This window comes from Bos taurus, chromosome 23 (assembly GCF_002263795.3).
Source record: "Bos taurus isolate L1 Dominette 01449 registration number 42190680 breed Hereford chromosome 23, ARS-UCD2.0, whole genome shotgun sequence".
In the NCBI taxonomy this organism is placed as follows: domain Eukaryota; kingdom Metazoa; phylum Chordata; class Mammalia; order Artiodactyla; family Bovidae; genus Bos; species Bos taurus.
The window spans coordinates 39,860,702-40,113,353 of record NC_037350.1 but is presented as its reverse complement, the minus strand read 5'-3'; the positions used below and the strand labels follow the sequence as shown (position 1 = coordinate 40,113,353).

At 41.4% G+C, this 252,652-nt stretch overlaps 2 protein-coding genes and 3 non-coding genes across 7 annotated transcripts; 3 read left to right on the top strand and 2 right to left on the bottom strand.

Annotated features, from left to right (window-relative positions):
• Positions 1 to 4,471: 4,471 nt before the first annotated feature.
• TRNAE-CUC (transfer RNA glutamic acid (anticodon CUC)) lies at positions 4,472 to 4,544 on the top strand. Its single transcript has one exon. It is a non-coding gene; the product is annotated as a tRNA-Glu (tRNA).
• A 3,341-nt stretch (positions 4,545 to 7,885) lies between these two features.
• On the bottom strand, positions 7,886 to 7,951 carry MIR2325B (microRNA mir-2325b). The gene has a single exon (NR_030805.1). It is a non-coding gene; the product is annotated as a microRNA mir-2325b (primary transcript).
• A 37,990-nt stretch (positions 7,952 to 45,941) lies between these two features.
• On the top strand, positions 45,942 to 57,856 carry RBM24 (RNA binding motif protein 24). Of its 3 annotated transcripts, none has more exons than NM_001104985.2 (4): positions 45,942 to 46,130; positions 47,302 to 47,425; positions 48,859 to 48,913; positions 55,698 to 56,171. In NM_001104985.2, exons 1-4 carry the CDS (start codon positions 45,963 to 45,965, stop codon positions 56,059 to 56,061), a joined length of 711 nt encoding a protein of 236 aa, NP_001098455.1. In that variant the 5' UTR covers positions 45,942 to 45,962; the 3' UTR covers positions 56,062 to 56,171. The 3 variants fall into 3 exon arrangements, with proteins under 3 accessions (NP_001098455.1, XP_059736336.1, XP_059736337.1); XM_059880353.1 differs by lacking the exon at positions 45,942 to 46,130 and adding an exon at positions 46,181 to 46,417 and having other exon boundaries at positions 55,698 to 57,856; XM_059880354.1 differs by lacking the exon at positions 45,942 to 46,130 and adding an exon at positions 46,464 to 46,655 and having other exon boundaries at positions 55,698 to 57,856.
• Positions 57,857 to 85,132: 27,276 nt separating this feature from the next.
• Positions 85,133 to 85,205, bottom strand: TRNAE-UUC (transfer RNA glutamic acid (anticodon UUC)). Its single transcript has one exon. It is a non-coding gene; the product is annotated as a tRNA-Glu (tRNA).
• A 25,639-nt stretch (positions 85,206 to 110,844) lies between these two features.
• CAP2 (cyclase associated actin cytoskeleton regulatory protein 2) lies at positions 110,845 to 245,840 on the top strand. The gene is given in 13 exon segments (NM_001098979.2): positions 110,845 to 110,897; positions 134,078 to 134,199; positions 138,151 to 138,251; positions 164,984 to 165,061; positions 202,336 to 202,479; positions 202,805 to 202,890; positions 209,062 to 209,167; positions 232,109 to 232,298; positions 234,313 to 234,488; positions 236,045 to 236,168; positions 236,264 to 236,346; positions 241,192 to 241,332; positions 245,369 to 245,840. Coding segments are annotated over 12 exon segments (1,461 nt in total). The 5' UTR covers positions 110,845 to 110,897; position 134,078; the 3' UTR covers positions 245,480 to 245,840.
• Positions 245,841 to 252,652: the final 6,812 nt, after the last annotated feature.

Here is a 252,652-nt window from a genome sequence, read left to right as displayed (position 1 = left end):
CAGCCTCCCCCAAGAACCTGATGAAAAATCCAAATTTTCATCCCCAACCCCAGCCTTCAGAATCAGAAATTCCAGTCATGGGATCTGGGAATCTGTGTGTTGTGTCACAGCACCCAGCCTATCCTGACGCACGCTTAAGTTTAGGAACCACTGTTCCGGTACCAGCATGGGAGATGCAGTGGGTAAATACAGATTGAAGCTCAATAGATTGTTGCAAATAGCTCAGCCCTGAAAAAAAAAAAAAAGCCAGAGGCATGAGTGTGGGCAGAGCAGGATGTATGAGAGAGGACTTTGTGAAACCTTACACTTGGCAGGAGATAAGCAAAGGACATCTGGAGCACCAGTTGTCAAATTTCATTGGTTCCCAACATTTTCTGGGTGCTTTTCAAAACCTGTACCTTCTAGGTCCCACTCCTGACTCATCAAACAGAATTGGCATCCCGTTCAGGGATCCTCTTTCTCTGCTGCTCCTGTGTCTTCTTGGCATTTTGCGGTGGTTTTTTTCCCTGGAATTGTCCATCTGGCTGAGGTTGGTCAACTCCTTGCACTTTGGGGGAGTTTTTGTTAAGTAACACCTGCTTTCTTTAGGGAGGAAGAGCACTTTACAGAATCAGAGCTTGGAGGTGCCTGCAGAGCCCCAGGACTCTCCATTCCTGCCCCTCATTCATCCCCTGTGCTGTGTGCTAAGCCACTTCAGTCCTGTCTGACTCTTCTCGACCCTGTGGACTGTAGCCCACCAGGCTCCTCTGTCCGTGGGGGTTCTCCAGGCAAGAATACTGGAGTGGGTTGCCATGCCCTCCTCCAGGGGATCTACCCAACCCAGGGATTGAACCTGAGTCTCAGGTCTCCTGCATTGGCAGGCGGATTCTTTACCACTAGTGCCATCTGGGAAGCCCTTACTTAGCATTAGAGCATAAAGATTTTGATACGAAACATTTTCATTTCTAACAATGTTTATAATGGCTGCATAATGTTCTACCCAATGGATATGTGATTTATCTTTTTAACCTTTCTCTTACTGTTTATACTTTGACTATTTCTCATATTGTACTATTAAGAATAATTATGATGAACCTTTTCATCCATGTAGATTTTCCCATATTATAAAATGTTTCCTCAGATTTTCAGGGGAATTAGGTGGTTAAACAGGAAACTTTTTTTTTTTTTTTCCATATTGGGATATAGCTGATTAACCCGTGTTGTGATAGTTTCAGATGAACAGTGAAGGGACTCAACCGTACATGGACATGTATCCATTTTCCCCCAAACTCCCCTCCCATCCAGGCTGCCACATAATATGGAGCAGAGTTCTATGTGCTGTATAGTAGGTCCTTGTTGGTTATCCATTTTAAATCCAGCAATGTCTACATATCCATCCCAAACTCTCTAACTATCCCTTCTCCTCATTCTTCTCCTGGCAACTGTAGATTCATTCTCTAAGTCTGTGAGTCTCTTTCTGTTTTGTAAGCTCATTTGTATCATCTCTTCGGATAAACAGGAAACATTTTTATCAGCCCTGACCCATGCTGCTCAATTATTTTCCAAAGCGGATACAGTCAATGGAAGATGAGTTTCACTCTTGCCCTGTTAACACTGAATATCATTAAAATAATTTTTATGGTAATTAGGAGGGAAGATATGTTTATTTGTACACATATAATTACTACTGAAATTAAACATATACTCTTTATTAATTTATTTCCCTTTTGTGAACACTTTTCAGTGCTAGCTTGTAAACCAATGAGAGGTTCGTTTCTGGAGCTTTCTGATGTCCTCATGCTCTTCCTTTCGTTCAACCACCTGTGACTGGCAGGCTAGAAGAATACCCGTAACACTGTTCTCACACTGGGTGGTGAGTAGCACCAGGTAACCAGTTAATTGCCAGTTAACAGCACTAGGTAACCAGTTAATAACCAGGTACTTGTGTATGTGTTGGTCGCTCAGTTATGTCCAGGAATTGAACCTGTGTCTCCTGTGTTGCTGGTGGATTCTTTACCTTCTGAGCCACCAGGGCCATGAGGTTGCAGGCAAGTTCCCAGCCTCCTTTTCATTACCCTCTTCCTTCTTGCTGGCTTCTGCTCTCTCAGAGGAGTGATACTGCCATTTCTGCACTTGGGAGAAGTTATTGAGGGCACATTAGAATCATCTGGGGAGTGTTTAAAATTCCCAGTACTCACCACCTTCTATACACCAATTAAATCAGAGTCTCTGGGGGTGCGACCTGGCATCACTGTTTTTTGAAAGCTCTCCTGAGGATTCCAAAATACAGTCAAGGTTGAGAACCACAGCTTTAAATCTGCAGCCACAGGCTACAAACCCCCATATGCAGTGGCCCCTGCCCTCCCGGGGGCTCACAGCGGGGCAGTTTTGGTGGCAAGTTCGGTTCAGTTCAGTTGCTCAGTCATCTCTGACTCTTTGCAAACCCAAGGACCGAAGCACAGCAGGCCTCCCTGCCCATCACCAATTCCCAGAGTTTACTCAAACTCATGTCCATCAAGTCGGTGATACCTTCCAATCATCTCATCCTCTGTCATCCCATTTTCCTCCTGCCTTCAATCTTTCCCAGTGTCAGGGTCATTTCGAATGAGTGGCAAACTTTCCAATGGGTGGCAGAGCACATTCTGCATGCTTTTATAAGGAAGTGACTATATACCCTACACACATGTGTGTATACATGCCTATGCACGCACACACACACATATACCTGAATGTGCCACTTAAATAATTATAACCTATAATTTAATCAACCAGTGACCTCATTTCAAAAAGCACGATCGGATTCTGACTTACCTAAGAAATGGTTACATTCAGTATGATGTATTTACTGAGGTAAAACATTTATACTCATTGGAAAAAAAATCCTGATGCTGGGAAAGACTGAGGGCAAGAGGAGAAGGGAGCAACAGAGGATGAGATGGTTGGATGGCTTCACTGACTCAATGGACACGAGTTTGAGCAAACTCAGGAAGATGGTGAAGGACAGGGAAGTCGCACAAAGAATGACGGAACAACAAAAACAGATTGGAAAAATCATTTACAGACTACAGGTTAGAGAAAACTGAGATTTACGTTTACAAACTAGAGATTTAAAAAAGGGTTTCACATTGTTTCTATTAACAAGAAATTCTGATTTCTCTTGAGAAGAAATTTAAACACCATTACCCGCGGAGGTTTCTGCAGCAATACTTCTCTCCACTAGGTGGCGCTCCGGACAAATTCATAAGTTGCTGCCTTTGCCACAATGCAAAGGTCTCTAGAGAAATTCAATTTTCCTGTGGCAGGAATGGCTATTCATTCATGGCCTGGATCGACAGCAATCAGAAACGGTTTTCTTACCTTTTTCTAAGTGAGAAATAAAGTTAGGCCTGTTTGAACTGTATTTAAATGATCGATCCAAATATTGTCTTTAGAATTTTTAAAAATCTACATTATGTTATTGAATTCTATTGCATCTCCCATTCTATTGCATTATCAAGATAATTATAGGTTTTAAAATGGCTTCAATGGCTTCATTTTACAGACACGCAGGGCCTGCTTTTTCTATTAAAGCCAATATTGAAATATAGTCCCCACCGTCTATATATAAAGACCCAAACACACATTAGACCTCCAAGAATTGAATTTATTTTTATGGGCTAAAGCATCTGAATGTTATCTGAGACAGGATTAAATGGAAAGCATTCCTGACCCTTCTCAACAGAAATAGGACCATCCTTGGCCCCGGGCCTGGGCGGTTGAGCCCTGGGCTAGACGAATATACAGTTTCAGCAGCAGACAGGTCTGGGTGGAGCTGCTGACAGCGCCTGTGGACATTCTCAGGAACCTCCATAGAATTTCCCGAGGCAGCCGGTCACTGTCATCCCTTCAGTTGTACTGGAAAGGGCAGGATTCTTGACCATCCAAGAGGTCCAAATGCCACAGCGTATCCCGTGTTCATCCACGTCTAAGTGTAGGTCCTGCCCTAAAGATTCTTTCTGCCATTTTTGTTGACATGGATAAGTCATTGGAATGAGCCTGGGCTCATCTGTCGTAAAGCTAAGCTTGACATGAAGAGCCAGAGAAGGACAAAGACACGTTTGCTTTCTTCACGCACTAGGAGCCGTGTCACCTCAGGAAACTGGACGTTAATGAGCAGAGAAAACGACAGCAGCGTTTCATCCTTCCACTGGCACAGCCCAGAGCTTGGCTGGCCTCTGAGCCTGCCTCAGCAACGACGACGCGCTTGACATTCGTAGCAGCTTCTTGGATGAGGATGCTGGTGCCTGAGTGTTTACATGGTGCTCTTTCTGATGGCTGGTTTCTTCTCTTTCCTGCCACTCCCGGGGCCCAGGTCAGCCAACCTCTCACGTCACAGAGCAGAGTCCCTCCAATCATGCTTATGCTTTTACACCAACGCCATTACTTCCTTCTAAGAAATGTTCTCCAAGGACATGGGTTCTTGGAATGAACACAAAAGTTGACTTGGGGGAATTCCCTGGTGGTCCAGTGGTTAGGACTCTGTGCTCTCACTGCCGCGGGCCTGGGTTCAATCCCTGGTCGGGGAGCTAAAATCCCATAACACCCTCCCTACCCACTCCCAACCTCCTCCTTAAAATAGAAAAGAGAGAGAGAGAGAAAAAGTAAACAAGGAAGGTGAGAGGACACAGGACTGAAACGCCTAAGTCATGCGGTTTATTGATTTCTTTTTTGGCCTCACCCTGCAGCCTGTGCAATCTCAGTTCCCCAAACAGGGACTGAACCCTTGACCACTGCACTGGAAGTTCTAACCATTGGACCACCAGGGGAGTCCCAAGTCATAGGTTTTAAAAGGGCAGTCTTGTGCTCAAGGCCGGCTTCTCACCTCATTAGGGAGCTGGACTCGCAGGACAGGTGGACACTCCATTTTAGAGCGGTGCTCGCACTGTGACAGGCCAGCCGACTGACAGTGACCTGCAGTTCATGTGAAAGCAACAGAGAGGAAAGGGATCCCTGGGGTTAACGGTGCCCCTGGAAGTCAGGCTAACGTGGGTGTGGTCAGCCTCTCCCTCAATGCCCTCTGCCCACCCCGTGCTGGGGGAGCAGAGGGGACCAAGAGGGAGTCAGATGACCCAGCAAAGGGAAGGAAGTCAGCATGGCTGGGACGAAATACAACTCTACCAAGTCATCATGTGCCGTCCTTTAAAACCTCAGTTCAGGGCTCTGCGATGACCCAGCGGGGTGGGATGGGGAGGTGGGGGGGTAGGTTCAAGAGTGAGGGGTATACATTAATCATACAGCTGATTGACTCACTGTACAGCAGAAACTAACACAATATAGTAAAACAATTATATTCCAATAAAAACATTTTTAAGGTTAAAAAAAAATACCCCAAACAACTCTGGGTAATAGCATCATCCCAGTTTTACAAATGAGAACATACTAACTTTATAATGTCGAGTATCCTATTCAGTCCCACATAGGAAGTGGCCGTGTGTAAAACTTGAATCCAGGCCTGTCTGCCTCTACGTCTCACCCTCCGTGAGATCAAGGTTGGTCTTTCAGAGTCAGTCCGCATCCCTCAAAGGAGGCAAAGGAGTAGATGCAAATGAAGTGCTCGTCATCCTCAACGAAACGGAAGTGGGGAGTGGACAAGACAATTACGATCTGTGAAGGACGGTTGAATGCAACAAGGCTGAACCTAATGGTAGAATCCGGCCTGCTTTTCTGTTGCAATCGATACTTGGCTTTTTCAAAGATGGTGACATATACTACCAGCACTCATTCCCATTTTAAAATATGGGGACTTAGCCCAGAGCTGCTGTAATCAACTTCCCCCGCTAAAAACCTCAGCTTTAATTCCTCAATAAATAAAAAGTATATTAAAACAGCTTTTTTCTTGCTAGAAACGATAATGTAGTCTTATTAAACCTATAAATTATTTGCAGTACTAAATATTCTTTAAATAATAGCATTTAACACAGGATTTTAAGCAGAATATCCCACCCACTTTAAAAAAATGGCAGATGTCTTTGCTGAAATGGATATTTCCACTCGTGCCAGAAAGGTTCTGTTGAGGGAAGCAAACACCGTAATCAAAGCACCCGTTTTTCCAAAGGCAACATGTGCACTGGGAAATCATCAAGAGTTGCATTGCACAAAAGAGATGATTTAAAGTCAACCGCTCAATACAATTTGATAAAACTTTTCCAGATATCTGAGGGCTTTTGCCTCCAGGAGTGACGTGCTTGCGCCAGTTGAACCAATCACAGCCCTTCCCTGGCTGTGATTATTTAACCTTGGGACCAAGAGAGAGTCAGTCCCGGTCCCGTTCTAGTTGTGGGAACAGCAAGATGTGAAATGTGGGCCAGCGTGTAGTGATAAAGAAGTCGACAGGAGAGAGAAGCAGAGACAAAACACAGATCCTTGAGACATTTTGGTCTCTCATTATAGTTTCTCAAGTGGGTTTGGCTGTCAGTTTCCTTTGATGATATAAGCAATTCCCATATCCTATCAAACTCCTCTTTGTACAGAAGCTCATTTGAGCTGATCTTTTATCACATTCAGAGAAAACAACGATTCATGACTAATGTGCCATCAAACTGAAAATATATGAACTATTTGTCTCTAGAAATTTCAGGGCTATTGTCAGGCTTTTAACTTCTTGATAGAAGGAGGCCAACTTATCTGTGACAGAGCTGCCACATGGTCCCTACCTTAAAAGGGCTCTGTGAGAGCCGAGCAAGATGAAAGCGGGCAGGGGGTAGTCCTGTTGTGGATCAGACATTTACAGAAAAGGAAAGCACTCAACGAATCTGCATAAAAGCACACAGCCTGGCGGGTGGGAAATGCTATTAGGGACGCTACTCCACCCAGGGCTGGTGCTCTGTCCCCAAAAGAAGCCACATTCAGGAATCTGTGCAGCATAAGCCTTTGAATGTGGAGATGAAACTATCCAAATAGAGCTCAATAGAGAGGTGGAGAGGATCCAGTCACATCCAAACCACCTGTCAATAATTAACAGTTAGGGACTTTCCTGGCGGTCCAGTGGTTGAGACTCCGAGTTTCCATGGCAAAATAGGGTGGGGGAGGAGGCAAGCCTGGTCAGAGAAGTAGGATTCCAAGGATCTGGGGACACGTGGCCAAAAAATAAAAAGTCAACAATTACTCTTGGACAATTGGAGAATGCCATTTATATGAGTGAATGCCACTCGTCATTTCTTTCCTGGGCAGAAACCTCCAACACCAGGCTATCACGTTTAGAACACTTCAGCTCTATCCCTGTGAAGCTTTACCAGGCATCTTGGGATCAGGTTCTCTGTAGGAGGAGTGAGCAGGCAGGGGAGAAAGGGCTGGGAAAAAAGTTCCACGTATACAGCAGGTCTAAGGAATGGAAGAGAGCTTGACACCTCAGGTGGGCATCTGCAGGTACCATCTCCTACTCCCTTGGGTCTGATTTTCCCAAAGGAAAAGCCAGGTCTCACCTGGCAAGAGGAGAAAAGACCAGTTCTAGAGGAAACATTTAACTCTGCAGCTTGTTCGCATCCTATCCAGCACCACCTATAAGGCCTCTCCCCTCTCTTCTGCTCTTGCAATAGTGGTTGAAGACGGTCCCACCCCCCTCCTTCCAGATTTGCCCTGGGCCTTCTCTTTATTTCTTTTGTCTTTCTTCCTCCTCCCAGCCTGTCAACTGCTCCTAATATTGAAGTCTTCCTGGTAGAATCTGTTGTTACGTTAGATTTGTTTCATGTTCTTTATCCAATATTCTTGCTGGGAGAACCCATGGACAGAGAAGCCTGGTGGGCTACCATCTATGGGGTTCCTCACACGCGTGCGCACACACACACACACACACACATCCTTACGTTAAAAAACAGGTGAGTTAAATGTTTGGGCATGATCCCTATAGAAAAATTCTCACAAAATTAAAATGAACACAAAACCAAACAACCTTCCCCACTTCTCTCATGATTGAGTATATTCAGTGTTTGTTCACATGAGAGAAAGAACTAGCAAAAAGCAATATCCCGCAGGGCTTTCCTCTTTGGTTTGATCTAATTCACTCAGCCCTGGCAAACAGCGCAAAACCATATGGGCTATGATGAAGCCCAGCGAATATTCATGTAGCTGGATCCTTCTAGGTACTTGGCTACCGATACAGAGACCTGGTTTGGACCCAGCACTGAGCCGAAGAGTCCTGCAAAGTCCATCAAAGTCCATGATATGGACATGAAGACACATCAAGAAGGTGGCTGTCCACAAGCCGAACCAGCCAGTAGCACCTTGATCTTGTACTTCCCAGTGACAAAGTGAATTTTCATTTGTAAGACCACCTGACCTGCCTCCTGAGAAATCTGTATGCAGGTCAAGAAGCAACAGTTAGAACCAGACATGGAACAACAGACTGGATCCAAATTTCGAAAGGGGTATGTCAAGGCTGTATATTGTCACCCTGCTTATTTAACTTATATGCAGAGTACATCTTGTGAAATGCTGGGCTGGATGAAGCACAAGCTGGAATCAAGACTGCTGGGAGAAATATCAATAACCTCTGCCACCCTTATGGCAGAAATTGAAGAGGAACTAAAGAGCCTCTTGATGAAAGTGAAAGAGGAGAGTGAAAAAGCTGGCTTAAAACTCAACATTCAAAAAAAATGAAGATCATGGCATCCAGTCTCATCACTTCATGGCAAATTGATGGGAAAACAATAGAAACAGTGACAGACTTTATTTCTTTGGGCTCCAAAGTCATTGCATATGGTGGCTGCATCCATGAAATTAAAAGACATTTGCTCCTTGGAAGAAAAGCTATGACCAACCTAGACAGCATATTCAAAAGCAGAGACATTACTTTGCCAACAAAGGTCCGTCTAGTCAAAGCTATGGTTTTTCGGGTAGTCATGTATGGATGTGAGAGTTGGACTATAAAGAAATCTGAGCACCAAAGAATGGTGCTTTTGAACTGTGGTGTTGGAGAAAACTCTTGAGAGTCCCTTGGACAACAAGGAGATCCAACCAGTCCATCCTAAAGGAAATCAGTCCTGAATATTCATTGGAAGGACTAATGCTGAAACTGAAACTCCAGTACTTTGGCCACCTGATGCAAAGAACTGACTCACTGGAAAAGACCCTGATGCTGGGAAAGATTGAAAGCAGGAGGAGAAGGGGATGACAGAGGATGAGATGGTTGGATGGCATCACCGACTCGATGGACATGAGTTTGAGCAAGCTCAAGAGTTGGTGATGGACAGGGAAGCCTGGAATGCTGCAGTCCATGGGGTCACAAAGAGTCTGACATGACTGAGCAACTGAACTGAACTGAACTGAAGCCATCCAGGCTATGGTATTTTGTTATGGTAACCTGAGCTGACTGATATAGGGGGCATAGTGTCAGAGCCAAGATTAGGTCAATGTGGGACCATTTCCTCATCCACTAAAGATCCACCTCCCAAGGAGGCTCTGCTTGTTCACTGATGAATCAACAGAATAAACTCTGACTTCTTGGGGGTGGGGTAGGAGGGTATGAAACATTCCTGAAGTTCATTTTGCCTCTTTCACATCTGTGATGAGTTCTCTACTATTTCTGGGATGATTTCTTTCTTTTTAAAATTTTGTCCAAGATTTCCCTAGCAGTCCAGTGGTTGGGACTCCATGTACCTACTGCAGGGGGCTTAGGTTCCATTCCTGGTTAGCGAACTAAGATCTTGCATGCTGCCCAATGCAGCCAACAACAACAACAAAAATCTACTTTAAAATTTTGTCTGTAAAATTTTCAGTATACATTTCCAAAAGATAAGGAGTCTTTAAAAATAACCATAATGATCACATCCCAATAAATTTCCAGAAATTCCTCAATAGCTCAGACAGTAAAGAATCTGCCTGTAATGAGACATCTACCTGCATAGAGACCCATACTCAACTGTCCTGGGTTGGGAAGATCCCCTGGAGAAGGAAACGGCAACCCACTTCGATATTCTTGCCAGGAGTATCCCATGGACAGAGAAGCCTGGCGGGCTGCAGTCCATGGGGTCACAAAGAGTCAGACACGACAGAGCAACAAGCACTTTCCTCAATACCATCAACTATCTAGTACCTATTCACATTTCCAATTGTTTCACAAATGCATTAACGTGTGCCTTTTTGTTTTACAATTTTTTTTAATCGAGATCCAATTAAGGGCTACCAATGGCAGTGGTTACGATGCCACTTGAGTCCTTTATAATCTCTTGGTCCTCTTTCATTGTTTTATTGACTTGAATTTGTTACTGTTGTTGTGGGGAAAGACAGATGACGTCTCATATGAAGTTTCCCTGTTTGGATTTACTCGTTACATCTTCATGGTATTTTAAAATGTTTCTCTCTCTTTTGTGATTTCTTATAAATGGCTAGTTGGATACATAACTTGACAAGATTCAGGATGACTTTTTTAAAGACTGCTTTATAAGAGTGGTGCAATCTTCCATCAATAAATACAATATTTAGTTGTTTCTCTTTGTGTGATGTTTGCTGCCACTGATGATTAATACATAGATCCATTAATTCATTAAGGGATGTAAAATGATAATATTCTGTTGATCCTTCATTTACTCAGTTCAGTTCAGTTCAGTCGCTCAGTTGTGTCCAACTCTTTGCAATCCCATGGATTGCAGCACACCAGGCCTCCCCTGTCCATCACCAACTCCCGGAGTTTACTCAAACTCATGCTAATTGAGTCAATGATGCCATTCAACCGTCTCATCCTCTGTCATCCCCTTCTCCTCCCGCCTTCAATCTTTCCCAGCTTCAGGGTCTTTTCAAATGAGTCAGTTCTTCACACCAGGTGGCCAAAGGATTGGAATTGCAGCTTCAACATCAGTCCTTCCATAGAATATTCAGGACTGATTTCGTTTAGGATGGACTGGTTGGATCTCCTTGCAGTCCAAGGGACTCTCAAGAGTCTTTTCCAACACCACAGTTTAAAAGCATCATTCTTCAGTGCTCAGCTTTCTTTATAGTCCATCCATCCATGACTACTGGAAAAACCATAGCTTTGACTAGACAGACCTTTGTTGGCAATGTAATGTCTCTGCTTTGAATATGCTGTCTAGGTCAGTCATAACTTTTCTTCCAAGGAGCAGGTGTCTCTGAATTTTATGGCTGCAGTCACCATCTGCAGTGATTTATTAGTTGAAAAAATTCTATAAAATTGTCCTTTTCTATTATTTAATTATCCAATATAGTGCATAGAGTAACATCAGGATAAATGCCTGATATTTCCCTTTGTTTATTGGCTTTAAATTAATGTGTTGGATCACCAGCATTCTCCAAAGGGGACCAACTGGTAATTAGTCCGAGTTGTTTTTTTTTTTTTTTTTTAACTTGTGTTTTATATCTTTATGAACTCATGGATTTTAACATATATGTTTCAATCCACTGCAATTATTATCCTTATTAATGTTAAAATATCTCAGTCGTTAGTCAAGGAGAGCCTCTTAGTTTGGCTCCTAAGTCCTTTTGACATGCCTTAGTAAGATGTCTTTACTGTTGTCCTTTCTGCCTTGATTTCTGATTCAAAAAGATATTCCAGATTTTCCCTATGCCTTTTCTGACCCAGACCTAGAAGTCATCTCTCCAAGGAGTTCCTTCCTAGTATTGGGAAATGAAATTGTACAATCACAATCTGGCCACTCGGGTTTACATTGTTATGAAGTTGGTCATTATTTTCTTGGCTATTTCTATGCATGCATGAGCACTAAATCATTTCAATCGTGTCCAACTCTTTGCTACCTGACAGACTGTAGCCCACCAGGCTCCTCTGTTCATGGAATTCTCCAGGCAAGAATACTGGAGTGGGTTGCCATGCCTTCCTTCAGGGCATCTTCCCAACCCAGGGGTCAAACCCGCGTCTCTTACATCTCCTGTGCTAGCAGGTGGGTTCTTTACCACTAGCACCGCATGGGAAGCCCAGTTATTTCTTACAGATAGAACTAAGAAATATTTTAGAAAAATTTTTTTTTAATTTTCAAAAGTTAAAATACATCATGAAAGCATATCAATATGTCTTCCAATTCAAATTCAAGAGGTAAAGTTTTTATTTACTTTTTTGAACTTAAATATATCCTTTCTCAATCTTAAATATATCCTTTCTCCTATACCAATAAAATTTGTTGTCAATGACACTGGAAATGATCAAATTATAATATCATGCTTCATTTTTTCATTTCTTTTATCTTGCAATATACTCACAACACTCTCAGAGAAATAAGGCTTCCCTGTCCCAGGGACGGGGAGCCTGGTGGGCTGCCGTCTATGGGGTCACACAGAGTCGGACACGACTGAAGTGACTTAGCAGCAGCAGTCCTTCACTATCTCCAAGTTTGTTCAAACTCATGTCCATTGTGTCAGTGATGCCATCCAACCATCTCATCTTCTGTTGTCCCCTTCTCCTCCTGCCTTCAGTCTTTCCCAGCATCAGGGTCTTTTCCAAAGAGTCAGCTCTTCGCATCAGGTGGCCACAGTATTGGAGCTGCAGCTTCAGCATCAGTCCTTCCAATGAATATTCAGGGTTAATTTCCTTTAGGTTTGACTGGTTTGATCCTTTCAGTCAAAGGGATTCTCAAGAGTCTTCTCCAGCACCACAATTCAAAAGCATCAGTTCTTTGGTGCTCAATCTTCTTTATGGTCCAACTCTCACACCCTCACATGACTACTGGAAAAACCATAGATTTGACTATACGGACCTTTGTTGGCAAAATGATGTCTCTATTTTTTAATGTGCTGCCTAGGTTTGTCATACCTTTCCTTTCAAGGAGCAACCATCTTTTAATTTTAGGGCTGCAGTCACCATTCACAGTGATTTTGGAGCCCAGGAAAATAAAATCTGTCATTGTTTCCATTTTTTCCCCCTTGTATTTGCCATGAAGTGATGAGTCCAGATACCATGATCTTAGTTTTTTGAATGTTGAATTTAAGCCAGATTTTTCACTCTCCTCTTTCACTTTCATCAAGAGGCTCTTTAGTTCCTCTTCACTTTCTGTCCCATTAGCATCAGGAAACTGTCAAAATGTAAGCCAACATTTTCCTGGCTGAGCAAATACCCTCACGACACAGGACTTTTAAGAGCTCAGGTTCCCATTTAGTCCTCTTCGGCCCCATTTCCATTTAGATTTTTAACCTGTCAATTTCTTCTTATTATCTTCTCAATGTTTTAATAACCTCTTCTGAAGTAGTAAGGGCTTCCCTGATAGCTGAGTTGGTAAAGAATCTGCCTGCAATGCGGGAGACCTGGGTTCAGTCCCTGGGTTTGGAAGATCCCCTGGAGAAGGGAAAGGCTACCCATTTAAGTATTCTGGTCTGCAGAATTCCACGGACTGTATAGTCCATGGGGTCGCAAAGAGTTCAGACACGAATTTCACTTTCACTTTTCACTTAACTTCAGTAAAAAGAAGAGCAATTCATCAATTTCATGGGAATATTTTCCTACTACATTTGTGTTGTGTTTTTATTTTATTTTTCAACGTGCAGAGATGGAATTACTAAGCCTAGCAAGGCCTCAAGCCCTGAGCACAAAGCTAGTCACAAAATGAGAGTTCATTAAATATTTGTTGAATAAATTAATAAATAAATGTTCTTTATGTGGCCAAATACACTACTCTTTTCCATTGTGAATTTTCCTGTTTGCTGGCTCCAAAGTTTAAAAAGCTATTTCTATTATTCATACATTAAATGTAAGATATATTCTGAAACAAGAAAAATTAATCAGTATTTCTAAAATATATGGGAGTTACAGGAACTTCCCTGGCAGTCCAGTGGTTAAGGCTTCATGCTTCCAATGCAGGGGGTGTGGGTTCAATCCCTGGTCAGGGAACTAAGATCCCACATGCTATGTGGCCAAAAGATAAAAGTAAAATAAAATAGATGGCAGTTACAAACACAGGTGAAATTAATACAGACCTTAACTTTAGCCAACCTGACCACATGCCAGGCCTCTGAAGACATTCTGTGATTAAAGACTTCATCCCGGGTGATTAGCACCTTGGTTTATGTTTTTCTTTTCTCCTAAAGTCAGTTAATCATATTAGGAGATGGGCCTGAAAACCACCAAGGGCATTTCACCAGTTTACTCACTGGGAACTTTTTTCCAAGCCGTTTTCAAGCACCTGAACCTCGGAAACACCAAGTCCGACACAACTTGGCAAAGGAATTCACTTCTCACAGTTCTCTCCCCACTTCCCCTCAATTCATAATCCCTTTCACCTTTCCCATCTGCAGTGACTATGGAGCAAGAGGAACAGTAAATCTGCATCTTAGTGATGGTGACTAGTACTCACTGCAGGAGATCCCTCACTTCCAAAAGTCCTGGGAGCATGTGGTGAGGTGTCCTATTTATACCAATGACCTTCCGCACGTCCAGAACTTGAACAGCTGCACAATATATATAACGGAATGGAAAGTAACATGACACACATTTCAAAGAGAAAACTGGAAAGGCATATACATCCAACCTTCCTTTTGGCTCTATGTTTCTTTGCGTCCATGTCATAAAAATAACAAAGGGGCCAGCATGGGGCATGAAGGCAGAGACTGTTTTAGGGGAAATTATTTGACTCCCCAAAATGAAAGCCTGAAATGAAGAAGAAAACGTTTGAGAAAAAAATGGATTACTGATAAAGACTCTTATGGAATGATATCATCACTTTCTGAATTGGAACGGTACATTATAAAAGGTACCAATCATTCCACTTAATAGATTTTAAAATGACTACAGATTTTTTTTTTTATTGGAATCCTTGAGCTCCAGGATCCTGTGTGCATGACTCTGTTATCTTCAGGGGGTATCTACAATAGTCCTACACATAAAATAGTCACTCAATCCAGGTGTTGTAATTAATACATTGTGAAAATCTCAAGAGTGATGAAGGATATGTGTGTGTTGTGTACACACAACTGTAGCCATAGGAAATTATAAGCTTTTATGGAGTACCTACTGTATACATCATACTGCTCAAGGGGAGGAGATAACCCAGGGCTCAAGTAGCATGCAAACACTAAGCTTTATAAAAAGGAATGGAATTGGGTCATTTATAGAGATGTGGATGGATCTAGAGTCTGTCATATACACTAAAGTAATTCAGAAAGAGAGAAACAAATATCGTATCCTAACACATATAAATGGAATCCATCAAAATGGTACAGATGAACCTATCTGCTGGGCAAGAATAGAGACGCAGATGTAGAGAACAGAGATGTGGACGTGGGGTGGGCGGAAGGGGAGGGTGAGACGAATTGGGAGAGTAACATTGACATATATACACTTTCATGGGTAAAATAGCTAGCTAGTGGGAAGCCGCTGTATAGCACAGGGAGCTCAGCTCGGTCCTCTGTGATGACCTAGATGGGTGGGATGGGGAGGTGGGAGGGAGGTCCAAGAGGGAGGGGATATATATACATATAGCTGATTCACTTCGTTGTGCAGCAGAAAGTAATGCAACCTTGTAAAGCAATTATATTCCACTTAAAAAAAAAGAAAAGACATTGGGCTTTGTGGCAAGATGATGACAAAGTGTAAAACCATTTAAAATCATCATTTTAAAAGTCAAATAAACTCTTTTCTCCATCAACAAAACAACTCCCCTGTCTGTCCATTTACAAAAATCAATGAACCCACCTCTGGCATCCTGAGCTAGAAAATCAAGGTTAAAGGCAAGGACCCCTTGTCCCCCTGGCACTCACCTCCTTCCTCACCCCCATGACCCATCCTCTGGTTTACACACTTCCATTAGTCTGGAAGCAAGTGTGCTGCTTGCTCAGATTGCTGTGATTGCTAGAAGAGGCTCTGGAAGATGCACTCCCACACTTGTATCATCCTTGGCTCTGAAACACGCTCCTTCTAATAGTGTTGCGGGAAAACAGTTAATGTTGTTTTGCCATCATTAAACTGTCAGTGCTGCTCAGTTGAAAGCACAAATAGCATACACACACATAAAAATGCTCAAAAAGCTTGGAAATAGGTTTATTTTTCTCTGAACACAGGAAGAACATAGGGACTTATTTCTGTTACACCTCACCCCATTTTACCCCCTAACCAATTTCTGGGCTATAAATGTAATTGTTGCTGTTAGTCTTCTCAGAGAAAATATATATTGAATAAAAGCATGGGAATGTCATTTGACCGATATGAAGGGAAATCTTGTTTCCAGAATTCACGTGAGTACCAAGGTGGAAATATGGCAAAAATACAGAGATGGGCTGGTCAATACAGTTTGAGGACGGGGGTGGTTCTAGACAGACTCTATCTCCCCTTTCTGCTCTAGAACTCTAAATCTGTGATCTGAAAGAAGAAACATGGTAAGGAGGGAAGACAGGTGAGCAAATCGCTTGGAGCTACATCAAGAGATGACTTCCTGGGACTTTCCTGGTGGTCCAGTGGCTATGATTCCTTGATCCCAATGCATGGGGCCTGGGGTTCAACCCCTGATCTGGGAACTAGATTCCATACGCCGCCATGCTGCAACTGAATACTCTGCATGCTACCACGAAGGTCAAAAATCTCGGATACCGCAATGAAGACCTGGTGCAGCCAAATAATTAAAATATTAAAAAAGAGAGGGAGAGAGGACTTTCATTCTCTGTCTTAGCTACACAGCAGGACAAGGCTGATCAAGAGGAACCAAGACCTAAAAGTAGAGCTGCTGCTGCTGCTAAGTCGCTTCAGTCGTGTCCGACTCTGTCTGACCCCATAGACGGAAGCCCACCAGGCTCCCCCGTCCCTGGGAATCTCCAGGCAAGAACACTGGAGTGGGTTGCCATTTCCTTCTCCAATGCGTGAAAGTGAAAAGTGAAAGGGAAGTCGCTCAGTCGTGTCCGACTCTTAGCGACCCCATGGACTGCAGCCTACCAGGCTCCTCAGTCCATGGGATTTTCCAGGCAAGAGTACTGGAGTGGGGTGCCATCGCCTTCTCTGAAAAGTAGAGCTAGCTTCTGCCTATTTGTTGGAAAGGCCTTCAGAGAACGTGCCTAGTTTTGGAAGCTAGGAGGAGGTCGAGACTGGAATCACACTGGTCAGACAATACAAAGTGGATCTCAAAGGGGTCAACACCAGAATTAGTGAGTCTCAGATAGCACAGGAAGAACAGAGACTTTCTGCTCCCCTTGTACACAGGATGCAAGGTCCTGGGGCCAGCACTCCACTTTTCCAGCTTTCTATTAGTAAAGCTGTTACCATGACTAGTTGATTTTTCAGCATCAGGAGAGAAAGGCAAAGCAAGAACATAGTCTTGTGTTTTACACTTGTTGTATTGCATTTTTTACAAACGGAAATCTCATGGCAACCCCGCGTTGAACAAGTCTATTGGTGCCACGTTTTTCCAAAAGCCTTTGCTCGCATCCTGCCTTTGTGTTGCAGTTTGGTAATATTGAAATAATCAAATGCTTTCGTTAGTGGTCTCTGTTGTCACCACTACAACTAGCTCAAGGCTCAGGTGATGCTTAACATTTTTAGCAATAATTTTTTTTAAATTAAGGTGGGTACATTGTTTTTTAGACAGCATGCTCTTGTATATTTTATAGCCTACAGTATAATGTAAACACTACTTCTATATGCACGGGGAAACCAAACAATCTCTGAGGCTCATTTTATTGTGATTTTATCTTTATTGTGATGGTCTGGAATCAAACCACAATATTTCCAAGGTCATGCCTGTGCTCTATTAGAGATGTAATCTAGAATTTAAAATATCTTGTAGATAGTCATAATAGAGAAGCAAGGAAAACGTTCTCTCAGTAGTAATGCGGACCACCATCTACCTTGTATAAACCTGATTGCTCAACTGGAAAAGCTTCTTTTCATTTGGTTCACAGTAAGTGGACAAGGGCATTGGTGGGAAATGATGCTGAATAGAATCCTCGGGGACAGAGCGAGTTAACATCCCCCAAGTAGGGGTGGGCATCCCTACATTTCCCTAACTCCTTACAGCTGGGTTAGGTATCTAATGACTAGATCAGTACCATGAACTTCAAGTGGAAGTGACGTTTGTCACTTCCAAGCCTGGATATATCAACGCCAAGTGCTTCCTCCCTTCCCCTCTCCACGGTGATTTGGAAGTATGATGCAGATGGCACAGCAATAAGATGGAAGCCTAGCCTCCAAAGTCTCTGCTTGAATGAGAGCTGCCAAGGAAAGCCTGCGTCAACCTGTTACAAGCACAAATACATTTTTGTTACTGAAGCATAACCTAACATTATCCTGACTCACATGGTCCCTGGGGAAAAGGGGGAAGCGATTCTGCTCTCCTTCTTACTGGAAAACTATGGACCGAAGAAAGACTGACTACTTCAGAAAGACTACCTTCCCCCTCAATGAGATCTGCAAAGACAGATGACATAGAAACACGGTGAAGCAAGATAATTTTGTATCTATTTGCCCAGTTCTCTGAGGTCCCCACCGATCTTCTGACCAATGCCATTTGTGACCAACTTTTCAGTAAACCTTACTACGTTTACCTGGAATTGAGCCTGGACAGAATTCTGTGCTGACTTGGAAGAAGATGCAGCAATACCTTTGATGAAGCCATGAGTCTTAATCTGCTTAATGATTTCAAGACTGCGTTCTCATTTATTCTATTGATGTTGAAGACGTTCTATAGCAGTAGAGTGCCTCCAGGTTTCCAGGATCTTTTCGTCCAGTCCAGGTGCTTCAAAGAAATACCGACCTCTTGGCTCTAGGCCCCCAGGCTTTCAAAGTAGCGCTAGAGAATTTAGCATTTAGTCAAAAGGACACTTCATTGTTACACAAATGAAAGCCAGTGGTAAACTAAAACAAATGAGATCTCAAAATCAATCCTTTTTATTTAAAACTAAGAACTTTAAGGACCTGATGATCAAGATGATGTTTTTGAACATCCGATTGGGCAATGTACTTGAAAGCGCTTTTTGGGGAAAAAAAAAAAATTATTTTTTTGCTACAGTGCACAGAAATGCTCTCTTCCTTGGCTTTAGACAAATGGAGAATACTCACCTTATTTTTTTGAGACTACTTAACCCCAATAACAATTTAGAATTACTATCATGCAGCCGGCTGTCTCATAGTCTCCTTTGTCTTTATCTGCTAGAGCTGTGGTGCCTCCTCACTGCCTGCCTCTGTTTCAATAGTGTACAATCTGGTTATTATGTGAGTTTTATTTTTTTAAGCACCAAAACCCTGCTTTTAGCCCATGGGTTTCTTTATTACCATCTAAGGAGCCCTGGCAGACTGGAGCCATTTTTCCCTTCGACAGACCTTTAAATGATTCTTCATGCTTTTGTCACATAATTAAAATTAGATTACTTTAACTCCCTGCTGGCTGGCCTGAGTGGGGGCCCTTGTAAAGCCTCCAGCTGGCGGAGGGGCCATTGAAAGGTGGAATATGGTCCAAACACACTCAGCCGCTGCCTTCCCCCACCCCCAGCCAGGAGCCATTGTGTGCCTTGCCAGTTAGACAAGATTTACCCCGAGTTTATCAATGGCTGCTTATTTTCTAAGGGCTGGATTTTCTTTTCAAAAGACTTGGAGTCAGGGATTGGTATGTTTGTTTCTAAGGAGCTGGAGCTCTTCTAGTCCCCATTTTCCAGCCCCCAGAGAGCTCACCTCTTAGTGCTTTGCCTGGTGGCTCAGCCAAAATGGACTAGAAAGAACAAGCACCTGAGCACATATACTGTCATGCAAGTTGGTATCCAAACATTTGCTTGGTTTCCCCGCCAAGGCCAAATGCAAAAATCCCTTCTCTCTTCTCTGGGCTGTTCTCCTTTAAACCTCCCCCTTCCCCTCTGTGATCAGGACTCTCCTTGGCTGCATTTCTAAGCACAGCCTCAATTGGGTTTCCACTTGGAACAGCAGTGAGAGCTCCCATCACGGTAGATCTACAAAACAGCTCTTCATAACACACCTACTCCTGCTGAATTTTTAACACCTGCGGCTTCTCGCTTCTCCTCCATTTCCTCCCCAAAACAGAGAGGCAGGACAAGTGAAGTCCAGTGTTACTATCCATCAAGGAATCTCAGCTCTGTCTGCTAAAAGAACAGCTCTGGGTCACTCTTGGCATTTTCTGTAGCCAAAGACCTCCTCCCAGGCTTTCCCCGGATCATTTCATCCATCCGTCTCTCTGCCTGCCTTTCACTCGTCCACTTTCTATTATACAGCCCAGCCAAGAGAGACGGTTTGAACTTGATCAGATGTGGACTAGAGTCCTGTGTTAAACACTTATTAGGGCTGTGACCTAGAGTGAGTGACTTAATGTCTCTGAATTTTATTTTCTTATGATAAAATTAGGGATAATAATACCGCCACCTTATTACTGAAGTTAACAGAATTTCTTCTTCCAAACTAAGCTCTGATTAAAATGTGTGGTGCCCTTAAGAAAGAATCTTCAATTCCCAGAATTTCATTTCTTAGTGGAAAACTACCAATACTTCACATAAAGTCATCTGCTAACATTCACACAAGTGTGCTTGTAGGAATGTCTTGAGATCACAAGGAACCAGCTTTGTTCTGGTCATTGTGTCCTCATTTTATATCATCCAAGAAAATAACTCTCATAATCAGAGGGAATATGACAAAAACATCCAGCAAAAACCAATATTCCTATTTTTAAGTGGTACGTTTGTGGTCCAATTCCTGTTTCGAGTTGTTATCAGGGTTGCTACAGAAATTTCTTTAAAGACAGACATGCTGAGAAGAATGTCAAGAAACTTATTTTTAAGTACTTTAAGGTTTTGATGTAAGAAAAAAGAATACATCAAAGGCAAGAAGGTGATAAAAACAATGACAGCAATAGAAAGAGTTCTAAATCATCAGTGAACAGCTCTGAAACTGGAAAATCGAAGGGGGAGAATTAAGTCAAATTTATAAGTTTCCTAATTTGTAACTACTGAGAAAGCACAGTAATGCACTGGTTCTGTGATATAAAACAATACATTCTAAAAATCCAACCTGTTCTAGAATTTCGTATCCCTTTCAATTACTTCTTTGTTTTGAGGCCTTATTTAAAACACAACGGAATTCCCTGACAGCCCAGTGGTTGGGACTCATGGCCGAGGCCCGGGGTTCAATCCCTGGTCAGGAAACTAAAGTCCCAAAAGCTTTGCAGCCTGGACAAAAACACAAAGAAAGAAAGGGGAAAACATGAAACAAAATATTCACCTGTAAAGGCTGGGAAGCCTTTATCCTGCATTTCCCTATCAGATGGGTTGTCACCTACAGGAATTCTGATGGAATGGGATACAAGAATAAGTTTTGATCATTTTATTTATCATTTGGAAGCAAGAAGCACAGCCATGGGTGAACATATTCAGCCATTCAGTAGAGAATCTTGGTTAATCAAAAAGTGGCATGATACAATAAGTAATTGATGGAAAGTTCACAAAGGATAGTTTAGTGTATGCTAAAGGTGATATTTCAAATAAATGGGGAAATTTCAAGCTATTCAATAAATGGTATAGGACAAGAAGGTAGTCACCTGGAAAAAAATTAAATAAACCCACATCACATTTCTTGAACCAAAATAAATTCCAGATAGAAAACATATTTAAATAAAACCATAGAGTATTAAAGAAAACAAAAATGTTTTAAATAATTATGCAGTGGCAAAAGCTTTTCTGACTCAGAACACAGAAATTATAAAAAGATATATTTAACCATGTAAAAATTTTAAATTCTGCACATCAAAGAAAAAACAAAAAATGCAAGACAACCACCACACAGAAAAGTAACCACAACCCATATCACAGATGTGGAGATAACATCTTTCTAACAGAAAGACTTTAAAAATGGCTCTTAAGTACATAAAAATAGTCTTAACCTTACTCATATTAAACAAAATGCAAAATAAAACCATAATTAGACACCGAATGACATGTCCGTGAAAAGTCAACAGTACTTCTTAATTCTTACACTCAGAGGAACCACCTGGAGATGGGCTTAACCTGCAGAATCTGATAGATCAAGTCTGCAGTGAGGTCTGAGAGTTTGCATTCCTAACAGGCTCCCTCCTGCCAGCGACCCACTGGCCACACCCTGAGCAGCATGCATTGCTGGGGGGGCCTGTATATTTATATTAGCAGGCTGGAAGCAATTTGGTAACAGCTTTCAAAATAAAAAGTGCACAGGCTGTCAGCAATTACACTTTAGTCATTCACAGGGGAGCCTGGGATGCAACTGAATATGCAGATGAGAGAAAACCATATAATCCAGATACAATCCATGCAACTGATTATGCAAATGGAAAAAAGAATAAGGCTGATACTGATGCAGAGAAATCTCCAAGATACTTTAACTTGATAAAGAAGTTTCAGAAAAGAAAAACCACCTACATGTGTCTGTGTGTGTGTGTTATTGAATGGGCTGAAGACATCTCTGAGTGTTTTTTCCCTCCTCACCACCTGTCCAAAAGCAGTCTGTGATCTAGTTCTTCTGTCTCAGATAGTTTCCATAACTTTTTCAAACTTGCTTGGTAACACACAAGCATGCAGAGTGCTATTTGCTTTCCATGGAATTCTCTGTTCCACCACTGTCACAACTTCCTGCTTTTTGATTGTCCAAATACGAATCACCAGACATGCATTATTTTCCCTCCAGCTCCACGAGACACACTTCAAGCTGTCCAAGTAGACTCCTTGAAGTCCCTCTCAGGTTTAAGGGGTGGTAAGGCAGGATCTTGTATCTTGTTTAAACTGCTATTTCTGGAGCCTCTGCCACTTGCTTCACTGAAATAGAATGTAGCTAGAGATCGTATTGTTGCTGCTGTTATTTAGTTGCTAAATCCAGTCCTACTCTTTGGTAACTCCATGGATTGTAGCCTGCCAGGCTCCTCTTTTCATGGGGACTCTCCAGGCAAGAATACTGGAGTGGGTTGCCATTTCTTTCTCCAGGGATCTTCCTGACCCAGGGACTAAACCCAGGTCTTCTGCACTGGCAGGCAGATTGTTTACCATCTGAGCCACCAGGGAAGCCCCTGCTGCTGTTGCTGCTGCTGCTAAATCACATCAGTCATGTCTGACTCTGTGCGACCCCATAGACGGTAGCCCACCAGGCTCCGCCATCCCTGGGATTCTCCAGGCAAGAGTACTGGAGTGGGTTGCCATTGCCTTCTCTGAGGGAAGCCCCTAAGAGATCCTATTACAAAGACTCTAATCATGTTAAAGACTACAAATCTGTAGCCTAGGCCATGTCTGGCAGTGGAGATATTTGGATTCTGTTTTTATTTTGTTTTGTTAAAAAAATTTCCCAACCTCATTGAGAGAAATTGACACATAATACTGTGTAAATTTAAGGTATACAACATGCTGAGTTGATACTGTTATAAATTGCAAATGATGGCCACAGCAGTACTGGCTACCACCTCCAACCCATCATACCATTACACTTCTTTTTCATGCTAAGCATATTTAATATGTACTCTCTGTGACATGCAAGTACAGGATACAGAATTATTACCTACAATCACCACGCTGTCCGTTAGATCCCCGAATTGTTAATCTTCTAACTCCAAGTTCACACCATTTGAGCAATGTATCCCCATTCTCCCACCCCCTCACCTCCTAGTGACCACCACCTCTACTCTGTTTCTCTAAATTTGCCTTTTTTGAGATTTCACAAGAGATGTGAAATTTTGTTTGACTCTCAGAGTCTTGGCCATTATTCTCTAACCAGAAGATTTTACAGGAACTTCCAGATTTCCGAAAATCTGAAAGATCTGCCAATAAATGGCCTGCATTCCTCCTTTGCAAGATTTAGCTGGAGCTAAGCTATGGCTGGGGCTTCCCTGGTGGCTCAGATGGTAAAGAATCTGCCTGCAATGCAGACTCAGGTTTGACTCCTGGGTCAAGAAGATCCCTGGGAAAGGGAAAGGCTATCCCCTCCTCAGTTCAGTTCAGTTCAGTCGCTCAGTCGTGTCCGACTCTTTGTGACCCCATGAATCGCAGCACGCCAGGCCTCCCTGTCCATCACCAACTCCCAGAGTTCACTCAAACTCATGTCCATTGAGTCGATGATGCCATCCAGCCATCTCATCCTCTGTCGTCCCCTTCTCCTCCTGCCCCCAATCCCTCCCAGCATCAGGGTCTTTTCCAATGAGTCAGTTCTTCCCATGAGGTGGCCAAAGTACTGGAGTTTCAGCTTTAGCATCATTCCTTCCAAAGAACACCCAGGGCTGATCTCCTTTAGAATGGACTGGTTGGATCTCCTTGCTGTTCAAGGGACTCTCAAGAGTCTTCTCCAACACCACAGTTCAAAAGCATCAATTCTTCGGCGCTCAGCTTTCTTCACAGTCCAACTCTCACATCCATACATGACCACAGGAAAAACCACAGCCTTGACTAGACAGACCTTTGTTGGCAAAGTGATGTCTCTGCTTTTCAATATGTTATCTAGGCCTACCCACTCCATTATTCTTGCCTGGAGAATTCCATGGACAAAGGAGCCTGGTGGGCTACAGTCCATGAGGTCACAAAGAGTCGGACACAACTGAGCAAGCTTCACTTCACTTCACTCTGTGGCCATTCCTTTAGTGGGACCCACAGGGTGCCATGTTCCAACCATTTCCTTGTCTTGGGTTCACCCATTATTATACTGGCAGTGTAGTCTTTCTTCTACCCTCCTGTTTCTTTCCCAGGTGTACATTTTGGTGTGTGACACCCCCACCCCATGCCACAGAGCACATTCCCACTGGAGCAGGGCTGGCCCAAAGCAAACCTGCAAAGCTCTGGAGCATCTTATCACTTCTTTCTAAAACACTTCCCCACACTGAATGCCTTTTCCCTCCCTCCACATCCACCAAGTTGGTGCTTTCTTATTGCCTCAAATTCTCTTTTCTGAAAGAAATAGATCATCTCATTCATTCACACTAAATTGTTAGTGATTTAATACATCTTTGCGGGGGGGTGGGATGTCCCAAAATGTTCAGCATTTCCAAATGGTGACATTCCAGCCAACCAGACACTTTGGATGAATTGAGGCATTTGGGGGCAGGAGACTAAGATCCTCCAAACCACACCTAGTGGACAGTTACCTCTCCACTTTACATCAGCCAGCTAAATATTTGCCAGCACCATCAGAAGGGCTGTTCCTTTTTGTTTCACTGCCTAGGGGTTTGCCAAGGAATCCCTACCCTAGTTGGTTCTTCCTGGGAGAAATATTTATATAATTCATTCCTATTCTGAGATGGGGCGCCCTGTGTGTTTTAGCCTACCAGAAGCTTAATATATGCCAACAGTGCAGTATGGCTCTAGACAGGCACACATACATGCATGCATGTGCACACACATAGACACACACACACTCGAACATAAACTTAGCCATGTCATCCACAGATAAAACATAAGCAGTAGCTTCACTGAAACTTTAACCCACCTCCAGGGATTTGTACAGCTCATTCTGAGAGTCCACATTTTGAGAAGGACGCTGATAGGTTATGAGCTTTCTGATGAAAGAAACCAGGAGAGGGATGATATTGGAACCACACCAGTAATAAGAGAAGGTTTAAAGAAAGACTCAGTGGCTGTCTTCAAAGGTTTGAAGGGCTGTCACCGACAGGGAACCAGATGGATTCGGTTGTTGTTGTGCCAAGGAACAAACTAAGACCAGTGGAGAGATGCTAAGGATGAGAGTGGGAGGCGATTTTGGCTCTGGAAAGAAATTTTAACAGCTACTAGATAGAGATTACAGGAAAATGACTTTCCCTTTCACTAAAAATATCCCAGGAGAGGCTGTCTGACCATCTGTTTGGAATGCTATAGAAAGAAACCTTACAATAGTTGGTGGCCTGACTTGAGTTTGCTGGGACTTTTGATACCAAATCCCACTTTTTGTATGATTCTGCTTGCATTTCACAGAGAACATATCATCCACAAATGCAGGAAAATGCCTCTACCTATTCCTTTGGAATTTCAGTGTAGTCATTCAGGTCCAATTACATCAATGTTCTCTTTCAGACCCAGCATCTGGGATTTCTATAATTTCACCTTCATGACCCTTGGATGTGCAGCCTTTGTATTCCTGTTGTCAGTAAGCATGTGAAATGGATTTGTGCTCAGTGGGTCTTTCCTAAGCATGCTTGCAAAGCAGATGATGTGGCCAATTGTTTATTTTATGGACAACCTTTTTTCTGTCCCCAGAACATGGCTAACATATCTATGACTCACATTCACAGGACAGAAGGATTGTTCTGGCTTGTGTTTTTACTTCTTTTGGCCAATTGGAGAGATATTTATAAACATTTATTGATTTGGATTCATAAGCCAAAGCAGGGGGGCAAAATCTTGCTGGGCTGGTTGCTATGGTAACTAGCATTTCACACGTGTACTCACCAGCCAGCAGTGAGGGCTCAGAACAAAACCCAAAGCCTACCTGTAGCTTCAAACTGCGTATTTGCTCCTTTTACATTTCTAACACTATTGATAGGATGTGTAAAATAGATAACTACTAAAGAGAACATGCCGTATAGCACAGGGAACTCTACTTAGCGTTGTGTGGTGACCTAAACGGGAAGAAAATTCAAAACATGTGTAAGCTGATTCATTTCACTGTACAGAAGAAACTAGAACAACATTGTAGACCAACTATACATCAATAAGAATTAAGAAAAGTGTTATGTAGTAAGGCTACATTTTTAATTCTGTCTACTAAAATAGGGGACGACAGAGGATGAGATGGCTGGATGGCATCACTGACTCAATGGACGTGAGTCTGGGTGAACTCCGGGAGTTGGTGATGGGCAGGGAGGCCTGGCGTGCTGCGACTCATGGGGTCACAGAGAGTCGGACACGACTGAGCAACTGAACTGAACTAAAATATTCACCTCTCTTCATAGATGTACAGGGACACTTCTGTCATATATAAAGTGTCCTCATATGTGTGTTGTTCCCAGGCTGTCTTTGTTGGTTCCCACACAAACACGATGGGGCTTCCCAGGTGGCTCAGTGGTCAAGAACCCGCCTGCCAATGCAGGAGACTCAGGAGACGGGGATTTGATCCCTGGGTCAGGAAGATCCCCTGAAAGAGGACATGGCAACCCACTTTAGTATTCTTGCCTGGAAAACTCCATGGACGGAGCAGCCTGGCAGATTGCAGTCTGTGGGGTCGCAAAGAGTTGGACACAACTGAACAACTGAGCTCACTTGCTTGCACACAGATACCATTCTTTAAAAATCATTGATAGAAATGTTCTCTTAAATCAAATGCTTTTTAAGCAAAAAAGAAAGAAAATCAGTTTTTCTCTTCCACAGTGCCATGTGATAGCATATTGCACTGAAATAGAAAAAAAAAATTGTTTTTATTCATCCTTGAGAAGAATAATTGATTCTGTACCTCTCTTGGGGACATTTTCCAGATTTGTGACTTCTAATCAACTTGATTGTCGAGAATTTAAAAGCTTCTACCTCAGTTCTCTGCCCTGTGTTGCAGTTGATTTGTAAGTTTGGGTGGTATTTTTTATTAAAGAATTTACAGCTGGAATCAAGGACCACAAATATAAAGCAGCAGACAGACAACTCAAGAAAAACACAATTAAACGAGATATTAGGGAACACAGAGGGTGACAGAAGCAAAGCATGCTGGGTGGAGCGCAAGAGCTGCAGAATCAGACAGAACCAATTTGACCCAAGTGTCGCCTTGAGTAAACAACTTCATTTTGCTGGAACCCTCTGAAATGAGAATCGTATCTTCCCATAGGGTTGTCTTAAGGATCAAATGTCAGATTTACACAAAGTGCCTAAAATAATGTCAGACCCAAAGCAAGCACCCAAGTAATAAGAATTATTATTTTTGTGTTGGGCTAATTTATTAAGATAATAAATTATGTTTTGTTTCTGCCAGAAAATATCCAGGTTTTATGATGCGGTGGAGCTTCTATAATTTTTAAGTCCTGTTTTTAAAAACATGACGAAAACTTATGAATATAGAATCAGGTGTAAGGAAGAACTATAAATGCAAATTCAAGCAGACAAAAGCCCCCAAAGTGACACATTTTATTATTTAATCACCTGACACATGTCTGTAATATTTCTTTCTACACTTTCTGACTATACACTCTTTGATTGCCTCTTCATACAACATTGGTTTTGTAACACATTCTCTGAAGCAAATACGGAGATAACTCAGTCATTCTTCCAACAGGGTTAATTGAAATTTGCTTTTTGTTATTGATAGCTGGGATGCATAAAACATATGACTTCACATTGGTTATACTTGCTGTTTATACTACTGCCACAGGCTTATGTCTTACAAATACAGGATTATGATCAATTTTATTTTATGTGATTGCCATAAAATAGGAAGAAAATAAAGAAAAATAGAAAGAAAATACCATGCATGTATAACTATGTATAGCATCGCAGGGTATATTCTAGAAAGCTCCGGTTTTGATTAGGCATCCATGAGAATGAAATAGTTGGTGTATATTTTTCTCCTTAACATTCAGTTCCAATATCTGTGTTGTCAGCACCAAGAAGAGGTAACCTATCATAGCTTCTCAGGTCGGGGTAGGAACGCATGAGCTAAGTTGCTTCAGTTGTGTCCGACTCTTTGCAACCCTATGGACTGTAGCCCATCAGGCTCCTCTGTCCATGGGATTCTCCAGGCAAGAATACTGGAGTGGGATGCCACGACTTCTTGGTAAAGAGCAGATGGGGAGACTAGTCTTTCCTCTGTGGGATTTTCTTCTATCAGTCCTAAAACCTGACCATTTCCTCCTACTGACAAGAAAAGGAGAAAATGGCTCTATGGCAGAACTGATTTTATACCATGACAAAATGCGTGTATGTCCATATAAATGCTTTCCATACGGGGTGTGCCCATGTACAGCCACACTGTTTAAGTAGATGAGACAATAACAAGACAGGTTTTGTATGCATATATGCAGGTATGTAAAAATCCTATTAAAGATTCATTAGAGATGGTGAAATACAACTGTTCTATGAGATCACGTCAGAGTCAAGGTGATCTTTGTTTAAAAGATGCTAATCAAGGTTGCAGGAGAACTACTGTAGGCTTTTTAGGGGATAATAGGAGAAATCAGAGATAGACGAGACCGTTTAGGTGATTCAGCACTTCAAGCTCTTGACGGAGAAGATTTGCCTGGTGCCCTACGTTCACTTATTCTTCTCCCAGGTAAGTTATAACAGATTCAAGAAACCAGGCTGCCATCAGCTCCTCAGGAGTTTCTCCTTTGTGGAATTAAGACCTCTGGCCTTGTTCCACTCTGGTTTAATTCTGTTGTTGCCTCCTGGATATACAGTGAAATTCCTGAGCCTTTAAAAGTCCCTTCAGAATATCTTCAAGGAAAGAAGGAGGGGGACTTCCCTGGTGGTCCAGTGGCTAAGACTCCACAGTCCCAATGCAGAGGACCTGAGTTCAATCCCTGGTCAGGGAACTAGATCCCACAGGCTGCAACTAAGACCTGGTACAGCTATATATATATATATACATATGCTACGCTAAGTCACTTCAGTCGTGTCCGACTCTGTGCGGCCCCATAGACGGCAGCCCACCGGGCTCCCCCGTCCCTGGGATTCTCCAGGCAAGAACACTGGAGTGGGTTGCCATTTCCTTCTCCAATGCATGAAAGGGAAAAGTGAAAGTGAAGTCGCTCAGTCGTGTCTGACTCTTAGCGACCCCATGGATTGCAGCCTAACAGGCTCCTCCGTCCATGGGATTTTCCAAGCAAGAGTACTGGAGTGGGGTGCCATTGCCTTCTCCGATATATATATATATATATATATATTTTTTTTTTTAAAGGAAAGAACAGAGGGAGAGAGTGTGAGTTTCTTTATAAGAAACTTTGGACCAAATGACACTCCCACGTACACAACCAGCTCACTATTGCCCTAAACCATAGACTATTACAGAGCCCTTCCCACTTGCCGTAAGGACCAATAAAGAGAGCATGCCAGGTCTCATAAGAGGATCGTTAGCTTGACAGGAGAGGCCATAAATAAGTAATTCACTCCCAGGTCCGATTTCTTTTGTTTAAGTGTCCCAACGCTACCTTGCTGTTTTATTAATGCAAGTGTCTCATTTCCATTCTCAGTTTCAAAGCCGATGGAATTGAAAATAAAAAAACAAACCCCAAACCAGACCCCTATATCTGTCAGTAGGCCAGTCCATCAGTCTCCCCATAAAAAGTATGTCCGTTTGGTATACTAAAGACAAAAACTCTAGCGGCATTGTCTCTAGTTTGATTGTTCGGAACTCGTATTTCCTATCCTATCTTGGTTTGCCGTATCAGTGCTGCCGTACAATGAGAAACCATGCCTGGCTGACTGTAAAGCAGACTCTACCAATCTGTGCGATCAGCTGGTTAAGGAAAACTGGCTCTCATTCTCTAGGATGGATCACGAAAATGAACTCCAGACGTGACTGAGTGATGCTGGAGGAACTCAGGAGAATATTGCCCACAGGCAAATGCCAACATTGAACTGAGTAAGCTGAGGACCTGGAAGAGGTCCACAGAGGCTCAAAACTGGAAGGAGCTCTAGAGATGGTCTAGTCCTGTCTCCTATAGGCAAGAAAACAGAGGTCTAGGCAATTCAAGTAAGTTCTCTGACACTAGCATGAACTGGGAGCAGAGACAAGAATAAAATCTAGTCCTTCTGACCCCCAAGCTAACAGTATAACCTGAGGTTCTTAAACAGAATGACCTAACCCTGGGAATATAAATTCACCTTCTGGGGACTTCTCTGGTGGTTCAGTGGTTAGGACTTTGCCTTCCAATGCAGGGGGTACAGGTCCGATTCCTGGTCGGGAAGCTAGGACCCCACATGCCCCATGGCCAAGAAAAAACCCAAAACATAAATATGGTAGCAAATTCAATAAAAACTTTAAAAATGGTCCACATCAAAAAATAAATTCACATGCTAGGAAATACCCAAAGCTGTAGCATAACTATGCCACTTCTTTTAAATCTTAAATACTGCCTTAATATGGGCTTCCCTGGTAGCTCAGATGGTACAAAATCTGTCTGCAGTGCAGGAAACCTGGGTTCAATTCCTGGGTAGGGAAGATCCCCTGGAGAAGGGAATGAATATCCACTCCAGCATTCTTGCCTGGAGAATTCCATGCACAGGGGAGCCTAGTTGGCTACAGTCCATGGGGTTGCAAAGAGTCAGACATGGCTGAGTGACCAACACACTTAAGATAGGTAACTTAATATTAATTTTAAAATGGGCATGTATTTATTTTGCAGAAAGACAGGGAGGAGAAAGCAAAATTTCCATGAATTTTTAAAAAGAACCCAAATATCACAGGATGTTTACGCTTGGGGGAGATTCTCAGAAGGAATGTGTTGCCACTGCTCAGGGCACATAGTGGGCTGTTAATAAGCATTGCTTTATCTCTCACTGGCTCAAACACCCAGGAAGTCCCTTCAAGAACCATTTTTGGCTAATTTCTTTCGTTCTGGCCATTTTCCCCTTCTCTGCCCCTACATAAGCAAGTACAAGTGACTCAAGCCCATATATACTAGATTTTGGTTGGTTTCTTTCTTCTTGGATCGGGGGGGTGGGGTGGCATCAATGTCTTATGTTGAAACTTCAATCATTTCTGTACTTCTCTGCCATATTCTTTTTGAACTATAAGTTCAATTTAGCATGGCTAAGTTTGGGAAGGAATAAGTTTATATATTTTTAATCTTCTCAATTTTGCATAGTGCTTTTTCTTAGTTAGATAACAAAGATATTACTCAAATTCATATCTACTTGTTTTCCTTTATTCCAATTTACTATCAGTCCTATGTTTCAAAGAGTAAACACAAATTTTCCCCTTCACTGAGTTTACCTCCTGTCCTGCTGAAATTGCTGTTATATTAATAGTTAAATCATCTGTGGTATGAAGCATCTATTTTCTGAAAGTATAAACTGAAAGAGTGAACACTCTTTACACCTCTTATCAAACCTCTTGAGATTTGTTCAGAAGAATGGCTAGGTTTAGTTAGGTAGATATTCCTGATTTGTTTCTGTCCAGAGAAACAGACGACAAGCCTTATCGTCTACATAGCTCTTCACACTGATGTCTCCAGTTCGTTACCACTTATCTTATCCATGTATTATACTTTCCCACATGCCTTTAGACCCCTTCCTGTGCAGCAGCAGAACATATTTCCCTGTTATTTGATTAGAAGTTTAGTCAGGTGAATTGCTTTGGCCAGTGGTATCTAACAGATGTGACACTGGCAGAAACTTAAAATGTGCTTTCATATATCTGCTTGCTCTCTTATGCCTCTGCCATAACATAAGACCATTCTCAAAGCCTGCTATACCCAGGAGGAGGATGAGAGACAGATGGAGCAGAGTCACCTCCGGTTAGCTCCAGATGTCTGGGTGGGTCCAGCCAAAACCAGTATTTGGTTATTACATTCGAGAACCTCAAAGATATCATTCTACTGGCTTCCATTCTTCTGTTGAAAAATCAACTGTTACTTTTATTGTTTCCCACCTGGCTATGGCAAGATTTTTTTTCTCTCTCTTATTTTTCACATTTAATTGTGATGTGCTTAGACATGGTTTTCTTTATATTTATTTTTCCTGAGGGTTTCTTAAATCTGTGGCTTGATGTCTTTCAGGGTTCTTGATTTCTTGTTGTTCGTTTTTATTCTCAGCCACTGTCTTTTCATGTATTGCTTCTGCCCCATTACCTCTTTCCTCTTCTTGTAGAACTGCAATAATACATGGACTAATGTTTTCACCATATGTCCTGTCTCTTATATTCTTATGGGTATTTTCCACTTTTTGTTATTATGCTGTTGCTCTGGGATTCAGCATGGATATTTTCTTGTGATTTATCTTCCACTTATTAAGTCTCTTTTCATTTGACTCTAATCTGCTAATAAACTCATCCATTGAGTTCTTAATTTCAACCATTGTATTTTTTTACTTCTAAAGTTATCATTTGATTCTTTTTATGTTTTCCGTTCATCTGTCAAAATTCTTATCTGATTTTTAAAAATGTTCTGAACTTTCTAAACCCTCATTTGATACTCCATTTTCTACAGATTTATTTCTATTTTAAATGATTTCTCTTGCGTTTTTTCCATATCATGTTGGATCCTCATGTGACTGGTCAGTCTTTATTGAGTGTGGACATCAGTTGATCTCAGATGATATTATTTTCCTCTAGAGACATATTTGCTTCTAACAGGCTAAGGCACTTGCAATCCCAGGTCACCTGAATCCAACCAAAGATTGAGATTATTCAAAACTGGTCCCCCCCCCCCCAAAAAAAAAAAAAACCTGGTCCATTTCTGGTTTACCCTACTCTAAAGATATAGTTCTTCTGGGTTCCAAAGCTTAGATGAGGGTTCCCGAGGTATTGCTCATCCTTAGCAGACCAGGATCTTCATTTTTTGTCCTCCTAGATTTGTGAGTCAGTGGAGAGCTTTTCTTTTTTCTTTATTTTGGTTTTGGGTCTTGTTGCATACACGGGCTTTCTCTATTTGTGGCGAGCAGGGTCCACGCTCTAGCTGTGGCGCACGGGCTTCTCGCTGCAGCAGTGCTTCTTTGTTGACGAGCACGGACTCGAGGCACGCAGGCTTCAGTAGCTGCCTCATGGGAGCTCCAGAGCATGGGCTCAGTAGTTGTGGTGCATGGGCTTAGTTGCTCCCCAGCATGTGAGATCCTGGACCAGGGTTGAACCCGGTGTCCCCTGCATTGCAAGGCAGATTCTTAACCACTGGACCACCAGGGAAGCCCTGGAGAGATTTTCTTAAACTCTCAGCTGCCTTTTCTGAAATTAACAGCTGCCTCCAAGAGAGAGTTGTTACAAATACTGAGCTTAGTTTTCTGAGTTTCCTTTTTTTCCCTTCCTTTTTTGTCATGGCTCTGAGTTTCTTGTCTATGACACCTAGGCATTTATTTCCCTTTCTATCAAGCAATGTGATGTATTATATTTTATTGTTGGTATTTTCTTATGATTTAACATGGATGGAGGAGCCTGGTAGGCTGCAGTCTATGGGGTTGCTAAGAGTCAGACACAACTGAGCGACTTCACTTTCACTTTTCACTTTCATGCACTGGAGAAGGAAATGGCAACCCACTCCAGTGTTCTTGCCTGGAGAATCCCAGGGACAGGGGAGCCTGGTGGGCTGCCGTCTATGTGGTCACACCGAGTCGGACACGACTGAAGCGACTTAGCAGCAGCAGCAGCAGCAGTCATTAAAAGCGTGAAATCAAACCATCTGGATTCTAATCCCAGCTCTGCCACATATTGGCTATGTGACCAGGAGCAAGCTACCTATGTTCTTTGAACATCAGTTCCTTCATTTGTAAAATATGAGTAATAATAATATAGACCTCATATGAGGATTAAGAGGATTAATAGAAGTGGAGTGTCTACAGCAGTATGTGGCACATATTAAAAGTTCAATAAGTTATTAGCTGTTATTGTTCTATTATTCTCATGATCATCACCACCATTATCATCCCATGCATTCCCATGTGTTTATACCAAAAATAAAGCCCCTTTTTAATGGAAATGCAATATATTTTCTTTCTAATCCCCAAACAGTATCACCCTGCCATCTGCCATACAAAATAAGATTCCCTCCTCTCTAAGCTCAAGTAGGCTCAGAAGATGCAAATCAACTTTAAATTTAGACTGTATAAACTATAATCAGCAAGTGCAAAGTGTTTCAAGGGCGATTTATATATTTTCAAACTAATTATAAATAATTTTTATTATCTTCTCTCCCTTTTTTTGAATCGTCTGAATCATGGCTTCTCTACATCAGGGCGAATAATTGAAAGGAGGGACTTGCAGATTAGTGATACCACCAATGGCTCAACTATCAAAACATGCTTTGAATTGAATACACGATTGTGAATCCCCTGGAGACAGATGTCCCCAGACCTGTGAAGGCACAGCAAGAATGAATCAAGTGGAGGATAATGAGGGAGGCTTTGTAGCAAAGTCTACTGAATGACTCCTTGACATTCTCCGATCTCTGACATGACAGACATATGGTGTTTATCAATAAATAAAAAGGATATAATTATGTTGAGGCTGAAGCATTCAGGGCTTGGTAACATTTGGTAAGCTGGAAGGCTGTCTGACCTGCTCTTTATCCTGACAGGTAGAATAAAATAAAGTATCTCCATAAAAATCTATTCATAGTACACAACAATCTTTGGTTGTCTTTTGCTTCCTCAAAGAAGCAGTGGGTCATGTTCTAATTTGTGCCCATGAATGTATGTTAATATATATTTAAATGACACTCCAAGATAGTCACAATGAGTCGTTACAACTTTCAACGCACAGCTCCTTATATCCCCAGTCTGAAGGTCAGGGTTTTTTGTGGCGTGTGCTTAGGGTAAGATCTTTGCTATCATCCATAATTTCCTTTTATGGTCACATCTCCTATTCAGTCTTTAGGAAGTCTCATTGGTTCAACCGTCAATCTGTCTCGGGAATCTTGCCCTTTTCCCTCCTTCTTTATTTTTTTATTTGGCTGCATCCGGTCTTAGTTGCAGCACACAGGATCTACTTCCCTGACCAGGGCTCAAACCCTGGTCTCTTGCACTGGGAGCATGGAGTCTTAACCACTGGACCACCAAGGAAGTCCTCCATTCCCCCCAGTTTTGCCACCACCATAGTCTGTGCCCCTTCACCTCTCACCTTGATGATTATGGAAAAAGAAAAAAATGTGAAAGTGAAGTCGCTCAGTCGTGTCCAACTCTTTGTGACCCCCGTGGACTGTGGCCTGCCAGGTTCCTCCATCCATGGGATTTTCCAGGCAAGAATATTGGAGTGGGTTGCCATTTCCTTCTCCAGGGGATCTTCCCGCCCCAGGGATTGAACCTGGGTCTCCCTCATTGCAGGCAGACTCTTTACCATCCGAGCCACCAGGGAATCCCTTGAATGATTATGATCACCTCTTAACAGTCTTCAGCTAACATCTAGAGTGATGTCACATCACACCCCCACACAAAATCCTGCAATGACTCCAAAGTCCTTACAATGGCTTCCTAGGCCCTGTGATCCAGACCCCCATATTTTTCTTCTGCCACTCCCTTTACTCCAGCTGATTGGTCCCTTGCTGTTCCTCAATATTTTAGACACTGTCCCTCAGCCTGGAATACTCTTACCCTAAATTCTAGAAAAATGCTTCAAGTCCTCGTTCAAATCTTGCCTCTCAATGAGGCTTAACTCAACAACCCTACTGAAAATGAGAACACGCCCTCATACAAGTATAGCCTAAGTAATATTAGTAAAAGAGTGGCAGAGAAATCAGGATACTGACAAACATCATACACACCAAACACTTTTCAGAAAAGTGCTTCTCTGCCTTATGCCAGTAAGAAATAACATAGAGGGGGACATATATATACCTATGACTGATTCATGTTGGTTGATGTATGGCAGAAATCAACACAATACTGATTTAATTGAAGCAATTATCCTTCAATTAAAAATAAATACATTCTAAAAAAAGAAATAACATAGAGCAATCCATCTTCTTAACTCATCTTGTCTGTGGATTTGTATGATCTGGGGAGAATTCTGGAAATCCCTAACCAATGTATTTTGCCATTTAGACTTTTGTGATAGAAGTATCCAAAATGGTTCCAGGAAAACAGAGGGAGATTTGGATTTTCAACTTCAAATGTGGCTCAGATGGTAGAGTCCACCTGCAACACAGGAGACCTGGGTTGGATCCCTGGATCAGGAAGATCACTTGGAGAAGGAAATGGCTACCCACTCCAGTATTCTTGCCTAGACAGAGGAGCCTGGTGGGCTACAGTCCGTGGGTTGCAAAGAGTCAGACATGACTGAGCAACTGACATTTCCACTTTACTTCACTTTTCAACATTTAAAAAACCTCCAAACCTACAATATTTATCAGTCATAATTGTTTTATTCTTCCCAAGCTTACCGATATGACTGAAATAATCAATATGAGTAGGAGGGAAATAGGTAGATATTATATTCATGTATATAAATATATATATATATTCAATAAGGAACATATTTTTAAGAAAAGTTAAATAATTAAAGGCCATATATGTATACAATAGTTGGACCTAAGCTAATTTATTTTGATACACAGTACTATGATATTTATTATAAAGTACAAAGCAGCCTAAGAAAATGTTTGTTTTTTTCATGTAAAATTGCTTATTGGTCTTTTCCTAAGAAAAAAATAATGATGGGTTTTCACCCATAAAAGTGCAAGAAAAAGAAAAGGTAAGTTGAAATTGGAAGAAAAATACAATTAGGAAAAAAAATCTGTTTTTAAAGCTGTGAGGGAAAATATTTTATAAACATCTTTCTAGGATTAGAAAAATTACCAACTGTGCAGTTTGTTACTTAAGTTAAATAACTTGTGTATCAGTGATTCACTCTTGAATTATCCTTTTAAATTAAAAGACAAAGGATTTAATTGTGATAGCCTATATTGACGCGGAATCTCAGTGCACATTGAAAACGACATTGTTCCATATCCAAATAGGGGCTGAGTGCTTTCATGCAGTGTAACATAAATAGAAACAGAACAGATAAGCCAAAATAAATTATTTTCATAAAATGTTTGGGTTGTTTCACTGTGTTTTTATGGGTATAATTAGATGAATTGCTTTGCTTTGTTAATAGAAAGAAACAGATATCGTAACCATAATTATGCATATATTCATGCATATTAATCCTTATATATTTATTTTCACTGTTTATGTGATTAAAACACAGTACAGAAAGTTTTCTTTATTTGTACAAGATCGCCTCAGAATCATTGCCAGAATCTGACAGAAACTCTGATTGTGTTTGACTCTTCAGTGTGTTTTTTGGCTCATTTATTGGTACTTGTCTCTTTGGCAGAGCCTAATATAAGAATAAGCTTCCCAGGTGGCTCGGTGGTAAAGAATCCACCTGCCAATGCAGGAGACCTGGGTTCGATGCCTAGGTTGAAAATCCCACGTGCCAAAGAGCCCACACACCTGCAACTAAAAAAAAAGAAAGATCCCTCATACTGCAATGAAGACCCAGTGCCACCAAAAAAATTTTTTAAAAAATTTTTTTAATTTAAAAAGACAGTCCTCAAAAACCAATAGTGTATAGAAAAACAAGCAATGAGAAAAATTTTCACCCCAGAAAATAAATATATTTTTTAAAATAAATGCTAATACTTACTGTAATTTTTTATTGCTTCCAAAACATTCATTCCAGTATATCTTCTTCCCAAAAGAACCCAGAAGATTATAACCATTCTGTTGTAGGATTCAGTTCAGTAGGCTTCCTCAGTTCTGGGCCATTCTGTGTGCTGTGCTAGTAGCTCAGTTGTGTCTGATTCTTTGAGACACCATGGACTATAGCATGCCAGGCTCTTCTATCCATGGAATTCTCCAGGCAAGGATACTGAAGTAGGTAGTCATTTCCTTTTCCAGGGGGATATTCCCGACCCAGGGATCGAACCCAGGTCTCCCACATTGCCAGATTCTTTAACGTCTGAACCACCAGGGAAGGCCATCCTGAGTCTGAGCAAATCAATGTCATCCATCTTGCTGCCTGAGGCATGTCAATGTCATCCATCTTGCTGCCTGAGGCATGCATCGTCCCATGACGGGAAAACAGAATGGAAGCCAGGCCTAAGAAAAGCAGCAAATCAGAGTCCTCGGCTTAAGTTTGGTTCAAAGGTGAAATTGCAACCTAAGATGGTACAATCAAAAGGAAGATCAGATTTTGGTTTGAAAATTGGGCAAAAAGAAGCTCAGTTCCCCCTGCCTATGACCAAGGAGGCTCCTGGCTCTGAGAGCTGCCAGCACTCAACTTTCCGTCTTGAGGGAATGGGCTCAGGATCAAAGCCAAACAGCAGAGGATGGATGATGAAGCAGGAGGATCTCATCGTCTCGGTGACAACATGACCCTTGGGGCTGAGTCACACCTGAAGCCTGCCCTGCCTCTGGACTTTCCAATTACAGGAGACAAAAAGCTCCTTTTGATTACTTGCGTCAATGTGAGTTAGGATTTTTCTCACTTACAAACAAAATTATTCTATTTTATACAGCAATGTCAATGAGGATTCTAGAAACTGACATTAATAGGCTCCTGCTAGAAGTAAAATCTGCCTTACCTTTTGAAGGGCGATTTGGCAATGCATATCAAAATACCTAAATTTAGGGTTCCCTAGTAGCTCAGATGGTAAAGCATCCATCTGTAATGCAGAAGACCCAGGTACAATCCCTGGGTGGGGAAAATCCGCTGGAGAAGGAAATGGCAACCCATTCTGGTATTCTTGCCTGGAGAATTTCATGGACAGAGGAGACTGGCGGGCTAGAATCCTTGGGGTCGCAAAGAGTTGGACACGACTGAGCAACCAACACACACTTCAATCTAATATATAAACTTGAAAGAATTTATTCATTCATTCCACAAGTATTTAAGCACTTCTTAAGTGCCAAGCACTATTCTAGGAGTTGTGGGTTCAGCCATGGAGAAAATAAATTCCCTTATGGAACCAGCCTTATGAAATAATAAAAAATGTGTAAAAATATTTATCAACAAGGATGTTCATTTCAGAGCTCTTTATAATAGGGAATAGTTGGAAACAATAAAAATGTCCAACAAAAGGAGATTGCTTAAATAAATTGGGGGCATTGACATGATAAAATGCTGTTTAGGAATTTTAAATAAACTGTTGAAACTAATAGACAAAATTATTTACCATGTACTATTAGGTGAAAAAGACCCTGGTGCTGGAAAAGATTGAAGGCAGGAGAACGGGACGACAGAGAATGAGATGGTTGGATGGCATCACAGACTCAATGGACATGCGTTTGAGTGAACTCTGGGAGTTGGTAATGGACAGGGAAGCCTGGCATGCTGCAGTCCATGGGGTTGCAAAGAGTCGGACAAGACTGAGCAACTAAACTGAACTGATTAGATGACAAAAGCTGACAGTAAAACAGAATGTAAGGGTAACTTATGTTAGCACATTTATAAGTGTGTATTTATGTACAAGACAAACCTGATATTAGGCATTCTAAAATATTATGTTATTTTGAGTAGAATTGTGAGTGATTTGGATTTTCTGTGTATATCTTTATGCTTTTTCATAATTTTCTGCCATAAATATGCCTTTCCTTCATTAGCAGGGAAAATAGCAATCTTACCGAATAACCTCAAGTAGTTTACATTAAAAAGTAAATAAATGACACTTGAGTGCCAACATGGGGCTGTCTCATAAATCTGAGGTGACCCTCTAAACATCTATAAGTAAAGGGTCAGGCTAGTGTTCTCCGTTCTAGGGCATATTTGCTCAGGAGGCACTGTCTACCATTTTTCCAATGACATTCGTACTTTTTACATATATATATATTATAATTAATTTATTTATTTTAATTTTTTGCTGTACTGTGTCTTTGTTGCTGCATTCGCTTTTCTCTAGTTGCGGCAAGTGGGAGCTACTCTTCGTTGCCATGTGCGGGCTTCTCTTATTGCAGAGCACAGGCATTAGGGCACGTGGACTTCAGAGCTGCAGCACGTGGGCTCAGTAGCTGCGGCTCCCAGGCTCCAGAACACAGGCTCAGTAGTTGCGGTGCACAAGCTTAGTTGGTCGGAAGCATGTGGGATCTTCCCGGATTAGGGATCGAACCTGTGTCTCCTGCACTGGATTCTTTACCACTGAGCCGCCAGGGAAGCCCCCGCATTTGTACTTGGTAAACGGAGTAAACCAAACCAGGTCTTAGAGTTGGTTAATGACTGCTTGGACTAGGCCCTAGGTCTCCTGCTCTTGGGCCCAAGGCTATTTCCACCACACCGTCCTCTGCTTCTCAGCAACATCATTAGAATGAATCTGTCATCAAGAGAAAGTCATTCAATCCTTTTGGAGTGTTCATCAGCTCCTTAAAATAACTTGGCAGCTCCAAGGCTCACTGTTTAAAGACTTAAAACCAAAGCAGCACCCTGAATTTAAAATGTGAAGAAACACAGAGTGGATTTCAAATGTTTGCACTCTCATCCTTCCCTTTCAGATTTATGTAACAGAATTCAAAGTGTGCGAACACTTAAAGCCACTTCTACACCTAAGGCAGAGTGAAACTATCCCAAAGGCGAGGTTGGCAGTGAACACTCCCTCCACTTTCAATTTTGCCCTATTCTCATCCTCCAAAGTGACCTTTTCTTTCTATTTTCCGGATGCTTGATGTAAAAGCGGCATTATGACTTTCATGATTGAATAACAGTTACGAATTTCCATTTCACTTTTCTTACCAGCTTAGATGTGGTTTAATGCAGCATGCTAGAATTCTCCCAGAGGTGGATCTGAGCTGAACCGACTAGGTTTCTGACTGCCAACTCTTCTGCACACAAAAATAGCAGCATAACCTATTACACACATTTGTTATCTGTTACTAAGAGAAAATTACCAACCCACCCAGAGAAACAGAAATACATCTGATCATGGGACTTCTCCAAAGGGCAGAAAACCTGTTAGTTTTATATCAGAGGTCTCACACAGACTCTCAGAAAAAGGTAAACGTTTCCAAACAATCAAAACAAAAGACTTCAAGGAGGCCATATTTTTGTTTTCCAAATTAAAAAAAAAAAAAAGTGCCTGGCCTAAATACTTTACAAGTGGTTGGTGCTAATAAAGAATGCATTTTCTTTCACTAAGCTTGCAAGTAGATGTCTTTAAGACAGCAATTCTATTCGGTAGATATTTCTTCGGTGTTTATGTATGTCAAACCCTGGGAATGGATGTGATTGTGGATGTACTCAGTCCTGTCTAGACTCTCTGTGACCCCATGGACGGTAGCCCGTCAGGCTCCTCTGTCCATGGGATTCTCCAGGCAGGAAATCTGGAGTGGGTTGCCATTTCCTTCTCCAGGGGATATTCCCGACCCAGGGATCACACTGGCAGGTGGATTCTTTACCATTGCAATACCTGGGAAGCCCCATGTAGAACCCTGCAGAGGACTTAACTGACCTACAGGAGATCCAGTAACATCTAAGCCACCAATCCTGCCTGGAAAAGACCTACTGTCCAGAGCAATACTACTTCTAAAGTAGGCATCTCCTTAAACCACAATAGTATAATGCTTCTCTCCCTTCGTGAAATATTATTACTCTCTTTTCTCAACATTCTTCATAGGAGTTGACTTCCATGATTAATTTAAGAGGAAGAGGGAGCGGAGTGGGGCGGGGGCTGAAATAGATAAATGAATGTGAAACTTGTAATTTTGATTTTGGCCTTTAATAGTCAAATAAAGATTTTTAACAAAGTGGACAATAATTCACTGTAAGTAATAAAATCATACCAGTCTTGCCATGGAGTGGGAACCAAGAATACAGGGCTATACACATGTAGTCGCTGGGATATGACAAGCTTGGAACCTATTTATAACTTTTAAAGTATTTTATGACTCTTTCTTTCCAAAGAAGCACACATCACATTGCATGAGGTCTGTGAATATACAAGTGTTCTTCTCTGCCAAAGGCAGCTGAGAAAGCAAAAGGATTATCCAAGTATTGTTTTTCAAACCTGAATCTATGAAGGGTAATTATACAGAAATATTTGGTACTTAATAACCTTGAAACTTTGAATTCAGAAAGATTTTATGTCCCCAGGGCTACATGGTCTGATGGCTCAGGTTCATAAATCCAACGAGAATGGATCTGGCTATTGTAACTCTACCCACCTTTGTGCAGTTGTCAAACAAACTCAGTGTCCGTAAAGCCTCACCCTAGCCCAGTGCCGGCCTTTGGGGGGCGCTTGATGTTTTGTCAAGCAGAGCCCAGTATGAGTTACGGCTTCTTTTTAAATTGGTTTGGATACATGTATATGTACGGCTGAGTCCCTTTGCTGTTCACCTGAAACTATCACAACATTCTTAATCGGCTATACCCCAGTAAAAAATAAAACAAATTTTTAAAAAATAAATTGGTTTGGAAAATAAGGAATCTCCATTCTGCTTAATCTTTGTTTTCAGTGAATCACATAACACTAGATTATTAGTAATGCTTTCATTATCTCTGGAGTTCAAAATCAGGGATATCCAGGTAATATTTAATACAAAATGAAGGAAGTTTCAAACCAAACTATCAAATATTGTTGGACTGAAAAAATAAAAGCAACACCAGGCAGGGGTTACATGGGATAGGAAGAGGGTGGCTGAATTATTTTCTTTGGGACAACTGCATGGGAAGCATCTTGTTTCCAGAAGCTGAGTTCTGTGACACAGTTATCCCAGTGTAGGATCGGAATTTCCTTGTAGACTTCACCACTTTACCTAGTGAACATCAGAGCTGCTGGCTACCCTCCCAGACACACTTCTTCCCTTATCACAGTCCCTCTGGGGTAAGTTCCCTGTCTGCGTAGGAAGAAAAGTGAGACAGCCAAAGTCAGTCTGTTCTGTAAGTAACTTCCCTTCACAAAAGATGTCTTGCCTGAGCCTCTGGGCTTCTCTGGTGGCTCAGACCATAAAGAATCTGGGTGCAACGTAGGGAGACCCAGATTTGATGCCTGGATGGGGACGATCCCCTGGATAGGGGAATGGCTACTCACTCCAGTATTCTTGCCTGGCGAATTCCACGGACAGAGGAGCCTGGTGGGCTACAGTTCATGGGGTTGCAAAGAGTCAGACTTGACTGAGCGGCCAACACTTGGAAGTATAGTAATTCTTAAGTGGCACCACAAGATAGATGTCCTATATTAAAAAACATGCCTCCTCTGTTTCACAGCCTGCTTTGTTTTTCTAATTTTTAAAAATCATCTTTATCGTACCAGTACACACAGTTCCTTTTAAACCTGTATTTTACTTCAGCGATGAGGAGAGGATGTTGTTTACAATTTCACTTTCTGGCTCTTATGCGCCTGTAAAATATTTTTCTTCAATTGGTTTTAAAAGCATTTTTTTTTTCCCCAAGAAATTTTGGATTTCTTTCTGTCTATCTTTCACTGGGGGTTCAAACTTGAAGAAACTGATGACCTTCAAAAGCCAACCTCATGCAGATGTCAGCAAGATAAAAAACAGAACTTAACATTTTTCACAACAATATTTGCATTCCTATTAGCTTTTGCAAATGCAGTACATCTCATCCTCTTGGGCAGACTGCAAAGGTGCCCTGGCAAGAGGAACAGGACTATGTGACTCTAATAGGTTAACATTCTGAACTGAGCTGCTTTGAAAGGAATAAATGCTGTGGTCCAGGTGCAATTACTGGGTGGACTTCAGTGAACACTCTTAGAAATGACTTAACAGCAAACTATGTGTCAAGAGGGGGCAGGGAGACACATTCTGCTCCCGTTAAATATCTTCATCAAAACCTCAAATAGGATCATGATTTTACAGCCTAATTGAATGTAATCTTGATTTTTAAAACAAGCTGCAAAAAGTCGATATAAAAAAATAAATACATATGAGCTGCACTCAAGTCTGTATTTCCACAAATGCTTTAAAGGTTTGCTGTGTAGAAACCAGTGATTATGTAACAAGTCGATTTCAAAGATTACATCTCTTACAATTACATCCCCGATAAAACAGTTGAGATCAAGTCACTAAACATTCTTGCAATTCAAATAGAAGAAAATAGATTAACTCTTTGCTTGGCGGGGGGTGGGGGTGGGGGTAACATATGATGAGAAATCTGTACCAATCATCCCGAAAGGCTAGGGAGGAATAAGTTAAGGAGGAAGCACAAATTTGGTGACTGTGAGGTGAAACACTAATTTGTGGTCCTTTGAAAGAGAAGGCGGTGTCTGACAGACAGGTGTCTACCGTTGCTTAGCTTGGCTGGGCGGTGAGCAATGAAAGCTAGTGGCTCCCCCGGCACACCCGAGGGCCAGAGCTTTTTTTCCTCCTGGCTCTATCTCGCTGATTGTCCCCAGCATCGGCTCTTTGGGGTCAAGGGAAGTTGGGGGCCCTCCTTGTCGCCCTGCAGACCTCAGAGCATCCAATTCCGGGTATCGTCGGCGGAGCTCGCGGGCCCCAGCACCCAGGTTGGGGAACTGGCCTTCCAGCGAAACCGCCCCAGGGCTCCGGCCCCCCAGCTCGTCTGTCTGGGTGTCCGGCCCTGTCGCCGAGGCCGAGCGCACAGAGCTCGCGTCGCTGTTTTGGAAAGCGACGCAGCTCCCTGCTCCCGCGCGCTCCCCGCGCCCCGGATCCCGGCTGAGGCCGCGCCGAGTCCCCGGGACTTTGACGGGTTAGGACTGGCGACGCCGAGGGCCAGGCGGCCTCCAGCCGTCCCCAGCCCTGCCCCAGCGCCGGTTCCAGCGCCGCACCGCGCCGCGCCGGCAGAGAAGCAGCTGTTCCCAACAGCTGGGGGGCGGCGGCGCCGGGCGCCCCAGGTGCGGCCGCGGCCAATCGCAGGCGTCCGGCCCGCCCCCTCCCCAGCCGGGCGCCGACCCCCGGCCCGCGGGGGGAAGGGAGCAGAGAGGTGGAGAGCCGTCCTCGCCACTTGTCTTCCAGCTTCCGCGGCGGGAGAGACAGGATCCGGAGCCGAAGCCGCGCGGAGTCTCCCCCACACCGACCCCCGCCCCGCACCCCAATACCCGGGGCCCCGCCACCGCCGCCGCGCCCCTCGCTCGCCCACCTCCGCGCCTGGACGCTCTCACTGCCGACCCTCCCCAGGCCCCACCCGAGACACCTACCTAATTTCTGCGAAAGAAAAAAAATCTACCTCTAAACGCACCCTGATCTTCGCTTGAGGACCACCCCTCTCATTTCACATTTTGGCCTCCCAGCCGGGTGAGTGGAAAGCGTTTGCACATCCTACAGAACCGGAGCCTCAGCCAGACGATTCGGAGGATTTGTACCGTGACCGGCAGGGGGGGCGGGAGGAGAGAGCGAAGTCAGGTCTCCCCGGGCGGCCGCTGGCGACTTCGGCAGCCGCGCGCCCCGCGCCCTCGGTCGCCCCCGGGCCGCTCGCCCCCGCCGCCGCGCCGCCACCCTCGCCCCCAGGCTCGCCCGTAGCCCCCGGCGGCCGCGAGAGGGTGTGGGAGACGCGGAGCCGGAGGAGGACGCGCAGCCGCTGCCCGAGCCGCAGCCGCAGCCGGAGCCCCAGCCGCGGGGCGGGCGCGAAGATGCACACCACCCAGAAGGACACGACGTACACCAAAATCTTCGTCGGGGGGCTGCCCTACCACACCACGGACGCCAGCCTGCGCAAGTACTTCGAGGTCTTCGGCGAGATCGAGGAGGCGGTGGTCATCACCGACCGGCAGACGGGCAAGTCCCGGGGCTATGGATTTGTAAGTTGCGCGGATGGGGGGGGGGTGTTGGGGGGAGCGGGGGTAGCGTGTATGGAGGGGGCAACCGAGAGCCTGGCGGGGAAACTGAGGACCGCGGGGGCGGGGAGAGAACAGAGTGGCGCTGGGCAGGAGGGGTTGGAGTTTGGAGTGAGGGGCTCGGCGCGCCCGTGCGAGGACCCCAGCGAACTGGAGCGGTGCTGCCCCTTCGCTCCCGCGGCTGAACTGAAAGTTTGCGCGCCGTGGCGCTGGGGACGGAGGGCCGGCGCCTGCCTCGAAGGGTTCCGGGGGTACCGAGAGCGCGGTGGCGGGATCGGGGGACAGGCGGAGCAGGGGTGGAGGGGAGGGAGAGAACTGTGATGTCTGCGGGATTTGGGGGGGTGCGGAGATCTGAGAGGGAGGGGCCGCAGCCCCTGGGAATAATTACACTCCAGGGTTGGAGGCTGGTGGTTAAGCGCGCTGTTTGCTTTGTAAAAATGAGTGTCTTCCTGGCGTTCCGGCTGGGGCCGGGAAGGGACACTCCAGGAGGTCTGGGACTCTTCTTCTTAGGCCACCCCCCTCACCACCACTACCTCCCCCCTTTTTTTTCGTAATTGCAAAGATGACTTCTTTTAAAAGATGAGGCTCTGCCTTTTTGCCGAACTGAAAGAGAGCATAGTTAAGCTTCCCGGAGATTTCAGCGTGCAAATTCAGCTGCCGAGGAGCAGGGAGCTCCCTCGCAGGACAATAGCTATTGTGGTTGAGGAGTATTTGCGGGGTTGGGAACGCCGGGCGGGCGCGAGGCTAGTCTTTCTTGAAAGCAAACCTTGGCTCTCCGGGCCGGGTAGGGACACGGGAATGGTCGGGGGAGGGGGAATCTGGAGGAGTTCTGAGACGGAATTCTGGCTTCCGAGTCTCTGCTAGGCCCTACCAGCACCCTTAGAACTTTAGAGGTGGGGGAGGCGGTGGTTCTTTTTTTCCGCCTCTCTGTATTCTTATTTTTGTGTGTTTTGGAAGGAGGGTCAAGGATTATTCTAGTTTCCTCTCCCCCCACAACCCCCACTGCCAGAAAAAAAGAAAAAGTTAAAGAACCAGCGCAGTTTTACCAATAAGAATAACTTCTCCAGTGCGACTCTTGCTTTCTTCAGGGGTTGACTTAGAGCTCTGTGTGTATGTCTGTGTGTATGTTGCTAAGGTCACCATGGCTGACCGGGCTGCTGCTGAAAGAGCCTGCAAGGATCCCAACCCCATCATTGATGGCAGGAAGGCCAACGTGAACCTGGCATACTTGGGAGCAAAACCAAGGATCATGCAACCAGGTGAGAAAGATCCCTGGACCCATCTCCACCTCCCCCTCCCCCCCCATAGAGACCCCCACTTCTGAATAGGGTGAATCCCTGATTGAGAAGACCCTAGTTCCCTGAGCATCTGAAGATGTGTTGAGTAAAGTTGATCTGTGGCTGGTTATTCTACCAAGACATGAAAGATAGATGAGAGTTGAAAAGACTCCTTTCTTGACTTGAAATGTACCTGTGGGCAAAAAATAGATCTTGGGGTTGGGTTCCGTTTGTACACACCCAGACTGGGGCTTGACTCCTCTGTTTTCTGTATACATAGTTAAGTCTCCATTTTCCTCTTCTTGGCCACTTGTTGCCCATTCCCGTGTGGATGATATGGGCCAGATCTGTCAACTCCAGCTGGTTATACGTCTCTGCTTGGTGGTGTTTCTTCTTTTGCCACCAGTTGCCCTGTGCTCAGAGTGGGCAGTTCAACCAGAACACTGACCCAAAAGAAACAAAGGGGCAGTGGTGGTGCCTAGATGGTAAATGTTCAAAATAAAATCACAGCATATTTATAATGACAGAAAATAAAGAGATTCCATGCACTTCAGGACCCTTACGTTACAGATGAAGAAACTGATGCAGAGATGAGAAATGGTTTACTCTAAAGTCATACAGCTGTTAGTCACCAAAAGGGAGAGAATTTCGTCTGTGTGAAAACATGATCTTTTGGATTACTTACCACACTGTCTTTTGCATTCGCACAAGTAATTGTGAATCGACTACTGAACAAACGTAATCTTTTTCTTGGGCATGCAAATTTAAATCGTATACTCTTCATTCTTAAGTCTGTCCATCTGAAATTTTGGAAAGAGGTAGACATTTCAATCCAAACAGATTTGCTGGGAAAGTAGATTGTCAAGAAAGGGTGTGCATGTGCAAATATTCATGAGCATTAAAAAACATTTATCTGTCTAATACAGTGTGTGTTGTTTTGCTGTCCAGAAAAGAGTTTGTTTGGTAAATGTTTAATACTATAATCTGTAAAAGCCATAATCTTCCAAAGCATTGTCCAAAACATTCGAGAATGTTCCAAATTAAAAAGGCTTTTTTATAGATCATGATTCAGAATTGTTGGAAGATTTGCCACGTGTAATTTCATTATCAAGTCCTGTTGTTCTTGGTTTCATTCCACAAGAACTTTATGTCTGGTTTTCTGAGGTCTTACTCTATGTCTGTCAACTGAACTTTGGGGATCATTTCTAGTTTCCACTTGAAGACTATTGAAAATTTTATTTAAATTAACAATAACATTAGTAAAGTGAATTTTAAAAACCTATTTATAATATTTTCTCTAAAGTATTAAAAGAGTGATTACCTTTACTAAGTGAAAGGTGTGATTGCATTTTATTTGTAGAAGTAATAAATGCCTAACATGCACAAATAGAGAATGTGGTATGTTTTATTGTTAGGTTTTGCCTTTGGTGTTCAACAGCTTCATCCAGCCCTTATACAAAGACCTTTTGGGTAAGTCAATGAATCAGGCCTAAATTTCAATATGACTATCATTTGTTAACCTTCATTTTCATTATATCCAGACCAGACCATTATGTTATAGCCTGTTCCCAGTTTACATATTTATATATGTTTGTGTATTTTGAATGCTGATAATGTAAATATTTTTAGATGAGTCAAGTTATCTGACCAAGTATGCAGCCTCCCAACCAGACCCATTTTGAGCTTATGATTAACAAAACAAAACAAAAATACCAGGTATGACTTGTGTACAGACGATTGTGTCCCAACACCATTACTGCTGTTCAACTTGACTCAATTGTATTTATCTCTTTCTAACCTGACAGGGCTCGTATACTGTTAAGCTAACTGATCAGAAGGATACCATGATAAGAGGTGGAATAGTTCTGTTTGGAATTAAACTCTGTAACCAGTAGACTCAGACACACAAGCTCAGATGGTGATTAACGATGCATGGATGTTGGTGTTGTTTTATTTTTTCACCATAGTCAATAGACCTCCGTGTGCTTTATTTTATTACAGTCATGAAGTGGTGTTGATAGCTAAACTGTGTGCTTTTTTTACTTAATTGAAAAGAGCTGTAGTGAAAGTGTTTTCTTTTCCTCGGGGAAGGGGCTCTTTGTGTTTTTGGTTTTGGTGGTGGTGTTGACGGGTGTTGACTTTTGACTTTGCCATGGGAAGCAAAGGGCCTTTTTTTATTTCCTTGCTTTTCAGCTGTAGCCTGTAACTTCCACTTAACCATATTTTTGTAGTGAGTGCTAAATGGTGTGATTTCCCTCTGTAAGAACACAGATTCATCGCTTGCATGTCCTAAGTTTCTGTATTACTGGGGCGTTTTTCTGGGGATGGGGTTCTTTCTTTGGCAGTGTGTATCTACTTTTAGGCCTTCTAATTTAAAGGTTCAACAACTCTCATCAGATTTCATTAACACTGGCCAGTTTTTTTGAGCAGAGTAGCACTAACCTTCGCCTTTCAGATCTGACTCGGGTGAACAGCTGGCTTATATTTGTGTTCTCTGGGTTCTGTGATTACGATCCTTCCCTGTCCAAGCTCCCCAACTTCCCTTCCATTCAGACACTATATGGGGGGGAAAATCCCCAAGCACCTCAATTTATTCTGAACACCTAGGGTCTGTTTTGGCTGTTTTCTACCTGATCCACTTGGCTGTAACTAATGCCAGAAATTTACGCTCTCCTTTTGAATATTCTAACTGTTTAGAAGTGTTTCATCCTCAACAATATTAATAGTTTCTTCTGCATCTTAGCACCTGAACATCTACATGTGTAACCTGAAAGGTTAGATTCTATCTGCAAAGATAGATATCTACCAGGAGTAGATCCAAAGAAGCAATAATAATTTGACTTGGAAGATTCAAGTTATATTTTCCATGAATACCTTCTTTATAACCTTCTCTTAACCATATCAAGATTCTCACTCTTACTACCAACCCTTACTTTTTTTTTAAACCATAGGAGAATTTTTTGTCCAATAAGATTAGAAAGGGCCTTCGTGTATCCATAATGATGCCCCATCTAAATCATTCTGGATATCGACAACAAATAGTAGTTGATGGGTCCAACTACTTCTGTGGATACCACTTCTCATTGGTCTAGACTATGTTCAAGGTAGAACTGGGGAGAACAGACATCTTAAGAAGTGACGGTGAACTTAACCATGGTCTCACGTTACTAATCCCGAGACAGCTGCTATACAGCTAAATTGATCAACCGGTATTAGCATGTGTGTATTTTTCTCGATGTTAGTGGATGGTACAAAATAAGGAGACTGCATTTTGGTTTGGGAAATGAAACTAACACAAACCCATCAGGAACTATTCGTTGCTAAATTACTTGGTATTATTTGAAGTACAAGAGGAATTCTGAATAGCAAGAAAATAGATGAGTCGGAGGAGTTGGACAAAGCTTTTGGGGACTGGAACAAGACTTGGACCAGTGGTATGTCTGGACAGGTGAAAGGAAAACAGGGACCTGTCTAAAGGGTATAGGATAGGGGAACATCAGCAAAGAGGAGAAAAGACTCAGTACTTGGAGAAATGAGACTTCTATGGAGGGTCTTGAGAGGCAGACATAGAAATTTGAACTGGCTGTGATAGTCCTTATGGATCCATGAGAAAGAAAGTAGTATAAGGGAAATAAGAACAAACAATGTGTCATGTGGAAGTTTTAAATCAAGTGTATTTGGATAGTAACCTTTAGCTGTTCATCCCTTCTAATAGCAGCTGTCTTTATAAAGGATGGTGATTATTACTGTTTGGATAAATTGAACTTGAGGTTCTTATTAGAAATAGATAGCATTCCAGATAGACCAAGCAAGGCTTCTCTTTTTTTTTAGGGGTTCTTAACACTGCTCTAATTCCCAGAGTCTGTACCTAACAAATCACACCTGGTCATCCTCAATTCTATTTGAATGCCACATGTTCTTATTTTTAGGCCTGGAAAGAAGTTTGAGAATTTTTAACAGTGAATTGTTTGAAATTCTAGAACTATTTTTTATATGGTCTTTAAATGGCCCCTACATTACTCTAGGCTTTTAAAGAAAAAATCTTGGCCTGAAGGAATTTCCGATGTAACACAGTGGGCAGATGTATAGAAATTGGTGAATTTGCCAAACTACATCTTATAAATATTTTATATTTGAAAGAATCATTTTCATACTGAAATCTTGGAGAGGAGAGATTATGGATCTGTGAGTAGAAAATTCCAGGCTAGTTTAGACCAAGTTGAAACACACTTAAATATTTACTCAGTCCTCCTTTAAGTGCTAAGTTTTATTCTAGTTGCGTTAATGCATAATAAGTATTATACTGTCCACTAAGTGGGGCAGGAGGGACAGTTAACCAAACATCTGCTACTTGCCTGGTACTGATAAAGGATTTACATAAATTATGTAATTTAATTATCACAGTAATTATCTGATAAAGACACTGTTAATGTCCTTTCCACAGGTGAAAAACTGAGATGCAGAGAGGTTAATTAACTTCCCACAATGGCTACTAAGTGCTAGAGTCTGATTCTAGGTTCAGAATCACGGTTTGCATGACTTCCAAAGCCATACTCTTTCCTCTGTGTCAGTCTGTAGCCCCAAAGACACAACTGTGCTCTCTCTTATAATCTAGTAAGAAAACTGAGAAGCATGCAGAAGGGCTGTCCATATGGTTTCAGATAAGGCAGAGCAACGTCACGTCGGTGGGATCTAGGAAGTCTTCATGAAAGAGGTAGAATCTGAAATAGATTTTAAAACATGATGGAGGCTAGGGAACTCTTGCAGTGAGTATATTTTTCATTGTAGGCTCTTCACACTGATAATTTTATTTAATGCACAGCAGTTCAGGGTTGGAACTATTAGGTTCATTTCACTTATCAGAAATATGTGAGGCTAAAAAGGTGAAGCAAATTCTTGAAGGCTTTAGACATGGTGAGTGATACAGCTAGGGTGAGTAGGATTGGGATTGCAACAGGTAGAGATGGAATGAGGGCTGGCGTCCCTGGCCAAGGGATGTCATGAGCCAAGGTGAAGCTCTGGGTATCTGTGATGTGTCCATGAAACCTTGAGGAGCCCAGCTGACCTGGATTCAAGGAAAGGTGGGAAGAAATACTGGAAGGAGTATTTTGGAGCCAGAGTATAAAAGGCCTGTCATGCCAAAGTTTAATTAAGAAGTTTGCAGTTAGCTTGGTAGGATGTTAGGGACCTAGGTTACTTTAAACAGACGTATGAGGTGCAGACTGGGTCAGCAGTGTATGCGATAGGCTGGAAGAAGAAACCCTTTAGGATGTCCAAAGTCACAGAGAGACACCAGAGGGACATGAAGAGACAGGAAGAAAAGGAAAACATAGTAAATTTTCTGTGAAAATTGTCCAAGATGTTAGCTTCGCTCTTCGCTTTTATTACTACTGTGCTGTGCTGAGTCGCTCAGTTGTGTCCAACTCTTTTCGACGCCATGGAGCTCGCCAGGCTCCTCTGTCCACAGGGATTCTCCAGCAAGAATACTGGAGTGGGTTGCCATGCCCTACTCCAGTGGATCTTCCCAACCCAGGGATCAAACCCAGGTCTCCTGCACTGCAGCAGATTGTTTACCATCTGAGCCACCAGGGAAACCCCTTATTGCTACTAGACATGTACATTCTATGATTCATTGAGGGAAAGGATGTTGGTAGATCTCTAGTGGGAAGGAGATTTCCAAACTGCCTTAATGGGTTCCGCAGACTATTAATACAAACAGGAACTGCTTGAGAAGCCCCACCTCTCGCTTTGGTCGGATTCTGCTTCCCTTCCTGAATTGAGATATTTCAGTCTCTCCATGGTCTTCTGGATTCTCCCTTCCCTAAAGCCTTAAAAAAAAAAAAAAAACAACTCCATGGTTTCATTTGCCTTCCAGATGGCTTCCTAACCCTTGCCAGACTTTGTGTAGGTTTCTGATATTCCTGGGAACTTTATACTTATTGGTTGGCAGCATCAAATGAAAGCTATTAATGTAAAATCAAATGCAGACAAGAGTCCTGTAAGAAACCCTGTCTATCTTACCAGTTAAAACATTCTACACACACACACACACACACTGATCCTACCTTTTTGTAGGCTAAACTTATTTTTAGTTACCACCTTTATTCAGAGATAGAAGCCTAGCAACCCTCCTGTTGTCTCTGGAACTTTGGGAGCACATGGGTTAATGTTCCAGTATCAGTGAGATTCATACTGGCTGGCCTTTGCAGCTGATAGATGTTTTACTTTGGCCTTATAAAGACATTTTACCCGCTGGAAACCCTTGTCGCATGACAGGATCAAAAATAGCCCGGCTGCAGCCCCTGCTGTCCATCACCACATGTAAACTGGCGTGAGTGAGGCTCTCTTATCCGTGTCTGCACATCGTGGACACAGCAGCCTCCAGGGACAGTGTTTCATAAAGCCACACCTGTCGCTGTGAGCCAGTCAGTCACCTGACCTGCAGAGAAGTTCTGGGTGTGTGCATGACCATGCATCTGGTTTCTGACAAGCAATTAAGAACATCTCTAAGTGTCCTCAGAAACACTTGATGACGTCGTTTCTTCTGGCACTGGGAAAGATCTCCAAGTCTAGTAAAATCGAGTGTATTTTTATCATTGGGGTCAAAGTTCATTACCCTCTGTGATAAATTCATCTTTTCCATGGATGTTCCTTAATGAGTGCTTTCAGTAAAACTCTGAAAAGGCAAAGCAAAGTTTATGTTTTAAACATCCTAATATGCAGTTTTCTGTTTTGGGTTCTTTAAAATTCAAAAATTTTCACTCGTGCTGTACTTCTTATATGTTGCTTTTGGCAACAAGCAGATGGCATTATGGTGTCGTATTTTTGGAAATACAGGGGTTTTGATGGAGATTATTCTAAAGAAAGATGAAAATAAATCAGGTATTCATGGTAGCGTTTTAACTGAGCCATTATGAATGGCAAGAGTGAGAATTGAGATGCATGGGTTTCAAAAATACCTCTTGTGAATTTTTTTTTAACAACATTAACTTTTAAGTAAGGCCACTGGAGTGTGTTTTGTATGTGACCTCTGAATGTGTAATTTTAAAAGGTACTTAATTTTGTTTCACGTTAACTTTTTATAGGATAATACACCAAAATAGAATTGATTTTGTATAAAATATCTACCAGTAGGGAAGATTTAAAACAGATATGCTAATAAATCTGTTTCTGTTGAGTTTGAAGGTGAAACAAGAGTTATTAGATGCAAAAAAAAAGTTAGTCTTACTATTGTAACCCTATTAAGTTGATATTGAGAAATATTTAGTTTGTGTTTCCCTGTCCCTACCTTTTCCTTCAACCTCATCATTTCCCCCAAAACCCCTTCTGTCTGTCATAGAGATAAACAAGCTGGCTGACCTACAGTTGCCTGATAGTCAAACAGGTTTGACTGACCCTTGTGTCTTTATGAATTTTATGGAGAAAAAGAAAGAAAGAAAGACCAAAAGCGTGCTGCACATTCTTTTTGGGAATCACTGCCATGAATGTTAATAGCATTTCTGTAGCTTCCCACAACAGCCTCTTGTGATAGTGAGCTGCACTACAGTTCGTTTGAAAAAGTGTGATTCTGCTGTGTTTACCACACTTGTGAACTTTTAAATTCCTTTTTTATTTTGTCGCCTGCTTCTTTTTTTTATTATTATCTTTAATAAGGGTGACTGAGGTTGCAGAGAGATTAATGTGTGCTGAGTCTGCATAGCAATTTCCAGTAGGGTTGCCATGATAATAAACACAGATTTTGTGGAAATTGATTGTCGTTTTGAGAAACCGGCCATCACCCTTACAGAACTGAACAATCACGGATTCCCTTTGGAGTCCTCTGTTCACACTTAAGAAACTTTCCATTGGCTGAACCGCTTTTGTTGTACAAAGTCATCACAAAATGTTCTGAAGTCGTAATTCAGCACTTAGGAAATAACCTCCTCTGTGCGAGGCCCTCCTGAACCGTGAATTTTTTTTTTTTTTCCCTAAAACTTTGGTTCCATGGTTATTTCTTGGTTCCAAAATGATCCTGAATAAAAAGTTCCAGCAGGGAGGGTATCCTATTTTCCTTGTTGAATTCCTTCTGGGGCACTCCATGATCTTGGCTCCGGCCAGACTCCTTTCGCCGATGAATGGCAAGTCGATATTGTGGCAACCCTATGCTCATAATAACCACTAAATTGGAGTTTGTCTGATCTCGGAAGAAGCCAGGCTCAACCCAGGAGGCCATTCCTGCCTGACTTTTTTTCTTTTTTTTCCCATTTCTCAATAGGATACCTGCACACTATGTCTATCCGCAGGCTTTTGTGCAGCCTGGAGTGGTCATCCCCCACGTCCAGCCCACCGCCGCGGCCGCCTCCACCGCACCTTACATCGACTACACGGGAGCCGCGTACGCACAGTACTCGGCGGCCGCCGCCGCCGCCGCCGCCGCCGCCGCCTACGATCAGTACCCGTACGCAGCCTCCCCGGCCGCCGCGGGCTACGTCACGGCCGGGGGCTACGGCTACGCGGTGCAGCAGCCAATCACCGCCGCCGCACCTGGGACCGCGGCCGCTGCCGCCGCCGCCGCTGCGGCCGCCGCCGCCTTCGGCCAGTACCAGCCTCAGCAGCTGCAAACAGACCGGATGCAATAGGCCCGCAGCCCCTGATCAAAGTCGAGTTGCTTTCTCTTTCCAAATTGTCCCAGTTTTCAGTAGCTAATGAGAGTTAACATTGACTTAACAGCTTTAAAAAAAAAAAAAAAGCTATGCTATTGTGAAGCAGAATTATGATTTTTTTTTTTATATACTCCAGTAGTCATTCTAGACGTGCAAGAGATAAGAAGGAAGGGGAGTGGGCGCAGTTTTTGGAAATCAATCCCAAAGAGCCTGAGTAAATACAAGGCCGCGACGAAATGGTGGCAGGAGGAAACCATGGAACTTCACTTTTATAACGGGATTTTTACTTTTGCTCTTTTTATAGTATCAGGGAAGCAAACTGCCTTTTACCAGTTAGAAAATGCTATTTGAATCTAGTTGAACCAGGGAATACAGAGTGAGCAATATGTAGCTTGAATTACATTTAAAAGCAGATTTAAAAAAAAAATGGTGAAAGCACTGATTGTCATTTTTAGCCGTCACTATGGCCTAGAGAACTTTTCTCAAGTAAGAAGGTGATGTTCTTACTCTCTCAAAAAAAAAAAAAAAAAAATGGGCATCGAACAATCTAGGAGCGTGGCAGTGGGTGAAGTGGTGGACAGGCACCAAAGCTATTTTCTCATCCACCCAGTGGATGAGTGGGACTGTGAAACAGGTGATGTGGAATGAATGGGTGCAACAGCTGTACAGACAATCAATAACACACACAGTTCTGGAAAGAACACATCACTTGTGCTTGTTTGATGAGCTTGTCACATTCTAATCCCTCTCCCCATCCTGTTTCAATTTTGGGAAACTTGTATCTGCTGGTGTCAGCAATTCTGATTCTGAAATAGGATCAGGCTTTTACTACATACAACCGCCTTCTCTTTCTATTTATTGTGTCGACTCGTGGCTTATGATTAAAGGCAGGCAAAGTTTGCAGACTCTAAACCCTTAAGAGCTGTCTTAAGGACATTTATTTTTTTCCCTTTTTAAGTAATTTTACACTTTTTAGTATCTATTTCAGAGTCATATTTAAAACTATTTATTAGTGAATACCGTACATGAGACACCAAGGTTACTGAGATGACAATTCTTCAACGTTAATGATAATGTGGTTTATACTGTGCCTTAATAGTAATGCTATTTAAGATATTTATTTTTAAGTTTTACTATGCTGCACTCTAAAGAAAGGAACTTTAGATGTGACACTGTAAAATTATGTATTCATCTCATGGCATAAATTATTTAGTAGGTCTAGATGTAGCATATTAAATATTAACCTATTCAACTAAAGATGTTGACTTGGATTTATTTAAATTCATATGTGCACTGTATAAGAGAATACTCTTACATTAACACATTTTAGTTTATTTTAGTTTTTAGGGTTTTTTTTTTTTTAACAGGATCTATTGCTAGTTTCATGCTTCCTTCTCTGATTTTTGCTCATGCAGTCTCATTTACTGGTACTTCATTAGTTTAACACTTATGTAGTTTTTAAATGCTGCTTTACGTTTTTCTTCTGAAACTGCAATACTTGCAATTTTTATTAAACTAAATTGAATACTATTTTACACTGTATTGGATTTTTATACTTGAACAATTTCATACAAGGGAAGACAGGTTAGCATTTTTATGGACTTTCTCCATTATCACTGGATTTACTTTAAGTATTCCCATACTAGACAGTGTTATGTAATGTAGACATGACTCTCCTGTGCAAATTATTTATTCATTGTGTATATTGCTTTATAACATTTCAGATCTTCTAATCTATTCACTTGTATTAAATATAATTTTTAACAACTTCTGTTGCGTTGATTGTTTCTCCTTTTGTGGTAAAAATGGAATGATATTGCCCTTTAATTAGAACTAATGATGTGATTTACAGGTAGCATTTTCAGTGAGCAGAAAGCTTCCCAGATGCCTTCTTTTTATACTTTTTAAGTAAATTTCAGTAACTCAGTATCTGCCTTACATTTAGCACATGATACAGGTCTTTCCCCAGTAGTGAACCCTAAAGGACGATTCATGGCACTGGAACTTGGTTAGGTGAAGGTTGTTTGGAAGGAGAGGGCTATAGGGGGAATGGTCAGCTCAAAGCTGGAGTGATGCTGGGCTCAGGTAAACTGAGGTTTGGTACTAACCTCTAACCGTGTACTAGCAATGTGACCAAAACACGTTGCTTTTTGTACTCCACTTTTAGGCTGAGGTTTTTATTGATTTCTCATCTATAATTTTAGGACAGAAATACCCATCTTACATGGTTATTTTAAGTATTAAAGTATATCAACTATCAGGTAGAAAGTTCGTTTGGGTTTTTCTACAAGATGTTATGGAAAAACCCAAACAAACTTTTTGGCAAACTCTATACTTAGAACAGAGTCAAATGTATTACTATTTATCTAGATAAACGATTACTGGCAGTAGTTTCTGTAATGTTCTATAGCAAAAGCTAACCAAAGAGGAAATCACCTCTTGGAATGTTTATATTTTTAAACTTTTGTCCACAGTGATGTGGCCTTGACTGTCATATTGATTGTCTTAAAGTGTACATGTTACGTTAATTATGGAATGGACTGTCTGCTGGTCCCTAGGTCTTAATGTTTTCCAAATCCATGACATAATATCTTTTATTGAGTTCCATTAGTTTTTGAAAATTACAAAGTTATAACAGATTCCAGCATGCTTTCTACTTGATGATAACTATCATCCTATTTAGAGCCACCATAATCTTCAACCTTAATAGCCTTTAATTTTCCAAAGAAAATTAGACACCACCAAATACTTTGGGAGAGATTGTATTGCACCTCAAGGTATTATCTGGGGTCAGTAAAATAATTTCTAAACTACTTAGTTCAGTCTGTGCATCAGTGATCATTTTACTCCAAAAGACAAGCTCTACATTTAATGTTTCAGATGTATGAAAAGTCACTTGTGCCCTCTGTAAGTCATGTGTTGATTGCTGAGCTTTAAAATGAAACATTTGATTTATCAATTAAAAATAGGTCAGATGATTCTGGGAAAAGGTTGTCAGAAATAGCCATACTCAGGGAAGCCAGAAGTTCATGTACACCTGACTACACCTTGGAGGTATTTACTGATCTATATGAATATCAATATTAGCAGTTACAGAGAGGACAAGATTTTTACTTAATAATGCTAGAGCACATATTTCTAAAAGTAAGTAAAAGTTCTTAATTTCTAATAAAGAGGGGGGCATACCCATGACACAAGGTCTCCATTGGTCAGGAAGCTAGTTATATTTATAGAGTTGGAGAACACGATGGTCTGAGATTCAAAGAGCTGGATGAGTCCTCTACTTACCAGCAGGGTGATCTTGTACCCCTCTATGGTGGTAACCTGTAAGCTGATAAGACCTAACATGTTGCTTTGTTAATCTCTCAGATTGTACTGATCAAATGAGTTAACTGATATGAGAGCATTTTAGAAATTTTGAATATTAGACAAATGGAAGTTATACTGTGGCAATATACACAATATTAATTTGGAAATAGACCTCTGTTGTCTTCTATGAAATGACTCTTCCAAAAGAGGGCAAAATCGTTATTTCACGGTGTTATCTTTCCTCTTCCTGACCAAGTCACAGCTAAACTTGCTGTGCAGTGTGAGTGGCACAAAAATCACATTGAAAGATGGAGGGATTGCTTAAGGGAAGGAAGGGGAGATGAAAAGATTATGGAATATATTTCTCTCACAGGGAACTATATTTTTAGCTTCTTCCTCACTCCTGTCAAATATTGCTCTTAATTCCCTCTGAGGCTTGAAAGCGTTTATTAAGAGGACAGTCTGAAGTTTACAGGGGCAGAGGTGAAGAAGAACCAAAAAAATAAGTAAATGCATTTTTATGCTTTTGTGCTCTTTTTTTCCTTCAAGAGTTCCAGGTTGTTTCCATGGAAATTCTAACTTCCCTTTGCTTAAGCACTTCATACAGAAGAGGTTTCATTTTGGATATCTGGTCCAAGTTGAATTTTGTAAGTTCAATAATGACTTTAGCTAAATTATTTACATTCCAGACTTTGAAATCCCAATCGCAAATCAAAATGAGAAAGAAATTAGATAATACATATATAAGCACTTTAGAAATTTTAAATACAAAGGACTTTAAGCTTTGATATCATGTATTAATTCTGTCTCAAAATTGCACAGTATCTGCTAATTGTTGACCAACTCTTTCAGAAAGAAAGTCTATAAAGTACCCTTCTTGGACTTCTCTGGTGGTCCATTGGTTAATGGACCAGTGCAGGAATCCAGCTGCCAAAGCAAGGGACACAGGTTTGATTCCTGGCCTAGGAAGACTCCAAATGCCACAGGATAACTAAGCCCAAGCACCACAACCACTGAAGCCGGCAGACCTCAGAGCCTGTGCTCTGCAATAAGAGAAGCTACTGCGATGAGAAGACCAGGCATTGCAACTAGAGAGCAGCTCAGTCTCTCTCTAACTAGAGAAAGCCTGCAGGCAGCAACGAAGACCCAGCACAGCCAAAAATTAAATACAGTACCCTGCTTTCCAGTTACTTGTCTCTTGGGAGATGAATGTCATAGCTTTTTAAAATCCAAGATACTACCTCTAAGCCATCGATATGCTATCAATATACTTTAAGTGAGTTGGAGTGTGTGCATTGTTTTTCCTGTTTCCACTCTCAGAGGTCATTCTGATTACATCATAGGAGGGATTGAGTAGCAATCGTAATTTCTTTTCATTTAATAGCTCAGATAATATGTTCATAAAAGGGCAAATATTTCAAACTGACTTCCAGAGTGAGCGTGAAACACAAAAACCTTTTGCCAAGTATGTGCGTTTGTGCTCAGTCCCTCAGTCAGGTCCTACTCTTTGTGACCCCGTGGACTGTCCTCCACCAGGCTCCTCTGTCCATGGGATTTTCCAGGCAAGAATACTGGAATGGGTTGCCATTTACTCCTCCAAGGGGAATCTTCCCAACCCAGGAATCGAACCCATGTCTCCTGAATTGCAGGCAGGTTCTTTACCCGCTGAGCCACCAGGGAAGCCCAGAAATAACGAGGCTTATCTCTTATCTCTAAACTAGGTTCACCTGACAGTCGCAACCAGGTATGAACATGTTTAACTTTCTGAAACTCTCTAAGCTGCACCACTTGTGCTCAAGGTGCCTCAGGTGAGGTGAAGAAGATAGAAAAGATTCTTCGGAGCATCTTAAGGAGCACGCACTTCCATTCTGCATTGTCTTGTGTCCATTTTGAAATTTGAGAAAGAAGGGGTGTGAAAAGGAAGTAGAAGAAAATAATGAAGAAAAGAAAAAAAGCGTGCCCTAAAGCAAGGTGGCGGAGAAGGCAATGGCACCCCACTCCAGCACTCTTGCCTGGAAAATCCCATGGATGGAGGAGCCTGGTGGGCTGCAGTCCATGGGGTCGCTAAGGGTCAGACACGACTGAGCGACTTCACTTTCACTTTTCCCTTTCATGCATTGGAGAAGGAAATGGCGACCCACTCCAGTGTTCTTGCCTGGAGAATCCCAGGGACGGGGGAGCCTGGTGGGCTGCCGTCTATGGGGTCGCACAGAGTCGGACATGACTGAAGAGACTTAGCAGCAGCAGCAAAGCAAGGTGGAAGGGGATGAGATGGAGTGGGAGTCAGGTGGGCAGATCACGTGTGGCGAGGACCTGCCTGTGGGTGGCTCACACGTGGCGAGGACCTGCCTATAAGCGGGTCATGTGTGGTGAGGACCTAAGCGGGTCCCGTGTGGCAAGGACCTGCCTGTGGGCGGGTCACGTGTGGCAAGGACCTGCCTGTGGGCGGGTCACGTGTGGTGAGGACCTAAGCGGGTCACGTGTGGCAAGGACCTGCCTGTGGGCGGGTCACGTGTGGTGAGGACCTAAGCGGGTCACGTGTGGCAAGGACCTGCCTGTGGGCAAGGGCTTGCATGTGGCGAGGACCTGCCTATAAGCGGGTCACGTGTGGCGAGGACCTGCCTGTGGGCAGCTAGCGTGTGGCGGGGACCTGTCTGTAAGCGGGCCATGAGAGCAGGAGCCGGGGAGGCGAGGGGGCTCGGCGGCAGGAGACTTCGTCTGGGGGTGAGGAGAAGCAGCTTATTTATTTACACTGATCAGCTATCTAGTTTTCTAATTCAATACAGAACAACAGCTGAATTTTTGACTATGCTCCGAAAAGTTTAGACATTTTTTAAAAAAGGTGTATTCTTGGTAACTGAAAGTTTAGAAGCAGACACGAGTGCCTGCAGTAGTCCCAGACGGAGCTTCGTCATGGCCCTTGGCCCTCCAAGGATAGGACAGCATCCTTTCATCCCTTGTCACTTTCAATTTTAAGCAAACAAGTTGGCGGCGGTGGGGGTGGGGGGTTGGGGTGGGGGGTGGGGGTGGCACAGGACTTCCCTGGCTGTCTTAGCTGTTAAGCCGCCTCACTTCTGTTGCGAAGGGCACCAGTTTGATCCCTGGTGGGGGGCGGGTGGGGGGGCAGTACTATAAGATCTCACATGCCAAGGGGCTTTAAAAAAAGAGAGAGAGCGAAAGGTGGGGGAGATTAAAGGGAAATGTACTTACCTTGCTAACCAGTATAGTTTCCTTCAACGCAGGAACAGATTGCGTGTGGTGAAGAAAGGTGAGCTCTGCATGTCTCTATTTGCACAGGTTTCTGCCTCAATGCGGGTCACTCCTACTGATGGGTCTTTGGGAGAAGTAACCAAGTTGAAGAAGGGATGCGGCCTGCACCGCTAACCACACGTCGGGTACCAGGTACTTAAATGTGAAGTAACTAATGGTATCCCCGGTTCGATTCCTGGGTTGGGAAGATCCGCTGGAGAAGGGATAGGCTACCCACCCCAATATGCTTGGGCTTCCCTTGTGGCTCAGCTGGTAAAGAATCCGCCTGCAATGTGGGAGACTTGAGTTCGATCCCTGGGTTGGGAAGATCCCCTGGAGAAGGGAAAGGCAGCCCACTCCAGTATTCTGGCCTGGAGAATTCCATGGACTATAGGTGGCAAAGGGTCGGACAGGACTTAGCGACCTTCACTTTCACTTTCAATGGTATCCCCAACTGCCCGGTGAGCAGCCTGCCCCAAGCCACAGCTTCAGCATGGCACAGAACCGGATTTCAAGGTGGGGTGGCCTGAAACCATCTCCTCTGTGCCGGCCACCTCACCACCTGCTTCTGGACCTGTTCTTTCTCATGAACCCTAGGTGCTTCCCCTGGGTTCCTCAGACAGAGCCACTGGTCCTCAATCTCCTGTGACATATGAGCAAGTGACCACTGAATTAGTGGAGGCAAAATTCCTGCACATAGATATGATTGCCTGAAAAGAATGGGAGTAGCAGATTCCAGGGGGCTGAGGAAGCTTTCAGTGTTGCTGTGAACAAGTCCGATTCATTCCCAGTTACAAGTAAATCCACTCTTTCATCCTTTCACTTGACATCTAACTGTAGTTTGTGTACCTGCTAATCAGTGGGGACCAGTATTACAAAATCTAATGCCAAATTTTCTGTACTCTGCCTACTTCATCAATCGATAATTTAAAAACATTCCATGTGGGGCTTCCCTGTGGTCTAGTGGCCAAGACTCCTACAGGCTCCCAACCCATTGGATCCCTGGGTTAGATCCCTGGTCAAGGAACTAGATCCCACATGCCGCAGCTAAAGATCCTATCTGCTTGCAGTAACCAAGACCAGGAGCATCCAAATAAATAAATATTAAAACAGAAAACAAAAAAGAAACAAGCACTCTGAGAACAGTCTAGTGGCTACCAGTGGGGAGAAAGGAAGGGGGAGGGGCAACATAGGAGTAAGGGATTTAAGAGGTACAAACCACTATGTGCAAAATAAATAAGCTACAAGGATATATTGTACAGCACAGAAAATATAGCCAATACTTTATAACTGGAAATGGAACATGATCTTTAAAAATTGTAAATCACTGTTCTATACCTGAAAATACGAAATATGAAAGTGTTAGTCACTCAGTTGTGTCCTACTCTTTGCGATCCCATGGACATATGTTACAGGTATACAGTATGATTCACAATTTTTAAAGGTTTTACTCTATTCATAATTCCCTGGTGACTCAGTGGCTAAGACTCTTCACTCCAAATGCAGGGGCATGGGTTCGATCCCTTGATAAAGAATCTGCCTGCAATACAGGAGACCCAGGTTTGATCCCTGGGTTGGGAAGATCTTCTGGAGAAGGGAATGGCAATCCACTCCAGTATTCTTGCCTGGAGAACCCCATGAACAGAGGAGCTTGGTGGGCTATAGTCCATGGGGTTGCAAGGAGTCGGACATGACTGAGTGACTAACACTACTACTCTATTTATAGTTATCATATATAAAATATTGAATATATTCCCTGTGTTATACAATATATCCTTGTAGCCTATATTATGCCTAATACTTTGTACCTCTCACTCTCCTTACTCTTCGCTGTCTTGCCTCTCCTTTCTTCCATCTCCCCATTGGTAAACACTAGTTTGTTCTCTTAAGTCTGCTTCTTTTTTGTCTTATTCATTAGTTTGTTGTATTTTTTGGAGCCCAGGTGTAAGTGATACCACACAACATTTGTCTTATTTTACTTGGCACGATGCCCTCCAAGTCCATCCATGTTGCTACGAATGGCATTATTGCGTTCTTTTTTATGACTGAGTAGTATTTCAGTGCGTATATATACACCACATCTTCTTTGTCCATTTCTCTATTGATGGACACTTAGGTTGCTTCCCTATCTTGGCTACTATAAATAACTGCTTACATTATCTTAAATCCTCACAGTCTCACTATAGACTTGGCGTTATTATCTTCACTTGTTTTGGAGGCTGATATAATTTCCTTAAAGTCGTAACTGAAGGTGATAGAACTGTGAGTTGAAACCCAGGTCTGAGTCATGCCAAAGATTAACTGCCACAGGATTATTTTAGCAGTCTCTTTCTGTGTCACTAGGAATTGTCTCAGAAATTCTAAGGCAAGTTTAACAAACATGCTTTCAATCTATAGACCCTTCAAAACCAAATCTAAGGACCCTGAGGCAAGTTATTTACATGATTAGAATCCTTTAAAATATATAAAGATACATATAAAGATAGCATAGCACAAATGCCTTTGTGCTCATTCTCTGAATTTAATTTCTGTGGTCAACCTTTATGTAGTCACTATACTAAGGGTTACGTAGAAGGCGATGGCACCCCACTCCAGTATTCTTGCCTGGAAAACCCCATGGATGGAGGAGCCTGGTAGGTTGCATTCCATGGGGTCGCGAAGAGTCGGACATGACTGAGCGACTTCACTTTCACTTTTCACTTTCATGCATTAGAGAAGGAAATGGCAACCCACTCCAGTGTTCTTGCCTGGAGAATCCCAGGGACGGGGGAGACTGGTGGGCTGCCATCTATGGGGTCGCACAGAGTTGGACACGAGTGAGGCGACTTAGCAGCAGCAGCAGCATACTAAGGGTTATAATGACTGTTAGTCATCTTGACCTCCATCCATTTGTGATTTTGGGGAAAATGTATTATACTGTGATTTATTATTAGGAATGATCATAAAATCGAATGAGTATATGTCAAAGAATGTCAAATAGTTATATACTTGTAATAAATATAGCCAACTTTAATAATAACAACATGGAGTTTAAATGGAGAATATGGATATTAAAGGTATATGGTTCAAGTCATCTGCCATGCATGAGCTAGAGTAGTGAGCTTAACTGTCTCCATGCCAGTTAAGAAAAGACAAAGGAGGAAAGGAGAACTTGATGAAGAAATAGTGCCCAAACCAGGAGCCATAGCAGCTTGGGAATGGCTGAGTGGGAGGTACGTATTTGCAGAGTTTGAGGACTGAGACTGACCGGTGAAAGAAGTCTCTGTGCTCACCCCTCAAGCACACATGGGGAATGGCTTTCCATCCAGGGCATACCGGGAATCTTGATAATTCACACTTTCCTAACAGCTGCATTTCTTATCATCTTTGGCATATTTCTCCAGATTGCACAAAGCCTCTTATCTTGCAAACATTCTCTCTCTGGACTCCTGTCTCTTTCAGCTGCTTAGAAGCCACGTCTCTTAAATCTCCCAGCTGTCTTTCTTACCTTTCAGCCCTTGTTTCCTTTATCTGTACTTTTTTTTTTTTTTTAATCTTCCCCAGCTGCCACTTTTGGCACAGTAGTTGTCTCTCTGTTCTCTCAGAGTGAGACATTTCAGCACGCTGATGTGGGGAGGGAACATAACCATTATAACAATGCATTTGCAAAACTAGCCCTGAAATCTAGCAAGAAAAAAATTCATCTCTGCATTCCTCCAACCTGGTGCACTGCATGAATCAACTCACGCAATTCTGAAAAGATGAGACATCTAAGAGACTTGCACAGAGAAATGCCAAAGAGAACCACAGGGCACTTAATTGTCCAAAACAAGAGATTTCTCCCCTTAGAAATGCAGAATCTCTGCAGCAACAGCCTCACCAAGTTTATGTAACACCTTCTCAGTGGCATAAAATGTTAACTGGCATCCCAACTGTGTACAGAAAGGTGAATGCCAGAAGCTGGTGACAAATTTCAGTTCATATTGGAAACTCCTTGGTTTTACTTGCCTATCACCAATACCTATAGCTGATTCTAAGTTTTTGTAGTCAATGTGATTGTCACACCTCATGGTAATTCTCTTGAGAGAATATTAGTGGTTCTGTGAGGTTATCAGATTTTCTTACCATGATGGATTCTGAGAGATTGAGAGAAATAATATAATTTTAGTTTGAGGGAATTTTTTTTTTAAATACATAATAAAGGCTTGAGGACCTCTGAAAAAGAGGGAAAACTTTTGGGATGCTACACTGCTAGGCAGCTAGGAGTTTCTGGTTTGGCAGCAATCATTCATTTATTCCCACTCAAGAAATGCTCCAGGACTTCCCTTGAGGTCCAGTGGTTTAGACTCCCAAGTTTCCAATGCACAGGTGGCATATTCAATTCCTGGTCAGAGAACTAAGATCCCACACGCTGCACAGTATGGCCAAACAAATGTTAAAAACAAAACAACAACTGAAAAAAATAAAAAACCTAAAGAAATACTCCAAAAGTAAAATGTCTTGGGTAATCCCTAGGTTCTCTTTGGAGCTGGCCAATAACCTCAGAAATTTGAGCAAATCTGTTAAACTATCTTTGTGTTGCTAGTATGCTAACAAGAGTGTCATTCCCAAAATGATATCAACCAATATTGAAAGTAAATCTCTTGATTGTCCTAAATACATACCCACTATGCTTTGAAGTAAATGGGAACTTTTTATATACTTAATTAAGTCCAGGTTCTTGAGGGGAAAATCAACAAGCAAGGTCCGTTTGAACTGGATTTACTCACTTTGACTGTCATCTCAATCAGGTCAATTGCCATATCTGAATATATTCTATAAAAGCCTGCATTGATTATGATATGCCAGAATGAATAGTTGAACACACACACACATATCTCCAAGTTACAAAGGGCAAACTCTTTCTGGCTATTGCTAATTAGATAACAATATGGATCCTGGTAAAAAATAGTCTGTGTTAGAAGGATAGAAGCTCATAGCTTTGTACTCTGTGATGATCCAGAGGGGTAGGATGGAAAGAATGGGAGGGAGGTTCAAAAGGGAAGGGTTAGATGTATGCATATGGCCAGTTTACTTTGTTGTACAGCAGAAACTGACACAACATTGTAAAGTGATTGTACTAAACTGAAAACAAATATTTTTTAAAAAGGATAGAAGCTCTATAACTCTAAATGATGAATTGATATCATATTTGAGATCCTAAAGTTCCAAATATTATCAACTCAGTACTTCATAACTCCAGGGAAGACAGGTCAAACAGCCAGTGGATTCTATAAATTACAATTGAAACACTAAAGTCATAATTATTTTTCAGAATCATTCGTATTCTTTTTTGTCTTGACAGTGTTCCACTTTCCTTTTCTGTTACAATGATAGAAACACTGAAATCTCATCTTCCTTGGGTATTACTGGGCATTTCCTGTGTATGCATGCATGTGTGCTAAGTCACTTCAGTCATGCCCAACTAGTTGTGACCCCATGGACTGTAACCCTCCAGGCTCCTCTGGCCATGGGATTCTCCAAGCAAGAATACTGGAGTGGGTTACTGTGCCTTCCTCGAAGGGAATCTTCTGGACCCAGGGATCGAAACGCTTCTCTTATATCTCTTGCATTGGCAGGCAGGTTCTTTACTACTAACACCACCTGGAAGCTTCTTCCCTGTGTGTAAGGCATGTTAAATATACTATTAATGCATCTTTCTGCGATTTGGCTTCTGTGGAATAGCCAATGTATGACAGCTAACATTCCCTTGACATTATTCATTTTTAAGAGATCTTTGAATAAATAACTTTTAAAAATCTCTGATAGAATAAGGTAGGAGTTATAACTAAAGTGGTGGGAACTGGTTATTAAAACTAAAATATTCACTATTTTATAGATCAGTTATCTTTCTTATAATTATTTCAGAGGCATTATTTGCAGTGGTAACCATAAAATTGTAATCACTTTTGTGATTTCGGTTATGTTGAGTTAGATAGCTAGTATGTGTTTACAGATTCTAAAGACACAGAGGAGATGTCAGTGTGGACATGAATGCAAGCGTAAAGGCTATAAAAAGACTATGGGAACGTGCAAGTGGATTGAAGAATGATGCAAACTGTTCTCTAAGGGTGGGAAAATAAAACTAATGTGCACCATAGTGTGAAGAATCGGAAATCTGAACAAAGAAACACTGAGCTGTTGAACTGTTCCAGTGTCTATTGCAGTGTTACACACCACCCCAAAACCGAGGCGTACAAAATAAAAAACATCCATTTGTTCATTTTTGCTGTCCTGTGGGTCAGAAATTCAGAGGGGGACAGCCCTTCTCTGCTATACAGTGTCTGCCCTAGACCAGCAGTCATGGTTAGAATGGCCAAGGTGTCTGGAATGCACAGTGACCCAAATAGCTGGGCCTTGGAGGATCACTTCCAGGATGAGCTTGAGCATGGCAGTCTCAGAGCTGTCTGACTTCCTGCACAACACTTCAGACTTCACTGACCAAGGAGTTTGAGTTACCTCTCTTGGCCCAGCCTGAGAAGTTACGTAGCACTGCTTATGCTGTGTTCTGTGGATTCCAAGTAAGTCACGAAGACCATGCTGCACTTAGTAGACAGAAGACTTAGACCCTACCTCTTGATGGGAGGAATAAAAAGTATTTGGTGCCATCTTTAAAACTACCATCTTAGGGACTTCCCTGGCAGTCAAATAGTTAAGACTTCACCTTCCAATGCAGGGGGATGTGGGTTTGATCCCTGGTTGGGGAGCTAAGATCCTCCCATGCCTCAGGATCCCCCCCCAAAATTATATATATATATATATATATATATATATATATATATATATATATATCAGAATCAATATTATAACAAATTATAACTTTTAAAATAGTCCACATTAAAAAAATTTTTTTAAAAACCCTGCCATATTAATAAAGATTTTTTCAGTGTAGATTCACTTACCTTGAATGCCTTTTTCATTCTAATACCTAATCTGAAGTAATAAGTTCTCTTCCCCTTTCTGTGGCTATGTTTGCTCATTTTTGAAATGTAGAATTGGTGTGCTGAGTTATGAGTAGTAGAGCCCTGGGATATAGCTGTATAAAAGGTTACTTCTGATATAAACTAGTCTTAATAATAATCAAATGCTTTAATAACCAATACTTTGGCCACCTGATGCAAAGAACTGACTTATTGGAAAAGACCCTGATCCTGGGGAAGATTGAAGGCAGGAGGAAAAGGGGACAACAGAGGAAGAGATGGTTAGATGGCATGACCAACTCAATGGACATGAGTTTGAGCAAGCTCTGGAAGTTGATGACGGACAGGGAAGCTGTGAGGTCTCAAAGTGTCGGACACGACTGAGCAACTGAACTGAATAATCAAATAGAAATTCAGATGTCAGCAGGGTATAGTAGTTGTTAGATATAATTTATCACAACTGTTTAGGAGACTGACAGTTTTTCTAAATCTGATAACCAGCTAGCCAGATGTTAGATTATGAGTCCAAATTCCTAGGGCTGGGATATGCACTGGAGGAAAATTAGCCAGGTCCATGGAGCACAGAGTGACCGTGACACTAACAGCAGGAACCAACATCCTGAGGAAGCCAGCAGCCTATACAATTAGAAGGACACTGTAGGGAGAGGTCAAAGGCTACAAGTTCAATTCCTGCCCCACCAGTAATTGCCATTCTGCGTCTGGGCAAAGACAGAAGAGTCTATCTTTCTCCTCTGTTTCCTCATCTGTAAGAGGTTTGACTAGGGAACCTCAGGATTTCCCTTCTTCTAGTTACAGTGACAGTGACTTTCATGCAGGTCCGTCCTACTGTGCTCCTAACAGGGCAGCTCTTAAAGCATGTATGAAAAGAAGCTAGGAAAAAAACTAAAAAGCGTTTTTTTGGTGACTGTCTTACAGTAGAGCTTCCAGCCCTTTGCATGTTTCAGTGCATTCTTGCCTGTATTAAGATACTTACGTGAGGAAAAGAAAGACATGAGAAAGAGCTTGAAGAGAAGGTATTTGATGCCAATAGGCCATAATTAAGACAATGGGTCCCTATGACTCAGGCAGTAAAGAATCTGCCAGCAATGCAGGAGACCGAGGTTCAATCTCTGAGTGGGAAAGATCCCCTGGAGAAGGAAATGGCAACCCACACCAGTAATCTTGCCTGGAGAGTTCCATGGATAGAGTAGTGTATGGGGTCACAAAAAGTCAGACACAACTGAGCAACTAACACTATGTCAATTTAAAAATTAAAATAAAATGGCTGGTTAAATATATTAAAATTGAAAAAAAAAGATTTGAGTCTAAAGAGAGCTTCCTGGTCAACCTGAGAGGTACCCGAGAGTGATGTCTCTCCAGAGCAATGAGGACAATGGCCAGGTCCCTTCCCACCCACTCTACACACTCAGCCAGGGAAAAGCTGCTCTTCCTCTAAGAGGTAGCATAAACAACAGCCACCCTCACATTGCCTGGGGTAAGTACACAAGTAGGCTACTGGAGGAGACATCTGGGCCTGCTGAAGTGAGGCTGAAAAGCTGTGTCATATTTGTCTAAGGCAACAGGGGCCTCGCTTAACAGTGAGATCCATCAATAATCCATGGCCCTGTGGAGAAAGAACCCTATTAATAAGATATGTCGCTGTTTGTGGGAGACAGAGCCAATGAGGCCCTCGTTCCAGGGAAACTGAATATGCTCAGAGTGACGCAGCACTCTCTGAACTTTCCAGTGACACCACCAGATAGCTTAGATCAGAAGCAATTTTAGAAGATACATTCAACACACAGCAGTCCTTTCTGCCAGCCTCATTTGTTGGGGTCAAAGGCTGGTCAGAAACACACTTGACCCGTGCGCCATTTATACCTCAATAGAAAGAGAAAAGGGAACTTCCCTGTAGCTCACAGGGTAAAGAATCTGCTTGCAATGCAGGAGACCCGGGTTTGATCCCTGGATCAGGAAGATCCTCTGAAGAAGGGAACGGCAACCCACTCTAGTATTCTTGTCTGGAGACTCCCATGGACACAGGAGCCTGGCAGGCTACAGTCCATGGACTCCCAAGGAGTCAGACATGACTGAGAGACTAAGCACACACAAGGGGTGGGGGGACGGAGAGGGAGAGAAAAAGAAAGAAAAGGAAAGGGGGAGGGGACAGGGGAGGAAGGAAAGAAACTTGACCAGAGGTTTTCTTGTTTGTCTTTAAGAACGGTCAAGGGCACTGAGTTATTTGGGGGCCTTAGGCTTTATATTAGGTCACTGTTTAAGCATAAAAATGTTATCTGCCTGGTTTTAGACCCAATATGGAAGATTGAAAATCAACAGAATTCCCAAATCTATTTTTCATTCCATTTAGAGCTCATCATCTTCTAGATCTATCTAGTTCTTCTTTATGGTAACATTTAATTATTAATTCTTCCTTACTTTTAGCTTCTAATTTAAGAATACATTAATAGATTGCTCACTAGGGAGTTAGCCAGAATCATGGCAGGACAAGGTCATCAGTGTATGATGGCTAGGCGCTCGGACTTGGAGGCAGATGGATGTGGGACTGAGACTGGCCTCCACCACGTACCAGCGAGTGACCTTGGGCAAGTTCCATATCCTCCCTAAGTCTCTGTTTCCTCCTCTGTAAGAGGGGGATGATGCTTTCCTCATAAAGTATGATAATGTAAAGCATTAATAAAGGCAAGGAGTAAGCACTCAATAAAGATTTTATATTTTGTTTTTCTTAATTATTCATCTGACAAATATTAAGTGTTTAATAAGTGCTGGATATTGTCTTAGGCAGTGGGGACATAGGAGTAGAAAAAAAGTACAACTTTGGTGCTCATGGAACTTATATTCTTGGAGGAGAGGAGACCAAAAATAAACAAACAAGTAAATATAAGAGGTGAAAAAGTAATGATAGAGAATAAAAAAGGAAAAGGAACTGAGGGTGAGAGAGGTAGGAAGGAGGGTAGTGGCATCTTATTAGTTTCTCTGATAAGATAACATCTAAACCAGGAATAAGAACATATAAGGAGTAAGCCATGTGGGCATTTGTAGGAAGATCATTTGAGGTACAGGGCATTGCATGTTCAAAGGCCCTGCGGCAGGAGTGTGCTTGATGTGTTCAAGGAAGGGCAAGGAAGACGGTGTAGCTAGAGCAGAGAAAGTAAGGGGGAGAAGTGGTAGAAGATGAGGTCAGGGAGATGGAAGGGAGCAGCCAGAACACCATACAACTTTATAGAAGATGGCGACTTAGGGTTTTACTGCGGGTAGGGTAGGAAGCCACCCACAGGTAGAACAGTGTTGATGTCACGACATGCGGAGGGGGTGAGCTAGCATTCAAGAGCTGAGGCGGGAGTGTGGGCAGTCTTCCATGGTCAGAGGAGAGAAGACAAATTGTAAGGGCACAGATACAGATAGGGTAGTAGGTGGGGTGGTGAGGGACAAGTTCTCTTGTGACTGGTTCCGTTTTTTTCAATGCAGTACGTAAATAGTAATGTCATTATCTAAGAGCAAGGGCAGTAAATGCATGTTCTGCAAGGTTCTGTGTGTTCTGGCTGCTCCCTGCCACCTCCCTGACCTCATCTCCTGCCACTCCTGCCCATTACTTTCTCCACTGTAGCTGCACTGTCTTCCTTGAACACACCAGGCACACTCCTGCCTCAGGGCCTTTGCACGTGCAGTTCCCGTGCCTGGAATGATCCTCCTGCAAGTGCCCACGTGGCTTACCTCTCTTATTCTTGTTCTGTGTTTAAATGGCATCTTATCAGAAAAGCTTCCCAGACTTGCCCGCTTCCTATCTCTGTCTCTCCTTTTCTACCCCCTTTCCTTCTTTATTCCTTGTTATTATCTTTATCACCTATCTGAAAAGTATATTTGCATGGTGATTTATTTTGGGTCTTCATGCCCCCAGAATTTAAGCAGCACAAGTACCAAAATTTTGTGTTTTGAGAAGGGAGGTGAAAAAGTCTAGGAGAACGGGCTTGTGGTGAGACACAGAATAGGATCAACAAGCAGTTGTTCTAGTAAGGTTAATGGCCATGAATTTAAAGCACTGTATCTTTTTTAAAAAATATGCCAATATTTAGAAGTATGGAAAATTATGAAAGAGATGGGAATACCAGACCACCTGATCTGCCTCTTGAGAAATTTGTATGCAGGTCAGGAAGCAACAGTTAGAACTGGACATGGAACAACAGACTGGTTCCAAATAGGAAAAGGAGTACGTCAAGGCTGTGTATTGTCACCTTGCTTATTTAACTTATATGCAGAGTACATCATGAGAAACGCTGGATTGGAAGAAGCACAAGCTGGAATCAAGATTGCCAGGAGAAATATCAATAACCTCAGATATGCAGATGACACCACCCTTATGGCAGAAAGTGAAGAGGAACTAAACAGCCTCTTGATGAAAGTGAAAGAGGAGAGTGAAAAAGTTGGCTTAAAGCTCAACATTCAGAAAACGAAGATCATGGCATCTGGTCCCATCACTTCATGGGAAATAGATGGGGAAACAGTGGAAACAGTGTCAGACGTTATTTTTCTGGGCTCCAAAATCACTGCAGATGGTGACTGCAGCCATGAAATTAAAAGACGCTTAGTCCTTGGAAGGAAAGTTATGACCAACCTAGATAGCATATTCAAAAGCAGAGACATTACTTTGCCAACAAAGGTTCATCTAGTCAAGGCTATGGTTTTTCCTGTGGTCATGTATGGATGTGAGAGTTGGACTGTGAAGAAGGCTGAGTGCTGAAGAATTGATGCTTTTGAACTGTGGTGTTGGAGAAGACTCTTGAGAGTCCCTTGGACTGCAAGGAGATCCAACCAGTCCATTCTGAAGGAGATCAGCCCTGGGATTTCTTTGGAAGGAATGATGCTAAAGCTGAAACTCCAGTACTTTGGCCACCTCATGTGAAGAGTTGACTCATTGGAAAAGACTCTGATGCTGGGAGGGATTGGGGGCAGGAGGAGAAGGGGACAACAGGGGATGAGATGGCTGGATGGCATCACAGACTCGATGGACGTGAGTCTGAGTGAACTCCGGGAGTTGGTGATGGAGAGGGAGGCCTGGCGTGCTGCGATTCATGGGGTCGCAAAGAGTCGGACACGACTGAGCAACTGAACTGAACTGAACTGAACTGAAACACTATAACAAGTGTTTAGAAGTATCTAAACACTAAACATTATAACTCCCTTGTTTTCTATCTGAAAAAATATTTGTACAGTTTCATGAACAAACAGGAGAAGTTAAGAAAAAAAAAAGTCATGAGATTCCTAATGAAACGTTTCGATTGTCATTCAAATGATGCTGCCAAAAAATATTCCAAGAGTATTCCAAAGTATTCCAAGAACCTGATATCTTAGTTTAGGTCTTTGCTCCCAGGATGCTTTTCCACTCCACTTCATCTACCTCCCATTAGACACTATCTTTCTAGGAGACTCAGAAAAGCCATCTGGACCAAGGAACAGACTCCAACTCTCACTACAGAAGCCTGAACAATAGAAAGGAACTGCCTTTACTTAGAGCTTTTCAGGTCTGTATGTATAACGTTGAGTGTTTGATTTGCCCCTAAAGGGCAGGGGCTCTATCCTAAAGGATAGAGCAAGGGACAGTCTTTGTTTATAATATGGCTAATTTATACATAAGTGTAGATTTGCAATTGTGTCAACTTTTCCCTGGTGGCTCAGACGGTAAAGAGTCTGCCCGCAATGTGGGAGACTCGAGTTCAATTCTTGGGTCAGGAAGATCCCCTGGAGAAGGAAATGGCAACCCACTCCAATATTCTTGCCTGAAAAATCCCATGGACGGAGGAGCCTGGCGGGCCACAGCCCATAGGGTCACAAAGAGTCAGACATGACTGAATGACTTCACTTTCACTTTCAACTAAACTAAAAGGATAATATGACAGAAATTGTTTCCTCATCACTCGCTGAGAGAGAAATGTGTTTCTCTCTGGAACAAAGGTGAACTACATCAAGATTATGTGCTCTCCTTCCCAGGACCTATCTTGGATTGCCTTGTTCATGAATGGTATGGTTTGGGTGCTGCTGATCCCTGATATTTTAGTAAATTATGGCCTTGAATTTCTTTCAAGGGAAGAAATGGAAAAAAAATGATGGGAAGACTCAGCCCATCGTTGATCAGCCCCCAAAGGTGTGCAGTGTGAATAGATCCCCAAATCTCAGTGGCTTATGATAACAAAGTTGAATCTCACTCAAGCTACAAGGCCATTGTGTTTGGCTGCCATGTTGTTTCATTCATCTTCACACCACAGCCAAGGATACCCTGGCAGAGACTATCTGGTATGTGGCTGGTGACGGGAAAAAGATGAAGCAAAGCACAAACTCCTCAGGAATTCCCTGGTGGTCCAGTGATTAAGACATGGACTTTCAGTGTCATGGGCCCAGGTTTGATCCCCAGTCAGGGAACTAAGATCCCCACAAACCATGCAGTGTGGCCAAAAATAAATTAAAAAGCACAAACTCCTCTTAAACTTTTGAATGAATGTGATACATATCACTTCTCATACTCCATTGGCCAAGCATGATTTCAGAGGGTTGAGAACATAGAATCTTCTCCCAGGAAGAACAAACAGATGCTGGTAAACTGTAGTACAATCTACAATAGATGCTTTATTGAATGAAGTAGTACTGGATAGATTGATTAAGATTGGATGAATTGAGTAGATTTGGATCGGATCAGACTGATGTAAAGCAGAGTATTTGAATCAATGTGTTGGCGTGTAGTGTCAATAATTAAGCCTGAATTGAATATAGCATAAGCCAAAATTGACTTAGATGGGACTTTGAATGCAGAGAACTGTTTACTTAATGATGATGCTTTACTGATGAGAAAAGTAAAGCCTACATAGAAGAGTTGACTGGTCCCACATCACACAGAGTCAGTGAAGAAACCAGATTTTGACTTTTCCTAGTTTGGTTCTTGTCCTGTCATAACTGGAAGCCCCTCGGGAAAAACAACAATACCACCACAGTCCCCACCTATGTATTTACCTGATATTTATTTATAAAATGCACATTTGAGGTAAAGTTTGAAATAATAAAAAAATAAGCAAAATCCACCCTCCCCACATCGTACCTCAGCTTTACCTCCAGACAAGTAACCACCATTGACACCTGTTTATATACAGAAACCTTCTGTCCATGCACAAGCATGCATATGTGATCTATTTTTACAAATTATATGATATATGTATCATTTGCTTTTAAAATTTAACAATATGGACAGCAGAAATGAACATAATATTGTAAAATCAGCTATATTTCAATAAATAGATAATTAATTTAACAATTATCCTGAACATATTTAGTCTCTGTCTCTGTGAATCTAACCCTTGTTTAATGGCTATGTGATATTCTCCTATGAATACCACTATCTATATAACCAGCTAGCTGTTATACACATTTAAACATTTCATGTATTTTCATATTACAAATGATGAAATCCATCACCTATATGCTCAGACTTTGCAACTTATGTCTCAAGCCTTGACCTTCCTCTGGATTATTACACTACTTATCCACTGTGTATACTGCTTATACTACTTTGTACTGTCACCTTTTTTTTTTTTTTAGTTTTTTTAAAAGTATGGATCATGTTTAAAATCTTTGTTGAATTTTTAAATTCACTGGACTTTATTGAATTTTTAAAGTCTTTTAATGAATCCCCATCCAGGGTTGATCCCACATGCTTTGTGGCCAAAAAGTCAAAACATTAAAAAAAAAAAAAGGAAGCAGTACTGTAACAAATTCAATAAAGACTTTAAACATGATCCACATTTGAAAAGAAAAAAAAGTGAAGCTACAAAGTAGGTAAGTAGTATAATAATCCAGAGGAAAGGTCAAACGGGAGTTTAGCTCCCCAACCAGGGATTGAGGACTTCCCTGGTGGCTCAGCTGGTAAATAATCTATCTGCCTGCAATGCAGCAGACCTGGGTTCAGTCCCTGGGTTGGGACGATCCCCCGGAGAAGGGAATGGCTACCCACTCTAGTATTCTGGCCTGGAGAATTCCGTGGACTATATAGTCCATGAGGTTGCAAAGAGTTGGACACGACTGAACGACTTTCACTTTTACTTTCAACTAGGGATTGAACTCACATGCCCTGCATTGGAAGGTGAAGTCTTAACCACTGGACTGCCAGCGAAGTCCTTGTATCTTCACTTTGAATATCTAATAGCTATCAAAACTGAGATGGTCAGAAAAGAGAATTTTTGTGCATCCCAATCAAATTTTCACTTTCCTAATCTTCTTCGCAGTTAATGACATTTCTGTCCACCTAATAATATAGGCTAAAATATTAACAGTCATTCTTATTTCCTGTCTTTCTTCAGTTCTTATATCCAATTTCTTGTTGGCTCCCGCTCCAAATTAAATCATGACCTCAGCCACTTCCCCTGACCTCCACTGCTGTTACTCCAGGCTAAGCTCTCATCACGCTTCACGTAGTTCACTGCAGTCGCCTGCTTGCTGGATTCCCTTCACCCTTTTGGTCCATTCACATTCACTGCAAAGTAGCCGGAGTGATCTGTTATTTTTATTATCAAACAGCAATGTATTGGGTTGGCCAAATGTTCATTTGGATTTTTCCAACCCAAACATTTTGTGCTACATGTCTGTGTACATTCTGTCTAGCACACACAAGGCTAGACAGACAACAAGCAAATAAATACTATAATTTCTTATGGTGATAAGAGCTAAGAGAAAATAAAAGACTGTTGGGATAAAGAGTGATTGGGAGGGAAGAAAGTTACTTCGGATGCCCAAGTCAGGAAAAGATATTAAAGATAAGAAAGAGGCAGCCAGGTGGAAGAATCAGCAATATCCTAAGATGGAAAAAGTTGGCTGTGTCTCAGGACCAGAAAGAAAGCCCACCGTAGCAGAAGTGGGCTGCATGACAATGTACACAATGCTACATTTTGGTCAACCCAATATATAAATATGTATATATGGATATCAGTTCACTTCAGTTCAGTCGCTCAGTCGTGTCCGACTCTTTGCTACCCCATGAATTGCAGCACGCCAGGCCTCACTGTCTATCACCAACTCCTGGAGTTCACTCAAACTCATGTCCATCAAGTCGCTGATGCCATCCAGACATCTCATATACATGGATATATACATCCATAAAATTTAAGTGAAATGAAACATTCAAATTTTTATTCTTCTGTTTTATAAGCTTTAATCCTATCACAATATATCGATAGAACACTAACATAACATCAGAACATTTTCTCACATCTCTTTATAGTCAGTCCGTGTCCCCTATCTCCAGCCATAGCGATATAAAAAAGTTTGTTCAGATTTTTTCTTCCTTACATAAATTTAGCTTGTTGTAGAATTTTATATACATAGAATCAATTGTGTTCTTTTGTGTGAATCTTCTTTCACTTAGCATAGTGTTTTTGAGATTTATTCGTGTTGTTAGATATATCAATAGTTTGTTCCTTTTTAGTGCTAGCTAGTACTCTACTGTATACATATACCACAATTTTCTTATCCATTTTTGGGTTAATGAACACTTGGGCTGTTTCCAGTTTAGGGTTATTAGAAATAAAGCTTCTGGAACATTTCCATACAAATCAGTTTTTGGACATATATTTTCATTTCTGTTGGGTAAAGACCTCAGGAGTAGAATTGCTGGGTTATAGGGTAAGATTATGCTAGGTTTTATAAGGAACAGTCAGATCATCTTTCAAAGCTGTTATACTATTTTATACTCCCAGCAACAAAGTATGGGAGTGCCTGCTTTCTCTTTCTGCACTGTGGTTTTATTTCTTGTTCACTTTTTAACATCCAGTATTCGGGGATGTGAGCTTTATATAGGCATTCCCTACAATACTCCCAGGGCTTCCCTGGTGGCTCAGGGGTAAGGAATCTGCCTGCCTGCCAAGCAGGAGATGTGGGTTCGATCCCTGGGTGGGGAAAAATCCCTTGGAGAAGGAAATGGCAACCCACTCCAGTATTCTTGCCTGAAAAGTCCCATGGACAGAGAAGCCCGGTAGGCTACAGTCCATGGGATCACGAAAGAGTTGGACATGACTTAGTGCCTAAATGACAATACTCCTGCCTTGACTGGACAGTAGACTTTATCTCCTTCTCTGTGCCCTGAGCATCAATCGAATTAGAGATTAAATTCAACAAAGTTAAGCATATACCCTTAGGATAAAAGCCAGTTTCAGGGATGTACCAACTAGGATTCTGGTGTTATTTCATTTTGGCATCTGCAAACCCCTTACTTATTTGCTAGATCTTGAAAGCATTAAACATATAAAATTATCCAGAATTTTTAGTTGTTTTTAATGAGAGAGATTCATTTCACATTTTAATTGGATTAGATTTCATTTGGGACATCTAGTCTGCCTTGCTGTCATAATTGGAAGTCTCCAGAATGTACTTTAAAAACTGTAAACACGGGTTACATCACATCTCTGATTAAAATTTTCCAACGGTTTCCTATGGCCCTTAGAACAAAACTGCAACTTCCTATTTGACCTTCATGGCCCTGTGTTGTATGACCTGTGCTTACTCCTGTGATTTCATTTTAAAACACTACACTTCTGCTACGTGGGCTTTCTTTCTGGTCCTGAGACACAGCCAACTTTCTCCATCTTAGGATATTGCTGATTCTTCCACCTGGCTGCCTCTTTCTTATCTTCAATATCTTTTCCTGACTTGGGCATCCAAAGTAACCCTCCTCCCTCCCAATCACTCTTTATCCCAACAGTCTTTTATTTTTTCCTAGCTCTTATCACCATAAGAAATTATAGTATTTATTTGCTTGCCTTGTGTGTGCATGCTAAGTCGCTTCAGTCATGTCCAACTCTGTGCAACCCCATGGACTGTAGCCCGCCAGGCTCCTCTGTTCATGGGATCCTTCAGGCAAGACTACTGGAGTGGAGTACTCTCGCTATGCCCTCCTCCAGGTGATCTTCCCGGCCCAGGGATCAATCCCATGTCTCTTATGTCTAACCTGCATTGGCAGACGGGTTCTTTCTCACTAGCACCGCCTGGGAAGCCCTAGCCCTGTAAGAGAATGTAGATTCCATGAGCACAGAGACTGTCTCTCTTGTTTTCCTGCAGTTTTCCCAGTGCCTAAAATTGTACTGATAACCTGGAAGCACTCAGTGAGGACTTGTTAAATGGAAGCACGAATAAACACATTGTGAAGGGACTAACCTCTGTTTACAATAAATGTAGCCATGCTGGAACATGTAAATATTAAATCTCCATTTAAAAATGAAGCTGATTTTTTTAATTTCTCCTTTACCTAGTGTTATTTGGATTCTTAAGAAACTTACTAGGGACTTCCTGGTGGCCCAGTAATTAAGTATCTGCCTTCCAAGGCAGGGGACACAGCTTTGATCCCTGGTTCAGGGAACTAAGATCCCACATGCTGTGGAGCAACTGAGCCAGCGCACTGCAACTGCTGAACACTCGAGTTCATTGGCCACAACTAGAGAGAAGCCCATGTGCTGCAACTAAGCCCCAATGCAGCCAAATAAATAAATTTTAAAAAATATTTACTATATGTGTGTATTATCTGATTTACAGGGGCATTATTATTTGTTGTATAAAGAAGATGTTAAAAAAAAAAAAGGAATTTCCTGGCAGTCTGGTGGTTAGAACTCTAAGCTTCCACTGCTGGAGGCCTGGGTTCAATCTCTAGTTGGGGAACTAAGATCCCACAAGCCTTGTGGTGTGGAGGAAAAACAAACAAACAAACTGGTTTTCAAAGGGTTGAGAACCATTGTGTTAAGGCCTCATGTGCTGTTCTTAGTTGCTCAGTCATGTCTCTTTGCAACTGCCACACTCCTCTGTCCATGGGGATTCTCCAGGCAATAATACTGGAGCCGGTTGCCATGCCCTCCTCCAGGGGATCTTCCCAACCCAGGGATTGAACCCAGATCTCTTGCATTTCGGGTGGATTCTTTACCGTCTGAGCCACCAGAGAAGCCCTAAGTGCTCGTGACTGCCTATAACCTAAGCACCTATGTTCTATTGAACAGCTTGCCCTCAGACACTGAATGGCATTCTAGACGTGTCCAAAGCAAATTTCATCATCTGGCTTCACAAAACTTTCTCTTTGTGCTTGGTTCCTGCGTGTTTCACTCTTGGTCACCATGTCCCTCAGTTCAGTTCAGTCGCTCAGTCGTGTCCGATTCTTTGCGACCCCATAAATCGCAGCACGCCAGGCCTCCCTGTCCATCACCAACTCCCGGAGTTCACTCAGACTCACGTCCATCGAGTCAGTGATGCCATCCAGCCGTCTCATCCTCTGGCGTCCCCTTCTCCTCCTGCCCCCAATCCCTCCCAACATCAGAGTCTTTTCCAATGAGTCAACTCTTCGCATGAGGTGGCCAAAGTACTGGAGTTTCAGCTTTAGCATCATTCCTTCCAAAGAAATCCCAGGGCTGATCTCCTTCAGAATGGACTGGTTGGATCTCCTTGCAGTCCAAGGGACTCTCAAGAGTCTTCTCCAACACCACAGTTCAAAAGCATCAATTCTTCAGCACTCAGCCTTCTTCACAGTCCAACTCTCACATCCATACATGACTACTGGAAAAACCATAGCCTTGACTAGACGGACCTTTTTGGCAAAGTAATGTCTCTGCTTTTGAATATGCTATCTAGGTTGGTCATAACTTGCCTTCCAAGGAGTAAGCGTCTTTTAATTTCATGGCTGCAGTCACCATCTGCAGTGATTTTGGAGCCCCAAAAAATAAAGTCTGACACTGTTTCCACTGTTTCCCCATCTATTTCCCATGAAGTGATGGGACCGGATGCCATGATCTTCGTTTTCTGAATGTTGAGCTTTAAGCCAACTTTGTCACTCTCCACTTTCACTTTCATCAAGAGGCTTTTTAGTTCCTCTTCACTTTCTGCCATAAGGGTGGTGTCATCTGCATATCTCAGGTTATTGATATTTCTCCTGGCAATCTTGATTCCAGCTTGTGTTTCTTCCAGTCCAGCATTTCTTATGATGTACTCTGCATATAAGTTAAATAAGCAGGGTGACAATGTATAGCCTTGACGTACTCCTTTTCCTATTTGGAACCAGTCTGTTGTTCCATGTCCAGTTCTAACTGTTGCTTCCTGACCTGCATACAAATTTCTCAAGAGGCAGATCAGGTGGTCTGGTATTCCCATCTCTTGAAGAATTTTCCACAGTTTATTGTGATCCACACAGTCAAAGGCTTTGGCATAGTCAGTAAAGCAGAAATAGATGTTTTTCTGGAACTCTCTTGCCTTTTCAATGATCCAGCGGATGTTGGCAATTTGATCTCTGGCTCCTCTGCCTTTTCTAAAACTAGCTTGAACATCTGGAAGTTCATGGTTCACATATTGCTGAAGCCTGGCTTGGAGAATTTTGAGCATTACTTTACTAGCGTGTGAGACGAGTGCAATTGTGCAGTAGTTTGAGCATTCTTTGGCATTGCTTTTCTTTGGGATTGGAATGAAAACTGACCTTTTCCAGTCCTGTGGCCACTGCTGAGTTTTCCAAATTTGCTGGCTTATTGAGTGCAGCACTTTCACAGCATCATCTTTCAGGATTTGAAATAGCTCAACTGGAATTCCATCACCTCCACTAGCTTTGTTTGTAGTGATGCTTTCTAAGGCCCACTTGACTTCACATTCCAGGATGTCTGGCTCTAGGTCAGTGATCACACCATTGTGATTATCTGGGTCGTGAAGATCTTTTTTGTACAGTTCTTCTGTGTATTCTTGCCATCTCAGTATCTTCTGCTTCTGTTAGGTCCATACCATTTCTGTCCTTTATCGAGCCCATCTTTGCATGAAATGTTCCCTTGGTATCTCTAATTTTCTTGAAGAGATCTCTAGTCTTTCCCATTCTGTTGTTTTCCTCTATTTCTTTGCATTGATCACTAGCCCCACCATCATTTAATCAGTCATCTAGTGTTATCTTTGTACCTCTTCAAATTACTTGTGACTATTCTTTTCCATCCCCATTTCCATGACTTAGTTCAAATGCTCATCATCTTACCTGTAGAACCTTGAAACATTCTTCTTTTGCATCTTCTCACCACCCTCTATCTCTGTTATTCATAGACTATATAAATATCAGTCATATTATGGGCATGGAATAACAAAGAGGCTACTGTGTATGACATTGACCATATTACAAAATTCACATTACACAGCACCCTTTCTAAAGTTTCAAATCTGATGATATTCCTGGCACCACATTGCCTGCCAAAGTAAATCCGTTCCCCTCAGTGTGGTTATTACCACCCAGGCTCCATCTTAGTTCTTTAGCTTCTTCCCCAACTCCATTCATGCCCTATATACTCCAGCCATACAGACCAGATCTGCAGTTCTCAAGACAAGTTCTTATGTTGCCTGAACGGACTTGGACATATTTTCTCAGCAAGAGTCATTCCCACCCCATCTCCTCTGTCTTGCTGCCAGAATCTATAACCATCCTCCAAAACTTAGCTCAGCCTTCACTTCCACTGTGGAGTTTTTCATCTCACCAGACTGGGATTGCCTGGGTCTGAAAAAGCCTGAAATCTCCCATAAGTCCTTGAAGTATTACACTTCTGTGCTGTCCTGTAACTCCTCATATATATCCCCCAACTGTAATGCCAGCTCCTCATAAAATCACGACCAGCCCCGTGTTTATAAGAGACTAGACCATAAGAGATATATAACAAGTATTTCTTGAGTAGATTAATGAATCTTGCACTTGTATGGTATATATTTCTTCTAAGGAACATAATTTTCAATATCTAGTTTGTGAGCTTGAATTAATATTTCCCCATGGTACTTGAGATTTCTTTTATACGTCCTCAGAGTGGAATTTAATTAAACCATACTTAACATAATTACTGCATATCTGCCACAGGCAAAGCAATCTGGGCTTGAAAACAAACAAAAGACAGAATCTATAGTGTTGTGAACTCACAGTTGTGAGGTCATGGTGGCATCGTAGACTTCTGAACTTTAATCGAAGTTCATTTTAAGGAGTGGAAAGTGAGGTGAAATCTCAAAGACAGCCTGTAGCAGAATTAGACTAGAGCCAAAATTTCCAAGTAGGAAAAACACAACACAACACACACACACACAGAAACAGAGAGTAGAAGAGTGCCGTGTAAGTGCAGGAAACATATTTAGCCAGTAAATGACACCTGTTTATTTTTTTGTTTTCAAAGAGTTATTTATTGTTGTTAATGTTTGGCTATGCTGGGTCTTCGTTGCTGCACACAGGCTCTCTCTAGTTGCCATGATTGAGGGCTACTCTCCAGTTGCAGTGCACAGGCTTCTCTTGTTGTGGGGCATAGGCTCTAGAGTGCTCGAAGCTTCAGAAATTGCAGCACCTGGGCTCTAGAGCACAGGCTCAATAGTTGTGGTGCGTGGGCTCAGCTGCTCCCCGGGGATCAAACCCATGTCTCCTGCTTTGGCTGGCGGACTCCCAAACGGCTGAACCAGGGAAGTCCTGTTTTTATTTTTTTAATTAATTATTATTATTATTATTTTGCCACACTGTGTGGCATGTGGGATCTTAGTTCCCTGGTCAGGGATTGAACCTGCGCCCCCTGCATTGAAAGTGCAGAGTCTTAACCATTTGACTGCCAGGGAAGCCCCATGACACCTTTTTAAAAATTGGAAACACTAGTAAAGTGATGAGATCGTTCGTAGCCTCAGACAATTCAGTTAGGCTCTGTGCCTCACTTTCTCTCAGTTATAAAGCAGGGGTAATAATGGCTGCCATCTGGAGTGTTGAGGGAATTATAAATGTTACAGGTGAAACACTCCATCAGCTAGGAATGCTTTGGCTGTGAGCAGCATAAAACCCAGTTATACCTGAAGAAGGAAATGGCAACCCACTCCAGTATTCCTGCATGGGAAATTCCATGGACAGAGAAGCCTGGTGGGCTACAGTCCATGGGGTCGCAAAGAGTCAGACGTGACTGAGCGACTGAACACATTGAGGGCTAAGAAATACAAGATATATCACTAATATAACACTAATTTGTACATATTATCACTTATTAGAACATCTGTAGGATATGCCAGCTATCACTTTGGAGAATCACATTATCATACTGAAATTATACTCAAAGAAGACTAGGAAAAACAGTGGAAATGTTTAAAGTATATTTTCCCTATGAAAGAGTATTCATAAACCTTACAGATTTCAAAGAATATAAAACATGAACTGGAAAACCCATGAAAAATATATAAAGTCTTTGGGTATAATAATTATATCTCTCAACTAAGTGATGTATTATATGTTGTATCACATGCTTTTCACAAAATAAAACACGAGATTTAACAAATGTTTTTATTGTGGAAAAAAAAAAACAATTGTAGGATCTTAAGCAAATAAGCTTTTTTTGTAATATATATTAAAAGTCTGAATGGAGGAAGTTGCTGGCCTTAATCCAGCAGCATGAGTCTTTGAAAGTTTCTTGGCCTTTTCTTTACGTTGGTGGCCTCCTGCTGGTCACATGGGGGTTAAAGGGCCTGCCATCATGCCTGCATTCCAGACTGAAATGATGGGGGAAGGAGAAAGGTCCTGCTGGAACACCTGTCCCTTGTTATGGGGACAGCAAGTTCATCTAGAAATGCCCAGCAGAATTCTGCTTATAACAGTGCTATCCTGTCACCATCCGTAGCTAAACAAAAAGCTACAAAAGCCGCGGTTTGACTTTTAAGCGTCTGGAGTAGAAATGTCAGGGGAAAGGGAATGGGGAGTAGCTTTAATTTTTTTTTTTTTTTTGGCTGTGCTGGGTCTTAGTTGTGGCATGCAGAATCTTTTAGTTGTGGCTTCTTGTAGGATCTAGGTTCCTCACCAGGGATAGAACTCAGGCCCCTGCATTGGAAGAATATAGTGTTAGCCACCGGACCACTAGGCAAGTCCTGGGAATAGCTTTTCAGTAGTCAATGAACAAGACCTTTCACAGGAACCTACCATAGGAGGCTTAATTTTGTTCTTGTTGTTTAGTTGCTAAGTTGTATCTGACTCTTTGTGACCCCATGGACTGTAGCCTGCCAGGCCTCTTCGTCCATGGGATTTCCCAGGCAAGAACACTGGAGTGGGTTGCCATTTCCTTCTCCAGGGTATCTTCCCCACCCAGATATCAAAGCCGCATCTTCTTCAATGGCAGGTGGATTCTTTACCATTGAGCCACCTGGAAAGCCCCAAGAGGGTTAATGATGAGCAGTAGTTGAAATTTTAAATTAATCTTTGAGGTTTGCTATGAATTTTGCAGTAGTCTTGATCTCTGCACTCTTAAACAATGAACTTCTCATTACAAAGAGTAAACAAAGAATTGGCTGGTTTTGGTGTGTGGTCTGTGGCTTCACCACATATCTTACACATTTCTTGAGGCTGCCTGGGATGGTGGGGATTTGGTGACTTGGGTCATGAACGCCATTATTTTGTCATTAGCCTTCATGGTAAAGATCCAGTATTAAGCTGGTCTTTTTATCTATTTTTAATACCTTGGATTTGGAGGTAGAGGAAATTAGATGAAACCCCCAAACACACCGAAGATCATGAAATAATGAAAATGTAAGTGGAAACATGCAGAATCAATGCATCCTTTATCATTCTTAACGGCTTAAATAAAATGACTGACTATTCCCAAAGTCAAAAATAATTCAGAATTTAATTGGCAAGGGTATTTTAAGATTCTGTCTTTTTCTATTTTTCTCCTGCTTTGGTGAAGCTATGAATTATGTTGCAGGCACTGAGCATCTTGAAATAGTAGTTACTAAGACAACGTCTTGAATTAGGAATTAATTGAATCTTTAAAAATTCTCCTATGTGCACATACAAACATACTGGTATTGTGCTTCTCATCTTACCTTGGCACAACATCTTCCTAAGAGGAGATTATATTCTTTAAATTTTGAAAGTTAACATTTTCACACCTCCATAAGTAAGTAGAATCCTTTCCACATGATAGAGAATCTTGTTCCAAAAGGAAAGCTACTTGCTACACATAACGGAGTCATATTATATGACTCAACTTCCACCAAATTATGGTAAATAGCTGCTGTTATCTGAAAGTTGATTCCAGAGTTCCCATGATTATTTGTCAACGATACCTGGGCCTGTTAACTGTTTGCTTTTCTTAATTTCTTGTTGTGAGCATGAGGTTCCTCCAACATGGTAAATTATGGACACTGAATTTGAGCTATGTAAGAGCTGGAAGACACTCCTGATGATATGAACTAAGTATTCCAGCAGAATATTTCTGTTCTTTAGGGAAGCATAAGTCTTCCTATAGTCACAGAAGTTTAGAGGTGAAAGATACTGTCAAGGACACACGACTCAACCTACTTGATGTTATTCATAGAGAATCAAAGCACCGATTGGCTAAGTCACTTTCCCAGCACTGCCAACTAGTGGCAGAGGGAAAGCAAAACCCCAGGGCTTCATACACTTGAACTCCTTCACACTGTTTTACAGAAATAATAACGGGCCTCCACCATCTGCTTCGTTCTCTACCTCCAGGTTGTGTGTCAACCACTGTAGTAGGTGCCATGGATACAAAAGGGGTTGAGACGTGATCTTGCCCTTACAGAGCTCATAATCTTTAGAATCTTTGAGAGGAATGAGAAAAATGGGAAGGCCCTGGTCTAAGTAAAGTCATCTCTGCCCATATAAGACAGGCAACAGTCACATGGTAGTGATTTAAATTAAACAAAGACTTTTCTCTTACTAATTCTCTCTGCTCTACAAAATCTGTCTTAAAAGGTTGTGTTATGGCTTTGTGTCCAGCAGAATGAGAAAACGAATCTCGGCTCAGCCTTTTGTCTTTCTGCTTCTCCATGTCTTTGCCAATAAATAAGGATGATGACAGGGCTTAACCCCTAGACTTGTGGCAGTTACAACACAGAATCTCTAATATGTGCATTACAGAAAGAACTTACTATAGGCCAGGTGGTCTTCAGAGACTCTGATTTTCTTCTTATATTTATGCAGTCCAGTTTTCGTCTCTCAAACAATTTGACCTTCAAGACTACAGGGTAAAGTTTTCTCAATACCCTTCCTTTTATGCCTTCAGGATCTGGTGACTCCCGAAGCTGTTGGCAATGCAGAGCTCTTAGAAATTTACAGGAGTGACTGTGGATTAGGGGTGGGAGTGGGAAGAGTTGAGTAGGATGTGTGGAGTGGGAAAATGGGAAGAAAGTTGTAGCCAGCAGCCACTGCAGGCTCCCCCACCATGATAGAAGTGTGGCTGCCAGTCCTCCAATCCAGGCCAACTCTAGAGCAGCCAACTGAACTAAGAGCCTTTAGCCTCAATGTTCAGGATTTCCATTCTATTCTCATTTCTCACCCACTGCCATATGAGTATCAGCAGGGGCTAGTTTAGCATGATTTAGACAAATGTCATTCTCTACGCTGGAAATAGTTAGAAATTTCTGAGGGTTTTTTTTATTATTATAAAACAATGATGGCTTTATTCATTGTAAAAAGAATATGTCATTTTTAAAAATTGGAAAGAAAAATGTTGAAATATAAATACAATATTTTGAAATGTCACCATCTTCTAAACACAAGCATGGCAGTGAATTGTTGAGAAAAGATTTGGTATATGAATAATCAGTATTTCACCAGGGCTTCCCTGGTGGCTCAGTGGTAAAGAACCTGCCTGCCAATGCAGAAGACATGAGTTCGATCCCTGGGTAGGGAAGATCCCCCGGAGAAGGCAACCCACTCCAGTATTCTTGCCTGGGAAATCCCACGGACAGAGGAGACTGGTGGGCTACTGGACATGATTTCATGACTAAACAACAACATTTCACCACTGTTTCAGGAAAAAATGTTTTTCTTAGCTTAAGCTTTAAAGTGTCACAATCAGTCAGTCAGTTCAGTCGCTCAGTCATGTCCAAGTCTTTGCAACCCCATGGACTGCAGCACACCAGGTTGCCCTGTCCATCACCAACTCCTGGAGCTTGCTCAAACAATAATAAATATATTCAGAGAAATCATTTGCTTCATTTCAGTTATCTTTATTGGTATGTATATTAGTATAGTATGTATATTTTGTTCCCATAAATTTGGGAAACGTAAGTGAATATGTGTATGTCAAGGACAACTTTGATCTGTAATCATAATGAATTAATATCTAGTACTCTATGCTTTGTGGACATTATGAAATACAAAAATAAATGCCCTCAAAATGCTCAGAGTCTAGTTGGGGAAACAACCATTTCATTGCTGCCAGAAACTGACCTCATTGTCTTGCTAGCAGCTACTGACTGTGGTCCAAGATTCTAAAAAAAGACATCCCAACTCACAAGTCAGCTCCAAATTGCAGAAGAAATACAGTTGCACATTCACCACCAGTTCTCTTGTCTTCCTTTTCTATCTCCCGGTGCTACCTCATCTACTGTCTGTTCAAGGAGAAATGTGTTGCTGAGCCTTTGTTCTACTTACACATTAAAATGTAGGATTGAGGACATCCATTCACATGGGTCAGGACATTGGGCTTTAAAATTTTTAGATTATTCATAGAAATTTTTGTTCTGAGTTACCTAAATATCTGCCTTAGTTCTTTAAAAGTATACTCGTAGGATAAGATTGAGTCATAGTCAAAAGAATGTTTGTTTATCCACTTAGCTGGTACACCAGAAAAGGGAGCCATATTTATCCAAATCTGAGTTGCTTGGCAACTGCATCAGCCTTCCATTCTAGTTAACCAGCTGTGGATGGAGCTGTTAGAGTCCAAGGACTGAGCTAACACTCACATATTCACAGAAGGCCTAGATCTACAGCCAACCTGGCCTATGATCTCAATAGAATCAATGCTTCTGGCATTTATAAGATAATAAGCTCCCAGATTTGAAAGGGGCCCACAATGTTATTTAATCTAAGTGCCAGCCTGTCTATAACTTCACTGCTGAGCTCTGGACCAACCGCTGCATAAACATCTGCCAAATTCAGTGAACTAGTAAATGCAAAACTTTTTTCAACAGTGCATTAGCATGCTTGAGATTAAACAGATGGTGAGATTTCCAAATAATAACAGTGTTTATGTTTCAACATTTTTTGTTCTCTGATTTTCTTAAAAGGACACATATTCTTTTTACCATGAAGAAAACCATTATTGTTTATCCCATCTTTGGACAGTTTTTACCCTTAAAAATTCTTCCTTAGACTGAGACAAAAATCTCTCTTTTAATTCTCCCCATTAAAGATAGTTTACCTCTTGGTGTCTTATAGATCAAATCTAATTTCTTTCCCATATAACAACCTAGCAATATTTTATCTTCATCTAAGTTTTTCTTCGAGGCTAAATTCTCCTTTCCTTTAATCAAACCTTGCATACATAGTGCTGAGTCCTTCATGATTTTGATTACTTGTCTCTAAATTTAAACTAGTTTCCGTATATTGTTTTGAAAGTGCTACTCTTAAGAGTAGATCATAGCCTTCCAGGGGTCACAGAATAAGTTGGAACTATGAATTTATGCCTTAACTTGAATTTATGCCTCGTTTCTAGTAAGGCAACTCAAAACTGCATGACCTTATTAATACACATCATGCAAAGAGTTGACTCATTGGAAAAGACTCTGATACTGAGAGGGATTGGGGGCAGGAGGAGAAGGGGACGACAGAGGATGAGGTGGCTGGATGGCATCACTGACTCGATGGACGTAAGTCTGAGTGAACTCCAGGAGTTGGTGATGGACAGGGAGGCCTGGCGTGCTGCAATTCATGGGGTCGCAAAGAGTCAGACATGACTGAGCGACTGAACTGAACTGAACTGATTAATACACATAATATTTGAACTTGATACATTTTGAGTTATTGAAGACAAAAACTTCTGTGGCTTGTCCACATACAAGCTATTAAACAAAGTCTCCATCACATTCATATGTTTTAGAGTTTGGGGACCCAAATGTAAGACCTTAAATTTACCCTGCTAAATCTCATCTTATTTAATTCTGTCTCTTGGGTTAATCAGTCAAAGTCTCCTGATTCTTCTCTCCAGTATATCCTTTCTTTCAGCTTAGGTTCTTATAAATATGTGATGGACCTCACTGTTTATACTCTTCCCCAAGTAGATGACAAAAATGTTTAATGGATGCAAAGGACAGAATCCCATTGTAAATCTTGAAACCTATCACCAGACTGACAGTGATCCATTAATCCACCTTTGATTACAGTCACTGAAGCAGTTACTCATGTTTGCCTCTAGCCCATAATCCACTCTTCATAAGGGATATATGTATCAGGAAGAACCTTGTCAAATGCCTTCCTGGAGCCAGAAGAAGAGAACTAAGATATACTGGCCACCTCTTGCCTTCAAGTAATTTATATTACCTCATTTAATTCATTTGGTTAATTAACAAATGTTTATTGATCATGTATTATATTCCAGGTGCTATTCTAGGCTCTGGGGCTATATAACAATACAAGATTTTTAAAAATTACCATACATACAAGTATTATCCTCATTTTGCAGAGTAGGAAATTGAGGCCTAGAGATGTGAACCAATTCCCAAAGTGAACATATAATTCACAAACACACACACACACACACACACACACACAAACACAATGAGCTGTGGAAGAACACAGAGATAATTACAATCAGCAGTTGTTTCTGAGTGGCACAGAGACTTGGGGATTTGGGAGGCTTATTCTTTTTATTACTATAATAATATACCCTTTTTTCTGCTAAAAAAAATCCAGTTTCAGTTATTACTTTTTCAATAAAAGTCTGGTTCCTTATGGTTTTATTAGTGGCAGGGTGGGGGAAGGGGGAAGGGTAATGGTGAAAGATTAAGGACGTGAACTTAAATTCGTTACCTAGAAGAATAAAGACAAATATAAGATATTCTAAATTACTTTGCTGGTATCTTCTGAATTAAATATAGTATCAGTGTTCTTTTTGGGAACTGAGAGCACTAAACATCCTCAATCCTCATCTTCTTCTAAGCCATGACTTGGGGCCATGGTACAGTATATATCAGGCTTCCCTGATAGCTCAGTTGGTAAAGAATTCACCTGTAATGCAGGAGACCTGGGTTTGATCCCTGGGTTGGGAAGATCCCCTGGAGAAGGGAAAGGCTACCTACTCCAGTATTCTGGCCTGGAGAATTCCATGGACTATACAGTTGCAAAGAGTGTCAGACAAAACGGAGCAACTTTCACTTTCACAGTATATATAAAAGCACATGTGTATCTTTTTTCTTGAAGCTCTTCCCATGTAAGATAGGAGAACTTACCACATTCTTTTTAATACTTACATTGTATAATCCTGCAGAAATGTACTATATCTGATTTAATACCAGCCTCCTATTGATGGACAGTTGCCTTGTTTCTAGCCTTCACAATTGAGAGCAATTATTTTAATTTAGTTACTTCAAAATATATAACATACACCAAGTGCCAAGCAGTATTCCAAGCAGTTTACAAAGCGAGCTCATTTAATCTCTAAAATAACCCTTTGCGGTAGGCACTGCTACTATCATGACTGCTCTGCAGATGAGGAAACTGAGAGTAGAGCAATGAAGTGATTTGTCCCTGGCCACACAGCTTAAAAGCAAGAGCTGGCATTCAAACCCAGGCTGTTCTAGCTGAGAATTTGTCTTAACCTTTGATGGGATTTGATTCCTCTTCATTGCTGCAACATAATTGTCTGTTCCTGAAGTAGATCGGTTGCTAGGCATAAGGAATGAAGCATGCTTTTAGTAGCCAGCATTAGCATGTGGGAAAAAACTGAGAAGAGAAAAAATAGATGGCAAAATGCATCTAGAGCCACTTTCATTCCACTCTGCCGTGCTTACTCCCAACAACCTCTGCAGAGCATTTTGAAAGGCAGGCAGACCAAAGCCTCCCAAGTGCTACATTTCCCTACAAGTAGAAGTCTCTTCAACCAGGCACACTGAAGTAGAAATGACAGCCCAACAAAGACCATCAGCTTTGAAATTTTGCAGAAAAATAGTACAGACACTAATGTAATTTTGTATAAAGTTTCATTAGGGTGCATAATTTTAAGTTAAGGGTAAACAATCTAAGTTCTCTAAAAGAAGAATTTGTTTCAAGAAAAAAAAAAATTTTTTTCCCAGAACTACAATTGTAGTTTCTCAGTCAGAAGAGAAGTAATTTTGTTGTGATGAAAAACTCAAAAGCCAAAATGCACTCAATTCTTTCCCCCAGATGTAGTGCCATTGGTTTTCTGGTGCCAGTTTTTATATTTCTTAAAGATGACATTGCATGCTGCCAGTTAGTAATACTATTTGAATCTCATAAGTCTTCAGGGGAACCTTGTCAACGCTTTTAAACTTTTAAACTTGGGTTTTAAACTTGACAAGTTCCACTCTCCCATGCTCAAGTGGTAAATACAAAAAATAACTTCCAGTTTCTTTTAGTACATATAACGCTAATTAGTTCATTGCTCTAATTTTACATCTGGCCTTTGGTACAGCTGAAGCTTTGCCTGTATATTAGTAATGACATAAACGTTTGCACATCTTTGAAAGTCTGAGAATATGAATCAACTTAAGAGAAACAGATTTGATTGGAACAGAAGAGCTACATCTGAACAATTTCTTTACTGTTGTTAATGGTGGTAGAAATGCAATTTGAACTTCAAGATGAAAAAAAATTATGGAGAATAAATGAAGAGAGGGAGTGACTGCAAAGTATATGCAACTCTTGGCAGTCAAAAGAGAAAAATTCAGAAAATTAATGGCTCATGTGGGAGACATGAATTAATTTGGTGTTCTAAGCAAAAAGATAACATTTCCCAAGTATAGAAGAATTTATAAATTCTGCCATTTTGAATCAAGAGGTGGTATCTGCACACAGCTGAGAGAGCTGTGCTGCCAGATATAGCCATTTCCCACTAGGAACTCTGGCCTGAAGTGATGGGTGCAAGGCCTCCTGCACACAGCACCCTGTGAGTAAGCAGAATGACTAAGCACAAAGGAAAGAGAAGGGGGAAAAAGATTTTATTTTATTACCCAGATTCTGTTTTTATTTACCAGGAATTGTTAGAGGGCTTTGCTGGTGACATTCTCCCAAGTAAACAATGAATCTTCACCCTCCAAAACATAGATGTAATTCATTGCTCTGTGTATTTGGAATGAAATCAAATCTGATAAGGCTTTATATACATCAGAAATGTGAAGAACTTTAGATAGTCATGGGAATAATTCTGCCTGATCTCATATCACCTGTGTAGGAAAAAATTCTGATGGCCTTTGAAATGTACTGAAAGGTTCAGTTTAGTTCAGTCCAGTTGCTCAGTTGTGTCTGACTCTGCGATCCCATGAACTGCAGTACACCAGGCTTCCCTGTCCCTCACCAACTCCTGGAGCTTGCTCAAACTCATGTTACTAGTGGTTTTCACGGAAAACTATGTTCAGTTTAGAGCACATTCTTTTGGACTATCTGGTTCTAGAGGGCTTGTGTCCTTCATTGCCTTTGAGCTATTTTACAGCTCTGTAATTTGTAGATAATGAATGCAATGCAAATATTTTTTGTCAATAGTCCCACAAATAAATTTTGGAGCATCAGGAGACAATTGCTGTCTCTCTCTTACCCTGCAGACATAGACAATTTTTGCATCTATTTGCATATTTATTTCATAATTTTCCTGTACCTCCACCTTTGAAATTCTCCTTGAAACCAGCTGTAACATCTTATTGGTTCCTTTATTAATTAATGAGTTAAATGTCTTGGTACTTATTGATTTTAGATGTACTATATAAAATTCACAGTTTCTCTTTTTTGAAAATTATTTTTAATGATTTAACCAATTCCTATACATTCCAATTTAATTAACATTTAAAATTATTCAAGACATCACTTCATTTTTCAAGAGAACCTCCAGGTTCCATTTCCAAAGAACAGAATATGGAAATATGGCTATTCCCCCCAGCTCTGCTCATCATCCCTATCTTGCAAGTAAATTTTTTCTCATAATTTAATAAGATCTTTTGTTTCCCTTATAAATGTTTCATTCATCAACTTCCTTGGAGCCAAGAAAACTCGTCAAAGAGACAGCCATTCTGTGAGTGGAGTAGGTTTTCTTATTTCCCCCCCTTTCCTTGTTTTTGGTACTTTTAAATATATACTTTTAATATCAGTACTATCTTTCTTTTTTTTCTTTTTATTTTACAGTGTGTAAGCCGACTGATATTATGTATGAGTGAGTGAGTGAGTGAAGTCGCTCAGTCGTGTCCGACTCTTTTCGACCCCATGGATTGTAGCCTACCAGGCTCCTCCCTCCATGGGATTCTCCAGGCAAGAGTACTGGAGTGGGTTGCCATTTCCTTCTCCTGGGGATCTTCCCAACCCAGGGCTTGGACCCAGGTCTCTGGACCCGGGTCCCCCACATTCCAGGCAGACTCTTTAACCTCTGAGCCACCAGGGAAGCCCTGATATTATATATAGTCTAATATTTATGTATATATATATAGTCTAATATTTATGTAGAAAGTATACTTGTGGTGGGGGTCAAATTCAAGAAATGCCCCCCAAGGAGGTCTTTCAATTATATAAGCCTTGCATAATCTGTTCAGATTCTCCTGGTGCATAAATTAATACTGAGTACTGAATATTTGAGAAAATAGAATCTCTAGCTTCCAGGAAATCTTTTAATAAATGAGTATCACAAATCTTTCAGCAATTATTACTAAGGTCTTATGTATTAGATAACCACACACACATATGCCCTCACCCCAAAATATTGAAAAGAAAACATATGTTTTTCATTGAACTTGATTTCAGTTTTAGACTTCCTTTAAATCTGCAATCAGTATACCTTTGAAATAATGGGCTTCCCTGGTGGCTCAGACAGTGAAGAATCTGCCTGCAATGCAAAATCCCAGGTTCGATCCCTGGGTTGGGAAGATCCCCTGGAGAAGAAAGTGGCAAGCCACTCCAGTATTCTTGCCTGGAGAATTCTATGGACAGAGGAGCCTGGTGGGCTGTAGTCCATGGGGTTGCAAAGAGTTGGACACGATTGAGTGACTAGCATACACACACACACACACACACACCTTTGAAATAAGTGGAAACATTTGAGGTGTTCCTATAGTATTCTGATTATCAGGAGCAAACAGGAACCAGCAGTTTGTAGTGACAGAATTTTATTAACAGCTTAAAACTATTCTTATGGAATCTACAGCTCAAGGGTCATAGAAGACTCAAGAAGTACTAGGAAGGTTCGGTTAGTTAACCCTCATAGTGACCCATGGTACTTCTTGCATCCACAGCAATCTTTTCAAGAATTGAGAGTCCTGTTTAGTTTTTTTTTTTTTTTTTTTTTCTTTAACTTACTCTTTTAAAAAATCTAGAAATAGGAACTGTTGTCAACTCTGTTCCCTAAGCTCCCCAGGAAACAGCATATTCATAAGAATAAATAGACCCAAGAATGCTACTTACATTTATAGCTAAATCAATTTTGTTTTAGTTTTATATTTCCTAATGCTATAAATGATAACACTTTCTATAATACTGTTTACTTAACAGCAGAGTTATCCTTCACATTAAAAATCCTCAGTCCTGCTGAGTCCCTTTCTGATCCTCCCAGTAGTTCTACTGGTCACCTGGGGGAAGTATAGGGTGGTATCTGAGAGTCAAGCCAGATCCCATCATTTACTTAATCACTTATTTCAATCGCCATTCTGGAAAATGACTAATAATGGTGTCTGTCTTAGAGAGCTGGTTTGAGGATTAAGAAAATCAATGTGGGGACTTCCCAGGGGTCCAGTGGCTGGGACTCCGAGCTCCCAATGCAGGAGGCCCAGGTTCTATCCCTGGTTGGGGAACTGGATCCCATACGTAACTGGGAGTTTGTATGTTGCAACTAAAGAAAGAAAAAGAAAAAAGATCCTGCCTGCCACAACTAAAGATCTTGTGTCCCACTACCATGATCTAAGATCCCATGTGTCACAGTAAGACCCAGCATAGCCAAATAAATAAATACAAATAAATATTTTAAAAGGAAAATTGCTGTGTGTAAAGCATGGTATCTGGGCTGTAGTAGGCACTCAATAAACATTAACGTGTGCAGGTCAAAGATTGGCTCAAAAACTGTTGTGTACCAAGGCAAATAACCCAGGAACAACCCACTCCATTTAACAATCCACTCCACTTAGACTCTGCTTTCCTCCCCGAGACAGGTAGCAGAAATGAGCTCTCTTTGCCTTGAGACCTGGTAGAAGTAGAAGACAGAGGAGGCAATCCCTCCCAATCCTCTCACCCCTGGCATTTGTTAAAGTGTCCTCTGAGGCAGTGGTTCTCAAGGGTGGTACAACTATTTCTCTAGTGGCTCTTCAATATCCTCCCGGTTGGTTTGTGAACATCCTCCTAGATTCAAGCACAAGCAAGAAGACTTAAAGAAAAAAATCTCACTACTCTAAATAAATTCAGGTCTCCCAACCCAGATAAATTATTTGAAATTTTTTAAACAAGTTAATTTTTAAAAATTTCTCTGTATATAAAATCATCTCTGTGCTTTACTCATCCTGTAATGGCACTTCACGTGGAAAATATAAAGATATTTTTCTTCTATATCCTACAGGACAGCCAAACACTATACTGTCCAAAACAGTAGCCACTAACTCATGTGGCTATTGAGCCCTTGTAATGTGTCCAGTGAGGAGCTGAATTTTTCACTTAAGTCAATAAAAGTTATAATAGCCACCTGTGACCAGAAGCTACCATATTGGGCAGAACAACTCTAGAACCCTTGTCACCAGAAATCTGTTTCTTCATTCTTTCCCTGTCTGGTTGCTATTTTAACTTTTCAGCCCTCACCAAAGGGGGCCTGATAAAGATGATTCCTGGCAGCAGTGGTAGACATTTCTGCTCTGGGAGGTGAAGTGCGTGGGATGGGGTAGGGAAGCACACCCGAGCTCTTCAGATCACACTTAGATGAACACATCCATCATTACAGAAAGTTCTTTTGGACAGCACTGCTCTCTAGAGGGTGGCTGAAGGTGTTTGAACATGACAGGTTTGAACTAATGGACAAAATGAAATCTGCTGTCTGCACACTTCCAAAGCCAGGACCAGGAAGAGTTATTGAATTATACTGGCTGTCTATCTTAAAATACACAGAGCAAATGCTAGAGTGAATCAGCCATCCTCAAGCAGGCTCAAAACACAACCTGGTCATCATTGCTCTGGACACCAGGGAAAGATGAGCTCTGGGACCTTGGCACATAGGCTGGATTTTATGTGGATAGTTGAAAAACTATCTACAGAATGTACTCTTACATAATGAATAAGCTTCCCTCACTGATAAATGCCAACTTTCCAGTGGACCATGGAAAATTGGCTATTTTTGGCCACTCAGTGGGAGGCCATGGAGCTCTTACTTGTGCTTTGAAGAACCCTGGAAAATGCAAATCTGTGTCAGCATTTGCTCCAATTTGCAACCAGTTCCGTGTTTTTGGGTGGATATGTTGGTTGCTCAGTCATGCCTGACTCTTTGAGACCCCATGGACTGGGGGTCACCAGGCTCCTCTGTCCATAGAATTCTCCAGGCAAGGATAATGGAGTAGGTTGCCATTTGGGTGGGTGGGAGGGCAAAAATCTCTCAATGGACATTTGAAATCAGACTGAAATAGTTGAAAAGCTTATGTCACTGCTGTTCTTTGTAAGTTTTATTCAAGTTCTTGCTAGACATGATCAAGGAGGCAATGACTAAATATTTCAGCCACACAGTACTTCCTGACATGAGTTGTTTTTAGATTACAATAGGGTTATGATTATAGTTACTTTTCTTTGCAATCTTTTTTAATGACCACATCAGTATTTAAGCAGTATTCCCAAATTCAGGAAAAATCAGGCACTAGAATCTTTTTTGAGGTATAGAAGTTGAAATAAAGAAAAATACAGTTAATTTGATTTTAAAATATGAGTTTTCATGACACTAAAAGAGTTTGTGTAGTTGAGTGCTTCAGTCATGTCTGACTCTGCAACACTATGGATTGTAGCCCACCAGGCTCCTCTGTCCGGGGGATCCTCTAGGCAAGAATACTAGAGTGGGTTGCCATTTCCTTCTCCAGGGGATCTTCCTGACCCAGGGATCGAGCTCACGTCTCCTGGATTGCCAGGTGGGTTCTTTACCACTAGCACCACTGGGAAGCATCTAAATACAAGAAAATACATAAGACAAGAAAAGTCCAAGTGCATACTTATGATTGTAGAAGGCTTGTCAAACGTGTTTGAACAGTACCACACAATTATTCAGACTTTTCTATAGTTACTTTTTTAAAGAATGTAGGCAAACTGGTCTTGTTTTACAGATCTCTTTGACACTTTTTATGAGGTTGTAGTAAATCATTCAAGACTTGTCTGAAGATTGAGTTTCATTTGAGTGAGGAATGGATTTTCATTGCTGCATCTGTGAGAGGTAAGAAATTAATCACTTTTTTCTCCCCAAAGTCAACTTAGAATTAAACCCCACATCTTCTCCTTCCTCATCATGTTAGAAACTGGAATTATAAACTATACTCCATTCTGGGCTGTAGAATCCTTCCCTTCCCTGGGTCTTTCCTGGTGGCCCAGTGTCTAAGACTCAGCACTCCCAATGCAGGGGGCCCAGGTTCCATCCCTGCTCAGAGAACTAGATCCCATGTGCCACAACTAAAGATCCCAAATGACACCCCTAAAAAAAAATGATCCTTCATGACACAACAAAGATTGAAGACCCCCAAGTGCCACCACTACAACCTGACACAGCCAAAGAAAGAATCCTTTTTCTCGCCCATCAACCTTTCCCACAGGTATTTGCAGAGGTTGCTACTGCTGCTAAGTCACTTCAGTCGTGTCCGACTCTGTGTGACCCCATGGACTGCAGCCTACCAGGCTCTTCCGTCCATGGGATTTTCCAGGCAAGAGTACTGGAGTGGGGTGCCATTGCCTTCTCCTTTGCAGAGGTTACATTGATTTTATTTCATCTACTATTATTTCATCAACACTGGGAGAAATTCGCAAAAGTATAGATACTTATTAAAGCTTCAGAAATGCACAATTTCACCCATTCATGCTTTCATTATCCTTAAAACAGGAAATAGAAAATGGAGCTCTTCTAAATTCCTTCCAATTAGATTTAGGACTGCATAGGGAGACCTGCCACAGGGTCACAGGTGGTGAACTTGGAGGTTTTTATCCCAGGCCTTGGTTTGCCCCCACCAAGACACCCACACCCATGCCAGCCAACGCTGGCACCACAGGCTGGTCCTGGCTCTGGCTCCATCCATCCTGTCTACCCTGTAGAGAGTCCCAAGCCCTTTCTGCTGCCTGCTCCAGGCCTCCCTCCATGCATGCACTGCCAGATGGATCTAAAGTATTTTCACCTTTTCCCTCACTGTCGCATACCTCCCATTTCTCCAGTCTGCAGCCCTATTGATCCTTGAGAAGTAGAAGCGTGGTCCATCCTAGAAGCATGGTCCAAGGGCCAACACTGAGCCAGATCCCAGCTCCTCAGTCAGAGCCTCCTCCCTTCCACCTACCACTGGTCCACTAACTATTAACAGGTCCAACAGGACCCAGAGAATTTCTGAAATGGCATAAAGTGAACAGTATGTTCTCTCTGTTTCATATAAAATCTAGCTGCCAGTGGTCCATGGGGATATTCAAAAGGACAGTTATGCAAAAACTAAAAGAATAATAACAACAACAAAAAGCTGAGTATTTACGGTAAGTTCAGACATGCTTCAGGGAGCACTGGTGGATGTAGGCAGAGGTACCCACCATGACCACCAGCAGAAGCCCACGTGGTATAAGCAGAAATGTGCATGTTGACTCTCTGTCCTTAATTCCTCTGTATGCTCAGGTTCTTGTGTTGGCAGCTGAGAAAGCCACTGACAGCTGGGGAGTTATTTTCTCCTTTGGTCACAAGATGATGGAGATGATCTAGGGTGGGAAGTGAGGGGGAGAGAAAGAGGAGACAAATGCTCACTGCTCTGACCAGAACTGGTAAGAAGGCTCATAGGTCTTCCTTTCATGTAGGTCAGACACCTAAATAACTCGAGTCTATCCCTTGCATTTGACTAGAAACAGCAGGAACACACCAACAAAACTCTTGAGGTGTCATAACAAAGTATCAGGTTTAAATCTGCCTTTCTTTTCTTTTCTTTTTTTCCCTTGGATCATTACAAAATACTTAATCCAGATTGTATTATTTCCAAAAAACCTGAGGAATCCACAGAACTCAATAGAATACTATTTTCCAAGTATGAGAGCTAGCCAGGAAAATTATTAAAAGTTAATCTTTCCTGTTTTGTTGATGACTGTTGAACTAAAACAGGCAGAAACTTGGATATCTAGAGTCGTCCATTGTAAAATGTTTTCAGGCACCCTGACTAGGAATATACCTGATGAGAGAGAGCTATTGTTTTGGAATTTTCCACTTGCTGCTTAGTGAGTCCATGAATTTGCAGATCAATCCACTCTTTAGTTTACATGTGTTAAACATACTCTGTATTTAATACATGCTGCATCTATAATATATCTGTACAATGTTAAATTCATAATGGACCACTGATTATTATATTTACTGCTTAGAATTATCTTGAACAATGAAAGTTTTTTCCAGACAATGCATATTTTTTAGATTGTTCCCTAACTGAATGTTGTTGTTGTGGATAGATATTTTGGCATTTCCATCACTTAAAAGAGGGTTGTTAATTCTGGCCACATTCTAGGTAGAATTCTTTACATTCTTCAGTCTTTCTTCCCCATCATGAGCTATTCCTCTTACAGCAGTTCTGTGTAAGCATTACTTCTTTTATGATCAAATTAGGCAAGTGTGTTCTACTTAATAAACTAATTTTATTTTTTAAAGTAAAATTCTCTATTTTAGCTATACATTTTGACTTCACCTTTAAACTTACAGCAACAAAGTATATCATGTAAAAAATATGAAAAGTGGAAGAACATAAAAATACCAGTGTGTCGTGTTAGGATGATATGATTATTTTTGCTGTGTATTTTCATTATTTTTTGTTTGGTTGGTTGGTTTTTTGTTTGTTTTTGGCTGCACCATGCAGCTTGTGGGATTTTAGTTCCCCCACCAGGGATTGAACCTGGGCCCATGGCACTGAAAGCACCAAGTCTTAACAACTGGACTGCCAGGGAATTTCCTGTTTTCTTTAGTTTTAAGATATTCCATTAAAATGAAAGATAAACTTGCCTTGTTTAACCATCAGTCTCAGGCAATTCAATTTCTCAAGCCTTCTTTATACTCAGAATTAAATACTGTGTTGGCATCTTTCTCTATCCTCTTTCTGAATTCATATTGAGATGGAGAAGGCAATGGCACCCCACTCTAGTACTCTTGCCTGGAAAATCCCATGGACGGAGGAGCCTGGTAGGCTGCAGTCCATGGGGTCACTAAGAGTTGGACACGACTGAGTGACTTCACTTTCACTTTTCACTTTCATGCATTGGAGAAGGAAATGGCAACCCACTCCAGTGTTCTTGCCTGGAGAATCCCAGGGACGGGGGACCCTGGTGGGCTTCATCTATGGGGTCACACAGAGTCGGACACGACTGAAGTGACTTAGCAGCAGCAGCAGCAGGTCTGTTAAATTCTCTTGGATAATCTCTCCCTTAGGCTGCCTCTAAACTTTTGAATCTTGTTTTATTATGTTTTATTACTGTGATTTATTTTTATAATTACTGATTGAGTGTTAGTCACTCAGTCATGTCCAACTTTTTTTGACCCCATGGACTGTAGCCCACCAGGCTCTTCTGTCCATGGGATTCTTCAGGCAAGGATACTGGAGTAGGTTGTCATTCCTTCTCCAGTAATTATAACAAATTATAATTAAATCTGTTACTTCTCACATTCATCATATTTTCAAATTCATTATCTTATTTCTTCTCAATAGTTAGAATTTTAAAAAATATATTAAACATCATGGACAACAGTTATATTTTCTGTACTATCTCAAATGCACTGGTCTATTTCTCTGAGCTCTGACTAAATCTGGATTTGTTTCAGTAAGCAAATCAATAAAAACTGCTTACTGACCATGGATTGCATGTCATGTTCTCCTTGGTTAGGACCACTGTGTACAGCTATGCAGGTGTGCCCTGCACAAGGGCACCTGGCCAACAGATGAATGGAGGCTATTTGTTAACATCTGCCAAGAGGAGGAGGCTATGGGCAGCCCTTTCTTTAGCATTCAGTTCAGTCGCTCAGTCGTGTCTGACTCTTTGCGACCCCATGAGTCGCAGCACGCCAGGCCCCCCTATCCATCACCAACTCCCAGAGTTCACCCAGACTCACGTCCATCGAGTCAGTGATGCCATCCAGCCATCTCATCCTCTGTCGTCCCCTTCTCCTCCTGCCCCTTATCCCTCCCAGCATCAGAGTCTTTTCCAATGAGTCAACTCTTCGCATGAGGTGGCCAAAGTACTGGAGTTTCAGCTTCAGCATCATTCCTTCCAAAGAAATCCCAGGGCTGATCTCCTTCAGAATAGACTGGTTGGATCTCCTTGCAGTCCAAGGGACTCTCAAAAGTCTTCTCCAACACCACAGTTCAAAAGCATCAATTCTTCAGCACTCAGCCTTCTTCACAGTCCAACTCTCACATCCATACATGACCACAGGAAAAACCATAGCCTTGACTAGATGGACCTTTGTTGGAAAATAATGTCTCTGCTTTTCAATATGTTATCTAGGTTCTTTAGCATTACATTAAGTGTGCCTTAGAAAGCATCACTATGAACAAAGCTAGTGGAAGTGATGGAATTCCAGTTGAGCTATTTCAAATCCTGAAAGATGATGCTGTGAAAGTGCTGCACTCAATATGCCAGCAAATTTGGAAAACTCAGCAGTGACCACAGGACTGGAAAAGGTCAGTTTTCTTTTCAATCCCAAAGAAAGGCAATGCCAAAGAATGCTCAAACTACCGCACAATTGCACTCATCTCACACGCTAGTAAAGTAATGCTCAAAATTCTCCAAGCCAGGCTTCAACAATATGTGAACCATGAACTTCCTGATGTTCAAGCTGGTTTTAGAAAAGGCAGAGGAACCAGAGATCAAATAGCCAACATCCGCTGGATCATGGAAAAAGCAAGAGAGTTCCAGAAAAAAAATCTATTTCTGCTTTATTGACTATGCCAAAGCCTTTGACTGTGTGGATCACAATAAACTGTGGAAAATTCTTCAAGAGATGGGAATACCAGACCACCTGAGCTGCCTCTTGAGAAATTTGTATGCAGGTCAGGAAGCAACAGTTAGAACTGGATATGGAACAACAAACTGGTTCCAAATAGGAAAAGGAGTAGGTCAAGGCTGTATATTGTCACCCTGCTTATTTAACTTCTCTGCAGAGTACATCATGAGAAACGCTGGGCTGGAAGAAGCACAAGCTGGAATCAAGATTGCCAGGAGAAATATCAATAACCTGAGATATGCAGATGACACCACCCTTATGGCAGAAAGTGAAGAGGAACTAAAAAGCCTCTTGATGAAAGTGAAAGTGGAGAGTGACAAAGTTGGCTTAAAGCTCAACATTCAGAAAACGAAGATCATGGCATCCGGTCCCATCACTTCATGGGAAATAGATGGGGAAACAGTGGAAACAGTGTCAGACTTTATTTTTCTGGGCTCCAAAATCACTGCAGATGGTGACTGCAGCCATGAAATTAAAAGACACTTACTCCTTGGAAGGAAAGTTATGACCAACCTAGATAGCATATTAAAAAGCAGAGACATTACTTTGCCAACAAAGGTTCGTCTAGTCAAGGCTATGGTTTTTCCTGTGGTCATGTATGGATGTGAGGGTTGGACTGTGAAGAAGGCTGAGTGCTGAAGAATTGATGCTTTTGAACTGTGGTGTTGGAGAAGACTCTTGAGAGTCCCTTGGACTGCAAGGAGATCCAACCAGTCCATTCTGAAGGAGATCAGCCCTGGGATTTCTTTGGAAGGAATGATGCTAAAGCTGAAACTCCAGTACTTTGGCCACCTCATGTGAAGAGTTGACTCATTGGAAAAGACTCTGATGCTGGGAGGGATAAGGGGCAGGAGGAGAAGGGGACAACAGAGGATGAGATGGCTGGATGGCATCACTGACTCGATGGACATGAGTCTGGGTGAACTCTGGGAGTTGGTGATGGACAGGGAGGCCTGGTGTGCTGGGATTCATGGGGTCACAAAGAATCAGACACGACTGAGCAACTGAACTGAATGATTAACAGTAAATTTGAACTGTGTATGGTTCTGCTTTGAGGCACTTAAATATAGATAGATGAGACCTGGAAAAAATTTTAAGAGAGTGATTTCTATATATTATAATGAATAAACTGTAAATGTACTCAATTTCAAAGGTATTTAATGACAGATGAGATGAATGTGGACTGGAGTATTTAGGTATAACTCCAACAAATCAGCGGAATATAAAAAGAATCCTTAGGTTTAAGCCCAGCAGTCTTATCTATTTCTAACTACATAAAATTTTCATGCAGGGACAGTCTTATCAGCAAAATGGGTTAATAGAGACATGCCCGGTGGTCTGAGCAGGCTGGTGTCCACCAGCCCTCTTCATCATCTCAAACACCGCTGAACCGTTCCCCATGCTCTCCTTGATGCCTGCAATTAGTGAGTTAGCCCTTTGAGTTAAGGTATGGCCATCACAAGATGCCGTTTAAATAAAGAAGATATTCCCCAAAGACTGAACATACCAAACATGGTTGGCCAGGATGATTCTGATCAGCAAGGCTGATCACACCTTTGTTCTGGAGAGCTAGAGACTCTGTTCACCTAAGCCTGAGATGCTGGCTTTGTGGAGGGACTTGGAAAGAAAAAGCAGGAAGGAACCTCTTCTCTGCACTTCTGTAAAATCACTGATACCTTGATCAATTTTTAGACATAGATGACTCTGAAAAACATGATGAAAGCTGTAGAGTAGCTTCCCAGATAAATGCATAAAACCTAAAACATTGCACATGCCTTATGGAGCTCACAGACTCCTGAAGCCTGTCTAGGGATCTCGGGTTAAGAATCTCTCTTCACTGAACGAATAAAAAGTGCTATTTTTATTGTCTGTAGTGCTGTGGAAACTGGCATTGCTCCCCTTCATTTTCTTCCATTTATAGTTCATCCACTCACCTTTCATGCTCGTCTTTTCCACCCCCTACCCCCATCCCCACCCTCATTGGTGGGTGGACAGAATCATCAAAATAATGACTAAGAATCCTTACCTTAGGAAGAAGAGGTATGCTGCTACCTCCAATTTATTTCCATGTGCTAGAACTATGTGACCAAGAACAAGGTGTAGCCAGAGGAGGCTGGGGCTGTGTGTGGTGGTGGAGGGGCAGGTGGGCGATGGAGGTGATGATGCAAAGGTTATATAGTGTGGCCAGCTCTGGCACAGTTGTAACTGCTCCATCCAATGAAAGCTTAGTTTAACTCCTGCACACCAGGGAACAATCAGACCACAAGTCGTAGACATTAAGGAGTCTTACAGATGCTGGGTCAGGACAGATGGAAGTAAATTAGATAGAATTCTTTACTAAGGACCTTCACATGGCAAAAGTTTGGACTATTTTAAATTTGTTTTTAGTGTCTTTGACTTCTGGAACACACACTTCCAATGGAGAGGAGAGGGTCAGGATGCAAGAGCTGAGCTCTCCCCATTCCCTATTTGAGAAGAAACAATGTAAAGAACTCATTCACATGGTAAGTGTAACTTTTATCTACTATTCTCAGGCTCTGTTTGCTTAGAGTGTGGTTATTCTTAGTACCTACTATGTGTGGATCAGCTGCTGATAAATTACCATTGATAACTTTCCACCTGGGAGTCATTAAAATGAAATGCAATGTCTCATTGGACATTGGTAATGTTTTTTCTTCAAAACTCCTGAAGAGTGTTTGTGGAGACCTGTTGTTATTATTCTTTCTTCCTCATGGGCTTGGAAAAGCTCCAAAAAAAGCTGTGAAGACTTCCCTGGTGGTCCAGTGGCTAAGACTCCATGCTCCCAGTGCAGGGATTCAGAGTTCGATCCCTGCTCAGGAAACTAGATCCCATGAGCCACAACTAAGAGTTTGCATGCTGCATCTGAAAGAGCTCAGCTGCTGCCACTAAGACATGATGGGTGCAGCCAAAGAAATATTTTTTTAAAAACGCAACCTTGGCCATTCACTCATTAAAAATCTGCATTAAAAACTAAACATTAAAAAAAAAAAGAACCCTGTGTTCATTAGCTGTTTTCCACTTACTGGTATGATCTCTTACTGGAAAACAGAAAAGGGGATTCAGGTAAAATAGCAAAGGGACTATAATCTGGTCTCAGTATGTCAGCAGCCGTGAGGGTAGGAGATCCTAGCAAAGCCCCTTCATATAAAATTGTCAGTTTAAATGTTTTATACTATATAAAGAAATGTAGAACAGTGGAACCATTCCAGTGATGGGTCCCCCTGTTCCCCACGTGTCTGTCACGTTATCAGCTTTCTAGTATAGCCTGGCCGGTAGCAACAAGAATGTTATCCAGAGACAAAATCAGTGGGGAGGAGGAGTCTCAGATGCAATGCAGAGGTGGAATAAAACAAGAATATTGTTAGCTTAGGCAATGAAGGGGACCTTAATTCAAATGCAATGTAACGAAAGGGTGTAGAGGTTGACATGGCACCAGCATCGTTGTAAAGCAGATAATAAGATCATCTCGTAAGGAGAAAGGCAAGGTTTTGGGCTGGAATCTCAAGATCCAAAAAGATTTAGAAGAACCCCGTGTCTGCCCTGTTCTTTCCAACTCTACCACCTTCAGAACTAATTCTGTAAAAGAAAAATGTACCAATAAATATGCACTCAATGATTTCTTAAGTGTCAGTCTTGAGAAGATAGCCTTGAACCTTTAAATAGACATGATCCTTGCTTTCTTGGAACTTTTGAATCTAGTTCGAAAATATGGACAGTAAGTGTTAGAGAGCTGTGAGGAAGAAGAGTTGACTGGAGGTGGGGGGATGTCCCCCCCCACCCCATGCAGGCATCTGTCACATAGCAGACAGATGCTATGCCAGGTGCAATTCGTGAAGGGAAGAATTCAGGCACCAGGTTAAGACTCATTACTTTCCCAATCAAACTAGTGAATTATTTCTTAGAAAACTTCTCTGTCTCCTATCTCTTTCCAGTCCTGGATGGCACCACCAAATCAACTGTGTCATGATTCTCATCCAAAACTGTCAGTAATACCCCAGTGCCTGCCCCTTAGGGTTCAGAGAATTTAGGCTAAGACTGAAGGTCTCCATCTGCTGGGGCCTAACCTTTTTTTCCCCAGATCTGGGTCCCACAACTCTGCTCTCATATAAGTTCACGGATTCTCCTTCATACATGTCCCATCCTTCATCACCTCTCCACTTTTGTCCCTGTTGTCCTTTCATCTTGAGTGCCCTTCCCCCCACTGCCCTTTCTTACTGTCCTATTTCTGCTTGAAAGATCAACTCTTACTTCCACCAGAATGCATTCTCTGGTTCCCGGAACTAGGAAAAACCTCCCTCCCCTGCATATCCACAAACTTTGTTCATACTTCTCTTGGACCATGTTTTAAAGTCTTCCTTACACTGTGTTTATTTTTATACTCTCTTTATCTTCTTACTAGCTTATAAATCCAAGGGGAGGATTTGTGCCTCATTCATTCACCTTTATACTCCATAATACTTTATACTCCAGTGTAAAATACACTTAGCCAAAAGAAATGCTCTATTAATGCTTGCTGAAGTTAATGCTAGAGAAAAAAAAAGTCATGTTAAACTGGAAACTTGGAAGTTTCCTGTGAACCTGTAAAAATTGGTTCTTAAGGATATATTAATTTTTGTATTCCTGGAACATATATATATGTATATATATTTTTAAAGATTCGTCTGTTCATTCATTCTTCAGTAAAAATGTATTGAGTACCTATCAAATGCAAGGCATGTGCACAGCAGGGACAGCACTGATCCTGGATATGTGTAATGTATCCATTCACATAGCGATGTGATCAATGACATAAACAATGTCATTCTGTTTCCCTTCTTTCCAGACAAAGGGGAGCAAGAAGGCACCCCTCATCACCAGTGTTGGACAAAGAACAGTGTGTGATAGGAAAAAACCTTAAGTTGTGACCTCTGGGGTCAGAATAGCCTTGTCATGCACAGAACCAAATTACATGCAATTTTAACACCGAGAGAAAATACTGGCTTTTTAGACACTCATCCTAGTATTTGCTTAGAAATTTTGCTTTAAGAAATATCAATGCAACCCCGCCCCCCTTTCTTCTCTGTAATTATTTTCCTAGCATTCATTCAATGAAGAGCTTCAAGTCTACTTTTTCAGATTGAAATAAACTAATGAAAATTGAAAATCAATGTTTTCTTTCTAACAGCGTTAACAAAAAAAAGTAAAAATCTCCAGTTTTGTAATTGTAGTCAACATACCAAGGGGAATGGCCACAAATACAATAAAAGTAAATTGGTTTAGGGTACCAGGAAGTGGGCTTCCCTGGTGGCTCAGACGGTGAAGAATCTGCCTGCAATGTGGCAGACCTGGGTTCGATCCCTTGGTAGGAAAGGTTCCCCTGGCGGAGGGCTTGGCAACCCACTCCAGTATTTTTGCCTGGAGAAACCCCATGAACAGAGGAGCCTGGCGGACTACAGTTTAGGAGGTCACTAAGCACAGCACTTTTATCCTTAACCAATCAGGCAATTTTTACAAAAAGATGTATGTAAAGTACATTTTAAAATACATTGTTAAAATGTTGTTGCAAAATATGAATGCATCTGAACTTTGTGTCTAGCTGAAGTGTTGCTTCTCCACCTCCCTCTCCAGCCAGGAACTTTATCCCTCTACTGGGGTTGGGGAGAACACTGGCCGGTCTGTAGCTCCCCAAGGACCCATCCTTTCTCTGCACAAGCCTTTGAGGATCCAATCTTCGGCTTCTTCAGCCAGGAGCCTCCCGGATCTTTCCAGACTTCTTTGCAAGGCTGCCTGATGCAGCGAATTCATTCCTGTCTGAGCCTGCCGCCCTCTGCCTTCTTCCTCTCGCTCTTTTCTCCCACGGCCCATCTGCCCCTCCTCTCCTCCATCCCCTCTCTCCCCTCCGCTCCCCTTTATTTCCACTCCCCCCCGGCGGAGCTTGGCTCCCCTCCCTACCCCCCTCTCCCTCTCCCTCCCTCTCGGCGAGTCAGTATTTGGAGCTCCCGGAAGCCGCCGGCCACTCTCCCCGGGAGCAGCGTGACCGACACCGACTCCTGCTAGGGGGGGTGAGGAGGAGGAGGAGGGGGGGAGGAGGGCGCGCGAGTGGCCGAGCGCGGATTGGCATCGCCCAGCACCGGACCGCAGAACCCGAGGGCAGGTAATCCAGAGCTGCCGGGCCGGGCCGGGCCGGGCCGGGAGGGGCGCGGGGTGGAGTGGGGGGAGCACCCCGCGGCCGCGCTCGGAAGTTGCGCTCCATGGGTGGGGTACAGAGGAGCCCGGGCCGAGGCGCGCGGGGAATAAAGGCGCTTGCTGGCCCGCATGCGGGAGAAGCGGGCGGCCGCGGGGCCTGGGTGCAAGGCCCGGACGCGGGGGTGCGGGCGTGAGGGGGGCACCCCATCTGGGTCAGCGCAGCGGCGCTCCCCGCCCCCGCCGCCTGCCCGGTGCGCGCCGCGCAGGCCGGGCTGGAAGGCGGGTGCGGGCGTGCAGCGGTCTCGGGGCTGGACCCGTGGCTGAGGCCTCGCAGCCGCACTCCAGGCGGGTCTAACTTTGGGGGTGCTCGCCCCCTCTGCTCTGAGCCTCAGGGGGTGCGGAGTATTGGGGAAGGGGGGTTGTCATTGGACTGAATTTGATCCTAGCCAGGAAGTGCTGGAAAGAAATGGACCTGGCTTCTCTGCAGAACCTGACCTGAGGTCTTGAGTCACTTTAAAAAAATGTACTGGCCACTGAGGCATTGAGGGACAGCTCCGAAGAGGTCACCTCGCCACCACTGGGTCTTTCCTTGGGTAGAGGGGTTTGGTGGAAGCAGCTTCGTTATCTTCGCTTTGGAGACTAATAATCACATATGCATATAGCCTTGCCTTTATTGCCATCAGAGTGGTATCAGACATCACAAATAGGCTGCAGGGTTTAGCGATATTTGAATGATTGCATTCTCTAAAAGGAATGAATATGGATATTGAACTAGAATTAGGTCCAAACAGCCAAAGCGGAGATGAACACAGCAGAGAAGATCAAGAACCTCTGGTTATATAGTCAGAGGAATGCAGAAGTCTATGGGACTTAAACCACAGAAGTTAACCAGAATTGTTTGCAGAGTACTATTTCTTTACTGCTTATATAAGACTTTTTTAATTTAAGGAACATGGCTTAGAATTCTTGGCAAAATATCTAAGCCCATGTAATGTAAGGTTACGGCTGTGGAGTGATCCTTGGGGGAATTGTTCTTATAGTTATTAAAGTCCAGTTAGACTGTAAGCCTCCTGAGGGCAAGGGTGGGTTTTTTTTTTTTAAAGATTTTACTGCACCAAGCAGTATTTGACTCCAACCCTTTAATGAACAGGCAGTAAAAGTTTGTTAAAATGATTAACCCAACGGTTTGAGTGTGGTTGTGACTTTTTGAAGATACTACATTATTTTTTAAGGAAACACTACTCTTTGATCTCCAAATCTAAAAGTCCTTAATAAATTAGAACTGAGGTATCATAAATATTTATTAAAATTAAAGAGGAAAAAATTGAGAAATCATGAAGGTAAATGTCAAGGCAGTATTGGCTAGTAGGAAATAGGTTTTTGCTGCTCATTGTAGAAGTGAAAAATATTTTAACTTGTTGATATAAGGTAAGGTTTAGAGTAAAGGGCTGGATAGTAAACTTGTAGACTTTCTTGGCTCTGTGGTCTCTTTAGTAACTACTCATCTGTGCTGTTGTAGCTTAAAACCAGCCACAGAAAATGACTAAATAAATGATGTGACTGTATTTCACTTTATTCGTGGACACTGAAATTTGAAGTTCATATAATTTTCATCAGTATTGAAATTTGTTATCCAGCTCTGTGACCCCGTGGACTGTAGCATCTGCCAAGCTCCCCTGTCCTTGAAATAGTCTTTTTTTTTTCCAGGCAGTAAAAACTGTAAAATTCATTTTTAGCTTGGGAGAGGATGGGAGACACAAAAGCAGCTGGAGAAAGGGGGCAGGTTTGTCACATTGGTAGTAGTTTACTCTTCCCTCCTACCATGTGTAGAGTTTGGAGGGGAACCTGTTTGTTTGTTTGTTTGTTTTTAAGATTTTTTTCTTTTTTTGATGTGGACCATTTTTAAAGTCTTTATTGAGTTTGTTACAATATTGCTTCTGTTTTATAGTTTGGTTTTTTGGCCACAAGGCATGTAGGATCTTAGCTCCCTAACTAGGGATTGAACCCTCACCCCCTGCATTGGAAGGCAAAATGTTAACCACTGACCTCCAGGGAAGTGCCTGGAGAGGCACCTCTCGAAAGGGTCAATGGGCCAGATTAACTGGGGGCTTAAGTCATACCAGGAGCTTCTCTGGTGGCTCAGAGGTTAAAGCGTCTGCCTGCAATGTGGGAGACCAGGGTTCAATCCCTGGGTCGGGAAGATTCCCCTGGAGAAGGAAATGGCAACCCACTCCAGTACTCTTGCCTGGAGAATCCCATGGACGGAGGAGCCTGGTGGGCTACAGTCCACGGGATCACAAAGAGTCAGACACGACTGAGCAACTTCACTTTCACTTTTTCACTTAAGTCATACCCAGGAGTTAAGTTAATACCTTCAAGAGTAGCATTAACTTATTTTGGGCATTGCAGTATTTTGTGTCGAATATTTCCTAACAGACATCTTTATGTATGACATTTCCTTTTTAATTCAATTATGTGATATACATAAAATAATTTGGTAAGTTTATGTAAACTGTAAACATAATATTCAAATAACTGCCTGTAGCCCTGTCCCGGGCTTCCCGGGTGGTGCTAGTGGTAAAGAACCTGCCTGTCAATGCAGGAGACATAAGAAACTCAGGTTCGATCCCTGGGTCAGGAAGATCCCCTGGTGGACAGCATGGCAACCTACTCCAGTATTCTTGTCTGGAGAATCCCATGAACAGAGGAACGTGCCAGGCTCCAGTCTATGGGGTCTCAAAGAGTCAGACATGACTGAAGCAACTTAACATGGCAGCCCTTTCACTAGGGCTTTCAACCCTTAAAAACTAGGGCTTATGAACTAGATAATTGTGAAAATATAACCCACAGAATGGGAGAAAATATTTTAAAATCCTATATTTGATAAGGAACTTGTATCCAAATATATAGAGTTCTTACAACTCAATAATAAAAAGTAACCCAATATAGAAATTGTCAAGATATCTGAATGAATATTTCTCCTAAGAACATATACAAATGGCCATAAGCACATGAAAAAATAGCTCAACATCATTATTCGTCAGAAAATGCATATCAAAACCACAGTGGGGTACCACTTCACACCCACTAGGATGGCTAGAATTGAAAAGTCAGATAAGTGTTGGTGAGCATGTGAAGGAGTTAGAACCCTTGACACCCTTATATGTTGCTGGTAGAAATATTTCTTGTACAGTTGCTTTGGAAAACAATTGGGCAGTTCCTCAAAAATTAAACAGAGTTACCATGTGAAACAACAATTTCACTCTTAAGTATATACATCCAAGAGAAATGAAAGCACATGTTGGCACAAAAACCTGTACATAAATGTTTATACCAGCACCATTCGTAACAACCAAATTAAAAATAACTGAGATGTCCATAGGCTGAGGAATGGATAAATAAAATGTGATATATCCATACAATGGGATTTTATTTAGCCATAAAAAAGAATGAAATACTGATTACATGTACCTTGAAACCATTATTCTAAGTGAAAGGATTTAATCAAGAAAGAGCACACATTGTATCGTTCTATTCATATGGAAATGTTCAGAACAGGGCAATGTATGGAGACAAAGTAGGTTAGTGGTTTCTTAGGTGTGGAGGTTGATGGTGGGGGTGGGGGTGATAGCGAAGGGTGCAGGGTTTGTTTTTGAGCTGGCAAAATGTTCTAAAACTAGTGATGGTTGTGAACATCATCAGATGGTATACTTCAGATGGATGAATTGTACAGTAAGTCCCCTACATACAAACCTTCAAGTTGCAACCTTTCCAAGATGCATATGTATTATAAACCTATTATAGTACTATAATCATATGCGAGCCATATCTCAATAAAGTTGTTAAACAGAAGGCTAGAAAAAGAGGACTAGATTGCTACCCATACTGTTGTATATTTCTTTATGCCCTTCTCCTATGACATTCACTGTACCCATCCTTACACTGGATTTTGTGTTAACCATTCCTGATTTTATTGTAAAATGCTTTTGTGACATGTATATGTTCCTAATCAAGTTTGTCTACATTTGCTTGTTTTTCTAAAACCATATCTTTTATTTTACATTTCCTTAGGAGGGACCTTTTATTTTGTTTCTGTCACTGAAGGGGTTTTTTGGCTGTGCTGGGTCTTTATTGCTGTACTCAGTCTTTCTCTAGTTGCAGCACACAGGCTCTGGAGCGTGGGCTCAGTGGCTGTGGCAAGTGGGCTTAGCTTCCCCTTGGCGTGCAGGATCGTAGTTGTCAGACCGCAGACCAAACCTGTGTCCTCCACGTTGGAAGGATTCTGATCCACTGGACCACCCGGGAAGTCCCTTCGTTTTTGTGTCTGTGTTTTTTTTAATTTATAAAAAGGGTATATGTATATTATAACCTCACTTTTAAAAAGCTCAAAACTAAGTTTTCAAGGATTATCCATGTTGTTGCATGTAACTATGTTATTATTGTTGGCAAATATTCCACAGTTTATCCTTTCTCTTATTGATGGACACTAGGGTTGGTGCCCATGTTTTGTTGCTTTGGACACTTTTTTTCCATGTGTCTTGGCACACATGTGTCTTCTGTGTGAATGTGCCATGTATTTTAATTACCAAAAAGAGAGTTGATTGACATACACAGTAGTGGTATAATCCCAGCTTATTCATTCCCCTAAACCAAGTGCTTTAATCTGATACCCTATTATAAATCTCATCCTACTTAAATTCTAGTTGTAATATCTGGTTTCTCATCACCTAAGAAGCATGGAAAAACACTATTTTAAAATGCTAAAATGAATTTGCTTGACAGATATAAGCAAGCTTCTTCCACGGTGAAAGAGGGAAGTCCAGTGAAGTTCCACAGGATAAATGTTACTTGTGTGAAAAAAGTCTTGGTTGTTCAGTCATATCTGACTCTTGGCAACCCATGGGCTTTAGCTCTCCAAGCTCCCCTGTCCATGGAATTCTTCAGGCAGGAATACTGGAGTGGGTAGCCATTTCCTTCTCTAGGGAATCTTCTCGATATTTGCATGCCAATACACAATTATTACTTGCTTTATTATCAATTTTCTACATGTTAACTTTTAATTACAACAGCAGAGTCATGGACCAGAAATGACTGAAATAACCCAGAAGGATGAGCAATTATGCTACTCAACTAAATTTCAGTCTCCCTAAATTTTTCCTTACATTGATGATTTAAATAATTTTAATATTTCATCACCATATGATGTTAAGTATATAACTCAAGGAGTTCAAAAAATTTGAGTGACATTTCTATTACAAAATTTCATCCATTTGCATCTCATTATATGAATAGTTTGCCAGGATTTACATTGATAAAAACAAAAATTGAGAATCAAATTGATTTTCAACCTTGACTCTTTCTAGCAATAAGTATACTGATCCCATATGCATGAGACAATTGAAAAATAAGAGCTCTAAAGAGAGAGGTTTTCAATGAAAAAAATACCTTTTATCTACATTTACTAATATTTGTCAATATTTGTAGTATTTGTTTTGTTTTTGGTAAGTTCCTTCTAGTAAGAGTTACAGTGGTAACAACTAGGAGAGCACTCTTTACCATTGAATTTAAATACATATATATATCAGATGACACCACCTTTATGGCAGAAAGTGAAGAACTAAAGAGCCTCTTGATGAAAGTCAAAGAGGAGAGTGAAAAAATTGGCTTAAAGCTCAACATTCAGAAAACGAAGATCATGGCATCCAGTCCCATCACTTCAAGGCAAACAGATGGGGAAACAATGGAAACAATGGCTGACTTTATTTTTCTGGGCTCTAAAATCACTGTAGGTGGTGATTGCAGTCATGAAATTAAAAGACGCATACTCTTTGGAAGGAAAGTTGTAACCAACCTAGACAGCATATTCAAAAGCAGAGACATTACTTTGCCAACAAAGGTCCGTCTAGTCAAGGCTATGGTTTTTCCAGTGATCATGTATAGATGTGAGAGTTGGACTATGGAGAAAGCTGAGCGCCAAAGAATTGATGCTTTTGAACTGTGGTGTTGGAGAAGACTCTTGAGAGTCCCTTGGATTGCAAGGAGATCCAACCAGTCCATCGTAAAGGAGATCAGTCCTGGGTGTTCATTGGAAGGACTGATGTTGAAGCTGAAACTCCAATACTTTGGCCACCTGATGGGAAGAACTGACTCACTGGAAAAGACCCTGATGCTGGGAGGGATTGGGGGCAGGAGGAGAAGGGGATGACAGAGGATGAGATGGCTGGATGGCATCACCACTCAGTGGACATGGGTTTGGGTAGACTCCAGGAGTTGATGATGGACAGGGACACCTGGTGTGCTGTGATTCATGGGGTCACAAAGAGTCAGACATGACTGAGTGACTGAACTGAACTGAGATATATATATATATATATATATATATATATATATATATACATACTTTTGATACAGAAAAGTATGATAGGGTAATGAATAAAAGACATTAAAGCATAAAATATGTAAATCTAGGATAAACTCTTATAGAGTGAGAAGAATGGAAATGTAAATTAACGGAGAAATATGACTGTCAAAGAACAACCTCTTTATGTATTCTTTTAAAGTAAATGATGATGAGTTTCAATGGATGTATTTCAGCAAGTGATAAAATAGTTTTAGTTTTACATGTCAATATTTACAGAATACTGGCAGCTACATTCTTCACAACAGTTCACATTTTGGTGGAAATTTTTACATGTCAACCTAAAAATGTGAAAGAGGGATTTACAAAGTTCTTTTAGGTTGTATACACGTAAGAATTTGAAAATCCCTTTGAAACTCATCCTGCTTCCATTTTCTGACCAAAAATAAGAGTCTCAATTCAGTTCAGTTCAGTTCAGTCGCTCAGTCGTGTCTGACTCTTTGCAACCCCATGAACTGCAGCACTCCAGGCGTCCCTGTCCATCACCAACTCCCGGAGTCTACTCAAACTCATGTCCATCGAATTGGTGATGCCATCCAACCATCTCATCCTCTGTCATCCCCTTCTCCTCCTGCCCTCAATCTTTCCCAGCATCAGGGTCCTTTCAAATGAGTCAGCTCTTTGCATCAGGTGGCCAAAGTATTGGAGTTTCAGCTTCAGCATCAGTCCTTCCAATGAACACCCAGGACTGATCTCCTTTAGGATGGACTGGTTGGATCTCCTTGCAATCCAAGGGACTCTCAAGAGTCTTCTCCAACACCACAGTTCAAAAGCATCAATTCTTTGGCGCTCAGCTTTCTCCATAGTCCAACTCTCACATCTATACATGATCACTGGAAAAACCATAGCCTTGACTAGACGGACCTTTGTCGGCAAAGTAATGTCTCTGCTTTTTAATATGCTGTCTAGGTTGGTCATAACTTTCCTTCCAAGGAGTAAGCGTCTTTTAATTTCATGACTGCAATCACCACCTACAGTGATTTTGGAGCCCAGAAAAATAAAGTCAGCCACTGTTTCCCCTGTTTCCACTTCTATTTGCCATGAAGTGATGGGACCGGATGCCATGATCTTCGTTTTCTGAATGTTGAGCTTTAAGCCCACTTTTTCACTCTCCACTTTCACTTTCATCAAGAGGCTCTTTAGTTCTTCACTTTCTGCCATAAGGGTGGTGTCATCTGCATATCTGAGGTTATTGATATTTCTTCTGGCAGTCTTGATTCCAGCTTATGCTTCCTCCAGCCCAGCATTTCTCATGATGTACTCTGCAGAGAAGTTAAATAAGCAGGGTGACAATATACAGCCTTGACATACTCCTTTTCCTATTTGGAACCAGTTTGTTGTTCCATGTCCAGTTCTAACTGTTGCTTCCTGACCTGCATACAAATTTCTCAAGAGGCAGCTCAGGTGGTCTGGTATTCCCATCTCTTGAAGAATTTTCCACAGTTTATTGTGATCTACCCAGTCAAAGGCTTTGGCATAGTCAATAAAGCAGAAATAGATGTTTTTCTGGAACTCTCTTGCTTTTTCGATGATCCAGTGGATGTTGGGAGTTTGATCTCTGGTTCCTCTGCCTTTTCTAAAACCAGCTTGAACATCTGGAAGTTTATGGTTCACATACTGCTGAAGATTGAAAATAAGAGTCTGTGATGTGGCGAACCATTTCTGCAGGTTTAGTGTTGATAAATTAACTGATTCATTGCTTGATAGTGACTCCTTATTTTACTAGATTCAGAGATTTTTGAAAGGTCAAGTTCTTGATACTTGTGACACCTCTCCAAAGAGGATGATAGCCCAGTACATTTTATTTATTTATTTTCAGGCAGTTATGTTAATATCTTTATTCATTTTTCTTGTTCTTCACTTGGAGGCATTCTCTGTAATGCATTGCATTTGTGTATATGTATGTGTATAATAACCAGACAGATAGCACTCTGGATCTGTAAATGTATAGCTTTCTCCAAGTTTGGGAAGTTTTTGGCTGTTATTTTTTCAAGTATGTTTCCTACCTCAGTCTCTTTGTCCTCTCCAGAAATTCCAGTGACACTAATATCAAACCTTTTTGTATTATCCCACAGGCTTTTTAGGCTCAGTTCACTTTTTTGTCCCGAGAAGGCAGTGGCACCCCACTCCAGTACTCTTGCCTGGAAAATCCCGTGGACGGAGGAGCCTGGTAGGCTTCAGTCCATGGGGTCACTAGGAGTCGGACACGACTGAGCAGCTTCACTTTCACTTTTCACTTTCATGCATTGGAGAAGGAAATGGCAACCCACTCCAGTGTTCTTGCCTGGAGAATCCCAGGCACGGGGGAGCCTGGTGGGCTGCCGTCTATGGGGTCACACAGAGTCGGACACAACTGAAGCGACTTAGCAGCAGCAGCGGCGGCGGCACTTTTTTCTTCAACTTTTTTCTCTTCTTTAGATGGGATAATATCTACATCAAGTTTATTGACATTTTCTTTGTCATCTCTGTGCTGCTTTTGATCCCATCCCATACATTTTGTACTTGTTATTGTATATTTCAGTTCTAAAATTTTCACTTGTTTCTTTCTTGTAGGTTTTGTGTCTCTGTTGAGAACTCTGATCTTTCAATTTATGTTGAGAGTGTTTACCTTCATTTCTTAGAACATAGTTAAAAACAGCTTCTGTAATCTATCTGATAATTTCAACATCTGTATCATCTTGGAGTTGGCATGTGATAATTGTCTTTTCTTTTAAGGGTTGACCATGTTCTCCTGGTCTCCTGCATGTTACTGATAATTTTTTTTTAACTGAATTCTGAACATTTTGAGTATTATGTTGTGAGACCTCTGGGTCCTTTTGAAATGCTCAGTGTTTTCTTTTACCAAGCAATCAACACAGTTCTATCTTGCATCCTGTGGGAATGGTTCCAATATCAGTTCAGTTTTCAAAGCCTTTGCTCTGTTGCGTTGGATCCCATGGAAGCACTGTTTAGGGGTTAGTCTGGGACTTGAGCAGTGAGATTTGAGCAGAACTTAAATCGTAGTTCAGTTCTCAAAGCCTTTGGATCTGTCCTACACATACATAGCTCAGGGGTGAGACTGGGGGGTGTCCACTGGTTCATGTACAACGTCAGGGGACCCCCTTCTTCAGCTGTCTCCATTCTGAGATTCCTCCCACACTCCCCTTCCCCTGGGATCCTTTTGCTGCTCTTCTGGCCAGAAGGACTAGGTTTCTGTTGAGGTGTTAGCTACTTCTGCTGCTGCCGTTCAGTTTCCCCAAACAGGGGCCATCCTTAGGACAAAGAAGTAACAGAAAATAAGAGGGGAGAATGACAGGGATTCTGACTACACTCTTTGGATCACAAAGGGCCCTTTCCCTGCTCCTCAGGCAATACGATTAGGATTTTGGGGAGGTATTTTAGCTGTCTGTGCTGCTGCTTGCTCTTCTACCATACAGTTCTCTGATGGGCAGCCACTCTTGGAAAAGAAAAAAGGGAAAAAACCCAAGCAATCCAGACTTTCCCTGACATCCTTCCATTTATATGGGCCTCCTTTTCAAGGCTTCTGATTGAAAAGAGGAGGGTTCTCTCAGAGATTTTTTTGTTTGTTTTTTCATTGGCCGCACCATGCAGCGTGGATGACTACCCCGACCAGGGATCGAACCCACACTCCCTGCATTGGTGACGCAGAGCCTTAATCACTGGACCACCAGGGAAGCCCTCTCTCAGAGTTTTTGTTGCTTGTATCCTGTGTGCAGTTCCAACTGCAAGTCACCTCTGAAGAGAAAAGAGGAACAAGCCCAGAAATGCACTCCCAAATGGATTCCTTTTCCCAGTGTTGATTGCCCTTCTCAATACTCCTGCTGCTGTTTATCCTTCAGGGTCAGGAGTTGCCTCTTGCATTTGAACACAGTTTAGAGACAGGCTGTGGTGAGCATATTCCCTCTGAATGGTCTCTGGGAGCCCCTCCTCCTTTCTTACTCCCTTTTTCCACTTTTCCCCCATCCCTCACCATTCTTTCCTTTCTGCTTCTCTTTCTCTCTTTCCCCTTTACTCTAAGCTCCCAGGTCCAAAGAGCGAAAAAGAACTTTGCATCTTCTGGTGGTCCACAGCTCTATTTAAAAACTGATCTTGTCATAAGTAGTAAATCGAAGTCAAGTATGGAAGTGGTCAAGTATTTTGAACGTCAAGTATTTTGGCCCCTACAACTAGTTCCAGGAGTGAGGGGTGTGGCCATTCAGAGCAACCTCTGGTCAAGTTTAATTACTACCTGTGACTTTGTAGGGAGATGAGAGTGCCAGAATCCCTCAGATTTAACCAGTTTTCAACCACCTCTTTAGAAAAAGAAGTACTTATTTTTGTTTTGTTTTTTGTAGCTTTGGTGGCAGTGGTGGTTTAGTTGCTAAGTTGTATATGACTCTTGCGACCCCATGACTGTAGCCTGCCAGGCTCCTCCATCCATGAGATACTCCAGGCAAGAATACTGGAGTCAGTTGCCATTTCCTTCTCCATTTTGTAGCTTTATTGAGGTATAATTTTGCATACCGTAAAATTACCCACTTAAAGTGCACAATTCAATGATTATTAGTGCATTATACAACAGCCACCACAATCCTGGCTTAGATCGTTTCTATCTCTTCAAATAGAAATTTTGTACCCATTTGCAGTCACTCCCCATTTCTCTCCCCAGCCCCAAAGTGAAAGTGAAAGTCACTCAGTCGTGTCCAACTCTGCAACCTCATGGACTGTAGCCTGTCAGGCTCCCCGTCCATGGAATTCTCCAGGCCAGAGTACTGGAGTGGGTAGCTGTTCTCTTCTCTAGGGGTCTTCCCAACCCAGGATTTGAACCCAGGTATCCTACATTGCAGGTGGATTCTTTACCTTCTGAGCAACCAGGGAAGCCCCTCCCTAACCCAAGGCACCCACTAAACTACTTTCTGTCTCTACAGATTTGCTTTTTCTGGAAAGTCATATAAATGGAATTATACAATACACGGTCTTCTGTGTCTGCTTCTTTCACCAAGCATAGTGTTCTTGAGGTTTGTTTATGTTGTAGTATGTGTCCATACTTCACTCCTTTTTATTGTTGAATAATACTCCATTGTACGGATGGACCACATTTTGTTCATTCATCTTTCAGTTGATGGACATTTGGGTTGTTTCCATCTTGTGTGTGTGTGTGGCCATTGTGAATGATGTTGTCATAAACATTTGTGTACAAGTCTTTGTGTGTGTGCACACATTTTTCTTTTTTTAATGTTTATTTATTTGACTGGGTCTTAGTTATGGCATGTGAGATCTAGTTCCCTGCTACTGCTAAGCCCCTTCAGTCATGCCCGACTGTGCGACCCCATAGACTGCAGCCTACCAGACTCTTCTGCCCATGGGATTCTCCAGGCAAGAGTACTGGAGTGGGGTGCCATTGCCTTCTCCACTAGTTCCCTGAGCAGGGATCAAACCCAGGCCCCCTGCATTAGGAGCAGGGAGTGTTTGCCTCTAGACCACTAAGGCCATCTCTGGATATATGTTTTCATCCCTCTTAAGTAGGTAAATATGAATAGAATGGCTGAACAGTATGGTAAAAATGTGCTTAACTTTTTAGGAAACTTCCAACCTTTTTCCACAGCAGCTGCACTATTTTACATTCCCACCGGCAATGTAGGAAGGTTCCAATTTCTTCACAACCTTACCAGCACTTGATGTTGTTTGTCTCTTTGATTGTAGCCATCCTAGTGGGTATTTTCAGTTCCCCTAGTGAAGGTATAACCCGGTGGTTACAGATAGAAAAGATAACCTGGTGTCGTCGTGGTTTTGATTAGGATTTTCCTGGTGACTTGATGTTGAGTGTTTTTATAGGCAGTGTTGGCTATTTGCATATCTTCTTTGGAAAAACGTCTCTTCAAATATTTTGCCCGCTTTTAAGTTGGTGTACTTGTCTCCTTCTCATTGAGTTTCAGGTGTTCTTTGTGTATTCTGGGTACAAGGCGAACAATACGCTTACTTTAAGGAGGAACAAAAGGTCCATGGAAGCCCTGCCTGGGCCCTGGCAGCCTGGCCAGGGGACTCCACCGTTCTTTACCCAGTGCCAGAATGTGGCCCTGGGGGGAAGTCCTAGAAGCCTCTCTTTGACCTCTCCCTCCTCCATGGCCTCAGCAGAGCAAAACAACAGCAAATAGAAAAGCTCAGGAATAGAAAGAGTCCTCAATACCATAGGAGTGCAGAAAGTGGGTGGGAAGGGAGAGCAATAGGTCTCCAGCAAAAGGTCCTTACTTCATGCTTAGCTAAGAGAGCACCTGCTTCAGGAATGGAATGTGTTAGGGATCTGTTCTGGTCCCAGTTAGCATTCAGAGTCTGTGATTTTATGTCTCTGTCCTTACACAGCCCCATCACCCCAAGTCAGGGCACAGCACCAGCCTTTAAGATATAGTTAGACGTCCCACACGGTTTCTGATTCCGCTGGACTCTCTTCTGCTGAAATAGCCCAGTGCCCTGTGTCCTGGTGTTCTTCAGGGCCAGCTGTCCTTAACAGCCAAACCATCTGCTCCCTAGGGAAATCATGGTGCCTTGAAAATAGAATCTGTGTCTCATCCATATATGTAGCCCCGGGAACTCTGCTCAAGACACATACAATTATCGTAAGTCCGAATGAAGAGGAAGGGATGAGTTCGTGTATTGGAAGTGAGAAAACTGAGACTCAGGTTAAGCAGTCTACCCAGAGTCACACAGGTTGTCAATAAAGGGATTGGGTCTCAAATTAAGATTCTCTGATACCAAAAATACTTTTTCCACTAAGTCAAGTTATGAGTCCTAGCCTCTCATCTTTAGAGATTCCAACTTAGAGAAGAAGTATTTGTACTAATAGACTGAACAGGGATGGTTCTGGGGAGTGATGCCACAGTGTGGAGAGGGCAAATGGGCTGAGGAGGTCATTTCTCTATGTGGTTTGTTTATGACGTCCTTCTGCACCCAACTCTGGATTTGGTGGACACGACAGGAAGTACTTCCAGGAAGGTTATCTCTGATGGGTAGGATGAGGGATGACCTCTTAGAGGGTTGGGATTCAAAGCCTGTGTGCATCAGGGCCTGAAGGGGTCCTTCGAGAAGTGGAAATGGCAGGACTGTAGTATAGAACGGTTGTGGGGTTGTATTTGGGAAGGGGTGAGTTGTCTCACTGATGGACTCTTAGGAACCTGGTGAGTTGTAGTGGTAGGGTGAGGGCCTTTTGAAAATCAAGCTGAAGTTTGCTTGTTTGCTTTTTTCTCTGCAGTGGAACATTGTTAGAGGCTTTATAGGAATCAGTTGGCTAACCAGGATCATACGCATTTTCTCCAGTTCTGTGAAAAATTTAAAGTGCTCTTTTATTCATGTAACTCTCTGATCTCTCCTCTTCTGATTCCACTGTTTCAGAGCTTAAAGACTCTTGAAACTTCTTTGCAGTAAAAAGAAAACAGTGGCTTTGAGACCTCCCTGGTGGTCCAGTGGCTAAGACTCCCACTCCCAATGCAGGGTACCTGGGTTCAAACCCTGGTTGGGAAACTAGATCCCACATGCCTCAGCTGAAAGATCCCACGTGCTGCAACCAAGGCCCGGCGCAGCCAAATAAAAAATATAAATACATATTTAAAAAATAATAAAAATGGTGACTTTTTTGCTGTTTGGTGAGAAACTGGCTCCAGACGGTCCCTTTGGAGACTAAGGGAAAGATGAAGGCAGGTACCTTGACAATGTGAATGTGTGTCTTATGGAACAACTCTCTGACTTGACTGAGCAGTGTCTGCTTGCAGCCTCCTACCACTACAGCTGGAAGGATGTGTATTTTAATTGCTCTTGATTTTCTATGTACGAGTATTTTCATAGCAGATAGTGGGGACTATCTTGATGAATGATACAGCGTATTTAGTGAGCCAGTCAATGAACGGATGAATAATGCCATGATTTGTTTCTTCTATACATACCATTACCCTAATTAGTAATAGTGAACCACAGGATCACTTCCCCCAGTGACTGGTAGGTTACAGAGGAAAGAACAGATAATTGTCTCAATAGTCTCAATAAAGAGAAACCACAATCTAGGAAAGTCTGGTGTGAAGATAGTTAACCAAATATTTTTGAATTTGGGTGAACTTATAGAGAAAGTCGGAGAAGGTGATGGCACCCCACTCCAGTACTCTTGCCTGGAAAATCCCATGGACGGAGGAGCCTGGTCGGCTGCAGTCCACGGGGTTGCTAAGAGTGGGACACGACTGAGAGACTTGAGTTTCACTTTTCACTTTCCTGCATTGGAGAAGGAAATGGCAACCCACTCCAGTGCTCTTGCCTGGAGAATCCCAGGGACGGGGGAGCCTGGTGGGCTGCCGTCTGTGGGGTCGCACAGAGTCGGACACGACTGAAGCGACTTAGCAGCAGCAGCAGCATAGAGAAAGTAGTCCATTGTGACTTTTTATTGTTTGCAGAGAGCTCACATAAAAGCCAACTGCCCAGCCTTACCCTAAGAAAAAGCTTGACAGTCTTCAATTTCCTGTCACTTCAAGTCTATTTTCTATTTAATGTTAGGCTCGTGATCTTTGAAATCCCTTGGATCTGGGTTTCTCTTATAGAGGAGAAACTCCCCATGAGTATTTCTGCATCTTTGGTCTAGTTAGAAGTTTAAACCAGCAACCCAGAAGACTTGGCTCTTTTATTAACCTGAAAATATTCCCAAAGTAGTATTTATTTGTTTTATGAATTTGCTGTGGGAAATTTATAAAACTGTATAGACAATATGGAGTTTTTTAAAAATTCTGAAAACCTAAAGAAAAAGAGCCATAGAGAGACTTCCCCAGTGGTCCAGTGGTTAAGACTCTCCCTTCCAATGCAGGGGGCATGGATTTGACCCCTGGTCAGGGAATTAAGGTCCCACATCCTACAGGGTGCAACTAAAAATTAAAAAGCAAACAAAACAACAACAGCAAAATGAACTATGGAAAACCGAAGGTTCACATTGGAGGGAGCAGGCATGCTCTTTCCTATCACGGGAGGAAGACACTGTAGGTCTCCGTAGGAAAAACTAATCTTGTGTCTCCTTTTAAATGGAAATTTCTTCTGCAAAAATCTGGCTTTCCACCTGATCTAGGATTATACCAGTGAGTGGGCAGGCGAGGGAAAGGCAGTGAGGGGTAGCCAATTAATTAGTCAATCAAAAAATATGTATAGAGTTCTCCATGCACCCAGCAGCATGCAGACTCAGTGGGAGATACAAAGAAAGTGAGATACAACCTCAGCCCATGGGAAGCTTGTACTGGTTTCCTTTTGAGGCAAGGTATACATGTGCTAGCAGAAAAAATGGCACGAGGAGGCATTTGCATTCAGCAGTCTGTCTCGTAGATACCAAGGGTGTAGTACAGACAAATAGGCTGCTATTCGGAGAAGGCAATGGCAAGCCACTCCAGTACTCTTGCCTAGAAAATCCCATGGACGGAGGAGCCTGGTAGGCTGCAGTCCATGGGGTCCCTACGAGTCGGATGCAACTGAGCAACTTCACTTTCACACAATGGAGAAGGCAATGGCAACCCACTGCAGTGTTCCTGCCTGGAGAATCCCAGGGATGGCAGAGCCTAGTGGGCTGCCGTCTATGGGGTCGCACAGAGTCGGACACGACTGAAGCGACTTAGCAGCAGCAGCAGCAGCAGCAGGCTGCTATTCTGGGCTTATCACTACTTCCTCTGTGCCATGGGGGTGTCAGTATTCAAGGTAGCTACGGAAGCTGCTTTTCATAACTGGTTAGACTGAGTAGCTAGGAACTTAGCAGACCTCTTGCCACCGAACATAAGATGGTTTGATAGAGAAAACAGGAGGGATGAAGGAGGGTGTTGTTTTTTTTTTTCCCAAAAAAATAGTTCCACAGAGATGTCCTCAGAGGACTAACTAAAAGCAAAAGTCATATAAAAATGTTTGGGGTGGGGGGAAACTGTGACTATAAAATTACTAATTACACAGGAAAATTTTTGTTTTTGTAATAACCATTACACATAGACTTGAGAAAATCTCTTTTAGAAATGTTGAAGGAATAAGTACATTGACAGAAGAAAGTGAAATGTTGAAAAAAATAATGATAAAGGTGTATTGACCTGAAGTTTTCAGCTAGTCATTTCCGTTGTTTAGATCTTCTAGATGATTGCTCAGTGTTTCAAGTTCATGACAGCTTGATGTAGCAGTGTGTAGGCTAACTATTCCCATGAGAGCAAGGTGGAGATGGGAGATTTTCATGACAGTAGCTGACATGTCTGTCACTGACCTCGTGCCAGACTTTTTATGTTTTGGTATGCATGTTTATAGCAATCCTATGTACAGGTGGTAACTAAAGTAAAACCAAATTAAACTCTTTTTCCAAAGTCCTCCAGCTAATAATTCCAAAGCCAGGCCACCTCTATGCTACCCCAGTTAAAGATGAGCAAAACAATTGAGACTTTATAAAAAGGTTAAAAAGTGTAGGGAACTCTCCCATTCTGGAAACCACTATGAAAAAAAGGATAGGAATACTGTTTCTCCTATGTTTTAAGTGTAGTCATTGTACTATTGGCATAACATTGGACACTGGACATAAAATTGGACAGTGTGTGTGTGTGTGTGTGTGTGAGAAGTCCCTTCAGTCATGTTGGACTCTTTTCGACCCTATGGACCGTAGCCCCCCAGGCTCCTCTGTCCGTGGGATTCTCCAGGCATAAATACTGGAGTGGGTTGCCGTGCCCTCCTCCAGGGGATCTTCCCAACCCAGGAATCAAAACTATGTCTCTTGTATCTCCCTGCATTGGCAGGTGGGTTCTTTACCACTAGCACCACCTGAGAAGCCCTAAAGGTAAATAATATTAGGAACTAAATATCTGCAATTTAACAATGGGTTTTATAAGATGACCAATGAGGGAAAAAAAAATAGTATTTTTAAACACTAACAGCTGGATTTCCCTGGGGGCTCAGTGGTAAAGAATCCACCTGTCACTGCAGGACACACAAATTTGATTCCTGGTCTGGGAAGATCCCACATGCCTCAAAGCGACTAAGCCTATGCACCACGACTACTGAGCCTGTGCTCCAGCGCAGGAGCCACAGCTAGTGAGCCCACGTGCCCTACAGCCAGTGCTCTGCAACGAGAGGAGCCGCCACAACGGGAAGCTCGCAAACGGCAACTGTTGAGTAGCCCTCGCTTGCCGCAACTAGACAAAAGCCCACACAGCAGCGAAGACCCAGCACATCCAAAAACAAATAAATAAGTAAATAAAAACAATGACAGCTACCTCTCCTCCTAGGAAACTGTCTCCAGAACACCTTATTATTCCAAGAACAGTATATGAGAAAATACTGATCAGCTGTATGAAGTTTTTGTAAATGTATGCAGTTGATGTAAGAGAAGTTTGAATTGTTTAAATATTTAGAATGCTAACTTCTTTGTTTGAAAACAAATAGACTTGTTTTATTAACTCACCCAGAGACAAACTATATGCACTGTTCATTCTCCAATCTTTTCTACACTCCTGAAAATCATTGATAAGAAAATATTTGGGGACAAAAAATGTTTGATCAACAACAGAGCACATCATCATGAAAATTCAAAACACTGGGGATAAAGAGAAGATCCCATAAACTTCCTCCAGAAAGGAAAACACGGATTACATCCGAAGGAAGAAGGATCAGAATGGCTTTGGACTTAGCAGCAGCTGCCTAGGAAGCTAGAAGAGAATGGAGTGAAAACTTCAAGATTGCAAGGAAAATTTCCAGCCTAGAATTCTATACTCTACCAAACCAGTAGTCACATGTGAGGGCAAAGTATAGATATTATCAGACTGCTAAGGTCTCAAAAAAATTGCCCTTTTATGTACATGTTTTCGAGGGTAATGCTCTTCCCAGTTAAGAAAGTATCTCAAGAAAGAGGAAGATGTAAAATTCAAGCAACAGGTGATACTGCACTGGAGGGAGAGGGGGGAGAGTGAAGGTAGAGGCGGACCCCAGGGGACAGGTGTGTAGCAGGCCTGCAGAACAGTCTTGCAGTTGGAGTGATCTCCAGAAGAGATGCCTCTGAAAAGAAACAGCTAAGACAATTCCGAGTGTGTTTGGCCCTGTGGAAAGGAGACTTATTCAACTCCTGGAAAAGCTTGGAGATGAGTGATTAAGTATAAAGAAAACTGAGAAGCTGAACATCATAGCTGTAGGAAAACAGGTTGTGCAAAAATGGAACACGATCTTAGCATACCTCATGACTCAGCTGTGAATAGTCATAATTGTTTTAACACTGATGACGAGTCACAGAAAAATTGTGATATCATAGTGTTGGGAGGATGGGACAAGAGGAAATGTGCATTGATGTGCTGGTGGAGATTAAGCAAGAGAAAAGTAAACCCTCATGTTTCTGGAGGGAACTCAATGGATAATGCCTAAAACTGAAGGAAACAAACAAGATGTAGAGATAGAACCATGCTACTTAGAGATAAGGAGGTAATTACTAAAAGAAACAGCTGAAATAATTGAACATGGTTGACTCTTAAGGCAAAAAATGGAAGAAGGCATTCAGGGGACTGTTGTGGTTTTTGTGATAAGCCTTGTAGAATTATTGACTCTACGTTATGTGCATTCTTTGATAAAAATAAAAAACTTTTTAAAAAGTAAGGGGTAATTCAGATAAGAGAAAATGACAAGGATGAGTTACCATTCCCATTATAAAGAAATTCAAAATAAAATACTTAAAAATTAATACAAAATAAGAAATTAAGATTCATCTCAAGTATAATTTCCTAAACATTCAAAAGAGACAGTCATGTAATTCCATGTTCCTCTCCCTTTTTTTTCCCACCCATCCTCACTCTCTGGTCAAATGTTTGGGCTTCTTCTCTGTAAGCTGTAGGTTATAGGGGAACTTCAGCTTAGAGTTGGCTTCTACTTGAGTTAGAATGACTAGAAAATGTGGAGGCCAAGTTTGAGCTGTATTGTCTAAGCCAGTCTCTTGGTTGTCCAGCTGTGTATCTGGTTTCTCTTTGCATCTCCTCAGAGTCTTAGAATATCTCAGCTTCAGCCATTCTGCCCTGTCCCCCTCCTCTGCTGGCTTCCTGACCCAGGCTCATCTGTCTGTCCACCTGGCCTTGACACATTACTTCCTCTGACCCTGCTGCCTACATTTGCTTTGACCGTCCTCTCCACTTCCTCAGCCTAATTCTTCATTCCTGGCTCCCCACCTCCTCATCTGAACGTGGCTAAATCCACTTTGGAGAACCAAGGCGAATGGAACTGCCTGGGAGGAATGTGGAGAATCTGTAGGTCTGTCCTTTCTTCATTCTTGAGAGCCCAGCTGCCAGCTGAGCGCACATGTGGGGGAAGTGTGTGTGTGTGTGTGTGTGTGGTGTGGTATGGGGCAGTGCGGGGGTGGGGGGTGAGTGGGGAGGAGAAGAGAGCACAGCCGTCTTGGACTCCGTCATTTGCCCTGGGAATGCTCGTGTATTTTTGATATCCTGGTGTCGTCTTTCTTTTATTTGTTCTGCATGTCTCTTAGATACCGGTCTAAAATTTAAAACCCAGAGGCATCTTTCCAGCTTCCTTGCATGAGCACTGTTTTGACCTCTTCAGAGGCCATGGCCAGACTTCAGCTCCTGGTGATCTTACATGAAGTGACATCTGATTCGCTTTTAGACTGCATTCCACACCAATCTGCCCGGCCCTGCAGTTTATGGGCTCACTCCTGTTGTCTTTCAACATATGGAGCACTGTGAGATAGTGTGAGTTTGAATCTTGTCAGGGAGGCTGATTAAGCCACCATCAGGGACAGCAGTCCTATGTGTGAAATGTCCCAGGCCTTCCCGAACAGCTCTGGGAGCGGCTGGGGGTGGTTAGTGCTTCTCCATTGAGGGGCAGAGAGACCTTGCTAACAAAGCAAACACATTGTTTTTGTATCACGGGCGAGGTCCACGGTGGTAACATTTGGCACGTTGAGTAACAGGGAACATAGATAACTGTGAACAGATGGGCAACTATTAAAAGATCCAGGGGCTTTTATCATTTCTCAGTTGGCCTTCACCCACCTACAGGATACCCAGTTCCCTTGTTAAATTACATAAAGAGCGCAAATAAATTTCTTCTCCCTCCTCTTTTTTTTTTTTTTTCAATTGCGATGGAAGCAAAAGCTCTGACGTTGAAGAAGAGAATAGATGAGAAACTTCTAATTTTGAATCCTCTTGGGATTAGATGCTGATTTCAGCTGCACACAGAACACTGCCCCATATTTTTAAAGAGTAGCTGCTGGCAGTTTCAGAGGCGATGACTTTCCAAAATAGACAGTGAACTCCCCTGTCTGTATCTGGTGACCATCTGACATTTGGGACACAGACTTACAGAGCCATCCACGTGTTTTGATGCGTATAACCTCGCTGTTAGAAAATGGCAGTGGCATGTCATTAAGCTTATGCTCAGAACTAATGGAATACAAAATACAAAAAAGAAACACCTTACCTGGTTCCCAGAAGCAGTGGAAAATATTTACACATCTTAGAGCAATGAGATTTCTCCACACTCTGGAGAAGTGTTGTCTCTGGTATAGGAGTGTGCTAGTCCTCTTTGGCTCAGGATGATACTTGGAGAGTTCATAAGAGAAGAAGTGGGACTTCCCTGGTAGTCCAGTGATTAAGACTTTGCTTTCCAGTGCAGGGGGTGTGGGTTTGATCTTCGGAAGCTAAGATCCCACATGCCTCATGGCCAGAAAACCAAAACATGAAACAGAAACAATATTGTAACAGACTCAGTAAAGACTTGAAAAGAAGGAGTGAGAAGTCCAGACACTGATTGAGATGAGACATGTCTTCCTCTCTCTGGGGCAGCAGCCTGATTTTGCCCAAAGCAGTCATAGGTTGGTACGGTCAGTTATGGTACATATACCTGAATCTGATGAACCTGGCCAAATTAGATTGGGTTCATCAGAGGTGGCCTTAACAACATTACATTCCAGGGCCAGTAATTTTAAAGTATATCCTGTGTGGGCCTCCTGGTGGTTCAGTGGGAAAGAATATGCCTGCCAATGTAGGAAACCCAGATTGGATTCCTGGGTCAGGAAGATCCCCGGGAGAAAGAATGGCTACCCACTCCAGTATTCTTGCCTGGGAAGTTCCATAGACAGAGGCGCCTGGACGGGCTACAGTCCATGGGGTCACAAAGACTCAGACACAACTGAGCGACTGAGTACACACACACATGTACACTAAGTGTAGCTATCGAAGATCTGTTTGAACGCAGGAGGGGTAGATACCCAGCCCACTTTTATTCTCAGTCCCTTAGCTTCGAAACCAATTTATCCCAGCCAGGAGTGTTGGGTAGCTAAAGATCCATGTGTCCAAAAACAACCCCAACAAAATCTAAATTGTATTCTAAAAATAACCAGCGGAAAATGGAAATAACCATTTTTATTATTTTATTTATCTGTTCATGTATTTTTTACTGTTAGTTTTGGCTCTGCTGGGTCTTCGTTGCTGGATTTTTCTAGCTGCAGTGCAGACTTAGTTGCCTGATGGTATGTGGAATCCTCCTGGAACAAACGTTGAGCCTGTGTCCCTGGCATTGGCAGGCAGACTCCCAATCCCTGGACCACCAGGGATGTTCTCTCATTCTTATTATTTTAAACTAAAACCTACACTATTAAAAAATAATTTAAAACAATTAACACTGAAGCCAATGATAATAAGTAGAAGACAGCCCTTGGAGGGAATGGCATCTGTTGCCAAATGATACAGTTTGATAAACGCATACTTCTTCTGTGCTGGGCTCTTTGGTTTAAGATAATTGAGTAAGCAAGGGTTATCACTGGGTTTAGTGTCCCCTGTAGAATTATACTTTAACAGAATTATTGGAAATAGATAAAACATGCTGACACCATTTAGCAGGAATGTTGGTAATGTTAATTATGAGATATATGTTCATGGGATTTTTTTCTCTTCCTTATTTTTTAAATTATGAAAGTATGATAGCACATTTATAGGAGACTTGGAAAATACAGAACACAGTTACATATAGTTCTTATATATTACAATTATTTTTAAGTAGATAAATTGAGATTTTTAGTTGGAGTTTGAGTATCAAACTCTCAAAAATTAAGAGAACAAATATACAGAAAAGTAGAAGGATATAGTAGACCTGAAAAGCACCATGAACCAATTCAACATAATTAAGATTTATATAATTTTCACACAATAGTAGGATATAAATTCTATTCAAGTTCCCATAGGCTATAAACTAGGAGAAACTGGAACATATCCAGGGACATAAAACAAGGCACAAAATTTTCATGGTCTGAAGGTATTGAAATCATACAGAGTCTGTTCTCTTATCACTATGGAATTATGTTAGAAATCAATATCAAAAGATACTTGAAAATAACCCACATATTTTCAAGTGCAATGGTTCACAGTCTTTTAAGTAAATGTTATGCATCAATTCATCGTAGAATAAAGAAGCATCCATGGAGACACATGATAATGGTATAGAGAGTGAATATTTGTGTATTGCAATATGATTCTTATAAACATCCCTGAATTGAATAGAAAATAAGATGAGCTCAATGTAATTAGTTTTTATTCTGCTGTAAGTTTTATGTTTTTTTGAATTTCACCTATTTCCCTGACATATAAAAATACTCTCGAGGTAATTAAAGCCATAGCCATTCCAAATAATTTTTATTTTCCTTCTCGCTGCTGTTAAGTTTAATGGTGTCAGCTTGCTAATCCTCCCTGATGCTCACATGGCCTCCATTTGTGCCGGCATTTTCCTAGGATGGCAGAGATGCAGGGGCTCATGGAAAGACTGGAGCGGGCTGTTGGCCGGCTGGAGTTGCTGTCTGCAGGGTCACACAGGCCTCCTGGGGACTGCGGGGAAATTAACGGTGTCAACGGAGGTAGGACTGCACAGTTGTCATTACTGGTCTCTTTGTGGGTCACTTTGTTTCCATCATTGAGTTTTCATGAAACATTTCTATGAACTTTAACTCCTCCATTTCTTCCTTTCCATGTGACCATGACGTTAACCAGATGCAAGCGATCCCCCCCAAAAAGAAAAAGAAAGTCTCAATCCACAGTCCACAAAAATTACCTCTATCTGTGCCTGTTAACAGTACAATGCATGAGCTGAATGTTATTATTCTTTTCTTTTAGTGTTTATACTGCTCTTCCACATTCAGTGACTAAGTATATTATCTAAGTCATTATCAAAAAGAAGCTAATGTTCTCTATTAGACTGTAAATTGGAAGAAATTATCATTCTGTGCATTTTAATTTTAAAGAGAACAAGTCATTAAGTGTAAGAACTACAGTTTTGAAGGAAGAGAATCTGATGTGAAACCAAATATTATTTCGAGGTAGCATGATCACATCACATTGCTTTACGTTTACCATTCCTCACCAAATATGTTTTAAAAATTATATGCTAATGCCACACATTTTTAAAAAGAGTTAAAAAATAATGTGAACAAACATATAAAAAGTTAACTACTTCTTTAAAAAGATACTATGCGTGGTCAAATCTGTTATCTACAGTAATTTTTCCAAATTCTTTTTGTCTAAGGTTGCAGATTTAGCAAATAAGAATACAAGACACCCAGTTAAATTTGCATTTCAGACAAACTACCTTTTTTTGGTTGAAGTGTATTCTGAATACTGCATGGGATATACTGCATGATACATACTTCCTCTTAAAATTTATTCTGTGTTTATTTGAAATTCAAATATAAATGGACAATCTGTATTTAATCTGGCAACTCTATTCTTGTCTCACACCCATTGCTTCCATATCTGACCCATTTTGAATTTTGTCAGTCTTTTGGGGCTTGAGAAAAGCCTTGGGGAAGAGGGGGCTTCAGAAAAAAAAGCTTTCACTGGGCAAGATCCACATTGGTGCTTCTAGAATTTCAAGCGTATTTGGAGCTGTGCCTTGCATTACATGCCCTGGGACAGAAATTACTGTGTGAACACAAATGCACAGGCTGGGTTTTTCCCCCCTCCCTACCCCTCAAACATAATGAAAATTAAAATGCCCTGAATGAATTGAAAGGGGATGTTGTTTAAGGGAAAGCTGCCAGGGGCCTGTAAGTTTTTTCTGCATCAAATGAGACACATCTATGATTTCATTTTAAGCTTCTTTTTGTTAACTATACAGTTGGAATATGAGATTCAATAGACTTTATTTGTAAGGAAATATTTTCATGTTCTTCAGTGACTTTGTTTCCTTATGCCTTTGGCATCAGGTGATCAAAAGACGTTTCTGAGATTGCTGCCCACAAATATAAAGCCTGTGAATACATAAAATAAACTCCAACTCCCAGGAGGCTGTGTAGTGTTGCTGAGTTAAGGAAAAAAGAAACCCCAATAATTCAAACCTCACTTACACACAGAGGTACTAGACTGCTCTTTGTACTTTCTTCATAGAAGAAGAATTTCCTGGGGAAATTAATAAGCTAAGCAAATTTGGAAGGCATATACTTAAATTACTTAAATATTTAAACACAGTTTCTAGTATAACAAAACATTCCAAACCAGTTATTAAAGTTCTCTTAAAAAAAACTTAGCCAGCAATTTACTATCCTATTGATAGTATGAAATGAAGACAGGTACTTGGTTAGTAGGATAATTAGTAAAAGGTCTGAATGATGTCCATCCTTAAAATCTTTTCTTATCCTGAACAACATCACTTCCACTTCTTCTAAATTAGTCAGCTTTGGTAATTTTCTAAATTTTATTTTTAACAAATCCTTAAAGACAATCTTCTCACCTTCATTTACACCTTCAAATGTAAACACCATCATTACAATAATGTTATAACTAAGGTTAATTTTTTTAATTTAAAAAGAAACTTGTAGAAGGAACCAGTTCATTACAGATCCATAGTATGCACAGATCAAAGAACTGCCCTATGAGACTGGTGTTATGTTGTGTTTTATGATGTGTTTTTTGCTTACTTTGACAATCAGGTAAGTTAGGCTCAATTCTTGAAGAAATATTTTCATGCCTGCCAATTGACAAGTACTGTGGTAGATGCAGGGGCATCTAAGATGAATTATACACAGTCCTAAATCTTCCAAAATCTTTAGTCTCAATGCATTACTATTCTGGGCCTCAAATGCTTTGATTAAGAGATGCTCAAAGGATGCAGACTTGGGAGAAAGACAGGTCATTAAAGGCTGCCCGGAGGAGGTGTGAGCAGAGCTGAGTGATGAAAGGAAATTGAAAAATATTCCCTTTTATCATTGTCCCTTCTGCTATGTAGAGGCCTCCATCACATTTTAAAACCTTTTCCCACTTTAAACACTAAGCAGAGACCCCTCAGACCTCTTCTATGGCAACAAACAGGTTTATCTGTTTCCAAATGGATCCATGAGGAATCTTTGGGTTTGCACCTCTTTTATGTTATAGAAGTTGGTACACACTGCATTTTAAACTTAGGATGATAACTCAGCTTCAGTACCCTGCCTAGAAGTGAGACTTAGAAGTAGGTGCAGAGAACTGTGCACAGCTGTTTCCATCACTCTCTGGGCCTGTGGAAAGGGCAACTGGGAACCAGGGAAAAGGAAGGAAATTTATCCTATGCATTTATGAGCTTGGATATTTCTGTCCAATATAAGAATGGGACTCCTAAGTTTGACTTTGAATCTTATAAGGCTGTACTGCTGAATTTGTCAGTATTATCTTTCTCAATATTAGAGATGCTGTCAGGGACTTAGACAAAAGTTTTTTTAATGAAAAGTCAGGGAAAGAAATACAGAGCACCCCAGTTTGGGCCACTGCCCCTTTAGCTTTAGAGTAATTTAGCAGATCAGAATTCACTGTGGGTTAGCGCACCAGTCATTTTTACACCCACCCTCAATGTTGCTCTCCCCCTGAGAAGTGAAGGAGGAAGTAAATAAATGTGTGAAATCAACTGTCTTCCTACTTTGCCCAGCATTCATTATTACCTTTTAATTGTCCTGAATAATCTTGGTAACTATTTGCAAGGTCATTATAGAACTTGGATAGGTCAGTGTAGAAGTAAGTACACTGGCTTTGGATTCAGAAGGTGTGATCAGTTTTTGGATCTGCCACTTCCTTGGTGTATAGCCCTTAACAAGTCACATCTCTGTTTGCATCTTCATTTCCTCGTCGGTCAAAGTGTGACAGTGCTACCTACCTCATGGGTTTGGGGAAGAATCAAGTGAAAGCATGCAGGTGAAAGTACCTACTCAACGAAGTATGTCAGAAAGAGAAAAACACGTATTGTATATTAATGCATATGTATGAAATCCAGAAAGAAGGTACAGATGAACCTGTTTCCAGGGCAGGAATAGAGATGCAGATGTAGAGAATGAACATGTGGCTCCAGAAGCCAGGGAGGAAAGGGTGGGACAAATTGGGAGATTGGGATTGATGAATATACACTACCATGTGTGAAATAATTAGCTGGTGGGAACCTGCTGTGTATAGCACAGTGAGCTCAGCTCTGTGATGACCTAGAAGGGTGAGATTGGGTGGGTGAGAGGGAGGCTCAAGAAGGGGATATATGTGTATATATAGCTGATTTACTTCATTGTACAGCAGAAACCAACACAACATTGTAAAGCAATTATATTCCAATTAAAAGATTTTTTAAAAAGAAAGTACTTATTCAGGAGGACAAAAATAGAGGAAAACAAAAAAATTAGGAAAACACTGCTTTCTTGAGCCATTGAGAAGTGTTTAATAAGTACTGATTGGGTGAATGAATGAATTAGTGAATAGAAAGAAAATGATGTGGATGGCATGAGACTTATCTATTACTTATGGCAAAGCAGTTCCAGCTTTCACTAAATTACCAGGGAATAACACAATGTTCCTTTCTAAAGGTGTGGCACCCTCTGTGGAGGCCTTCGACAAACTGATGAACAGCATGGTGGCTGAGTTTTTAAAGAAGAGTAGGATCCTGGCTGGTGACGTGGAGACCCATGTGAGTACTTTCCTCTGTTGTACTCTGTGGTAAGATTGACTGCTATTAAAATATTTTTAAAATAATGGTCATAACCAGGGCTGGCGAAGGATGGAGGGAATGAGACCCTTGTGTGCTGCTGGTGGGAATGTAAAAGGTGCAGCCCATATGGAAAACAATATGGCAGAACATTAAAAACAGAATTAACGTATGATCCAGCCATTTTACTTCTGGATATAGACCCCAGAGAATTGAAAGCAATATCTCAAAGAGATATTTGTATATCCATGTTCGTAGCAGCATTATTCACAGTAGCCAACATGTGGAAGCAACCCACGTTTCTGTTGACAGATGAATGGATAAACAAAATGTGGTCTGTGCATACGATGGAATATTATTCTTTCATAAAAGAGGAAATTCTCACACAATGAAAACATGGATGAACCTTGAGGACGTTATGCTAAGTAAAATAAGCCTGTCACAAAAAGACACTGTATTGGGGAATTCCCTGGCAGTCCACTGGTTAGGAACTGGCACTCTCATCGGTTGGGGAACTACAGTCCCACAAGCCACGTGACATGGCTGGAAAAAGAAAAAAAGGTACTTATGATTTCATTTATATGAGGTATTTAGAGAAGTCAAACTCATAGAAACAAAAAGTAGAATGGTGGTTGCCAGGGGCTAGAGGGAAGGATAAAAACAGGAACTTGTTTAATGGGTATTGTTTTACTTCTGTGATGCATACTAAACTCCAGAAGAAATGCTGGCAGTCTGATGCATAACAATGTGAATATACTCAACACTACTGAACTGTATGCTTTAGAAATGGTTAATGTGATACATTTTGCATTATGTCTATTTTACCACAATTGTTTTTTAAACTGCAGCTTGAGGAAAAGCAGAGTTGTAGAATTTGATTGGTAGAGACTTTTAATGCTATCTAGGCCAGCCTCCCAGTTTAGACACTTTCTATACATTTAAAAAATCTTTAGCATTTTCCCTGAGGCTAGACATTGTTTGCGTCCTTTTAATGAAAATAAAAGCCAAACCAATTAACAACCTAAAAGAAAAAAAAAATTTATTCAGGTACTTTTTATTCATTTGCCTTTGTTTCTTGCAAGGATTGAATTAAAAATCCATCTGCTTATAGATTTCTCAGCAAGAAAGCATCCCGGCAAAACCATTTTCAGTATAGACTCACAGAAAATCTGATTCTTGAATAAAGTTGTGGTTTGCAGTTTAAAAAAAAAAACAACACTCTTTTTGCTCCTTCTTCAATTAGACATTATATGCAACACTCAATACCAGTCTTCCAGGGGATCTGGTAACTCAGATTATACCCTTGGTTCCAGAATTGTAATTAAATAGGCATTTATCTCATCACATTTGCAATGTATTTGCTCATCACATCTAAGAGAAATGAAGATCAGTCTCATGGACCTTTTTATTAAATATTCCTGTTGAAATCCTCACAGGCAAAAGAAAGGAAGCTCTGATATGCAGGAGTTCTAGAAAAGTCTGTGTAGTAAGACCTACTTGAGATATATCACAGAACTCTAGAATTGCTCTGGTTTGTTCTTGAGCTTGATGTCTGTGTTTACAGAAACCTGGTCTGCAGTAACATGGTGGCTGAGCTTCTGATATGTTGACTCATGATTGTACTTGAAATCTAACATATAAAATGGAGTATCAGCCCCAAGACCTTAAAGAGATATAATTGAAGAACAGTTTACTCTCTTGAAAACTATTATAATAATTATTATAATTAGTATTGTTACCATTAATATTGACATTATATTATATATAATGTGTACTTCTGAGGTACACAGTACATTATAATTCTTATTAGTAATGTCACAAAATTCTATGTAGTGTTCTTTTACTGGGGAATAATGAAGCCTGTAAATATGTATATTTAACTTTGCATTTTAAGAAATGTAAGGTTTGCATACTAAGTAATTCTCTTCAAGCTGCATAGTAAACAGTTCCTTTAAATTCTTTGTAGAACGAAGTGAGTTATCAATAAAGAGTAGCTTGATTTATATGAAGTTTTTTCTTCTCCCTGCTCATCAGCCTGAGAACAGCATGACTCAAAGGAAGGAATATTCTCAATAATGAATAGATAATGCTTAAAGAAATTTGTGTTTTTCACTCATTAGTTTTTTAACAAGGAAGGAAGGTAGGGAAAGAAGAAAGAAGGGAAGAAAGAGAAGAGAAAGAGAGAAAAACACTTGTCATCTGAAAGTGTAGACTCGGTTTCTATAACACAAAGAAAAGCTCAGGCAGCTTTTGTCCATCTGCCCATGACTTTAATACGTTAAACAAGCAGTTTATTTTTTCTCTCTTATAGAACCATGTGTCACTGACATTAAGCTTGCAGCTGCTGCCTCTCCCATAAGCCAGAAGTAGGGGTTGAACTTTGTTCCAAGAACACACCTGTTGCTTAGGGGAAAGAAAAAACCCACATACCTGATTGTACAGTATGGAAATTTGAGAATGACACAAATGTCCATCACGTTAACTCCTGTCCCTGCGTGTAAAAGCTGTTTCACAGACACTAACAATGAAAAAGGGCAGCCGAGCTATGATTTAACGTCTGTCTTGATGTGTTGGCTGCTGGTTGGGCTTAATTTACTGAACAGTCAATAGTCTATTGACAGAACAGACCACAAAAAAAGGGAACTAATAGCTACAATTAGGAAGCTCTGTTGAACCGAAGAACATAGCAGGTTTAGAAAAGATTAGATCTTGTAAAGCCGCCTTGTATGCAGCATAAACTGAAGGGCTTATTTAAATTACCCTTCAACCCAGGAACGCTGACACAGCTTGCACCCTTTTTAAGAGATAAACAAACAATGCACAATTTTATAATACATGTTTAGGGTAAATATAGTCCTCAATGTCAAAGAAAAAGATCCCCCAGAAACTGGGCCTGCAGAATTATAAGCCCTTGGTCAACAATCATTTATCCTTAAATGGATGAATGTCGTTTGTTTTTTTTTTTAAACAAAGCTGTCCTGTTGTTATTCATGGTATATGGAACTAATCTTAGGTCTGTTTCTAAATGATTTGAGCATCATGAAACAACTACAAATCTTATAGCTCTTCCTAACTCAAGCCCTTTTTGGAGATTTATAGAATTTACATATTAATGTTTGTAAAGGTCTGGAACATTTATTTCTTGTCATGATTAAGATGGATACAAAAGAAATGTTCTTTTATTAATTGTTCAATAAAACTGAGAGACCCACAATTTGAACAAAAGGGCAATAAAATTCAGCAAAAAAGCATAATACGCTACATATGGTAAGATTAAATGGTATTAAACAATATTATAGCTTTGAGTTCCTGGACTTTATAAAGGATGGACCTATTTAGACAGTTATTATAGCTCTACTTTTAATGGGCTGTGGTTACTCTTGTAGATGTTCCTAGAACTTGTTACTTACTTAAATCATCTACAGAATGTCTTGTTCATTTTATGCCTTGCTGGTTAGGTAACATGTCCAAAGGGGGTGTAAGTTAAGGATGATCTCTTGTTTGTATTTGGATTTCAAAGCTGGCTCTTACTTTTTATAGCATGACCTTGAGCTAGTCCTTACCCTTCTCAGTAATGAGACTGGACCACATCACTTCCAAGGGCTCTCAGAGCCCCTTTGAGTGACTCACCCGTTGTCTCAGTGTGAAAGCATGAGGGAGTTACTCAGTTGCCAAATGAAGAGCTTGAGATAGAACAGCTTCATCACCAATATAAAGAAAAAAACAAATCTTGAGCCATGCCAGGGAAAGAACCTCAAACAAGCAAAACAAGCAGAAGGAAACATGTCAGAAAAAGGATACACAGAACACTAAAGATAACGTATCATCCTGCTTTATGATAATATAGAAAAAAATCAGACTCCTTCATTTAAAAAGACCTTGAGGGACTTCCCTGGCAGTCCAGAGGCTAAGAAGACTCCATGCTCTGAATATAGGAGCCCAGGTTCCATCCGCAGTCAGGGAATTAGATCCCACATGCCACAACTAAAGATCCTGCATGCCACAGCTAAGACCTGGTGTGGCCAAATAAATAAATACAAAAAATAAAAAATACAAATAAAAAGACCTTGCAGCCTCCGTGAATCTGTCCTTCTTGGTCTTACTAGTTCTTACTTCTTCCTTGACATGGACCTATGCCTAGAATAAATAAAGTAAAAATGGCTATATATTTATTTTACTAATTGTATCCATATTCTTTCTTCAATTTTAGAAAACCTTTACGTTTGTACTCAAAGAGAACAACCATTTGCGTTTTTGGTGCTTTATAAGCTGGGTCTATGTAGAAACCCTCCTGCCCCCACCAAAAAACAAAAAACAATCAGAAGCACAAGTTTGGTGCCTCCTGAGAAACCTGTATGCAGGTCAAGAAGCAACAGTTAGAACCTGACATGAAACAATGGACTGGTTCCAAATTGGGAAAGGAGTATGTCAAGGCTGTATGTTGTCACCCTGCTTATTTAACTTAAGGGCTTCCCTGGTAGCTCAGCTGGTAAGGAATCTGCCTGCAGTGCAGGGAACCCTGTTTTGATTCCTGGGTCGGAAGATCTGCTGGCGAAGGGATAGGCTACCCACTCCAGTATTCTTGGGCTTCCCTGGTGGCTCAACTGGTAAAGAATCTGCCTGGATTGTGGGAGACCTGGGTTCGATCCCTGGGTTGGGAATATCCCCTGGAGAAGGGAACGGCTACCCACTCCAGGATTCTGGCCTGGAGAATTATTTATATGCAGAATACATGATGCGAAATGCCAGGCTGGATGAATCACAAGCTGGAATCAAGATTGATGGGAGAAATATCAACAATCTCATATATGCAGATGATACCACCCTTGTGGCAGAAAGTTAAGAGGAACTAAAGAGCCTCTTGATGAAGGTGAAAGAGGAGAGTGAAAAAGCTGGCTTAAAACTCAACATTCAGAAAACTAAGATCATGGCATCTGGTCCCATCACTTCATGGCAAATAAATGGGGAAACAATGGAAACAGTGACAGACTTTCTTTTCTTGGGCTCCAAAATCACTGCGGATGGTGACTGCAGCCATGAAATTAAAAGACACTTGCTCCTTGGAAGAAAAGCTGTGACAAACCTAGACAGTGTATTAAAAAGCAGAGACATCACTTTGCCAACAAAGTTCTGTTTATTGAAAAACCAAAGCTACGGTTTCTCCAGTAGTCATGTCGGATATGAGAATTGGACCATAAAGAAGGCTCAGCACCTTTGAATTGTGGTGCTGGAGAAGACTCCTTGAGAGTCCCTTGGACTCTCTTGCAAGGATATCAAACCAGTCAAGCCTAAAGGAAATCAACCTTGAATATTCACTGGAAGGACTGATAGTTCCCAATATTTTGGCTCCCTGATGTGAGGAGCCCACTCATTGGAGAAGACCCTGGGGAAAGATTAAGGGCAGGAGGAGAAGGAGGCGACAGAGGATGAGATGGTTGGATGGCATCACTGACTCAATGGACATGAGTTTGTGCTAGCTCCGAGAGATAGTGGAGGACAGAGGAGCCTGGCGTGCTACAGTCGGTGGGGTCACCAAGAGTGAGACACGACAGAGCAACTGAACAACAAAAGCAGTGAAACAGCCCGTTCCACACAGATCCAGCCTCCTCAGTCTCCTGCTTGCCTTCAGTCAAGTTGGCCCTCCCATTGACTAGTTTCTTGCTAATAGTTTTAATCTGAACATTTATTTTTATTATAATTAAACATAAGTATACCTTGGCAATCTCAAGCTCAAAGGATCATGTGACATCTGTCACATTCTCCAGATGGCAGAGACCCACCCCCCCAAAAAATTACTTGTACAAAGAATTCTGCATCTAGGTTTCAAACAGGCTTTATATCAGGGATCTTTTGTCTTACAGTCTTAGCCAGTTACGATAGAATTATTAGAGAAGAAAATACCTTGGAAACCATCCATTCCAATATACATCCTCATTTCTTTTTCTTTGTCTTTCTGCCTCCCTCCCTCTCTCCATCCCTCCCTCTCTCCCTTCTCTTCTTTATCTCCTAACACCCAGGGACAACTCTCTGAAAGAGAATGTACCTGAAGGTGTTAGTCACTCTGTCATGTCTGATTCTTTGGGATTCCATGGACTGTAGTCCTGTGGGCTCCTCTGTCCATGGGATTTTCAGGCAAGAATACTGGAGTGGATTGCCATTTCCTTCTCCAAGGAATCTTCCTGACCCAGGGATTGAACCTGGGTCTCCTGCATTGCAGGCAGACTCTTTACCATCTGAGCCATCAGGGAAGCCCTCCAATATACATCCTCATTTCTCTTTCTTTGTCTTTCTGCCTCCCTCTCTCTCTCCATCCCTCCCTCTCTCCCTTCTCTTCCTTCTTTTCTTCCTCTCTACCTGTCTTTTTCTCTTCCTTTCTTCAAAGAAAGAAACTGCAACCTAGAGAGGTTGGTGATATAGGTGCCATGTTGTATACAGAACCATGACCCCATGGCAGAGGAGGAATCTGGTCTCCAACATCTCCATCTGTGGTTCGGGAGATGCCTGGCTTAGACTCCCCAGGGTCAGCTGTGTCTCGCTGCCTTTGCAGGCAACTGAATCACTAGTAAGATGCAGTGGCATGTATCTGCCACCTCTTCTTGTCCTCTGCACTCAACAGCTGGCACCATTCCCCCTACCAAATTTCCACAATAGGTCAAGAAAAGGGTGGACTTGGGCGCAGCAGGTGAGGAGAGGAGTTACAGTGAACATCACCATAACTCATGTCTTTCATGTGTCTCCTCAGAGCAGCGCTGAGTGAGGCAGCAGAACAGTGACCTCTAGGACAGAAGAACTGTGTCCCTCATGGGTCTTTGCTTCTCCCCAGTCACTAAACCAGCCTGCTCTCAGCCTGGTCATCCCTCACTGTGCTGTTGACACCAAATTGGCAGAATTCAGAAAGATCACAGATCAATCCATCTCTGTTATGATTTCTTTCCAAGAAGGTGGAGAATTTTGACTCTCAGCACTGAATACATACTTTGTTTTTAACTTAAGGATGTTTGCTTTTAGAACATCTAATCCCCGTCTCTGCCCTTGAACATCCTAGTTTCATAGCACATTTTAAGCCTAGGGAAGGCTCTTTATCAGGAACTGGCCTTGGAATCTCAGCATCTCTTGAAGAGACACCAGGCATCACTAATCACCAGAATCTCCCTGTTTACTCCACCAAAAATAAATATCTTCATAATATTTTGCTGAGACAATGAGTTGGGTTCCATGAATCTCTCAGGTTAAGATGAGACCTGTGCTTTTCTTTCTGCTTCTTAAAGGAAACCTGTGGAACACCAGCCCTGATTATTCTCTTCTGGTCTGTGATCACTGGTGTAAGCAAAATGTAAGAACTGAAATATGCGGAGATGTGTTCTGAACGTACTCAGACTTCTGTGTACACATTGCTATATTTAAAATGGATGGACAGCAAGGTCCTACTCTATAACACAGGGAACTCTACTCAATGTTATATGGTAGCCTGGATGGGAGGGAAGTTTGGGGGACAGTGGATACATGTATATGTGTGGCTGAGTTGCTCTGTTGTGCTGAAACTCTCACAACATTGTTAAGCAGCTATACTCCAATATAGAATAAAAAGTTAAAAAAAAAAACCCGAAATACCTTTCAGAAGATTGTTTTCCATGTGAGAATTTAATCATGTCACTTAGAACTGCACAACAGAGGTCCTTTTCCTTTCTCTTGCCTTTTTCTTTTTCCCCCCTGTCTTTCCTTCTTCCTAAAACTATGCCAATAATGTGAACATTTATTGTTGTTTTCTATCTAGACTTCAGGATAATTTAATTGTTTGCCTGGAGGCTGCTTCAGCGTCTGAAAATTAATACTTTGTCTAAAAGTAATGACCTGATCTCATTTAGATTATCTTATTATTGCTATTCTAGCAACCATACCCACAAAACACACCACACATACAGACACACACAGAGACATGCCCCTCCACACGTGTATATCTACTGTTCAGCTAAGAATGCCTTATAATAGTGTATTAGCTACATATAAGAAAAAACAGCCTTGATCAAATAGATGGGCACTCTGACCTGAGTCACTCTAATCGTAGTGTATGTGTTTGCAGATTCCTTAGTGTGCATAAGGCAACTACAAACTGTGCTTTTTAACCTGTAGTATATTTTTCCCTTTTCAGTTGTATTTAGAATATGGTTGAAAATTGTAAGTTTTGAAACATGGCAGTTTACACTTTCATAACATATTACAAGCCAATTCTTTTTAATATATAAGATGTTTTAGTGCTGTGAAAAAAAAAAACAGGGTATTCAGTGAGTTAATAATTTATTACTCTGTGTATGTGTTTGCAATAGAAATACTTTCCTTTTCAGAAAACACTTTGCAAAATAAATATTTTAAATGGTAAGGTACTTGGAATGCTGATAGTTGACTTTCAATGGCTTTGGTTAAAACAACTCAACGTATAGAAAAGATGGTATGATTTATCCCTTCAGGCCCACCTGTTGAGTGTTGGGGACTAGTTCAAGGTTCCAGAAGTACGCTGTTCTCCTCTTCCCTTCTTAGCGTCCAGCACTTATCCATAGTAAGTGGTTAATAAATGTTTGCCAAATGAATGAATGAAACCGAATGTGTAAAGAATCAAATTACTGAATCAGTGGACACATGAATGTACTATGGCTGAGAATTTGGATCAAGCAGTATTATAGATGAGGAGTTAAAAGAAAATCAAGGCCAGGTTGTATGTCATGAATTAGCAAGAGAAACATAGATTCTATAGATTTTTATCGTGAATGCATACACACGCACACACAAGCCCTGGTTTTATCGTAGCCCTGACAATGTATCTAGTACCCTCTTCATTCTCTTTATTCTCATTCCGCTTTTATAGTTGAGGAAAATGAGCCATTGAAAGACTGGAGCTCTAAGGCAGTTTAAGAAAGCTATGGAATTTAGAAAGACAGTAACAATGACCCTATGCAAGACAGCAGAAGAGACACAGATGTAAAGAAGAGACTTTTGGACTATGTGGGAGAAGGCGAGGGTAGGACGAAATGAGAGAATAGCACTGGAACATGTATATCACCATATGTGAAATAGATGACCAGTGTAAATTCGATGCATGAAGCAGGGTACCCAAAGCTGGTGCACTGGGACAACCCAGAGGGATGGGGTGGAGAGGGAGTTGATGGGGGTTGAGGATGTTGAGACACATGTACACTCATGGCTGATTCATGTCAATGTATGGCAAAAACCGGAGAAGGCAATGGCAACCCACTCCAGTACTCTTGCCTGGGAAATCCCATGGACAGAGGAGCCTCGTGGGCTATAGTCCATGGGGTCACTAAGAGTCAGACACAACTGAGCGACTTCACTTTCACTTTTCACTTTCATGTACTGGAGAAGGAAGTGGCAACCCAATCCATTATTCTTGCCTGGAGAATCCCAGGGATTCTGGTGGGCTGCCGTCTCTGGGGTCGCACAGAGTTGGACATGACTGATGTGACTTAGCAGCAGCAGCATGGCAAAAACCACCATAATATTGTAAAGTAATTAGCCTCCAATTAAAATAAATAAATTAATTTTTAAAAAACTTAAAAAAGAAAGCTAGGTGGGAATTCATAAGTAACAGGAAAATCCATCAATATATTGACTTGTAGTCCAGTAGAAATCCCATGAGCTCTGTCTGTGACAGTATATTTTTGTGAGCCTTACTGTAAGTATTTTAAACTGAAGGTCAGAGTTAGAAAAAGGACAACTCTGGATTTTGTTTGATTTTTCTGTTTGGATTGGGTTTTACCATGTTGCTTTCCCCTCCAATCATTAAAGTGATAGCTATCAGGCAAGAAATAACTTGGGAGTCAAAAGGGCCAGTTGAGAAATTGAATTTTTGTCCAGGACTTCATGGCATCATATTTCTAATAATTAGTTATTCCTGGTTTCGAGAGTCTTTAGTTGTATTTATATAATTTTAAATATCTGGATGAAAAGTGAAAAATTCAGTTGTTGTTGTTTAGTAGCTAAGTCGTGTCCAACCCTTTCGTGGCCCCACGGACTGTAGCCCACCAGGCTGCTCTTTCCATGGGATTTCCCAGGCAAGAATACTGGAGTGGGTTGCCATTTCCTTCTCCAGGGGATAGATCTTCCTGACCCAGGGATTGAACCTGCATCTCCTTCTTGGCAGGCAGATTCTTTACCACTGAGCCACCTGGGAAGTGAAAAATTCAGTAGATTGTCTCAATATATCCAGGTCAGACACTCCCAAACTTTTAGATGAGGACTCTCAACCCAAAGTTCATCTGTAAGTTAGTTCTTAGAAACTTGGAAAACATTTGCCTATAGACCTAATGTAAGGGACGGGTGGTTCATTTCATATGCAAAGATGCAGAAGAGTATTACTCTGTGTGTGGTACACAAACCACTGCCTTCCACAGATTCTGCTAATGGTCTGCCACGAAATGAGTACAGAAATTGTGAGTAAGACATTGAGAACTTTTATAACAATCCAACAGAGTCATTTTAAAGGCTGCTAGGCACCCCACTCCAGTACTCTTGCCTGGAAAATCCCATGGATGGAGGAGCCTGGTAGGCTGCAGTCCATGGGGTTGCTAAGAGTCGGACACGCCTGAGCACTTCACTTTGACTTTTCACTTTTATGCATTGGAGAAGGAAATGGCAACCCACTCCAGTATTCTTGCCTAGAGAATCCCAGGGATGGGGGAGCCTGGTGGGCTGCCGTCTATGGGGTTGCACAGAGTCGGACACGACTGAAGCGACTTAGCAGTAGCAAATCTGATAATTTAAGAAACTTGGACTTGTGCTTTGTGTGTCTTTATTTCATTTTTCTAGTAAGGCTCTTTTATTAATATTTCTTTTACAAAACTATAAGTCTGTGAGAGATGAGAAATTAAAAAGAAAGTCTTCACCAAAGGTTTTTTGAGTAGCACCATGTAGTGCAGAATGTTGGGGAAGAAACATGACTCAATGACTCTTCCACCATGATTTTAGTTTTAGTTACATGAAGCAGGAAAACAATAATATTAAATGAAAAACACTCATTTATTATGAATGCTGATACCTGGGGGAGTGCGCATTTAATTAGAGAAGGACTTAGCACCAGATAAAGATTTCTGTGCAGATTCTGTGTACTTACCACTGACGATGGACCTGGTTCCTTTCTACTTTTGCTACCGTGCATAGGATTTTTCTTTTTCTTTGTGTGAGTATATAATTACTCTCCTTTGATTATCAGAATAAATTCAGAATTGACATGTGGGACCAATAAAAAAGGAGAGAAGAAATTTTTCCAAGGATAACAGAACAGGAATTGAAAGGGTAGAGAGATGATGTATACACTTACCAAAAGATTTGCCTTATTGGAAAGTGAAGTCTGCTGGCTTCCCTGATGGCTCAGTGGCTAAGGCTCCAGGCGCGCAATGCCAGGAACCTGGGTCTAATCCCTGGTCAGGGAACTAGATCCCATCTGCCAAAATGAAGAGTTTGCATGGCTCAACTAAAGATCCCACGTGCTGCAAATAAGACCCGGTACAGCCAAATTCATAATAAATAAATAAAAATAAATATTTTAAAAACATTATGATTATATAGTTTGCTTTAAAAATGATGAAATGTTTATATGTATATATATTTTTACGAGAAGAAAGGCTGGAAGGATACTTATTAAATTGCTGAGAGTAGTCATTTTTGGGGGCCAGACTTGCCAAAATCTTTACATTCTAAACATCCATGTCTTTTGAACTTCTGTAACAAGCATGTGTAAACTGTTATCAGAAGAAAAGGAAAGGAAGATTTGGTATTTTAAGAAAAAGATCTTGGAATCGAGGTATTGCCTGGAAGAAGTTCACTGAGCAGCAAAAGACAAGTGAGAAAACAGGGGTACCAAGTAGTGTTGGTTCCACACAGCTTGGCTGCGTGCTGGTCCGGAGTGGTCAGGAGTCCAAGATGCCGCAGAATCCATGGGGCCCTGGGGAACCAGTGTTCAGCAAGGACTTTCATGGATTGAGTGCTCCATCGTAAGATCTCAGTCGTTGTCAGGCCTGTACGGTTGATGGATGAACAAAATCTGGTTTGTGGCTGAATTCTATGGTCACCGGAGATCTATTTCATTTCCCTGCCATATTTAAATTTTCTGTATTAGTAAGAGAGGCGAAGGGGAAAGAGAACTAGCATTTATTGAGGACCTACTATGTTAAGCACTTCATACAGATGCCGATGCATAGCTTTACTTGATCATCAGGAGAACACTTTAAGGTAGGTAAATTCGCGATAAAGAAGCCAGGCATCAGGAAGGTTGGATAACTTGCTTATAGCCCTGTGTCAATGGGTAGAGTTGGATTCCATCTCAGGCCTCTCTGAAGATCTGAAGCTCATGGATTCTCTGCTGTGCCACACCGTTTTCTAAGAATTTCAAATCATTCATTATTTATTGGTAGTTATTGAGCTTCTGGTGTAATAAAGGCCCTTCTGTATAGGCACTGGGCTTCCCAAGTGGCTCAGTGGTTAAGAATCCTGCTAATGTAGGAGACATGGATTTAATCACTGGGTCGGGAAGATTCCATTGAGAAGGAAATGGCAACCTGATCTGGTATTCTTGCCTGGGAAATCCCATGGACAGAGGAGCCTGGTGGGCTACAGTCCATGAGGTTGCAGAGTTGGACACGACTTCGCGAATAAACAACGTGTAGGCACCCGGGGGCCTAGTCTCCAAGAGCTCATTACCCACTCAGAGACTCAAGGCATACACACATGCATGAAGCTTAAATAAGCATACGACTCAAATAGTCCAAAGTGAAAGGACAGTGCTTAGTGTTGCAGTGCATTCTAGGATAAGGAGTACTTGCTACCTCTAATTTTTCTGATTCATTGCAGCAGCCAAGTATCCTTTACTTGTATAGACCCCAAAATTCAGCAACCATGCAGCACTTCTGGCTTTGAGAGTCAAAGGATTTAGTTTAAACATGTTGGTAAAATGCTTTCGATTCCTTAAGTGTTAGAAAAGCAAGTTAGAGAATTTTGAGAGGGGCCAATTTGCCAAGTGTCTTGTCACTATCAGATCAGATCAGTCGCTCAGTCTTGTCCGACTCTTTGGGACCCCATGAATCGCAGCTCGCCAGGCCTCCCTGTCCATCACCAACTCCCGGAGTTCACTCAGACTCACGTCCATCGAGTCAGTGATGCCATCCAGCCGTCTCATCCTCTGTCGTCCCCTTCTCCTCCTGCCCCCAATCCGTCCCAGCATCAGAGTCTTTTCCAATGAGTCAACTCTTCACATGAGGTGGCCAAAGTACTAGAGTTTCAGCTTCAGCATCAGTCCTTCCAAAGAAATCCCAGGGCTGATCTCCTTCAGAATGGACTGGTTGGATCTCCTTGCAGTCCAAGGGACTCTCAAGAGTCTTCTCCAACACCACAGTTCAAAAACATCAATTCTTTGGCGCTCAGCCTTCTTCACAGTCCAACTGTCACATCCATACATGACCACTGGAAAAACCATAGCCTTGACTAGATGGACCTTTGTTGGCAAAGTAATGTCTCTGCTTTTGAATATGCTATCTAGGTTGGTCATAACTTTCCTTCCAAGGAGTAAGCGTCTTTTAATTTCATGGCTGCAGTCACCATCTGCAGTGATTTTGGAGCCCAGAAAAATAAAGTCTGACACCGTTTCCACTGTTCCCTGTCTATTTCCCATGAAGTGGTGGGACTTGTCACTATGCATTGACTAAATTTGAAAATGAAATTAATTTCAGAGAAGAATTTTGTTCCGATTACAAACTTAATCTGCCTGTCAGAAAAGCAAACAGATTTAAACACACAGTAGTGTTTTCTTTTTTTCTATTCTGATGTCTTAAGAAATACTCACTGGTTTTAATTATTTCAAACAGTTGGTTTTTTAAAAGGTCATCTGCTACAATTAATTGTTTAGAAAAGTTTTATATTGGGTTTTTAAAATTACAGTGATTAGTTTTATACTATAGATTTTACAAACTTTTCTACACATTCTGTTGTTTGTGACCTGCTTGTTTCGACCATGTGTTCTGGGCATCTTTCCATGTCAGTAAGGTGAGGTCTATACTATCACTTTTAATGACTGCATAGTATTTCATTGCATGGTTATACCATCATTGATGTAAACAATCAAAATCATAGGTGGAGGAAATAATATGGACAAGGATGCAGAGCCCAGATGAGGGTAGGACGATTAAGGCCCTAGGGTGTGACTCTGAAACGACGTACACCTGGGCTCCACGATTGTCTCACCTGGTCTCTTCCCTGAAAGGATGGGCATCTAGTGGTATTTCAGTCCAGTTCAGTCTCTCCGTCGTGTCCGACTCTTTGTGACCCCATGGACTGCAGCACGCCAGGCTTCCCTGTCCATCACCAACTCCCGGAGCTTACTTAAACTCTTGTCCATCCAATCGGTTGTATTTATAATCATTTAAAAAATTACTGACGTTTTACTTTTTTTCATTTTTTCCTTATTATACATGAAGTTACAGTGCATATCCTTATACAAATACTATTCTATAATTGTACAATTATTTTCTCAAGGTAAAGTCCAAGGATTGGTACAGCTGGGTCAGTGATAAATGCTCCCTAATACTTACTGTTGTCCCCCCTACCACATCCCGCCCTTCCTGCCCACCACACACATTGTACTGATTCATACTCTCAGTGTCTAAAAGTGCTTTAGGCTGTTGGGTGATAATTACAAACTAGCAAAATAAAAATTTTAGGGATACAATGCATGATTTGAACGCACATTATTATTCATGGAATTAATTGTTTAAAAAACTTTGCCCTCTGTTACACTAGCAAGAAGATAAAAACAAAGCTATATGTCCCCCTGTATTTTTTTGCCAGAGAAGATCATTTATCAGTTCTACCTTTTATTTATTTGACACGGGATGAAGTTTGTTTAAATTGGTTCTCTGGGGCTGGATGGGACATGTTCTGGATGGGGTGTTACTTTAATGGAAACCGATAATGCAGCTGAGCTATGTAATAGACGATTTCAGGCCTGAATGTAGAAAGGACATGTTGGAGCTGTTCCTTAGTGTCAGAACTGTGCACTGTGGCTGATGCAAACTACTTATGTGAGCTGGAAGTTGCCAAGGCAACAGTCCTATTAATGAAGAATGAACCTCTCTTATTATCAGTGCCTGGATGAATTTTTTTTTTTTTTTAATAAAATGTGCCTAGTAGTCTCACATTGACATTTTCAATCTACCTACTCATCTTTCCTTTCTAGGCTGCAAAACTATTTAGCTCTATTCAATAAGGATGCATTCTTTCTCTGCTAATGAAAGTGAAATCATTGGGGAAAAAAAAAAAAACAGTCAACTGTAAGGGCAGTAAAAATACTAATTTATAACAATTACCTAATATAAAATTATTGTCCTTTTGATATATGCTTTGGCTAAGGCAGAGCCTGAAATTGACTGGGACTTGGTAGGTATTTGAGCAGGCCAGAGTCTTTAAATTAACTTGTCTTTATGATTTAATGGAGTGTTGCCAACATATTTATAAATAAGTGGAGTGTGACATTGCTTCTTCCTTCTCCTGGTCAGACTGTAAATTTAGACTCCATTTTATTGTGTGCACACTAGAAATTTAAAAAAAAAAAAAAAAAAGCTGTGGTTGTCTTGAGCCAGAGAGCCATGTTAAGGGGGACGATGGTTAGAATGCCTGGGTACCAAGCATTGTGCTTCCTGAGGTCTAGAAAGAAGGAAATCATTTCTTCAAAAAAAGAATACATTCCTGGGACTTTCCTGGCCATCCAGTGGTTAAGACTCCACACCGGGAATGTGGGTTCAATCCCTGGTCAGGGAACTAAGATCCCAAGTGCACGGCCAAAATAAAAAAAAGAATACATGCCCTTTCTTAATGAGAATACTTCTTATGTTTTGTCAGGCTAACCAGATGAGGAACTTACCTTTCAGTTACGGTTATTGGCAGCCCATTCCTTTCAAAACGGAACGTTAGTTGTCTGTTCCACCCAAATATCACCTTGTCGCCTGTTACAGTCATTAGTCATTCTCGGCTTGTTTCCCCCGAGAAGGTACTCAGAACTTTCTGATTATGAAATTAAATAATAAACTTCGATTGTGTTCTCATCACATCTTTTTGATAATTATTTTCTGATAGTAAAATTTAAATGTTTGAGGTAGAAATTTTGACAATAAATGTATGAAGAAAAACATTTTAAAAACCACTCATAATCCCACTACTCAGTTAACTGCCACTGATGTCGTGGCATACTTACTTCACTGGGACATTGTTCAAAGTCCTCCTTGCTAAGATAGAATCCACACTGATCTGTGAGGGCCGTATGTATAAGGACAAGTGACACATACCAACGGAGAGACGGAGATGCTGACCGAAATCAAGGGGACAGTTGTAGTCTAAGCAAAACTTGGCCCTTCTGTGTCACTGTGGCAATTCCAGGATCAACAACAAGTAGCAGTTAATCTGATTTTTCATTTCTTATATCATTGGACTATATGGCTGACAAAACAGATTTTGCCATCAGAACAAGTTTTAGCACAAGCATGCCTCCAATTTTCTTTGTTAATAGTAATCCTGGCTTGCTTCTTTGTGCCTTTCCTATTGGCACATAGGGAAGAGAGAGCTGTTTCCCAAACATGCAAAATAGGACAAAGTTCATGGGAACTAAAGATGTCATAGTGAAGAGACACTGTGTACTTGCATGTTTTATTCTTGGCAGTGATGGTATAAAGAGGCAGTTTGGGTGTTGCTTTAGTCCCCTTCAAGCATCCCCAGATAAATATGATAAAAATAACAGTGATAAGCACAAAGAATGAAAGTCTCATGCACTGAGGATAAAAGCTTCTTTAGAGAACTTTGCTATTTTTAACAAACTGAAACAATCCAAGGAAAAATAGAGTGTTTATCACTGAGTCTCTTGGTGACCCCCTGTCAGCACAGTCCCACCATCCTTTCCTCCAGATAATGCCCCTAAGCCCTTCTCGCATGGCTGTTCATAACCAGCCCCACTCCGATTCCATAATCCAATGTGCATACATCACAAGGCAGGTCATGGGGAAATGCTCTGTCATCAGAAGGATGAAGCTGGGATGGAAGTTCCAAAATGTCTGAAGAAGGACATTTCAGTTTCTGGTTCTGCATGTAAAGAGCCTGGAAGTCACCACTCCATCCAAATAACAAGGAAAAAGCTGAACTCTGAAAAAGCAACTCTTGTTGGGTCCTTAAAGGAGGACACAGGGAAAACTGCTGTCCCTGAGACCAAAGAAACAGGTGAAGTTTGGGCTTAATGGAGCAGCGACTCATGACTGAAACTGTCAAGGGAACCAGTTGTTGTTCAGTCGCTAAGTTGTATCTGACTCTTTGGGACCCCATGGACTGCAGCACACCAGGCTCCTCTGCCCTTTACTATCTCCTGGAATTTGCTCAAACTCATGTTCATTGAGTCAATGACGCTGTCCAACCATCTCATCCTCTACTGCCCTTTTCTCCTCCTGTCCACAATCCTTCCCAGCATCAAGGGCTTTTCCAACGTGTCAGCTCTTCATATCAGGTGGCTAAAGTATTGGAGTATTTGTTGAGGTAGAAAAACCTGAATTATAATTGGCAAATTATTGGAAGCTCAATGCAGACAACTCAGAGTTAAGAATTCTGGGGGAACCCATTCATAGGCAGCCCCCAAATATTTTGAGATTTACCTCTAACAACTCAACTAGGTTCCCACAGTAAATCCTGGAGAAAAATCTGCTTGAGCTTTTGGCAGGTGGAGGGCAAAAAGAAGCATTTTGAAATAAGCCAGAGCACTGGGTTCTTAGTAAGGCCCTAGCATTACCCTACTACCAAAATAAAACAAAGACATTATAAGAAAACTACAGACCTATATTTCTGTGAACATAGATGCAAAAATCCTCAGCAAAATACTAATTAAATCTAAAAAGGTATAAAAAAGAATTGTGTACCATGATCAAGTTGGATTTTTTCCCCAAGTATGCAAGGTTGGTTCAACATTCAAAAATCAATTCATGTAATCTGTCACATCAGCAGAAAAAGAAAAATCACATGATCATTTCAATAGATGCAGGGAAAGCATTTGACAAAATTCAACACCTATTCCCTGGTGGCTCAGCGATAAATAACCTGCCTGCAATGCAGGATACTCAGGTTTGATCCCTGGCTCAGGAAGATCCCCTGGAGAAGGAAATGGCAACCCACTCCAGTAATCTTGCCTGGGAAATCCCATGGACAGAGGAGCCGCAAGGGCTACAGTCCCTGGGGTCACATAGAGTCAGACACGGCTGAGCGACTAACAACAATAACAAATTCTTTGTTGGGAAGATCCGCTGGAGAAGGGATGGACTACCCACTCCAGTATTCTTGGGCTTCCCTTCTGGCTCAGCTGGTAAAGAATCCACCTGCAATGTGAGAGACCTGGGTTTGATCCCTGGGTTGGGAATATCCCCTGGAGAAGGGAAAGGCTACCCACTCCAGTATTCTGGCCTGGAGAATTCCATAGACCGTATAGACCATCTTTTAGGACTTGAACTAGCTCAACTGGAATTCCATCACCTCCACTAACGTTGTTCGTAGTGATGCTTCCTAAGGCCCACTTGACTTCACATTCCAGGATGTCTGGCTCTAGGTGAGTGATCACACCATCCTGATTATCTGGGTTGTGAAGATCTTTTTTGTATAGTTCTTCTGTGTGGAATTCTAGTTGAGCTATTTCAAATCCTAAAAGATGATGCTGTGAAAGTGCTGTACTCAATAAGCCAGCAAATTTGGAAAACTCAGCAGTGGCCACAGAACTGGACAAAGGTCAGTTTTCATTCCAGTCCCTAAGAAAGGGAATCCCAAAGAATGCTCAAACTACTGCACAATTGCACTCATCTCACACGCTAGCAAAGTAGTGCTCAAAATTCTCCAAGCCAGGCTTCAACAATACGTGAACCGTAAACTTCCAGATGTTCAAGCTGGTTTTAGAAAAGGCAGAGGAACCAGAGATCAAATTGCCAACATCCACTGGATCATGGAAAAAGCAAGAGAGTTCCAGAAGAACATCTATTTCTGCTTTATTGACTACGCCAAAGCTTTTGACTATGTGGATCACAATAAACTGTGGAAAATTCTGAAAGAGATGGGAATACCAGACCACCTGTCCTGCCTCTTGAGAAACTTATATGCAGGTCAGGAAGCAACAGTTAGAACTGGACATGGAACAACAGACTGGTTCCAAATCGGAAAAGGAGTACTTTAATGCTGTATATTGTCTGTATATATACAGACAATGTATAAAATAAGCTGTATAATCCTGCTTATTTAACTTATATGCAGAGTACATCATGAGAAACACTGGGATGGAAGAAGCACAAGCTGGAATCAAGATTGCCGGGAGAAATATCAATAACCTCAGATATGCAGATGACACCACCCTATGGCAAAAAGGGAAGAAGAACTAAAGAGCCTCTTGATGAAAGTGAAGGAGGAAAGTGAAAAAGTTGGCTTAAAGCTCAACATTCAGAAAACGAAGATCATGGCATCTAGTCCCATCACTTCATGGGAAATAGATGGAGAAACACTGGAAACAGTGGCTGACTTTATTTTTCTGGGCTTCAAAATCACTGCAGATGGTGACTGCAGCCATGAAATTAAAAGACATTTACTCCTTGGAAGAAAAGTTATGACCAACCTAGACAGCATATTGAAAAGCAGAGACATTACTTTGCCAACAAAGGTCCATCTAGTCAAGGCTATGGTTTTTCCAGTAGTCATGTATGGATGTGAGAGTTGGACTATAAAGAAAGCTGAGCACCAAAGAATTGATGCTTTTGAACTGTGGTGTTGGAGAAGGCTCTTGAGAGTCCCTTGGACTGCAAGGAGATCCAACCAGTCCATCCTAAAGGAAACCAGTCCTGGGTGTTCATTGGAAGGACTGATGTTGAAGCTGAAACTCCAATACTTTGGCCACCTGATGCAAAGAGCTGACTCATTTGAAAAAACCCTGATGCTGGGAAGGATTGAAGGCAGGAGGAGAAGGGGACGACAGAGGGTGAGATGGTTGGATGGCATCACCGACTCAATGGACATGAGTCTGAGTGAACTCCGGGAGTTGGTGATGGACAGGGAGGCCAGGTGTGCTGCATGCAGTCCATGGGATCGCAAAGAGTCAGACCCAACTGAGTGACTTTCACTTTCACTTTCAACACCTATCCATGATAAAAACTCCATAAACTAGGACTAGAGGGAAACTTTCTCAATTTAAAAGTTTCCCTCTAGTCCTAGTTTATGGAGTTTTCTTACAATGACAAGAAACTGAGAACTAACATCATATTTAATGGTAAGAAAATCAGAGATCAGGTGCAAGGCAAGGATGTCCCCTCTCACCAATCATTTTCAACATCAAACTAGAAATTTTTGCTAACGCAAATAGGTGAGAAAAGGAACTAAAATGCACCCCGACTGGGAAGATATAAAACTGTCTTTTATCACAGATGACATGACCTTCATCTATGTAGAAAGTTGAAAAGAATCAACAGAAACTCTCCTGAAACTTAATTAAGCGATTACAGCATGCAATATTTGTTAGAGAATTCATTAGAAATGTGAATTCTTGGGCCCACCCAAATCTCCTGAATCTGAAACCCTGGGGGTGAATCCTGACAATCTCTGTTTTAACAGAGCCTCCTGGTGACTGTGTGACTCAGCTGGTAAAGAACCTGCCAGCAATGCGGGAGACCTGTGTTCAGTCCCTGAATTGGGAAGATCCCCTGGAGAAGGGAAAGGCTACCCACTCCAGTACTCTTGCCTGGAGAATCCCATGGACAGGGGAGCCTGGGGGGCTACAGTCCATGGGGTCGCAAAGAGTCGGACATGACTGAACGACTTTCACTTTGACATTCTTTCACCAGGTGACTATAATGCAAACTTAATGCAAACCAGTGGAGAAATGCTGGTGTCAGCCTTCTTCATGGTTCTTTATGTCAATCCAGACAGCTTTGATAACCTGACTTTGTACGGTTGGTGCTTGTGTTCATGTCTATAAGATTAAGCATCTTCAGTATTGTTTGAAGCAAAATCGTGAAGTGGGTGAAACTTGGCTTTGGCTTCCCATCACTTCTTTTTGTCAGCTCATCTTCCTGCCTTGCTTTCATCTGTCAGGTTCTCTTTTACCTTTTTGTTGGATGAAACTCAAGAGACTTCACCGTTAGGATAGATTAAAGGGTCCTAAGGAATCAGATCTAAAAACACAGCACCTCTAATTATAAAATACGGGACTTTGGCAGACTCGTTGGGGAGGAAGGTGAAGGTGGTGTTGATAGTGACCTTCCCAGAGCCCCCAGATTGCACCTGATGAGCAGATGCCCATTCCCTTGACCTTCAGTCAGAGAAAGAGGACCCCCTTCCCTTTGCTGTCTGGTTCACAAGAAGAGGACTGATACAGTCATAAGATCTGGAAATACCTTCAGCACAGGCATCCTAGCTGGATGCTTTTTGCATCTCCTCCAAGTCTTACCTGTGCCCTTTCTCCCAGTTGCACCTTGCTCATTTTATCACCCACATGGTGCTTTGTGGCCTATAGATTTCCCAATGAAATAATGCGAAGCTTTAATGGGTGTCCAGAGACCAATTGGGCTTCCCCGGGGAGCCAGTTCTCTCTCAGGGGGATTAAATGAAAATAAGTCATATTAACTGGTGTCTGTTTATCCCGAGGCTTGCTTTAAACTGATGACTGAAATTCATTCTCCTACTCTTTCCCCTCAGACTGCAGGCCAAGATCATACCCCAACCTGTCTGTCCAAGAATTCTAGTCACCTAAGTGAAAATTGATAGAATTCAAGCAAAATGCACAACTTTGTCTCTTACCAACACTGTCCCTTTCCTCTCTGCACACACGTGCTCACAGGCAGATAGATGCGCATGTATACCCACAAAGGTCACTGAGGCGCTCCGAGCCTGGCACATGTGTGAAGAACAAACTCAGCAAAACCCTCAATTATTTGTCGTTACTGAAAATCCCTACGTTGGACTTTCTCTTTCACAATGTTTTGAACGGCCTGAGTGAGCCAAATTCTTCCTTTCAAGTTATCAGAACTCAGCAGGTTCAGAGGAATTGTTACTGATGCTGTCTGGTTGAGGGGACTCATGGAACTTTCCAGAAGTAAGAAGCAGGTAGATCAGAATGCCTCAAAGATGGAATAAAAATTCTTTGAAATGTGAATGGATTAGATTAAAAATGAATGTAGTTTAGAGTCTGCTAGTCACGCCCAGAGTTCCAGGGAGCCGGAAGAAGTACACAGCTGAATCCTCAGAAAGATTTGTCTACACCAAGGGAGAGTGGAAGCAGATAGCTAAATATTCACCCTTTCTGTCCTCCAACCTCCACCGCTGTTGCTGAGTGAAAGGCCATGTGGGGGGAGAGACTAATTAATGAAATTGGCCATCTTCACCTAATCAGACCTGCCAGAAAATTGTTCTGTTAACAAAGAGCTAAATGTTGTTGCTCAGGAAAGTAAAAAAGGGCAGTGATTGTGTTCATCTTAGGATAACTACAAAAATATTGTTAATGCCATCTCTGAGCTGCAGTTTTAACTGTAGAAGTCAGGCAATCCCAAATTGCTGTTCCCACAGCAACTATGATTCAGATGACTCCACAAGGCTTACCATAGATGAGGACCATACTTCTGTATCATCACTGTGGGAGAAGTGCAGTTCTTTTATTTATGTCTAAGCCATGGAAAGTTTTATTTCATAAGCTTCTATTTGGAAATGTGGTTATTAGAGACTGACAAAAGTCCTTCTGAACCACTGAAAATAAATGTTTTGATGTATAGATAAGCATTCATGCTACTCTTGAGCTTCATGTTCAGGAGGTCATAATGGTCTCTAGGACAGTAAAATTTGAAAATCCTCTATTTCCCTAAGGAATATCCAAAATTTGAGATTTTTGAGCAACATAATCCCAACACTCAGGCTGCCAGGACAAAGAGGAGATGGTGTACTCCAAAAAGGAAAATATACCCTCATTTAAATATTCATAAGATTTAATCTGTTATGTATATGATGATGAATTTGTCATTCTAAATGTAAATGATCTACAAATCTTGGTTTTATTTTAAGCATTTTCTTGTCAGTAAGAGGGAAAAAAAAACCCTTGGATGAGAAATGAGAAAAGTTAAGCGTTCCCTTTTCCTGTCTCCTATTCCATCCGGCCCTAGAAGATTAGGAAGAACACTTTTGCTTGAAGTGGAAAATAAACCAGTCTCCAGTAAGGTGGCAAAATGCTCAAGGAATCACCCACAGGGTTACTAGAAATAGTGTGTCAGAGAGGAACAGAGCAGGCAAAGGAAAGTTCATTGTCTCAGAGGAAATGAGACAATGAACAGAAACAGATTTCTCACTGTGGCTTAATTAGAGTGTAACTTAGACTCTTAAAACTGAATAAGAGTATTAGCATATTTTTCGGAGAAGGCAATGGCACCCCACTCCAGTACTCTTGCCTGGAAAATCCCATGGACAGAGGAGCCTGGTAGGCTGCAGTCCATGGGGTCGCTAGGAGTCGGACTCGACTAAGCGACTTCACTTTCACTTTTCACTTTCATGCATTGGAGAAGGAAATGGCAACCCACTCCAGTGTTCTTGCCTGGAGAATCCCAGGGACGGAGGAGCCTGGTGGGCTGCTGTCTATGGGGTCGCACAGAGTCGGACACGACTGAAGCGACTTAGCAGCAGCAGCAGCATATTTTAAAAATATTTTTCAGGGGCTTCCCAGATGGCGCGGTGGTAAAGAATCCACCTGCTAGTGCAGGAGATGCAAGGGACACAGGTTCAATCCGTAGGTCGGAAAGATCCCTGGAGAAGGAAATAGCAACCTGCTGCAGTTTTCTTGCCTGGAAAATTCCACAGACAGAGGAGTCAGGTGGGTTACATTCTGTGGAGTTGTAATGAGTTGGACGTGACTGAGTGAGCACACAGCATAGCTTAAGGTGATAGAACAGTAAGAATGAAATACAAAGGGAAATTGAAGTCTAATGAATCGAAATCAAAAACAACATTAATACAGAAATGAAATATAAATTAGAAATGTTAATGTATATGAGACCCTACTGAATATCTGTGTATCACAATAGAGAAAAGTATTGATATAATCATAGTAATTATAGATGACAGATAAGGAAATGAAAGGCAGAGAGAATCTAAAAGGTATGAAATCATTCAAATATTATACAGTATGAAGATAATTGTTTGAACCCCTGAGTAGAAAATCTAACAAGTAGAACAAAACATATTTTGAAAGATAAAGTTATGTAAGAAAATGTACCATAAATGAAAGGACCAAATCTATTCCAAGAAATATAACACAGAATGCTCAAAATCCAGACATAACTTAAATTGTTAAGCTTCAAGGATAAAGAAATAATTCTTCAGGTGTCAGAATAGAAAAGTCAGTTTCCTACAAAGGAGAAAACAGTCAAGCTGGCTTAGATTTGTGCATTGCCACAGTCACTGCTGTCCTTTCTGCACGTGGTGAGAGAGAGAGACCCAAGGATGTTATATCTAGCCAAGATGTTGTTAAAATGTATAGACAACAGGGAGACATGCTTCAGACTGAAGAACTTAAGCAACTTTGAGACCTTTTTGAGGAACATACTTGATAATGGGAGTCTAGCCAGGAAAAAAAAAAATCAAAACTCAGAAATGGAGAAGCCATGGTAAAACAACTGGTGAGAACCACTAGGTATGTCTAAATGTAGAAGTAATTCTCAGGAGCTATGGGGTTAGCATTACAGTAAGAATAATAACTAAAACAAAGTGAAAAATGGAGACCAGAGGTAGAAAGAAGTGGGAAAGACCTGTGCTCTTGTCTTTCCCAACAAGGAGTCAATTAGTATCATCTAAAATTGCATTATGTCATTTAAAATATAAATACATAAGTATTCCAGTCTCTTAATATTTTATATTTTTATCTTAGAATGATCATTTGTGTGCATGCTCAGTTGCCAAGTTGTGTCCAACTCTTTGCAACCCCGTGGACTGTAATCTCCAGGCTCCTCTGTCCATGGAATTCTCCAGGCAAGAATACTGGGGTGGGTTGCCATTGCCTTCTCCAGGGGATCTTTCCAACCCAGCGATCAAACCTGCATCTCCCACATTGACAGGCGGGTTCTTTATCACTGGGCCACCAGGGAAGTCCAGAATGATCATTTAGATCATTTAGAATGATGCATAATTATAGTGCAGAAACTTTTATTTGAAGCTTATCAGTTCTTTCTCTTTCATCTTTAGTATCCAATTATAACGAAAATTTATACTTTCATTTTAAAAAATAGTACTTAGGGTATGGTCCCATTTTACCAATGTCTGTCTGCATATGGATTTTTAAAGATGGATGCTGTGATGTTCATCTTGTATTAATAATGATTATTTCTAGGTTACGAGGTATTTTTAAAAATTTTTTAATCTTTGTAACTTATGGGATTTAAACAAATATTCTGAATCATTGTGCTTTGTCTTATGAAAACAACTGTATGACTTTTCTTAAAAACTAATTGTGTGTGATATAAACATTTGGAATTATTTTCTTCTTGATACTCTTCTGTAACTTTTTGAATTTAAAAAAATTAAAGAATTAATCAACTAGTTAAGACTGAGTAGATGGTAAGGATAAGAGAATATGGTACCACGTATTTGAAGACATTCCCACCTGCTCAACTCCTTTTAGGGTGTTGAGTCCAGGTAGACCTGAAGTCTCCTCCAGAGCCATCTAACTGAACAGTTGTAGCAACTACTATTGCTCAGTGAGCATATCTTAAATATTTATTTTTGTTTATTTATTTGACTGTACCAGGTCTTAGTTGCAACATGCAAATCTTTAGTTGCAGCGTGGGATCTAGTTCCCCAAGCAGGGATCAAACCTGAATCTTCTGCATTGGGAGCACAGAGTCTTAGCCACTGGGCCATCAGGAAAGTCCCAGGTGACCGTATCTTTATGGGGATAGCTTAAGGGACAGTTTTCTTTCCATTATCAAGTGTAGAACAAATCAGGGTGTGAAAGAGGATAGCAGAGACACCCTTTGGAAAATAGTTACACTTTGAGGCTCAAAATTTTTTAATAGCTTCATTGAGATATACTTCACATATCATAACATTCACTCTTTTAAAGTATATGATTTGGTGATCCTCAGTATATTCACCACGTTGTGAAACCATCACCACTGTCTAATTCTGCAACATTTGCATTGCCCCCGAAAGAAGCTCCATGCTCATTAGCAGTCACTGCCCATTCCTCCCTCCCGCCAGCCCCTGGCAACCACTAATCTACTTTCTCTCTGTAGATGTGCTTATTCTGGACATTTCATATAAATGGAATCATACAAATGTGGTCTTTTGTGACTGGCTTCATTCACTCAGCATAATGTTTTCAAGGTTCCCCCCATGTTGTAGCATGGATCAGCACTTCATTTCTTTCTATTGCAGAGTAATATTCCATTGTTATGGATATATCACATTTTGTTTGTCCATTCATCAGTTGATGGACACTCTGGTTCTTTCTGCTCTCTGGCTATTATGAATAATGATGCTGTGAGCATTTATTTACAAGTTTTTTGTGTGGACAGGCATTTTCATTTTTCTTGGATATATACCTAGAGATGGGACTGCTGGATCATATGGTAAGTCTCTGTGCAGGTACTCACACCATTAAACTGTTGCCGTTTTGTTTTTGTTCCCAGGCAGAAATGGTGCATAGTGCTTTCCAGGCCCAGAGAGCTTTTCTTCTGATGGCCTCTCAGTACCAGCAACCCCAAGAGGTAAGAGTGTATCCTGAGAACCAAGGGTGCCCGGGGAATGGGCAGTGTAAGATAGAAAACAGGCAAGCAACAGAACCAGTTACTGTGAGACACATCCCGAAAATGAGATGCATAGGACTGAAAGTTCTGTCTCTAATCCAGATTATAGTACAAAACATTTCTTCGGCCTTTACAGTCTTATTATGACCAAATTTATACAGTGACATTCGACATCACCTATTTAAAGGGTCAGTTTATCTATGTCGCCTGTATTCTATTCATTTTTACTAGTCTCACAACTAATTTGTAATTAAGGAAGTATTTACTACTAATTTTTAGTTCATACTTTGTACTTCTTTGTTATCAAAAACTGCTAGATTGCTGCTTCTCAAACTCTAATCTTCATCCGAGTCAGTCTGGATTCAATGATTTGTTAAAGTGCAGAGTCTGGGTCACAGGTCTAGAATAGAGCCCAGGAGTCTATAGTTCTAACAAGCTCTCGGTGATGCTGCTGCTGCTGGTCTGTTGCTACATTTTGAGCAGCAAGACTCAGGTGTCCCCACCTGAAATGCCCACCAGCACAAAATCTTTTTGTAGACAAATACCAAGCTCGTGTTCTTTTTTCCTATCGTGTCTATATCAAAGCAGGCTGTTATGCTGCATTAACAAACATTCGCAAAATCTTAGTGATTTACAGCCCTGATTGACAGTGATGACATCCAACTCCAAATTTCCTGTCTCATTTTGGACTAAGACACATGGTTCTTATACTCTCTATTACAAAGGATTTCAAATTTTTCAACCTTGATCTATAGGAAAAAGAGTATTTTATTTCACCATCCAGTTACACAAAACAACAGTTGTAATGTGCATTTTGTTATGATGTATTTCACATAGTCAATTCTATTGCTCTGTTCTTTTCTTCTTTTTCAATTTGTCACCCACTGCATTGATTTCATGATGTACTTATGAGTCAGCCCATCTTGCACCTTGCAAGCACCCCTCTTTCTTACAGACCTATTACAGTGATCCTGATATAGAACAACTTGTGAAACATGTGCAGAACATCTCATGCTTTTCTTCTCTCCCCTTGTTGTAATTTATAAAAATGATCTTTGGGCAAAAGATTGTTCTAATCTTTACAGTATTGTTGCTAAGAATTCTAGTGACACAGAAGAGCAAATACTGTACAATTCTACTTATATGAGGGATCTTAATTAGTCATACTTGCAGAGACAGAAAGTAGAATGGTGATTACCAGGAGCTGTGGGGAGAAATAGATTGTTGTTGAATAGATAGATGGTTTCCCTTTTGCAAGATGAGAAAGTTCTGGAGATCTGTTTCATAACAGTGAGCATATACTGAACACTGCTGAACTGTGCACTTAAAAAAAGGCATATACAGGAAGCCTTTTTGGGTCTTACAGACCAGGTGCTACCAAACTATGGCCCATGGCTCAGATGCCTGCTTTTTTGAATTAAATGTTACTAGAACATGAAAAAAAAAAAAAAAGAACTCTAGTGACAATTTATCAAGCCCATCTTTTCCCAGTTGATAGAAGGAGTCTCACATAAAAAATGGCCAAGAAACCCCTTTTCTATATGTGTAGAATTTTGGTGCATTCAGCTCTTCACTGGGTCCAGGGAAAATAGGATATTTCTAATTTGCGAGCATGAAAAATGAAGTTCAGTGATACATTTTAATGCCCTGGCCATGGAATCTGGACCTGGGCCCATTACTTTACTCACCATCCAAAGTTCTCTTCATGGATACTACACATAAAAAGAGCTGCAATGCATAGTCATTTATAAGAGTTATGTGGTAAAATAAAACTGTAGAAAATTTTTATAGTTAATAGAGAGAGGTGAAATAAGTGCTGTTGGCATGGAGACGTCTCCCATCACCTGGGAGAGATGTGGGAGACGATCTTTAATCATCTCTACCATGTGTTGCTGTTCATTTGCTCAGTCACGTCTTGCTCTTTGCGGTTCCATCGACTGCGGCGTGCCATGCTTTCCTGTCCTTCACTATCTGCCGGAGTTTGCTCAAATTCATGTCTGTTGAGTTGATGATGCCATCCAACCATCTCACCCTCTATCACCCCTTCTCCTACCATCAGTCTTTCCCAGCATCAGGGTCTTTTCTAATGAGTTGGGCCTTTGCATCAGGTGGCCAAAGTATCGGAGCTTCAGTATCAGTCCTTCCAATGAATGTTCAAGGTTGATTTCCTTTAGGATTGATTGGTTTGATCTTGCAGTCCAAGGGCCTCTCAACAGCCCCACAGTTCGAAAGCATCAATTCTTCAGCTCAGCCTTCTTTATGGTCCAACTCTTACATCCATACATGACTACTGGAAAAACCATAGCTTTGATTATATGGATCTTTGTCAGTAAAGTGATGTCTCTGCTTTTGAATATGCTGTCTAGGTTTGTCATAGCTTTTCTTCCAAGAAGCAAGTGTCTTCTAATTTGTTGGCTGCAGTCACCATCTGCAGTGATTTTGGAGCCCAAGAAAATAAAATCTGTCACTGCTTCCACTTTTCTCCCTTCTATTTGCCATGAAATGATGGGACTGGATGCCATAATCTTTTTTTCTTAATGTTGAGTTTCAAGCCAGCTTTTTTTACTTTCCTCTTTCACCCCTATCAAGAGGCTGTTTAGTTCCTCTTTCTAAGTTAAATAAGCAGGAAAGAAATAATATACAGTCTCATCATACTCCTTTCCCATTTGAACCAGGCCATTGTTCCATGTTCAGTTCTAACTGTTGCTTTTTGACCCACGTATGTGTTTCTCAGGAGTCAGGTAAGGTGGTCTGGTATTCCCACCTCTTTAAGAATTTTCCAGTTTGTTGTGATCCACACACTCAAAGGCTTTAGTGGAGTCAATGAAGCAGAAGTAGATGTTTTTCTGGAATTCCCTTGTTTTCTCTGTGATCCAATGAATGTTGGCAATTTGATCTCTCATCTCTATCGTGAGTGACCCCAAAACTTTGGCCACGGCTGAAAATGTAACTTCTGCTAGCCCAGTGCCTCTAAAGTCCTGGATGGGCACCACTCGGAAGGCTTGTCACAGGGGTTTTTGGGAGGTCTGCTGCCTGTGCCCCTCCATTGTTTCGGACAGATGGGCAGCACCTTTGTGGTCAAGGCCCACATCTGTTGTGCTGTAACTACAGCAGGGAGTGCCTTCCCACCTACAGACACTTCCATATTTTCTTCAACACGTCTTATGCTGCTGAGAACCTGACAATGAAACTGTGTGAGTGTGTGCTTGCGTGAAATTAATGTGTACTGGTACACAGTGGAAGAAATTAACCCTAGGTTTCCAGCTAAAGGGAAGATGATTTATGGCCATTGACTGGCCTGTTGATTTTGTTCTATTAAAAAGACTAGGAAATCTGAGTTTTTTAATCCTCCATAAGTAAGAAAGAGTTTCTTCCACCTGCCCTCTTTTTCTGTCTTTATTTGACTTGCATTTTAAAAGGAAATATTGGTCACAGCACTGTGTACAATAGCCAGGACATGGAAGCAACCTAGATTTCCATCAGCAGATGAATGGATAAGAAAGTTGTACAAATACACGGTGGAATATTACTCAGCTGTCAAAAGGAATACATTTGAATCAGTTCTAATGAGGTGGATGAAACCGGAGCCTATTATACAGAGTGAAGTAAGTCAGAAAGAAAAACATCAATACAGTATATTAATGCATATATGTGGACTTTAGAAAGATGGTAACAATAACCCTATATGCGGGACAGCAAAAGAGACATAGATATAAAGAACAGACTTTTGGACTCTGTGGGAGAAGGTGCGGGTGGGATGATTTGAGAGAATAGCATTGAAACATGTATACTACCATATGTGAAATGGTAGTATACATTGATCAGTCCAAGTTCTATGCATGAAACAGGGCAACCAAAGCTGGTGCACTGGGACAACCCAGAGGGATGGGATGGGAAGGGAGGTGGGAGCGGGGTATGGGATGGGGGACACCTGTGGCTGATTCATGTCAGTGTATGGCAAAAACCACCACAATATTGTAATGTAATTAGCCTCCAAATTAAAATAAATAAATTAGTTTAAAAAAATAAATAAATAAAAGGAAATATTGGGACTTCCCTGGTGGCCTCGTGGTTAACAGTTCACCTTGCTATGCAAGGGCCACAGGTTCGATCCCTGATTGGGGAACTGAAGTCCCACATGCTGTGCAGTTACTGAGCCCATGTGCTCAGGAGCCCGCACTCACCATAGCTAGAAAATTCGTGCCCCTCAATGAAAGATTCTACATGATGCAACAAAGACCCTGTGTGCGTACTGCAACTAAGACTTGAGGCAGCCAAATAAATAAATAATTATTTTTTAAAAAATAAAGAGATAGTGCCTTCCTGTGCACTGAGCAGGAATCTAAAACTAATTTTTGTCCTTTCATTATTTAAAGAGTCTAAGAAATTAGAAGAGAAAGGAGGATGAGAGACCCCTTCTGTCTGTTCCTCCAGCTAGTGATATGCATGGCCCAGCAGAGTGCTCTGCCAGAGCACTCACTCAGTAAGGATTTTCTAAGCTGTGGGGCAGTAATCCAATGTGTTGATAATTTATTCATCTTAAACCAACCAAGAAAGCCTAGTAGTTAACCTTAGTACTTAAGCTAATTACTTAGGTACACTGAGAGATTCCAATTATTTATGGGTTTATGCCCATAGGTTTGAGATTAAAAATATATATGTATTAATTTGTGAGGGTGGTCAAGGGTAGAATCTTTGGACTTGGGCCTACCTGGATTTGAACCCTAGATCTTCTACTCTTTAGCTTTGTGAATCCAAATGCAAGAAAAACAAAAAGGATCTTTTTTTTTTTTTTTTCCTGGATGGCTACTTGCAAATTAATCTGATAAAGTCCACAAGAAACTCCCACTGAACTGAGCCACTCTAAACCAACTTGTCAAGTTACCCACTTAAGAAAGCAGTTAAATTCTCTTAGCCCATGTTTCCTTATTTTTAATAGGGATAATAGTTCTTATCTCATAGAGTTATTGTGAGGATTGAATGAGAAAAAATATGCAAAGGTCAAGTGATTGAATAGGAGACTTTAGTACTAGTTAGGTTAGTCCAACTGCTTTAAGCAGAAGTGCCTAATTCTCATTTTTCTTGCTTGCCTGAGGTCTGCTGTGGTGTTTTTGATTGACAGTCTTCCATATGGTCATTCAGGGACCAGGCATCTTCTATCTTTTAGCCCCTTCCTGACTCCAAGTCCTTGGCCACTGACTCAGGAAAGACAATGCAGGATCATTCCTGGAAAGGTTTTATGGGTCAGACCTGGAAGTGGCATATGTCACCTCTGCCTTCATTCAATCTCTTGGACACTTGTAGTTGCAAGGGTGGCTGGGAAATTTAATCAGCCTGTATGCTGGGAAGGAGAAATTCATGGATTTGGTGAGCATTTAGCCAGTCTGCCAGAGTGGGTAAGTTGGCTTGACTAAAATGAAGTCTGTCTTAGTGGAAATATCTTTCTAAACTTTCAAGTGGGTTTTTCTGGGCTAATCCCCTAGGAGGCATCCAGAGAAAGACAAGAAAACTTTCCAATCTAACCACTGAATTTGTTTTCACTGTACTTGAGTATAGAGAGATCTAGAGATGTAGATACATATATAGAGAGATCTCAACATTTCTTTTAATTAGAGTGAGTTCATCCCCCCCTTTTTTTGCCTCTGTATTGTTTAACACAAGGTGTCAAATTATTGTCTAATATTTTGAAATGGCAAGCAAAGTAGTCATGTGACTTTGATCTCAGAACATGCCTTGAGTAAATTAGGTGGGGCTAGTGGCAGGTCTGGAAATTGTAAAGAAAAAGCAAACGAATGAACAAAGACAAACTCCCGAGTGTTCCTTAAGTCCCTGCCCAGAAAATGTCACAGCATAGCTTAGTCACGATTGCTGAATCTTGAAAGATTTGGCCACAATGAGTACTGCCAAGTTCTATTGTTAGGGGGCATGACAGGTAACATAATGCAATAGAGCAATTCTGGCCCTAATACAAAGTGAAATGCCTACTTTAAAATATTGCCTTAAAGCTTTCTGTCTTCATGTAAAAGTATCGAGAAAATATTCTGTTAAGTAACTGCTGTTATTTATATGTGTTGAACAAGTCTTTTTAATGGTTTTTTAAGTATGTAATTCTACATTTATCTGGAAAACAGAAAAATAAAACTGCAAGAGAAATAAAAGGTAACAAGTTTTCATCTTTTGTGTCATGGTCAGTTATGTTTTCATTTGACAATAGTATTTCCCAGTGTTCAGAGTTTCAAAAAGGAGTAGCATCTTAGAACCTAATCAGTGACTCACTTTATGGCCTTTTCCAAATTAACTGTCTCACTTCATAAATATGCATAAGTTTGGACTCACTGATATTACTAAGTGGGTGGTTCTCTTAACTATCAACTCAAAAGCACTCAAAGGCAATGCATGCTTTTAATTTCTGAAGAGATAGGCTTAAACCCAACTGAAATGTCTGCCCAAGTACAATCTATGATGAGCAGGTAAAAACGGGTTACAGAGACTTACAGGATTGAATTTTTTGTAACCAGCAGCTTTCTGAATAGCATTTTGTGTTGTATTTGGAGAAGTGAGGCAAAAAGAAGCCTTTGCTTTTCATATGAGCCTTTCCAGGGCCAGAAAATTGCCTTGGTAATTACACCCGGGCTCCATGTGTAGGCTGGATGTTGATGCTGGTTCATGAAGAATGAAGCACCCGGGAAGGAAGGAGAGGAAGAGGTTTGTGTGATATCATCAGGGTCTGCTTGAGTTGACAGCTTGAAGCTACCCAGTCGGGGCTGAATCCCAACAGGAAAGCGAATCATTAGTTTATCAGGATGCAGAAAGGAGGATAATCAGAAAGGAGGGTAATGCTGTCATTCTTCTGCCCAGACTGTTTGCTTTAGCAACATAAAGCTGTGAATGAGCCTGTGAGCTGTGACTGTGGGTTAGTAGCTTTATAGGTATTTAGAAACCCAGGACTATGGAGGCAGAAGGGATTTGCTAAGATCCTGTCCTGTTGGACATCACTCATGGTGACTATTTTTTTTTTTTTAATCTGATAAGGCACATTAGCTCATTTCTCTTTGTGTAAGACATGAATTAGATAATGAATGACTGCCCAAAGGAAGTGAGGTGGTTATCACACACATGGGATTTGGGGGATTATCCAAGGGGGTAAAGGTTAATAAAGAAGGATAATATCCTTTGTTTTATCCACTATTTCATACTAAATTTGTTACAGTTCCAGACTGCCTCAATGGCAAATTCTGCAAAGAGGTTAGGGCTACGTATATGACTAGGGAATTTTTCATTCTCCCTTTAGTCAAGTTTTGGGATCACATTGCATTTTTCATAACATGATTATCAACTATTTTTCATTCTCCACTGTACAGCTTCCTATCTGTTTGCTAGACACCATAAATCTGAAATTTCAAAATTGGTAGGGTTACAAGTTTTTCTCTTACAGCCTGATTCAAAAATTGATTTTAAAAGGGGTTTAACATCATTCAACAAATCTTTTTAAAAGCCAAACATGTTTTAGCCTTTGGGTTTGCTACTTGTTCGTCATTTCAGCAGCCTTAACATGAGTCCTCTCTGCAAGACGTAGCTTCTATCATCTGTACAAAGCTGTATATGCGAAAATAGCAGACAGGGAGAAGGTAATTCCAGCTGGCATTCCAGTCTGGATCCGCTGTCATAAATTACTTAGCAGAGGGCATGGTCCGTTACTTTTTATGGTCATGTTCTATATTTGTATGTGCTGCGGGTTGGATCACATGACAAAACCATCATTTGATATTAGTGTTTATGTGCACCAGCCAGTGAGGGCTGGATTTAAGCTACACTGTGCAGCACTTTTAATTTGTATACTTAGCTCTTAATTGAAAATGCAGACACTTCCCTAAGTACTAAAATTACAAATAACTCAGAATAAATTTTACATAATTATTTTTAGGAGAAGACAAACTACTGTATAGTCTCACTAATTGAAATGCACTGTGCCTTCCAGAGATTTTAAAACATAAATTTTGAACATGAACAGGCCAACATTGCCAGAATAATAAAGACCCATATTCACCACTTAATGTCTTCCCAGCCCCTCTCCTAAGTTGAACAAGAGAGCGTCTTACTGATGACAATGTTTTTTAGTGAAGATGCATTTCCCAAACTAATGGAGAGAAGAAAACACACACATGCTTTCCCCCTTCTGTTTCCCACTTTGCTTCCCCCCAGCTGGCAGCAAACACCTAGAGAATGTACTTCTTCCTGGACGATTACCTCTTTTCATAAACTGAAAAGGAAAAAAGAATGTTCTTGTCAGGTTTTTGGTAGATTAACTGCTGCCAGGATTAGTGTTTCTATATCTGGAATCGCTTATTAGGTAAATTTGCCTGTTAAGTAGTTACTTCAGATCTTTGTTAAACCCTGTTTACCTTACATATTCCAGCCCTCTTTAATTTCCTCCACTCTATTAATTTATTTCTTGGGTCTTTTTTTTTTTTTTTTAACCAAACGTTTACTGGATCCCCTGCTATATAGCAGTCACAGCATTTGGCATTTCTGCATCTATCATTAGCTCATTTGTAGGAGAAAATACTTTGGAAAAATAGGGTCTGGGTGATGTTATTTATCATGATTTATATATTTCTGTACTTTGCACTTATCTTTATAATTTCTGCGCTGTTTACCACCATGACCATTGTTTGAACTTTCCTACCTACTCTCCTCTGTCAAGGAACATATTCAACATGCCTTCTGATGGTCTCTTCATAGCTTTGAACGTCCCAGCACCGTTACAGTACTTTCTGTCAACACAGAAGTAACTGGTTTACATGACATTTTAGGAACATCCCACCGTTACTTTTTGTGCATGTTTTCCATCCCCTCAACAAGATTCTGAGAGCTTCAGGGAGCTTGAGAGTTGATGTGTCTTTGCTTTCATGACTCGTTGTGGTCTTAACTATATTTTATTTGATGTCACGTTTGATTAAAAAAAGACCAGCTCTGGCTTCTGACACTTTGTGTTGGTTTGAGGAATAAAAGCTAGGTTAATAGATTCCAGTAGTAGAGGAAGGGAACGGAAGAACAGGGTGAAATGACATTTTTATTTAGTGGTACTGTTATCTTAAAAAAAAAAAAAAGAACTTGAAATTAGGAGATTTATATGGTATGGATTGAGATATCAGTTGAAGGTATAACTGCTAAAATGTAAGTTGTGGATCAGCCACATCAGATTCGCCTTGAAAAAGTGTTCTTCAGGGGAATTTGGAAAAGGGAAAGTTAGAGGAAGAACAGGGGGCCTGGGGTTAGGAAGGCATTTCATTTCAAGGATGCCGTTTCGCTGCTGCACGCTGTCACGAAACGAGTGCCTCTGAGGCTACCACTGAATGTTTCGTTTCTGGATGTTCAGAGTGAATGACAAGAAATGAGCATGGCCAGATTTGGGTGACAGATGTAGCTCAAGCATTCAGTGATGATAGAATATAGGTTCTGAGAAGTGTGCTGATTCAATTCACATGGGCTGTGGAGATCCAGCTGGCCTGGTATTTAAATGCTGTTGAAAAATATTCCAATTAGATTTCCCTATATAGAGTTTTCATGTAAATTGTGAAGAGTGGTACTTTCTTGAGGCGGTGACATTGTTGTGAGTGTCCAGCATCAGTCCTCTAAAACTGGTAATTTCACAGTTAGAACCGAAGTGACTGCAGTGCAGAAGAACTTCAGGCTTGATCCCATCTTCGTCCATCTGGATTCTCTATATAGAATAATGGGCAGCACCTCACCCAAATTGGGTTTCAGTGGTTCAAACAGCAGGAGTCCCATCATTTCCTTTGGCTGGATAGCTTACGGTTGAATGTGTTTAGTGTTCCTTTTGGAAAGTCATAAGTTGGAACAGGGACAAGGATATAATTTGAAACTTCACATGTTACCAACCTGACAGCAAATGAAGCACAGAGAGGGCAAACTACACATAATAAAAACCAAGGTACAGCTAAAACATTATCATTATTTAAAACGGGGGAATGTAGCTCCAAGTCCTATAAAGAGGTTATAAATATATTGTTAACTTTGAGTCCCTACTGAATTTTAGAGCTTCCATGATGACTCAGTGGTAAAGAATACACCTGCAATGCAGGAGATATGGGTTTGATCCTTCCTGAGTCAGGAAGATCCCCTGGAGAAGGAAACGGCAACCCACTCTAATATTCTTGCTGGAAATCCCATGAATAGAGGAGCCTGGCAGACTACAATCCATGGGTTGCAAAAGGGTTGGACACAACTGAGCGGCTGAGCAACTACAAATGAATTTTAACTGCATATGCCATTCAGTTAAAAAAAAAAAAAAAAATATATATATATATCATAGCTTACCTATCTGAAACTGATAATGGCTATAGTAAATAGTCATCAATAAAAATTTACTTGACATTTTTAGAATTTGAAGGATCTTTTTATAGAGACATACTGGATAATTCATTATCGTTAAAATATGTTTTGTGGGAAAATGAGAACTCTTGCCTTTCCTTTTTCTCTTTTGACGGGATTTCTCTGGTCTGGGACAGAGACATTCAGAATCATTCTATAATTCTCTAATACTGTACCTGAGACTGAATCATCTTTTTTTTTTTTAATGTTGTTGTTGTTCAATTGCTAAGTCGTGTCAGACTGCAACCCCAAGGACTGTAGCCCACCAGGCTCCTCTGTCCATGGGATTTCCCAGGCAAGAATACTGGAGTGAGTTGCCATTTCCTTTCCCAGGGGATCTTCCTGGATCAGGGATTGAACCCACGTCTCCTCCATTGGCAGGCAGATTCGTTACCGCCGAGCCACCAGGGAAGCCCAAGCAACCAAAGAGTCACAGCATTCAGTGATCTGTGTTTGAGACAGGACTTTTGTTTCTGATCTTTCCAGTCAACTTTCCTTTGTTGATATCTGGAAATGTATTTGATAGGGATTGGAGTACTCTCTTGGTTGAGTCACAGAAGAGCAATGGGAAGAAAGAGAGCCGAGAAGGATCAGCATATCTCCTTTTTTATATCAGTCAGGAGAGAGGAGGTTGTCAGCCAGGCACGTGGCTGTGCACCTGGGGACTTTTTAGCAGATGACTTCCCTGAACCACTCTGCGCTTATTTTCTTCTTTGTGTTTTTGTCCATCATTTGTAGCCCCAAGGCCCTGAAAGTGTTAGAAAGTAGGTGTTAATTAGTAAGAAGGTAGTGACAAAGGAGTGAAACTGAAATACAGGGCTGTCTGTGGTGTTACAACATGTTGTGAAACCACCTTTATTTCCTTTGATTTGTTATTAATATCTTTATTTCCAGTCAGGTTACCCTAAACTTCGTTGTTTTCCCTAGATTGATTGACTCATCATGTTCTTAGGTTGCCCCTGGCATCACAACAGTTTGATTGTTGACTTAGGTTGTGAGTAATGCCTTCAGTGACTGCCAGTCAGTACCAGGGAGGGATTAATATAATAGAATGTGATTATTCAGTACTGCTGAGTCATGAACACCCAGCCCTGTGTCCAGTGGCCATAGTAGGTGCTCAGTAAGAGACTGAGTGAGTTAACCATCTAAAGCCAACAGAACCCTAGACATTCAAGATGATTAAGACCTTCTCCCCAGATCACTTATTAAATGAATACCTGGGAACCTTCTCTTATCTTTGTGGAAACAAAGAGTACATGGAAAGTCAACCCCAATTGCTTTTTACAGTGAGAGAATCTCAGTGCGACTGGAAGAGGAGAGTCTTCTCTCTGTACTTATTGGATAGATATTCTCTGGCAAAAAAGGAGATTCACACTCAACAAGACCATAGGAAGACCTTAGCATAATCATCTCCTGGCCTATAAAAATAAGTATTATTATTTCCATATAGATAAGGAATAAAGCACAGAGAGATTACTTGTCTGGTATCCCTCAATAAAGCAAAAAAAAAAAAATTGAACGCCAGGTTTTTCTAATTCTAATTATGAATTTATCACCTCAGTCTGTCTTTCGTTTGGCTTTTTGGTTCCTTTTAATTTTCTTTAAAATGCTAATTAAATTATGTTCTTCCTACCTGAACATCAAGATAATTGGCTTATAAGATCTCCCAATGTGTGAGTGTCACCACAAATTTCACCTGTGATCTTTTTTTTTTTTTTTTGCTCTGAAAGGTTTTTTGTGGTTTTAATCTTGTTTGTTTTTTTCCTACGTGGAACATTTATTTTATTAATAATGGGACTTCAAGATAGATTTAGCTCATTTAAAAAGAGTACATTTCCTGAAATTTCCATGACCTTCTCATTTTCTTGACCTCAAAGAGGATGAACATCATTCCATTTTGTCCCTGATTTTTTTTGGTTTTGTTTTTAAAAAAGTGAATTTAAGAAATTCTAAAGGTAATAAACACTATGCTCAAATGACTTACATTACTTCACACTCTCCTCAGTTCTGTGTCAAAGTATTTTTTCTGCTTTTCCCTAGAACATAATTAAATATTCACATTTTCTCATATCAAGCATATTTTAACAGTGTAATTTTAAGGGACATATACTGTATCCGATAATTATATATGGCACTATTTAATTGGGCATTCTTCTATTTTTGAGTTACTTTTGGTTGATCATAGATTCTTATGATCCATATCTTAATTTTTTATTCTGTTCTCCAATAAATGTTAGCCCATACATATAAAACATTTTTTTGTATTTATAAAGTAAAATGAGTAGAGAAGATCATCAAATAATAATCACTCTTTATGCAGAACAAACACCCTCCAATGTCCTCAACTAAGCTTAAGGAGAAATACTGAAGAGCTGGGTTGAAAGGATTGTTTCAAGAAGTGAAATTCTAAAGAAATTTAACCCACAGGGGTTGGGTCATGGCTTGCCTCTTTTATTGCTATTGTTTATGAGAAAAAATTTTTACTCATATAATATTGCTTAAATAGAATTAAGTTGATATTGTTTTTCTAATATTTATGAGTATTGTTGGGCTTCCCTAGTGGATCAGTGGTAAAGAATCCAGCTGCCAATGTAGGAGACATGGGTTCGATCTCTGGGTTGTGAAGATTCCCCGGAGAAAGAAATGGCAACCCACTCCAGTGTTCTTGCCTGGGAAATCCTAAGAGCCTGGTGGGCTACAGTCCATGGGGTCTCAAAAGAGTTGGACACAACTTAACAACTAAACAACAACATGAATGATATGCGTATGTGTTTATTAAATATGACTTTGTCTCCCATATGTGATAGATATTGATGGTACACCTATTTCTATTGAAAAGAAAATATTTTCAATTCTGTCATTCAAGTTGTCTCATATACTGGTTATTGCAATTTTCATTTTTGTTTCTCTTCTTTGTTCAGCTTTATCTCTGTTCTTTATTCAGGCATGTCTTGAACAGAGTTTGTTATGCAATTACTAGCTTTATTTCTTCTTGCAACTTCCTCACTGTTATCATATATATTTTTTATGTTGCTTGAGACATAAATATTTACTATTTTAGATAGGTTGTGTCTTTTGCAATCCTGTAGTGATCCTTGGTAGAGTTTTATTCAGGATACTTTTTTTAATCTGATAGCATTATAAGTTTTCTTATTTATTTGCCCTCCTTCTAATTTCTTTGGAACCTTATCTGATCAATCATTCCCTTCTTTCTCTCCCTACTGACTCCTGTTTAATCTGCAAACCAAATCATTTCTCTCTCCTTTAAAAGATAAAAACGGCTTCCTTGACCACCTGTACCATCTCTTTCCTCCCTTTGCTAGCAGATATCTTAGGAAGACTCTGTCCTTCCTCTCCGTCACTTCTCTGTCACTGCTCAGTCTCCTTCATCTGTCCTCTCCTTATCATTTTACCAGAAAAGCCTTTCTCGTTGGTGTGGTATCTTCCTAATTGTCCTCATTCCATTCACCTTCCTTAAAGAATTTTTATCAATGACTGTCCTTCTCCTCAAAGTTTTTCCTTCCCTTGGGAGTGAACTTTATTCTTTCTAAGTTGTCTGTTTCATTTAATTTCTTTGTCTGACTTCTCTTCCTTCCTCTGCCCTTTAAATGTATATATTCCTTCAAAATTTCATTCTTTGTCAGCCAAAGAGGATTTTCTTGAGTATAGTCTGTCCCTGGTCGATTTCAGCCATGTCTCTGATACTGTCACGCCTACTCTAGTGGTGCCAACTGTCCATCTCCAGGCCTTACTCCTTAATCCTGGGTCTGGATTAACCCTGCATGAGCTGTGAATCCACTTTTTTCAGAGCCACACACAGAAACTGTGTTCTGCCTTCTGGTTCTTTGTCTCAGGTGTTGGAACTCCAAACACTCTGCCCCATCACCTGACTTCTTTTCCTTCACCCCCTCATGTCTAACCCATCTCTGAATCCTGACAACACTCTGACCACAAGAATCTACGGGATCTAAAACCTTTGCTCTGTTCCCAGGGCCCTAGTGCAGGAAAAAAAAGAGGGGAGAAGTATGAGAAAGAGGGAAGGAAGTAAAAAGAAAGAAGAGAGAGAAGAAAGGAGAGGAGGAGGAAGAAGGGATAAAGGAAGGTGAGAAAAAGAAAAAAAGTTGAAAAGAGAAAGAAGGGGAAAGATAGAAAAAGATCACCTGCTTTTTAAATTTTTTAAGTAAAGGTATTACAAGCATGCCTTTTAAAAAACTAAAATAAAAAGAAGATGTAAGAAGAAAAAAAAAATGCCACCACTCACTGACAAACACTATTGGTTTAGCCTCTTAAAACTGATTTCTCTGCCTCAAAACTTCTCCTCCAACCTGTTCCCCATTCTCTCATCATAGGAACTGTTACAAAACAAAGTGAACAAATAGAAAACACAATTAGTCTGGAATCCTGCCATTGTTTCCCATGACCTGCGCGATCAAGTCTCTAGGCCCCGCAGGATGGCCTTCAAGGCCCTTTGCACTGCAGTGTTTCTGCATGTGAGTGCTCTCCCCCAAACTCCTCTCCCACAACAAATCCAATATCCCAATCATACTGGAGGACCAAGTCCTGGGAAAAGAATGATGGACCTGAAATGTCCTCTTCCTAATCCATACCTTTGTCATTATAATAGAGATATCATATTCATAATTTGATTAGCTGTGTTTGGAAACACCAACAGCTGCTTTCTTCAAGAGTTCAAGGTCTTATGAGGCCAAAAGATCAATCCAAAGGGGGTACATCGTAATCTCTGCTGAGCTGATGGGTGCTCGTAGGTGGCAATCTTGAACACTGCCTGAAGGTTGGAGAAGTTGGAGACAGAGTCACAGAGAAGGGGCCCCTCTAACCAAGTCTTGCAAGATAAGTAGGATTCAAGTCTGTGAAATTGCATCTAACACAGGAAGAAGCCCAGGTATCTCTGCTCTTGTCTTTAAGTGGGTTAAATCTTAGACAGTCCTCTCCCATCCTACCTATTATAACTGACGTGGTGCCAAATGTGTTTTGTTTAAATGACAGATTGTTGAGTTTTATTTTTTAATTCAGTCAATAACTTCTTTTGTTTTAATAATAAGCAAGTTTAGTCTGTTCACATTTTCAGCTAGGCCAAAAGGTAAGCTTAAGTGGTCTACTTCTTAACACTTTAACATTAATGTATTTCAGGGGGAAAAAAGCATTTTAATTGCTCCTATTTATTTTTATTATTAACTAAATAAACTTTTATTCCCTTTCAGGAAATAAAAGGAGTCTTTCATTTCCCTCATTCAAATGTGTTTGTATGAATAGTCCCAGGTCCACGGGGCTTTTGCTCATTCCCTTTGAAGTTGCAGAACTATTACACAGAGTTCAGTTTGTTAACTGGGGATTTTGATGTATTTATTCTTTATGAAATTTATCATACATATTTGTTGTATCCTTTTAAAATTAATTTTTTAAAATATGTATTTATTTATTTTTAGCTGTGAGTCTTTGTTGCAGCACGTGGCTCCTCGTTGTGGTGTGGGGCTTCTCTCCAGCTGTGGCTCATGGGTTCCAGAGCTCATGGGCTCTGTAGTTGCTACACGCAGGCTCTCTAGTTGTGGCACACGTGCTTAGTTGGGGAATCCTAGTTCCCTGACCAGGGAGTGAACCTGCGTCCCTGAATTGGAAGCAGATTCCTAACCACTGGACCACCAGAAAAGTCCCCATTTTTATATCCTGTTGTTTGTCTTTTTCAGATCATTTTATTGGCAAGGGGGTTACTATCCCCTAGATTTTCCTCAAATCTGTGTACCCCAAGGTACACAGCATACAGCTCTTTTATTTAATTTTTCTTTTCGCTCCTTTGTTTGCTTTCCCGTTCTTATAGACACTTCTGTGAGAATCTTTTGGCTCCCTAAGATGCCATGTGTATACATGTCAATGTAAAGGACTTAGTTGGTATGCAGGTGGCCACACTCCAGGGAGGTATAACGAACAGTGGACTCGCCCTATTAGGTGCAGATAAGGCGATGACAAAGCGTCCAGTTTAACTGGAATTCATTATTACGATGGGATGAGATGGGCTCGGGCACCTGAGCCAGAGAACCAAATACTAGCCCATAAAGGGAAGGTGTGAAAAGATGGAAATTCAAAGCTGCATGGAGCCCCAGGATCCCTCAAAGTCACATTCTCAGATATCCAGCCTCCATCGCGGGCCCGCAGAGTCCTTAGAGAGGCTGGCCTTGTAGACAGATTAGAGATCTTCCTCTGGGATTGCCAGAACTATTGTTTTCACATCAGGAACCACCAGCTCCTTGTTCAGTTATAAGAAAAGTGGACTATCCTAATAAACTATATACGAGAGGAGCCTGAATAAAACCAGAAGAGCATACCCTAGAAAAAGCCCTATAGGTTCTCTGCTGTGTCTTTCCTGTATGTCTTCTGGACACATGCAGGCCACTTCTGTTTGGAGTTATGGAAGTTCAGTGGGAAGACAAGTCCAGAGAGCACAGTGGGCAACTCAGAACCATTCCCATGCCTATGTCCGTGGGAGCATGTTGTTGGCTAGTCTGAATTGAGAACAGTTTTTGCAGACCAAAATTGAAGGTGATTGATTCCATTTGTTTTCCTTCCAGAATGCTCCCCTGACAGTGAGGATGTCTGTGGGTCGGGAAAGGTAGAAAAGACTCGTTTCTGTACCACTTTTCATGAGTCTGCTTCTGTGTATTCAATACTTGACGCCCCTCCCCTTAGGCAAGCCCTTGTAATGAGCTCCCCTGTCATGAATTGTTGGAACCCACAGTCTGGCTCAAATGACCAAGCGGTGCCTCTTTGTCAGACACACGCTATGCATCTGGCAGCATCGCCAGGGGTAACCTGATAGGGCTCACGATTTTAATTTTAACCAAAAATACATCTGCCAGGTTCATTTCAACTGACAGGATAAATATCGTATTTCTTTACCAGTTTGTAAACACCTTGCTTTTCATCTCCATCTAACATGTTTCCCTGGTGTTTTACAAATAGAAAAATCAAGTTGGAGCCATATGGGACTGAGCATATGTGTTGTGAGTGTCAGTCAAGTGTGGGGGTAGCTTTACGAGGAACTGGGTGCAGTGCGAGCAACGCGTGTGCACCTGACCAAGAGGTGTGACGTGACAGCACCGGAGAATTCTCCGAGTGCAAGTGAGTCTCTCAGTTGTGTCCGACTCTTTGAGACCCCATGGACTGTCCTCCACCGGGCTCCTCTGCCCATGGGATTCTCCAGGCAAGAATACTGGAGTGGGTTGCCATTCCGTCCTCCAGGGGATCTTCCCAACCCAGGGAAGAATTGTCTAAGAAAACCCCACAGACAGTATGGTGTTGGGACCACTCAGCAGCTGCCTGTGGACAGCTGGAGCTGTCCCTGTGACAGATGAAGGATGGAGCGTGTTATTCTCAGGGTCCACATCCCGTTGCTTCTTTGGACCCAAACTGTTCTTAACCGAAGTTGATTTTCTTTCACTGCCTTTGAAAATCATTCTTTATGATATTCTACTGTGAAGATTCTTCTGAATGAATCTAAAATGTGTATGCTGTGCTCAGTCATGTCCAATTCTTTGCCATCCCATGGACTGTGACCCATCAGGCTTCACTGTCCATGGGATTCTCTAGGCAAGAATACTGGAGTGGGTTTCCATGCTGTCTTCCAGGGGATCTTCCAATCCAGAAATCAAACCTGTGTCTCCTGCATCTTCTGTGCTGCAGACAGATTCTTTACCTCTGAGCCATCAGAGAAGCCTCTGAATGCAAAATGCAAGGCACAAATGCTGTTTTTGACAATGAGACGGCCAATAGAGGAGGGACGGCACTTATTTTGTGAAGTCAGGAAGATAATTTGACATGAGTAAAATGGCATATAGAAATAATAAACAGATTTCCCAGTTCTGAGCCACCCCCCTCCCAGTCCTAACATAAATGGTATAAGTACTGATGGCCTTTTGTGTGAATATTTATAAGGGACTTTTTAATTAATCTCAAAATTCTTTTATCGCCTATTAATTTTCACAGTGTCACACTAGAGCACAAGGGTAGTAATGTTATACTCCATCTACAGATGGAGAGATCAAAGCTCACAGATGTTCAGTTTCAGAACTTGCCAGAGACCCGGAGTGATCAGCTGGGCTCTTCCCAGTCCAGAGCACAAGCCTCTGGTTCCCACTCGGCTTTGCCCCACCAGACTTGGTAGCCCGGGGTACTCTGACCCGACACAAGGCTGATTCTCTGAAATCAGGTCTAGAATTAGCCCTGGGATCCCATGGGCATGCCAGATTCGGACCTCACCTTCTCAGCGTCCTTTTCCTGCAGGACAAACTCTACTCTCCCCTCCACTCCTTCTTTTGTATTCAGTGCTTTCTTCCTCTTGGTTGATTTCCACTGACCCTGGAAAAGGGTCAAATGATAACTAAGGAGTTATTAATTATAATAAGGTCACAGTTTTCCAAAAAAGTATAGGCATTTTGAAAGGAAAATCTGAATGGCAGTCAGGTCTTCTCAACCTTACTTTCTTTTCCCTGTTTCAAATGCTCTTTCCCTTTATTATCAGAAACCAGAGGTTCATAGAACCTTATATGGAAGTCCCCTTGAAACTATACCTCCATGCCAGGCCCTCACATAGTGCAGGGACTTCTGAGGATGAGGGGGAATGAGGGAAGAAGGAAAGGAAGGAGGACGTGCATGTTCCCACCATCCACAGTGCCATCATGCTGTGAAAGCTTAAAAACCTAAACACCCCTCCTATCCATCAATGTCCTATGTGTGTGTGCATGCTAAGTCCCTTCGGTGGTGTCCAACTCTCTGCAACCCTATGGGTCATAGCCCCCAGGCTCCTCTGTCCGTGGAATTTTCTAGGCAAGAATACTGTAGTGTGTGTCCTTGCTCTCCTCCAGGGGATCTTCCTGACTCCAGAGTTGAACCCCATCTCACGTCTCCTGCATTGGCAGGTGGGTTCTTTACCACTAGCGCCACCTGGGAAGCCCATTTTTGTGGCCAGATAGGTTCTAAGGACCAATATGATAGAAAAATCCTACAAAATGATATGAAGTAAAACTCTGGGAATTTGTGACTGTTGACCATTTAAATTTTTTCAAGAGAAAAATACCTATATAAATAATTTTTAAGCATGGCCAGGATATCATAAAAAGACCGTAGGAGTGCTTCCTTAAAGAGAGTCCCTAATACCATCACATGGGGTCATTAAAGGCTAGGGATCTAAAAACGTTTGTTCTTACTGACTCTGTGACCATAACTGTGACCATAGTCCAAAGGCCAGCTGAAGAATTAGCAGCTACGGAGGTGGAGACCGTTGTATCAGTCCCATCGTGGCATCTCACTGAATAGTAACTGGTGTGTGTCACTCAAGTGTACACTTTGAGTGACCGCAGTTGACCTCAAATTATACCCTGCAGAAGTGTAGGGAGGAAGGGCATTAGCGGGGATCACCTGTTGCTTGACACCTGTTCTGTGAGGTGGATATTATTCTCTTGGTTAATAAGGGGCGGAGTCAAGACCAGAATCCGGGGCTGACCTGTGCCCAGCTGTTCAGGCCCTCTGCTGTGCTGCCCCTTATGCCAGAGAGTTGATCCCCAGCAAACAGGACCTTCTACCACTAGAGGGTAACATGTGTTTTTTGCCTGTGGTCCTCTCCTGCAAACATAAAGTCTGGAAACTTATATGAAATAATTAATTCCAGAATTTATGAAACGGATGGCTGCCATGAACCACAAGAGAAATGGCTTTTGAACAAGTCAACAGCACAGCATCTACTATTTAGTACTGGTTCCCTCTGGAAAGGCTTGTGCAGACGTGCGGGGCTCCTAACGTGGCTCCTGGTGAGGACCAAAACCCAGTGGCTCAGCTCCAGCCTGTCTCTATGTTTATTCTGAGAGGAACATTCTGTGTACCAGGAGGAAGGAAAGAGTTTGATCTTTCGGCCTGTCCTTTGCAGAATTGTATTTTGTACTTTGCAATGCTGATGCTTGAAAGGTACCTCTTAGATATTCACAGAAATCGTTTAAAACCGACTGTGGAAAATGTTTATATATTTTACCTCTCTGAAACTTATCAGCTTCTCTTATGATGTTGGCCAGTGTATGCATATTTTAATTTTTTATTTTGGGGTCACCATAAAAAAAAAAAAAAACAAGGAACAGATGATATTTCGTAAACTAACTTTGTGGGCTGGAAAACAGAAGGACCCAGAGCTGACAAAGGATAACCTAAAATAAAAAACTAAGATTGGTGAGACAGCACAATGATCAAATGGGGACTTGAGACTGCAGCTGGTGGATTTTATTCTGTAATTCTAATCAGCAGCAAACATCTCATCCTCTACCACGTGCCAAGGTCAAGAGTGTCTGGAATTGAAAGTGAACTATACAGCCTGTGAGTGGCGGAATTCAAGTTAGATAGTTAGAGGGGAAAGCAGCGTTTATCCCTTTCTAGTTCCTGTTTTGCCCTCCTGGATGCTCCGTATTCTACTCTGATCAGCTGCTAGCATGTGACAGATGGGCTAGATCAAATAGAATTAACCAAATAATCTGTCAAATATTTCAGCCAGCCAAAAGTTCTACTTAAGCCTCTTTTACATTAATTAAAAACTCCAGCACCCAATCCCTTTTTACTGAGCTGCTCCTTTTTTACAGTATGTGTATTTATAAGTGTATTGTTTGCTCTCTGTTTATAAACTCTGGAGGAAAGGTCTTTCGTTTCTCACTGATGTATTCCAAATACATAGGATTGTACCTGGTACTTAATAGGTGCTCAATAAACATTTTAACAGATAATAGGAACAAAAAAGGGCTTTCCCAGTGGCTCAACAGCAAAGAATTTGCCTGCAGTGCAGGAACCTCAGGAAATGCAGGTTTGGTCCCTAGATAGGGAAGATCCCCTGGAGGAGGGCATGGCAACCCACTCTAGTATTCTTGCCTGGAGAATCCCATGGACAGAGGAGCCTGGTGGGCTACAGTCCATGGAGTCACAAAGAGTCAGACATGACTGAAGTGACTTAGCACACATTCACAGGAACAAAAAAAGGCATGATGAGGTCAGGGAAAGAGGACACCAAGCCCCCGAAAAAAAGCTTATGAAGGAAAAAAGAAGACAATGTAAAAGAAAATGTCTGATAATTTTGTTCACTTAAGAATAAGAAATACACATATCAAAACAAGATAGACTATTAACATCTTAGGTAAGTTTATTTCTGATACCCAGATTACATCTGTCTTTCTCAGAAGGTTCATTTTTATTTATCACTTCAACATTAGTTTGCTTATTCATTCACTCACCTCTTATGTGACAAGCACTGTCTTTGGCATCAAAAGGCAAAGCAGGTCTCCAATGTACTCTCATATGAGAGGGTCTATCCCAGATCAGCCATCTTAAACAGTGTGTCTCCATCCATTACCCCAATTTGATAAAATATGGCACAGATAAAGCCGGGTCCAAAGATGGGGTAGCTCTGTGGGCCAGCTTGTTTCAGGATAGAATGAGCAATTAGCTTGGGAAATTAACAAACATAATTTTACCGCCAGCCACAGAACAAACTCATAATCCATGGTGACTGTCTTCACAAACGTTTGCTGCTGGCCAGAGTGGATGACTCAGCACAGGCTGTCACCGGGAGAGAACAGCACAGAGCTCATTCCTTGCTGACTGGGGTTCAAAAGCACCATCCTCATATGTGAGAAACAGCTCACTTATCCAATGTATTGTGCTGAACTGAGAGTGTGAGAAGATGCTCCCAAGCAAAGGCACGCTGAAGGGTGGACACCAGAAAAAGACTCAGCTAGCGGAGGGAGGAGGGAAAGCCAAGGACATCAACAGCTGCATCACAGATCATATAGTAATGAATTGTAGCCCCTGGGAAAGGTTGATTAAGGATAAACAGTGTGTCTAAATTGGCGCTCCTGGCCTTCCTGCCAAATCCTGTTCCTTCTGCAGTGTCTCCTTGTCCCGATGATGGCATCTCCGTCCTTAGAATTTGCTCAAGTCCAGAACCAAGGAGTTATTCTGTACTCCTCCTTTGCTCAGTCACCCACCTCCAATCCAGAATCTACTTCTCAGAATCTCCACTATGGTCACTTTGGTCGCAGCTACCTTCATCTCTCATCCAAATTATTGAAGTCTCTGGGACTTGGCAGTGCAGTGGTTAAGACTCTGCCCTTATAATGCAGGGGGTGCGGGTTCAATCCCTGGTGGGGGAGCTAGGATCCCACATACCGTGCATCATGGGCCCAAAAAAAATTTTTTAATAAATAAATAAAATAGCAAATTATTGCAAAGTCTCAAATATGACCTTCCTGCTTCCACCTTATCCTACCCTCTGACAGTCTAGTCTCAATACCGCAGCCAGAGTGATTCTCATAAAGGAAGACCACATCATGTCATTGCTCTGCTCAAAACTCTCTGGTGATTTCCATTTCATTGAGGACAAAAGCCAAAGTCCTCTCAACAGCCTTCATGATTTCTGCCTCTCTCTCTGCCTCTTCCCCTCCCACCGGGTACCCCACCACTTTCCCCACACTCATGCGGCTCCTCTGTCCTGCCTGCCGGTCCTTGAGCTCTGGAGACACATTCCAGCCTTAGGACCTTTGCATTGGTTCTTTCCTCTTGTGGTGGTTGTGTCTGCCTCCCCCAGATACCCACATGGCTAAAGCCTCGTCCAGCTATTTATGCAAATATCACCTTCCCTGTGAGACTGACTCTGGCCCTACTGTAAACTGAAACCCATCCCCGACATATATCTGATTCCCTTCTTTTGACTCTATTTTCTTCCCTATGACTTTTAGCAGCTAACATACCATATAATTTAGTTATTCATTACGTTTACTGTCTGTCTTCCCCCAGTGACGCATCTTATACGTCAGCTTGACCGGGCCATGGGATGCCCAGATATTTGGGCAGACATTATTCTGGACTTTTCTGTGAGGATGCTTTTTGGATGAGATTAACATTTAAATCAGTAGACTAGACAAAGCACAGTTGTGCGTGGGCCCCATCCGATGGGCTGAAGGCCTGAATAGAACAAAAAGGCTGAGCCTCCCCTGAGTAAGGGAGAATTCCTCCTGCCTGACTGCCTTCAAACTGGGGCTATCAGCTTTTTCTGTGTTTGGACTCAAACTGAACATCAGTGTGCTGGGTCCCAACTCTGCTTCAGATGGGAAAACTTAAGCCATCATGCCTCCTGGGTCTGCAGTTTGCTGACTCACTCTGCAGATCTTGGGACTTGACAGCCTCCATAATCCCATGAGCCAGTTCCTTATAAAACTCTGTATGTAGTCACATCCTACTGGTGCTGCTTCTATGGAAAATTCTGACTAATCCACTCCCCACGCTACTTGGACAAAAGAGGACAGGGACATAAGAGAGCTTATCTTGTTACCACTCTGCTCCATCTTCTCTCCAGCCCTGGCACATAGATATGGTGCTCAGTATATATTTGTTAAATAAATGAAGAAATAAATGGACCAACAGGTAGCAGTCTTTAGACATATCTTTAGAGGTGTGAACACAATCATCTCCACTTTATTACAGTCAAGAGCTGTAGGCTTTCTATCTAAAGAGCTGAGCCAAAGATCAAAAATGGTCTTCTTGCATGTGCCTCATAGAATTCTGGATGTACATCACGTTTTTTGTTTCTTGGGGGTGTAGCTTCACACATGGCGTTAGCCACACTTTCCCTTCGGGGTCAGTGTGAGAAACCAAACACAGCCATCCTCTGGCACTGATAGGATTTCGAGTGTATGTGATCTGTGGCATGAGGGAGACTTAATGTCAGGAGAAGCTATGGGAGTCCTCTGGACTTGGAAGGAGCCAGAAATCTCTCCTGGGTAACAAAAAAGCATCGCATGGCCATGGGGCGGCACATAGGAAAAGATAGGTCAAGACTTGAAGACGAAGGGCAAGCAAATGTCATTAGCCCTCAGTTTGCTCTGTAGAAGGAATACTGTGATGCAGGGGTGTTGTTTCTAAATGGTCTGCCTTTCCGAACACAAGGTTCAGTGTGAGCAAGAAGAGAGAAAAAAGATGAGGAAAAAGGAGAGGAAAGAGATTCTGACTGCCAGTGGTGATTGGAAGTGGGGGCAGGGCTGACCAAAAAACGACTGACTGTGAAGCTGCAAGAGGAGATAGACTCTCGGTGCAGAGTGGGGAGGGTCATGCCAGCAGTCCTCTCAGAGATGATTATAGCTCCTGAAAACAGCCTGTGTATGTGTGTGTGTGTGTGTTAGAAATGCGAGCGAAGAGACTTCTTTGCCTCCATTAAATGTCCCTGAAAGTGTTTCCATGGTAATGAACCAGCGTAACCGAGAGGACAAACGCACGCACAGTGAGCAGCCCGGCGGAGCCCGGTGACTCTGAAGCCGCTTCACAGGCTTCCGCCGCCAACCTTTCCTGGAGGCTGTTCTACAGGAAACCAGTTCCCTGCAAAACGGAGGGAGACGGGTGGGTGGAACAAAACGTTCTGTGAGCTAAGAAACTTGAGAAGCATCAAGGTAAACGAGATAAATGGGCTTCTTTAGTGACTCCATTAGTGTTCTGAGGTGGGTCCGGACTCGCCAAAAGGGAGATGCTGTGTGCAGAGTCCTCTCAAACCCCATCGACCAGGACGCCCTGTTTGTGTTGAGCTGTTCACCAAACTGGAACTGGGGCTCTGTTGGATGCACTGTGGGAAGCATGGCTCTTGAGAACAGCAATCAGTAGAATCGGACAAAGATTCTACTAACCTTAACAGAGAAAGCCGAGGGACTTCCTTAGTGGACCCGCGGTTAAGACTCTGTGCTTCCAACGCGAGAGGCTCAGGTTCAATCCCTGGTTGGGGAACTAAGATCCCACATACCACATGCCCGAAAAATAAATTAAGTGTACAACTTGAAGAGTTTCAACAGCCTTTTTTTAAAAGGAGAGAGGAAGCTGATTTCTGATTAAGGATGATTAGAGTGCTGTATCAGTGCGTGCTAAGTCACTTCAGTCAGGTCTGACTCTGTGTGACCCTATGGACTGGAGCCCACCAGGCTCCTCTGTTTGTGGGATTCTCCAGGCAAGAATATTGGAGTGGGTTGCTGTTCCTTCTCCAGGGTATACTCCTGACCCGGGGATTGAACCCTCATCTTTTATGTCTCCTGTATTGGCAGGTGGTTCTTTACCACTGGTGCCCCCTGGCAAGTCCTGTGTCTGTATTAGTAGCTTGGTACAATTATTGGTAAATCCACCTTGCGAGATGTCTTAAGACATAGAGCAGCTATTGCAATTTTTTGCACCTCCTGAGACTGAACTGGAAACTAAAGATTTACGTCATCTCAGCCATGTCCTGCACAAATGAATCTCAAAGGAAAGATCTAACTCTCCCTTTACCATGGGCCTGTTTATCCAGGGGAACAACAATGACCCAGGAAATGCAGCTGACTGTGCAGGGATCCTTCAGATGATGACGTTGGTGGTTTAAACTGAGATTTATCATTAGAAAGCAGACAGAACTAGGGAAAACCAATCAATATGATGAGTGGCATAGAGTCCATACTCCACAAACATTGGTAGAAAAAAATTTATAGTACTTTGGGAAAGAGGGGAGATAAATTAAGAGTTTGGGATTAGCAGACACAAACTACTATATACAAAATAGATAAACAACAAGATCTTACTGTATAGTAAGTACAGTACAGGGAACTATATTCAATATCTTACAATAACCTACAATGAAAAAGTATGAAAACTAATATATATGTATAACTGAATCACTTTGCTGTATACCATGAACTAACACAACATTGTACATCAAATATGCTTTAATTTTTAAAATGTATAGCAATTTGGATTTTTTTCCATCTCAGAGAACTAGTTTCTGATATATTATTTTTAAGACTTATAAAGCTGGTAAATTTGAATGCTTTTGGCAATTCTCTCCAATTTTAGAAATTGTTAGTGAAGTCCTGTGTGTTCAGGTAAAGCACAGTGAGATTGCTTTTCAGCTTTAATGTTCAGAATCCCGTAAAGTAAAATTATAGGTGATTATAAAATTCATCATTGTCAGAAGCCAGACAGTACCTACCCAGAGAGGGAAAATGTTGGTGTCTTTTCAGCTAGGTCCATAAAATAAGTTGAAACACTGACAAAGTACAAGATGAGATTCTTCTCAACCATCCAGTCTACTCTCTTATGCTTATTGTGGGTAACCAGGTTAAGCTTTTGATTTTCAACTTAATTTTCGCTTCTGGTTTCTCTCTGCCATGATTTTGTATGTCTTTATTCATCATTGCCCTTTATTGACCACTGCTTCCTTCCTGGATCTCAAATAATCTAGCTAATCCCATGTACCTGCCATGACTCCAGCATTTTCTCGGAACGCATTTTGTCAAGTCCAGTTATACAGAAGAGAGGCACTAGAGCTTCATATGTGCCTCACACACAGTTGTTAGCAACACAACAATCCATGAATGGAAAAGACGTGTTTTCTGTGACTGGACTATCATCTTTCTGTATTATCAGGGAAAGACTCTTCCTATCAGAACCTATATAATGAAAATTATAAATCTCAATATGAAGAACAGCTAAGGTTAAGTTTGTTCGTTTTTATCATCTGACTGTTGTTGAAGCAAGATTCAGGAGATGAGATAGTCAGTTCAGTCTTGCAGTCGTGTCCGACTCTTTGCGACCCCATGAACCACAGTATGCCAAGCCTCCCTGTCCATCACCAAGTCCTGGAGTTTACCCCAACTCATGTCCATTGAGTCGGTGATGCCATCCAACCATCTCATCCTCTGTCGTCCCCTTCTCCTCCTGCCCTCAGTCTTTCCCAACATCAGGGTCTTTTCAAATGAGTCAGCTCTTCTCATCAGGTGGCCAAAATATTGGAGTTTCAGCTTCAACATCAGTCCTTCCAATGAACACCCAGGACTGGTTTCCTTTAGGATGGACTGGTTGGATCTCCTTGCAGTCTAAGGGACTCTCAAGAGTCTTCTCCAACACCACAGTTAAAAGGCATCAGTTCTGCACTCAGCTTTCTTTATGGTGTGATCACTCACCTAGAGCCAGACATCCTAGAATGTGAAGTCAAGTGGGCCTTAAAAAGCATCACTATGAACAAAGCTAGTGGAGGTGATGGAATTCCAGTTGAGCTATTTCAAATCCTAAAAGATGATGCTGTGAAAGTGCTGCACTCACTATGCCAGCAAATTTGGAAAACTCAGCAGCGGCCACAGGACTGGAAAAGGTCAGTTTTCATTCCAATCCCAAAGAAAGGCAATGCCAAAGAATGCTCAAACTACCACACAATTGCACTCATCTTACACGCTAGTAAAGTAATGCTCAAAATTCTCCAAGCCAGGCTTTGGCAATATGTGAACCGTGAACTTCCAGATGTTCAAGTTGGTTTTAGAAAAGGCAGAGGAACCAGAGATCAAATAGCCAACATCTGTTGGATCATGGAAAAAGCAAGAGAGTTCCAGAAAAACATCTATTTCTGCTTTGTTGACTATGCCAAAGCCTTTGACTGGGTAGATCACAATAAACTGTGGAAACTTCTTTAAGAGGTGGGAATACCAGACCACCTGACCTACCTTTTGAGAAACCTGTATGCAGGTCAGGAAGCAACAGTTAGAACTGGACATGGAACAACAAACTGGTTCCAAATAGGAAAAGGAGTACGCCAAGGCTGTATATTGTCACCCTGCTTATTTAACTTCTATGCAGAGTACATCATGAGAAACGCTGGGCTGGAGGAAGCACAAGCTGGAATCAAGATTGCTGGGAGAAATGTCAATAACCTGGCTCAGACGGTAAAGCGTCTGTCTACAATGTGGGAGACCCAGGTTCGATCCCTGGTTCAGGAAGATCCCCTGGAGAAGGAAATGGCAATCCACTCCAGTACTATTGCCTGGAAAATCCCATGGACAGAGGAGCCTGGTAGGCTACAGTCCATGGGGTCGCAAAGAGTCGGACACGACTGAGCGACTTCACTTTCAGATACGCAGATGACACCACCCTTATGGCAGAAAATGAAGGGGAACAAAAGAGCCTCTGGATGAAAGTGAAAGAGGAGAGTGAAAAAGTTGGCTTAAAGCTCAACATTCAGAAAACAAAGATCAGGGCATCCGGTCCCATCACTTCATGGCAAATCGATGGGGAAGCAGGGGAAACAGTGGCTGACTTTATTTTTCTGGGCTCCAAAATCACTGCAGATGGTGATTGCAGCCATGAAATTAAAAGATGCTTACTCCTTGGAAGGAAAGTTATGACCAACCTAGACAGCATATTAAAAAGCAGAGACATTACTCTGTCAACAAAGGTCCATCTAGTCAAGGCTATGGTTTTTCCAGTAGTCATGTATGGATGTGAGAGTTGGACTATAAAGAAAGCTGAGTGCAGAAGAATTGATGAGATATTATAAGGACACAAATTATTGTGAATCACTGTATAAACTTTTAGATTTCCATCGAACTTGACTTTTTGTATCACATACCTACCCTTCTGAGACAGTGACACATTGAAAGCTTGGAGAAAATAGCAGCCTATGTATCATGTCAGCAAAACTGTGTTCTTGTTCTGATAATAAAATGTAAGTTTCAGAGTGAGGGCTTCCTACGATAGTCTAGGACAAAAATTAAAAATGATGAGAAATCAGGTTCACACTTGTGAACAGTGGCAAAGAAAAATAAAAAAACAGGAAGTTCGAACTGACAAACATACATTGTTCGTTGGGTTAGTGGCTCCAAAACCCTAAAAAAGGCTTTGAATGATTCTGAGAAGTTAAAGTATATTGATAAGCAACAGTGTAAGTTGTCTGAAAAGTAAAAAAATTACTTTAGAAAAGGCTCTTTAGCCTGTGGTTTGCTAAATGCTTTGGCAGAAAAAAATTACACTAAAAATGCCTGATTTGCAACTATTCTACCTTTATAAGAAAAGTACAACAATTTGGCATCAAGCTTCAGTGCTACCGCTGAGGTTCTTTCTGAAGAGATATCTGTCCTGTGCTCCAGACCTCTGCATTTCCAGCTGTTTTTTGGAAATGTCAGTAAAGGGATATCAGAGATGATCCTTGGCCCCAATGAAATATTAAATTATTTTTCATGTACAGAGGTGCCTGTCATTATTTTCTATGTTTTCCTGTATGTCTGAAATAGTTTATTTCTCAGATATTATTACTGGGGGAGGATGTGCTGATGAGTATAAGGGGTTGTTGATAGATTTGTATAAAAAATTTAAGTAGGAGTTTATGCATACTGGAAGCTTCTCTCATAGGTATCAGGGCAATGCAATTCATTTTCAAACATAGTTCATTCGTTTTACTCTTTAAGAAGACTTGTTTTTAATTGAAGTATAGTGGGGGACTTCTCCAGCTTCCAGGGGTTAAGACTCCCCCTTCCGATGCAGGGGATGTGGGTTCAGTCCCTGGTCAGGGAACTAAGATCCCACATGCCACAGAGTGCAGCCAAAAAAATTTTATTTGAATTATAATTGACTTACAGTGTTATATTCAGTATTCAACATAGTGATTCAATATTTTTATAGATTAAAATCCATTTCAAGTTATTATAAAATACTGGCTATATTCCCAGTGCTATACATTACATGCATGTATCCTGTTTATTTTAAACCTAATAGTTTGTATTTCTTAATTCCCTTCCCCATTTTGCTCTTTCTCCCACCTCTCTTCCCCAAGTAACCAGTTTGTTCTCTGTGTCTATGAGTCAGTTTTTGTTTTGTTATATTCATTTATTTTTAAATTTTTTAGATTCCATATGTATGTGAAAACATATAAGTATTTGTCTTTCTTTGTCTGAATTATTTCTCTAAGCATAATACCCTCCAGGTCCATTTATTGTTGCAAATGGCAGAATTTGATTCTTTAAGAAGGATTTTTAAGGAATAAAAGCAAAAAAGCCTTTGGAATTCTTGAGTATATTTTTAAGTGTTTTGTTGTTGTGGTTGTTCAGTTGCTAAGTTATGTCCAACTCGCTGACCCCATGGACTGCAGCCTGCCAGGCTGTCCTGTCCTTCACTGTCTCCTGAAGTTTGCTCAAATTCATGTCCATCAAGTTGGTGATGTTATATAACCACTTCATCCTCTGCTGCTCCCTTCTCCTTTTGCCCTCAGTCTTTCCCAGCATCACGGTCTTTTCCAATGAGTTGGCTCTTCCCATCAGGTGGCCAAAGTATTGGAGCTTCAGCTTCAGCACCAGTCCTTCCAGTGAATATTCAGGGTTGATTTCCTTTAGGATTGACTGGTTTGATCTCCTTGCAATCCAAGGGACTCTGAAGAGTCTTTTCCAGCTCCACAATTCGAAAGCATCAATTGTTCGGTGCTCAGCCTCCTTTTTGGTCCAATTCTCACGTCTGTACATGACTACTGGGAAAACCATAGCTTTGACTATACGCACCTTTGTTAGCAAAGTGATGTCTCTACTTTTTAATACACTGTGTAGGTTTGTCATAGCTTTCCTCTCAAGGAATAAGCGTCTTTTAATTTCATGGCTGTAATCACCATCTGCAGTGATTTTGGAGCCCAAGAAAATAAAATCCCTCATTGCTTCCACTTTTTCCCTTTCTAGTTGCCATGAAGTGATGGGACCGGATGCCATGATCTTAATTTTTTTAATGTTTAATTTTAAGCCAGCTTTTTTGCTTTTCCTCTTTCACCCTCACCAGGAGGATCTTTAGTTCCTCTTCACTTTCTGCGGTATCATCTGCATATCTGAAGTTGTTGATATATTTGCTGGCAATCTTGATTCCAGTGTGTGATTGATCCAGTCTGGCATTTCACATGATATACTCTGCATGTAAGTTAAATAAGCAGAGTGACAATATACAAGCTTGTCATACTGCTTTCCCAACTTTGAACCAGTCAGTTTAAGAGTTTAACAGTCATAAAATAAGACACATAGGGAATATAAATTCTTAAGGACATATAAAAATATTTTCCAAGGAATTTGTTATAATGCAATATAATGGCAGCTACCATAGTATCATGTACATCCATGGAGCTCAGTTGGTTTAATTTATTTAGATTGACTTCTGTGACAGTTTTGCAGATGTCTTTAATTTTCAAGTTGTCTTAAATGTGCAGATGTTTCTGAAAGTATGATCATGAGGATATTCTGAAACCTCCAAAATATTCCTGGACAGTGGAAATTTCTAAATTAGAGGAACAATGAAGGGAAATTAGTCTAGAGAAATATCTACAAAGCAAGTTAATGCAAATTAACACTTCTGATTTTTAAAAAAAATTGCTTTTGACTTAAAATGGTGAAAACAATTGCTCCATTTATTAGGATGTGCCCAAATGATATGTTTTAGATGTAAACACTGTTGCTGATTTGGATAACCTTTGCCTGAGAAAATGTTAACTATTCTTCTTCATCTGAATAATTTATTCTAATAATTTCTGAACATATTTTCCTGAAGCTACTTCCCTAATGATGAAAGTCTTAATATTTTTATATCTATAAATTTAATAGACCTATATATAAATTTTTTTGCACCATTAAAGGTACAAAACTGGTTAATATGCTTTAAAACTTTTCCATTCATTACAAAAGAAGTGCACATACTTAATTAGAAAATTTAGTATGTATGGATTAGGCAATCAAATTGAATGAAAATCCTGTGTTAACACTTTGATGAGTATCTTTCTATGTTTTCTGTGTAATATACTCATGTGTACTCAAGTGGAATCAACTGGTAAAATTTGTTGATACAAAAACACCTAAGACAAAGTAATCGTGATTGATATTTGGTAGTATGGTTGGCTAAGATGTACTGCTTAATATGAGCTTTCTTAGGATTTTTTAACATTGGTGGGATTCAAATATTTAAAAAGTCCAATTTTTACTTTAATGCTGTTAAATTTGCCTGAGTTGTAACAGTAATATCTCCGTAGCATTTATATTTAAAATATCCTTTCTAAAAATGATAGTTTCACAGAGCTTGCCAATATATGGGTGGATTTTTATCTGTTTTTTGTGCCTGCTTGTTTTAATTAAACCTCTTAAATTCAACTCAAGACTATTCCTTATGGTCTCAATAGCTTATTTACAAAGAAGGCATTGCTATTTTTGAAGATATCTCTAGTAATTATATCGACAAGAAAAAAAATAAACATTTAGCAGTGTTTTTCTCCTTGTGGTGGATTTAGGGGTGTTTATTGTTTACTTAGGGTGGAAGGAGAAGAGGGCGTCAGCGATGCAATGGACATGAACTTGGGCAAACTTTGGAAGATGGTGAGGGATAGGGAGGCCTGGTGTGCTGCAGTCCATGGGGTTACAAAGAGTCGGACATGACTGGGTAGCTGAACAACAGCAACATTGTTTACTTATGTTTATCCATCTTTATTCTCCAATTTTCACATAAAGAGGATAATCAAGAAAAGAAATTATTTTAAAAGAAATAACAGCAGATTGATCCATTTTCTACCTGACATAGAACTACACAAGAACCATGGATTCCAGAAATAACAAGCTTATTTTGTTTTACTCAATGGCACATCTTTAAGGTCAAACTCCCAGAGTTTGTTCCCTCCCTTACAAAACAGCGTGAGTGGGAATTTGGTTTTCCTTTTTGGGTAAAGTTTCTACAAAGCTCGCTGATAAAGCTCTTTAGTTTTACTTTCTGCAAAACAATTATTTCTGGAGCTAAACTGAGATGAATCTGATAATGGGTCTCAATTCTTCAACTTTAAAGCATTTAGAAACTAGGGTCATAAAGACATGGAGTCCTTAAATACTCTCCCAAGTACAGTCCCATCAAGCTAAGACAGCCCTTGGAAAAACACTCGCTGAAACTTGCAGTTTGCACATGCATCTTCTCCGGTTTGGCCATTTTGACCTTCTGTTCAAACCACAGAAACCTGGAGAAGGGAAAGGGAGATTTTTTTGGCTAATTTTCACATAAGTCTTGAAAAATAATTTTCCTTCAGGGAAGTGTCTCTTGGAATTAAAAAAAAAAAACTTGAGTGATAAGTTTTTTAGAAAGTAATCTGGGTGAGACATGTAAAACTGGCCAATTTAAAGTCATTCCAGGCACTTCCCTGGTGGTCCAAAGGTTCAATTCCTGGTGTGGGAACCAAGATCCCACATTCCGCAGAGCAACTGAGCCTGCATACCACCAACTAGAGAATCTGCGCACCACCATGAAAGATCCTGCGTGATGTGACAAAGATCCCAGGTGCCATGGCTAAGGTCCGTGGCTACTTGTCTAAATAAGTAGATAAAAATAAAGTCATTCCAAAGCGCACTAGCTTCTAGCTCTGTCTGAAAAGCCAGCACCAATGCATTCCATTGGGGAAAAAAAAAACAAAAACAAAACAGATGCCTCTAAAATAATCTATCAGTGGAAAGCCTTGATATAGAGGTGACTGACCTCAGTGCAATTCAAACTCTAAGTATTGAGTATGCGTGTGTGTGTGCTCAGTCATGTCCAACTCTTTTGTGACCCTATGGACTGTAGCCCAACTACTGTCCATGGAATTTTCCAGGGAAGAATTCCAGAGTGGGTTGCCATTTCTTACTCCAGGGGATCCTTCCAACCCAGGGCTTGAACCCACATCTCTTGAGTCTCCTGCATTGGCAGGTGGATTCTTTACCACTGCACCACCTGGGAAGCTCATGTGCTTGATGCATAAACAGGTGGGAGTTCTTCTAACAACTCCCCTCCCCCCTCCCACCATTCGCTTTCCCCCTGATATCCCACAGGATCAGCCTTGATGGAAATCACACCATAACTCGAATGTTCTCTCTGTGTTTTCAATTCCAGCTGTGAAAGTTCAGGATGATCTGGAAAATGTAAGCCTCCTTTAAAGCGCATGAGAAATCTATTGGCACAGAATAAAAGCTGTACTGTTTATTAGGGTTTTGCAAGTAGCCGTTCTGCTTAGTTGTCTCAGCATTGCTTTTTTTTTTTTTTTTTTTTGAGGACAGTTCTTCATGCAATTTGCCAAACTAAGGCAAAAGAAAACTTTCTCAATCTTTATGGTGCTTTCATCAGATAACCAATATAAAATATCTTCCAGAATACTGTCTCCTCAGACTTTAGAGTTTGTTCTTGGGAAGTTAGAGATAAACAAGGATGGCCTTAATAAATCTAGCTAACATTGTAAATACACAGTTTCTGGTTCTTTTTCCTCTTGGGGCAATAGGCCAGCTATCACTAACAATTCAAATATTCTGGCCTTTCTCAAAAATGTCATTGCATCAAGAGCATCATGGCTGAGCAAATCATGGGAGAAAATTAGGATGCTTTCTACTGGTGTTCCCATAATTAAAAATCAACTGCCTTCTGGGGAAACCTGTATAACACACCTTTGATTGGGTGTTGAATTTGGACTAAAAAAAAAAAAAAGTCTCTCAAAGAGGGAAATGTTTGCCTTCTAAAGAGTGAAATTCTAGGAAGAGCATTTCAACCTGACTTTGGCTGTCATTAGCCAAGAAACGTGGAACAGCTGTGTTTGGGGCAGGGACTGTTTCGAGAGGTTTTATTTGTCTGTTTATTGAGGGTTTGGGGTGTTTGTTTGCTTTTCCTGTATTGTCACTGTGTGTGTGCTCCATCGCTCAGTCGTACCCCGTGGACTGTAGACCTTCAGACTCCTCTGTCCATAGGATTCTCCGAGCAGGAATACTAGAGTGGGTTGCAATTTCCTCCTCCAGGAGATCTTCCTGGCCCAGGGATTGAACCCGAGTCTCCTGCCTTGGCAGGGGATTCTTTACCACTGAGCCGCCTGGGAAACCTATACTGTGATTACATCTTTGCCTTAGTTTGCCAGTGTTGCCAGAACAAAGTACTGCAGACTGGATGGCTTAAACAAATAGAGGTGTGTTGTCACAATTCTGGAGATTCGTAGTCCAAGATTAAGGTGTCGGCAGGGCTGGCTTCTTCTGAAGCCTCTCCTTGACTTATGGATGGCCGTCTTCTCTCTGTGTCATCACATGATCTTCCCTTTTGAGTCTCTGCATCCTCGTCTCCTTTTCTTATAAGGACACCTGTCAGATTGGTTTAGGGTCCACACTAATGACCTCAGTTTTAACTTAAGTACCTCTTTAAAGATCCTACCTCCTAATACAGTCACATTCTGAGGTTCCAGGGATTAGGACTTCAACATTTTGAATTTGGGAAGGACACAATACAGCTCATAACAACCCTGGTTCAGGGTCTTCCTCAGATCTCTTAAGACCTTTCCTTCATAATGGCCAGGAAGGGAAAGTAAGAAGGTAGGAAGGTATTCATGAATTTTCCACAAGACCTGGCTTGCTTTTGAAGCAACCTTTCTTTTCCACCTTCTTCAATATGGAAGAATTTTAAAAGTCTACTGACTTTGAAGGCATCATGTTAAGTGAAATAAGTCTGAGAAAGAAATCCTGTGTGATCTGTCTTACATGTGGAATCTAAACAAACAAACAAAAACCCACCAGACTCACAGAAAAAAAAAAAAGAGTAGATTTGTGGTTACCAGAAGTAGGGGCTATGGGTGGGGGTGGGGGGTCAGAGGAAGATAGTAATAAGGTATAAACCTCCAGTTACAAATAAATACTAGGATGAATTATAGCATGATGACTGTAGTTAACACTACTGTGTGATCTGTAGGAAAGTTGTTAAGAGAACAGATCCTCAGAGTTCTCATCACAGGGATAAACGTTTTTTTCCTTTTCTTTTTATTGTATCTATATCAGATGGTAGATATTGATTAACTAAACCTATTGTGGTAATAACTTCACAGTATATGTAAATCAAACCACTACACTGGTTTGATTTGCGTGTATTTACACCTTAAACTTATACAATGATGTAGGTAAATTATTTCTCAATAAAACAGAAAAAATAAAAGTCCACTGAGAACTTTAAGAACACTTTGCTTTCTTTCCCTGTGTTTCTGTTTCTCCCAAAGGAAAACATTCCTCTGTTCACCTGCAGATCTCAATTAGAAAGTGTTTTGCTTGCGTTTATATATCCGTGATAGGAAAGACCTGGTCAGTGAATCTTGTCAATCAGAGACTTTTAAACTGGCAGAAACCTTGGAGATCACTTACTGGGTTGGCCAAAAAGTTCCTTTGGGTTTTTTCCATAACATCTTACAGGCTTTGAGGCCAACCCAACATAAATATTCTAAGCCATCACCTTCTTACAAAGAACCTCAGTGAAAGAGTTCCACTTTTTTTGCATGGGTTATCATAATTATGGTAAAAACCAAGGATTCTCCCTCATGTCATTTCATTTCAAGGACTCTCCCTCCCTCGTGTCACAGGAATAGGAAGATATCCGTTTACTAACCTCTACCTATGCCGATTTTAGGTGTGTATTATTCTGATCATTCCATCAGATGATATATTTATGTGTTCCATTAGAAAATATAACTTGATCTGCACTCAATTTCACTGGGTTGCATTCAGAAGTCTTCAAAACAGGGGCCTGGGGAGGGAGGAGGGAGGAGGGTTCAGGATGGGGAACACTTGTATACCTGTGGCAGATTCATTTTGATATATGGCAAAACCAATACAATATTGTAAAGTTAAATAAAATAAAATTTTTAAAAATAAATAAATTAAAAAAATAAAATCCACTCTCAATCAAATATAGCTTCACCAATGTAACCTCATATAAAAATTATTTGAAAAGGAAAAAAAAAAACAGGGGCCATACTGTACTGCTGGATTTTTTTCCCCATGCCTATGGAAGCAGCATTAACAATATAAGAAATCCATGCAATTTTCATACTTCAGACAGTGAAAATACAGTATGGCCATAAAGGGAAAAAAACCCGCTCTCTTCTGAAAGCCCCTGACAAGTGCTGAGTCCTCCTGCTTAGGTCAGTGTGAACGGAGGCACTGCGTTTCTGTCGGTCCCCAGTAACCGTGCTCCATGTTTGCTTACAGAACGACGTGGCTGCACTTCTGAAACCAATATCGGAAAAGATTCAGGAGATCCAGACTTTCAGAGAGAGGAACCGGGGGAGTACGATGTTTAATCATCTCTCAGCTGTCAGCGAAAGCATTCCTGCCCTTGGGTGGATAGCCGTGGTGAGTCCGGCTGGAACGTCGCCCCTGTGCCTCGTCGCGTTTTTGGAGTGTTTGGGGAAACTTGTGGCCACCTCCAGCCTCCTTCATCCTTCGTGAAAGGAAGGTTCCTTTCAGGCTGAACGCAGCAGCTCTTTCTTAACCCCACTTGAAGTTCAGGGCTTTGTGTTCTGAGATGCAGGAAGCATTTCACCGATCCTTACAGAACAAAATTTGCCTCCAGTTTTCCATTGACATCTCCATTGCTTCTCTTCTTCTTTAAGGCATTTTCTTTCTTATCCTTTATTTTTTTTCTTTCTATGCTTGGGTGATGGCCCTCTTCTCTCAGTCCCCCAAACCCGGTCCTTATGTCAAGGAGATGAACGACGCGGCCACCTTTTACACTAACAGGGTCTTAAAGGACTACAAACACAGGTACGTACCTTCTTTTACTGACCAAATCTTCAATTGATTGTTCGTTAAACATTTGTCCCCAGACTTCATATAGTTCATTACTGATTCCTTTCAAAGGCTAATTGACTATAAACATTAAGGAAAAATCCCATCTGTGTAGGTAAAGCAAAGTAGAAAGTGAAATCAATGATCCAGATAATATGTGTGTTTTAGAAAGTCTTGCCTCAATTCTCTGGTAATGAATAAACTCTCCCAGCAGGAATGTATGTCACTCCGTTACCTATCACCACAATAAGGAGAGGTCTGTGATGATTTGTGACGGACCAGCCCTAAATGGACAAAACCTGAGTGAGTGAGAGTCACTCAGTAGTGTCTGACTCTTTGCAACCGCATGGACTGTAGCCCGCCAGGCTCCTCTGTCCATGAGATTCTCGAAGCAAGAATACTGAGTGAGTTGCCATTTCTTCCTCCAGGGGATCTTCCCAACCAAGGGATGGAACCCTGGTCTCCTGCATTGCAGGTGGATTCTTTTACCGTCTGAGCCACCAGGGAAGCCCATTGATCAAAATAGAGTTGGTGAATGAGCAGAGAGAAGACAGGGGGTTTCAGGAAAGGAACAGATAAGTAAAATGTATAGCCATTTAAAAAATTAAGTAGTAAAAGTAATAAAAGTAAAAAGGCAAAATGGATGTCTGGGAGACCTTACAAATAGCTGTGAAAAGAAGAGAAGCGAAAAGCAGAGGAGAAAAGGAAAGATATAAGCATCTGAATGCAGAGTTCCAAAGAACAGCAAGAAGAGATAAGAAAGCCTTCCTCAGTGATCAATGCAAAGAAATAGAGGAAAACAACAGAATGGGAAAGACTGGCACCCCACTCCAGTACTCTTGCCTGGAAAATCCCATGGATGGAGGAGCCTGGTGGGCTGCAGTCCATGGGGTCACTAGGAGTCAGACACGACTGAGCGACTTCACTTTCACTTCTCACTTTCATGCACTGGAGAAGGACATGGCAACCCACTCCAGTGTTCTTGCCTGGAGAATCCCAGGGACGTGGGAACCTGGTGGGCTACCGCCTATGGGGTCGCACAGAGTCAGACACGACTGAAGTGACTTAGCAGCAGTAGCAGCAGAGCTCTCTTCAAGAAAATTAGAGATACCAAGGGAACATTTCATGCAAAGATGGGCTCAATAAAGGACAGAAATGGTATGTACCTAACAGAAGCAGAAGATATTAAGAAGAGGTTGCAAGAATACACAGAAGAACTGTACAAAAAAGATCTTCACAACCAAGATAATCACAATGGTGTGATCACTCACCTAGAGCCAGACATCCCGTAATGTGAAGTCAAGTGGGCCTTAAAAAACATCACTACGAACAAAGCTAGTGGAGCTGATGGAATTCCAGTTGAGCTATTTCAAATCCTGAAAGATGATGCTGTGAAAGTGCTGCACTCAATATGCCAGCAAATTTGGAAAACTCAGCAGCAGCCACAGGACTGGAAAAGGTCAGTTTTCATTCCAATCCCAAAGAAAAGCAATGCCAAAGAATGCTCAAACTACCGCACAATTGCACTCATCTCACACACTAGTAAAGTAATGCTCAAAATTCTCCTGGCCAGGCTTCAGCAATACATGAACCGTGAACTTCCAGATGTTCAAGCTGGTTTTAGAAAAGGCAAAGGAAGCAGAGATCAAATTGCCAACATCCGCTGGATCATGGAAAAAGCAAGAGAGTTCCAGAAAAACATCTATTTCTGCTTTATTGACTATGCCAAAACCTTTGACTGGGTAGATCACAATAAACTGTGGAAAATTCTTTAAGAGGTGGGAATACCAGACCACCTGACCTGCCTCTTAAGAAACCTGTATGCAGGTCAGGAAGCAGCAGTTAGAACTGGACATGGAACAACAGACTGGTTCCAAATAGGAAAAGGAGTACGTCAGGGCTGTATATTGTCACCCTGCTTATTTAACTTCTATGCAGAGTACATCATGAGAAGTGCTGGGCTGGAAGAAGCACAAGCTGGAATCAAGATTGCTGGGAGAAATATCAATAACCTGAGATATGCAGATGACACAACCCTTATGGCAGAAAGTGAAGAGGAACTAAAAAGCCTCTTGATGAAAGTAAAAGAGGAGAATGAAAAAGTTGGCTTAAAGCTCAACATTCAGAAAACAAAGATCATGGCATCTGGTCCCATCACTTCATGGGAAATAGATGGGGAAACATTGGAAACAGTGGCTGATTTTATTTTTGGGAGGCTCCGAAATCACTGCAGATGGTGATTGCAGCCATGAAATTAAAAGACGCTTACTCCTTGAAAGGAAAGTTATGACCAACCTAGATAGCATATTGAAAAGCAGAGACATTACTTTGCCGACAAAGGTTCGTCTAGTCAAGGCTATGGTTTTTCCAGTGGTCATATATGGATGTGAGAGTTGGACTGTGAAGAAAGCTGAGTGCTGAAGAATTGATGCTTTTGAACTGTGGTGTTGGAGAAGACTCTTGAGAGTCCCTTGGACTGCAAGGAGATCCAACCAGTCCATTTTGAAGGAGATCAGCCCTGGGATTTCTTTGGAAGGACTGATGCTGAAGCTGAAACTCCAGTACTTTGGCCACCTCATGCTAAGAGTTGACTCATTGGAAAAGACTCTGATGCTGGGAGGGATTGGGGCAGGAGGAAAAGGGGACGACAGAGGATGAGATGGCTGGATGGCATCACTGACTCGATGGACGTGAGTCTGAGTGAACTCCGGGAGTTGGTGATGGACAGGGAGGCCTGGCGAGCTGCGATTCATGGTGTTGCAAAGAGTCGGACACGGCTGAGCAACTGAACTGAACTAAACTGAACTGATAGATGAGGCTTGAAAACACTATGCTGAGTGAAAGAAGTCAGACACAAAAGACCACATACTGTATTCCATTTATATAAAATTCCAGAATTGGCAAATCCATAAAGACAGAAAGTAGATTAACAGTTGTCGGATGGCATCGCTGACTCGATGGATGTGAGTGAGTCTCAGTGAACTCCGGGAGTTGGTGATGGACAGGGAGGCCTGGCATGCTGCGATTCATGGGGTCACAAAGAGTCGGACAAGACTGAGCGACTGATCTGATCTGATCTGATCTGAGGGTAGAGTAACTGCTAATGAGTATTGGGTTTCTTTGGGAGGTGATGAAAATGTTTTAAAACTGACTGTGGTAATGATTGCACAGTTTAAACTTAGCTATTGAATTGTATGGATGAATTGCCTAGGATATGAGTTATATCCCAGGAAAGCTATTATACTAAACAGAATAAGACAAAAAGCAACCACAGTACTCTCCTCCTCTCATAGAGTTTAGTTATTCTGTTAGCTCTTCTGGGAAGAGCAGCTCTAGAGACTTCTGACTTCTACACACCTTTTTTCCCTCCTGAGGTCTCTTCCACCCTAAGGAAGCTTCACTTAAGCTCTGATACTCAGTAACAGACTCCCTGCACGCATAGAACTGTGGTTGAGTGCCCAGTAATACAACTCCAAATGTTGCCACTTTGTGTTAGAGACTACGGAACTGTGCAGTATGAATGAGAACAGGCATCAGAAATGCAAGACAATCTGCCCACATAAAAATAGCAGTTCAGGAAAGAACAAGTTTAAGTTGCAAAAGTATGTCAGCATTAACATGAAAGACCTCTTTACCTAGTCCCTTCTTGGGATATGCAGACACACACCTGTACCTGCCTATTCGGGACACCTTGGCCACCTCCTGAGCCTCTGCCTTTTTGCACATCACCCTTGGAAGCCATTTTTGTTTTTATCTCCGTTCATCAGCTCCTGTCCTCCAGTCCCTACTTTTGAGTGTGTCTTGGGGGCCATGGTGTGAGTGATTCTCCAGGTGTTGTACAGCCAAGAGAGTTAAGAGTTTGCACTTTTTTGTGCACACACAAAGAAAGTCCAGCATTTGTTCCTCTTGATCAGCTATTAGGTAGAAAATCTACTTCTGACAGCATCAAGGACAATGCATTTAAACTTAATGGACCACTCGAAGACTGTGTAGTGTGCTGGGGAAATGCATTCAGTCCTAAGTCACCACGGAGCTTCCAGGGGTGCCAACCTGAACAAAGCAGAATGCTCCACAGCCGCTTGCTCACACCCATTTATGTGCACACCCAAGGCAGCAGTGCCTGCACTTTGTGTGGGCTCAGTGAGGGCTGCAGGGTGTTGCAGACTCATTGAAGAGGTATCACCAGTGTGGCAGGCTGACGGCTGCCTGCCTGACAGACAAGCCGTGGGTGGAGGAGAATAAAGGCGGGCTTCCTTGTGGTGTACACAGAAGGGCTGTGGGCAGTGGACTCGCATCTGTGCAGCCTTTTCAGCTGGCTTGACTGGCTGCTCAGCTCTTTTGTCAATAAATGAAAAGAGCAAGTTAATTATTTTGACTTTCCAGAGGTAAGACTTTTCTGAGTCATAATCATGAAAAGTCACCCATCCCTCGCATAGCTTCTTCCAGGGGAAGTGGAACTGAGGCTGAGTTGTCAGCTCCTGAAGTATAGTTAAGTCCTCCTCAATTTGTTGTCTCTTAGACACGGGCTTCCCTTGTGGCACAGATGGTAAAGAATCTGCCTACAATGTGGGAGACCTGGGTTCGATCCCTGATTTGGGAAGATCCCCTGGAGAAGGGAAAGGCTACCCACTCCAGTATTCTTGCCTGGAGAATCCCCATGGACAGAGGAGTCTGGTGGGCTACAGTCCATGGGGTTGCAAAGAATTGGACACAACTAAGCACAGAGTCTGCCTTTGGGTTAAAAGGGACCATGTTGTTATTCCTTACTACACGTTTAGCTAGAACTTTCTTCAAGTTAAAATGATACTGTAATAGTTAAAAGAAAAATAATTTGCCTGTGCAGGTTTGGACTTCATGTGTTAAGCTTTTTAATAGAAGTATATTGAATGTGCAACCTGCTTTTTCTAGAATGCCTACAGACTGTATTGTGCATACATATGTACATATGCACATGTATGAATTAAATGACCATATAATAGATAAACATGTGGATTTGGGGTTTTGACTGTAAAATTGAGAGGAAGTGACAATGAAATATTTCATAGATTTGATTAATGTAGTCAGTAAATCTAAAAATGTGGAACAAAATCACTCATGTTTTTCCTTTTTGAGGGGCAGATAGTTATGAGTTCATTTCCCCATTTTCCTTTTCTTAAATGGCATGACTTAATACCCTGGAGTTCTAAATATGCTCATGGTACTTAGAACTTTTCAAGGAAAGCAAAATATATCCAGAGACAAGTCGTTATTGACAAAGGCAAAATAATAGAGATTTCCTTCCAATATTGTCTTCAGATTAATGGCCCAGGTTTGTGATTAAATTTTTGGTAACAGATTTCATCATTTTCTCATTTACCACTACTTTATTCAAAGTAGAAAAAAATGTGTGGTTGGAAATTATCCAAAGGAAATGCAACTATTTTTGCCTGTTTATATTATAAGTTTAATGTTTCTAACAGTTCTCCCAATCCTATATGTTAATCTAGTTTTAAAAGGTAAGTATTTTATCACTTCTTGGTTGAGTAAAATAGGAATAAAAATACTGGCCGTGCCCTGCCTTGCTTTCATTGTCATTATGAGTATCAACTTAAGGTAATCTAAGTGATTGTCCCTTTACAACTGTTGAGTGTTACCTATTTGTAGGAAATCATTTTTCTTACTATAGCAACTTTCCTTATCAGTCCAGAATTCTCCAATTTGGTTACACTTTCAATTGAATAATTCCACAAATTATTCGAAAACAAGCCAAAGGACCTTTTTTCTTTTTAGTACCATTCTCCTGCCTGAAAACACATTGTTTTTCATTTTGCATCAGAAGCAGTACAGAAAGAAATGAGCTCCCCTCCGTGTTCATCTCCCCGTGAGAGATGGCACGAGAATGAGCTGACTGGGTTCGGTGGATGGTCTCTCCGCGGGCCTCTCTGCTCCACACCAGACCTCAGGGCACTCGGCTCCTCTCAGGGCAGACCTGGGCCATATCCTTCCGAGGTTCTTTTCAGACTCAGTTCACAGTTACTGGACTAGAAAAACCGTTGTTCCAGAGTCATCTGGTGCTTTAGTTATTAGATTGCCATGTGCCTTCCAGTGTTGTTAAATTTTTATTTTAGATCCTAACAGCCCTCTCTTCCACTCTCTTTTATGACAAAGTGATCTACGTCATGTGGATTGGGTGAAGTCATATCTGAACATTTGGAGCGAGCTTCAAGCATACATCAAGGAACACCACACCACAGGCCTTACTTGGAGCAAAACAGTAAGTACCCAGCCCTGTTCCCCCTGGCTAACAAAAGGTTATGAAGATACTCATTCTCAGTAGCCTGGTAATTTTAGAATTTACCTCAAGGAAAACATAAGGTAAAATATACATATAGAAGCTACTTATAAAAAATGCCATTGGCGTAGGAAAGCCTGGAAACTGCCTGCATGACAGACAAAGAGAAATTGGTTGAGTTGTCAGTGGTAAGAACCTAGTGGAATGCTCTGCAGCCATCAAAATAACAGATACGGTGATTACAGGTGATGAGATGTACCAGTCAATGTTAAGTAATAGAGTGCAAAAGTTAATGAGCTCTAAGATGACATGTTTATTAAGAAACTGTGTAAGTAAAATTGAAGGAAACAAGATTTTAAAATAGTTGTAATTTTAAGCAGATAGAATTATGAATATAATTTTTAATGTTTTAAATTTCCTTTTGGCATTTTAAAGTTTACTAAGTAGTATTTTTCAATACTTAGGCAATCCTAGTGATTTGAATGGTATCCTAGTCCTAAAAACCCCAACCTGAGTCTGTTCCAGCTTGAATTCCCACAGAAGATTCTGATTTGATATTTGCCCTCTTCACCTTGTTGCTCGTCTTCCGCTCTCACTGATCCAGCGCTACCAAACTACCTGCAGAATTCTGAGCACGCGCAGTGCTTAGATTGAACCAAATCACACTGTTGTTTTTCACATTTTGCAAGTCTCATATTTAACCTTATTTGCAATGTCCTGAATATCTATTGTATAACCATTAGTGGTTCAGTGGTAGAATTCTCACCTGCCATGGGGGAGGCCTGGTTCGATTCCCAGCCAATGCAAGAGCACACAAGTTTTAGATCTTCCCAGATGGCACCAGTGGTAAAGAACCTGCCTGCTGATGCAGGAGACATAAGAGACATGGGTTCAATCCCTGGATTGGGAAGGTCCCCTGGAGGAGGGCACAGCAACCCACTCCAGTATTCTTGCCTGGAGAATCCCATAGACAGAGGAGCCCTACTGGACATAGAGTTGCAAAGAGTTGAATACAACTGTATCAAGTTAGCATGAACATATATCATGCTCTATGACCTAAGTTCCCTGGGGAACTCTTTTCTCTAAGACTGAGTTCCAACATCACCTCTTTAAGAAACTTCATTGATCTCCTTAGGCAGCCTATCTGGGTTGGTGATCTTCCTCTCTGCTTCTTTCACATCCTGAATATACCTCAGGCATAGTCTGTAGCATATAGAATTATAAAAATTTATGTTTTTAGATCTCGCCCACTGGATTGGAAACATCTGTGTCCAGGTCCTCACATAGTGCCTGGCATGGAGTAGGTACTCAGTAAATTGTTTGAACTAAATTGTGACTTAGGAGACTCTTAAGATCTTCCCTGCTCTTTAAAATCTCTGCGCTTGTTATGAAAAGGCTTCCTGTGGGAACTTCCTTCCATTTGAAATGAATGTTAGGGGCTTGCATGGTGGTCCAGTGGGTAAGACTCTGCACTCCTGATGAAAGGGGCCCCGGTTCGACCCCTGGTCGGGGAATCAGATCCCGCATGCTACAACTAAGACCTGGTGCAAGTTAAAAATAATAAATATATAATGTGTTTTATTTTTGAAGAAGAAATAAAAAGACAGCTTTCAGTTGTCACAGTGGATGGTCTAACCAGAATAAATGTTGAAAAGATGAAGTGGCGCATTTGTGAATTCAGTTTAGAGGTGGAATGCTCACTGTCCCCACAGTCATAACCAGCAACTAACCCTCGTGCTGAATGTTGATGTCAGTAGCACAGGATTAATACCAAGACAGAGTTTGTGACTTTTCAGGGGAGTGTGGAACTCCTGTATTTGTTCCCCAACCCTTGACCTCTAATGACTGATGCTTCTTTTTATGTTCTGCTTGGTCTGTTTTCTCCATAAGAAATGCAAGATATTGCATACTGGTTATTTTTCTTCTGCCCACGATATTATGATTTCTGTGAAGAGAGTTCAAAAACATTTGAAGGGTTTTAATATGGATGAGTATATGTGGTAGGTAGGTCTTTGTGTAGATTAATTAAAATTATTTTTCATAATTTCCAATGAAATGCTATTTGGCTATAGATCAGTTTGTCATAAAAGGGAATTGTCACATGTTTGCCATGGAGATAGGACATCATGAGAGAACAGAAAACTAAATATCAAGACTCCTTGGATGTCTTATTATTTCATAGTTAGATAAATGGGAAAGGAATGAGAATCCATTTGTGGAAAATAATTGTGTCAACAAATGCTGGCCTATTAATTCTCTAATAGTGCTCATGGAAAATGAATGGAAAATTCCTTTTTAAACGGTTTGCATACCTCTAATGCAATGTAAAAAACTGAGTAATTGTGCTTTGAATATAAAAGAGAAGGAATGACTATTACAGAAAAATAAATGTGGTTGTTTTCCTTTGTTCCAGAGTAAATATGTATCTTTTCATTATGTTCTTTAGAAATACATACTTTGTAACAATGAGCCTTAAACTTGTAAAGGCAACCCATAGTAAGAAATACCTTTTAGACACACACACCCCCCTCCTCACAATACTACAAGTTTCACAAAACACTTTGTCTTACCACGTGGAATGCATTCAGATATTTTCTTTTGTGTTTTGCTTTCTTTTTTAAATAAAATCTTGGCTGAGACCCACAAATTGACATCATGATCGATTTGAAAAACATGCTATAAAACAAAATGTTATATCTATATAAGTATAAATATTTATTTTGTTGTTGTTCAGTCATTCAGTCATGTCCAACTCTTTGCAACCCCATGGACTGCCGAATGCCAGGCTTCCCTGTCCCACACTGTGTCCTGGAGTTTGCTCAGATTCATTGTCCATTGACTTGGTGATGCCATCCAACTACCTTCTCATCCTGCCTTCAGTCTTTCCCAGCATCAGGGCTTTTCCAATGAGTTGGCTCTTTGTATCTGGTGGCCAAAGTATTGGAGTTTCAGCTTCAACATCAGTCCTTCCAATGAACACCCAGGACTGATCTCCTTTAGGATTGACTGGTTTGATCTCCTTGCAGTCCAAGGGACTTTCAAGAGTCTTCTCTAGCACCACAGTTCAAAAGCATCAATTTTTTTGCACTTAGCCTTCTTTATGGTCTAGCTCTCACATCTAAATGTTTATTTGTTATAAAATATAATCCTTAGAGCATACATTAGGAGACATGGATTGCCATAATAATAGTGACAGCTGTTATTTATTGAGCATAAGTTATGATATGGGCAAATTCAGTTTAAAATGGTGACTGTTATAAAGCAGAGCAGCTGCTTCACTTCTTTCATGGAAACATTGTATGATAAAGTTTTGACCAGATACTAAAAGTGAGGAAAAAATATATAAGAGAATGTTGGCTCAGCAATCACATCATATGTGCAAAATCTTTCAACAAGTCTTAAGAACTCAGCAGTGGCCACAGGACTGGAAAAGGTCAGTTTTCATTCCAATCCCAAAGAAAGGCAATGCCAAAGAATGCTCAAACTACTGCACAATTGCGCTCATCTCACATGCTAGTAAAGTAATGCTCAAAATTCTCCAAGCCAGGCTTCAGCAATATGTGAACCGTGAACTTCAAGATGTTCAAGCTGGTTTTAGAAAAGGCAGAGGAACCAGATCAAATTGCTAACATCCTCTGGATCATAGAAAAAGCAAGAGAGTTCCAGAAAAACATCTATTTCTGCTTTATTGACTATGCCAAAGCCTTTGACTGTGTGGATCACAATAAACTGTGGAAAATTCTTCACGAGGTGGGAATACCAGACCACCTGATCTGCCTCTTGAGAAATTTGTATGCAGATCAGGAAGCAGCAGTTAGAACTGGACATGGAACAAGAGACTGGTTCCAAATAGGAAAAGGAGTTCGTCAAGGCTGTATATTGTCACCCTGCTTATTTAACTTATACGCAGAGTACATCATGAGAAACGCTGGGCTGGAGGAAGCACAAGCTGGAATCAAGATTGCCAGGAGAAATCTCAATAACCTCAGATATGCAGATGATACCACCCTTATGGCAGAAAGTGAAGAGGAACTAAAAAGCCTCTTGATGAAAGTGAAAGAGGAGAGTGAAAAAGTTGGCTTAAAGCTCAACATTCAGAAAACGAAGATCATGGCATCCGGTCCCATCACTTCATGGCAAATAGATGGGGAAAGAGTGGAAACAGTGGCTGACTTTATTTTTCTGTGCTCCAAAATCACTGCAGATGGTGATTGCAGCCATGAAATTAAAAGACGCTTACTCCTTGGAAGGAAAGTTATGACCAACCTAGACAGCATATTCAAAAGCAGAGACATTACTTTGCCAACAAAGGTTCGTCTAGTCAAGGCTATGGTTTTTCCTGTGGTCATGTATGGATGTGAGAGTTGGACTGTGAAGAAGGCTGAGCGCCAAAGAATTGATGCTTTTGAACTGTGGTGTTGGAGAAGACTCTTGAGAGTCCCTTGGACTGCAAGGATATCCAACCAGTCCATTCTAAAGGAGATCAGTCCTGGGTGTTCTTTGGAAGGAATGATGCTAAAGCTGAAACTCCAGTACTTTGGCCACCTCATGCTAAGAGTTGACTGACTCATTGGAAAAGACTCTGATGCTGGGAGGGATTGTGGGCAGGAGGAAAAGGGGACGACAGAGGATGAGATGGCTGGATGGCATCACTGACTCGATGGGCGTGAGTCTGAGTGAACTCCAGGAGTTGGTGATGGACAGGGAAGCCTGGCGTGCTGCGATTCATGGGGTCGCAAAGAGTCGGACACAACTGAGTAACTGATCTGATCTGATAGAAATATATTTCCTATTATTTTTGCCCTCATGGGCACAATATAGAACAGAAATGGTAGGGACCTAACAGAAGCAGAAGATATTAAGAAGAGGTGGCAAGAATACACAGAAGAACTGTACAGAAAAGATCTTCATGACCCAGATAATCACGATGGTATGATCACTCACCTACAGCCAGACATCCTGGAATGTGAAGTCAAGTGGGCCTTAGGAAACATGACTACAAACAAAGCTAGTGGAGGTGATGGAATACCAGTTGAGCTATTCCAAATCCTGAAAGATAATGCTGTGAAAGTGCTGCACTCACTATGCCAGCAAATTTGGAAAACTCAGCAGTGGCCACAGGACTGGAAAAGGTCAGTTTTCATTCCAATCCCAAAGAAAGGCAATGCCAAAGAATGCTCAAACTACCGCACAATTGCACTCATCTCACACGCTAGTAAAGTAATGCTCAAAATTCTCCTGGCCAGGCTTTAGCAATATGTGAACCGTGAACTTCCAGATGTTCAAGCTGGTTTTGGAAAAGGCAGAGGAACCAGAGATCAAATTGCCAACATCTGCTGGACCATAGAAAAAGCAAGAGAGTTCCAGAAAAACATCTATTTCTGCTTTATTGACTATGCCAAAGCCTTTGACTGTGTGGATCACAATAAACTTGAAAATTCTGAAAGAGATAGGAATACCAGACCACCTGACTTTCCTCTTAAGAAACCTGTATGCAGGTCAGGAAGCAACAGTCAGAACTGGACATGGAACAACAGACTGGTTCCAAATAGGAAAAGGAGTACATCAAGGCTGTATATTGTCACCCTGTTTATTTAACTTATATGCAGAGTACATCATGAGAAACACTGGGCTGGAAGAAGCACAAGCTGGAATCAAGATTGCCAGGAGAAATATCAATAACCTCAGATATGCAGATGACACCACCCTATGGCAGAAAGTGAAGAGGAACTCAAAAGCCTCTTGATGAAAGTGAAAGAGGAGAGTGAAAAAGTTGGCTTAAAGCTCAACATTCAGAAAACAAAGATCACGGCATCCAGTCCCATCACTTCATGGCAAATAGATGGGGAAACAGTGGAAACAGTGTCCGACTTTATTTTTCTGTGCTCCAAAATCACTGCAGATGGTGATTGCAGCCATGAAATTAAAAGACGCTTACTCCTTGGAAGGAAAGTTATGACCAACCTAGACAGCATATTCAAAAGCAGAGACATTACTTTGCCAACAAAGTTTCATCTAGTCAAGGCTATGGTTTTTCCAGTGGTCATGCATGGATGTGAGAGTTGGACTATAAAGAAAGCTGAGTGCAGAAGAATTGATGCTTTTGAACTATGGTGTTGGAGAAGACTCTTGAGAGTCCCTTGGACTACAAGGAGATCCAACCAGTCCATCGTAAAGGAGATCAGTCCTGGGTGTTCATTGGAAGGACTGATGTTGAAGCTGAAATTCCAATACTTTGGCCACCTGATGCAAAGAGCTGACTCATTTGAAAAGACCCTGATGCTGGGAAAGATTGAGAGCAGGAGGAGAAGGGGACAACAGAGGATGAGATGGTTGGATGGCATCACCGACTCGATGGACAATGGTTTGGGTGAACTCCAGGAGTTGGTGATGGACAGGGAGGCCTGGCGTTCTGCGGTTCATGGGGTGGCAAAGAGTCAGACATGACTGAGCGACTGAACTGAACTGAACTGAAAAGTTGAGGTTAAAAAACTATTACAAAGTATATTATAAAAATTGTCGTTTTTAATTTTAAATCTAAATTATTAAAAACCACATAAAAGATTCTAAAACATAATCCCTAGCATAGATCAAACTAATTTCTTCTCATTTACTATGGCTTGGTGACTTACCAGAGAAGTAAATCATAAACAATTACAGCCAGTATCACAACATTCTTTTTATAATTTTTTGTCTTTTTCGGTTATCTGTTTTAAACGTACCAATGTGTATGTGTCAATACCAAACTCCCAGTCTGCCTCTTTCCCTCCACCCTTCCTCCCTGGTCACCGGCCACGAACGAGTTCATTCTCTGAGTAGCACAGCATTCTTGCAAAGAAGAAGGAAAAGGCCATTAGAATTATCTGATAAAATGGTCTTTGGGAGGAAAAAATGAATAAAAATAATTTCATTTGTTTGCCCAGTGATCGCAACTCTGCAAAAAGTATGTATTTCTAAAACAATAAGGATCAGAGAGAATGCAGAAAGGTGGGGTGTTGGCCTTCACTGACACTACAATATTCAGAAGCTTTAAGGAATCCATTCCATCTCAATGGGCAAAGTCGTAAGGCTTATGGTTGTGAACATCTCAAGTATTTTGAGGAACCGCCCGTTTCTTCTGTTTTCAGATTGGCCCTTGAGATTTGAGCTCTGTGGGGTTTGAGTGACCAACAACATGCTGTTCTGGGCTGAGTTTCCAAGCACGCATTACTCTGAGAAATCTTTCCCTTGAGTTAACAGTTGGAACTGAACGTACTGCTCCCACCATCCAGCCTTTGCGTTCAGACTGCAGCTGTGCCAGGCAACTGTTGCTCCCTTCAGTTGTCCCACGAACTATAAATCTTTGAGGCCAGCGCTCTTTCGGGACGGTGATTGGAGAGAAGGTCCATGTGTGTGCGCACAAGTGTGTTGGCATCGGGATGGGTGTGTTTGAAGGGAAGACGCAGCTGTTTAGTAATGTGTCTGGAATTTCTTGTTACATTTACTGTGGTAAATGGAATCTTCTCGTTCTGTAAGCATTTCTTCACATGACCATGGACTGTAAAGACTCTACACCAGAAATGACTTGCGGTTTTCCATTAGTTTAATTATTGGGAACTCTTTCTCCATATTCATTTAGTCTCCTCAGCACTGGGTTTCAAATGCACTTTGTTGAATAAATTGATCTTTTGGCAGGAACCCCTTAGAGACACTGGTATATATTATCCCTTGCAGTTGGTCAGATTTGTAATATTGGTTGGCAGTTCTGCAAACCAGATAGCTTAAGCTAAAAGAAGGGAGACCTAATCTTTACACTTATAATGACTGAAATAACTGATTCTTTCCATGAATTGTCCAGATCAGCATTCCAACTTTTATTCGGTTCTCTGTAGATCTAGCCAGGTCATGAAAGGAATTCTATGAATAGGATACAGCATGGTTGTTTTCTTAACTTTCTGGTGTGAAATTTGTTGACATATTTTTGTCCTTTTATGTGTCTTTCCAAATTAGTTTTGAGAACAGCCAGGGTATAATTATTTATAGAATAGAATAAAACTACACGTAGATCAATGTGCATGAAGCCTTGTGTTGTGGTGATTTAATTCTTTCTGTTAATAATGTGGATTTTTAAAACCTATCCTCAGGGACATCCACTGGCAGTCCAGTGGTTAAGACTTTACCTTCCATTGCAGGTGGGTTCAATCCCTAGTCAGGGAGCTATGATCTCATGTGCCTCATGGCCAAAAAAACCAAGACATAAAACAGTAGCAATATTGTAGCAAATTCAATGAAGACTTTAGAAATGGTCCCCATTGGAAAAAATCTAAATAAAAAAGAAAGAAATAGTAAAGTCTATCCAGTACACCAGATGTCAACCATCCTAACCTCCCCTGAACCTCCAGTGAATGAAATCACCGGCAGTGGTCACAATTAGACAAGGTGGGGCTTGATTTTTCAGGGTACTTTGTGATCACTTCTTTTCCTCCAGGCAGATATTTCTTTTCAGCCTATTTCTCAATGTAAAGGCCAGATGTCCATTAACAGAGCAAAAGTTTAACAGTTAGCTGGTGATCAAATTAAAACACAGCCAGAGGATAGCCTGACTCATAAATAATGTAGAGTCTGTAGCACATCATTAAATATGTATGTCTCGTAAATTTTCAAGTCTTCTGGCCTCTCTGGTTTCTCCTTGATTTTTACAAGCAAAAATTTCCTCAATCTTTTATATCAAAATTTTCATTTAGAACTTGTACCAAATCTGTACCTTAGGTTTAATAATCAAAGTAAATAGGTGATACCTCAGCCAGTGTGTTGTTTGTCTGGACCACAAGCTCATTGATTTCCTCTATGGGTCTATGGAGAGTGGCTCTCTCCAGTCTCCCTGACCACCACGGTGGTAATTACTCCTGGGTTTTTAGCTCATCTGGGGGTCTTTGGGTGTCCAGTTCCTTTCATTCTCCTGTGGAAGAGATCTAGACTGCTCAGAAGGAGTTAGGTGTGCTCTTAACTGAAAGTTAGAGAACATTTCATGCAAGGGGAACATCTCATGCAAAGATAGGCACAATAAGGACAGAAGCAGTATGGACCTAACAGAAGATATTAAGAAGAGATGGCAAGAATACACAGAAGAACTATACAAAAAAGATCTTAATGACCCAGATAACCACAATGGTGTGATCACTCACCTACAGCCAGACATCCTGGAGCGTGAAGTGAAGTGGGCCTTAGGAAGCATCACTGTGACCACAACTAGTGGAGGTGATGGAATTCCAGCTGAGCTATTTCAAATCCTAAAAGATGGTGCTGTGAAAGTGCTACACTCAATATGCCAGCAAATTTGGAAAACTCAGCAGTGGCCACAGGGCAAAAGGTCAGTTTTCACTTCAATCCCAAAGAAAGGCAATGCCAAAGAATGTTCAAACTACCACACAATTACACTCATCTCATGCACTTGCAAAGTAGTGCTCACAATTCTCCAAGCCAGGCTTCAACAGTATGTGAACTGAGAACTTCCAGATGTTCAAGCTGGATTTAGAAAAGGCAGAGGAACTAGAGATTAAATTGGATCTATGGAGATCCATCCAGTGGATCATAGAAAAAGCAAGAGAATTCCAGAAATACATCTACTTCTGCTTCATTGACTATGCCAAAACCTTTGATTGTGTGGGTCACAACAGACTGTGGAAAATTCTTCAAGAGATGGGAATACCAGACCACCTGACCTGCCTCATGAGAAATATGTATGCAGGTCAAGAAGCAACAGTTAGAACTGGACATGGAACAACAGACTAGTTCCAAATTGGGAAAGGAGTACGTCAAGGCTATATATTGTCATCCTGCTTATTTAACTTATATACAGAGTACATCATGAAAAATGCTAGGCTGGATAAAGCACAAGCTGGAATCAAGATTGCTGGGAGAAATATCAATAATGTCAGATATGCAGATGACACCATCCTTATGGCAGAAAGCAAAGAGGAACTGAAGAGCTTCTTGATGAAAGTGAAAGAGGAGAGTGAAAATGTTGGCTTAAAACTCAACATTCAGAAAACTAAGATCATGGCACCTGGTCCCATCACTTCATGGCAAATAGAATGAAAACAGTGAAAGACTATATTTTCTTGGGCTCCAAAATCACTGCAGATGGTGACCGCAGCCATGAAATTAAAAGACACTTGCTCCTTGAAAGAAAAACTGTGACCAGCCTAGACAGCGTATTAAAAAGCAGAGACATTACTTTGCCGACAAAGGTCTGTCTAGTCAAAGCTATGGTTTTTCCAGTAGTCAAGTATGGATATAAGAGTTGGACGATAAAGAAAGCTGAGCACCGAAGAATTGATGCTTTTGAACTGTGGTGTTGGAGAAGACTCTTGAGAGTCCCTTGGACTGCAAGTAGATCAAGCCAGTCTATCCTAAAGGAAATCAGTCCTGAATATTCATTGGAGGACTGATGCTGAAGCTGAAGCTCCAATACTTTGGCCACCTGATTCGAAGAACTGACTCACTAGAAAAGATCCGGATTCTGGGAAAGATTGAAGGCAGGAGGAGAAGGGGACAACAGAGGATGAGATGGTTGGATGGCATCACTGATTCAATGGACATGAGTTTGAGCAAGCTCCAGGAGTTGGTGATGGATCAGAAAACCTCGTGTGCTACAGTCCGTGGGGTTGCAAGGAGTCAGACACAACTGAGCAGCTGAACTGAACTGACTAACAAAGGAACTCGAAATGCATTGAGAATGAAGTTAGGTTGTAAAGGGCTCTGAGTTCAGCTTGAAAGAGCCTGCAGAAATTATGGGACTTGCCTGGGTCATGGCAACCAACTCCAGGATTCTTGCCTGGAGAACCCATACTCCCTGCTTTGGAAGGTGAAGGCTTCACCTCTAGATCGCCAACTGTGTGTGTGTGCTAAGTCGCTTCAGTCATATCCAGCTCTTTGTGACCCTATGGACTGTAGAGTCAGAGAAGCCCACCAGTCTTCTCTGTCCATGGGGATTCTCCAGGCAAGAATACTGGAGTGGGTTTCCATGCTCTCCTCCAGGGGATCTCCCCAACCCAGGGATTGAACCCGAGTCTCCCACGTCTCCTGCATTAGCTGGCGGATTCTTTACCACTAGCGCCACCTGGAAAGCCCGTGTTGACATAAACCTTGTTAATTAGACTTCTTGGTGGGTAGGCAGGGCAACAGAGGGCTACATTTGATTTGTGTCTTGTGTTTTGTTTGTTGGGGGGAGGGGGGGCGGGGTTGTTGTGGTTGTTGTTCTGTTGTGTTTTCATTGAAGTGTAGTTGACTTATAATATTATATTAGTTTCAGGTATACTGATTTGGGTCCTGAAGGATGAGTAGGAGTTCCCTAATTGACAGTAACGGAAAGGGCAGTTCTTAGCAGAGAATGCAGCACATGACCATAGGACATGAACTAAGTACTTTGAGAGCAAGAAAAATATTCACCTGAGTTTTCACCATGTTGCATTTGAGACACAGGTGAGATGTCCATCTCGATGGGGAGGTGAAGCAGGCAGGTAAAATGCAGGTCTGAAATTCGGTGAAAGGGGAGACTTAGAGATGATAATTAAATATTTCCAAGAGAAGACAGGAAAAAAGAGAATATGATGAAGGATAAAACCCTGTGGTACACTGTTACTTAGAGAATGGAATAAATCAATCAAAGAAACAGAGAAAGAGGAGGAGAGCTTAGAGTCCAGGGTCTAAAGCTCTAAGAACAATAGGCTGGCCTATCAACTGTGACAGCTGGGGGAGGGTAAGGATGGAAAAAAGACTTTGTGTAATGATATCTTCAGTATTTATTGACCAGGTGTCTGATTTGAAGGATTATTGCTTATAGCTTCAATCTCTGCCTTTTGAAATTTGGGCATTATTCGTGGATTTTATTTTTACCTTCATTGTATCTTTAGTAGAATAAGTGTAAGTCAGAAATAAAATATCTACAATTTCATAAACAGCAGTTTAGAGTTAGCTGTACTATGAAGCTGTATGCAAGCTTTTTATATTTAGGACTGTTTTTATTATCTCATAAATACCTTTGAGTTTTGTTAGTCAATCAGAATGCATAAATATTTTTAGAGTATTTAAATCTTTATCTCCCTAAATCAACCCAGTAGTGACTTTTGAAACTGCCTAATTTAATAATGAAGATTATTTTATTAACTAGGACTTTTTCATAACCAAGAATTCAAACTCTCTAAACCCTGGGGCCAGCAAGTTAATAAATGTTCTCAATTTATTGAAATCATCACCTCGGGAATATTTTAATTAAGATGTGTGCATTTCAGATTCTTTAAGATGTTAATGTTGAAGGCAGTGGTGTAATTGAGGGTGTCCTATTGAGGACTCTGTCCTCCAGCCCTTCATAGTCAGGAGGTTGTGGCTTAAAGGTGCAGGCAGAAGTGCTTCGTGGAGCAGAGCTAGGAGGTATCTGGATAGGAGGAGACTTTGAGTGAACTTGGCTTTCAGTCCCAGCCTAGAGCAAGCTATTATACAATACCCCCACTCACTGCCCTCCAAGTTTTCATTCACCCCTGAGGTGCCACACCTCTGGGTCCAACCTCTTAGCCTTCACTCCCAGGGGAATGCCTCTACTTCCTAATAATTGCTGCCAGGGCTGAATGGCTTTATCCACCTCCTTCTCCCTCCCCACCTCCAAGGAGAAAGACAATGGCAGATGAAGTTTTTGGCCCATCCTTTTTGGGATACTAAGTGGTAGCAATTTTTCCTTCTTTACAAGTGAATTTTATCTTTTCAAATGACCAAAAGCTATTGAGACCCTCTTTAGAGAGGGGTTAATTCAGGTAATACTCTTTGGTCAAAAGGAGCAGAATACAAAGGCCTACGTGATTATTTGGTGCGTGTGTGTGTTTCTGCAAACAGTCTGAAAGCAGTCCTCAAATAAAGTTTTGAGTACTGGTAGTTTCATCCAACAAGTGTGTCGCCTCAGAAGCTAGTGCTTTGAAAGACTTAGTGCTTAAATGGATCTGTACGTTCTTGGGTGATTAGTAACAATTCAGTTGCATTTGTTCATTGTAATGACAAAGCTCATGTACCCTCCTCCTGGAATCCCCTTCCTCTTGCTTCCCTCTGTCAAATCTGACCCAACTATCTTTCAGGGTCTATTTCGAATGATCTTCCCTCCAAGAAGCCTCTCTGACCTCCCCCCGCTTATCACTTTGCCCTTCCTGGCTGGAACAGAACTTCTTTAGTACTTAAGATCTGTACTTCTTCTATGATGTTCGGCACTTTCTACCTTATAAAGCAGTTACTTGTTCACTTTAGTAAATATTTATGAAGTACCTACCGTGTTTCAGGCACCCGGCGCATTACTGGTGACATTAAGATGAATAATGAGTGGTTTTTCAGAGCTCCGGCTCAAGAGGTGACCAAACCTGAACTCACAGACAAATAATTTCACTTTTAATGTGAAGTATTATAATAAGGGTGTTCCTACCAGATCCTTGCAATAGGGAAACAGAAAACTTCCTCTTAGAAGAGTTCCAGAAAGCCCACAAAAAGAAGAGAACTTTGAGTTGAGCCTTGAAGATTTTGTAAGAATTTTCCAGATAGTAAATTGGGTGAGAACCTTCCAAACAAAGGCACAGGCTGAGCAGAGACGCGAAGGCTAAGAGCCAGGTTCCTGTTGTGGGGGAGCACAGATGTATCTTCTCTCTCCTCCGAGAGAGCTCTTTGAAAGCATCGTCCTTCTCCACTCTGCCTGAGATCTGCAGCAGTGACTAGTACAGGGCCTTCAGTTCAGTTCAGTTCAGTCACTCAGTCGTGTCCAACTCTTTGCGACCCCATGAACTGCAGCACGCCAGGCCTCCCTGTCCATCACCAACTCCAGGAGTCCACCCAAACCCATGTCCATCAAGTCAGTGATGCCATCCAACCATCTCATCCTCTGTTATCCCCTTCTCCTCCTGCCCTCAATCTTTCCCAGCATCAGGGTCTTTTCAAATGAGTCAGCTCTTTGCATCAGGTGGCCAAAGTATTGGAGTTTCAGCTTCAACATCAGTCCTTCCAATGAACACCCAGGACTGATCTCCTTTAAGATGGACTGGTTGGATCTCCTTGCAGTCCAAGGGACTCTCAAGAGTCTTCTCCAACACCACAGTTCAAAAGTATCAATTCTTCGGCGCTCAGCTTTCTTTATAGTCCAACTCTCACATCTATACAGGGTTAAACACAGACAATATCCAAAAGCTTTTGCTAAATTGAACACAGTAATTGGTAATCATATTTCTTCACAGTGAAATTTCCAGAGGGTTATTCCACTAACTACATATTGTGTTCATTGTTTAAGAGCCATGTAAATACTATTCCTTTATTTCTTTTATCAAGCGATGGCAATGGAAATCGACGGTGCCTTTTCTTATCAATCAGTTCAGCCACTCAGTGGTATTCGACTCTTTGCAACCCTAAAAGAACTGCAGCATGCCAGGCTTCTCTGTCCATCACCAGTTCCCAGAGCTTGCTCACATTCATGTTCATCGAATTGGTGACGCCATCCAACCATTTCATCCTCCGTCATCCCCTTCTCCTCCTGCCTTCAGTCTTTCCCAGCATCAGGGTTTTTCCAAGGAGTCGATTCTTGCCTTTTCTTATAGGAAGCGGCAAATGCCTTCCCTGCACCTGTCCCCATTCCTTGCCATCCCCAGTTGGTATAAACTCAGGAAATGCAAGCTAATATTAGATTAACCAAAAAGCTTTTCCTATGAAGAGATGGAGGAAAGGTACAGATTGTCTTTTAAAGGTAAAATAAGCCCTTCGTAGAATATAACCTAGAGCTTAGCCCAGACTTATGGTCCAGGTTGCATCCTTGATTTAAGCAGAGCTAATCACAGATGCTTTCCCAGACCTTTCCCGTGAAATTTAGAACTGAAATTAAGACAAAAGTTACTTTATCTTAGTGTGCCTCAGCTGTAAACCTCAGAAGATGTTGATGCTTCTATTTACTTTTCCTAAGTAAATAATGTAAATAATACAGCGTGTGCATTCTCAGCCATGTCTGACTCTTTGCGACCCCATGGACTGTAGCCCACCAGGCTCCTTCTGTCCTTGGAATCTTCCAGGCAAGAGTACTGGGTTGCCATTCCTTCTCCAGGGCATCTTCCCAAACGAGGGATTGAAGCCGAGTGTCTTGAGTCTTCTGCATTGGTAGGCAGATTATTTATCATTGCAGTACCTGGGAAGCAAATAATGCAGAGTCAAATGTCAGTCATGTCTCGTGACCGAAAAAACCAAAGCATGAAACAAACAGAAGCAGTACTGTAACAAATTCAGTAAAGACTTTGGAAATAGTCCATACTGAAGAAACATCTTTAGAAAAAGATGGTTTACAAATAATACAGAGCCAAACATAAATCATCTTTTTTTAAAGATTTTTTTTTTTTGATGTGGACCATTTTCAAAGTCTATGTTGAGTTTGTTACAATATTGCTTCTGTTTCATGTTTGGTGCTTTGGCCACAAGATATATGGGGCCTTAGTTCCCCGACCAGGGATGGAGCCTGCACCCTCTGCACTGAAGGTGAAGTCCTAACCACTGGACTGCCAGGGAAGTCCCTTAAGTCATCTCCATAACAGCTTTCATTTGGCCTCAGCTCCCACCCTAACTTCTGCCGTTTACCAAGTACAGATAACCTAAGAAATACAGTTATTTCTCTATGACTCTAAAATCCAGAAGCAAAACAAAAACTTCACTGCAGTGATAGTTCAGACCTATGCTTTTCTGACGAATGAAGTCATTGTCCAGATAATTCACGCTCCATGTCACTCTTGGCCTTACAATTGCTGCCTATCTGTAGTGTGTGTCTTTGAGGGATATACTCTGCTATCTTTAACTCTGGAAATTTTTCCCATAGAAAATTTAATTTTATCTCTCCTTTTTTATGATAAATTGTATTTTCAAGCTGCCATGGCTGGCAGACAAGAAAAAAAGACAATCTGGGAATCCCAGATTTGGTCCACGGAGCAATAGCAAAAAAAAAGGCCAAACTCATCATTAAAGCTACTTATGAAGACAATTTATGCAACTTGAGCAATTAGATTGTGTTCCACGTATTCTTCTGGAATCCGCTTTGAGGGTTTGGTCAGCTCTTGTCAGACTTCTCTGCTTTGGGTATTGTAAAGCAGAAATCACCACCTATGTTTTTGAAGGGTCACATCCAGATCTATAAATTAGGAAACAATAAGCATAAAGATAAGCTTCCCTGGTGGCTCAGTTGGTAAAGAACCTGCCTGCAGCAGACCTGAGTTCAATCCCTGGGTTGGGAAGATCCCCTAGAGGAGGGTATGGCAACCCACTCCAGTATTCCTTCCTGGAGAATCCCCAGGGACAGAGGAGCCTGGCAGGCTACAGTCCATTGGATCACAAAGAGTCAGACACGACTGAGCAACTAAGCACACACAAGCTTAAAGACTCTAAGTTACTGGTTTGTAGACTGTGTAAGGTATTTGCAGGCTGTTTTCCAGTTTACAGCTGTTTTTCCTTCTCTGAAGGGACTTTGTTTCTTGTTCTTTTTTCATCTGCTGCCATATTTCACATCTTTCCAGGTCATCAAAGTAACATACAGAGAGTCCAGGGAGGGTGGGAAGAATGGAGATGAGGAAACCATCAGAGATCATTGGCGAAACCATGAGATCTGGGTTCTCGTTATCTTTCCTCTTGTACATGTCTTAAGTTAGGGAGGTTAGCTTCTCAAGAAAAGTGATCAAAATGTGCCCTACATTTCCTTCATAATTGTGGAAATATCTTTTCATTTTGATGGTCTATAAGTACCCTTGGTATTTTTACGGAAACTTGAAATTCAAGTAGTGTTCTGTTACCATAGGTGAAATAGAAAATATTCCCTAAATTGACTTTAAAAATTATTAACAAATATATGCTTAAAATATTATGTAGCTCTTCATTGTAATATTTTTTTTGACAATTCTGTTTTCTTGGAAAAGCCCCCAGAAATTTTGTTTTCCTTGGCAGAAGTCTCAAAATTATAGGAAGTGATAAGAATAGGAGATTAGAGACTAAAATCACAAATTCACTTTGGTTTATACTCATGTTGCAGAGGATGATCATCCGTTAGTTTATGTGCAATCTTTTTTCTTGAATATGGTTGTCTGCCAATAAAAGTGTGATATAAATATGAATGTAAAATGTGTAAGTACTTATGGAAATTTAAAAATTTGGAAATGTATCAATTTCACCAAGTTCTTAATCAAAGTACGTCTTGCAGAAAATAGAAAGAAACTAGTTTTAACATCTAAAGTATAAACAACCCTAAATCATGAATTCATGAAGTATTTTTTACTGCTATGAAAGCTAGTTTATGTATATGGAAAGTCAGTCTTTAGTTATGAAACTGTAGTTCTTTCTTTTAATCCCTCCCTCTTATTGTGATATGTGAGAGGCTTATCCTATTTATGTGCCATGTTACACAAGATCATCTGAGAATCTTTTTCTTTGGAAAAACTAATAGACAGCATTGGCCAAAAAGTTCCATTATAAAATCCTGTGAATTCCTGTAGTTTTAGCAGGTTAATGTAAGTCCATTTGTGACTGAAATGGCTTTATGATTTCTAAACACTTTTTTTAGTGTGTAATTGGACACATGTACCTGGAGAGCGCTAACTGTAAGCCAGGTGATTAATGGACCAAGCTGGCTCTGAGATGGACAGCCAAAGAGAGAACCTGACCACAAAGCTGAAGACAGTCATCTGCGTGGGCATGAAGGGGCATTGAGGTGGTGGCCATAAGGAAAGGGTGTGAGGTGGGCAGGAAAACCCATAAACAGAGCCACTTTGTGTCAGCTGTTCTGTTTTCTCGCTTTATCTATGATCTCCACAAATCCTTAAAGGCAGGTAGCTCAGAATATTACTGTCACTAAGCTGGTTTCATGGAAGAAACATCGTAACTAAAGCTCTGTTGTGTGGGCCAGAATCCACCTGTTCCAAGAGACTGTCACAGAATATTTTGATTTTCTTGGTCTCTAGCTTTTAAGAAGTCAGTGAAAACACAGACCAAGATGTGGGTCGCCAGGCCTGTTCATGAAGTTGGAGATCACTGTTACCTGTATATACATCTGTCCCTCAGGGGCTCTCCTTACAGGACCTCTGTGCTCTGTAGACCATTTGATGCTATGGCCCCAGCTTAAGCCACCCCAGCAATTCTCCGGCTCTCTTGACCCCACTGTCCTGAGAAGAGCCAGCCAGAGCCCACACTGGGCCGCCAGGGACTCCTGTTCACGTGAGTCACAACACATGAAACTCCATCTGCAACGACTTGTGCGCTCAGCATTCCCACTAGATCATGACTTTCTTAACAAACAAGACGTATGCCTGCTTCCTCATCATCCACCCAGTTCCTTTCAAGGTTGCTCTTGGCAAATGTTGAATGGACAAATGAGTCTATTCTAATTCACTTTCAATCTATTGAAGAGTTAGGTTCTATTTAGATCAGATCATTTGCTCTTGCTATGGTTGAATTTGAAAAATCTTAGACTTTAAAAAGTGAAAGTTGAAAATTTCCCCAAAAGGGTAATTATTAAGTAGAATATCTTCAATGGAAAATTTTTCTTTGAAGCTGATTTCTTTTTTTTGTTTTGCTTAAATAGCTATATTTCACTTTTTGCTCAATTTTTGTCACAAAGACATAAAAAGCTCCATATAAAAGCACCCTATTAGTCCTACTTTCAACAAACTCAACAAAATGGATAATTGGAGTCCCGTCCTCTCCAAATTAACTGGATAACTAAGACTATGGTGTGTGTTGTGGGGGATAGAAGTGGTTGTTTAATTACACCAGCAAAACAGTGTGGAGATTTCATTTAAGAACTAGAAGTAGTTTCCCTTTCAGAATAAAACCTAAATTCCGAAGTAATAAAATAAGTAATTATTTCAAGTAATATTTAATGAAAATATTCTGATTCATTTTAGTATATAAATATATTACATGTAATATAATTATATGGAGAGTATACATAACCAAAACTTTACAAGCTTTCCACATGCCCACATACAATGGTTTCATTATTTCATAGTTATCATTCATATATTTAAAGTCAGAGGAAGCAGCTGTTCCCAAGACAGTTGAAATTAATTTAGAGAAAGGGATTTGCAGACGTTTTTAAAAGTCTTTGTGCCTCCCTTTCCTGACTCAAAAGTAAATAATCAAGCATCTGCTCTCAAAATTAATCTTGATAGAGCTTTCAAAAGCAGCATTTTTAGGTTATGTGCTGTGTTCATACAACATAAGTTAACTTTTGTACCCTGAGTATAGCCATTTAAAATCATAAATTTCAGAGCAAGTACCCCATTACTGGCACCAGTGGGTACTCAGGAAAAGTGGACGAGCAAGAGTCTAACTGCTAGAATGAGGGTACAGAGTCTGAACAAACCAGTGTCAAGAGTGACTTGCTGCTGAGATGCCAATACTGAAGACTTCTTTATCCCATGGGATAAGGCCCGGCTCCAGAGTTGGCTGTAGGAGCCGGGTCAGCTGCCGAGGCATTGGAGGGATGGAGCAAGTAGTGGGGATAAAAATTAAATTATTACACCACCACCCAGTACTTCATGGATATTCAAGCCAGAGGCCCACGAGCAGCACTATGTACATGTTAGTAGAGTTAGTTGCTCAATCGTGTCCGACTTTTTCCGACCCCACGGGCTATAGCTGCTAGGCTTCTTTGTCCATGGACTTCTCCAGGCAAGAATACTGGAGTGGTTAGCCATTCCCTTCTCCAGCAGATCCTCCGGACCCAGAGATTGAACCTAGGTCTCCCGCATTGCGGGCAGATTCTTTACCATTTGAGCCATCAGGGAAGCCCACGTATATCATGGGTAACCCATGCCTCTGATTTTTTAATTGATTGACTACTTTTTTTTCACCTGAATATAGCAAAAAGGATTTCCCCTGAAGAAAATTTTAGGATCAAGCAGATATGTGCTTGAATTATATTGCTGCCATTTACTGGCCATTGAATATTTGGTCAGCCTTTCTGACTTCCTGCTTTATTTTCTGTTAGAGGGGGAATTTCAATCTTACTAATATTGTGATGACTAAGATTAATCTCAGCACAAAGCATAGAGTGTTTCTTCCCAAACTTGTCCACACACTGGAATCACCCAGGGAGCTTCAGAAAGTACAGAGGCCCATGTTCTACCTCCCCAGAGTGTTCCTGCTTGGGAATTTCTAACAGATCCCCAGATGATTCTAAAGTTCAGATAAATTTGGGGACCCTTGGCATTGAGCCTGTCCTAAACTGAGCATTAAAGTGAGTGAAGTGAAGTTGCTCAGTCGTGTCCGACTCTTTGCAACCCCGTGGACTGTAGCCTGCCAGACTCCTCCCTCCATGGAATTCTCCAGGCAAGAGTACTGGAGTGGGTTGCCATTTCCTTCTCCAGGGGATCTTCCTGACCCAGGGATCGAACCCAGGTCTCCCGCATTCCAGGCAGACGCTTTAACCTCTGAGCCACCAGGGAAGCCCACTGAGCACTAAGTATCTGTTAAATGAGTGGGAACAACCAGTGCCTGGCAAGTGTGAGATTTTCCAGAATTCTTGGCTCCCTTCCCTTCCCTGACCATCTCCCCTGTCTTAAGGAAACACCTGAAGACAGTGTCAGGCTGTGACTCCAGTCGATGCAGCTGCCACTCATGCCAGGCAAAGGAGAGCACAGAGAGCTCTGGTCCCACATGCCTGCAGGAGAAGAGCAGGTGGCAAAGATCAGTTCATTGTGTGGCGCAGCCTAGGGCAAGCCTGCTAAGGGAATGCCTGATTTGCCTTCGAGGACACTGTGCATGGAAAGCCCCTGAGTGCTGCTTGTCATGTCACCCTGGAAACTATAGAGCCTGGGCTGCACCCTTACTGGAGCCAGAAACGAGCCAGAACATACAAAGGATAAACCAAAGGCAGAGTTTCAACTGGTCCTGAGTTCTCTTATTTTTTTGGCTTTTATAGTCAACATTTGTTGCAGTAAATCCTTTGTTTGGTGTTCCCGGGTCAGCCATCCGAATGTATCATAGTTCCAAGAAGTTGAATATGTGGCTTAATTGGTTTCAGTGTCCTTTAATGGCTCTTGGAGAGAGGCTGTGAATTCTGAGAGCGAGGGAACCATCTAAGTCGTTCTAAGATTTAGAAGCCCGTCTCCCCTTTCCACAAAACAGGAGATCTTTAAAGCTGCAGGGTTTCAGATGTGGGGGAGGGGCCTGGCCCTTCACTGACTGAGTTATGATATGCTTATGAGTAAGAGTAATATGTTGTGGCTCTGAGTGTCTGGAACCGAGGACTGGAATAGTGTTAGATGTGCAAATCTTGTATTTTATGCTGTTTATGATTCCCAGCAAATTCTCACATTTCACCCCAGTAACAAAATAGGGAGTGTTTAAGATACTGAAAAAAAATTGGTCTGTCTCATGAACTGTGCAGTTATTTTCTACTTGACCCAAGAATCCCAATGGAGTCAGACGTTTATCAGGAGTTCTTCCTGATAAACAAACAAACAAAAAAATTACAAATTACAATTTCAAGAGACGAGAACTCCCAGCCTACTCAGTTTTAAAGATACTCATTCTCAATAAGAGAAGGACCTCGTATTTTCAGGATAATTCTCACTTAATAGGGATTATATAAGTACTTTGAAAAGAGTGTAGATTTTTCAACTGAAAAGTACCACAGGTAAAAAGTTCCTGATATTGACACTTTGTAATACTTCCATGTTTATGAAAATAAGGGTCTGCTGTCTTTGTTAATACTTAGCAGTAATGTTGATGTTTTACACATTGTGTTTGGTATTGAAAACATATTAATATAAGCCTCAATTGCATGTTCATCACTCTCAATTTTCAAAGTTTCTGATCTTTTAATTGAACTAACTTACCATTCTTTATCATAGGCATACAGCTTTTCTCCGGGTTTAAAAATAAAACGGTGTATAACACCAGGTTATAGTGTATGTGTGTTTCTATCCTACTAGTTTTAAACTCTGTGACAACTTTGTCTATGGGGTCCTCTCAAAACATTGAGACAAATCCCTCTATTTTCTATCAATCACCTTTTAGTGACATCTGAATTTGTTAGAACTTCATATTGAAAACAAAGATTGAACTTTGCATAGCAGAGAAGAGAGAAAGCATGAGCCTTGATCAGGCAAAAATACAGTTTTCTCTGGTTTACAAACAGTTAGCATTAGACGAACCAAATCATCAGAAGGATCCCGGGCCCTGATCACCTGCGTGTTTGACAGACATGCCGGTCACATGTGATCCTCACTTGGGGTTCAGTTTGAGGCTTACATACTTGAAAAACAAGTCCTGTAGAATGTTTCAGTATTTCTTTTCTTAGCTGCTCAGAAGGCTAACCACTGAAACTTTTTCACCTCCCTCCCTCTCATTGGATGGTTGCTATTCCGTGTCCCCAAAGAATCCTCTTATCAGTTGCGCCACTCTTTTCTTGTGATTATCAATTGGCCAAAGCCCAGTTTCATTCATATCCCGAGCTTTGGACATGAACCTATGGCTTTGTTTTCCTGATGCTGGGAAAGATTGAAGGCAGGAGGAGAGGATGAGATGGTTGGATGGCATCACCGACTGAATGGACATGAGTTTGAGCAAGCTCCAGAAGTTGGTGATGGACAGGGAACCCTGGCGTGCTGTAGGCCAAGGGGTCACAGAGTGGGACACGACCGAGCAACTGAACTGAGCGGGCAAGCTCCTGCACATGCAGTTTCTACGTCATGCTCTGTGTTCCCAAGACAAACCCCCACTCGGTCCCAGGTCTTTGGAAACAGATCCATGATGCACAGGTGTATTCCTAGGTGCCCTCTGTGAATCTCAAACCCCAGTCTCTCACTGACAACAGGTTCTCAGTGATGCTGGCAGAATCTCAGTTCTCAGCAAGGGCATCATTTCAGTAACGTGCTTTCCATCTTCTCTCTCCCGCAGGGTCCGGTCGCATCAACTGCGTCAGCATTGTCTGTCCTCTCCCTTGGGCCTGGCCTTCCTCCACCCCCGCCTCCCCCACCTCCTCCAGGGCCACCTCTGCTTTTTGAGAGTGAGGGCATAAAAGAACCGTCCTCTCCTTCACGCTCAGCTTTATTTGCACAACTTAACCAAGGGGAGGCAATTACAAAAGGTGAGAAAACCAGGCCTTGAGGCTGTCTCCCTCTGGCTCCAGGCACACAGATCCCCTGGAGCCCACGGTGATGGATACATCATTCCATTTCAGTCTCCAGTATACAGGGAACTATGAGATCGTGGGCTCAGTGGGCTTCTGGGTGGATCAAAAAGAACTCAAGGGATTCTAGTTTCAAGTTGACCAATGCACTGTATCACTACTTCAGCCCCTGACACTCCAACACCAGCTCCAACCAAGGCATCAAGATCAAGTATTTAGAACCTCTGTCCTCAAGCAGTGTATGGGCTTGTCAAAGAATTATATCATTGAACTACCTTTGTCTTCATAGTGAATGGTTACTTTTTTTTAATCATACACTTAATAAAGTCATTATTGACTATGCCAAAGCCTTTGACTGATGGATCACAATAAACAGTGGAAAATTCTGAAAGAGGTGGGAATACCAGACCACCTGACCTGCCTCTTGAGAAACCTGTATGCAGGTCAGGAAGCAACAGTTAGAACTGGACATGGAACAACAGACTGGTTCCAAATAGGAAAAGAAGTATGTCAAGGCTGTATATTGTCACCCTGCTTATTTACCTTATATGCCGAGAACATCAAGAGAAATGCTGGGCTGGAAGAAGCACAAGCTGGAATCAAGATTGCTGGGAGAAATATCAATAACCTCACATATGCAGATGACACCACCCTTATGGCAGAAAGTGAAGAAGAACTAAAGAGCCTCTTGATGAAAGTAAAAGAGGAGAGTGAAAAAGTTGGCTTAAAGCTCAACATTCAGAAAACTAAGATCATGGCATCTGGTCCCATCACTTCATGAGAAATAGATAGGGAAACAGTGGAAATGGTGACAGACTTTTTTTTTTTTTTTTTGGCTCCAAAATCACTGCAGATGGTGATTGCAGCCATGAAATTAAAAGACGCTTACTCCTTGGAAGGAAAGTTATGACCAACCTAGACAGCATATTAAAAAGCAGAGACATTACTTTGTCAACAAAGGTCCGTCTGGTCAAAGCTATGGTTTTTCCAGTAGTCATGTATGGATGTGAGAGGTGGACTATAAAGAAAGCTGAACGCCGAAGAATTGATGCTTTTGAACTGTGGTGTTGGAGAAGACTCTTGAGAGTCCCTTGGACTGCAAGGAGATGCAACCAGTTCATCCTAAAGATCAGTCCTGGGTGTTCACTGGAAGGACTGATGTTGAAGCTGAAACTCCAATACTTTGGCCACCTGATGCAAAGAGCTGAGTCATTTGAAAAGACCCTGGTGCTGGGAAAGATTGAGGGCAGGAGGAGAAGGGGACGACAGAGGATAAGATGGTTGGATGGCATCACCGACTCAGTGGACATGAGTTTGGATAAACTACAGGAGTTGGTAATGGACAGGGAGGCCTGGCGTGCTGTGGTTCATGGGGTTGCAAAGAATCAGACCCGACTGAGCGACTGAACTGAACTGAATAAAGTCATGTTTCCAAAAACCTTATGCAAATATATTTTTGTTTTGTATGGGCAATAGGAATTATGGTATAAGTGTTCTTATGCGCTGGGCTGGGAGCCAAGGACCAAAAAATTGAACAGTTTTTCTGGCTCCAGCTGGCTGCATTGTCCCCTCATCTGTAAAGGAAGAGAATGAACTTATAACCGTTAAATCGATTCTGACCTATGTTTGCTGAAATGCCCTAACTTTTTAGACTATATCTAGGTAATGATTTGGCCACAACAGAAGTAAATCATCGAATTCTTTCTGGTGAGGTAGCTTTTTTGCATAATTTTATCTATCATCTTATCTCCAAAAAGAAGTTCCTCCAATTAAAAACTACTTAACAGTGCTTATATCAACTCTAAACATATGCAGGTCTCAGGCTCTGCATACTAACCTTGAGAAAACACTCAACTGCTAAAATAACATTACTAAAAATTCTTAGGCCGTTTACATCATGTTCATCCAAAAAGTAGGGACGTTTCCCTTTGCATATGATGTAAAGAAATGTGTCTCTGTGTTACCTTCCCAGGACTCCGGCATGTTACAGATGACCAGAAGACATACAAGAATCCCAACCTACGGGCTCATGGAGGACAATCTCCATCTCCTACGAAAAGCCACACTCCAGGCCCCAAGTCTCCCCAGTCTCATCCTTCTAAGAAACACACTCCTGTGTTAGAGCTGGAAGGGAAGAAATGGAGAGTGGTGAGTGAAGCCCTTTAACTGTATTCCTGATACACTCCAATGAAAGGAGCAATGGCTAAACTGTTTGCCAAGGCCTTAAGGATTTCTAAGGCTTCCCAGGTGGTGCTAGTAATAAAGAACATGTTTGCCAGTGCAGGCAGTGTAAGAGACACGGGTTTGATCCCTGAGTCGGAAAGATCCCTTGGAGGAAGGCATGGCAACTCACTCCTGTATCCTTGCCTGGAGAATCCCATGAACAGAGGAGCCTGGCAGGCTACAGTCCATGGGGTCAGAGAGTCGTACATGACTGAAGCGACTTAGCAGTAGCACTAAGGATTTCTAAGTGAAAAGACAGAGACACAAGTCGCTTTCTAGAAACCAAGGCCTTTCTGAATGCTTCCATAAGTGTTTTTTGGTTTTCATTCTTCTCATGTATTTTTTCTTCAACTTCTTCAAAATTATTCTTTAAACTCTGGTAAAGTGCACATGACAGAAAATTTACCATCTTAGCCTTGACGTGTACATTCAGTGGCATTAAGTACCATCGGACTGCTGTGCAGCCATCACCACCATCCATCCACAGAACTCTCTTCATCTGTCAGAACTGAAGCTCTGTATGCCTTCAACAGTAATTCTCCACTCCCCCTCTCTTCAGCCCCTGGCAACCACCTTTCTACTTTCTGTCTCTATGAATCTGACTCCTCTGTCAGTGAATTTTAATCTGTGCCCCATCTACTGTAGGATCTACTGTAGGATGTTTCATTCTGTTCCACTGACCAAGGCGCTGATATAACCTACTGAGTCACCCATCACTTTCACCATTGTCTGAGCAGGACAGGACACTTTGTATGTGGATGGAAGCTGGTACCCCCTGTCAATCCAGTATGAAAATGTTAGTTACTCAGTCATGTCAGACTCTTTGCAGCCCCATGGACTGTAGCCCATGGAAGGAATTCTCCAGGCAAGAATGCTAGAGTGGGTAGCCATTCCCTTCTCCAGAAGATCTTCCCATCCCAGAGATTGAACCCAGGTCTTCTTTATTATTGCAAGTGGATTCTTTACCATGTGAGCCATCAGGGAAACCCTGCCAATCCAGGGGGCTTCCCTAAAGGTGGAGGAACAAAGTCCCCAGAAAGGTTGTTGTGCTCTGAAAATACACTGGGACTTGGACCATTGCTAGTCTATGTACCCAACTCCTATTTGCAGATATTGCTACAGTATCAACTCCAGACTCAGCATCTGGACTTAACCAAAAGCTCTCACATCCCTGGCCCAGCCCCTACCCACTAGTTAGTGCCTGACGCCTGACTGTTCACAAGTGGACCCTGACCCCTACCCTCCCGCCCGCCGCCGCCCCCCCCCCCCGCGCCACCCCCCCCCCCCTGCCTTCCAAGTAACCATTCCCAACATCACAGAGACAGGAAGTCCTGTGGTTTAGTCTGTAAGAAAAAGGTTGCTGAAGAAAGAACATACTGAGAAGCTCTAATTGGTGAATGCCCCACAGTAACTTCAGTATGCAGTGGACTTCATTTTCTGTCTGTCCTTATATTTAATATTTGCCTGTGTTTTAATTTTAGGAATACCAAGAGGACAGGAATGACCTTGTGATTTCAGAGACTGCACTGAGACAGGTGGCTTACATTTTCAAGTGCGGCAAGTCTACTCTGCAGATAAAAGGGAAAATAAATTCCATTATAATTGGTAGGGCAGAACTATGGATCTGTACTCATTATGATAAATTGCTTTTATAAATATGCTGTCTGTATTTAGGATTTTGTTTTGTTTTGTTTTCCTAGACAACTGTAAGAAGTTTGGCCTGGTGTTTGACAATGTGGTGGGCATTGTGGAAGTGATCAACTCCAAGGACATTCAAATGCAGGTAAGTGGTCCTTTCAACCTTGCCCAGCCACCACCAGACCATCCCTTCTGTTTACAAGGGGCCCTCCATGTCCAACTAGAAAACTCTTACTGTCTTTTCTCTAGACACAGCTCTGTCTTCACCTCTTCTCTGAAGCCCTCTCTTACTTCTTGGACAGTGTTAATTCCCCCTTTTCACCCTCTTATAACCCACCCTGTTTTGCACAGCAATTACAAGTTTACCACTTCTATTTCAGGAACAGCTAATTAATCTTTACAGTTCCATAAATTTGCATAATACCAGCACACAGTAGGTGTTCAGTAAATGTTTGATCGAGTGAGTGATTGGAATGAATCAACTAATGAATGAACCAAAATGGTAAGAGATTCACTTTGCATCATAGTACCCTGCCAAAGAGGATGTTTTTCCCTCAGGAAAAAAAAGTGATTCTGGATAAAGTTTTTCTGAAGAGTCAATGAGGTTATCAGCAAAACAACCTGGAAAGTAGGATTGGAATTGAATTTGCAAAAGAGAAGAAAATCTGCACTGTTTAAGCAATTTTAATTTAGCCAAATGGGATTTTATAATATGCCCAAAGCTAAATGACTTCTTACTTTGGCCAACTGTAACTACCGTCTTTGATTATACTCTTTTCATATTGTTAATCACCCCTTATTATCTGATGTTTCCTGATAATGTTTGTTAGACTTGGCTTCCAGTTTTATAGATGGTTCTCTTTGGCTTTACTAAGCTTTTCACCACTGCCTCTTTTAACTGAAGTAGTACATTCCATAGTTGGCACATACATGGAGATATATTTTAGGACCCTCCATGCAGAGAAAAAACATTTAATCTCTACCTCATACTGTACATGAAAAGTGAAGTCCTAATTGTGAAAAGAAATACTTTTAAACTTTGAGAATAAAATATAGAAGAAAAGGACAAATGAATTTAACCTCATTAAAATATATGTGTTCAACAGAAGACATCAGATGCAAAGCTAAAAGACAAGGCATGAATTGAAGAAAGATACTTGCAATGCAGATTATCCAAAAGGACTTATAACCAGAATTTATAAAGTTAACACAAATCAAATAGAAGAAGACTAACCACCCAATAGAAAAATGGACAAAGAATATTAAGGCAATTCAGAGGAGGAGAAACTGAAGTGTTTGATAAATACATGAAAATATGCATAACCTGCCTACTAGAAGAAGAAATGCAGATTAATTGGGTATGTCCTCTTATGCTCATCAGTTTTGAATTCAGGCTGTGCTTACTTTGCAAAGGGATTGTGAGCTGAAACTCATGCATGTCAGAACTGTGCAATTTGAGGACTGCCTATATATTAAAAAGTCTCCTGGTATGAAAGTTGTTACGAGAATCCTGATACATCAGTGTTGAAAGAGCAAAGTTATTACACTCACCATGCAGAGAAATTGGCACCATCTAATAACGTCAAAGACAGTCATAGCCTGTAACTGAGCAATTTCACTCTTGGGCGTGTGCACCTAAGAAGCTCCAATACATATGTTGATGAGACGTGTAAAACTGTTTATTGCAGTATTATTCATAATGGCAATAAAACCCAGAACAATTTAAATGTCCAACAGCTGGTAAATGAACAAATAAATCCACCTAATAGAATACTGTATAATAGTTAAAATAATTGAATACACTTACATGTTTAAAAACAGGGAAATCTCAAAAGCAACCTTGAGTGATAAAGGCAAATTACAGAACAACAGGCATTGTATAATATGTCCCTTTATATAAAGATCAAAGACATGCAAAACAGTATGCACATGTGAAATGTACTCATGTAGGCTCGAGTTCACCTCAGGAGCCAAGCCTGCTGTGAACTGTAAACACAAAATTCAGAAGAGTAGTTAAGTCTGTGGAGGGAAGAAGGGAGCACAGGGAGATGGTGGATGGTATAGAGGGCCTTTCTACTATAGTATAAGATTATAGCTCTAAAAATAAGGCAAATAAGCCAAAAAGTTAAATTCTGATAAAGCTGGTTAACAGACATATATATATGTATATGCATATTTGTTTTATTATTCTTTGTGTGCTCCCATGTTTGAAATATATCCTAGTTTTTTCGAAGCTATGAGCCTTAAAATAATCTGGAAGGATGAATCATGGTTATCTGTCCAAGAGGGATAGAAACTTGGCAGCCTGGCTCAGGAACAAGAGAGAGACATTTTACTGAACACTTCTCAAACTTCTGGATGTTCAAACCAAGTGAATTTCATTACCTATTTAAAACATTTAATAAACTATTTTAAAAGGGCCTGGACACAATGAAGACGGAAAGCAGATTAGTGCAGGCTGCCTGGCGATGAGGACAAATTGACTATAAATGGGCAATGGTGATATTTGGGGGATGATGGAAATATTCTAAAACTGAATTGAAGTGACGGTTACACGAATTTACTGAGTACCATTAAACTGTACACTTAAAGTAGGTGAATTTTATGTTTGCACATTTTACTTCGATAATGCTATTTAAAAGATTTCAAGGGGATTTCCCTGGTGGTCCAGTGGCTAAGACTCCATGCTCCAAATTCAGGAGGCCCAGGTTCAAACCCTCATCAGGAAACTAGATCCCACATGCTGCAACCAAGAATTCACATGATGCAATTAAAGATCCTGAATGCCCAGGCTTCCATGGTGGCTCAGTGGTGAGGAATCTGCCTGCTAATGCAGGAGACATGGGTTCAATCCCTGATCTGGAAAGATACAACATGCAGAGGCGCAGCTGAGTCCATGTGCCAGAACTTTTGATGAACCTATGCTCTAGAGACCAGGACCCACGACTGCTGAGCCCGTGTGCTGCAACTGCTGAAGCTCATGCTGCCTAGAGCCCGTGCTCTGCAGCAAGGGAAGCCACCACAGCGAGAAGCCTGAGCACCACAGCGAGAGAGTAGCCCCCACTCGCCGCAACTGGAGAACGCTTGCGAACAGCAACGAAGACCCGGCACAGTAAAATAAATAAATAAATAACTTTTTATAAAAAGATCCTGAATGCCACAACTAAGACCCAGCACAGCCACATTAATTAATTTTAAAAGATTGAAAGGAAGAAAAGGACATGGATTCGTGTGATTTAGTTCAGTTATTCAAAAAATAGTACAAATTGTGGGAGAGAGAAGAGACTTAAGATATTATGTGGAAATTTTGAAAACTTTTATAGAAAAATGAAGAAAGTTAATACAGATACATGCATTACATGCTACAGCATTGGCCTGGGCAAGGTCACATATCACCTGTCACTCAACAGAGAAGCTACTTGTTAGTCCAGTTCTCCTGATAAGAAACAATCTCTGTTCTCAAAAGGTTTACAGACTACAAGGGATAAAAGGCATATATTGTATGTAATTTGCTCTAAGGAAATACTGACTAAGATGCTGTGGAAATGACAGTTCTTATCCTATCAGGACTATTTTTTTAAATTGTACTGTTTTTCAGATTTTTCATAGATGTTCTAGCATTTGTAAGGTAATACAGTGATAAATAAACAAAACTAAAACGCCTTTGCATACTGTGCTATCCTCATGAGACCCCGCTCTGTCTCATAAATGAATTGCCTAAGACACCCTGACAAATTACTTGCATTCCCTTTGCTTGCCAGGTATTCATACAGTTCTGGGCAGTATGGAAATGCTCTCCATCATTATAAAATAAATCTAGAAATTGTCAAAACATTACTGCTGACACATTCTTGATATATAGATATAGGTATTATTTTATTTTATTTATGGCAAAGCCTTGTTGCTTAGCTGACCTTAAACTACCTCTGCCTTTTTTTTTCCCTCGCTGTGGCTCAGTTCCAACTCAGTGTCCAGTTTCTACGGGGAGAGGAGAAAACAGAGCAGTGTGGTGGCCTGGCTGGGCTCCCCCAAGGAGTTCTTTACATCACCTGCACCATCACAAGCCTTGCTCTTTAATTTGCAACCCAGTCTTTTCTTCAGAGTGAAAGAGGAGATGTTTTTATCGCTTCAGTTACCATTACAAGAAGGAAAATTATAGAGTTGTAATATGGTCATTGGGGGAACAGTCTGTCCCTGTAGAGATTTGGGGGTGGGGGGGCAAGGTGGGGGGTGGCTATGTCTGAAAACAGGACTGTAAAAAAGAAATTTTAAACTGATCAGAATTTTTATAGCACTTGATATTTGTAATAATACAAAGAACCACCTCCTCTTGTGTATGGTACTATTTACCCATACAATGAGTGGCCTGAACCAAGTCTCCAGTTTGGGCTCCTGAAATGAATACATTTCAAAATACCTAGACACTCTTTATCTCATTTAAGCTCCGCATTCAGCCAGTGTGATTTTTATCTAGCAAAGGACTTATGTGAGAAGAATTGTAGTGATTTTTACTTATTCTTACTTAGATTGAGGGAAAAAATCTACTCATTTACATAATAATTTACTCTTAAAGGACAGTATTCATGCGTGTTTTCATCCAAGTTTCCTAGAGATGTGTCAAAACTAAAATTTTAAGCACATAAAAGCAAAAGCATCTTGTTTCTTTTATCATGAAATCAAATATATGCTTCATTTCCACTAATAGGGTTGTGAAGCATCTTCTGAACATTTAGCTGCTGTTTTCAAATTAGTCCCTTTGTTTGTGTCAGGAAAGAGACCGTGAGGTTTGAGAATCCCCTGGTGTAGTCCATTCATTCTGTCCCCAAATGACACCTATTAATTCACCTTGGAGACACTGTCGTCAACCAACCTCCCCAGCCCTGACCGAGCTATTCCTAACGCTTGCTTAGGCCCGTGGACTGTACTTATTTGGGGATATTGGAATTTCTATTTATTTGCTTTGGCCCTAGATTTTTTTTTTCTATTTCAGGTAATGGGGAAAGTGCCAACAATTTCCATTAATAAGACAGAAGGCTGCCACATATACCTCAGTGAAGATGCGTTAGACTGTGAGATTGTGAGTGCCAAGTCATCTGAAATGAATATACTTATCCCTCAGGATGGTGATTATGTAAGTACCTTTTAGAAGACTGTAAAGAAGTTTTCATGATTAACATTCTTAGAGACTGATTAGTCACCTACCAACCTTTGAGCTTCCTGTGTAGAAAAATGTGCAGTTAAGAAAGGAACTCAAGAGAATGGCCTTTCACAATTGGGCTCCCCTGTTAGTTTCTTGACTGTGCCCAGTCCTGGATTTGTGGTTCTCAAAGTGGTTTCCTAATAATTACCTTAATGGGCTGCTGCTGCTGCTGCTGCTAAGTCGCTTCAGTCGTGTCTGACTCTGTGCGACCCCATAGACGGCAGCCTACCAGGGTCCCGAGTCCCTGGGAATCTCCAGGCAAGAACACTGGAGTGGGTTGCCATTTCCTTCTCCAATGCATGAAAGTGAAAAGTGAAAGTGAAGTCGCTCAGTCGTGTCCGAATCTTAGGGACCCCATGGATCGCAGCCCACCAGGCTCCTCCATCCATGGGATTTTCCAGGCAAGAGTACCAGAGTGGGGTGCCATTGCCTTCTCCACCTTAATGGGCTAGCTTTCATCAAATAGTAAGGGCCCTCGTGGCTCAGATGGTAAGAATCTGCCTGCAGTGCAGGAGACCTGGGCTCAATCCCTGAGTCGGGAAGATCCCCTGGAAAAGGAAATGGCAACTCACTCCCATATTCTTGCCTGGAGAATCCCATGGACAGAGGAGCCTGGCAAGCCACAATCCATGGGGTCACAAAGAGTCAGACACGACTGAGTGACTAACACATCATCATCATCATCAAATAGTAGACCAGGTGTCTGAGCTTATTTTACTAGGACTTGTTATTTTCCTTTGGTATGATGGGGGCGTGGGCTTCCTGGTGGCTCAGAGGATAAAGAATCTGCCTACAATGCAGGAAACCTGGGTTCAGTCCCTGGTAGGGAAGACCTCCTGGAGAAGGGAATGGCAGTGCACTCCAGTATTCTTGCCTGGAGAATTCCATGGACAGAGGAGCCTGGAGGGCTACAGCCCACAGGGTCACAAAGAGTCGGACACGACTGAGGGACTGACACATGGTAGGGGCAAAAGGGAAGAAGGAGAAATGCTTTGGGGGCAAGCAGAGGGAAAGGAGGTAATAATAAGTGAACCTATTTGTACAGTGGTTCTCAAACCCAGCATGAGAACCAGCTAAGGATTTCTCTGGCTGTTGATGCAGTGTTAAGATGCAGTGCTTCCAAGGCAGGTCGATCCTTGGTCAGGGAACTAAGATTCCACTTGCCACGTGGCACAGTCAACAATTAAAAAAAAAAAATCAGCTGGGAAACATGATGAAAATACCAGGTCCCAAACTTTGCACCGAGAGGTTAGAATCAGGAGGATTGGAATGGGGTCCAGGAATCCGTGGTTTAATATATCCCAGATGATTCTGATGCCATCAGCCCATCCAGTGGCCTTCTGAGAAACACTCACCTAAGCTACCAGGTATTTTCTTTGTCTCTTCTCCTCACCAAAGCAGTTTCTAAAAGGTGCAAGCCCATAGTCTCACATTGAAAAGGAAGTATAAACAGATACACTTTTTGCGTCACACAATGTAGTGGACTTGCTGGTTGTTGCCATTTGGTGGCAAGTTATTAATATTTCTTCCTACTAGTCTTTGCTTCTTGAAAGAGAAATAAATCCAGAGATCATTCCCTCTGGTCCTAACTGTACAAGGAAGCAGTGAACCAGGGAAGGATGGGATAAAACGTAACTTAGCCAGGCACACCTGGCTAAGAGAGGTCCTGCCGTGGGCATAGTAATCTGGCAGTGGAGGGTGGGGATGACTCATCCGAAAGAAATCAGTCTCCCAGAGAAGATCTGTCATCCCATTGCTATCACGGCACTGCCAAGAAAGATCGGGAACAGCTGTAGTACAGTTACGATCAAAGAGGGGCCTTCACTCTGGAGCATTCTCCGCCTGGCTTGGTGCTTAAGAGCAAACGCCAAGCCTGGTTTACTCGTGAAGAGCCCCAGAAGGGGTATTGGACACACACACACACTTATTCAGACTGTAGCTTCTTTGCTTCATGGTAAGACTCCATTGCAGGGAATTCCTGGTGGTCCAGTGGTTAAGACTCGGTGCTTTCACTGCTATGGGTCCACTTTCCATCCCTGGCCAGGGAACTAAGATCCCACAAACCAAGAAATTGTTGTTGAGTCACTAAGTCGTGTCTGACTCTTTGCAACCCCATGAACTACAAGCACACGAGGCTTCCCTGTCCTTCACTATCTCCCGGAGTTTGCTCAAATTCATGTCCAAGGAGAGCAGCCAAAAAAGAAAAAGAAAAGACTCCATTCCAAATTTCACTTGAGAATTCATGACAGAAAGGGCTTTCCCTTTAAAGTAAATAAATAAATAGCCTCTTACAAAAGAAACAGCTGGATCCTACTTCAAGGAAGCTATGTGTCCATGTGTGTTTTCCACTGAAACATCACATCTCACCAACAGATGAGCACCAGCCCTTCAAACTGTGGTTTGTACAGGAAGTCCAGAGAGGCCACAAAACCAGAAGCAAGGAGACTGCTCCTCACCTTCCTTTTCTGCTCTCTTCTGTATCGACTGGGGACTCACTATCTACGGAAAGGAGAGACCCCAAGCTAATTTTATTTTGTCTAGTCTACAATTTTTAATGCTTTTAAAAAAAACTCATGTGGTTTTTATGGCTCACGAAGCTTGAGGGATCTTAGTTCCCTGACCAAGGGTTGAACCAGCACCCCCTGCAATGGAAGCCCAGAATCCTAACCACTGGCATGCTAATTCGCTTCAGGCATGTCCTGTGAGCCTATGGACTGTAGCCCACCAGGCTCCTCTGCCAATGGAATTCTCCAGGCAAGAATACTGGAGTGGGTTGCCATGCCCTCCTCCAGGGGATCTTCCCTACCTAGGGATCGAACCTGCATCTCTTATGTCTCCTGCATTGGCAGGCGGGTTCTTTACTACTTAGCGCCACCTGGGGAGCCCCCTAACCACTGGACTACCAGGGAATTCCCTATTCTGCATTTTTCTTTGTGTATGTGTGAGTGTGTGAGGGAGGGAGGAGGATATGGTGTGTAGTGTATCTGGGTGGCATGTGTGCGTGTATTTCCCGATGGAAAGAGTAGGAAAACAGGATGTATAACAAATGTATATACAACTTGGAGCACATTTTTATAAGTAATCAAAGAGTAGATAGATATAACACTGGGACAAAGCCCTTATCAGTGTGACTGGGGAGCAGCCTCAGCATCCCCTGGGGACTTGTTGAAAACATAGACTGTCATCCTATGTCCTTGATCTGCTGAGGCAGAGTCTGCCTTTCAACAAGGTCCCCAGTTGATGGTTGTGCATGTTTGAGTCTGGTGCAGAGTCATGGGTAAGAGAGGATGTCTAAGGTTTGAATTCTGGCTGCTCAGAGGCTTGACCTCTCAGGCCTCTGTTTCCTGTAGGTGGCATTTCAATAATATCTAGTTCTTAGTGTTCTTGTCGGAGAAGGCAATGGCAGCTCACTCCAGCGTTCTTGCCTGGAGAATCCCAGGGACAGGGGAGCCTGGTGGGCTGCCGTCTACGGGGTCGTACAGAGTCGGACACGACTGAAGCGATTTAGCAGCAGCAGCAGCAGCAGCGGTGTTCTTGTAGGGATTAACTTGAGTTCATTCATACCTGGTGTTCCACAGAACACCTGGTTCTTAGTAAGTTCTGGCATTAATGAGGATGCTGGCAGGCAGTCACAGAGCTGTCATATGACCATGCAGGTTTGGGATCTCTAAAATGTCTTTGTCCACCATGTAACAGGGCTTCCCTGGTGGCTCCTGCCAATGCAGGAGATGCAGGTTTGATCCTTGGGTCGGGAAGATTGCCTGGAGAAGGAAATGGCAACCCAGTCCAGTATTCTGGGCTGGGAAATACCATGGACAGAAGAACAGTCCCATGGACTGGCGGGCTACAGTCCATGGGGTTGCAAAGAGTCAGACACACCTGAGTGACTGAGCATGACTCTAATCAGCCATCCATCAGTTTGCAAAGCCTTGGTTTAAATAATCTTGCTCTTATTGCTTTTTTCCAGAGAGAATTTCCTGTTCCTGAACAGTTCAAAACAGCCTGGGATGGAGCCAAGCTAATCACTGAACCTACAGAAATCATGGTTTCTGAGAGACCACCAAAGCCCCTGACCTGAATCCCCACCCCAACATGAAAAAAAGAAACACGAATAGCAGCAGCATTAAGGACCTAGACGTTGCAGTGGCACCTACTGCTTTAGTTTTGGCCTCCAACGATTCTGTGCTGTAGAAGCGGCATCGTTTCTGGCACACCTCTGAGGGCTTTTGAAATATTTAACATTTCTTCATGATTTGCCTTTGTGTGTGATTTTGAGTTCCACATGATGACTTGTGAGCATTACATATTTAAAGGGAAAAAAAGAGAATTCTGTTCCCCTCATATCATTTTCACAGTAGCTGAGAGGTGAAGGTACTGCATGGCTCACTTTTACACTTAGGTTTAATTGCTAGTTGAAAATAAAACCTTCGGAAATCTAAGATGTACATTTTTACCTTTTAGGCAATTTCCATATATATAGTAGTAGTATGCTCTAAAAAGGTATGATTTCTGTTTTCTTATTTTTACCACCTTTATCAGCATGAATATACTGCCAGCCTGAATACATATTTGCTTTAAAAACATAAAGTTCCATACTAACATATCCAGTTTCTTGGTCCTTGAAAAGACCTGTATTCTTTACAGTTACCAAAAACCTAAAGTAAACTCTAATGATTCATCTTAAATATTTTTCTGCCATGTCACTTGGGAAACTTTTACTTCTCTGCATAAAGATTTTTATGCAAAAACATTGATAGGAAGAAGCAGGGTGTTTTTGTTTTGAGTTTTTCTAATACCTCAGAATTTTGCTCTAGGAACAAGCTCAGTGGTTGTTTTCCAGTTTTGAACCTGTGAGATATCAGATGCCTTGTAAGTGGTGTCTTTAACGTTTTATTATAGACTTTCTTCTTTTCCACTTGCCAGACTTGCTAACCAGTCTCAAAAATGAAAATTAAAAAGCCATAGTTATATTACAACTTTTAAAATCTAAAGAATTGTTTGTTGGCTTGGCTCGCTGCTCCTGCTTTGTGTTATTGATAGTACATGCTTTTTCCATAGAAGAGTAACTCTGATAATCCTTTTTATCTTTTTAGTACCTGATGCTGAAAGCCTGCAACTTCTTGGATCACTTGTAGTGCATTCTAGTATAATGCTTGCAGACCCAGTACAAGCATATATATTGTGCCTATTACAGCCTTTGGAATACATCATTTCTGTTTTTTAAATATCTTCTATAACCATATAGTACTCAGATTACTAATGCTCGTGTACCACAGTTTTGCTATAAAAGTTTTTGTCCAAAAGAATAATGTTGTGGCTTTAGTAAATATCTTTTTTTTCAACAGTAAACTTATTCTGAAATAAAGTAAAATTCTAATTGTTTAAATACTGTGATGAATTCAGGGTGTTAACATTTTTTTTTCCTCTTTGATTTGCCCTTTGCTCATATGTCAGCTTTAGGAAAGAGAGCTGAGTCTTTCTAGTTGAATTAGAGAATTTATCCAGTATGCCATCAGCTTCCCTGAAGAACAGACTTCTTCTAAACATCAGATAAAGCCAAATGTAGTAGGAAGGACTGTCAGAAAATTTTAGAATCGAGTTTTTTCTTTAATTGAAGTATAGTTGATTTGCACTATTGGATTAGTTTCAGGTATACAGAGTAGTGATTCAGTTATATTTTTTGCAGATTATATTCCATTACAGATTATTACACAATATTGACTATAATTCCCTATCCTATACAATAAATCCTCATTGCTTACCTGTTTTTCATATTGTAGTTTGTTGTTGTTTAGTCGCTAAGTCGTGTTCAACTCTTTTGCGACCCCGTGGTCTGTTTCCTCCCAGGCTCCTCTGTCCATGAGAAGAAACTCTCGAAGGTCATTAACTTTAGTGGCTTTATCTCATTTCTCATCCACTGAGAATTTTTTCCCCAATAATTTTATTTATTTATTTTTAGCTGTGCTGGGTCTCCGTTGTTGCATGGGCTTTTCTCTAGTTGCTGTGAGCAGAGCCTACTCTCTAGTTGCCATGCACAGGCTTCTCACTGGTGGCTTCTCTTGTTTCTGAGCACAGGCTCTAGAGTGCACAGGCTTCAGAAGCTGTGCACGTGGGCTCAGGAGTTGTGGCTCCCGGGCTCTGCAGCGCAGGCTGTAGTTGTGGCGTATGGGCTTAGTTGCCCCCCAGCATGTGGGGTCTTCCTGGATCAGGGATTGAACCTGTGTCTCCTGCGTTGGCAGGCAGACTCTTTACCACTGAGCCATCAGGGAAGCCCTGAGATTCTTGATGCTGCCCTTTCCTCATTAAACTTCCTTTGATTTGGCGATACACAATATACTTCTCATACTCTTGTCCCTTTTATCTTCCCCTTCCTCTCAACTGCTCAGCCATCTCCTTTGACTTCATCTATCACCTCTATGTAGATGACGCCTCCAGATTCTTAACTCCAAGTATCCAGAGAGTATTTCAGTCTGCCTGTCCCAACTCCTTTCAACATGATAAGATGCATGCACATTGCCCACACATAGCATCTTTTCCTCATCTGCATTTCTAGTTTGAGTCAGTCTCCTCATACCTTTCATCATAGATGTAAAATCAGCCGTTTCCTGTGATAGGAAACACTGAAAGAGAACCATGAGCTGGAGAAAACCATGGTTCAGTCTTGAGCGTGTTTAACTCAGCACATCTTTGTGATGCTTAGTTGGAAGTGGAGAATAGACGGTTGAATACGGGTTTGGAGTCTTTTCATTGTGTCTGATACCAAATCTTTAAGGATCATTTCAGAAGTAAAATATATTTTTAAATGACTTTTATGAAACATGTTCATTTCCAAAGAATTATTTTAAACCATTGGCACTCTCTGTACCACTTGATATACAGTTATAATTTTAAAGGCTTTAATTGCCTCAACCGAGACAAGTTGATTTTATAGTCTTTCACAGATTTCTTTTGCAAGTTTAACTATTTTAATGTTTCTGTGTGTGATGAAGCTTATATCTGTGTTACAAGTGGAAAGTAAACCAACTCAGATCAGCCCTCAATAATTCATATTTCTCCAAATGATTTTTTATTCCTGTGCTGTTTAGTAACTTGGCACAGAATAGGTAACTAATGAAGGACTGTTTGCTTATTGGTAGAGAACTTTTTCCAGGTTTCCCTCCAGAACAAGGTATTTATATTTAAAGATAATTTTTGCCTAAAACTACAACTTTGAATATTTGGGTTCTAAGTCCACTTTTATTGTTTTTTAGGATCATCATAGTTAAAAAAAAAAAAGATACCTCTTGCTGACATGAAGATCCAGATGAAATACGTCATCAACCATGCTTACTTAGCCATGATACTAATTATTAAGTCTCATTCACCAATATCACAAGGGTTTTTTTTAATTAAAATTCAATTAGTAACTTCCCATGGTGTCAGTATTTCATCCTGGAAGCTAATCAGAAGATATACATTTAAAGTTTTTTGTTATTTTAAATAATAACTCCTCACCCTCATTTCAGCTCCTAAGTCAGTAAACTTAAAATAGGAAATCTTCCCATGAACATAACAGTTCTATAGATTTATTTGGTAAGAGTGAGATTCGTTTGGGAAGACTACTTTGCTGCTCATGTTCTCTATGGGGCATAGTCATGCCCACACATAATGAATGGCACACATCCCTAGCAGGGGTGAGCTAATGGCACACATTGCCCAGCAGCCTGCCCTGCATACCGCCGATATTCCCCTTCAACTTTAAAGCTATAGAGAAAAGATCAGAGTTAGTTAGATGCAGACGGTCAGTTCTGGGGCAGTAATTGCCTTCTGCAATCAAGCATGATAAAATCTATAATCCTTTATGGATATTTGAAGACATTGTCCTGTAGCATTATAAAAGATGTATAGAGGTCCAGAGAAATATTTTACAAGAGCCATGTACAATATGTATCTTCAGGAAAATGATACAAGTTTATGGAAACATATTTAAAGGGGGTGTAAGTTTTAGATATATAATATATATATTTTTGTTTTTCCATATCCTGAGATAGAGAAGTTGGATAAAATAACCAGGAGTTTCCTCCACCATCATGAATTTCACTTTTTTAGCTCTAACTCTAATGGCAAATCAAAACAGATTTTTATATTTATCTGACTAATGTAAGCAAAAAGAAAGCAATTGTATATGCCTATTGGGAAAGAAACAGTATTTGAAAACCTCAGGTATCCAAATTACCCATGCAAATTATCTGACTAAATAAGGGGTCACTACTTTACTATATGTTCATTCATGGGTCACATGTAATTATCTGAAGCCTTTAAGAAGAATGTTAATATAAGCCCATTCACTGGATGTGGAATTCAGCGGGTGATGTCCTAAGATTAACAATTAAAATCTGGTTCTCTAGAGAGTTATCAAAATGTTCCTTTGTTAGCATCTAAAATAATTACACCAGCAATATGGTCTACGTTCTGCAGGCTGTTTCTACCAACTGGCTAGACAACTATTTTCTCAAATTAATTCCATACTGTATAGTTTACAGAAATAAGTCTCTCTTCGACATCTACTAGACAGACATATTGCCAATAAAACTTATCTTCAGGGGGAAAAAAAGTTCAAGCTTCATTAACTCTTCACAAAAAGTAAGTGTTGCACTAATTAGAAAGAGCTTTGGCATGGAACCAGAAAATACAATCTTCATTCTGAATATGCCACTAACCAGAGATGTGCCCACTTGACAAATACCTGTGACACTTTTAAAGACGTTATTCTTTTAATATGAGATCAGTGTGTCAAATGTTTTTAAAATATAATTAAACAAAATACAACAAGACTGTGTCAGAGTCACTTAGTTGTCCACCAAAATCTATCCTTCTTTCCTTACTAGGCTACATTTCCCAGTCTCCACTGCAGTCTGATGGCCATGAGAATAGATGCTCCTTGAGGGAACGTGAGTATTAAGTAACGCAAATCCCACTTCAGGACTTCATCTTTGAAGAGCACATATTTTCTTATGTTCCATTTCCCTTCTACCAGTCGTATCCTGAATGTGGCAACCAGCCTTAATCATGCAGATAACAATATGCTCCTGTTATGCAAGAATAACAGAAGGAGCCTTGGTCCTTGAATCACAATATGGAAGACAGCCACCCACTGACCTGCTTTAAGCAATTACATGGGAGATAAACTTAACTTGTGGAGGGAATGTTGCTGAAGCTGAAACGCCAGTACTTTGGCCAGCTCATGCGAAGAGTTGACTCATTGGAAAAGACTCTGATGCTGGGAGGGATTGGGGGCAGGAGGAGAAGGGGAAGACAGAGGATGAGATGGCTGGATGGCATCACTGACTCGATGGACGTGAGTCTGAGTGAACTCTGGAAGTTGGTGATGGACAGGGAGGCCTGGTGTGCTGCGATTCATGGGGTCGCAAAGAGTCGGACATGACTGAGCGACTGAACTGAACTGACCGAAGCTATTACACAGTTGGATTTATTTATCAGAGAACATTAACCTACCAAAATTAATATGCCAGCCAAGGAAGCCCATGTTTTTACTGATTCAGTCATTAGAAATACCTTTTAAGAATTTAAAAGGTGTACAGAATACATTAAGTAAAATGAGCATGTATTAGAAAAACATTGTAAGAATATTTCTATTAAAATATATATCAATTAAAAGAACTGTATTTGCATAAGTGTGCTCAGTCATATCTGACTCTTTGTGATGCCATGGACTGAAGCCCACCAGGCTCCTCTGTCCTTGGGATTTCCCAGGTAAGAATACTGGAGTGAGTCATTTCCTTCTCCGGGGGAATCTTCCCACCCCAGGGTTTGAAGTCAAGTCTCTTGTGTCTCCTACATTGGCAGGTGGATTCTTTACCACTATGCCACCTGGGAAACCCTATATTTGTACATAAAGGTATGTATATATTGGGTGAGAGACAATTTAGTATTGTTGTTACTCTTCAGTCTCTAAGTTGTGTCCAACTCTTTGCAACCACATAGACTGCAGCCCGCCAGGCTTCCCTGTCCTTCACTATCTCCCAGTTTGTTTAAACTCATGTCCATGAGTCACTGATGCCATGCAACCATCTCATCCTCTGTCGCTCCCCCTTCTCCTCCTGCCCTCAATCTTTCCCAGCATCAGGGTCCTTTCCAATGAGTCAATTTAGTATGGGTTAGTGGTTGACAGTATGGATCCTAGTTTTATCATTTACTGGCTATATGATTTTGAGGGAAAAAATCGCTTCTCTACACTTTGGTTTGTTTATCTTTAATGTAGTGATGATGATAATAGTATTTACCTTCCCTTTGGGTTGTTTTTGGGAGTAAATGAATTAATATATGTATCAGTTCAGTTCAGTTCAGTCGCTCAGTCCTGTCCAAGTCTTTGCCACCCTATGAACCACAGCATGCCAGGCCTCCCTGTTCATCACCAACTCCCGGAGTTTACGCAAACCCATGTTCATTGAGTCAGTGATGCCATCCAACCATCTCATCCTCTGTCGTCCCCTTCTCCTCCTGCCCTCAATCTTTTCCAGCATTAGGGTCTTTTCCAATGAGTCAGTTCTTCGCACCAGGTGGCCAAAGTATTGGAGTTTCAGCTTCAGCATCAGTCCTTCCAATGAACACCCAGGACCGATCTCCTTTAGGATGGACTAGTTGGATCTCCTTGCAATCCAAGGACTCTCAAGAGTCTTCAACACCACAGTTCAAAAGCATCAATTCTTTGGCGCTCAGCTTTCTTTATAGTCCAACTCTTACATCCATGCATGACCACTGGAAAAACCATAGCTTTGACTAGACAGACCTTTGTTGGCAAAGTAATGTCTCTGCTTTTGAATATGCTGTCTAGGTTGGTCATAACTTTCCTTCCAAGGAGTAAGCGTCTTTTAATTTCATGGCTGCAGTCACCATCTGCAGTGATTTTGGAGCCCCCCAAAAATAAAGTCTGACACTGTTTCTACTGTTTCCCCATCTATTTCCCATGAAGTGATGGGACCAGATGCCATGATCTTAGTTTTCTGAATGTTGAGCTTTAAGCCAACTTTTTCACTCTCCTCTTTCGCTTTCCAAGAGGCTCTTTAGTTCTTCTTCACTTTCTGCCATAAGGGTGGTGTCATCTGCGTATCTGAGGTTATTGATATTTCTCCCAGCAATCTTGATTCCAGCTTGTGCTTCCTCCAGCCCAGCATTTCTCATGATGTACTCTGCATATAAGTTAAGTATATGTATACCACATAGTAGAAATTATAGATGTTTTAGTCAATAT

Bases quoted from the DNA above. Each gene is read 5' to 3' on its own strand.
- RBM24 (NM_001104985.2), top strand. From the start codon at position 45,963: ATGCACACCACCCAGAAGGACACGACGTACACCAAAATCTTCGTCGGG. The intron at 47,426-48,858 runs GTGAGAAAGATC...TTTTATTGTTAG, and splicing joins ACCAAGGATCATGCAACCAG to GTTTTGCCTTTGGTGTTCAA. The intron at 48,914-55,697 runs GTAAGTCAATGA...ATTTCTCAATAG, and splicing joins CTTATACAAAGACCTTTTGG to GATACCTGCACACTATGTCT.